At 46.0% G+C, this 243,793-nt stretch overlaps 1 protein-coding gene across 3 annotated transcripts; it reads left to right on the top strand.

Moving 5' to 3' along the window:
* The first annotated feature begins 11,379 nt into the window (after positions 1–11,379).
* Positions 11,380–243,547, top strand: ABCC3 (ATP binding cassette subfamily C member 3). 3 transcript variants are annotated; one of them, XM_063960771.1, is made up of 31 exons: positions 11,384–11,740; positions 116,301–116,477; positions 130,992–131,117; positions 139,215–139,352; positions 150,319–150,441; positions 150,533–150,594; positions 153,690–153,818; positions 155,643–155,861; positions 159,945–160,122; positions 162,179–162,340; positions 163,036–163,128; positions 164,774–164,977; positions 165,331–165,477; positions 168,241–168,328; positions 183,521–183,587; positions 185,267–185,393; positions 187,024–187,200; positions 195,572–195,739; positions 197,524–197,707; positions 205,750–205,855; positions 205,949–206,096; positions 206,376–206,583; positions 207,202–207,512; positions 215,874–216,073; positions 229,151–229,277; positions 229,387–229,488; positions 232,209–232,355; positions 234,292–234,450; positions 235,853–236,019; positions 236,927–237,121; positions 243,124–243,547. In XM_063960771.1, exons 1-31 carry the CDS (start codon positions 11,693–11,695, stop codon positions 243,230–243,232), a joined length of 4,596 nt encoding a protein of 1,531 aa, XP_063816841.1. In that variant the 5' UTR covers positions 11,384–11,692; the 3' UTR covers positions 243,233–243,547. The 3 variants fall into 3 exon arrangements, with proteins under 3 accessions (XP_063816843.1, XP_063816842.1, XP_063816841.1); XM_063960772.1 differs by lacking the exons at positions 229,387–229,488; positions 232,209–232,355; positions 234,292–234,450; ... (1 more) ...; positions 236,927–237,121; positions 243,124–243,547 and adding an exon at positions 228,722–228,848 and having other exon boundaries at positions 11,381–11,740; positions 229,151–229,265; XM_063960773.1 differs by lacking the exons at positions 205,750–205,855; positions 207,202–207,512; positions 215,874–216,073; ... (5 more) ...; positions 236,927–237,121; positions 243,124–243,547 and having other exon boundaries at positions 11,380–11,740; positions 206,376–206,462.
* The last annotated feature ends 246 nt before the right edge of the window (positions 243,548–243,793 follow it).

Genomic DNA, 243,793 nt, shown 5'->3' on the forward strand with positions numbered 1-243,793 from the left:
AGCTCCACTGGAGCAGGGACTGATGTAAATGGGCAAATATTCTCTGTAAAGCACTGTGGAATATGTGTGCGCTATATAAATAACTGGTAATAAATACATTCTTGAAAGCAAAACTTCCCGGAGCTTGTTCCTGATATGCAACGGCATGTATATATGTTTCCGCATATACTGTAGGACATCTTCAGAATCAGAATCAGCTTTATTGGCCAGGTATACTTGCGTATACTAGGAATTTGTCTTCGGTTTGCTATACAACAGCCAAATAGGTAACAGATAAGCAGGTGTGTGTGTGTGTGTGTGTGTGTGTGTGTGTGTGGGGGGGGGAGTAAACTCACACATATAGGTATACGGTAGGGACACAAGTTAGTTACATGTACGTCTAGTCAGTCAATGTTCAGGAGTTCAGCAGGCGGACCGCTTGGGGAAAGAAACTTTTGAGGCTTCCGGTGGACCTGGCGGGGACGGCCCTGTAACGCCTGCCTGAAGGAAGCAAGTTAAACATGCTGTGGCTGGGGTGTAGCTGGTCTTTTACTATCTTCATTGACCGCTTTTTAGCTCTGGAAAGGTACAGGTCCTGGACTGAGGGAAGGTTGGCCCCGATGATTTTCTCTGCGGTTCTGACCACCTTTTGGAGCCTGCATCTGTCCCTCGCGCTGGCGGAGCTGTACCATACGAATATCGAGGAGCACAGTACCGACTCCACAATTGCGGAGTAGAAGAGGAGCAGAAGCTTCTGTGGGATGTTGAACTTCCTTAGTTGCCTGAGGAAGAACAACCTCTGCTGCGCTTTCCCAACAGTGGCGTCAGCGTTGGACCCCCATTTAAGGTCCCGGGAGATTGTGGTCCCTAGAAACTTGAAGGAGTCCACTAGCGATACCACACTGTCAGAAATCATTAGCGGAGGTGCACTAGATGACTTCTTCCTGAAGTCCACTATCATCTCGACAGTTTTGAGGGGGTTGAGCTCAAGGTTGTTGTGGATGCACCACTGGGCCAACTGGTCTACTTCCCGTCTATAGGCCGATTCGTCCCAGTCCTTGATGAGGCCGATGACGGTGGTGTCATCGGCGAATTTGATGATCTTTACTGATTGCGCCTCTGTGGTACAGTCATTTGTGTACAGGGAGAAGAGCAGGGGTGAGAGGACACAGCCCTGAGGGGCCCCTGTACTAATGGATCGCGCTTGAGAGGTGAATTCCCCCGCTTACACCACCTGTGTCCTATCTGTCAGGAAGTCTACTATCCAGGAACAGGTAGATTCTGGGACCCCTAGGCGAAGTAATTTGGGGTGGAGGATGCTGGGGACGATTGTATTGAAGGCCAAGCTGAAATTGACAAACAGGACCCTCGCATAGGTACCGGGAATGTCTAGGTGCTGTAGAATGTAGTGCAGGCCCAGGTTGACTGCATCCTCGACACACCGATTTGATCGATAGGCAAACTGCAGGGGGTCCAGTTGGGGACCAGTCACAGTTTTCAGGTGATTCAAAACCAGACGCTCAAACGTTTTCATGACCACAGACGTCAGTGCTATCGGCCTGTAGTCGTTCAGGTTCGTGATAGAGGGTTTCTTGGGGACAGGGACGATAGTAGACCTTTTGAGGCAGGAAGGGACTTTCTGTAGCTCCAGCGATTTGTTGAAGATCTTGGTGAATATGGGGGCGAGCTGACCCGCACATGCTCTTAGGGCAGATGGTGACACTCCGTCAGGACCCGGAGCTTTCCTGGGTTTGGCCCTTTTGAACAATGCCTCCACCTCTTCTTGGGTGACTTGCAGTGCCTGGGGTTGGCCTTCAGTGTTCGGGGCATCGTAGAGGTGATTGTTTGGGTTGCAGGGGACTTCTTTTGCGAACCTGCAATAAAAGGGGTTCAGTTCGTCTGCTAGGTCTTGGTGCATGGTGGTGGACTTCGATGTTTTCCTATAGTTGGTTATGGATTGCATTCCTTTCCTTTCCATACAGATACAGGGTCATTGGTGGAGAGATCGTTTGTTAGCTTGTCCGTGAACCGCTTTTTTGCTAGCCTGATTCCTTTAGTCAGAGAGTTCCTAGTACGGTTGTATAGTGCTCTGTCACCGCTGCTATAGGCCTCCTCTTTGTCCCGACGAAGTTGCCTGAGCTGGGCGTTGAACCCGGGCTTATTATTGTTGTAAATGCGGTAAGTCTTGGTAGGTACACACATGTCCTCGCAGTAGCTGATGTAGGATGTGACAGTGTCTGTTAGGTCGTTCAGGTCGGTTGCCGAGACTTCGAAGACCTCCCATTCCGTGCAGTCAAAGCAGGCCTGGAGCTTCATCTTGGCCTCATTGGTCCATTTCTTAACAGTCTTGATGACAAGCTTAACCGCTCTCAGCTTCTGTGTATAGGTAGGGAGTAGGTGGACGAGGCAGTGGTCAGATAGGTCGAGTGCAGTACGCGGGATAGACCGGAAGGCAGACTTGAGGGTAGTCAAGGGTGCGCCCTTCTCTAGTGGGACACGTGACTTGTTGTTTGTACTTAGGTAGCTCCTTGCTCAGGTTAGTTCTGTTGAAGTCACCCAGTACTATAAGCAGAGAGTCTGGATGTTTTGTTCTATGTCGGATATGCATACGACCAGGTGGTGCAGGGCTTCGTTCGCGCAGGCGAGGGGGAGGATGCACACTCCTACAAGGACAATTGAGGCAAATTCCCGGGGGGAATAGAAGGGGTTGCAGTTGATACTCAGCATCTCCAGGTGAGGGCTACATGATTTGCCTATGATCGTGACACTGGTGCACCATCCGTCATTGAGTTGATGTAGAAGCAGATGCCACCACCCTTCGTTTTTCCTGAGAGAACCTTGGAGCGATCGGCCCTGAAGAGACTGAAGCCCGGCAGAGACATCGGGCTGTCCGCAATATGGTCGTCAAGCCACGTCTCCGTAAAGCAGAGGACGGACGACCCGGTAATGCCTGACCCTGCGCTGCCCAGAAGGAGGGACAATTCGTCGAACTTGTTTGCCAGTGAGCGCACATTCAAAAGCAGGATCGCGGGAAGTGCAGACCGGTGCCCTCGCTGCCGCCACCTCACTAGGGCACCTGCGCGACAGCCTCTCCTCTGAGCCCAGGTCCTTCTACTAGGGCCGACATGAGGGCCTCCGTCATTCTCTTTCCGGAGCCGGCGATCCACCCGCCAGTCGCCACCCGGGCTGCGGGGGGGCGCGGCTGCTCAGTCATCCACTTCGGTGTCCACGACGTCTGCATCCTTGCCACACAGGGCAGCAAGGGCAGCGAGGGCTGCTGATCCGCCCGCCGACGAGCCCGAACGTGTGGTAAGCACCTCAGGAGCGCTCCAACTTAGGAGGGCTTCCCTGCTGTATTTGGTCACCGGTGGGGTAGACAAGGGCAGGGGAAAACAAGGGGAAACAGGTATTTTGGCTGAGCTGCGTAGCTCCGAGGCAGCCATCTGCGGCGCCATCTTAGATTGTAACTGCATAACTCCCTGGAAAAAAGGGATCTGAAGCATCCCCCTACCCTACGGCTTGCGAAGGTCTATTTTTACTGTCTTTTCTACAAGTATTCTTTGTACTTGACCTGTTTGGCTGCAAATAAAAGGCTGCTCTATTTTGAAACTGTTCACAGATTTTTGAACCTCACTGCTGTTCTTCAGCATGGAAATTCTTTTTATGTCACAGGAGAGAGTGATCCTCTTCTTGACAGCAAGGACAATTACTTCTATCAGGTCTAGAGAGAGAGAGATTTTTCTTAAAATATTCAGCAGGTTTCCCACCTGACAATTCCTGCATTTTGGCATATTTGTTGTTGGTATCCAGAAGCCAAGTGGCTGGGTGCTGTTCAGGGCCGGTTCTACACCTTGTGGTGCCCAGTGCAAAAGTTTCCACTGGCGCCATCCCCAGTGGCAAAACAGTTAGTGTGCATCGAAGGCGCGTGGCAAAAATAGGGGTGTGGCTTCATAGGGAGGGGCGTGGCCACAGTTATGCCCCCAGTAGCTGTGCCCCCAGTAGCTGTGCCCCCAGTAGATTTGCCCCAAGTAGTTGTGCCCCAGTTGATGTGCCCCCAGTTGATTTGCTCCCTGTAACTATGCCCCCAGTAGCTGTGCCCCCAGTAGATTTGCCCCCCTGTAGCTATGTCCCCAGTAGATTTGCCCCAGTAGTTGTGCCACCCATAGCTACGCCCCCAGTAGATTTACCCCAGTAGTTGTGCCCCCTGTCACTGTGCCCCTTAGTAGCCGCTTACAACACACACATAAAAAAAAAACAATACTTACCACTGCCCCGCTCCTGCTGCTGCTATGTCTGGCCTCCCGCGGCTCCTCTCTATGGGAGAGACATCATAACGTCTCTCCCACAGCAACGCCGCACAGACACTAGAGGTCAATAATGACCTCTAGCGTCTGACAGGTGCACCGGCTGCAGCGTACGCCCACACAGCCCACCGCGGGGTGCGGGTAGGCAGCGGGAGCCTGCTGGGTGACTGCAGTCGCGCCCCCAGGCCGCAGCGCCCCGGGCGCAGGCACTGCTTGCCCGCACCAAGAACCGCTCCTGGTGCTGTTACAGAGCACTAGGATAGTGATTCATAAATCCAAATTCTAGTGGAGATGGTTATTGCATTTTACATTGGAGCTTGTGCTCTTCCATTGCTATGGTGGCTGGTGGAATTGCCAGATAGTTTTGGATGTGTCAGTACTAATTCGAAATGAATGCTTTCATAGTGACAGGTAATATACAACTATATGTAAAGGTGTAGGCAAGTGGTGGTATTTGTGACTGATTTTATATATATAACCAGAAGTTAGCATCAGATCCTTTAAGTCCTGTAGGTTGCGTGGTACGGGCTCCATGGCATGCTCTTGTTTTCCCAGCACATTCCACAGATGCTCTGTCGGATTGAGGAATCTGGAGGCCAAGTCAACACCTTGAACTCCTTGTCATGTTCCTTAAACCATTCCTGAACAAGTTTGCAGTGTGGCAGTGGGCATTATCCTGCTGAAAGAGGATACTGCCATCAGGGAATACCGTTGCCATGAAAAGGTGTACTTAATCTATATTAATGTTTCAGTGGGTGGTACGTATCAAAGTAACATCTACATGCATGCCATGACCCAAGGTTTCCCAAAGGAACATTGTCAGAGCATTACACTACCTCCGCTGGATTGCCTTCTTCCCATAGTGCAATTTGGTGTCATCTCTTCCCTAGGTAAATGATGCACACCCACCCGGCCGGCCGCATGATGTATAAGAAAATGTGATTCATCAGACCAGGCACCCGCTTCCATTGCTCCGTGGTCCAGTTCTGACGCTCACATACTCGTTGTAGTCCCTTTTGGCTGTGGATAGAAGTCAGCATGGGCACTCTGACCATCCTGGAGCTACGCAGCAAGCTGTGATGCACTGTGTGTTCTGACAACTTTCTATCATAGCCAACATTAACATTTTCAGCAAATAGAGCTGCAGTTGCTCTTCTGCGGGTTCAGACTTGATGTGCTAGCCTTCACTACCCACATGCATCAGTGAGTCTTGGGTGCCTATGACCCTGTCACCAATTCACCAGTTGTCCTTCCATGGATCGCCTTTGGTAGGTACTTACCACTGCATACTGGTAACAACCCACAAGACTTGTGTTTGGAGATGCTCTGATCCACCCATCTAGTCATCACAATTTGGCTCTTAATAAAGTCGCTGAGATTCTTACGCTTGCCCATTTTTCCTTCTTACAACACATCAACTTCAAGAACTGAGTGTTCACTTGCTGCCTAATATATCCCAACCCTTTACAGGTGCCATTGCAAGGAAATAATCAATGTTATTCATGTCACTTGTCAGTAGTTGTAATGCTGAGGCTGATTCTATCATCTATGTTGAAATAAAAAAAAAAAGGTTACAGCAGCCTCAGGGTACTCATGGGTTCTTTTCCGATAAAGGGTTTCTATAATGCTGAGCTGTATTTGGAGCTTGAGGGGTCCTAAACAGACCCATTACAAACAATGGGGGTAATTCTGAGTTGATCGCAGCAGCAAGAAAGTTAGCAATTGGGCAAAACCATGTGCACTGCAGGGGAGGCAGATATAACATTTGCAGAGAGAGTTAGATTTGGGTGGGTTATTTTATTTCTGTGCAGGGTCAATACTGGCTGCTTTATTTTTACACTGCAAATTAGATTACAGATTGAACACACCACACCCAAATCTAACTCTCTCTTTAAATGTTATATCTGCCCCCCCTGCAGTGCACATGGTTTTGCCCAATTGCTAAAAAATTTCCTGCTGCGATCAACTTGGAATTACCCCCAATGTCAGTACAGCTGATTCAGTCACCTAGAGCGAAATACCCAGAAGCAGCGAGGCCACTTATCTGATGGTATTATGATTGTGGCCAACCCTGATGAAATTCGGTCGCAGTGCTTTTCTCTGGAAGCAGGAGTTGCCCACCAGAGGAAAGATGAAGAAAGAAGAAAAGATATAAGCTAGAAGTGAAAAAAAAGGTAAGAAATAAGTGATAGGGGGGCATTGTGGCATATTGTGTACTAGGGCACTGTGGCATAATATGAACTGGGGGCACATTATTTTAATATGTATTAGATATTATTAGGTCTTTTTCTGTAACTTTTAATTATTTGTTTTTTACCTAATATTTAGCTGAACACACTTGTGTACAAAAATAGCAATGGTGGTGGCTAGGTGTGGTAGATTTGACACACGAAAATAGATCACACTCTTGTCATGTAACTGTCAGCTATGACTGTGAGTCTATGTTAAACTGTAGATGCCTTGGTCATGGAGTTGACAGGCCCTGCTTGTGTACATCAGAGTTAGGCAACCTGTAGAACTCCAGCTTCTATGGAGCTACATTTCCCAGCATGCCCTGCCACAGTTTCATGCTGGGATGTGTAGTTTCTCAGCAGCTGGAGTGTCAAAGGATGCCTGTACATCTTCTGCAGGTACAAATGTCATACATGCTCAGAGCTCTCTCTTCCAACTATAAATAGGCAACTCTAGTGCTGCAGTGGAAAATAGTAAATTGTGGCTGGGAGTTATGTTGGGAATTGTAGTTCTACAAAGTTAGAGAGCCACAAGACGATTGCCTTTGGATTTGCAATGCGACAGCTATTCATTTGGGGTCTGGATGGGGAAAGGGAGGCTTGTTTATTAAAAAAAATGCTATCCAGTTAACGTAAATCTGGTTTGGGGACGATGTAGCGATTTCATGCTATGATGGCAGTAGCAGGGCGGAAACTAGGATTTTTGTCACCCGGGGCAAGGCAGTAATTTGGCACACACCTCCCCCACACACACACCTCCCTCCCAAAAAAATAAAATATAAAATAAAAATCACACAAATAAACAAAACAAACCCTATCAGACTAAAATAATCAGATTATAAAAAAAAATTAAAAAAGGGATACTACTGGACAGTATTACACTATGTGTCTCAAATGCCCTATGCGTCACATGACCCGCCAGCGTGTTCAATTACATGCTCCTCTGTGTGTCCCCATACATTGCACGATTCATAACACTTCATCACTGCACTACATTCCCCTATCCACTGCACTACATCACTATACTACATCCCCTACACGCTGAACTACATTACTACACTACACTACATGTCCCTATGCACTGCACTACATACCCTATATGCTACACTACATCACTACACTACATCCCATTATATGCTACACCATATCAGTGCACTACATGCCCCTATATACTGCAATACATGACCACACTACCAGGGCCGGTTCCGGGGCTTCTGGCGCCCGGGCGGCATTAGGGGCGTGGCTTCATACAGGGGGCGTGGTCAGTTACGCCCCCTGTACTGTTGTAGGATGTGCGGTGCGCGATGACGTCATCGCGCACCGCACAGCAAAGGTCCTCTCCACGAAGGTAAACTAAACGCTAAGCGTCTAGTTCCCTTCGTGGAGAGGACCTTTGTAGCCAACATGGGAGAGATCCCAGGTACTGGAGCTTACCCGCACAGCGTCGGAGCCAGTTGCGGGCAGACAGGTGGGTCAGATACATTGCCCTGGGAGCTGTCTGCGGTCTCACTGTAGCAGCACAGCACTGCTGGTAAAAAAACAAAAAACAAAACAAAACTGCTCCTCTGTAGCTCCTTGACGTCCCCTCAAATCCTGCACCCAGGGTGCATGCCCCCTTAGCCCCCCCCCCCTTTCCTAGTTACGGCCCTGGCAGTAGGAGGGAGTCCTCATTATTCTGTTTTCCAGGAGGTGAACCAAACATATATTTTTGCAAACAGAGCATCAATGTTCCTGGATCCTCAGATCGTTCTAGGATAAAGCCAAATGTAGCTAAACCCCAGCGTTGGCAGTTTTAGACCATGTTTGCACTGCACCACAAAATGAAGTGCTCTGGTGTGCCTCCTCTGATCTCTGCAAGGTATACTTACACAGAGGCGTATCTACCTATTGGCCAGGATGGCACTCGCCAGGGGCGCCAGCCGAGGAGGGGCGCCACCCGACGGTGCAACCCGCGGCCAATGGGTAGATACACTTTGTAAAAGCAGCATATTTGTCCCCCTTCCCCTGGCAGGCAGCAGCGACAGCCACGGTAATTAGCGCCGGGTTCCGGCGCCGCACACCACATTACAATAAAGGAAACTACGCATAAACTACAGCTCCCAGCAGCCCTTGCTGCCGGAGCTCACATCCAAGGGCTGCTGGGAGCTGTAGTTTATGCAGAGTTTTCTTTATTGTAATGCGGTGACGAACACAGTGGCTTCCTCCTCTCTCCTCTTCCAGCGCGTGACAACGGCAGGACAGCAGCCTGATAGTTGAAACCAGCAATTCCCCTCAGCTGCCTCCGTTCTGCCCGGCTTACCGATGCGACTCTGCTGTAGGACCAGGCTTCTGCTGGGGTTGGTAAGAAGATCTGCCTCCGGATTTCTCTCTCTCTAACACCTCTCTTGCTCCTCTCTCTCTCTCTCTCTCTCTCTAACACCTCTCTTGCTCCTCTCTCTCTCTCTGACACCCTCTATCTTTCACTACTCTCTTACTTCCTGATACCCTCTCTCTCTCTCCTTTCTTCCCCCCCCCATCTCTCTCTCTCTCTCTCTCTCTCTCTCTCCTTTCTCCCTCCCCCATCTCTCTCTCTCTCTCTCCCCCTACTGCCAAATATCTGTCACGGCCCAGCAACGCGTCTTCCTCTACTGGCACCACCACTGGTATTGATAGGGAAGAAGGGCATGTCTCCGCACAGTTCAGCAGACACAGGCCATTTACATGCATGTGCATTGGGGGCACTGTGTGGCATATAATGTGCAGTGGGGGCACTGTGTGGCATATAATGTGCAGTGGGGGCACCGTGTGGCATATAATGTGCAGTGGGGGCACCGTGTGGCATATAATGTGCAGTGGGGGCACTGTGTGGCATATCATGTGCAGTGGGGGCACCGTGTGGCATATAACGTGCAGTGGGGGCACGGTGCGGCATATAACTCGAATTGGGGGCATTGTGCGGCATACAATGTACATTTTTTCAGGGGCCTAACATTTGAGTTTCAGCTGGTGACAGTAGTAATAAAAAAAAGCATCTTTAACGCTTATTTACACTATGAGAGCCCCAACAACTCTAACTCCCCCTCAGCGTCCCTGCCCTCACCCTTCCTCTAACTCCCCCTCAGCGTCACTGCCCTCACCCTCCCTCTAACTCCCCCTCAGCGTCCCTGCCCTCACCCTCTCCTGTAACTCCCCCTCAGTGTCACTGCCCTCACCCTGCCTCTAACTCCCCATCAGTGTCACTGCCCTCACCCTCCCTCTAACTCCTCCTCAGTGTCACTACCCTCACCCTCCATCTAACTCCCCCTCAGCGTCCCTGCCCTCACCCTCTCCTGTAACTCCCCCTCAGCATCACTGCCTCACCCTCCCTCTAAATCCCCCTCATCGTCCCTGCCCTCACCCTCCCTCTAACTCCTCCTCAGTGTCACTACCCTCACCCTCCCTCTAACTCCCCCTCAGTGTCACTGCCCTCACCCTCCCCATAACTACGCCTCAGTGTCCCTGCCCTCACCCTCTCCTGTAACTCCCCCTCAGTGTCACTGCCCTCACCCTGCCTCTAATTCCCCCTCAGTATCCCTGCCATCACCCTCCCTATAACTACTCCTCAGTGTCCCTGCCCTCACCCTCTCCTGTAACTCCCCCTCTGTGTCCCGGGGAGGGGGGGGGGGGGTGCCAGTCCCTTATTTTGTCATGGGCGCTCAGGCTCCTAGATACACCCCTGTACTTACACTCCTCTCATTGGCCAGTGTTAGCTTCTGGCCCTCCCCATGCACTTCAAAATTGCTCTGCAAACTCATGTGTTTTAGGGGTCTATTCATGGAGCAGTGAAAAATGTGGAGAAGTGATCCGGTGGAGAAGTTGCCCATGGCAACCAACCAGCATTAAAGTAACATTTATAATTTGCATACTATAAAATTATACAGAGCAGCTGATTGGTTGCCATGGGCAATTTCTCCACTTTTTTCACTGCTTCATGAATTTTAGTATTTACAGGCGCACCTACTCAAAGTGAGGCACAATACAGCAAAGAGACCTTGCACTGCGCATTGCTTGCACTTTGCAAATAGTGTTCACATTACCCCTTTTCTTTGTGGAAACGGGATATGGTCATTAGGTCGACAACACTTAGTAATTAGGTCGACCACTATTGGCCGACGTGCATTAGGTCGACATGGTCACTAGGTCGATATGGTCATTAGGTCAACATGTACTAGGTTGACGTGGAAAAAGGTTGACGAGTTTTTCAAAAAAAATTTATTTTATTTTTTGTACTTTCATACTTTACGATCCACGTAGACTACGATTGGGAATAGTAACCTGTGCCAAGTGCAGCGGTAGCGGAACGAGGCACCGCACTAATTGGGGTTCCCCGTCACTTTACGAAGAAAACGACACCAAGAAAAGTTTTAAAAAACTTGTGTCGACCTTTTCCCATTTCGATCTAATGACCAATAGTGGTCGACCTACTGACTGTCGACCTAAGTGTGGTCGACCTAATGAGCCATACCCGTGGAAGCAGGCAGCAGGACTGAGACAAGAGCACAGCTGTGTTATACTATTTTCCTTCTCTCTAAACACTGATTAAAAACGTTTATCAGTTGAACCATCTGCTGTAAACTCTACATGTTCGTTACAAAAACCATCTGCTCTTACCAAAGCTCAGTTGTTTAAGTTCTTTCAACATTTTTTTTTATAAGTTATCCTTAAATGCCTAATATTTTGGAAGCGGAAAAGGGAAGAATTTTTGTCGGCTTCCGCCTCTGGTATTTCATGTGTTTCCAGCTTGTGCTTGAATGTGTGTGTAACAGGGTGTGGAAAGTGTCATACGGAGGGAGGAGCATACAACACTACAAAATTCTGACTATTAATTTAAGGGTAGAGAAGGGGGAGGGTGGTCACTCAAACCAGGAAATGCTTACAGAAATTGCACCCTCTGCTCTCCTATAACAAGCTTTACAAAGGGGAAAAAAAAACAGAAGTAAGGAAGACCTTCCTCTCTGCCTGGAGGTTTCAGCAGTCATCACGCATCACCAACTACAAAAAAAAAAAAAAATACACCCACCCACTCACTACCATCCACTGAAGTGAATGTCATTCTGTCTCAGCACAGTCTGTGCAGTTTCTGCTGGTAGTAGAACTGCCTATGTGTACATATAGGGGACCAATTCTTCGCTACACATTATCCACGGAGTCTGAGGCAGCATGGACACATTTTGTGGAACCGGTGGGAATCTGGGCTCAAAGTTCTGGGTAAGGATTTAGCAATTTTATAAAAATATTCATTGTAGTTTTAAAGATTTTGAAGAAAGGTTAAAAGCATTTGCTTGGCTTATACTTCAGATCTTCTCAAATAATTTGATGCATCTCTATTGTTTTATTGTGGCGTACTTTCTTTAATAAAAGCATTTTAACATCAACTTTTCCTTAAAAAAGGAAGAGATGATGCGTGACACAGTTCATGATATATAAATATAGTACCAAATGTATAATTTTTCTGATACTTTTGGCAGTAGTCTAGCCTGTCAGGGGTGTCGGGGAGATAAATATTGCTAATAAAAATGAAGTTATAGTTAAATGTTAAAATGTGTATTAAAATATTTCATAACGCACATAGGGGTATATTTACTAAAAGTTTATTTTTTGGTCGATGTTTGGTTGATTTTTAATCGATTTTGTGTTTCGGGGTCTAAATCACATTTACTAACAGATAATTTTTGACATTCTTTAAAAAAAATATGTCAATAATTATGTTAGTAAATATGTGATTTAGGGGTATATTTACTAAAAGTTGATCTGGATAGATTTTTGGTTGATGTTTGGTCGATTTTGCATTTGAGGGTCTAAATTCTATATTTACTAACTGAAGATTTTTTTTGACAAATTTTTTTTGTTAGCAAATTTATGATTTAGACCCTGAACACACAAAATTGATCAAAAATCTATCAAAATGGACCCAAATTGACTTTTAGTAAATATACCCCATAATGAGAACAGTTGTTTTTAAATGGATAAATATTGTGATGTACTTTTTGTTTAAAGGGTTGTGCTTTTATTTTAAATAAGGAGAAATTGTGAGAACTGAATTTTGCTTTCCGCTCACATATTCCCAATGTTTTTTTCACTTCTTTCTTGGGCATATTACGTTCTTGGAAAATAACTTTGTATTGTCATGTTGCTGTGGTAGAGGCAGAAATCTTAAGGGGGTACAACACGGAGAGATCCGTGCTTAAGTTCTAAGCAATCTGGCTAGATTGCTTAGATATTAAGCACAGAACTCTCTGTGTGTAGGGTGCCGGTGACAGCGATGCACGGTCCCGTGTATCGCTATCGCCAGCTCTAGATCTGGCATGCATTTCGCTGCTTAGTGAAATGAGCACCCCACCCCCGTTTAAATGCAGGATTTTCTCTAACGTCCTAAGTGGATGCTGGGAACTCCGTAAGGACCATGGGGAATAGCGGCTCCGCAGGAGACTGGGCACAACTAAAGAAAGCTTTAGGACTACCTGGTGTGCACTGGCTCCTCCCTCTATGACCCTCCTCCAGACCTCAGTTAGAATCTTGTGCCCGGTCGAGCTGGATGCACACTAGGGGCTCTCCTGAGCTCTTAGAAAGAAAGTAATATTTAGGTTTTTTATTTTCAGTGAGATCTGCTGGCAACAGACTCACTGCTACGAGGGACCTAGGGGAGAGAAGCGAACCTACCTGCTTGCAGCTAGCTTGGGCTTCTAGGCTACTGGACACCATTAGCTCCAGAGGGATCGAACACAGGCCCAGCCTCGGTCGTCCGGTCCCGGAGCCGCGCCGCCGTCCCCCTAGCAGAGCCAGAAGCAAGAAGACGTTCCTGGAAATCGGCGGCAGAAGACTTCGGTCTTCATTAAGGTAGCGCACAGCACTGCAGCTGTGCGCCATTGCTCCCCAGGCACACCACATACTCCGGTCACTGATGGATGCAGGGCGCCGGGGGGGGGCGCCCTGGGCTGCAATATAAGTACCTTACTTGGCAAATTAAAACATAATATAGCCTTTAAGACTATATATGTGTAAAATTCCCTGCCATAACTGTATAAAAAAAGCGGGAGAAGCCCGCCGGAAAAGGGGCGGGGCTATCTGCCTCAGCACACTGGCGCCATTTTCCCTCACAGCTCCGCTGGAAGGATCGTTCCCCAGGCTCTTCCCTGCAGTTCCAGACTACATAGGGTAAAAAAAAAAGGGGGGGCACTAAATTTAGGCGCAATCTGTGATATATAAGCAGCTATAAGGGGTAAAATCACTGTGTAGTGTGTATCCCTGTTTTATATAGCGCTCTGGTGTGTGCAGGCATACTCTCTCTCTGTCTCCCCAAAGGGCTTTGTGGGGTCCTGTCCTCAGTCAGAGCATTCCCTGTGTGTGTGCGGTGTGTCGGTACGGCTGTGTCGACATGTTTGATGAGGAGGCTTATGTGGAGGCGGAGCAGGTGCCGATAAATGTGATGTCACCCCCTGCGGGGTCGACACCTGAGTGGATGGATATGTGGAAGGAATTACGCGACAGTGTCAACTCCTTACATAAAAGGTTTGACGACATATCAGATGTGGGACAGCCGGCTTCTCAGCCCGTGCCTGCCCAGACGTCTCAAAGGCCATCAGGGGCTCTAAAACGCCCGCTACCTCAGATGGCAGACACAGATGTCGACACAGATACTGACTCGAGTGTCGACGATGATGAGACTAGTGTACATTCCAATAGAGCCACACGTTACATGATTACGGCAATGAAAAATGTGTTGCACATTTCTGATATTACCCCAGGTACCACAAAAAAGGGTATTATGTTTGGGGAGAAAAAACTACCGGTGGTTTTTCCCCCTTCTGATGAATTAAATGAAGTGTGTGAAGAAGCGTGGGCTTCCCCTGATAAGAAACTAGTAATTTCTAAAAAGTTACTAATGGCGTACCCTTTCCCGCCAGAGGATAGGTCACGTTGGGAGACATCCCCTAGGGTAGATAAAGCGCTCACACGCCTGTCAAAGAAGGTGGCACTACCGTCTCCGTACACAGCCGCCCTAAAGGAGCCTGCTGATAGGAAGCAGGAAGCTATCCTGAAGTCTGTTTATACACACTCAGGTATTATACTGAGACCAGCTATTGCTTCAGCATGGATGTGCAGTGCTGCAGCTGTGTGGTCAGATTCCCTGTCAGAAAATATTGATACCTTAGACAGGGACACTATATTGCTAACCATAGAGCATATTAAAGACGCAGTCTTATACATGAGAGATGCACAGAGGGATATTTGCCGGCTGGCATCTAAAATAAGTGCAATGTCAATTTCTGCCAGGAGGGGTTTATGGACTCGGCAGTGGACAGGGGATGCAGATTCTAAAAGGCACATGGAAGTTTTGCCTTACAAGGGTGAGGAGTTGTTTGGGGATGGTCTCTCGGACCTCGTTTCCACAGCGACAGCTGGGAAGTCAGCATTTTTACCCCATGTTCCCTCACAGCAAAAGAAAGCACCGTATTATCAGGTACAGTCCTTTCGGCCCCAGAAAGGCAAGCGGGTTAGAGGCGCGTCCTTTCTGCCCAGAGGCAGAGGTAGAGGGAAAAAGCTGCAACATACAGCCAGTTCCCAGGAACAAAAGTCCTCCCCCGCTTCCTCTAAGTCCACCACATGACGCTGGGGCTCCACAGGCGGAGCCAGGTACGGTGGGGGCCCGTCTCAAGAACTTCAGCAACCAGTGGGCTCGCTCACGGGTGGATCCCTGGATTCTACAGGTAGTATCTCAGGGGTACAAGCTGGAATTCGAGACGTCTCCCCCTCGCAGTTTCCTCAAATCTGCCTTGCCAACAGCTCCCCCGGACAGGGAGGCAGTGCTGGAGGCAATTCACAAGCTGTATTCGCAGCAGGTGATAGTCAAGGTACCCCTCCTTCAACAAGGAAGGGGTTACTATTCCACAATGTTTGTGGTACCGAAACCGGACGGTTCGGTGAGACCCATTTTAAATTTGAAATCCTTGAACACCTATATAAAAAGGTTCAAGTTCAAGATGGAATCGCTCAGGGCGGTTATTTCAAGCCTGGAGGAAGGGGATTACATGGTATCACTGGACATCAAGGATGCTTACCTACATGTCCCCATTTACCTTCCTCACCAGGAGTACCTCAGATTTGTGGTACAGGACTGTCATTACCAATTCCAGACGTTGCCGTTTGGTCTGTCCACGGCACCGAGGGTATTGACCAAGGTAATGGCCGAAATGATAATACTCCTTCGAAAAAAGGGAGTTTTAATTATCCCACACTTGGACGATCTCCTTATAAAGGCGAGGTCCAGGGAGCAGTTGTTGGTCGGGGTAGTACTATCTCGGGAGGTGCTACAACAGCACGGTTGGATTCTGAATATTCCAAAGTCACAGCTGGTTCCTACGACACGTCTACTGTTTCTGGGGATGGTTCTGGACACAGACCAGAAAAGGGTGTCTCTCCCGGAGGAGAAAGCCAAGGAGTTGTCGTCTCTAGTCAGATCTCCTGAAACCAAAACAGGTCTCGGTGCATCACTGCACGCGAGTCCTGGGAAAAATGGTAGCTTCCTACGAAGCAACTCCATTCGTCAGGTTACATGCAAGAATTTTTCAGTGGGATCTGTTGGACAAGTGGTCCGGATCCCATCTTCAGATGCATCGGCTGATAACCCTGTCTCCAAGGACCAGGGTGTCTCTGCTGTGGTGGCTGCAGAGTGCTCATCTTCTAGAGGGCTGCAGATTCGGCATACAGGACTGGGTCCTGGTGACCACGGATGCCAGCCTTCGAGGCTGGGGGGCAGTCACACAGGGAAGAAACTTCCAAGGGCTATGGTCAAGCCAGGAGATTTCCCTACACATAAATATTCTGGAACTAAGGGCCATCTACAATGCCCTAAGTCAGGCAAGACCCCTGCTTCAATACCAGCCGGTACTGATCCAGTCAGACAACATCACGGCGGTCGCCCATGTAAACCGACAGGGCGGCACGAGAAGCAGGACGGCGATGGCAGAAGCCACAAGGATTCTCCGATGGGCGGAAAATCACGTGTTAGCACTGTCAGCAGTGTTCATTCCGGGAGTGGACAACTGGGAAGCAGACTTCCTCAGCAGGCACGACCTCCACCCGGGAGAGTGGGGACTTCATCCAGAAGTCTTTCAGCTGATTGTAAATCGCTGGGAACGGCCACAGGTGGACATGATGGCGTCCCGCCTCAACAAAAAGCTAGAAAGATATTGCGCCAGGTCAAGAGACCCTCAGGCAATAGCTGTGGACGCTCTAGTGACACCATGGGTGTACCAGTCGGTTTATGTGTTCCCTCCTCTTCCTCTCATACCCAAGGTACTGAGGATAATAAGACGAGGAGGAGTAAGAACTATACTCATTGTTCCGGATTGGCCAAGAAGAGCTTGGTACCCAGAACTTCAAGAAATGATCTCAGAGGACCCATGGCCTCTGCCGCTCAGACAGGACCTGCTGCAGCAGGGGCCCTGTCTATTCCAAGACTTACCGCGGCTGCGTTTGACAGCATGGCGGTTGAACGCCGGATCCTGAAGGAAAAGGGAATTCCGGAGGAAGTAATCCCTACGCTGATTAAAGCTAGGAAAGAAGTGACCGCAAACCATTATCACCGCATATGGTGAAAATATGTTGCGTGGTGTGAGGCCAGGAAGGCCCCAACGGAGGAATTTCAGCTGGGCCGTTTTCTGCACTTCCTACAGTCAGGGGTGACTATGGGCCTAAAATTGGGTTCCATTAAGGTCCAGATTTCGGCTCTATCGATTTTCTTCCATAAAGAACTGGCTTCACTACCTGAAGTTCAGACATTTGTTAAGGGAGTGCTGCATATAGGCCCTCATTCCGAGTTGATCGCTCGTTATTTTTAATCGCATCGCAGTGAAATTTCGCTTAGTGCGCATGCGCAAAAGTCGCACTGCGACTGCGCCAAGTAACTTTGCTATGAAGATAGGATTTTTACTCATGGCTTTTTCTTCGCTCCGGCGATCGTAGTGTGATTGACAGGAAATGGGTGTTACTGGGCGGAAACACGGCGTTTTAGGGGCGTGTGGATGAAAACGCTACCGTTTCCGGAAAAAACGCAGGAGTGGCCGGAGAAACGGGGGAGTGTCTGAGCGAACGCTGGGTGTGTTTCTGACGTCAATCCAGGAACGACAAGCACTGAACTGAACGCACAGGCAGAGTAAGTGTGGAGCTACTCTAAAACTGCTAAGTAGTTTGTGATCGCAATAATGCGAATACATCGGTCGCAATTTTAGGATGCTAAGATACACTCCCAGTAGGCGTAGGCTTAGCGTGTGTAACTCTGCTAAATTCGCCTTGCGACCGATCAACTCGGAATGAGGGCCATTGAGCCCCCTTTTGTGCCCCCAGTGGCACCTTGTGATCTCAACGTGGTGTTGAATTTCCTAAAGTCACATTGGTTTGAACCACTTAAAACCGTGGATTTAAAATATCTCACGTGGAAAGTGGTCATGCTGTTGGCCTTGGCTTCGGCCAGGCGTGTGTCAGAATTGGCGGCTTTATCATGTAAAAGCCCTTATCTGATTTTCCATATGGATAGGGCGGAATTGAGGACTCGTCCCCAATTTCTCCCAAAGGTGGTTTCAGCTTTTCATTTGAACCAGCCTATTGTGGTGCCTGCGGCTACTCGTGACTTGGAGGATTCCAAGTTGCTGGACGTAGTCCGGGCCCTAAAAATCTTTGTTTCCAGGACAGCTGGAGTCAGAAAGTCTGACTCGCTATTTATCCTGCATGCACCCAACAAGTTGGGTGCGCCTGCTTCAAAGCAGACTATTGCTCGCTGGATCTGTAGCACGATTCAACTTGCACATTCTGCGGCTGGACTGCCGCATCCTAAATCTGTAAAAGCCCATTCCACGAGGAAGGTGGGCTCTTCTTGGGCGGCTGCCCGAGGGGTCTCGGCTTTACAACTTTGCCGAGCAGCTACTTGGTCGGGGTCAAACACATTTGCTAAATTCTACAAGTTTGATAGCCTGGCTGAGGTGGACCTAGAGTTCGCTCATTCGGTGCTGCAGAGTCATCCGCACTCTCCCGCCCGTTTGGGAGCTTTGGTATAATCCCCATGGTCCTTACGGAGTTCCCAGCATCCACTTAGGACGTTAGAGAAAATAAGATTTTACTCACCGGTAAATCTATTTCTCGTAGTCCGTAGTGGATGCTGGGCGCCCGTCCCAAGTGCGTATTGTCTGCAATACTTGTATATAGTTATTGGTTAACTAAAGGGTTATTGTTGAGCCATCTGTTGAGAGGCTCAGTAATATTTCATACTGTTAACTGGGTATAGTATCACGAGTTATACGGTGTGATTGGTGTGGCTGGTATGAGTCTTACCCGGGATTCCAAATCCTTCCTTATTGTGTCAGCTCTTCCGGGCACAGTATCCCAACTGAGGTCTGGAGGAGGGTCATAGAGGGAGGAGCCAGTGCACACCAGGTAGTCCTAAAGCTTTCTTTAGTTGTGCCCAGTCTCCTGCGGAGGCGCTATTCCCCATGGTCCTTACGGAGTTCCCAGCATCCACTACGGACTACGAGAAATAGATTTACTGGTGAGTAAAATCTTATTTTTTGTGATGTAAACTTTTTTCGAATACACTTTTTTTTTTCTCAAACGACTACGAGTGCCGCAGTATCTCTCCTATATACTGTCATCCGCACTGAGGGCGCTGGGGCCAATGAACATCTGAAGCGGAGTGCCGGGCTGATTGTAATGTTCCTATCCTCAAGCCGCCAGGAGTGCTGGATCTCTCAATGTATATTTTACCTTCTATGTGGAGGCACCCAGCGCAGAAACGTTTTCTTAATGGGAGAGCCGGACACTACGAATATTTATATATATATATATATATATAGTATGTAGCAACCCTAATCTGTGAGTGCCGATCCCCACACCGCTATCTATATATATATATATATATATATATATATATATATATATATATATACATATACACACACACACACACACACACACACACATTAAATCACCCTGTACCCCTGCAACCTCTCTATGACAGAGTCCCCACTCCCCCCCGGCAGCATCTCATACCAGTGTCTCCGTTCCGTCAGCATTATCTCCATATTACCCCCGCTCTCAGTGCGCGCTCCTCTCCCCGGCATCTCCCTAGACTCCTAGAGTTTCCGCTCCAGCAGCATCTCCCTGGCATCCCCGCACCCTTCGCAGCAGCTCATGTGCCCGCTTCCCCCTGCAGCCGTTCTCAGTGCTGCTCTCTTCCGCAGCATCTCCCTGGCGTACTTTGCTTCCTCCGCAGCCGCTGTCAGTGGTCGCTCCCACCGACCAGCATCTTCCTAGCGTCCCTGCTCCAGCAACATCTCCCTAGCATCCCTGCACCCTCTGCAGTCTCTCCCCCTCCTTCCCCCTCAGCATCTCTACAGCAGTCTCCAAAAATTGGTCCGTCAGGGGGGGTTTCTGGGTACTCGGAACCCCCCCCCCTGCGTGCACCACTGCCGTTCCCCCTCCCTTGCTTAGCACACATCGCTCTATGCTGAGCAGGGGGAGAGATGTGTGCTGAGTAGTCTGTGCTAGATCGCTCAGCACACATCTCCCCTCTATACTCTATACAATAAATGCCATGTTTGAGTCTCACAGCTTGATAGATGTACACAGTATAATGGAATGTCTCCAGACATGACTGGAGTCAAGCTAGCATCAGTTACTATATAAAGAAGGTATAGAAAAGGGGCATTGCTATATTACATATAAATGACAGATGTGGTACCAAGTTCTTAATTACATTAATACAAATACGGTCAATAATCAAAAATACAAGTAAACATTTCAAAAAAAGTAACAATATATATGGAAACATTTTAGCAACTTCATAAAACTGACAATATTTGAGATAATGTTGCACTGTATGACCGTGGGGGATAGTTTTTCCTATGCACAGCAGACTTCCTGTTTGCAGTTTTATTAAGATGCACAGCCAAACATTGTAGCTGAAAATAGCGGATAGAGAACTCAGTTACACGTGAAATCAATATCGACGTGTTCTAACAAGGCATGGAAACATTTACATACTGTATATAATTACAATTTTAATTTGTGCACTCTAATATGTATTTTGTAATGAAGCCGATATGGCATCAGTTCTTGTGGCATTATTTTTTTATGAGATAATACATAAAGCAGAGGTTCCCAAACTGTGTGCCGTGGCTCCCTGGGGTGCCTCTGGACACTTGCAGGGGTGCCCTGGGTTGGTGGTCCAGGACCAATTCAAATTATTCATGGTCAATATAATAGGTAAAACCAGTGCTGCTGGCTGCCAGTCATATATGTGGCCAAACAGAAGCAAATCTTGTCCCTCACCACACAACTGACCCTAAGGATGACATATAAACGCGATCTACTTAATGTAACATTTCTTTCTAAAGCCCAGTACTCACGGGCCGATCAAGGAGAGATGCGTGCTGAGCGAACCGCTCAGCACACATCTCTCCTGCCGCTCAGCACAGCGCGATCTGTGCTGAGCGTGCGGGGGGAGACGGGGGGGCCGCTCACTTCACCCAGCGGGTGAAGTGAGCGACCCGCTAGATTGGCCTGCATGCAGGCCAATCTAGCAGCGGCGATAGCGATGTGCGGGGCCGCGCATCGCTATCGCCGAGGGGGCTACACACGGAGCGATCCTGCCGATATTCTAAGCAATCTAGTCAGATTGCTTAGAATATCGCTCCGTGAGTACCCCCCTTAAATTTCTCAATAAGAAATTTTTGGCCTAGGGGTGCCGTGAAAAAAATTCTGATATTCTAGGGCGCCGTGATTCAAAAAAGTTTGGAAACCACTGACATAAAGCCTTGCGCACTATGGTAGCATCGTATCCATTCTATGATGTCCATGTACAGTTGGATACATTTCCACCATTGCATACATAGGAAAAGATGAATGTGCATTTATGTGCAAATGTTCCATTGGACGAATCTCAAGATCACTAGCATCTGTACCAGGCGTACTTTGGAAGTAAGAAGTGTATATACTTATACCCCACAACAGCATACAGAAAGTATAGAACTGTGGTTTAAGTATTAAATGCGACTTTTGCATTATCCTATTTGAAGACAATATAATAATGTAAAGAATAGCATCTTGACCTTTATTAGTAAATTTAAAAGGTACCTTTTCATTATAATATGTCATTAAATACAAATAATGCCACTTAATGAGTGTTATTTTTTCTGCAATGCCCTACACTGAGTACGAGCTACTGCCAGACATACAGCAGCGGGCAGCTTCTTGCTGTTCCGCAGTGTTAGTGATGGGCTGGGAGTCTGGCGCACTGTGATGTCACAGCTCAACGCCACATTTGTGTGACAGGAGCTGCCCAAGCCCTCTTGCTAAATACATGGTAAGCAGGGAAGGCAGGGCAATGTATAAAGGAGACTGCAAAAAGGCGCCAGCGTGCTTGTGCCAGCCCTGGTGCTAAATCACCAGATGTAATCTATTTTTACCAGGGTTATGGTATAATAGATTGACAGTCAAAAGGTCGACGGTGTCTAGGTTGCCACAATATGATCGACGTAGTCAAAAGGCCGAACACGGAAATGGTCAACACATAAAAAGGTTGACATGAGTTTTTCATGTGTTTTTTTGTCAAATTTTCCCTTTCAGCACATGGTACCCCAAATAGTATACCGCTTAGCTCACCATGCTTTGGGCAAAGGCCTCGCTCTGTTCCCACTGCGCTTGGCATAGATTGCTATTCCCAATTGCTAATTGTAGTCCACGTGGATGAAAAATAATAATCAAAAACTCATGTCGACCACATGCTGTGTCCACCATTGTCATGTCGACCTTTTGACCATGTAGACCATATGGATGTCAACCATTTGGCGACGACCCATTGACTGCCAACCTTTTAACTGTAAACCTATCACCCGGATTCCCTTTTCCAGAACTACCTAAAGCCTTTATACTGCTCAGTGAGTGTGGCTAGAACTGGTTCATACTTGCAACACTCTGCTTGCGTGTTAGTCTTATAATTTATACAAACTAGTAATTAATGTTAACATTTATTAAGGTCAGAAAAATATGACCCATGAAAGACAGACCGATACAATTTGTCTGAATACGGAATTAAAAAACATACTGTGTGTTTGTATGTTGCTAATGTACACATATTCACAGGAGACTAGACCTAAAGTTTTCCTTCCTTCCAACTTAATATACTTAGATATACATACATTTAGCTATATGGTCTGTATTGAAGACTGGCTTAGCCCACTTGACACAAAGTACACCTTTAAGTCTTGCGAGCTTGTCGGATTACCCACTGTGGGTGCATTCATTATCAGTGATTCTGCATGTCGGACCACTCACATTTAACATTCAGAGGGGGATTCAATTGTTTATCGCGCTGGCTATGCACTTAGGGGGTCATTCTGACCCGACTGCACACTGCAGTTTATCGCAGTGGTGCCATCGGGCCAGAACTGCGCACGCGCCCCAGTGCGCCGGCGCATGGCAGACGGCCGAAGGCCGTCGTGCCGCTACGATTGCCTCTGCCTGTCAATCAGGCAGAGGCGGTCGCTGGGCGGGCTGGAACGGCGGCGTTTGGCCGCCATTTCGTGGGCGCGGTCTGGCCAACGCAGGCGTGGCCGGACCGAACGGGGGGCGGGCCGCAGCCGCTGCGTGATGTTACACGCAGCTGCTACAGGCCGGAGAGCGATGAGTAGCTCCCGGCCAGCACGCTAAAGCTGCGCTGGTCGGGAGCTACTCTTGAAGTGCAAAGGCATCGCCGCTGCGCGATGCCTTTGCACTTCTGCGGGGGGGGGGGGGGGGGCAGCACTGACATGCGGGATGGGATAGCCCTCTGCTGGGCGTCCCCCCGCATGTCAGTGTGAATGATCGTAGCTGTGCTAAATTTAGCACAGCTACGATCATCTCGGAATGACCCCTTTAGTCTCTCGTCTAAAGTGACGGGAGATTGCGGGGTGCAATTCAGCTGCTTTTTTTTTGCATTTGTCATGCCCAAACAGACCAGGTTTGGCCACGTAAAATTGCTAAACCCAACCAAAGTGCTCTGTGTGTGACGCGAAAAATAAAGTGGGCACCCAAACGGGTCACTTTTCACTCAAATCAGCTCACCACCTACGGGGGCTGTGTGTTGAAATGCGGATACCGGCAGCTGTTCATGCTCGAATGCGATAAACAATTGAATTGCCGCCTCAGTGTTTAACCAGTTCTTGAACCTATTGATCCTAATTTAACTTGCAGTGAAATCAGTGTTGGAACAATGGTGCCACAATGTAAAAGCTCCCATCTGCATGTGCTAATGCAAGTGGTTATGAGGTAATTGGAAAGAATATGATCCATTCCCATACACCTTTATATGTTTTTACTAGCAATTAAAAATTTTCTCACACCAATGAGTCAGGGGCTTTGAAGTACTGTCTTTTGTGGTGTTTTTTGCTGTGCATAGTACAGTAAGTTGTGTTTTAGGAGAACTTGTGCTGGGAAATCTACCTGTGTATACTATAAATACAAGCAAAACAGTTTTTAATCTTGTGTGACTATATGAATTGTTGGAATGTAAATATAATTGGGAATTAGAAATATTTGGGTTTATGCATTGCAATAAATTTTACGCAGGTTTTCTTATACTGCAAGTCTACAGTAGTTATATCACAAGAGGAATAACAAGCTGCTATTTTAGGGCATTCTGGTGATCTCATTTACTTTCCCAGTGAGCTAAATAACTGGTTATTCTCACACAACCATGCTATATGTCCTGCCCCTAGGAAATGCGAGTAGAAGCATGTACTGTAAACAAGCACACCATGTCTATCTGTCCCATGTGCTCCTGTATAGTAAGTGAAGGGTTCCCCCCCTCCCATATGACCAAGCAAAATGTTAAGTCTGGGGTGTGTCCATTCCATTTGGAATAATTTTTTCTACTTCACCGATACTATCATTATCCTCAGGGTTTTGTTAGCATTAGCATATTGACAAAAATGTCTTTTGAAGTGTGTTTGACAAGGGTGTGTTTAGGGTCAGCTTACTGTATTCAGATTTCACCTCCTTCAAATATGTGTGTGTCCTGCAGTGTAATTGTAGTGTGTATACTTCCAGAGTAATGTGTATCTTCCACATGAGCACATGTAATCGCATCAGCCACATTGTATAGCTCCCAACATGCAGACCAGAAACATTGGGACAAAGTAAAGCCAGTCTCCGATTGGGTATGCGTTATTAGGTCGACCACACTTAGGTCGACACCTAAAATAGGTTGACAGTCATTAGGTCGACATGAACAAGGTCGACATGAGTTTTTAAAACTTTTTTTGGTGTAGTTTTCTTCGTAAAGTGACGGAGAACCACAATTAGTGCACCGTGTCCCCTCGCATGGCTCGCATCGCTAGCCATGCTTCGGTCAGGTTACTATTCCCAATCGAAGTCCATGTGGAACATAAAGTATTAAAAAGTTAAAAAAACACATGTTGACCTTTTTCCATGTCAACCTAGTACATGTCGACCTATAGTGGTTGACTTAAGTGTTGTCATCCTAATGACCGTATCCCCTCCAATTTACCCAATTTATTCTATCCTAATCCACCTAGAAACAGAGTTTTCTGCAAAACTCCACCCCAATCGAGGTCTGCGAACTGGGATTGTTCCAACACAATTAGGACAGTCGGGCAGTATGCAGAGGTTTATTCATTTTCATCAGGGGTACAGGGGAGCCTCATAGCAAAATGTTCTCACCTTGACCTCCTCAGGCGGCTTCTCCTTTAGCAGTGAGTGCAGTGCAGTGGGGTGTTGCATTTTTCCATCCATATGGTATGGATACCCCACCTTATATGGTTTTATAATAAAAGCTAGTGTTTGCAACTTATTATTGCATTATAGCTTTTATTTTTATTGTTTTATATTTCCATTGGAGTAATTACGCTATCACATGTTCAATTCCGGAGTGGATCACAGATGATGTAAAGAAACCATTATGAGCTTTTCACCACTCTGTTTAATGTTAGCATACATGTAAGAGTGTTCCATGTCCACTGTCCAGGGATGTATCTTCCTATTGGCCAGGATGGCACTTGCCAGGGGCGCCGGCCAAGAGAGGGGCGCTGCCCCGCAGTGCCACCCGTGCCAGGGGGTAGAATGACATAGTAGTTCTCACTGAGTACATCCCTATGCAGTGCTCATCCACTGCCGGACTCTCAGAAGCGTATTGCACTCTGACACTCTCTATGACTACAGTCACAATGATGGTTAATATAGCCGGGGAGCTGGGCACTTCCAGGTATGGGGAGGGGAGAGGCACCTCCTCTTCCTCATCCGCTCCCCATCTCATTGGTCCCATGCGGTCTGTCACCAAACACCAGCCACTACAATCAGCACTAGTCAGCAGTGCAGCGTGAGCATACCTGTACATTTTCTGTGGTACCGTAGCTGCACTACATGGTCTATCCTGGCAGTCTGGATCACAGGTTACAAAGAGCTCTGTATGGAGAAGTATCTAGACCAGTGACTGCCTATCCAGCTGTGTTGAGACTACAAGTCCCAGCACACCTTGTCAATTGGATTTGCTGCGACATGTAGCGCAATCACACCTAGAGAGGGGTTTTTAACTGTATGTATGTGTGCATATATCCCCTCGGTGTCCCTGTCCGCACCCTCCTTGTAATTCCCCCTTAGTGTCACTGCCTGCACCATCCCTGTAACTGCCCCCTCAGTGACCCTGCCCATACACTCCTGTAATTCCCTCTCTGTGTCCCTGGTCGCACCCTTCCCGTAATTCCCTCTCAGTGTCCCTACCAGCACCCTAACCATAATTCCCCCTCAGTGTTCCTGCCTGCACCCTCCCTGTAATTCTCCCTCAGTGTTACTGACCTCAGCTTCTCTGTGACTCCCCCTCAGTGTCCCTGCCCACACACTCCTGTAATTGCCTCTCAGTGTCGCTTCCTGCACCCTCCATGTAATTGCTCCTCAAGTGTCCCTGACCTCAGCTTCCCTGTAGCCCCTCCCTCTCATTTTCCCTACCCAAATCCTCACTGTAATTTTCCCTTAGTGTCCCTGACCTTCGTCTCCCTGTGACTCCCCGCTCAGTGTCCCTGCCCACACCCTCCTGTAATTCCCCCTCATTGTCCCTGCCCACACCCTCCCTGTAATTGCCCCAGTGTCCCTGACCTCAGCCTCCCTGTAAGCCCTCCACCTCATTGTCCCTACCCGCACCCTCCTTGTAATTTTCCCTCATTGTTCCTGACCTCAGCCTATCTGTAACTCCCCCCTCTGTGTCCCTGGGTGGGGGAGGTGGGGAGCGCCAGTTCCTTACTTCACCAGGGGCGCTCAGACCCATAAATACACCCCTGTCCATGTCCATCATATTCGGTGACATTGCACTTGGACACCATTCCACTATTGTCTGTTTGAACACTTATGGGGTGTTAACCCTGTCAACAGTATTACAGTATTACGTGGTAAATTACTACGGCTAATTGATCCCCAGGGAGTAATTCAATTATTCCTGATAGCCAGTACTGTTGGGGAGTTTGTTTTACCTGTCCCGAGGCAGGAGAAACAAAATCAACAGTAAAGAGGGGTACTCACGGAACGATATTCTAAGCAATCTTACTAGATTGCTTAGAATTTAAGCATTATCGCTCTGTGTGTACCCCCTACAGCGATAGCGATGCGCAGCCCCGCGCATCACTATTGCTGGTGCTAGATTGGCCTAGCGCTGTGCTGAGCGGCTGGAGAGATGTGTCATCTCTCCCACACTGGCACCATCTATATGGGCCTTTAGTGTAGTTTTTCACGACCACTATGGCGAAAACACGGGGATCCGGGATAATTTCCTGGATTCCTTTGTTTTCACATGACAGCGGGTAAATGTTACAGACAAATTAAGGGATTTACTTAAATTGCCCCCCCAAAAAACCTGCAAAAAATAACAAAAAATATCTTTTTTGTGCGGTAAAATTTACTGCAATCAATTGAATTCCCACCTAAGTGCTAATTTATTTTGTAGGGATAAGAAATACACCTTAATGTGCACTTGATGGTTGATTATACTTCTCAGGTGGCCTAGTACAAACCATATCACTATTTTTTGCACATTAGAAATGAGACCAGGAGGTAAATTTACTAAGATGGAAGTTCTATTTAAGATGGGATGTTGCTCATAGCAACCAATCAGATTCCAGGTATTATCTTCTAGAAGGTGCTAAATAAATGAGAAGTAGAATCTGATTGGTTGCTATGGGCAACATCCCATCTTAAATAGAACTTCCATCATAGTAAATTTACCCCCAGTTGTATTTCTGTTTCCTGTGCTCAATATGTAAGTAAAAGCCATTGCTCTCTGTTAGAAGAGAGCGATACAGTAGGAAGCCGTCTTCCTCAGTTGTATTACTTACAGGAAGTCTGTTATGTAGAAATATAGCTTCCCCCATGATCAATTATGTTCACTTCTTTACTTATACTGTAGTTCCTGAGACGCCGACAAGTATATATAGGAATAGTATTACTATGGCCATCAAACATCACATTTTGCATGCAATGCATTTAGTAACACTGTATGCTGGTACAAATGCAGCTATAATCACAAGGAATAGCCTCCCTATAAGAACTGTCCTTTGTAATTAGAAGAGAGGGGACATTGGGAGGCATGCAATTGAATTGGATCCCTCTCAGGGAATTTTGTGGAGAGAAGCCCACAAGCCTAGTGAAGACATATAAAGTGGAAGATGATAATAAAGCACCAGCCAGTCAGCTTCTGTCACTTTTCAAACCTAGCCTGTAACCAGTAGCGGATCTTGATACAGGCACACGGGACTTTTGCCCGGGGCGCCGCATTCCGGAGGGCGCCGATGCCATCCGGAGGGCGCTGCACCATGGCAAGATCCGCTACTGTTTGGCAGTGCCCCCCGCTGTGAAGGGAACTAGACGCTACCCGTCTAGTTTCCCTTCGTGGAGAGGACCTTTGCTGTGCTGTGCGAGACGTCATCGCGCACCGCACAGCATTGTGGGACTGGCACAGACGCTAGGGGTCATAATTGACCTCTAGAGTCTATCTACCGATGCCACGCCCCCTTTTCAATAGGCCACGCCCCCTAAAAATCGGGAGCGCGTCCTCCGCTCTTATCAATGTTGGGAGGTATGCTTAATGTATGATTTACAGGCACCTGTGTTGAACAGGTTAGTGAGTAAGAAAAGTGTTACAGCACAGCACAGGTGATGGCAATTAAGAGGAAAGTCCAGGAGCAGAGCATTCGGTCCCTCCTGGAGAGGCTCATGTTGGAAGGTATGTCATGCTCCTGTGAGTGGGTACTTCTAGTGTGCTAGACATGCCCTCAAAGTGGTGCAGCCATGCAACTAACAGGTTGTGGCCACACCCCCTGCAGGGGTCCCCGGGAAGTTACTGTACCGGGGCCCAGGATTTCTCTTAGCAGCCCTGTACATATGTGGTAGTAGTAATATATAGAGGAAAAGGGACTGTACAGTAATATATAATGGGGAATAACACAGCTCCCAGCACACACTGATATGCTCATGTCACACAGCGCTGAAGTGAGTGACCTGCTGGATTGAGCCTGCATGCAGGCTCAATCTAGCACCGGCGATAGCGATGCACTGGGGGGCATACACACGAGAGATCCATGCTCAATTTCTGAGCAATCTAGTCAGATTGCTTAGATTTTAAGCACGGATCTCTCCGTGTGTGCCCCCTAAAAACTTTTACATTTTCTTGCGGACCATACAAGACATAAGGGGGGTACACATAGAGAGATCCGTGCTTAATTTCTAATCAATCTGACTAGATTGCTTAGAAATTAAGCACGGATCTCTCCGTGTGTATGCCTCATAGCGATATCGATGCGTGGACCCGCAGTGGTGAAATTAGCGTTTCCACCCCTCACTCAGCACACATAGCACTGTGTGCTGAGTGGGGGAGAGATGTGTGCTGAGCGTTCTGTACTAGATCGCCCAGCACACATCTCTGGGAGAAGTCTCCCATTGTGTACGGCCCTATAGACATTGATTATTCGGCCCAGTTGGGATTTTGAGTTTGACATGGCTGATCTAGTGTGTACTCAGCTTAACAATTAGCACTGATTAAATATATACTGTTTTACTATTAGTGATAGAGTGGGTCACTCCGACCCGTTCGCACACAGCGGTTCTTTGTTGCTGTGCGCGGCGCCCGCAATGCGCATGCGCGTCGTTGCCCAGCGACAGCCGTCGCCGGGCAACGACCAGAAGAGAGAAGAAAGTGATCGCTAGCGCAATCGCAAGAAGATTGACAGCGGGGAGGCGTTCCGGGGCGGATACTCACCGTTTTCTGGGCGTGGAGATCCGAACGCAGGCATGTCCAGGCGTTTGGAGGGTGGATGTCCAACGTCAATCCCGAGACCTTCGTAACTGGATCCGTCGCACAGGGTAAGTAAGTCTGACCCTGGTCTTGTTTTGCAGTAAACTTTTTTTAGCATAGCAGGGCTGCACTAACAATCATAGCCCTGCTATGCTAAAATACACTCCCCCATAGGCGGCGGCTAGTTGATAGCACAAGCAGCAAAAAGTTGCTACGTGCGATCAACTCGGAATGAGGGCCCGAGTGAGTGCTGGCCTTTGAATGAATGCCCATTAGATTGAGATTTTCTAGATCGAGAAAAGTGAGTCACAAAGAGTTATCTAAATGTCCACATGTCTCTTCTGTCCCAGGAACTTTAACAATGAACTACTGTACTTGCAATATAATAGTAAAACAAACATATGCCACAGGATGTGAATAGTGATATAATAGGCCTTTCCTTCGTTTTAGTATAGTTTATATTATTGTACAATTTATTAATAGTTACAGGAGGTTCATAGGCATAAATTATCTAGCTTTCTCCAAATGTGAGTACACACGTAATGTATAGGTACACAATGTTTTATTGAATGTAATAGTAGGTTAAAATAAATATATGTTTAAGGATATCTGCTGTACAGTACATTTTGAATAATGTAGCAATATCCCTAATTGAATGTTCTGTCACAATAGAAGACAGATTCCTCATTCCTTGGATCAACATCGGAGTTTGTCGGGGAGATTTACTAATGTGCTGTTTCAACAAACTGCGTTCTTTTTTTCCTTGTTATATCTCTTCATTTTATAGTTCATTTCAAACAGTATATGATAACAAAGGAAGTAAAAGCCAGAACAAACAAATAAATAGAGCGACTGTGTCGTAATACATAAATATTGAAGGTATGCTAATAATACAATTAAGGTAAATATTAAACAAATATTCAACAAATAGATACAGTAATAGACAATGACGACTTTACTTTGCTGTAATTGTGTTCTACGAAGATCAATTAAGTGTATTATATTAAAAAGGAGGAGAGGGATAAGGGGTAGAGGGGAGTCGGAGGGGATAGGGACTCCGGAGGGACATGAAAGTCAGAGGATGAGACTACCAGGCAGGGACGGACTGCCTATCTGGCACCTCTGACACAGTTGGTGTGGTGAGCCGGTCCGGACACACGGAGAGCAGGGAAAGACGAGCAAAACGCAGCTTCCAACTCTCGGTTTTGCCCTTTTCCCGCCCGGAGTGCCTGTTCCAAAAGAAAGGCCCCCCAAAGCAGTAGCCGCGCCCCCTTTCACATAGGATCCCCTTATGATGGGTCATAGTGACAAGGGAGAAGAGAGGGAAAATGTAAACAAAAGGGAAATAAAAGGGATTGAAGAAGCAAAAGATAAATAATGAATGGAGATGGGAATCTGTGATGTGAGGTCACCGCCTCTAAATTAATATATAAACTTGGCTAGTATTTATTTGTATTTGGCAAAATGACACAAGGCATTATGACGCAAATGCAGGTATAGCAGCAGAGCATCACAGCGGAAACTGGGCATTTTTCCCTTTCCTGTGTGTCTGTGTCCTCACAACAGGTACATACCTCCCAACTGTCCCAAATTTTGTGGGACAGTCCCATTTTTTTGGGACTGTCCCGCTGTTCCACCCGCGGTGTCCTACGGTGGTGGGGGGGGGGCACAGTTGGGAGCTCCTGTCACTCACTGGCTGCTCTGCTTACTGCAGAGCAGCAGTAAATACACGCTGTGCACATGCGCACAGTGTCTATTCACAGATGACAGGGACTGGGGCATGACAGTAGCTCACAGAGTGCTGACCATGCCCCCACAGTTATGAAAATGAGTGGTGTGGCTTGTGATCGCGGCATGCCAGTGAAGCCACTCCCCTTTCTATAGGCCACACCCCCTTTTTGAACCAGCGCATCTACGCCGAGCAAGGGGAGTCGCTATTTTCTTGCTACCAATGTTGGGAGGTAAGCAGATCCTACATATGTGGAGAAGGAAGGTTGCCTCTGCCTGGTCCACCAGAGGAGGAAGAGAGTCCCTGCTGCAGCCGCCGCTGCCCGAGTTCTGGCACCTGCATACTGAAGCTGACAGGAGCTGGGACCGGTGCAAGCGCACAAGCAGTAGCTTGCGCAAAACTATCGCTTCTATGGACTGCATCGGCTGCAGCCCAAAGAAGCTGGCTAGGGCGGATGAGGCACGGAACTCCCAATGGGACTGCCTGTAGTATCTGTGACTGATAGTTATTAGGACATAGTTGCCTACCCTCCCTCATTCTGCAGGAGATTCACTGAAATAGTAGCAATCTCCCTCACTCCCTGAATAGACCAGCAATCTCCCTGATTTCACCTTATCCCCATTATGCAGCTGTTACATGCTGGGGGGGGGGGAGAATCGGAGATACTGTACATACATTCAAATGGGATCATCAGTGCCATTTCCCTGCATTGGTTATAAGGCACAATGATCCCTATGGCTTCATGCATTTTAAATAAGGTTTCTCCTGGCCACTTACAGTATATGGTACCTCTTGTAAAACCATACTTGCCAATACTCCCGCATCCTGCGGGAGGCTCCCGTTCTTCATACCAATGTCCAGCTGCCCAATCTGACAACTGGACCATGCATGCGGTGTCCGTACGCGATGGGGGCGGAGTTTAGCGCGACCATGCTAAATAGGCTGGTGGACCTGTGAGCAGCGGTGACACCACAGCAGAGCCTGCGAACAGTTAGGCACCAATGCAGGCATGGAGACCACACATCACAGGGCCCTTTTCCTGCGGCAGCTGCAGTGCATTGGGAGCTGCGGGCATCAAGACATCTGTGAAGGAGAGTGATGGAGGAGCTTGCCCAGCGCGGACAGTCGCTCAGGTGGGGAGACTGACAGCACAGCAGGGAGGTGGCTCCGTGGCTGACAGGTGGGAAAAAGAGGCTGGAGGAGGAGCAGGGCCCAGTCTCACGGTGAGAGTCTCAGTGACTGTATGTGTGTGTCTATGTGTAGGCTGGCAGTGACTACAGTTATTCTCAGACTATCATGAAATTATTTTCTACCCTCCCCAGCAGTGAAAGTTGTAAAAGGTAGCATGTAAAAATAAGAATTTACTTACCGATAATTCTATTTCTCGTAGTCCGTAGTGGATGCTGGGAACTCCGTAAGGACCATGGGGAATAGCGGCTCCGCAGGAGTCTGGGCACAAAAGTAAAGCTTTAGGACTACCTGGTGTGCACTGGCTCCTCCCCCTATGACCCTCCTCCAAGCCTCAGTTAGGATACTGTGCCCGGACGAGCGTACACAATAAGGAAGGATTTTGAATCCCTGGTAAGACTCATACCAGCCACACCAATCACACCGTACAACTTGTGATCTGAACCCAGTTAACAGCATGATAACAGAGGAGCCTCTGGAAAGATGGCTCACAACAATAATAACCCGATTTAGTTAACAATAACTATGTACAAGTATTGCAGACAATCCGCACTTGGGATGGGCGCCCAGCATCCACTACGGACTACGAGAAATAGAATTATCGGTAAGTAAATTCTTATTTTCTCTGACGTCCTAGTGGATGCTGGGAACTCCGTAAGGACCATGGGGATTATACCAAAGCTCCCAAACGGGCGGGAGAGTGCGGATGACTCTGCAGCACCGAATGAGAGAACTCCAGGTCCTCCTCAGCCAGGGTATCAAATTTGTAGAATTTAGCAAACGTGTTTGCCCCTGACCAAGTAGCTGCTCGGCAAAGTTGTAAAGCCGAGACCCCTCGGGCAGCCGCCCAAGATGAGCCCACCTTCCTTGTGGAATGGGCTTTTACAGATTTTGGCTGTGGCAGGCCTGCCACAGAATGTGTGAGCTGAATTGTACTACAAATCCAACGAGCAATAGTCTGCTTAGAAGCAGGAGCACCCAGCTTGTTGGGTGCATACAGGATAAACAGCGAGTCAGATTTTCTGACTCCAGCCGTCCTGGAAATATATATTTTCAGGGCCCTGACAACGTCCAGCAACTTGGAGTCCTCCAAGTCCCTAGTAGCCGCAGGCACCACAATAGGCTGGTTCAGGTGAAACGCTGACACCACCTTAGGGAGAAACTGAGGACGAGTCCTCAATTCCGCCCTGTCCGAATGGAAAATCAGATAAGGGCTTTTACAGGATAAAGCCGCCAATTTTGACACGCGCCTGGCCGAAGCCAGGGCCAACAGCATGACCACTTTCCATGTGAGATATTTTAAATCCACAGATTTAAGTGGTTCAAACCAATGTGATTTGAGGAACCCCAAAACTACATTGAGATCCCAAGGTGCCACTGGAGGCACAAAAGGAGGCTGTATATGCAGCACCCCCTTGACAAACGTCTGAACTTCAGGAACTGAAGCCAGTTCTTTCTGGAAGAAAATCGACAGGGCCGAAATTTGAACCTTAATGGACCCCAATTTTAGGCCCATAGACACTCCTGTTTGCAGGAAATGCAGGAATCGTCCCAGTTGAAATTCCTTCGTTGGGGCCTTCCTGGCCTCGCACCACGTAACATATTTTCGCCAAATGTGGTGATAATGCTTTGCGGTCACATCCTTCCTGGCCTTGATCAGGGTAGGGATGACTTCCTCCGGAATGCCTTTTTCCATCAGGATCCGGCGTTCAACCACCATGCCGTCAAACGCAGCCGCGGTAAGTCTTGGAACAGACAGGGTCCTTGCTGGAGCAGGTCCCTTCTTAGAGGCAGAGGCCACGGGTCCTCTGTGAGCATCTCTTGAAGTTCCGGGTACCAAGTCCTTCTTGGCCAATCCGGAGCCACGAGTATAGTTCTTACTCCTCTCCGTCTTATAATTCTCAGTACCTTGGGTATGAGAGGCAGAGGAGGGAACACATACACTGACTGGTACACCCACGGTGTTACCAGAGCGTCCACAGCTATTGCCTGAGGGTCCCTTGACCTGGTGCAATACCTGTCCAATTTTTTGTTGAGGCGGGACGCCATCATGTCCACCTTTGGTTTTTCCCAACGGATTACAATCATGTGGAAAACTTCTGGGTGAAGTCCCCACTCTCCCGGGTGGAGGTCGTGTCTGCTGAGGAAGTCTGCTTCCCAGTTGTCCACCCCCGGAATGAACACTGCTGACAGTGCTATCACATGATTTTCCGCCCAGCGAAGAATCCTTGCAGCTTCTGCCATTGCCCTCCTGCTTCTTGTGCCGCCCTGTCTGTTTACGTGGGCGACTGCCGTGATGTTGTCTGACTGGATCAGCACCGGCTGACCTTGAAGCAGAGGTCTTGCTAGGCTTAGAGCATTGTAAATGGCCCTTAGCTCCAGGATATTTATGTGAAGTGATGTCTCCAGGCTTGACCACAAGCCCTGGAAATTTCTTCCCTGTGTGACTGCTCCCCAGCCTCGCAGGCTGGCATCCGTGGTCACCAGGACTCCGGACCATTTGTCCAGCAGGTCCCACTGGAAAGTTCTTGCGTGGAATCTGCCGAATGGGATTGCTTCGTAGGAAGCCACCATTTTTCCCAGGACCCTTGTGCATTGATGCACTGACACTTGGCCTGGTTTTAGGAGGTTTCTGACTAGCTTGGATAACTCCCTGGCTTTCTCCTCCGGGAGAAACACCTTTTTCTGGACTGTGTCCAGGATCATCCCTAGGAATAGAAGACCTGTCGTCGGGATCAGCTGCGATTTTGGAATATTGAGAATCCAACCGTGCTGCCGCAACACTACTTGAGATAGTGCTACCCCGACTACCAACTGTTCCCTGGATCTTGCCCTTATCAGGAGATCGTCCAAGTAAGGGATAATTTAAACTCCCTTCCTACGAAGGAGTATCATCATTTCGGCCATTACTTTGGTAAAGACCCGGGGTGCCGTGGACAATCCAAACGGCAGCGTCTGAAACTGATAGTGACAGTTCTGTACCACAAACCTGAGGTACCCTTGGTGAGAAGGGTAAATTGGGACATGGAGGTAAGCATCCTTGAGGTTCGCAATCACCGCTCTGAGTTACTCCATCTTGAATCTGAACCTCTGTATGTAAGTGTTCAAGGATTTCAGATTTAAAATAGGTCTCACCGAGCCGTCCGGCTTCGGTACCACAAACAGCGTGGAATAATACCCCTTTCCCTGTTGCAGGAGGGGTACCTTGATTATCACCTGCTGGGAATACAGCTTGTGAATGGCTTCCAATACCGCCTCCCTGTCGGAGGGAGACGTCGGTAAAGCCGACTTTAGGAAACGGCGAGGGGGAAACGTCTTGAATTCCAATTTGTACCCCTGAGATACCACCTGAAGGATCCAGGGGTCCACTTGTGAGTGAGCCCACTGCGCGCTGAAATTCTTGAGACGGGCCCCCACCGTGCCTGAGTCCGCTTGTAAAGCCCCAGCGTCATGCTGAGGACTTGGCAGAAGTGGGAGAGGGCTTCTGTTCCTGGGAACTGGCTGTTTGCTGCAGCCTTTTCCCTCTCCCTCTGCCACGGGGCAGAAATGAGGAGCCTTTTGCCCGCTTGCCCTTCTGGGGCCGAAAGGACTGAGCCTGATAATACAGCGTCTTCTTATGTTGAGAGGCTACCTGGGGTAAAAATGTGGATTTCCCAGCAGTTGCCGTGGCCACCAGGTCTGATAGACCTACCCCAAATAACTCCTCCCCTTTATAAGGCAATACTTCCATATGTCTTTTGGAATCCGCATCACCTGACCACTGCCGCGTCCATAACCCTCTTCTGGCAGAGATGGACAGCGCACTTACTCTTGATGCCAGTCGGCAAATATCCCTCTGTGCATCACGCATATATAAAAATGCATCTTTTAAATGCTCTATAGTCAGTAATATACTGTCCCTATCTAGGGTATCAATATTCTCAGTCAGGTAATCCGACCAAGCCACCCCAGCACTGCACATCCAGGCTGAGGCGATTGCTGGTCGCAGTATAACACCCGTGTGAGTGTATATACATTTTAGGATATTCTCCTGCTTTCTGTCAGCAGGTTCCTTAAGGGCGGCCGTATCAGGAGACAGTAGTGCCACTTGTTTTGACAAGCGTGTGAGCGCTTTATCCACCTTAGGGGGTGTTTCCCAACGTGCCCTATCCTCTGGCGGGAAGGGGTATGATGCCAATAACTTTTTAGGAATTATCAGTTTTTTATCGGGGGAAACCCACGCTTCATCACACACTTCATTTAATTCCTCAGATGCAGGAAAAACTACAGGTAGTTTTTTCTCACCAAACATAATACCCTTTTTAGTGGTACTTGTACTATCAGAAATGTGTAAAACATTTTTCATTGCCTCAATCATGTAACGTGTGGCCCTACTGGAAGTCACATTCGTCTCTTCATCGTCGACACTGGAGTCAGTATCCGTGTCGGCGTCTGTATCTGCCATCTGAGGTAACGGGCGTTTTAGAGCCCCTGATGGCCTTTGAGACGCCTGGACAGGCACAAGCTGAGTAGCCGGCTGTCTCATGTCATCAACCGTCTTTTGTAAAGAGCTGACACTGTCACGTAATTCCTTCCATAAGCCCATCCACTCAGGTGTCGACTCCCTAGGGGGTGACATCTCTATTACAGGCAATTGCTCCGCCTCCACATCATTTTCCTCCTCATACATGTCGACACAATCGTACCGACACACTGCACACACACAGGGAATGCTCTGATAGAGGACAGGACCCCACTAGCCCTTTGGGGAGACAGAGGGAGAGTATGCCAGCACACACCAGAGCGCTATATATATACTGGGATAACCCTATAAAGAGTGTTTTTCCCTTATAGCTGCTGTTTTTATGATTACTGCGCCAAATTAGTGCCCCCCCCCCCTCTTGTTTTACCCTTTTCTGTAGTGCAGGACTGCAGGGGAGAGTCAGGGAGACGTCCTTCCAGCTGAGCTGTGAGGGAAAATGGCGCCCGTGTGCTGAGGAGATAGGCTCCGCCCCCTTCTCGGCTGACTTTTCTCCCGCGTTTTGCTGTATTCTGGCAGGGGTTAAAATACATCCATATAGCCCTGGAGGTTATATGTGGTGTATTTTCGCCAGCCAAGGTGTTTTTATTGCTGCTCAGGGCGCCCCCCCCTAGCGCCCTGCACCCTCAGTGACCGGAGTGTGAAGTGTGCCTGAGGAGCAATGGCGCACAGCTGCAGTGCTGTGCGCTACCTTGTTGAAGACTGATGTCTTCTGCCGCCGATTTTCCGGACCTCTTCTTGCTTCTGGCTCTGTAAGGGGCCCGGCGGCGCGGCTCTGGGACCGGACTCCGAGGCTGGGCCTGTGTTCGGTCCCTCTGGAGCTAATGGCGTCCAGTAGCCTAAGAAGCCCAAGCTGGCTGCAAGCAGGCAGGTTCGCTTCTTCTCCCCTTAGTCCCTCGATGCAGTGAGCCTGTTGCCAGCAGGTCTCACTGAAAATAAGAAACCTAAAACTAACTTTTTCTAAGAAGCTCAGGAGAGCCCCCTAGATTGCAACCTGCTCGGTCGGGCACAAAAATCTAACTGAGGCTTGGAGGAGGGTCATAGGGGGAGGAGCCAGTGCACACCAGGTAGTCCTAAAGCTTTACTTTTGTGCCCAGACTCCTGCGGAGCCGCTATTCCCCATGGTCCTTACGGAGTTCCCAGCATCCACTAGGACGTCAGAGAAAAGGCCACAAACAACCAGTTGTGGCATATAATAGGGCTAGGGTCCAGGGCAATGGTTGGCCCACTTGTCTCCTGCTCCATCTGCACTTGACCTCAGTATGAAAATGGGACAGTGCATAAATGAAGGTGAGAGGTCTCAGGTTTTTCCTCTCTAGAGATGTCACTAGGTAGTGTACAGTACATGGGTGTGGGCTCCTGATGCCATTTTGGTGGTGCATTTATTAGCAGTGTACCAGTGGAAGCAAGGGATGTTGTAAGACGTGTGTGTGCGTCTCGGCTGGCACTTACCCCTGTGTGTGCGTTTGGCCGTGACCCCTGTGTGTGTTTGTGTGTGTACAATGGAAAGTAATAAAAATATTTTGTCAGAGGACAAACAGTTTCAGTGATTTTGCAACTTTCCACCTGACACTGCAGGACAGCCCCTGGGCGGTAATAGATACGCCCCTAGGTGGAGGTAAACACGCCCCCTCAGTGCCGTGCTGCACAAACTTCCTAGAATCTCCCTGAAACAAGTTTCTAAAAGTAGGCAAGTATGTGTAAAACACAATACACAAACAAATCGTGCAAAATATCAGTGTCTTTTCTTCAGCAAGTAGATCTTACTAACTTTGGGGCTCATGTACATTTGGATGTAAGTCATTTTTATGACGCACCTTACAGTTGTAGAAGTACATGTCCGCGCTGATAGGTGTTACTTTCACAATCTCCCTGAAATGCTTTTTCAAAAGAAGGCAAGTATGAGTTAGGATTTCCAGTAGAAAGTCACTGTTAGTCACAGTAAAGCCAGTGCAGTCTCATGAGATGCATCTGGCTTCACTGACAGTGAGCTGAGGTGGCGGATTTTACCTGGGGGGCTCAGTGGCAAACACAGGATTTCTAGAAGGGGGATTCCAAATACAGTCCACAATCTCATGTTCTGCGTAACATTGGAGCAAGTGCGGGAGTTTTGGCAAGCAATACAGTATTAATATTTAACACTATAGATGGATTATAGGCTGTATCAAACATATTTAACTTGTATAAATAAAATAAGTGGTCAGGTAAAGGTTAAATATTCCATAATGAATAAATACACAAACATTAGAGAACTAGTAGGAGATAGAACTGCACTTTCTAAGCACACATTCTTCCACCTCATTGTAAGGCGCCTGTCTCTTCTTCCTGCCAGCTACTCTCTAGTCCAGTGCACTGATTGAGAGTTCAAATCCACACACAGAGCAAACTTGATAGAAGAAGCTGCTACCACTGGGCATGTCCCTTAAACTGCATGTTGTGCCGGCAGCTCTAGTAATCGTATTATATTCTATTGCTACTGTTGTCAGAATCTGAGTCGCTGGACAAGAGGAGAGGGGTTTCCAGGCAACCGGAAACCCCCCCTGCATTTGCCTATGGGGCTACAGTCCTGCAGGTGCAGATGGCAGTGGTGACATGATTGACATATTTACTTGGACATTCAGATGCTAATTTATCAGATGGGTAAGCATTTTACAAATGACATGCACTACTTTATCACCAGGTGAATAGCATCTGTTTTATACTGCCTAAAACAGAACAAATGCTAAACATGTAAAGCAGATTTAGGCTGAATCTACAGCATATACACGGTCAAGTCACAGTATTATGACCACCAGCTAGCTGCAGTGACCATCTGTTTACTTTGGAGTCCCATACGCAGCAGGGTTCGCTGAACTGACATTTTAGACACACGTCTGGTAGCCCCCAGGTTCATTTTGACGGTGAGCTGCTCCACTGTAGTGTGTAGGTCGGCCCTCACGCACCTTCGTAGCTGGCATTCAACTCTCACATCAATGGCACGTGGTGCTCCAGTTTCCATGTGAGTTATTTGTAATTATGCCATTTGTCCAGTCACAATACCCTTTTACCACAGCAGCACACGATCAGTTCACAATCTGCGCTGTTTCAGAAATACTGCCACCCTTGGCCTGAAAGCTGATAATCATCCCTTTTTTCAACTCTGATAAATCGCCCCTTTTACCCATGACACCAACGAGTTATGTCTGCACACAACCCATCGCACACCTTATATACCCACCAAGACAGCGCACGATACGCGACGTACTTCATGGGCTATGCGCTACTGACGTCATATGTACCCATAGATTGTAAGCTTGCAAGCAGGGCCCTCCTACCTCTATGACTGTTTGGGCTTTTTTTTACCCAGTTTTGTCTTCTAATTGTGTCCAGTTGTAAAGCGCAACAAAATTTGCTGCAATATATAAGAAACGGTTACTAAATAAATAAATAAATATGTAGGAGGTGGTCATAATGTGACTCGACTGTGTAATTATGAACTAGTGATATGACTGAGGCTTGAGTCACAAAGTACCTCATGCCTCAGTGATATCACTACTTTCTGGTAAATTCATAGCCTCTATTACAATAAATGTTGGTTCAGCCAACAATGGGCCTGCTTCTGAGTTGAAAGCAATCCCTATGCAATGGCAATGTTCACATAGTTGAGCCATTATTTGCAAATACACATGTGCTAACATTTCCGGAAATCCCTATGGGGCATGTGTTACGCAGTGCATGCACAAAGGTGCAGTGGCGTTTGGGAAATACAGAGGCGGAAATTTAATGGGCATTACTGGGAAGTAATGCACGCAAAAATGTCTTGTTTATTGGGCCTGTGTTGGAATGCCATGGGTGTATCAGTGAAAGCGACAACCACAGACATTGGAAGCTGAGATAAGACCGAGACATTGCCCTGCCATAGGCAGAGCCGGCCTTAGGCATAGGCAAACTAGGCAAATGCCTAGGGCATCTGGTATGCTTAGGGGCACCAGCAGCTTCTGCTGATTAAAATGATATGCGGCATGTCTATATTCTGTGTGTATTCCTGGAAATCACTATAATGTAGGATTTCGAATGCAGATGCAGTCGCACACAGAATATAGGCATGCTGCATATCATTTTAATCAGCAGAAGCTGCTTGTGCATCCTAGCCACATAGTAATGCAAATAAGATGCATTTTCATAAACAAAAGGCGCCCGACGTTAGCAGAGCTGCCAGCTGACTCATGCCAGGCATCTCTTGCAGAACTAGCGGCGGTGCTAGGGGGCACCAGCCAAAATCTTGCCTAGGGCATCATATTGGTTAGGGCTGGCTCTGGCCATAGGGCTGGTGCAATTTATGATGGTGGCATATAAGGACGCACCAATCAGTATTACAGTGTGCATGGGCGCTAAAAGTGAGCATCTCCAGCCTTGCACATTCAGCAGCATGGAAGAGCATCAGGGAAGGAGACCTCTTCTCTTATTGCACCCTTTACATGATTATTTAATTACGAGCTGCATTTATGTAAATAAGTATATTTGTAATTTTGTGTAATTGTAATGTTGTAAAGTATTGTTTTCTTGTATGTTCTATTGCAGCATTGTACAGCACTATTTCCCCATTGTTTTTGTCCAGAGGGATCATTATGGGGGTCTGGACCACACCTGGGTGTCACTCTTGGAGGGTGTGACATCAAAATACCAGCTCCTCTGCAGTGACCGGGAGCCTGGTGCTGTACTGTGACATTATCAAGCACTGCCCAGCTCCACTGAGGAGCTGGCACTGCAGTCAGAGTCTCCAGCATCTCCGGGAATGCTGGACACCCCCCAGAAGTGATGTAATTCTCGACTTCCAGTGAGGCCACACTATATTATGTGCCCCGAGATTCACCAGACCCAGTGATGCCTCTGTTTTTGTCTAATGTAAATATCATGAAATGACTGCATGCAAATATTGATATCAGATAATTCCTAGGGGGCACATTTATTAACATTGGGGGTAATTCCAAGTTGATCGCAGCAGGATTTTTGATAGCACTTGGGCAAAACCATGTGCACGGCAGGGGAGGCAGATATAACATGTGCAGAAAGAGTTAGATTTGGGTGGGTTAATTTATTTCTGTGCAGGGTAAATACTGGCTGCTTTATTTTTACACTGCAAATTAGATTGCAGATTGAACACACCACATCCAAATCTAACTCTCTCTGCACATGTTATATCTGCCTCCCCTGCAGTGCACATGGTTTTGCCCAATTGCTAACAGAATTCCTGCTGCTATCAACTTGGAATTACCCCCATTATTTTTACTAAAATAAAGTGAAAAAAGGTGTTTTCACACTCTTTTCACATTATTTTAGTATCACTCAATGTATTAAAGGGCTTTTGGAGCAGTTTTCATTAAAAACTGCTCCAAGGCCCTCATTCCGAGTTGATCGCTCGCTGCCGTTTTTCGCAGCATAGCGATCAGGCTAAAAACCGGCTGTTCTGTGCATGCGTATGGGCCGCAGGGCGCACTCGCCAAGTAATTTCACACAAAACTAAGCAATTTTACACAGGGGCGAACGACGCTTTTCAGTCGCTCTGCTGATCGGTGTGATTGACAGGAAGGGGGTGTTTCTGGGTGGAAACTGACCGTTTTCCAGGAGTGTGCTAAAAAACGCAGGCGTATCAGGCTAAAACGCAGGAGTGGCTGGGGAAATGGGGGAGTGGCTGGCCGAACACATGGCATGTTTGTGACGTCAAAGCAGGAACTAAACGGACTGAGGTGATCGCAATCTAGGAGTAGGTCTGGAGCTACTCAATCTGCAGGAAAAGATTTTTGAGCAGTTCTGCTAATCTTTCGTTCGCACTTCTGCTAAGCTAAGATACACTCCCAGAGGGCGGCGGCCTAGCGTGTGCACTGCTGCTAAAAGCAGCTAGCGAGCGTTCAACTCGGAATGAGGGCCCACACCCTTTAATTGTAATTTTTTTTTAGTAACCACATCGCATTCCCCATACTTATAATGCAAAATGTGATGTGGCCGGATTTACTAAATAAAATAGTAAAAATAAGATTTTACTTACCGGTAAATCTATTTCTCGTAGTCCGTAGAGGATGCTGGGACTCCGTGAGGACCATGGGGAATAGACGGGCTCCGCAGGAGATAGGGCACTTTAAGAAAGCTTTGGACTCTGGGTGTGCACTGGCTCCTCCCTCTATGCCCCTCCTCCAGACCTCAGTTAGGGAAACTGTGCCCAGAGGAGATGGACAGTACGAGGAAGGATTTTTGTAAATCTAAGGGCGAGATCCATACCAGCCACACCGTATAACTTGTGATAAACTACCCAGTTAACAGTATGAACAACAACATAGCCACGGTTCAACTGATATACTATAACATAACCCTTATGTAAGCAATAACTATATACAAGTCTTGCAGAAGAAGTCCGCACTTGGGACGGGCGCCCAGCATCCTCTACGGACTACGAGAAATAGATTTAGTGGTAAGTAAAATCTTATTTTCTCTAACGTCCTTGAGGATGCTGGGACTTCGTAAGGACCATGGGGATTATACCAAAGCTCCAAAACGGGCGGGAGAGTGCGGATGACTCTGCAGCACCGATTGAGCAAACAGGAGGTCCTCCTCAGCCAGGGTATCAAACTTATAGAACTTTGCAAAGGTGTTAGACCCCGACCAAGTAGCTGCTCGGCACAACTGTAATGCCGAAACCCCTCGGGCAGCTGCCCAAGAAGAGCCCACTTTCCTAGTGGAATGGGCCTTAACCGATTTCGGTAACGGCAATCCTGCCGTAGAATGCGCCTGCTGAATCGTGTTACAGATCCAGCGAGCAATAGTCTGCTTTGAAGCAGGAGCTCCAACCTTGTTGGCCGCATACAGAACAAACAGAGATTCAGTCTTCCTGATTCTAGCCGTTCTGGTCACATAAATCTTCAAAGCCCTGACCACATCCAGGGACTCGGAATCCTCCAAGTCCCGTGTAGCCACAGGCACGACAATAGATTGGTTCATATGAAAAGATGAGACCACCTTTGGCAGAAATTGAGGACGAGTCCTCAACTCTGCCCTATCCACGTGAAAAACCAAGTATGGGCTTTTATGTGATAAAGCCGCCAATTCTGAAACACGTCTAGCCGAAGCTAATGCCAACAACATGACCACGTGAGGTATTTCAACTCCACAGTTTTGAGTGGTTCAAACCAAGGTGACTTGAGGAAACGTAACACCACGTTAAGATCCCAAGGCGCCACAAAGGGAGGCTGAATATGCAGCACCCCCTTCACAAAAGTCTGTACTTCAGGAAGAGAGGCTAATTCTCTTTGAAAGAAAATGGATAAGGTTGAAATTTGGACCTTTATGGACCCTAATTTTAGGCCCAAAGTCACTCCTGTTTGAAGGAAGTGAAGCAGACGGCCCAAATGGAACTCCTCCGTAGCAGTAGTTCTGGCCTCACACCAAGAAACATATTTCCGCCATATACGGTGATAATGTTTTAACGTAATGTCTTTCCTAGCCTTGATCAGGGTAGGAATGACTTCCTCCGGAATTCCTTTTTCCGCTAGGATCCGGCGTTCAACCGCCATGCCATCAAACGCAGCCGCGGTAAGTCTTGGAACAGACAGGGCCCCTGCCGCAGCAGGTCCTGCCTTAGAGGAAGAGGCCACGGATCTTCTGTGAGCAACTCTTGCAGCTCCGGATACCAAGTCCTCCGTGGCCAATCTGGAACAATGAGGATTGTTCTGACCCTGCTCATTCTTATTATTCTCAACACTTTGGGTATGAGAGGAAGAGGAGGAAACACATAGACCGATCTGAACACCCAAGGTGTCACCAGAGCGTCTACCGCTACCGCCCGAGGGTCCCTTGACCTGGCGCAATACCGCTTTAACTTTTTGTTGAGACGGGATGCCATCATGTCGATTTGAGGCAGTCCCCATCGATCCGTGATCTGTGCGAAGACTTCTTGATGAAGTCCCCACTCTCCCGGATGCAGGTCGTGCCTGCTGAGGAAGTCCGCCTCCCAGTTGTCCACCCCCGGGATGAACACTGCTGATAGTGCGCTTACATGGCCTTCCGCCCAGCGTGTCACGATCCGGGTATCTGGACGCCATTACTTACCCTTCAGATGCCTCCTAAGGCTGGCTAAGCGTTCCAGGACCGGATTCCGCTGTTCCTGAGTTTCCACATGCAGAATGTCAGAGTGGTGATTTCATCAGCCGCGGCCTCCGCTGTGCCCGCGTGGTTAAATGTGCGCTTGTCAGTCTGGCGTCTCCTGTCTCCTGTGGCCGGCGTCGCCATTACTGTTTCAATTCTCACATGGATTACAAACCAAACTTCCCTCCAAGTGTCTGCATGGGCGCAGCCATCTTGGATTTTGTCATCTGATTATTTCCACCAATCTGCTGTCTGTATTGTTGATTTGCATAATTGCCTAGCCAACCCCTTCCTTGCTGCAGGTATAAGTATGCTGTGCCTGAGCAAGGAAGGCGTCAGTGCTTTGGTTGTCTAACCTAGTTCCAGTTTGTCTCTCTCCTGTGGTTGTCTTCCAGGTTCCAGCTCCTGTCTCCAGACTTCTGCTATAGAGACCCGCACCAGCATTCCATCTGCGGTGTAGCCTGACTTCCCGATCCATTCTGGACTCACCTGTTTCCAGCTACAACAATCACCTGCTTCCAGCCCAGCTTCCAGCAGTGTACAGCTTCTCTTAAAGGGCCGGTGTCCTTTCTGCAGTTTACCACTCTCCACCGGTATTATTATTTCACCGCTCTCAAACAATCACCTGCTTCCAGCCCAGCTTCCAGCAGTGTATAGCTTCTCTTAAAGGGCCGGTATCCTTTTCTGCAGTTTACCACTCTCCACCGGTATTATTATTTCACCGCTCTCAAACTCCAAACTTCATTATTATTTCATCGCTCTCAAGTTCGTTTATTATTTAACTGGTTCCAGCCAGTATCCACTCCGTACCAACAACAGTCTGGTTCCAGCCAGTATCCACAGCAGCCGTTTTACCTTCAGCAGCCCAGCCTTTCCTGGAACATCAGCTGGTACGATCCTGGGTTCTCTCCATTGCTACAGTCAGGCCTGGTAAGGACTTTCCAACTAGAAGATTATAAGAACTGTCTCACACTACCAGTGCCTGTGGCCCTTGCCACCCTGTAGTACCCAGGAATAGTATTTATCCTCTGTTGACTTTTATGTTTCCTTTTACTGCTGCTGTGTTACGGAGTTTGTCATAATAAACATCATTGACTTTTATCCTGGTTGTCGTGGTCACGCCTTCGGGCAGTTATTCTACATGTTACTTACATGTCTAGGGGTCTGATACAACCTCCCAGGTTCCGTTACATCTCAGCCCCTACAACTGAGGCTGCCTCCCGTCAGCTCAGGCCCTCAGTTGTGACAGTAAGCACTGACCTAATGAATCCAGCCGGAGACCAGGATCAAGCGGCCAGGCCGATGCAAGAACTGGCAGCCCGACTTGAACATCAGGAGGCGGCACAGGGCCACATCATCCGCTGTCTCCAGGATCTCTCTACACGGCTGGATGGGATTCAAACGACCCTCCGTGGACCTGGCACGTCCGGTGCGTCCACTACAGTGACACCAGCTGTAACCCCACCCACCTTACCCATTTCCAGTCCACATCTTCATCTTCCAACGCCAGCAAAATTTGATGGATCTCCAAGGTTCTGCAGGGGATTTCTCAATCAATGTGAAATCCACTTTGAGCTTCTACCTGGCAATTTCTTCAGTGACCGTACCAAAATTGCCTATATCATCTCCCTTCTCAGTGGCTCAGCCCTTGACTGGGCATCACCTTTATGGGAGAAGTCTGATCCCCTGCTATCCTCCTATACTGACTTTGTAGCTACATTCAGGCGCATCTTCGACGAGCCAGGCCGGATAACATCTGCTTCATCTGAGATTCTCCGTTTACGCCAGGGAACACGTACTGTGGGACAGTATCTTATACAGTTTACAATCCTGGCATCCGAACTGGCATGGAACGACGAGGCCCTGTATGCTGCATTCTGGCATGGCTTATCAGAACGCATCACGGATGAGTTAGCTACCAGAGACTTGCCCTCTAAGTTGGATGAGCTAATTTCTCTTTGCACGAAGGTTGATCTACGTTTCAGAGAGAGCGCAACCGAGCGAGGAAGATCATCTACTCCTAAATCTTCTGCTCCTCCTCCTCGTCAACCATCTCCATCCAAGGATGAGCCTATGCAAATTAGTCGTTCCCGTCTATCTCCCGCTGAGCGCCGAAGACGTCTCTCTGAGTCTCTCTGTCTCTACTGTGCAGCTCCGTCGCACACTATCAATGCCTGTCCCAAACGTCCGGGAAACTCCAGATCCTAGCTCGCCAAGGAGAGGGCCGGCTAGGAGTAATGATCTCCTCTCCATCTCCTCATGACTGTAACCTCCCAGTGTCGCTCCAAATTGCTCAACGTTACAGGAACGTCATTGCCCTCCTTGATTCCGGAGCAGCTGGGAATTTCATAACCGAAGCTTATGTTAAACGGTGGTCCCTACCCACCGAGAGACTGTCCTCGTCCATCTCTTTGACTGCCGTGGATGGCAGCAAGATTTTTGACGCAGTCATTTCCTTAAGGACTCTTCCAGTTCGTCTGAGAGTGGGAGTTCTTCATTCTGAGTATATTTCTTTTTTAGTGATTCCAAGAGCCACACATCCAGTGGTTTTAGGCCTTCCATGGCTCCGTCTCCACAACCCATCAATTGACTGGACGACTATGCAAATACTGGCATGGGGTCCCTCCTGTGCTGAGACTTGTTTAGCCAAAGTTCTTCCTGTTTGTTCTTCCTTCCCCAGGTCATCTGATGTTCCGCCTCCTCCATATCAAGACTTCACGGACGTGTTCAGTAAAGCCTCTGCTGATATCCTTCCTCCTCATAGAGAATGGGACTGCCCAATCGACCTCATTCCAGGGAAGGTTCCACCGCGAGGCCGAACTTATCCGTTGTCTCTGCCTGAGACACACTCCATGGAAGAGTACATCAAAGAGAACCTGGCGAAGGGTTTCATCCGAACATCTTCTTCTCCAGCCGGCGCAGGCTTCTTCTTCGTTAAGAAGAAAGACGGTGGTCTGCGTCCGTGCATTGATTACAGAGGTCTGAACGACATTACCGTCAAGAACCGATACCCTTTACCCCTGATTACCGAGCTCTTTGATAGAGTTAGTGGTGCAACTATTTTCACAAAGCTGGACTTGAGGGGTGCCTACAATCTCATCCGAATCCGTGAGGGTGACGAGTGGAAGACCGCCTTTAACACCCGTGACGGACATTATGAGTACCTCGTCATGCCCTTCGGATTGAGCAACGCTCCAGCAGTCTTCCAGCACTTCGTGAATGAGATTTTCAGGGACATCTTGTACCGCCATGTCGTGGTTTATCTAGACGACATCCTCATCTTTGCTAATAATCTCGAAGATCATCGTTTCTGGGTAAAAGAGGTTCTTTCCCGTCTCCGTGTCAATCACCTCTATTGTAAATTGGAGAAGTGTGTGTTTGAAGTTAAAACCATTCCGTTTCTAGGTTACATTGTGTCCGGTTCCGGACTAGAGATGGATCCTGAGAAACTCCAAGCAATCCAGAATTGGCCTATACCCTTAAGCCTCAAAGGGGTCCAGAGGTTCTTAGGGTTCGCCAATTATTATAGAAAATTTATACGAGACTTTTCCACCATCGTGGCGCCTATCACTGCATTAACCAAGAAAGGTGCTAATCCGTCCAAGTGGTCCGAGGAAGCTACACAGGCCTTTCACCTTCTGAAGCAACGGTTCATCTCTGCACCAGTTCTGAAACAGCCCGACACCGACTCTCCTTTTATCTTAGAGGTAGATGCCTCCTCCGTTGGAGTAGGAGCGGTGTTATCCCAGAGGGCCAAAGATGGACATCTACATCCTTGCAGTTTCTTCTCCCGGAAGTTCTCCCCAGCTGAGCGCAACTATGCCATTGGCGATCAGGAGTTGCTAGCCATCAAGCTCGCTCTGGAGGAGTGGAGATACCTGTTGGAGGGAGCTTCCCACTCAATCACCATACTTACCGACCACAAAAATCTTTTATATCTCAAAGGCGCACAATGTCTGAATCCTCGTCAGGCCAGATGGGCACTTTTCTTTTCTAGGTTTGACTTTAAACTCCAGTTCTGTCCGGGTTCTCAGAATCGTAAGGCCGATGCCCTTTCCCGCTCATGGGAGCAAGAAAATGAGTCCGAGTCTGCAGACAAGCATCCTATTATTAATCCGTTGGCATTCTCCACGGTAGGGATGGACTCTACGCCTCCACCAGGGAAAAGTTTTGTTAAGCCAGTCCTAAGGAAGAAGCTCATGCATTGGGCCCATGCTTCCCGTTTTGCTGGACATACAGGCATTCAGAAAACCCTTGAATTTATTTCTAGGTCCTACTGGTGGCCAACTCTGAAGAAGGACGTTATGGAATTTATTGCCTCCTGCCCAAAGTGTGCCCAACACAAAGTCTCCCGCCAGTCGCCTGCGGGGCAACTGGTTCCATTATCTGTTCCCCGTCGACCTTGGACCCATTTGTCGATGGACTTTGTTTCCGATCTACCTATCTGCAACAAGTTTAATACCATCTGGGTGGTAGTTGACCGGTTCACCAAGATGGCACATTTCATCCCTCTCACCGGTCTTCCGTCAGCTTCCAAGTTGGCTCAAGTGTTTATACAAGAGATCTTCCGACTTCACGGTCTTCCTGAAGAGATCATCTCGGATCGTGGAGTACAATTTGTAGCCAAATTTTGGCGAAGTTTGTGTCAAGCCCTCCAAGTCAAGTTAAAGTTTTCCACGGCTTACCATCCTCAGACCAATGGTCAAACCGAGAGGGTGAATCAGGACTTGGAGGCCTTCCTCCGTATATATGCGTCTTCCTCTCAAGATGACTGGGTTCAACTCCTTCCTTGGGCCGAGTTCAGCCACAACAATCAATACCATTCCTCATCTTCTTCTACACCATTCTTCATTAATTATGGATTCCACCCTAAAGTCCAAGAATTCCAACCGCTTCCCGCAACTTCTGTTCCAGCAGTGGATGTCACCTTGCGTCAGTTTTCAAATAACTGGAGGAACGTCCGCGCAGCCCTGCTTAAAGCCTCATTCAGGTATAAGAAGTTTGCCGATAGGAAGCGTAGAGCGGTTCCTGCTCTCAAGGTGGGTGATCGTGTGTGGCTGTCCACAAAGAATTTGAGGTTGAGAGTTCCCAGCATGAAATTTGCACCTCGCTACATCGGACCCTTCAAGATTGAACAAGTCATCAATCCTGTTGCCTACAGGTTACAGTTACCGTCCTTCTTGAAAATACCCAGGACATTTCATGTTTCTTTGTTGAAACCGCTGATCCTGAATCGGTTTCATTCCGCACTTCCTCCAGCTCCCAAAGTTCAGACTCAACGGGGAGTCGAGTACGAGGTGGCCAAGATTTTGGACTCACGTTTCCGTTACGGTCAGTTACAATACCTCATTGACTGGAAGGGCTATGGTCCTGAAGAACGCTCTTGGACCAATGCCTCAGATGTCCATGCTCCTGCCTTGGTCCGAAATTTCCACGCAAAATTTCCTTTAAAGCCTAAGAAGTGTCCTGGGGCCACTCCTAAAGGGGGGGGGGGTGCTGTCACGATCCGGGTATCTGGACGCCATTACTTACCCTTCAGATGCCTCCTAAGGCTGGCTCAGCGTTCCAGGACCGGATTCCACTGTTCCTGAGTTTCCACATGCAGAATGTCAGAGTGGTGATTTCATCAGCCGCGGCCTGCGCTGTGCCCGCGTGGTTAAATGTGCGCTTGTCAGTCTGGCGTCTCCTGTCTCCTGTGGCCGGCGTCGCCATTACTGTTTCAATTCTCACATGGATTACAAACCAAACTTCCCTCCAAGTGTCTGCATGGGCGCAGCCATCTTGGATTTTGTCATCTGATTATTTCCACCAATCTGCTGTCTGTATTGTTGATTTGCATAATTGCCTAGCCAACCCCTTCCTTGCTGCAGGTATAAGTATGCTGTGCCTGAGCAAGGAAGGCGTCAGTGCTTTGGTTGTCTAACCTAGTTCCAGTTTGTCTCTCTCCTGTGGTTGTCTTCCAGGTTCCAGCTCCTGTCTCCAGACTTCTGCTATAGAGACCCGCACCAGCATTCCATCTGCGGTGTAGCCTGACTTCCCGATCCATTCGGAACTCACCTGTTTCCAGCTACAACAATCACCTGCTTCCAGCCCAGCTTCCAGCAGTGTACAGCTTCTCTTAAAGGGCCGGTGTCCTTTTCTGCAGTTTACCACTCTCCACCGGTATTATTATTTCACCGCTCTCAAACTGCAAACTTCATTATTATTTCATCGCTCTCAAGTTCGTTTATTATTTAACTGGTTCCAGCCAGTATCCACTCCGTACCAACAACAGTCTGGTTCCAGCCAGTATCCACAGCAGCCGTTTTACCTTCAGCAGCCCAGCCTTTCCTGGAACATCAGCTGGTACGATCCTGGGTTCTCTCCATTGCTACAGTCAGGCCTGGTAAGGACTTTTCAACTAGAAGATTATAAGAACTGTCTCACTCTACCAGTGCCTGTGGCCCTTGCCACCCTGTAGTACCCAGGAATAGTATTTATCCTCTGTTGACTTTTATGTTTCCTTTTACTGCTGCTGTGTTACGGAGTTTGTCATAATAAACATCATTGACTTTTATCCTAGTTGTCGTGGTCACGCCTTCGGGCAGTTATTCTACATGTTACTTACATGTCTAGGGGTCTGATACAACCTCCCAGGTTCCGTTACATCTCAGCCCCTACAACTGAGGCTGCCTCCCGTCAGCTCAGGCCCTCAGTTGTGACAGCGTAGAATCCTGGTCGCTTCTGCCATGGCCACTCTGCTCCTTGTTCCGCCTTGCCGGTTTATATGAGCCACTGCCGTGACGTTGTCCGACTGAATCAGAACCGGTTTTCTCCGAAGCAATTCCTCCGCTTAACGCAGGGCGTTGTATATGGCCCTCAACTCCAGGACGTTGATGTGGAGACAAGTCTCTAGGTTTGACCAGAGACCTTGGAAATTTCTTCCCAGTGTTACTGCTCCCCAGCCTCGGAGGCTTGCGTCCGTGGTCACCAGGACCCAGTCCTGAATGCCGAACCTGCGACCCTCTAGCAGGTGAGCACTGTTCAGCCACCACAGGAGAGATACCCTGGTCCTGGGAGACAGGGTGATCCGTTGATGCATTCGTAAATGGAACCCGGACCACTTGTCCAAGAGGTCCCATTGAAAGGTCCTCGCATGGAACCTGCCGAAAGGGATGGCATCGTATGAAGCCACCATCTTCCCCAGGACCCGCGTGCAATGATGCACTGAAACCTTTTTTGGTTTTAAGAGGTTCCTGACCATGGCTATGAGCTCCTGAACCTTTTCGATCGGAAGAAAAACATTTTTCTGGTCTGTGTCTAGAATCAGGCCCAAAAAGGTCAGACGCGTTGTAGGGACTAGCTGGGACTTCGGTATATTGAGAATCCAGCCGTGTATCTGCAACGTCTTCATGGACAGACACACACTGTCCAGCAACTTCTCCCGAGATCTCGCCTTTATGAGGAGATCGTCCAAGTATGGGATAATTGTGACCCCCTGCCTGCGCAGGAGCGCCATCATTTCCGCCATTACCTTGGTGAAAATCCTCGGGGCCGTGGAAAGCCCAAACGGCAACGTCTGAAATTGGTAGTGACAGTCCTGCACTGCAAATCTCAGGAACGCCTGATGAGGGGGGAATATCGGAACATAAAGGTATGCATCCTTTATGTCCAGGGACACCATCCAATCCCCCCCCTCCAGGCTGGCGATGACTGCCCTGAGTGATTCCATCTTGAACTTGAACCTCTTCAAGTACAGGTTCAGAGATTTTAGGTTTAAAATGGGTCTGACCGAACCGTCCGGTTTCTGAACCACAAACAGGGTCGAGTAATATCCCTCTCCTTGCTGGAGATGAGGAACTGTGACAATCACCTATTAAAATATACAATTTTTGTATTGCCGCCAACACTAGCTCCCTCTCTGACGGGGAAGCCGGCAGAGCCGATTTGAAAAACCGGTGAGGAGGCAAGTCTTCGAATTCCAGCCTGTATCCCTGAGAAACAATCTCTAATGCCCAGGGATCCTCCTGCGAGTGAACCCAGACGTGGCTGAAAAACCGAAGACGAGCCCCCACTAGATCTGCCTCCCCCCGGGAAGCCCCAGCGTCATGCGGTGGACTTTGCAGAGGCAGGGGAGGACTTTTGCTCTTGGGAACTAGCTGTGTGCAGCTTCTTTCCCCTACCTTTCCCTCTGGCAACAAAGGACGATCCCCGTACCTTTTTGTTTTTATTGGAACGAAAGGATTGCATTTGATAATGAGGTGCCTTTTTTGTATGCTGCGGGGGGACATAAGGTAAGAAATTCGACTTACCAGCCGTAGCGACAAGGTCCGAGAGGCCGTCTCCAAACAACTCCTCCCCTTTGTAAGGCAAGGACTCCATATGCCGCTTTGAATCGGCATCTCCCGTCCACTGTCGGGTCCACAAGAGCCGCCTAGCAGAAATAGACATAGCATTTATTCTGGAGCTTAATAAACAAATGTCTCTCTGAGCATCTCTCATATACAAGGCAGCATCTCCGATATGCTCTATGGTCATTTGAATAGCATCCCTATCTAAGGTGTCAATCTCCGTAGATAAGGAAACTGCCCATGCCACAACCGCACTACAAACCCAGGCCGACGCCATAGCTGGTCCAGCAATAGTACCTGAATGAGTGTAAATGTGCTTCAAGGTAATTTCCTGCCTGCGGTCAGCAGGTTCCTTGAGGGAAGCCGTATCCTGAGAAAGCAGTGCCACCTTTTTGGATAAGCGTGTCAGCGCCTTGTCTACTTTAGGCGAAGATTCCCAGCGTATCCTATCAGTTTGTGGAAAAGGATACGCCATAAGAATCCTTTTGGGAACTTGTGGTCTCCTATCCGGAGATTCCCAAGCGTTTTCGCACAATTCACTTAGTTCAAATGAGGATGGAAAGGTGACTTCAGGCTTTTTCCCTTTATACATGTGTACCCTCGTGTCAGGGACCGGGGGTTCTTCAGTAATATGCAAAACCTCTTTAATGGCAATAATCATGTACCGAATACCTTTTGCCACCTTCGGCTGTAATTTTGCATCTTCATAGTCGACACTAGAGTCAGTATCTGTGTCGGTATCTGTGTCATCGATCTGGGATATGGTGCGCTTCTGAGACCCCCGAAGGGCCTGGCGCCACAGGGACAGGCATGGACTGGCTACCTGACTGATCCCTACCTTCTGCCTTGTGTAACCTTTTATGCAATAGATTAACATTTGCATTCAAAACATTCAGCATATCCACCCATTCCGGTGTCGGCGTTGCCGACGGCGACATGACATTCAAGCACTCCCCCTTCACATTAAGTGAGCCTTCCTCGTCAAACATGTCGACACACGCGTACCGACACACTTCACACACAAACCCCTTTCCTGAAGACAGTATCCCTGTCAAGGCCCTTTGGGGGGGGATGGGGGGGGGAGAGAGAGAGAGAGAATATGCCAGCACACACCCCAGCGCAATGATCCTGGAGACCAACACAAAATGTTTTTCCCCAGCAGCGCTGTATAATATGTTATCCGCCAATTATGTGCCCCCCTCTCTTTTAAACACCCCTTCACCGTGTGTAAGCAGGGGAGAGTCCGGGGAGCTTCCTCTCAGCGGTACTGTGGAGAGAAAATGGCGCTGGTGAGTGCTGAGGGAGAAGCCCCGCCCCCTCGGCGGCGGGCTTCTGTCCCGCTCAAACTTTCAAAAATATGGCGGGGGCTCTTTTATATACATGTACAGTGCCCACCTGTACATGTATATTGTCTTTTGCCATAAGAGGTGTTTATATTGCTGCCCAGGCGGAGTCCCAGCATCCTCAAGGACGTTAGAGAAAAAAAAACACCACAGTGTGCCCTGTAATATTATCGCCAGCTCCAGCTGACGTAATCACAGGGTAGCACTGCAATATGCAGCCATTTGCCCAGCTTTCTCTGCTCCTCGGCAGAGAAAGCTGTGCGGGACATGACCAGTGTGATCAGCTCTGTGTGCCAAGTTTGGCCGATATTATCACCTGTCATCTGATCTGTTAACATCTGATAAATGGGCACCTAAATCTGCTTGTCTCTTTCAGTACAGTTCCATGGTTTGTCTTCTCCTCCATATAATCTTTATCTCCTTACAGATCTCTCTTACCAATCTAATGGCGTTGTGATAAAGCTCTCACAATAATATAGCTTGATGGTATGGCTCTGCTTGGATATGTATGATATCACTGGTCCACAAAAGAGCAGACACAGAAGTGCAGATTACTCTTCCTGGGTTGTTTAAAGCTAGCAGAGGAAAAGTCAAAACTGTCTCATATGCATTCCTCTGTCCTAAGAACTGTCAAGCAAAGTTTAATTTTGATGTTAACAGTTATGTCTTGTTTTAAGTGCAGAAGGTTAAACAAATTAAACAATAAAGCTATCTTCAGTATATATTTGTCCTAATTAGGCATGAACTATTGTCATGCGAGATGGAAGTGTGCGCTGAGCAATTTATGTACAGTATGTATGTTATTCTGAGTAAACAGAGCATTTTCAAAAAAGTTGCAGGACTCACTCATCCAGACAAACTGAATGGGAGGCAACATGAGAAAATTGCAGGTTAAATTGCATTGTCTGTTGCTAGGGAGCCACCTCAATACCATCTATGGTGTAAGCACAGGGTCACTCCCTCAGAAAGCACTAGTGTTGTATTACAAATCTGTGCAACATGAGTACAACACAGAAAGGTTCCATTAGCTTTTTTGCATTGCTCTATGGCTGCTGGTACATGGAACACATAGCACAGTGGTGACCCCAGAGTCTGTGCGGACATAAACAGAGCACTGTCTGGTTATACTATATGTTTTGAGATGCAATGAATTCAATTATTTCCTGAAAGGGGACTAATCTGGATGGACACACATTGCTCACAAGATTACTTCAGTCATGACCTGTACAGTTCCCCTTTAACATGTGTAGAATGTGCTGGGTGTGGCTTCTGGGGAGTTAGATTTCACTTTGTAAGGAGAGACTTGTGAATTCATGTAGTCTGGAGGGTGGATTCAGAGCATATTGTATCTGTCATTAACATTACATTGTACAAAGAAATATTTGCATTGAAATCCATATAGTAGTTATATGCTCATCAAATATATTCAGAATATATTTTAGCAACCACAGATTATCTTCGGTTTAGGGCAAATTACATTAAACTAATGTTATCCATTTGCTAAGCAGCTGTAAAAATGCTATTGCACATTGCCTCTGATCAGAATTCATAGTGCAACATAAGAGAAAATCACAAATGCTAGATTACAATAAAAAACTATGTAGATATAAGATAGATAGGAATAAACTGACTTGCAATGTAAATTAAATGTTATTTCTGCATTAATGAGTTTAGAGTTCTTAGAAAATCAAAAGAGTTAGTAAGTGGGCAAAACTATGTGCACTGCAGGTGGGGCAGATGTACATGTGCAGAGAGAGTCAGATTTGGGTGGGGTGTATTCAAACTGAAATCTAAATTGCAGTGTAAAAATAAAGCAGCCAGTCTTTACCCTGCCTAGAAACAATATATAACCCACCTAAATACCCCAAAACTCTGCACATGTTACATCTGCCCCACCTGCAGTGTAACATGGGTTTTGCCCAATTGCTAATTTTTTTTTCGTTTGCTAACAACTCTGAATAACCCCCAAAGTGCATATAGTTACACTTCCAGGAAATTTCTGAATTAGGGTTAGACCTCAAAGACTCCTATGAGAGCAGGCAAATCTCCTGCAAGATGATGGGTATAGGCTGTGAAGACAGAAATCGTGCTTTCAAGCCCTGCCCACTTCAGAGGGAATGTGTCACAAGGGAAGTGATGGGAAAACTAGTGCAATCATACAGTCACCTAGTTCTGACCTCTTGATAATGCAAATGTCATCATCAAGCACTGCCCACAAAAAGTGACTCAGGGGGAGATGTATCAAGCTTTGGAGAGATAAAGTGGGAGATGTACTAAGCCATTGAGAGTGATGGAGATAAAGTACCAGCCAATCAGATCCTAAATGTCATGTTGCAGGCGGTGTTTGAAAATTGACAGTTTGGAGATGATTGGTTGCTATGGGCAACGTCTCTACTTCTCCACTTTATCTCTCTTGAAGGTTTGGTATACATCTCCCTTTCAAGTATGACAAAACTCCATGCAGATACAGTAGCGCATACTTGCCTACTTTCAATTTCTCCTCTCCGGAAGAAACCCGGAGAAGAGACCCTGCAGGAGACTTCGGGGGGCGGAGCCGGGCTGTGACATTGCGTCATTTTAACTTCTTCCCCACCCCACAGACCCGCGAATATGGGGGATTATCTCTCCATAATGCCCGCTTCACTAGGGTGCAAGCATTATGCGGGAGACCTGCCTGCTCTTCCGAAGGTGCGGGGGGCTACCCCAAAAATCGGGAGCCTCCCGCAGCTTCTGGGAAAGTAAGCAAGTATGATACTGCGTCAGAATCAAGTACTAGTCCTAAGTACAGCAAATGATGTGCCACCAGCCCACTACTCCTCCCTCTTTACACAGCATCATTTTTAGGACACCCTCCATGATGGAGATCCTCTCAGGATGGGAGCTAACAATGAACATAGGTACAGTCCACAGTGGGAGCAAGTATGGGAAAAGCAGGGGTCCTGATCAGTCGTTACTTTAATGTGTTGTGGGGATACTAGTGAACTAGTTAAGAGGTGAAGAATATATATATATATATATATATATATATATATATTAATAATAATAAATTGTGTAAAACAATGGAAATGCCATTGTTGTACTTTATTAAGTGGGCTTCAATATCCAGTATATCCAACATGCTTTTAAGGAGCACTTACATAAAACTGCTCCAGGCGGCAAAATTGTTTTACGTGAACCTTTGTCATCTGCAGATTTATTTCCCCTAATATTTGCTTAAAGAGGAGCCTCAGTAAAAATTATTTTTTAGGTTCATGGACTACATAAGATACATTGGGATGTTTAAAGATGTACAAAAAAAGACTCAGAGAAGTTGCCCATAGCAACCTTACAGCCCATATCAACTTATAGCTATCATTATCTCCCTAATGAGAGGTTTACGGTTATAGGAAAAATAAATGACTGAACTTGCCAGATTGTTTTTGGCCATCTTCAGCCTTAAAGTGTTGGGCAGTACTGAGCATTTTTGTCCCTGCTTCCCTTTTGAATGGAGCATAATTGGTCTCTCCAGAGCAGTGCACACAGATGCTGTATGAAAAGCAGATGACAGACCAGGGATGGAGCAGAGCTGCTAGCATGCACTATCGTCTGTTATCAGCTCAGGTAAAACATTTGCGAACGCTGTTACAGTGCCACACCCCAGAGATCAATTATATTTATGTGAGTCACCTGTAAAAAAAACAACGAGGAAGAGAACTGTGACGGTAGTGTGCACATACTGAGGCTTTATTATTTATTTATTAACAGTTTCTTATATGGCACAACATATTCCGCTGCACTTTATATTGAAGCTACCTCCTTATGTCAAAGTAATATAACTGAAAAACATTGTACTGCCAGAATAGTCATAATATATGCCAAGATTACAATAGCTCAACTGCATCACAATCCTCCTACACCTGTAATAACAAAAATGTCGTATTATTGTCAGAGTATTTATCTTCAGCCCAACCAAGGCCCCCATATAAACTTGCAGACAAACATCTGCTACTATTGCACTTAACTATAAACATGTTTCTTGTAAACAGTCTGAAAGCATAGAAGTGGAAAACTGGCAGTAATTTCTGACATTAGTATTTTTTTAGTCATCAAAGCATGGAAATACTATAAACATATGTAGATTAGTTTTAGAGGCTTTTCAAATGCTATCCCCATCTCCAATGGTGGGGGGAGGGCAATCGGGGACCCAGGCCTGCTTGAGCGGCCTGGCTGGGGACCCGGCATCCACCCTCCACCCATAACAGGCACCAGCACCTGCACTTTGGGCAGGGAGGAAAAGAGATTGCTGCAGCATCTAACCTCAGCCCAACACATGCTGCTATCTTCTCTTTCCATGTCCTGCTTCCAGTCGTGTCCGATTCCGTCCAGTGCATAGTGTATTTTTTAATAAAGGGACCTGGCCACACCTCCCCAAGTTAGCCATCATATCTCCCAACATGACCCTCTCCAGGAGGGACACAATGCTTTACTTCTGGACTTCCCTCTTAATTTATGATTGCCGGCACCTGTTTTGACCAGGTTAATGGATAAGAAAGGTGTTTCATTCAGTACAGGTGATGGCAATCATTAATTAAGAGGGAAAACCAGGAGCGGAGCATTGTGTCCCTCATGGAGAGGGTCATGTTGGGAGGTATGAGCCATGTCACCTCACAGTACAGTGGCCTGGCAGAGCTGTCAGCAGCCCTGTCCATCTCCTTTTACAACACTCACTGTTGTGAGCACTGAGAAGTCATGTGTTCTGAACTGACTGAGGCAATGTGCAGTGTGTGGAAGAAAGAGATATGATGGATAACTGTGTTATTGTGTTACAAGGCTATGGATGGATAATACTTGCATATAGATTCTTAAAGTTTCCCAACCATTTTGAAATGTTATAGAATTTTTCTGATATGAGAACCGTAAAACTGATCGCTGTGACATTATGATGAATAGTTTGCAGTTTGGAGCTCAAGGTTAAATAGAACAATGTCAAATAAAAATAAGGCCTATCTGAGCTTAAATTGTACAAGAAAATAAAACAATTGTAACAGCTGTACTTAGAGGATGCTGTGTGTACAAGACAAAAAAGCAATATGGAAATAATGACAACATAATCAAAAAACCATAAGAACTGTTACTGTGAATCAATAACAATATTAACAGATTTATTAATCTAAATATAAAATATGCAGAGGGAGCGTTTATAATATGTAACATTCTAATACTGTTATAGTAACTGAATTAACACTAGTGAGACTGCTGGTTTGGAACATTCATCCTAGTTTGCATATGAACAGTGGCCCTCACTCCGAGTCGTTCGCTCGGTAATTTTCTTCGCATCGCAGCGTTTTTCTGCTTAGTACGCATGCGCAATGTTCGCACTGCGACTGCGCCAAGTAATTTTGCTATGAAGATAGTTTTTTTACTCACGGCTTTTTCTTCGCTCCGGCGAACGTAATGTGATTGACAGGAAATGGGTGTTACTGGGCGGAAACACGGCGTTTTATGGGCGTGTGGATGAAAACGCTACCGTTTCCGGAAAAAACGCAGGAGTGGCTGGAGAAACGGAGGAGTGTCTGGGCGAACGCTGGGTGTGTTTGTGACGTCAAACCAGGAACGACAAGCACTGAACTGATCGCAGATGCCGAGTAAGTCTGAAGCTACTCTGAAACTGCTAAGTAGTTTGTAATCGCAATATTGCGAATACATCGTTCGCAATTTTAAGAAGCTAAGATTCACTCCCAGTAGGCGGCGGCTTAGCGTGTGTAACTCTGCTAAAATCGCCTTGCGAGCGAACAACTCGGAATGAGGGCCAGTGGGCCTAATTCTGAGTTGATCGCAGCAGCAAATGTGTTAGCAGTTGGGCAAAACCATGTGCACTGAAGGGGCGGGGGGCAGATATAACATGTGCAGAGAGAATTACATTTGGGTGGGGTGTGTTCAATCTGAAATCTAAATTGCAGTGTAAAAATCAAGCAGCGAGTATTTACCCTGCACAGAAACAATATAACCCACCCAAATCTAACTCTCTCTGCACATGTTATATCTGCCACCCCTGCAGTGCACATGGTTTTGCCCAACTGCTAACAAATTTGCTGCTGTGATCAACTCTGAATTATTATTATTATTATTATTATCCTTTATTTATATGGCGCCACAATGGTTCTGCAGCGCCCAATTACAGAGTACATAAACAAATAATCAAACAGGAAAACAGCAACTTACAGTTGATGACAGTATAGGACAAGTACAGGGTAAATAAACATAGTTACATCAGCAGATGACACTGGAATAAGTATCAGGTGGCAGAAGACTGATGGATTTGGTGCAGTTGAAGATTATTAAAGTAAGAAAAAGGATAAGCACATGAGGGAAGAGGGCCCTGCTCGTGAGAGCTTACATTCTAAAGGGGAGGGGTAGACAGACAGGGGTGACACAGATGGGGTACATAGAGAGCGTAGAACAGAGGGTTAGGATGTGATTTGGCTGGGTTTGGTGAAGAAGTGGGTCTTGAGAGCCCGTTTGAAGTTTTGTAGAGAGGTGGAGAGTCTGAGGGGGAGAGGTAGGGAATTCCAAAGAAGTGGTGCAGCACGTGAAAAATCTTGGAGGTAGGAGTGGGAGGAAGTAATCCGTAGGCAGGAGAGTCGGCGTGCATTAGCAGAGCGAAGAGGACGGGTGGGAGTGTAAAGAGAGATAAGGTCAGAGATGTAGATGGGAGAGGAGTGGGTGAGGGCTTTGTAAGCGAGTGTGAGAAGCTTGAAATGGATTCTGAAAGAGAAGGGGAGCCAGTGAAGGTCTAGTAAGAGAGGAGAGATGGACGTAAGTGGGTTTGGTGAGGAAGATGAGCCAGGCAGCAGCATTGAGGATAGATTGGAGTGGAGAGAGGTATTTGTCAGGAATGCCAGTCAGGAGCAGATTACAGTAGTCCAGTCTGGAGATGACCAGTGAGTGGATAAGAGTCTTAGTAGCATCCTGGGTCAGAAAGGGTCTGATCCTGGAAATATTTTTTAGCTGAAAACGGCAGGTTTGTGAGAGGTGCTGAATGTGTGGTTTGAAGGAGAGGGAGGAGTCAAGGATTACTCCAAGACAGCGCACTTGGGGGCTAGAGGAGATAGTAGTGCCATCAATAGATAATGAGATTGTAGGAGGTGAGGTTATGCGGGAGGGAGGGAAGATGATCAGCTCGGTCTTAGACATGTTAAGTTTAAGAAAGCGCTGGGACATCCAGGAAGAGGTAGCAGAGAAACAGTTGGAGATACGAGTGAGGAGAGCAGGGGAGAGGTCTGGAGAGGAAAGATAGATTTGGGTGTCATCAGCATAGAGATGATATTGGAAACCAAAAGAACTAATGAGCTTACCTAGTGAGGACGTATAGAGAGAGAAGAGAAGAGGACCAAGGACAGAACCTTGGGGTACCCCTACAGTTAGTGGAAGTGAGGGGGAGGTGGAGTCATGAGAGGAGACAGAGAAAGAACGGTCAGAAAGGTAGGAGGACAGCCAAGAGAGGGCAGTGTCACGCAGACCAATGGAGTGAAGAATTTGCAGTAGGAGAGGATGGTCCACAGTGTCAAAAGCAGCAGAGAGATCAAGTAGAATAAGTATAGAGTAGTGTCCCTTAGATTTAGCAGCATGGAGGTCATTGCATACTTTTGTAAGGGCAGTTTCAGTGGAGTGGAGAGGACGGAAACCAGACTGGAATGGGTCAAGCAGTGAGTGTGAGGAAAGAAAGGAAGTAAGGCGGTTGTAGACAATACGCTCAAGGAGTTTGGAGGCAAAAGGGAGGAGAGAGATGGGTCGGTAGTTGGAGAGAGTGTTTGGATCAAGTGTAGGTTTTTTAAGAATAGAAGAGATGAGTGCATGCTTGAAGGCAGAGGGGACAGTGCCTGATGAGAGGGAGAGATTGAGAAGGTGGGAAAGATGGGAACAAGCAGAAGGAGAGAGGTAACGGAGGAGGCGGGAGGGGATAGGGTCAAGTGGGGAGGTGGTGAGGGGACAGGAACGAATGAGGGCCATGACTTCCTCTCCAGATGCATGGGAGAAAGATGTCAGAGTAGGTGCGAGGGATGGGGAGGGGGTGGTAAGGGATGGGAGGAGGCTGGTTGCTGATGGTCTGGTGTGATGTGATGTCCTGACGTATGGAGTCAATTTTGGATGTGAAGTAAGTGGCAAAGTCAAGAGCAGAGAGTGAGGAAGGGAGACGAGGATGAGGTGGGCAGAGGAGTGAGTTGAGAGTGGCAAAGAGGCGCCGGGGTTTGGAAGACTGGGAGGAGATGAGGTTCTTGAAGTATGACTGTTTAGCAAGAGAAAGGGCAGCACTGAAGGATGAGAGCATAAGTTTGAAACGGAGGAAGTCTGCCTTAGAGCGTGATTTCCTCCAGTGTCGCTCAGCAGTACGTGAGCATTTTTGACCCCCAGTGTCTCCTTTAGTTATCTGGTATTTATATCACAATTAATTCTAATGCCACTGTCCATCTGAATAAATTCAGATGTTCCATAGGAGAGAATCTTTAGTAAGAATACTTGTGGTATGAACTTGTCTCCATTGACTCAGTGTAAAGGTCTTTCTTAGCTGCAATGGATCTATGTGTACATGCTAGACAATATATGAGGCCCAATTCAGACCAGATCGCTGTTGTGGGAATTTGCACAGTGACCAAGTATCAAATACTGCGCATGCATATGCACCGCAATGTGCAGGGGCGTAACCAACCAGCGACAGGATTATGCAAAAATTTCAATCACAAGGCGTTCGCAAGGTGATTGACAGGAAGAGGACATTTGTGGGTGGTAACTGCCCGTCTTCAGGGAGTGTCAGGAAAAACGCTGGTGTTCCCAAGTGTTTTCAGGGCAGGTGTGTGACGTCAGCTCCGGCCCCCATCAGCCTGTTTGTACCGCACTGTAGGAGTAAGTCTTGGGCTACGCACAGACTGGAAAAAACATTAGCTGGTGAGTGATTTGTGAACGGATTTGCAGGTGTCTGCTGTCTGGCGGAATTTTTGCACGGCGTACACATGCATTCGCAAACTTGCACGGCGCAGGTTTTCACTCTCCCTGGGCGGCGACTATCTGATCGCATACCTCTGCAAATTTGCAGCACAGCGATCAGGTCTTAATATCACCACTATTGCAATTATGTATATAACTGGCAGATGTTACATACCTGAGTTTTTATATTTGTATTTCTCTGCCAATATAACTAAGAATAAAGTAAATGCCTCACCTGTTTGTGAATGACTGATAATTATACACCAGGTATGTTTGTACATCTCAAGTACAATGCACCCTACTTTCTCATCCAGAGTTTATATATAATTATGTAATAAACAGATGTTAGTACACAACCTTTGCTCAGCACAGTTCAAATTAGCAATGGTAGTGATGACATTGTATTTCCAGGCTTCATGTGCCAATAAGACTACCAAATCTCCTGTACAAACATTTGGCTTCTGATTGCAAATGTTGGGGACCGATCATCCAAAGTATTTCCACTCAGAATAGGATATAGGGAGGAATTATAGATATATATAATTTTTTCATACTATTGCAAAATTATTCAAGAAAATGTGGCCATTTCCAGAGATACTCAATATTGTTTTAAAGTCTAAAAAGGATCTGAAGTTCAAAAATTGATGGTTAATTCTATGTTTGGGCAGACTATAATCTAAGTTCTAGTAAGGTAAGCAGTTTCCAACATATTAAAAGTTAAATAGCCATATAGTATTACTAAATTATGTATATATATATATATATATATATATGTATGTATATATATATATATATATATATATATATATATGGGTCCAGGTGCGGCACTCACAGACCAATCAACGACACTCAAGCGGGCTTGTACGGTAACGTTTCAGTGCCTATTTATTCGTCTCATGTCACTTTCATCAGACTTCAGTCTAATTGTTTCCTCCCACACACTGCCGGATTATCTTTCCAACCAGCCAACTAGTTGGCTGGTTGGAAAGATATCGTCCTGATGTATGGCTAGCATAATTGTGTATGGGAGGACATTCCAGAGATTGAATGCAGCCTTAAGAAAGTCATGCAATCGTGAATGGGAGCGAATAATGAGTGTGGATGAGAGACAGGGGCGGAACTCTGGGAGGCAGTGGAGTCGGCTGCCGCCGGGCTCCTGGCCTCAAGGGGGCGCATCTCCTCCACTGTCCCCAGTGCCGCTCACCGCGCTGCTGCTGCTGTCTGTGAGGGGAGGGGATCGCAGCGTGCGCCTCCCCTGCCCCTCACTCTCCGGCGGCGGCGCGCTTCAATTCAGCGCCGGTTCATGAGCCAATCAGAGCTCGCGGACCGGCAGCTAAGGCTGCCGGTCCACGAGCTTTGATTGGCTCATGGACCGGTGCATAATTGAAGAGGGACACAGCCGCCGGAGAGTGAGGGGCAGGAGAGGCGCACGCTGCACTCTCCTCCCCTCACAGACAGCAGCAGCAGCGCGGTGAGCAGCACAAGGGATGGGGGGGAGGGTCATCTATATGTGGCACTGGGGGCATTGCTGGCACTGTGGGGACCTGTATACCTGGCACTGGGGGTCATATCTGGCACTGTGGGGACACTGGCATTGGGGGCATAGCTGGCACTGTGGGGACCTGTATACCTGGCACTGGGGGTCATATCTGGCACTGTGGGGACACTGGCATTGGGGGCATAGCTGACACTGTGGGGACCTGTATACCTGGCACTGGGGGTCATATCTGGCACTGTGGGGACACTGGCATTGGGGGCATAGCTGGCACTGTGGGGACCTGTATACCTGGCACTGGGGGTCATATCTGGCACTGTGGGGACACTGGCATTGGGGGCATAGCTGGCACTGTGGGGACCTGTATACCTGGCACTGGGGGTCATATCTGGCACTGTGGGGACACTGGCATTGGGGGCATAGCTGGCACTGTGGGGACCTGTATACCTGGCACTGGGGGTCATATCTGGCACTGTGGGGACACTGGCATTGGGGGCATAGCTGGCACTGTGGGGACCTGTATACCTGGCACTGGGGGTCATATCTGGCACTGTGGGGACACTGGCATTGGGGGCATAGCTGGCACTGTGGGGACCTGTATACCTGGCACTGGGGGTCATATCTGGCACTGTGGGGACACTGGCATTGGGGGCATAGCTGACACTGTGGGGACCTGTATACCTTGCACTGGGGGTCATATCTGGCACTGTGGGGACACTGGCATTGGGGGCATAGCTGGCACTGTGGGGACCTGTATACTTGGCACTGGGGATCATATCTGGCACTGTGGGGACACTGGCATTGGGGGCATAGCTGGCACTGTGGGGACATATATATCTGGCACTGGGGTCATATCTGGCACGGTGGGGACACTGGCAATAGGGGCATAGCTTGCACTGTGGGGACATATATATCTGGCACAGGGGGGCATATCTGACACTGGGAACACTGACATTGGGGGCAGAGCTGGCACTGGGGGGACACGTATATCTGGCACTGGGGGCAAAGCTGGCACTGTGTGGGGACATGTATATCTGGCACTGGGGCATATCTGGCACTGTGGGGACACTGGCATTAGGGGCATAGCTTGCACTGTGGGGACATATATATCTGGCACTGGGGCAGAGCTGGCACTGTGTGGGGACATGTATATCTGGCACTGGGGGGCATATATGGCACTGTGGGGACACTGCATTGGGGGCATAGCTGGCACTTTGGGGACATATATATCTGGTACTAGGGGCATAGCTGGCACCGGAGGCATATCTGGCACAGGAGCATAGCTGGCACTGGGGGGACACGTATATCTGACACTGGGTGCAGAGCTGGCACTATGTGGAGACGTATATCTGGCACTGTGGGGACACTGCATTGGGGGCATAGCTGGCACTTTGGGGACATATATATCTGGCACTAGGGGCATAGCTGGCACTTTTGGGACACTGGCATTGGGGGCATATCTGGCACTGGGGGGACAAGTATATCTGGCACTGGGGGTCATGTGTATCTGGCACTGTGAGGCATATATGTATCTGGCACTGTGGGGACATATGTTTCTGGCAGTGTGGAGGCACCCATTTTTTGACATTTTTATATGTATGTGGCACTGTACAGGGGCATTATAGGTGGTCTTCAGTTGCCAACTGTCGGGATCCCGGCGCACAGTATACCGTCGCCGGAATCCCGACAGCCGGCATACCGACAGTTTTTCTCCCTCGTGGGGGTCCACGACCCCCCCTGGAGGGAGAATAAATAGCGTGGCGCGCGTAGCGAGCCCGCAAGGGGCTCATTTGCGCTCACCACGCTGTCGTTATGCCGGCGATATGTAGGGGGGGCACCAACATTTATCATGCCTCCGGGCGACTGGGGCGAACTTACGCCACTGATGAGAGATGAGAGATATAGATCTTGTGAAGAGCAAAGAGGTCGGGTTGGGAGATAATTTGAGATAAGTAAAAAGATGTATGTTGGTGTAGTTTGGTTAATAGTCTTGTGTTTAAGTATAAGTATTTTATATTGAATATGGTCGAATACCGGTAACATATATATACTGTATAGTGTATACTATAAAATATTGTAGCTAAAAAAGCACAGAAAAGGCAAAACTTTTAGTTTATTTTCAAACTATTAACAGCAATGTGCAAACAAAAGGTAATTCTAAAATATACGTCATGGTGGTTGAACTTGACATAAAAAAAATTGCTAAGACTCTCAAGATTAGTTCATCCAAAAGTTTGTTAAATTGGGACAAATTTTGACTCAAATAGTTTGAGTATCTCACTTAGTGTGAGAGAAAACAGCTTCCTGCCTTTCAGTGTTTCTTCAGCATGACACAGGTAAACATTCCCAGTTCTAAAGAATATGGAATATACACACCTCAGTATACTGTACATCACTCAGCTTGTGTCATTGAGGTTTCAAGCATATGTCATGATTAGCTTAAGCGAGTACTCTGGCTTAGTTTACTTTGTGCATTTTCATATCATTTATTTGTACCAGCTGTTCTCCACCTAATATTTGTTTGTGGAACATCTGTTACAGGGAGAGGCATTTATTTCAGAACAGTTTCTGAAAGGAATATTCACATTGAACATTAATGTATCACAGCATATGTATATGATTTCTGAAATCTGTTCTCATATAATACTATTACTTAAAGAATTGGAAGGATGTATCCAGCAGTGAAGAGTGGAGAAGTTGGCCATACAACTAATCAGCTTCTATCCTTTATTTGAGTTGAAGGCGTTTGGAATGACGGCTGTCATAATATCGACCGTGGCATCTCAATGGTCAGAATCCCAATAGGCCCCTCCGGCCTCCTAACCATTACCCACCCTCCCCACAGCCTAAACCTAACCAGTGGTAGTTATTACATATGGGCTGCAGCCCCCCTTCCCCCCCCCCTCCCCCCTTCCCCGGTAAAATCTGCCACTCAGCTCACTGTTAGTGAAGCTAGATGCCGTCCGTGAGATTGGCTTTACTGTGACTGGCAGTGAGTCCTACCTGCCAGTCACAGACACTACAGGCAGTCCCATTGGGAGGTGTTTCCTCCCTCTGGGACTGCCAGACCGGGCTGCGATTAGTAGAGAGTGCTTCCTGCCTCCTCAGTCCTAGCCGGCTTCTATGGGCTGCATTCCCTGACACTTTCCCAGGGACAGCTCTATTGCACATGTGCAAGTCATCGGAAGATAGCTGCAGCGACCATTTTCCGAGTGATTTTTGCTGCCATGCAGCTAGCGCCAGGCCGACTGAGAGATGAGTATAAGAAAGTGGGTGTAGGGTGTACAGTGTGTTGGACCCCCTGGACCCAGGTGCCCATGTGCACCGCACACATTGCTCCAATTATAGATACACCAGTGGGATAAACAGTCCTTTCCAGTTTTTATTCCCCTTTTCATTTTTTTATTTTTTATTTCTCAGCAGCGGGGGAGGGTGTGTACCTGGCACTGGGGGGACATATTTGGCACTGGGGGCATATGTGTTTCTGGCACTATGAGTGCATATTTTTATCTGGCACTGTGGTGGAATATCTGCCACTGGGGCCATATGTGGCACTGGGAGCACAGTCCTAGCAACAAGCATTACCCCCTGGTAACAAGCACAACACCCAGCTCATGAAATCCCTGGAAACAAGCTATATCCTCTAGCAACGAGCATGACACCCAGTGCATGAAACCCCTGGCAATGAATATTACCCCCTGGCAACGAGCTTGACACCCAGCACATGATACCTCTGGCAACAAGCATAACACCTAGTGCATGAAACCCCTGGCAATGAGCATGACACCCTGAGCATGAAAACCTCTGGCACCGTGCATGGAACCAAGAGCATGAAACCCCTGGCAACGAGCAGGTAATTTAAAAGTAATTAGAAGCCTTACTGTAGGGCTTAATGTGTAATGGGCATTGCGGTGTGTGGCATAATGTATCACAGACACATTGGTGTGTGTCATAATGTGTCACAGGCATTACGGTGTGTGGTATACTATATCACGGGCATTGTGGTATGTGGTATAATGTCTCGGGCATTGCAGTGTGTGGCATAATGTATAACGGGCATTGTGGTATGTGGCATAAGGTATAACGGGCATTGCGGTATGTGTCACAGGCATTACGGTGTGTGGTATACTATATCACAGGCATTGTGGTATGTGGTATAATGTCTCAGGGGTATTGCAGTGTGTGGCATAATGTATAACGGGCATTGCGGTGTGTGGCATAATGTGTCACAGGCATGACTATGTGTGGTGTACTGTATCACAGGGATTGTATGTGCTATAATGTCTTGGGGGCATTGCAGTGTGTAGCATAATGTATAACGGGCATTGCGATGCGTAGCATAATGTGTAACAGGCATTACAATGTGTGGCATAATGTGTCGGGGGCATTACGGTGTGTGGCATATTGTGTCATGGGCATTATTGTGTGTGGCATAATGTCTAAGAGCCAGTGCAGTATGTGGCATAATGTATACTGGGCATTACTATAAGGAGGAAAAATTACAAATAGTGTAAGGGGCATGAATCAGGATTATTTTTTTTCCTGTGGTGGCCAACGTCTGGGCGTGCAGGTTGCAAAACTGGGGTATATGGTAGTCTTTTCCTGCAATGGCATGCCCCTTTATGCAAAGCCACACCCAATTCAGCAAGGCCATGCTCCCTTTTTTGCGCCCGCAGATTCATCACTTTGCTAGTGGCAATTATGGGGGGGGGGCGCATAGAATGTTTTGGCTTGGGGAGAAAAAACTCGCCACTGTTAAGTGCTGTGTGGGGGTGTTAATGGGTGCTTTGAGAGGATAGTTAATGCGTGCTGACTTTTGAGAGTGAATGGATTAATAGGTAATGGCTAGAGGAAGGTTAAGGGATGCTGATTGTGTACAAATATGTTAATTGGTGTTGTGAGGGAGAATTGATTCATGGTTTTTAAAGAACAGGTTAACGAGTGCTGAGTGTGTGCAGTAGGTGCTGGGTGGCGTGTTAATGTGTGCTGATATGTTAGACATATGTTAATGGGAGATGTAAGGGTGAATTGATAAATGGATTATTAGAGAGGAATGGGTTAATGAGTGCTAAGTGGGTTAATTGATTAATGGTGGTGAATGGATAAATGGATTCCTGGTGATGCTCTCTAATCTTTGATAAACACACACCTACATATCTTTAATAGAAATAACTGTTTAAATGAAAGTGAGATGTTCCAAGAACATTTGTATGTAATAGTAATCCGGTCAGCGATAAAACTGGGCAATAATGCAATATTGGGAGAGAATGAATGAATGCAATTGGCAAGCTACAGTATTACCAGAAATCCCAGCACACAGTACTCACAGGCGGCGGTGAATGATGTGAGTCACTTGCAGCTTTCCTCACTTGACCCTTGAAGTGGAACACAGGGGGTAATTCTGAGTTGATCGTAGCAGGAACTTTGTTAGCAGTTGGGCAAAACCATGGGGGTCATTCCGAGTTGTTCGCTCATTATTTCTCTAACGTCCTAGTGGATGCTGGGGACTCCGAAAGGACCATGGGGAATAGCGGCTCCGCAGGAGACTGGGCACATCTAAAGAAAGCTTTAGGACTAACTGGTGTGCACTGGCTCCTCCCCCTATGACCCTCCTCCAAGCCTCAGTTAGATTTCTGTGCCCGACGAGAAGGGTGCACACTAGGGGCTCTCCTGAGCTTCTTAGTGAAAGTTTTAGTTTAGGTTTGTTATTTTCAGTGAGACCTGCTGGCAACAGGCTCACTGCATCGAGGGACTAAGGGGAGAAGAAGCGAACTCACCTGCGTGCAGAGTGGATTGGGCTTCTTGGCTACTGGACATTAGCTCCAGAGGGACGATCACGGGCCCAGCCATGGATGGGTCCCGGAGCCGCGCCGCCGGCCCCCTTACAGATGCTGAAGCAAGAAGAGGTCCATAAATCGGCGGCAGAAGACTTTCCTGTCTTCATAAGGTAGCGCACAGCACTGCAGCTGTGCGCCATTGCTCTCAGCACACTTCACACTCCGGTCACTGAGGGTGCAGGGCGCTGGGGGGGGCGCCCTGAGACGCAATAAAACATACCTTACATGGCAAAAAATACATCACATATAGCTCCTGGGCTATATGGATGCATTTAACCCCTGCCAGAATATACAAAAAACCGGGAGATAAGGCCGCCGTAAAGGGGGCGGAGCCTATCTCCTCAGCACACTGGCGCCATTTTCCCTCACAGCTCAGTTGGAGGGAAGCTCCCTGCTCTTCCCTGCAGTCACTACACTACAGAAAAAAGAGAGGGGGGCACTAATTAGGCGCAGTATTAAAACATACAGCAGCTATAAGGGGAAAAACACTTATATAAGGTTATCCCTGTATATATATAGCGCTCTGGTGTGTGCTGGCATACTCTCCCTCTGTCTCCCCAAAGGGCTAGTGGGGTCCTGTCCTCTATCAGAGCATTCCCTGTGTGTGTGCTGTGTGTCGGTACGTTTGTGTCGACATGTATGAGGAGAAAAATGATGTGGAGACGGAGCAGAGTGTCTGTAACAGTGATGTCACCCCCTAGGGGGTCGACACCTGAGTGGATGTACTGTTGAAAATTACGTGACAGTGTCAGCTCTATATAAAAAAACAGTGGTTGACATGAGACAGCCGGCTACTCAGCTTGTGCCTGTCCAGACGTCTCATAGGCCGTCAGGGGCTCTAAAGCGGCCGTTACCTCAGATGGCAGATACAGACGCCGACACGGATACTGACTCCTGTGTCGACGGTGAAGAGACAACCGTGATTTCCAGTAGGGCCACACGTTACATGATTGAGACAATGGAAAATGTTTTTATACATTTCCGATAATACGAGTACCACCAAAAAGGGGTATTATGTTCGGTGAGGGAAAAACTACCTGTAGTTTTCCTGAATCTGAGAAATAAAATGAGGTGTGTGATGATGCGTGGGTTTCCCCCCGATAACAAATTTCTTAAAAAGTATTGGCTGCATACCCTTTCCCGCCAGAGGTTAGGGTGCGTTGGGAAACACCCCCTAGGGGGGATAAGGCGCTCACACGCTTGTAAGAACAAGGGCTCTACCCTCTCATGAGATGGCCGCCCTTAAGGATCCTGCTGATAGAAAGCAGGAGGGTATCCAAAAAGGTATTTACACACATACTGGTGTTATACTGCGACCAGCTATCGCCTCAGCCTGGAGGTGCAGTGCTGGGTTGGCATGGTCGGATTCCCTGACTGGAAATATTGATATCCTAGATAAGGATAGTATATTATTGCCTATAGAGCATTTAAAAGATGCATTTCTATATATGCATGATGCACAGCGGAATAATTGCCGACTGGCATCAAGTATAACTGCGTTGTCCAAGTCTACCAGTAAAATGGTCAGGTGATGCGGATTCCAAACGGCATTTGGAAGTATTGCCTTTGAAAAGGACATTTGGGGTCGGTCTTTTAGACCTGGTGGCCACGGCAACAGCTGGGAAATCCACGTTGGTACCCCAGGTCGCCTCTCAAAATAAGACGCCGTATTATCAGGCGCAGTCCTTTTTTGGCAAGCGGACAAAAGGTTCCTCTTTTCTGCTCGTGACAGAGGGAGAGGAAAAAGGCTGTAGAGATCAGCCAGTTCCCAGGCACGGTGGGGGCCCGTTCTCAATGAATTTCAGTGCGCAGTGGGCTCACTCGCAAGTAGACCCCTGGATCCTTCAGGTAATATCTCAGGGGTACATATTGGAATTCGAGACGTCTCCCCCTCGCCGTTTCCAAAAGTCGGCTTTACCGACGTCTCCCTCTGACAGGGAGGCAGTTTTGGAAGCCATTCACAAGCTGTATTCCCAGCAGGTGATAATCGAGGTACCCCTCCTGCAACAGGGAACGGGGTATTATTCCACACTATTGTGGTACCGAAGCCAGACGGCTCGGTGAGACCGATTCTAAATCTAAAATCTAAAATCTTTGAACACTTACATACAGAGGTTCAAATTCAAGATTGAGTCACTCAGAGCAGTGATTGCGAACCTGGAAGAAGGGGACTACATGATGTCTCGGGACATCAAGGATGCTTACCTTCATGTCAAAATTTACCCTTCTCACCAAGGGTACCTCAGGTTATGGTACAGAACTGTCACTATCAGTTCAGACGCTGCCGTAGGGATGGTCCACGGCACCCCGGGTCTTTACCAAGGTAATGGACGAAATGATATCCCTTAGAAGGAAGGGAATTTTAGTTATCCCTTACTTGGACGATTCCCTGATACGGGTAAGATCCAGGGAACAGTTGGAGGTCGGTGTAGCACTATCTCAGGTAGTGTTGCGGCAGCACGATTGGATTCTCAATATTCCAAAATCGCAGCTGGTTCCGACGACTTGTCTTCTGTTTCCTAGGGATGATCCTGGACACAGTCCAGAAAAAAGGTGTTTCTCCCGGAAGAGAAAGCCAGGGAGTTATCCGAACTAATCAGGAACCTCCTAAAACCGAACCAAGTCTCAGTGCATCAATGCACAAGGGTTCTGGGTAAAAATGGTGGCTTCCTACGAAGCAATCCCATTCGTTAGATTCCACGCAAGAACTTTCCAGTGGAACCTACTGGACAAATGGTCCGGGTCGCATTTTCAGATGCATCAGCGGATAACCCTGTCGCCAAGGACAAGGGTATCCATCCTGTAGTGGTTGCAGAGTGCTCATCTTCTAGAGGGCCGCAGATTCGGCATTCAGGACTGGGTCCTGGTGACCACGGATGCCAGCCTGCGAGGCTGGGGAGCAGTCACACAGGGAAGGAATATCCAGGGCTTAGGGTCAAGCCTGGATACATCACTTCACATAAATATCCTGAAGCTAAGGGCCATTTACAATGCTCTAAGCTTAGCGAGACCTCTGCTTCAAGGTCAGCCGGTGTTGATCCAGTCGGACAACATCATGGCAGTCACCCACGTAAACAGACAGGGTGGCACAAGAAGCAGGAGGGCAATGGCAGAAGCTGCAAGGATTCTTCGCTGGGCGGAAAATCATGTGATAGCACTGTCAACAGTATTCATTCCGGGAGTGGACAACTGGGAAGCAGACTTCCTCAGCACGACCTCCACCCGGGAGAGTGGGGACTTCACCCAGAAGTCGTCCACATGATTAAAAAACTCGACAGGTATTGCGCCAGGTCAAGAGACCCTCAGGCAATAGTTGTAGACGCTCTGGTAACACAGTGGGTGTACCAGTCAGTGTATGTGTTCCCTCCTCTGCCTCTCATACCCAAGGTACTGAGATTGATAAGATGGAGAGGAGAAAGCACTATATTTGTGGCTCCGGATTGGCCAAGAAGGACTTGGTAACCGGAACTTCAAGAGAGGCTCACGGAGGATCCGTGGCCTCTACCTCTAAGAAGGGACCTGCTCCAGCAAGGACCCTGTCTGTTCCAAGACTTACCGCGGCTGCGTTTGACGGCATGCCGGTTGAACACCGGATCCTGAAGGAAAAAAGGAATTCCTGATGAAGTCATCCATATCCTGATCTAAAGCCAGGAAGGATGTAACCGCAAAAACATTATCACCGCAATTGGCGAAAATATGTTGCGTAGTGCGAGGCCAGTAAGGCCCGACGGAGGAAATTCAACTGGGTCGATTCCTACATTTCCTGCAAACAGGAGTGTCTATGGGCCTGAAATTGGGGTCCATTAAGGTTCAGATTTCGGCCCTGTCAATTTTCTTCCAAAAAAGAACTAGCTTCAGTCCCTGAAGTTTAGACGTTTGTAAAAGGGGTACTGCATATACAGCCTCCTTTTGTGCCTCCAGTGGCAATTTGGGATCTCAATGTAGTTTGGTTTCCAAAAGTCACATTGGTTTGAACCACTTAAATCTGTGGAGTTAAACTATCTCACATGGAAAGTGGTCATGCTGTTGGCCCTGGCCTGGGCCAGGCGCGTGTCAGAATTGGCGGCTTTATCCTGTAAAAGCCCTTATCTGATTTTCCATTCGGACAGGGCGGAATTGAGGACTCGTCCTCAGTTTCTCCCTAAGGTGGTTCCAGCGTTTTCACCTGAACCAACCTATTGTGGTGCCTGCGGCTACTAGGGACTTGGAGGAATCCAAGTTGCTGGATGTTGTCAGGGCCCTGAAAATATTTCCAGGACGGCTGGAGTCAGGAAATCTGACTCGCTGTTTATCCTGTATGCACCCAACAAGCTGGGTGCTCCTGCTTCTAAGCAGACTATTGCTCGTTGGATTTGTAGTACAATTCAGCTTGCACATTCTGTGGCAGGCCTGCCACAGCTAAAATCTGTAAAAGCCCGTTCCACAAGGAAAGTGGGCTCATCTTGGGCGGCTGCCCGAGGGGTCTCGGCTTTACAATTTTGCCGAGCAGCTACTTGGTCAGGGGCAAACACGTTTGCTAAATTCTACAAATTTGATACCCTGGCTGAGGAGGACCTGGAGTTCTCTCATTCGGTGCTGCAGAGTCATCCGCACTCTCCCGCCCGTTTGGGAGCTTTGGTATAATCCCCATGGTCCTTTCGGAGTCCCCAGCATCCACTAGGACGTTAGAGAAAATAAGAATTTACTTACCGATAATTCTATTTCTCATAGTCCGTAGTGGATGCTGGGCGCCCATCCCAAGTGCGGATTGTCTGCATTACTTGTACATAGTTATTGTTACAAAAATCGGGTTATTGTTGTTGTGAGCCATCTTTTCAGAGGCTCCTTCTGTTATCATGCTGTTAACTGGGTTCAGATCACAAGTTGTACGGTGTGATTGGTGTGGCTGGTATGAGTCTTACCCGGGATTCAAAATCCTTCCTTATTGTGTACGCTCGTCCGGGCACAGTATCCTAACTGAGGCTTGGAGGAGGGTCATAGGGGGAGGAGCCAGTGCACACCAGTTAGTCCTAAAGCTTTCTTTAGATGTGCCCAGTCTCCTGCGGAGCCGCTATTCCCCATGGTCCTTTCGGAGTCCCCAGCATCCACTACGGACTATGAGAAATAGAATTATCGGTAAGTAAATTCTTATTTTTTTTGTCGCAACGGAGCGATTAGTCGCTAATGCGCATGCGCAATGTCCGCAGTGCGACTGCGCAAAGTAAATTTGCTATTGCAGTTAGGAATTTTACTCACGGCATTACGAGGTTTTTTCTTCATTCTGGTGATCGTAATGTGATTGACAGGAAGTGGGTGTTTCTGGGCGGAAACTGGCCGTTTTATGGGAGTGTGTGAAAAAACGCTACCGTTTCTGGGAAAAACGTGGGAGTGGCTGGAGAAACGGAGGAGTGTCTGGGCGAACGCTGGGTGTGTTTGTGACGTCAAACCAGGAACAACAAGCACTGAACTGATCGCAGATGCCGAGTAAGTGTGGAGCTACTCAGAAACTGCTAAGAAGTGTCTATTCGCAATTCTGCTAATCTTTCGTTCGCAATTTTGATAAGCTAAGATTCACTCCCAGTAGGCGGCAGCTTAGCGTGTGCAAAGCTGCTAAAAGCAGCTTGCGAGCGAACAACTCGGAATGACCCCCCATGTGCACTGCAGGGTAGGCAGATATAACATGTGCAGAGAGAGATAGATTTGGGTGTGGTGAGTTCAATCTGCAATCTAAATTGCAGTGTAAAAATAAAGCAGCCAGTATTTACCCTTCACAGAAACAAAATAACCCACCCAACTCTAACTCTCTCTGCAAATGTTATATCTGCCCCCCCTGCAGTGCACATGGTTTTGCCCAACTGCTAAAAAAATTTCCTGCTGCGATTAACTTGGAATTACCCCCACAGTTCTAAGTAAATGCAGTACTGTTAAACAGCCGTGTGCATCGCTAGTATCTTCTGCAGTGAAAATTAAGATCTCCGTTAAGATGTGCGTTAGTTCCTCCCACCATTACGGTATAAGATGCAGTTTGTACTTTTTTTTTTCAAATCGTTTTTATAGGGAAGCACATAGTTACTGACTTGTCAAAGGGCTTGCTAAAAAGGCTCCAAGTAACTAAGTAATTCTTGTCAATGGTAGTGTATTTTTTCTCAGAATATAATGGCAACACTTACTTATATACAGTAAGCAGAAATATTTATGTACAGTATATGCTTCAAATTCCTTCCTAACCAGTTGCTAAACATTAAGATGCACTGCAACTGTTTTTTACAGTTTGTTTGTAATTGTAAATACAGTATTTACAATGCGCTCCAGTTACATAAAAAATTAATTCATGAAAAAGAGTCTCCTGCCAGTCTCATTTCACTGCCATGTGTAACATGATTATACAGTAGTGTATGTGAATAATATACCTAATTACGAAAAATGAGCAAACCCCCTAAATATGATAAAGAACCGAAAAATATAAATACATCTGTGATCTTTTGAATTACTGTTAGAATTGATTTACTATATTTATAAAGCGTGCGTGGTACATGCGTGGTGTGATGGACAGTGTAGAGGCACCAGCCCATGAAAATCAGCAGTGAATGAGCATGGTAGCAGTTTATACCATGACTAGTTGTTTTATATCATAAATTCATTTATGTACATATTTTATTAAAATAGGAGGGAAAATTAGGATTTTCCTGAGTAATGTCACTGAATTTTAACAAAAACACATTAAACACACCAGACAGTTACTATAGCAACAATATCCCAAAGAAAAATGAATTGCGTACACTCACTAGTCCTAACAACCACCCAGCACGGAATGTGCAGCACGTTTTTATACTTTGTGCCTCATGAAATATTTTCATAGTGACTGAAATATTGACCTTTATTGAGCTATTGAATTTATCCATTGTAGATTTTTTTTTACACATTTTAAAACAGACTTTTGAAATGTAATGCATTTATTAAAATTTAAATACAAAATGAATATATTTTTACAAGGATCTCTCCGGTCTGTTATATAGTACCTCCAAAATCTCAGGTTTGCAATTTCAAATGGCTGTATTACGCCACATACGCACTGGGCGACATTCCCCTAATGAGTGACTAATGCTATATCGCTGAACGCTGTGTCATTTAGCGGTGTAGCGCATACACACTGAATGATATCATTGAACAATATCGTTCTGTGACGTCATCCCCCACATTCCCGTAGACCATAGATTAACATGAACGACCCACGGGTGCGCGCATCACTCATCGTTCAAGCATATAAACTGGATGATATGAACATTAGATCGTTCAAAATCCATTGTTATTGTTTATATCGTCCAGTGTGTATGGGGCTTGAGGGGTAGGAGAGCTTGAAGACCAATCCGTTGCAACAACATACCTTCCAACTGTCGGACACTGTCCCGCTGCAGGAAGGGGGGGGGGATCAGCAGTATCCCACAGGCGGGGAGGGTGGATGGGTGATCCTTTGGTCACCCGCTGCTCTGCTATGCAAAGCAGTGACTGATCGCTAAATAGATGGGAGGTAAGCAACAATCACAGAGACATTGGGGGTAATTCCAAGTTGATCGCAGCAGGACATTTTTTAGCAGTTGGGCAAAACCATGTGCACTGGAGGGGGGGCAGATATAACATGTGCAGAGAGAGTTAGATTTGGGTGGGTTATTTTGTTTCTGTGCATGGTAAATACTGGCTGCTTTATTTTTACACTGCAATTTAGATTGCAGATTGAACTCACCACACCCAAATCTATCTCTCTCTGCACATGTTATATCTGCCTCCCCTGCAGTGCACATGGTTTTGCCCAACTGCTAACAAAGTGCCTGCTGCGATCAACTCAGAATTATACCCCATTGGCCTCAGATTGGCTCTTCTGAACACACACATTTTTTGTATCATTATACAGCCCATGCTGTGATTCAAACCATGGCTCTCTGGCAAATATGACAGCTAGGAATAGCCCTGAGATCATCAGCATGGGAAAGGCGCATATGAGGGATATTTAGCAATTAGGTGATCATTTGTTTTTATTATTTATTACCAGTTATTTATTTAGCACACACATATTCTGCAGCTTTTTACAGAGAATATTTGCCCATTCACCTCAGTCCCTGCACCAGCAGAACTTACAATCTATGTCCCCTAGCACATAGTATATACACAAAAGTGAGAATTTTTTGTCACTAACCAATTAACCAGTACCAGTCAGTACCACTATATGTTTGGAACGTAGGAGAAACCCACGCAGGTACTTTTATAATATAGAGACTCTACACAGTGGCAGCAATTGGACCCAAAACCTCAGTGCTGTGAGGAAGTAATGCTAACCATTACACCATCCATGCTGACCAGTAGTGCTGCTTTGCGACTTTTGTTTTAAAGGGTTGGGTTCGTGTGACCGCTTTTGGGATCCCACCAGTCACCATACAGACGCCGGGATCCCGCGCACTAGATTGGAGGAGGGGATGGGCGCAACAAAGCCCCTTGCGGGCTCGGTGGCTCACTGCGCTCGCCACAGGTTCTATTCCCACTCTATGGGTGTCGTGGGAGTGGGAATAGTCCCTGTCAGTCGGCATGACGACTGTTGGGCTTTTAAGCGAGCGGGATCCCAGGGGTGTTATAGTGACCGTCAGTTTTCCAACCGCTGGTCACATAACTACATCCCGTTTTAAATATACTGATTATTTCATATATTACATATGACAGAATATAATGACCTCACTATTGGCTGTGCGTGCAATGTACTGTACTTATGTTGTTTAACCCAGTCCATCACACTTGAGTATGTTATTGATTTATATACAGTATTTAGATGACAAATGTCTTTTGCACATACAGTTTTTATGTTACAAAGATGTCTGTTTGTTATATGGGAAAAAAGATTAATTGCCCATTATTGCTATCTCAAAGCAAAATTAACTAAAAACACAATAGTACACAAATAACACTAACGGGTAATATTACTATATTCCAGAAAAAGAAAAAGAAATCTAGTGAAAAGTCCTTTAAACATGTTTAATATATATATATATATATATATATAGGCATCTAAACTGTGTCTTCGTTTTTTTTAAGTAAGAGTGCCAGCTCATTTTGTTGCCGTATATATATATATATATATATACTGTATGTGTATATATATATATATATATATATATATATGTAGAAAAAGTATAAGACCTTTCTCGCGCTAACAGTATATAGAGCTACACCTTAGGGAAAATACCCCCTGTTAGACGGGGTATAATGGTTATGAACAACAAAGAAAAAAGGTTTTCATTTTGTTGCCGTATATATATATATATATATATATATACTATATGTGTGTGTGTGTATATATATATATATATATATATATATATATAAAATCATAAAGTATATATCCTCGTAAACCCACTGAGCATTTGATCCATTATCATTACCAATATGATGATCACAAAGGCTGCTGTTCATCTAACACTCTGTAATATCCACAATGACGTCACTTTGTTTACACAGCTGCCCTAATCAAATTTGATAGATAAGACTATGCACTCTTATTCCCACCCTTCCTATTTTCCAGGATATTTTTTTTATAACTTGACTGACACTAGATACATTCATGCTGATTATGTCTGAACATTTTTTATGCTATTTAAAGGACTTGTTCTATTATGAATGTCATTTTTGTTCTCCTTGACCCTGGAAATGTAAATGGTTACATATAGGGCTGATATCACTCCCTGGTGTTTTAAATCAGTGTTCAGTATGCAGTTCGAACCATCTATAGCCACAAATGTATCAAAACAAAATGTAATAGTTAATTTGAATCAAAAGTTTCTTTTATTTCTAGTAATATATAGGATCATTGATAAAGATGCCGTTTGCGTCGAAATGCGTCAGTTACGAATGACTGGGGTACTCTTTTCCTCCACGCTCTCACTTAGTCCAGAGAAGGGAAAGCCCCAGGATTCCATATTATGTGAACTGACATTTGTACATGCCACCTAATGTTGTTTCTTTCATAAAGAAATTGTCTGCGTTTTTATATATTGCACCATTTGCTGTTTATTATCCACCATCTAACTGAAAAAGGGACGCCGGGGCATGTAGTCAAAAAGATAACCTCGATGTGCAGTGATACCACAGGCGTATACTGTATGTAAACATTGTATCGGGATCTTGTTCTGTTTTACATGTGCCAAAATGAGGACAGTTGAGAAGTACTGCATGTGGTAGACAAATTGTGATGGCAAGTTGTAAGCAGTGCTGTAACTAGGCATTTTAGTGCTGAGTGCAAGAAACTGCGTTGGCACAATCCCCCCGTGCAAGATAGGAAAAATATATAGGGGCGTGGCCACAAAATAATACCAATTCATACTACGGTGCACAGTAGTCTCCATTATTCAAATTACGCTGCACAGTAGCACCACTACACCAGGTAGAGCCCCTTTTACACATTACGGCAGACAGTCCCCCTTTTTACACATTACGACAGACAGCGTCCCCCTTTTTACACATTACGGCAGACAGCATCCCCCTTTTTACCCATTACGGCAGACAGCGTCCCCCTTTTTTTACACATTACGGCAGACAGCGTCCCTCTTTTTACACATTACAGCAGACAGCGTCCCCCTTTTTACATATTACGGCAGGCAGCATCCCCCTTTTTGCACATTACGGCAGCCAGTCCCCCTTTTTACACATTGCGGCAGACAGAATAGATAGAGAGTGAGAGAGAGAGAGAGCGATAGACAGACAGATTGATAGATACTTACCATCTCTTCCCGCTGGAAGTCAGGCTCCTCGTGCTGGCAGATCCCGGGCAGCCGCAGGGGAGAAGGAGGAGGAGGGAGGGGGACTGAGGCCGCAGCAGCGCTATGTAATTGGTAGCGGTACCGCTGCAGCAGTCCCCTCTCCTTCCGCATTGGCTGGCCGCCACTGTGAATGCTGGGATGAGGGAAGCGCATCTCAGCATTCACAGCAGCGCCGGGCAGCCAATGCGGAAGGAGAGGGGACTGCTGCAGAGGCGCCACTATCAATTACATAGGGCTGCTGCGGCTCCAGTCCCCCCCCCCCTCCCCCTCCGGCGCTGCTGCTCTCCTCCCCTGCCTCCGGCTTCAGCACGGCGCACACAGCAGAGGCGGCTTGTAATGAGTCAATTTGACTCATTACAAGCCGCTGGCCGTTGCGCCCCCAGGGCAACTGTGCTGTGTGCCAGGCACACCAGGCACACACGTAGTTACGGCGCTGGTTGTAAGTTTGCTTTTACTGTCAGTTATGTGTTCAATTATGCAAATTCCTCTTGCCAATCATTTCTAAAGGCTGGAGTCTAAAATGGGAGGAGCTTGGTCATTGGGGTGTGAGGTCACTAGATATAGGCTTGGGGGCCTTATTCAGGTGATGTGACCACAATTTTCGAGAAATCTACGATACGTCCTGTGCATGCACAAACAGTTAATGTGATTAAAAAGCAGAATCCGCAATCCTTACTGAATAAGGTCCTTCATTTGGACATATTGTATTGCAAGGGAATGGGTGAGGTATTGCAGTAGGCTGGGCCTGTTTCTTGAATGCAAAAAAACAAACAAATATACAATATTCAAGCAAAATACAAGTGAAAAATACAGAAATGATTGACTGATATAACCAGACAATCTTCTATCAGGCCTGGGGTGCCCATGTTTTATTCAACAGATAAAGCCCAGTGATAAATTGCACGGTGTAAAAAAGTACCAACTAATCAGCTCCTAATTGCCATTTTTACACCCAGCCTGTAACATGGCAGTTAGGAGCTTATTGGCTGATACTTTATCACTGTGCAATCACCAGGAACTGTGGAATACACTCAGGGAGTAAGGCTGTGACTTGCTAGGAGTCAGAATCACTTATGCGCTGGCACAGAACAAAAGGTAGACAAGGTCAGAGCCGGCCCTAACCAATATGATGCCCTAAGCAAAATTTTGATTGGTGCCCCCTAGCACCATCGTTAGTTCCGCCTCTGACCATGCACCCCTTTCCCAGCACCATCACTCCTCACCCACAGCAGTCCTTATTTTGGTGTTCCTACCCCCTATATTTTAAATAGGAACAGTGTGCACTTTTGGCGCACAGCCCAAAAAGTGGCATGTTTTTGCTGGCAAGGGGCATAGCCACACAATAGTACCCCCAATTCAAATTAGGCCACACATTAGTGCAACTTTATTCATATTTTAGCAAGTGTCCCTTATTCACGTTACATCACACAGTAGTACCACTTTACCTTATAAATGTTACTCCTCACAGTAGTGCCCCTTATTCACATTAGACCACACCATATTACTCTTTATTCACATTACGCCACACAATAGTGCCCTTTCTATATGTAACACCACACAGTAGAGCACCTTATACACATAATGCCACACATTAGTAATGCCTTTACACACATAATACCACACAGTAATGCCTCTAACACATATGAAACACATTATTAATGTCCTTATAAACATAATGCGCCTTTCACATTATGCCAACCTTTATTAATGCCCTTACACATATGCCGCACATTATTAATGACATTATACACATTATAACACACATAGGGGGTGATTCCGAGTTGTTCGCTCGTTAGCTGCTTTTAGCAGCATTGCACACGCTAGGCCGCCGCCCTCTGGGAGTGTATCTTAGCATAGCAGAATTGCGAATGAAAGATTCGCTAATTTTCTCGTAACGATTACCCCGCAGTTTCTGAGTAGCTCCAGACTTACTCTGCCATTGCGACCAGCTCAGTCCTTTTCGTTCCTGGTTTGACGTCACAAACACACCCAGTGTTCGCCCAGCCACTCCCCCGTTTCTCCAGCCACTCCCGCGTTATTCCGCACACTCCCAGAAAATGGCCAGTTTCCGCCCAGAAACACCTACTTCCTGTCAATCACACTACGATCAGCAGAACGATAAAAAAACTTGGTTACGCCGTGAGTAAAATACCAAACTTTTATGCTAATTTACTTGGCGCAGGCGCGCTGCGTACATTGCGCATGCGCAGTTTGCGACTAATCGCTCCGTAGCGAAAAAAAAATAACGAGCGAACAACTCTGAATGACCCCCATAGTGCCTCTTACACATATGCCGCACATTATTAGTGCACTTATATACATAATGCCACACATAGTGCCCCTTTCACACATGCCGCACATTATTAATGCATTTATACACAACGCGCATAATGCCCCTTACACATATGCCGAACACTATTGCACAACCAACCCACCCGCACACAGCACTAACACTGTGATTCCTGCCTCTGCTTGGTTACAGATGTGTCCTCATACATCTTGCCTCAATGCGCCATGCAGAAGGAGATGCCGGGCTAGAGTCAGCTGGCAGCTCTGTTAACTTCGGGCGCCTTTTTTGATGAAAATGCATCTTATTTGCATTGCTATGTGGCTAGGATGCACAAGCAGCTTCTGCTGATTAAAATTATATGCAGCATGCGCATATACTGTGTTGCGACTGTGGCTGTATATGCATACGAAATTCTACTCACAGAATATAGGCATGCCACATTGCCACATATCATTTTAATCAGCAGAAGCTGCTGGTGCCCCTAGGAATACCAAATGCCCTAGGCATTTGCCTAGTTTGCCTATGCCTATGGCCGGCTCTGGACAAGGTAAACATAGGGGTTGTAAGTCTCTGGTTGCTAATGTCAACTGAGGCAAGGAGCATTCTGACTGGAGGGAATGCAATCAGCTGACAAACTCCAACAGCAACAGTTCACAAGACAAACAGGAAACCTGACATGCAGGCCAGGTGATAAGGTAAATCCGATAACAAATACAAGAACTAGATTGTTGCTGATAGAATCATAGTGTTTCCTACTTTCAGATACAGTATATTCATTTGTAGTTTGGGCATTCTGCCATTGGCTTAGTTTTACTTATTAGCTCATTGAAGCACTCAAGGAAAATGTATTTCTTAAAATAGAGCTCTGCCAATAATTGTTGGATTGTGAGTAACAGCACATTTCTTCAACAGCAAAGCACTGGAAACAGAACAGAGGTAGAGTAGATGGACTGAGAGATAATGTAGAACTGAGAAGGAGATGAATATGTCACTTGGGCAACCTCATTTCTTTAAATACCTGTTAGAGCAGATATATTATTTGCTATGCAAAGTCAAAAATGTAGTTGATGGTTCCAGAAGCAATGATATCCTTCACAGTGGCACATCTATAATGGTTGCAGTGTGTGCAGTGCACATGGGCCCCTGGGTCCAGAGGGGGCCCACACCGCACCCATTTCTTCTATACATACCTGTCTGGTGTCCGAGCGTGGGCCCCCTCCACTCCGGTCACCGTAGCCAACAGCAGCGCTGTTAGCGCTCTGTCTGAGCACTAGAGACTCTGGCACAGTGCCAGAGTCTACAGCGCATGCGCAGGTCTCTGACAAAATGGCCGCCATGTCACTGTGCCAGAGTCTCTACTGCTCAGACAGAGCGCTATCAGTGCTGCTACGGGACGGGAGAGGAGGGGGCCCACACCAGGAGAATGCACATGGGTCCCCTCCTCTCTAGATACGTTCCTGATCCTTCACGTACAGTGTATTGAATGTAGAAAGCTTGTTATACACAATTCTGTTACAGGTTGAGTATCCCATATCCAAATATTCCGAAATACGGAATATTCCGAAATACGAACTTTTTTGAGTGAGAGTGAGAAAGTGAAACCTTTGTTTTTTGATGGCTCAATGTACACAAACTTTGTTTAATACACAAAGTTATTAAAAATATTGTATTAAATGACATCTAGGCTGTGTGTATAAGGTGTGTATGAAACATAAATGAATTGTGTGAATGTAGACACACTTTGTTTAATGTACAAAGTTATAAAAAATATTGTCTAAAATGACCTTCAGGCTATGTGTATAAGGTGTATATGAAACATAAATGCATTCTGTGCTTAGATTTAGGTCCCAACACCATGATATCTCATTATGGTATGCAATTATTCCAAAATACGGAAAAATCCCATATCCAAAATACCTCTGGTCCCAAGCATTTTGGATAAGGGATACTCAACCTGTACCTGAGGTATTGATCTAGGAGTTGTTCATCAAGGAAATAAAGAGATGAGCTCAGAGATGTTGCAAATACATAGTAATATGGTCAGTGAAACAAGGTGAAGAGGTAGATGTTATGGATAAGATGCTACTAATGGTGATGTACTGTTGGAACAGTGAAACAAGTTTAAGAGGCCATAGATTCAAGTTTTTTTGTGTTTGTGTAAGCATCGTCATATGTATCTCATATATCTCCTGCGTTAGAAGCCTATGGTAACGGCAATGTTTTCCAAATGTATCAGGTTTTGAAAAGCATTCTTATTTCAGAACTTATTTGCTGTAACTAATGGCATAAAGCTAGGAAAACACCTACACAATCGTCAGGCCTTTCTTTCAATTCCCTACCCGTTAATGCAGGCATGTATCTAGAGAGGAGGGGACCCATGTGCAGTCTCCGGGTGTGCCCCCCCCCCCCCCCCCCGTCCCGTCCCGTAGCCGGCAGCAACACTGTTAGCGCTCTGTCTGAGCGCTAGAGAATCTGGCACAGCTCTAGGCGGGACCCGCCATTAAATCGCGTTCCGGTCATAGTCTAAGGAAACGGACTGCAACGCTGGCGTGGACACTGTAACAGAGCAGGGACCCCACTATATCCACCAGGACATAGGAGTACAGGTCGGATATATAAATATCCACTTTATTAAGACTCCATAGTACCAGGTGGTGAGGACCAGCATAGGGGATAAGGCGCTTGACCTGTAGCCCCTCCCCCAGCTCCGGGCGCCATCTACTGCTGGTGTTCCCGCCCTGGAGCTGCCTCACACTCTCCCTCACTGCCTGACTGAGACGCTGGGCGCCATCTTCTATGATTAGCTGCGACTGGTCTCCGGGACTGCAGGGCAAAATCCACCTATACATCAGTGCCGTGATTTTACAGACACTTAGGGGGTCATTCCGAGTTGATCGCTAGCTGCCGTTGTTCGCAGCGCAGCGATCAGGATAAAAGTTGCCATTTCTGCGCATGCGTACGGGCCGCAGTGCGCACGCGCAACGTACTTTCACACAAAACTATGCAGTTTCACACAATGCCGAGCAACGCTTTTCAGTCGCTCTGCTGATCGTAGAGTGATTGACAGGAAGTGAGTGTTTCTGGGTGGTAACTGGCCGTTTTCCGGGAGTGTGCTAAAAAACACAGGCGTGTCAGGTAAAAACGCAGGCGTGCCTGGGGGAACGGGGGAGTGGCTGGCTGAACTCAGGGCGTGTTTGTGACGTCAAACCAGGAACCAAACAGTTTGAAGTGATCACAAGGAAGGAGTACAGTAGGTCTGCAGCCACTCTGGAACTACTAGAAAAAAAATCAGCACTATTCTGCTAAACTTTCGGTCGCACTTCTGCTAAGCTAAGATACACTCCCTGTGTCACGATCCGGGTATCTGGACGCCATTTCTTACCCATCAGATGCCTCCTAAGGCTGGCTCAGCGCTCCAGGACCGGATCCCATCTGTTATCCTAATGTTCACATTCCTGCATCCTCTCCTGTCTCTCTGAGACGCTGTCACAGTAACGCCTTATTACATCTGGCATGGCGTCTCCCGCGGCCTCCGCCGCCGTCCCTGAGCTTCTGCATGCAGAGTGTCAGAGTGGCGATTACGTCAGCCGCGGCCTCCGCTGTGTCCGCGTGGTTGGATGTGCACTTGTCAGCCTGGCGTCTCCTGTCTCCAGTGGCCGGCGCCGCCATTACTGTTTTCATTACCACATGGATTACAAACCAAACTTCCCTCCAAGTGTCTGCATGGGCGCAGCCATCTTGGATTCTGTCAGCTGATCATTTCCTCCAATCTGTTGTCAGTATTGTTAATCTGCATAATTGCCTAGCCAATCCCTTCCTTGCTGCAGGTATAAATACACTGTGCCTGAGCAAGGAAGGCGTCAGTGCTTTGGTTGTCAAACCTAGTTCCTGTTTGTCTCTCTCCTGTGATTGTCTTCCAGGTTCCAGCTCCTGTCTCAAGACTTCCACCATAGAGACCCGCACCAGCATTCCACCTGCGGTGTAGCCTGACTCTCCAATCCATTGTGGATTCATCTGTTTCCAGCTACAACATTACCTGCTTCCAGCTCAGCTTCCAGCAGAGTACAGCTTCCCTTAAAGGGCCGGTGTCCTTTCTACACTTTACCACTCTCCACCGGTATTATTATTTCTCCGCTCTCAAGTTCTACATTTCAGTTCATATTTCATCGCTCCCAAGTTCATTTATTATTTAACTGGTTCCAGCCAGTATCCACTCCGTGCTAACAACAGTCTGGTTCCAGCCAGTATCCACAGCAGCTGTTTTACCTTCAGCAACCCAGCTTTTCCTGGAACACCAGCTGGCACAATCCTGGGTTATCTCCATTGCTACAGTCGGGCCTGGTAAGGACTTTCCATCTAGAAGATCATAAGAACTATCTCACACTACCAGTGCCCTGTGGCTCCTGCCATCCTGTAGTACCCAGGAACTGTATTTATTATTTGCTGACTTTTACGTTTTCTTTTACTGCTGCTGTGTTGCGGAGTTGTCATAATAAACATCATTGACTTTTATCCAAGTTGTCGTGGTCACGCCTTCGGGCAGTTATTATTCATGTTACTTACATGTCCAGGGGTCTGATACAACCTCCCAGGTTCCGGTACATCTCAGCCCCTACAACTGAGGCTGCCTCCCGTCAGCTCAGGCCCTCAGTTGTGACACCCTGAGGGCGGCGGCTTAGCGTTTGCACTGCTGCTAAAAGCAGCTAGCGAGCGATCAACTCGGAATGAGGGCCTTAAGTATTCTAAATGTCAGTAATAAGACCGCGTTAGTTAAGAACAAGTGTACCAGTGCCAGAATATATTGTACGACTATTCTGATTCTGATATATACATCCGGTCTCGGTCCGCGCATTGTTATATAAATATATATATATATATATATATATATATATATATATATAGAGAGAGAGAGAGATAAACAATATATATATATATATATATATAAACAAAGAATATGCTAGCGCCACACGTGAGGCCAATACACCCAATTATTAAAAAACACTCCCAATTATTCTGGATGTCAGCTGTCCCTTAAGTATGCAGTAATGGTGAGTTACTGATATAGATTTTTTTATGAGAAACAGGTATAAGGGTTCTAGCGACCAAAGGTGTCACAAATGTATAAATTAGATATTTTTCAGGCCATATATATATATATATATATATATATATATCAATATAACAAATTTATTTTGACAAGTAAAATGAAATTGTGAACTAAAAAATTAGAGAAATCACAATAAAAATTACATGAAAATTACATAAAAAATGGGGGTATCAGAAAAATCCTCTACTAAATGGGCATATAAAATATAAAAAATAGTGTCAAAGGAGAGTCTTAGTATGTAGAAGGTCACAGAGGGAGAGCCCAGTATATATATACTAGTCCAGTGGTTTTATTGTCTCACTAAAATAATTATCTGCATTGTCACTGTGACTGTGTATGCCTGTATCTGCTGTGTGGATTCCACTTTCAGTGTATCCCAGCTATATCTATCACTGTATTCTGTACCCTAGGACTAGGTGCGTCAGGGTCTCATTATAGTGCTGCACAGTATTTACCGTTAAGTGTATTCTACTGTGTACTCAGTCGCTTCATACTGGATTTATTCGCAGGTGTTGTGTACTGTGGGGGTCATTCCAAGTTGTTCGCTAGCTGAAAATGTTCGCTGCGCAGCGATGAAGCAAAAAAATGGCAATTCTGCGCATGCGTATGCGGCGCAATGCGCACGCGCGATGTACTTTCACAACGGCCGATGTAGTTTCACACAAGGTCTAGCGAAGCTTTTCAGTCGCACTGCTGGCCGCAGAGTGATTGACATGAAGTGGGCGTTTCTGGGTGTCAACTGACCGTTTTCAGGGAGTGTTCGAAAAAACGCAGGCGTGCCAGGAAAAACGCAGGCGTGGCTGGGAGAACGCAGGGCGTGTTTGTGACGTCAAAACAGGAACTGAACAGTCTGAAGTGATCGCAAGCGCTGAGCAGGTCTGGAGCTACTCTGAAACTGCACAATTTTTTTTGTAGCCACTCTGCGATCCTACAAATAGATGATGATGTGGATACCGCTACCGTGTCTAAGAAACCTGATAAGTTTAAACATCAGAAGGTAACTAAAACATTATTACCGCATTCTGACGATGTGGTAGACATACGTCAAGAACCTTCGTCTTCGCCAGGAAAGAAATTCTCCATATCTAAAAAAAAATGGTAGCTTGTTATCCTTTCCCTTCTGAGTTGTGTAACAAATGGGAAAATTCACCGCTGGTGGATTCACATGTCACCCGTCTCGTGGTGTCATCTACCCTACCTGTCACCACTGTCACCTCACTGAAGGAACCGACAGATAAACGTGTGGAGGGTTGCCTGAAGTCTATTTACTCCCTTACAGGTGCTGTACATAGACCCACTATAGCAGCCTCCTGCGCTGCAAAAGGAATTGAAGCATGGGTTCAGGCATTAGATGAAGAGCTGCCTCAGGACATATCTGACACTGCCAGACAATACCGGTCTTATATTACCACCGCCGCCTATTACATTCAGGAGGCATCCTCTGAGGCAGGTGTGTTGGTGGCCAAGGCATTGACTACGTCCATCCTGGCTCGCCGTATTCTGTGGTTGAGGTCATGGAAGGTGGACCTGGACTCCAAAAAGACCTTGGAGGTACTCCCTTTTAAGGGATACATCCTATTTGGGGAAGATCTCAATAAGATTGTAACTGACTTAGCGGCTGCATTTCTCCCGAATACTAATCCTTCTGCACAGAAGGCAAAAGGTACCTCTTTTTGCTCCTTTCAGCCTCAAGAGAAAGCAAAAGGTCAGGCATACCCGAGACAATCTCGTGCTCCCAAAACAACTAAGCCCAAGGCATAACAATCCTGGGCTGCCCGTCAGCCTGCTTCTAAACATGACAAGCCTGCTGCATGACGGGGCCGTCCTCCCCCTGGGGGACCCCGGGGTGGGAAGCCAACTTCTGCGATTCACCCAGGTCTGGTTAAAGACATAGTAACATAGTTGCTGAGGTTGAAAAGAGGCGAAATGCCCATCGGGTTGAACCTGTATTCTGTGTTTAGCTGTGCACATTATAATGCACCAGCTGAAGTAATGGTTTCGTACCAATTGACAACTATATTTCATACAACTCCCAGATACTTAATGTCAATATATTAAATGCTGTAGCCTTGGGTACTTTTTTCAGCTAGAAAGCTGTCGAATCTGATTTTGAATGCATTTACAGAGTCCGCCATTATTACCTTCTCCGGCAGGGAGTTCCAAATCCTTATTGCTCTTACCGTGAAGAACCCTTTCCTACGTTTTGTATGGAATTTTCTCTCCTCTCACATCAGTGAGTGTCCACGTGTCCTGTACAGAGTTCTATTAATAAACAAATCCTCTGCTAACTCCTTGTAATGACCCTTTACATATTTGAAGATATTAATAACATATCCTCTTAGACGCCTCTTTTCTAGAGTATACATATTTAACCTAGTTAGCCTTTCCTCATACTCCAGTGTCTCTAACCCTTTAATTAGTTTAGTAGCGCACTTTTGAACTCTGTCGAGTTCCCCAATATCCTTTTTATAATATGGCGCCCAGAATTGAACACACTATTCCAGGTGCGGACGTACCAATGATTTGTACAGTGGCAGGATTACATCCTCGTCCCTGGTCTCAATACCCCGTTGTATGCAAGCAAGGACTTTACTTGCCTTCTTCAGACGCATGGGTGCGAGAAGTTGTCTCTCACGGGTATGCAGTCTCTTTTAAGAGACATCCCCCTCACCAGTTCTGTACAACGGTTATTCCTTCAGATCCATTGAAGGCGCAAGCTCTACAATTGGTTGCGTGTTCCCTCCTGGATACAGGAGGGATAGTGCCGGTAACTCTGTCCCAGAGAGGCAGAGGATACTACTCAACCCTGTTTCTAGTCCCGAAACCCAATGGGTCTTTCCGGCCTACACTCAACCTCAAATCACTGAACAAGTTTGTGAGAGTGTCCAAGTTTCGTATGGAAACACTGCGCTCAATCGTACTGGCCATGGAACCCAGAGACTATATGGTATCCCTGGATATACAAGATGCTTACCTGCATATACCTATTGCCATGTCGCATCAGCAATATCTGCGGTTTGCTATTGGCAACCTTCACTATCAATTCCAGGCTCTGCCGTTTGGACTGGCCACGACCCTTCGGATCTTCACCAAGGTTATGGCCGTGATGACGGCCCATCTCCGTCACCAGGGAGTCAGGATCCTGCCGTATCTGCATTAATTGCTGATTCTGGCAAACTCCCACGATGTCCTCCTCAGTCATCTACAACTGACAGTAAACCTCCTACAAGCCCACGGGTGGCTTATCAAGTGGAAGAAGTCCTCACTGGTCCCTGCGCGGAGCATGGTGCTTCTGGGTGCACTGCTGGACACACACAGTCAATGGCTGTTTCTGTCTCTAGAGAAGGGCCTGAAACTTCTGGACAGTATCAGATACTTCCTCTCTCACCCAAGAGTTTCGATACACTCGGTGATGCAAGTACTAGGCCTCATGGTGTCGGCTTTCAACATGGTAGAGTACACTCCCTCTGCAGAGGTTAATTCTTTCCAAGTGGGATGGCCTGCCTCATCGGATCAAGTCTCACATGATCTCCATGACTCCGGAGGTTCATCTCTCGCTGACCTGGTGGCTACAGGACCAGCAGTTGAGCAGGGGCCATCCCTTCTGGATCCCCAACTGGGTCCTACTAACTATGGATGCCAGTCTGAGGGGTTGGAGCACAGTGTTGGAGCAACACTCTTTCCAGGGTCGTTGGACCAAGGAGGAATCACTCCTCCCGATAAACATTCTGGAATTGCGGGCAGTGTTCAATGCTTTGTCTCTCGTCCTGCCTCTGATACGGAACAGGCCTGTTCAAGTACGGTCAGACAATGCCACCACGGTGGCATACATAAACCATCAAGGCGGCACTCAAAGCCACATGGCAATGGTGGAAGTGTCAAAAATCCTTCGTTGAGTGGAACGCCATCTGCCAGCAATATCGGCAGTGTTCATTCCGGGAGTCCTCAACTGGGAAGCGGATTTCCTCAGTCGTCAGCCAGAGAGTGGAGTCTTCATCAAGAAGTCTTTCAACTCCTAGTGGACAAGTGGGGTCTCACAGATGTAGCCAAAGAAATAGATTAACAGCGCTAATAACTGATATGTGCAGAGACAGGTGTAAATGAGCATACAAAAATTTATTAAAATTCACATAACCTTACTGGTATAGCCATTACTTAGCGTCAATTTAATAAAATTCATAAAATGGAGGGGGAAAAAAATAATTCATAAAATGAAGTAAAAAAAGGAGAAGAACTTCTTCTCTGGTAATGAACACAAAGGGACTGTACGATATTGATCCAGTGGAGGGTGGACACTAGTGCACAATTAGCCAAGTTCTGACGGGACTGTCTGATTGACAGGTAATTACCAGTCCTGGAGAGTGCGTCACCTTAGCAATGGGGCCAGTGCCGCACAGCGCGCACAGAGTAGTTTAGCTTTGTCCCACCCACAGCACTCCCCCTCGTCTGCACACACAGCCACTGCTGCAGGACCTGGCTCCAGGCAGGCTCCAATATGGCAGCGCTAGCGCGCGGCACCCTTTAAGGGTGGCGCCTTGCGCGGTCGCTCTATTGGAACATGCCTGGAGCCTGCCCTGCAGTGAGCCGGAGGCTGCGCTGCACACCTACTTCCCGGCTCTCTGTGTGACAGGACTGTCCCACCAGCTCATCAGACCTTCTGGGTAGTCCGGCCCTGTCTGGCGCGCAAAGATGTCCCTCCATGGCAGACCAACAAGTTGGGCGGTATGCTACCCTATTTCATTGCTTACAATATCTATGTATTTGCTCCCCTTGCATGGCAACATGGTTTGTTCCAGACACAAAGTTATTTTTGCTTTCTCTGACGTCCTAGTGGATGCTGGGGACTCCGTAAGGACCATGGGGAATAGCGGCTCCGCAGGAGACTGGGCACAGCTAAGAAAGAGTTAGGACTACCTGGTGTGCACTGGCTCCTCCCACTATGACCCTCCTCCTCCAGTTGGAATCCTGTGCCCGGCTGAGCTGGATGCACACTAGGGGCTCTCCTGAGCTCCTAGAGAGAAAGTATATTTTAGGTTTTTTATTTTACAGTGAGATCTGCTGGCAACAGACTCACTGCAGCGAGGGACTAAGGGGAGAAGAAGCGAACCTACCTAACTGGTGGTAGCTTGGGCTTCTGAGGCTACTGGACACCATTAGCTCCAGAGGGATCGACCGCATGGAACCGGCCATTGATGTTCGGTCCCAGAGCCGCGCCGCCGGCCCCCTTACAGAGCCAGAAGCAAGAAGAGTCCGGAAAATCGGCGGCAGAAGACATCAGTCTTCACCAAGGTAGCGCACAGCACTGCAGCTGTGCGCCATTACTCCTCATACACACTTCACACTCCGGTCACTGAGGGTGCAGGGCGCTGGGGGGGGGGCGCCCTGAGCAGCAATAAAAACACCTTGGCTGGCAAATATATCACAATATATAGCCCCAGAGGCTATATATGTGATAAATACCCCTGCCAGAATCCATTAAAAAGCGGGAGAAAAGTCCGCCGAAAAAGGGGCGGAGCTATCTCCCTCAGCACACTGGCGCCATTTCTCCCTCACAGCTCCGCTGGAAGGAAGCTCCCTGGCTCTCCCCTGCAGTCTACACTACAGAAAGGGTAAAAAAGAGAGGGGGGGCACTAAATTTAGGCGCAATATACATATAGCAGCTATAAGGGGATATAATTTAGTTAATCCCTGTATTATATAGCGCTCTAGTGTGTGCTGGCATACTCTCTCTCTGTCTCCCCAAAGGGCTTTGTGGGGTCCTGTCTTCTGTCAGAGCATTCCCTGTGTGTGTGCGGCGTGTCGGTACGGCTGTGTCGACATGTTTGATGAGGAGGCTTATGTGGAGGAGGAGCAGGTGCCTATAAATGTGTTGTCACCCCCTGCGGGGCAGACACCTGAGTGGATGGACTTGTGGAAGGAATTACGCGAAAGTGTCGACTCCTTACATAAAAAATTTGACGACATGCCAAATGCGAGGCAGCCGGCTTCTCAGCCCGTGCCTGCCCAGACGTCTCAAAGGCCATCAGGGGCTCTAAAACGCCCGCTACCTCAGATGGCAGACACAGATGTCGACACGGATACTGATACCAGTGTCGACGACGAAGAGACTAATGTAATGTCCAATAGGGCCACTCGTTATATGATTGAGGAAATGAAAAATGTTTTACACATTTCTGATGTGACCCCAGGTACCACTAAAAAGGGTATTATGTTTGGGGAGAAAAAACTACCAGTAGTTTTTCCCCCTTCTGAAGAATTAAATGAAGTGTGTGAAGTAGCGTGGGCTTCCCCCGATAAAAAATTGGTAATTTCTAAAAAGTTACTAATGGCGTACCCTTTCCCGCCAGAGGATAGGTCACGCTGGGAAACACCCCCTAGGGTGGATAAAGCACTTACACGCTTATCAAAAAAGGTGGCACTACCGTCTCCGGATACGGCCGCCCTAAAGGAACCTGCTGATAGAAAGCAGGAGCATCTCCTGAAGGCTATTTATACGCACACTGGTATTATACTGAGACCAGCTATTGCTTCAGCATAGATGTGCAGTGCTGCAGCTGCGTGGTCGGATTCCCTGTCGGAAAACATTGACACCCTAGACAGGGACACTATATTGCTAAACATAGAGCATATTAAAGACGCTGTCTTATACATGAGAGATGCACAGAGGGATATTTGCCGGCTGGCATCAAAAATAAGTGCACTGTCCATTTCTGCCAGGAGAGGTTTATGGACTCGGCAGTGGACAGGTGATGCAGATTCTAAAAGGCACATGGAAGTTTTGCCTTATAAGGGTGAGGAGTTGTTCGGGGATGGTCTTTCGGACCTAGTTTCCACAGCAACAGCTGGGAAGTCAGCATTTTTACCACATGTCCCCTCACAACCAAAGAAAGCACTGTATTATCAGGTACAGTCCTTTCGTCCCCAAAAGAACAAGCGGGGTAGAGGCGCGTCCTTTCTGCCCAGAGGCAGAGGTAGGGGAAAAAAAGCTGCAGCATACAGCCAGTTCCCAGGAACAAAAGTCCTCCCCCGCTTCTTCTGCTAAGTCCGCCGCATGACGCTGGGGCTCCACAGGCGGAGCCAGGTACGGTGGGGGCACGTCTCAAAAACTTCAGCAATCAGTGGGCTCGCTCACAAGTAAATCCCTGGATCCTTCAAGTGGTATCTCAGGGGTACAGGCTGGAATTCGAGACATTTCCCCCCCGCCGTTTCCTCAAATCTGCCTTGCCAACGACTCCCTCAGACAGGGAGGCTGTGATAGAGGCAATTCACAAGCTGTATTCCCAGCAGGTGATAATCAAAGTGCCCCTACTTCAACAAGGACGGGGTTACTATTCCACAATGTTTGTGGTACCGAAACCGGACGGTTCGGTGAGACCCATTTTAAATTTAAAATCCTTGAACACATATATAAAAAAATTCAAGTTCAAGATGGAATCGCTCAGGGCGGTTATTGCAAGCCTGGAAGAGGGGGATTACATGGTATCTCTGGACATCAAGGATGCTTACCTGCATGTCCCCATTTACCATCCTCACCAGGAGTACCTCAGATTTGTGGTACAGGATTGTCATTACCAATTCCAGACGTTGCCGTTCGGCCTGTCCACGGCACCGAGGGTATTTACCAAGGTAATGGCCGAAATGATGATACTCCTTCGAAAAAAGGGAGTTTTAATTATCCCATACTTGGACGATCTCCTGATAAAGGCGAGGTCCAGAGAGCAGTTGTTGGTCGGCGTAGCGCTATCTCAGGAGGTGCTACACCAGCACGGTTGGATTCTGAATATACCAAAGTCACAGCTGGTTCCTGCGACACGTCTACTGTTCCTGGGGATGATTCTGGACACAGTCCAGAAAAAAGTGTTTCTCCCAGAGGAGAAAGCCAAGGAGCTGTCATCTCTAGTCAGAGGCCTCCTGAAACCGAAACAGGTGTCGGTGCATCACTGCACGCGAGTCCTGGGAAAAATGGTAGCTTCCTACGAAGCAATTCCATTCGGCAGGTTCCATGCCAGAACTTTTCAGTGGGACCTGTTGGACCAGTGGTCCGGATCGCATCTTCAAATGCATCGGTTGATAACCCTGTCTCCAAGGACCAGGGTGTCTCTGCTGTGGTGGCTGCAGAGTGCTCATCTCAAAGAGGGCCGCAGATTCGGCATACAGGACTGGGTCCTGGTGACCACGGATGCCAGCCTTCGAGGCTGGGGGGCAGTCACACGGGGAAGAAACTTCCAAGGACTTTGGTCAAGTCAGGAGACTTCCCTACACATAAATGTTCTGGAACTAAGGGCCATTTACAATGCCCTAAGTCAGGCAAAGCCCCTGCTTCAAAATCAGCCGGTTCTGATCCAGTCAGACAACATCACGGCAGTCGCCCATGTAAACCGACAGGGCGGCACAAGAAGCAGGACGGCGATGGCAGAAGCCACAAGGATTCTCCGATGGGCGGAAAATCACGTGTTAGCACTGTCAGCAGTGTTCATTCCGGGAGTGGACAACTGGGAAGCAGACTTCCTCAGCAGGCACGACCTCCACCCGGGAGAGTGGGGACTTCATCCAGAAGTCTTCTAAATGATTGTAAACCGTTGGGAAAGGCCACAGGTGGACATGATGGCGTCCCGCCAAAACAAAAAGCTACAAAAGTATTGCGCCAGGTCAAGAGACCCGCAGGCGATAGCTGTGGACGCTCTAATGACACCGTGGGTGTGCCGGTCGGTTTATGTGTTCCCTCCTCTTCCTCTCATACTCAAGGTACTGAGGATAATACGGAGAAGAGGAGTAAGAACTATACTCATTGTTCCGGATTGGCCAAGAAGAGCTTGGTACCCGGAACTTCAAGAAATGATCTCAGAGGACCCATGGCCTCTACCGCTCAGACAAGACCTGCTGCTGCTTGGGCCCTGTCTGTTCCAAGACTTACCGCGGCTGCATTTGACGGCATGGCGGTTGAACACCGGATCCTGAAGGAAAAGGGCATTCCGGAGGAAGTCATTCCTACGCTGATTAAAGCTAGGAAAGAAGTAACCGCAAACCATTATCACCGCATATGGCGAAAATATGTTGCGTGGTGTGAGGCCAAGAAGGCCCCAACGGAGGAATTTCAGCTGGGTCGATTTCTGCACTTCCTACAGTCAGGGGTGACTATGGGCCTAAAACTGGGTTCCATTAAGGTCCAGATTTCGGCTCTGTCGATTTTCTTCCAAAAAGAACTGGCTTCACTACCTGAAGTTCAGACATTTGTCAAGGGAGTGCTCCATATTCAGCCTCCTTTTGTGCCTCCAGTGGCACCGTGGGACCTCAACGTGGTGTTGGGTTTCCTAAAGTCTCATTGGTTTGAGCCACTTAAAACCGTGGATTTAAAATATCTCACGTGGAAAGTGGTCATGCTTTTGGCCTTGGCTTCGGCTAGGCGTGTGTCGGAATTGGCGGCTTTATCATGTAAAAGCCCCTATTTGATTTTCCATATGGATAGGGCAGAATTGAGGACTCGTCCCCAGTTTCTTCCTAAGGTGGTATCAGCTTTTCACTTGAACCAACCTATCGTGGTGCCTGCGGCTACTAGGGACTTGGAGGACTCCAAGTTACTGGACGTAGTCAGGGCCTTGAAAATTTATGTTTCCAGGACGGCTGGAGTCAGAAAGACTGACTCGCTATTTATCCTGTATGCACCCAACAAGCTGGGTGCTCCTGCTTCGAAGCAGACTATTGCTCGTTGGATTTGTAGCACAATTCAGCTTGCGCATTCTGCGGCTGGCCTGTCGCAGCCTAAATCGGTAAAAGCCCATTCCACAAGGAAGGTGGGCTCTTCTTGGGCGGCTGCCCGAGGGGTCTCTGCTTTACAACTTTGCCGAGCTGCTACTTGGTCAGGGGCAAACACGTTTGCAAAATTCTACAAATTTGATACCCTGGCTGAGGAGGACCTTGAGTTCTCTCATTCGGTGCTGCAGAGTCATCCGCACTCTCCCGCCCGTTTGGGAGCTTTGGTATAATCCCCATGGTCCTTACGGAGTCCCCAGCATCCACTAGGACGTCAGAGAAAATAAGATTTTACTCACCTGTAAATCTATTTCTCGTAGTCCATAGTGGATGATGGGCGCCCGTCCCAAGTGCGGACTGTCTGCAATATTTGTATATAGTTATTGTTACCTAAAAGGGGTAATTGTTGAGCCATCTGTTGAGAGGCTCTTTTATGTTCATACTGTTAACTGGGTATAATATCACGAGTTATACGGTGTGATTGGTGTGGCTGGTATGAGTCTTACCCGGGATTCAAAATCCTTCCTTATTGTGTCAGCTCTTCCGGGCACAGTATCCTAACTGAGGTCTGGAGGAGGGTCATAGTGGGAGGAGCCAGTGCACACCAGGTAGTCCTAAATCTTTCTTAGCTGTGCCCAGTCTCCTGCGGAGCCGCTATTCCCCATGGTCCTTACGGAGTCCCCAGCATCCACTACGGACTACGAGAAATAGATTTACCGGTGAGTAAAATCTTATTTTACTTGCATACATGAATCAGGCCCTATGTAAACAAATGTGTTTAGGAAACATTGGGGCAGATGTATTAACCTGGAGAAGGCATAAGGAAGTGATAAACCAGTGATATCTGCAAGGTGATAAAGGCACCAGCCAATCAGATCCTAACTGTTCATTTACATATTGGAGCTGATTGGCTGGTGCCTTTATCACCTTACACATATCACTGGTTTATCACTTCCTTATGCCTTCTCCAGGTTAATACATCTGCCCCAATGTTCCTGAACTGATTACATTCATGTCATAGGATAGCTAAGTTCTTGCAGCTATTGCTGAGTCATACTACAATGATAACCTTGACTAGGACATAGTTTTGCCGGGTGAGTAGCAAAGGGAGGAGTCGTTTTATTTTATTTACAGAATGAGATAAAATATACATTACTATACGGTGCTGCAGATATCATTGTGAGTGTTTGGTAAACTTTAGAAACTGGTGAGAAGGAGTTTTTCAATTAGGTGCAGTACACATACAGTAGTTGGTCCAAGGGCACTGAACTGGGGCACAGTAGCAAAACCTTTAGTGTTGGTCATAGTGCAGCTTTAATAGAGTGAAATCACTGGGAGGTCAATGGATGAGGTAATAATTATTAGCAATTGCAATATGTCCAATTGCTAAATCACCCAGGAGTAGTGGCATAGGGTATATATCAATCAATCAATGAATGAACCATAATTCAAGGTAACAATCCTAGATTTATTTCTCAGAAATGTGGAGATACTACCCCAATGTGTCTATAGGGGAGACACGCACCATCAGTCAGTGGATCTTAACATACAGACAGAAGAACTTCAACAAGGGAACGTTTTTAAGTTTAGAATGGCTGACTTTAGTCAATGATAATTGTTAATTTCTGACAGGACAGCCATTGATAGCTGGAGATTAAGGGGTCTATTTACTAAGGCTTGGATGGAGATAAAGTGGATGGAGTAAAAGTATCAGCCAATCAACTACTAATTGCCATGTTACAGACTGTTTGAAAAATGACAGGAGCTGATTGGCTGGTATGTTATCTCCATCCACTTTATCTCCGTTCAAGGCTTAGTAAATAGACCCCTAAAAACAGTTGAATAAACTAGATAACAAAAAAAACAACAACACACATTGTGAAATGCAACAGAACTTTATGCCGGAAAACTGCGTATAAGATCTAGACAGACATAAGCAGCTGGAAAAATAAGAAGCTGATAGAGACTTAACACATAATAAAATGTGCTGAAGTGCATATAGAAGAGATTGATAAAACAGTCTTTAGATACTTTAGAAAATGTATGATAAAAATGGGAAGTATAGTGCGGCTACAACAAACGGGTGCATAGACTGCAAGGGAAATTGCAGATTACTGCATAAATATTTTTGTGTTTATTTTGAATATTCAAAGAGGTTGTCAACACGTGATACCCTACTGTACGGAAGACATCTAGAAGAGGAGGTTAAGGACATGTTAATCAAGTTTTAAAAATAAAATGTAGATTAGTCAGTGCGCCCAGGTGGTATACAGCCAAGAGGATTAAAAATCTAATGCTGGGTACACACTTGTAGCTATTTACATGCACCCACTGGGTTGTGCTGTCAATCACTGTCGGCAATAGATAAATTGCTGCAGGGCCAACGCGGTATGTCTGTGAAATATCGCTCGTAGACACTGGCCGAAGAACCTGCGATATATCGGCCATTCAATAGAACGGCCAATATATCGAACGGTGTGTACACACCTTGAGACTAGATCCCTGTGTATTTCCAGGTAATTAGAGAATGGCAAATGCACCTACATTATACAAATATCCAGAAACTAACAAATAAGTCATTTTTTGGACTATAACTAAAGTGATGGATCAGTGAAAGTCCTTGGAATTGTCTTAATGATAGTAGAATGGACGAAGAACGTCAGGGATCAGGTCCTCGGTCCTAAACAATATTTTTGGTAAAAATAAAAAGATACATCCTGCAGTGGTTTCTAGAATTTGGAGGGAGAAAGAATGAAAGCTACCTAAGAAATTATATTTTTTTGCATACTGTAAAACTGTATCATGATGCCGTCTCACAATACATATTTTTTCAGAAATACAATATAAATATAAAGAGGGAAGGTGAGTGGTTGAAACAGTAGAAAAGATTAAGGAAATCTGTAGCATAGGAATGCCAGGGTTCTAAAGATTGTTAATCAATAGGGGTATAAATAGGACAAGAAGTTAGACAGATGCCAGTTACAATACAGATGAATAGCAGTGGCTGTGTTTAGGTCCCTGTAAACAATGTGGTTTTCCTTTGTCTCTTTGAATTCTAACCATATGGATCAACCATCACAATATTCCTTGAACTTATTTGCTGAGGATAATATCAGGTCATCTCTATACATATAGAAGTCCTATCTGGAAATCTATTCTCTCAAGCATACCTCCCAACTGTCCCGATTTCAGCGGGGCAGTCCCGCTATTCAGACACTGTCCCGCTGTCCCTCCCGTGGGTCGCAGTGTCCCGCGGGACACTGAATAGATGCTGTGTGCATGCGCATAGCATCTGAACAGTGAGGGGAGGAGAGGAAGGGGCTGCCCAGCTGCTCGCCCCAAAACAGTAAAAAAACAGGGATCATAGCATGATGCCCCGCCCGAATCACCCAGGGCCCCCTGCCCCCTAACCTGAGGGGCTGCCCCCTTTACAGCTGCAGCCGCGCCTTTGGTGCGGCATGTCCCACTTCAAGGATTCCGAAAGTTGGGCGGTATGCTCTCAAGATGTTAGGAAAAGGAGATAACTGGGATCGGTATACCGGCGGCGGTATGGTAACCCAGTCGGGATCCCGGTGTCGGTATTGTGCAAGCCGGCATCCCGACGAGTGGTATGCTGACCGCATACCATAACTAGTGGACCACCATCTTCTCATTGCCAGGAGGTGTAGACGTTTCAGCAGTGATAGCGCAAGACAGCAAGGCAACACATGTGCACAAAACATCTAGATGATTTTGGTCTGCGCATGTGCAAGCTGGTAAGGGCACGGATGTGACAGGAGGAGGTGAAGATGTTATCAACATCGCAAGCTCTGCAGGAAAGCATACCGCTACTGCCATCTCGGGATGGCGTTGTGTTTTTAACAACAATAACTTGATGAAGTACACTACCCCATTTCACACTATAGGAACAGCACAAAGGTTAAATAATAAACGAGACCGTGGATAAATCATTGATTTCTCCTTAGTATGCTACAGTACTTTATTTGATGAATGTTGTAAAGAGAAAAATCTTAATTTCTCCAGCCAAAAAGCCTATATATTTTCATAAATAGTTGCCGAAAAACACAATTCTTTTGTACTGCTTTTGATCACTTGATCAGTATTCTCATTCTCAGTAATATTTGCTTATCTCTATCTTGGAAACACTTCTCCTTTGTCCTTTGTCATGTGTTTTTTCTAGTGACAATGGGGTTGTGTTTATCATCCAGCTTATTTGCATATTATTTAAATATTTTTTTTAGGAAACATAAATGAATAGAGTTAACATATGATAAATACAATAAACTTTCTAATTATATTTCCCATTATATCCATTAGATTGGACACTTGATACTTAATTATCAAGAGACATGTCTGAGGTTATTCTAGATTGCAGTTGCAGTTCCTTACAGTTATGCCAGTGCAATGAAATACAGTCACCGAGTACTACGTATACCCATAACTATCACTGCTTTTAAGTGTATCTGTCTCCAACTCACAGTGGAAAAATATTTTGTGAGTAAAGCCAATATTCAGCTATCAGTGTTATAGGGGTACATTTACTAAGTAGTGATAAGAGCGGAGAAGTGAGCCAGCGGAGAAGTTGCCCATGGCAACCAATCAGCACTGAAGTAACAGTTATAATTTGCATACTATAAAATGATACAGAGCTGCTGATTGGTTGATGGGGAAATTTCTCCACTGGCTCTCTTCTCCGCTCTTATCACTGCTTAGTAAATGTACCCCATAGTAGGCTACATTGTCATCTTCAGAACATCAATTGCTACAGTTGCTGCTTGTAGGAGCAGCTATCTCCTAACACAGCGGAGGCAGCCATCTTGTGGGCTATACTAATATTCCTGAGAATGCAGCATGTCGGTTCACTAGGAACCATTAAGAACACTAAAATTCAATCTTAATGTATTGATAGCATGCAAATAATACCCCTATCAGATTACAAAGGCGGTTCGCACCCGGGATTTTGTACATGGGTCCAACCCAGATGCGATCTGTCTTGAGACGCCTTTCAGACTGGCAATTGGACCTGGTAATAGTAATGTCACCGCGCACAGGTGTAGTACCGGCGCTTGCTCTGGCTCTTACTATGCTGTGAACCATTGGCGTTTCTATAATGGGCGCACACATTGCACCCATTTAAATACTTACCTAACCGGAGTCCAGCGGAGGGCGCAGCGTCCGCGGCGGAAATCGCCGCCAAAATTGCCGCTGCGCATGCTTGGTAGCCAAAATGGTCTCCGGATCATGGCGTGCACCATGTTTCCGGAGACCTGCGCATGCATAGTAGACTCCAGCACATTGCGCCGTTCAGAGGAGGGGGCTCACCCGGAGGTGCACACTGGCCCCCTCCTCTGTAGAAACGCCCCTGCTGTGAACGGGTCCCAGGTCGCATCAACCTAGATTACCCATTCACACTGCACCGCAACCCAGGTAGGTCCCAGGTTCAATAAGGTAAGGAGAAGAGATGGCTGCGCAATGTGTTAGAGCAAATTAATACTAATTAAGAGCTGACGTGTAAATATTTAAAATAATTTATTGTACTGATAACATTAAATTTAACACATAAATAAACAATAGAGATAATATAATAAAACCAAGATTAAGAAGCAAGACGCCTTGAAATTGTAAATGTATATACTGGGAATAGTACCCTCCGATTTTAATGAGGAAACAAATCCGATTAAATATCCATATGGAAATCCACAATCAGGTGGGCAGCTGATCCACAAGTATCTAATATTGGTTGCCGTAATAGGGATCTCAGTGCGGCAATACAAAGAACTGCTGTGTGAATGAATATGTACCTCTCCGTGGGCTGGTCCCGACCGAGCGTCCTCGGTCGTATGTTCCTGCAATGCCCAGTGCTTGATAATGTGGCAGAGGAGAGGACGTACTTATCCCTGAGTTGGTGGATACAGTTTATCAGCGGCGTGCTGGCAGGGGTCACCGGCGGCAGTTGGAGAAGCCGGGACGGGAGCCGAGGTATCTCTGGCTCAGCGTGCTGGTAGAAGTCACCGACGGCAGATGGAGAAGCCGGGACGGGAGCCAAAGTGTGACAGGCTCAGCGTGCTGGTAGAAGTCACCGGCGGTGGATGGAGAAGCCGGGACGGGAGCCGAAGTGCCACAGGCTCGGACAGCAGCTTACTACCTGTGTGATGGATGAAATCTAGGTGTGCAAACAGGCGGGGTCCTAACGCGTTTCGTCACAGACCATGTGACTTTCTCAAAGGATTCCCCATTTTTACACATTGCGGAAGGCAGATTCCCCGTTTTTACACATTGCGGCAGGCAGATTCCCCGTTTTTACACATTACGGCACACAGTCCCCCTTTTTTGTAGGAAAGAAAGAAAAAGAGAAAGAAAGACAGAAAGAAGAATTATACTTACCCTCCCCGCTGGCTCCGGCTCCTCGGTGCAGCGTCAGACGATTCCCGGGCAGTAGAGAATGAGGAGGAGGGGGGGTGGAGGAGGGAGCCGCAGCAGCGCTGTGTTATTGGTGGAGGCGCTGCTGCTGCTGCCCCTCTGCTTCACTATAGGCTGTTCTCTGAAGACAGCCTATAGTGAAGCAGAGGGGCAGCAGCAGCAGCGCCTCCACCAGTAACAAAGCGCTGCTGCGGCTCCCTCCTTCACCTCCCTCCTCCTCCTTCCCCCGTCCGTGCCGCTGCTCCTCTCTGCGGGCGGCTGTGCGCTGCGGGCAGCGGTTGCCCGCAGCGCACAGCGGCATGTAATGAGTCAATTTGACTCATTACATGCTTGGGCCCCTGGACAGAGGCGGGCCCCAGTGCAACGCACTGCTTGCACTGGCAGTAGTTCCGCCTCTGAATCAGACCCTATGTAAACAAATGTGTCACATAGGAAAGTCACATGGTCTGTGACGAAACGCGTTAGGACCCCGCCTGTTTGCACACCTTGATTTCATCCATCACACAGGTAGTAAGCTGCTGTCCGAGCCTGTGACACTTCGGCTCCCGTCCCGGCTTCTCCATCCACCGCCGGTGACTTCTACCAGCACGCTGAGCCTGTCACACTTTGGCTCCCGTCCCGGCTTCTCCATCTGCCACCGGTGACTTCTACCAGCACGCTGAGCCAGAGATACCTCGGCTCCCGTCCCGGCTTCTCCAACTGCCGCCGGTGACCCCTGCCAGCACGCCGCTGATAAACTGTATCCACCAACTCAGGGATAAGTACGTCCTCTCCTCTGCCACATTATCAAGCACTGGGCATTGCAGGAACATACGACCGAGGACGCTCGGTCGGGACCAGCCCACGGAGAGGTACATATTCATTCACACAGCAGTTCTTTGTATTGCCGCACTGAGATCCCTATTACGGCAACCAATATTAGATACTTGTGGATCAGCTGCCCACCTGATTGTGGATTTCCATATGGATATTTAATCGGATTTGTTTCCTCATTAAAATCAGAGGGTACTATTCCCAGTATATACATTTACAATTTCAAGGCGTCTTGCTTCTTAATCTTGGTTTTATTATATTATCTCTATTGTTTATTTATGTGTTAAATTTAATGTTATCAGTACAATAAATTATTTTAAATATTTACACGTCAGCTCTTAATTAGCATTAATTTGCTCTAACACATTGCGCAGCCATCTCTTCTCCTTGCCTTATTCATCCTTAATTGAACACGCACACAGTGTTCTGTGGCAGCACACGTAGCAGAGCAATTTTAATTATAACACCCATATTTTTGGGCATTATTATCTAAGGCGCTTTTTGGCAATTTTTTTGTTTTTGCTTCAGGTCCCAGGTTCAACCCTGTTAACCCGGGATATTTATTTTAGGACTCTTTCAGACTAAGCAAAATCCCGGGTTCTGCGCGTTCATATGCAATAACCCGGGATATTGCTGTTAGTCTGAAAGAGGTATAATACAGGCTCAGCAGAGAAATAGCTGCATTCACCGTATGTCGCAGACAGGCATATTTACAGCAATAATAGCATTATTATGTATGAAGATCATTAATAACAAATCAACAGAAATTTACATTTTTGAAAAGTGTACTAAAATCAGAACATATAATTTGTATTCTTTAGGGTTAATTAGGTTGAATAAAACATTAGAGAGCATTGATTCCTAATATAGTGTTTTCGTTCAGGATAAGTTAAGCATTGTGAATAGATAAATTAGCCATTCCTACAGGGGATGGGGAAGGGGGGTATCCTGGGGTAGCGCAGTCATTGCCGCCTCTACCACTTTGCCTTATCATTCTACCTCATACTTGCCTACTCTCCCGGAATAGCCGGGAGGCTCCCGAAAATCGGGTGACACTCCCACCCCCCGGAAGAGCAGGTAAGTCTCCCGATTTAAGGGCCCCCCCTCCTGCCCGGCCCCCCACTTAGCGAGTAAAGTGGGCGGTCCAGGCAGGCGATGACGCGATTCTTGTTGAATCGCGTCATCATAGCCATGCCCCCTGCTGTATAATGCCGGTAATAGCGGCATTACACAGTGAGGGCATGGCTTACATGACGCAATCCCGCAGCCACGCCCCCGTTCTGCCTCCATCACGCCCCCGTTCTGCCTCTGGCCCGCCCCCTCTTCATGTCACGTCACTGCCTTCCCCCCTGCTGAGCCGACCTGGCTGAGAGCAGCCATAAAGTCGGCAAGTATGTTTTACCTTTGTTTTTGTAAAGCCAAAAAACCTTGGAATTTTTTGTCATCATGATTTTATTCCACTAGGGGGCATGATAACAATTACATTGGAGCTTACTAAAGGTAGTTGATGTAACTATTATAAATGCTGCGCATACTTATGTCAAGACAATACAAACAGTTTATTTATAATGCCTAGGTGGGTGGGACAAATTGTAATTATATTAATACTTTTAATTGTATTTACATTTTCATTTCTAGAAAAAATACTTTCTGTCACTATTCCAATACAAATAAACAAAGTCTAAACATAGACCATAACCATATTGCCCACATGGAGACATGATTATGGGCCTAATTCAGGTTGGATCGCAGTAAGCCATAAAACCGGAATTTTTGAGAAAAAGATGAGGGCGCATGCGCAGCACCCGTCCTGCGCATGCACCTGCATTTTCTGCAGGGGTGCCGCAGAAAATGTGATCGCCTCTGCCTGTCAATCAGGCAGAGGTGGTCGCGGGGTGGGGCGGAGGGTGCTCAACGCTTTGTTTCTAGGGAGGAGACGGAGCGTTGCTGGGGCGTTGCGGCGCGAACGGGGGCGGCCGAATGGGGGCATGTCGGGAGCGTGGTAATGACGCCTGCGTGACATCACATGCAGCTGCCGTGATCGCGAACATAGCTAAGCTGCGCCAGCAGGAGGCTACCACAGTTTCTGCTGACAAACAGAAGTTCCGATGCGTTCGCAATTTCTGCTTGTTGAAGGGGGGGAGGCGGCGGTCAGCATGCTGTGCGGCCTTGCCCTGCGATGGGCGGTCCCCAGCATGCTAGTAAAGGATAGCAAATTCTCCTAATTAGCAGAATTTGCAATCCTTACTGAATTAGGCACTATTAGCGCAAAATTTACAATTGCTCACTTATGCCTTATTGTATAATATGTATGACACAGCATTACTTAATGGGGTGCTGTATAATTTCATTAAAAAAATGCTTTTAACTTGAGATTAACAGCAATTTCCATTATGTACCCACCAACTCATTCATCAGCTTCAGCTAAATAAGTTTCATTCACTTTAATAAAGGTGGAAATATAGGCATGCTGCATATCATTGTAATCAATAAGATCTGCTTGTGCGTCATGTTGCGTTACTTTGCGACTAAGATGAATTTTCACAGAAAAAACACACAAAAAAGACGCCTGGCGCTACGAGTCCCATCACAGCAAGTGCGACTTAAGGTCTGTTTAGTGTGACTGCAGCAAGGATGTAACAGGACATATCTGTATATGTAGCTTTTATAACTGGTGCAGAGCACCCCTAGATTGGCAGAAGACCCCTTTATGTACAACAGAGCACAGACCACCTACAGTGTCACTCACAATACGTGTATGATTATACAGCAGCCCCTTTATGGAAGGAGATGGTACCCCTGGAGGACACAGCAGCCTCAGCCCCTTGATGGATCACAGCACCCCTAGAGGACACAAGAACCCCTTTAGTAGCCCCAGCCCCTTGATGGAGAAAACTGGACAACAGAGTACCCTGGATAGGCACCACACGGACACACCCGTTCAATACAAGCTCCACAGTTGGCGTAAAATGGTGCGATCACTGGAGGCCTTATATAGAATCCAAAACCCGTGGGAATCCAACACCGGGAGGATGAAGTTTTGCCTTAATTTGGGATCCGAGTAGGCGGCAAATCCCGAGCCGTACTCGGATCCCGGCTCGGATTGCAATGTTCGGGTGGGTCCCGTTCTCTGAGAATTTAATTGCAATCACATCGCTAAATAACGGAAGCCCCCCCACTTCTGCAGTCTGGCTGCAAAGGCAGTACAGGTGCCGCCATGTTTCCCGTTGCAGCAGCCATGTGTGACATCACGCAGCCGCCCCAATCCTGCCCCCATTTCTCTATCGTCCTAGTGGATGCTGGGGTTCCTGAAAGGACCATGGGGAATAGCGGCTCCGCAGGAGACAGGGCACAAAAAGTAAAGCTTTAGGATCAGGTGGTGTGCACTGGCTCCTCCCCCTATGACCCTCCTCCAAGCCAGTTAGATTTTTGTGCCCGGCCGAGAAGGGTGCAATCTAGGTGGCTCTCCTAAAGAGCTGCTTAGGAAAGTTTAGCTTAGGTTTTTTATTTTACAGTGAGTCCTGCTGGCAACAGGATCACTGCAACGAGGGACTTAGGGGAGAAGAAGTGAACTCACCTGCGTGCAGGATGGATTGGCTTCTTGGCTACTGGACATCAGCTCCAGAGGGACGATCACAGGTACAGCCTGGATGGTCACCGGAGCCTTGCCGCCGGCCCCCTTGCAGATGCTGAAGTAAGAAGAGGTCCAGAATCGGCGGCAGAAGACTCCTCAGTCTTCTAAAGGTAGCGCACAGCACTGCAGCTGTGCGCCATTTTCCTCTCAGCACACTTCACACGGCAGTCACTGAGGGTGCAGGGCGCTGGGAGGGGGGCGCCCTGGGAGGCAAATGAATACCTATTTTGGCTAAAAATACCTCACATATAGCCTCCGGAGGCTATATGGAGATATTTAACCCCTGCCAGAATCCGTTAAGAGCGGGAGACGAGGCCGCCGAAAAAGGGGCGGGGCCTATCTCCTCAGCACACAGCGCCATTTTCCCTCACAGAAAGGCTGGAGGGAAGGCTCCCAGGCTCTCCCCTGCACTGCACTACAGAAACAGGGTTAAAACAGAGAGGGGGGGCACTAATTTGGCGATATGCTTATATATATATTAAGATGCTATAAGGGAAAACACTTATATAAGGTTGTCCCTATATAATTATAGCGTTTTTGGTGTGTGCTGGCAAACTCTCCCTCTGTCTCTCCAAAGGGCTAGTGGGTCCTGTCCTCTATCAGAGCATTCCCTGTGTGTGTGCTGTGTGTCGGTACGTGTGTGTCGACAGGTAGGAGGACGATGTTGGTGAGGAGGCGGAGCAATTGCCTGTAATGGTGATGTCACTCTCTAGGGAGTCGACACCGGAATGGATGGCTTATTTAGGAAATTACGTGATAATGTCAACACGCTGCAAGGTCGGTTGACGACATGAGACGGCCGACAAACAATTAGTACGGTCCAGACGTCTCAAAAACACCGTCAAGGGTTTTAAAACGCCCGTTTACTTTAGTCGGTCGACACAGACACAGACAGGGACACTGAATCCAGTGTCGACGGTGAATAAACAAACGTATTCCTTATTAGGGCCACACGTTAAAGGCAATGAAGGAGGTGTTACGTATTTCTGATACTACAAGTACCACAAAAGAGGGTATTATGTGGGATGTGAAAAAACTACCATAGTTTTTCCTGAATCAGATAAATTAAATAAAGTGTGTGATGATGCGTGGGTTCCCCCCGATAGAAAATTATGGGCGGTATACCCTTTCCCGCCAGAAGTTAGGGCGCGTTGGGAAACACCCTTTAAGGTGGATAAGGCGCTCACACGCTTATCAAAACAAGTGGCGGTACCGTCTATAGATAGGGCCGTCCTCAAGGACCAGCTGACAAGGCTGGAAAATATAATAAAAAGTATATACACACATACTGGTGTTATACTGCGGCCAGCGATCGCCTCAGCCTGGATGTGCAGAGCTAGGGTGGCTTGGTCGGATTCCCTGACTAAAAATATTGATACCCTTGACAGGGACAGTATTTTATTGACCATAGAGCATGTCTATATATGCGAGATGCACAGAGGGATATTTGCACTCTGGCATCATGAATAAACGCGATGTCCATAACTGCCAGAAGATGTTATGGACACGACAGTGGTCAGGTGATGCAGATTCCAAACGGCACAGTATGGCCGTATACAGGAAGAGGACTTGTTTGGGGTCGGTCCATCGGACCTGGTGGTCACGGCAACTGCTGGAAAATCCACCGTTTTTTACCCTAAGTCACATCTCTGCAGAAAAAGACACCGTCTTTTCAGCCTCAGTCCTCTCGTCCCTATAAGATCATATCTGCCCAGGGATAGAGGAAAGGGAAGAAGACTGCAGCAGGCAGCCCATTCCCAGGAACAGAAGCGTTCCACCGCGTCTGACAAGTTCTCAGCATGGCGCTGAGACCGTACAGGACCCCTGGATCCTACAAGTAGTATCCCGGGGGTACAGATGAGAATGTCGAGACGTTTCCCCTTCGCAGGCTCCTGAAGTCTGCTTTACCAAGTCTCCCTCCGACAAGGAGGTAGTATGGGAAAAAATTCACAAGCTGTATTCCCAGCAGGTGATAATTAAATTACCCCTCCTACTACAGAAAAGGGGTATTATTCCACATTATATTGTGGTACTGAAGCCAGAAGGCTAGGTGAGACTTATTCTAAAAATTTTTTTTTTGAACACTTACAAAGGTTCAAATTAAGATGAAGTCACTCAGAGCAGTGATAACGAACCAGGAATAAGGGGACTATATAGTGTCCCGGGACATCAGGGATGCTTACCTCTATGTCCCAAATTTGCCCTTCTCACTAAGGGTACCTCAGGTTCGTGGTGCAGAACTGTCACTATCAGTTTCAGACGCTGCCGTTTGGATTGTCCACGGCACCCTGGGGTCTTTACCAAGGTAATGGCCGAATTGATGATTCTTCTTCGAAGAAAAGGCGTCTTAATTATCCCTTACTTGGACGATCTCCTGATAGGGGCATAGTCCAGGGAACAGTTGGAGGTCGGAGTAGCACTATCTCGGATACTGCTACAATCAGCACGGGTGGATTCTAAATATTCCAAAATCGCAGCTGATCCCGACGACACGTCTGCTGTGCCTAGGGATGATTCTGGACACAGTCCAGAAAAAGGTGTTTCTCCCGGAAGAGAAAGCCAGGGAGTTATCCGAGCAAGTCAGGAACCTCCTAAAAACAGTGCATCATTGCACAAGGGTCCTGGTAAAAATGGTGGCTTCCTACGAAGCAATTCCATTCGGCAGATTTCACGTAAGAACTTTTCAGTGGGATCTGCTGGACAAATGGTCCGGATCGCATCTTCAGATGCATCAGCGGATAACCCAATATCCAAGGACAAGGGTGTCTCTCCTGTGGTGGTTATAGAGTGCTCATCTTCTAGAGGGCAGCAGATTCGGCATTCAGGATTGGATGCTGGTAACCACGGAGCCCAGCCTGAGAGGCTGGGGAGCAGTCACACAAGGAAAAAATTTCCAGGGAGTGTGATCAAGTATGGAGACTTTTCTCCACATAAATATACTGGAGCTAAGGGTAAATTTATAATGCTCTAAGCTTAGCAAGACCTCTGCTTCAAGGTCAGCCGGTATTGATCCAGTGGGAAAAACATCACGGCAGTCGCCCACGTAAACAGACAGGGCGACACAAGAAGCAGGAGGGCAATGGCAGAAACTGCAAGGACTTTTCGCTGGGCGGAAAATCATGTGATAACACTGTCAGCAGTTTTTCATCCCGGGAATGGAAACTGGGAAGCAGACTTCCTCAGCACGACCTCCACCCGGGAGAGTGGAAACTTCATTGAGAAGTTTTTTCCACATGATTGTAAACCGTTGGGAAATACCAAAGGTGGACATGATGGCGTCCCGTCTGAACAAAAAACGGGACAGGTATTGCGCCAGGTCAAGAGACCCTCAGGCAATAGATGTGGACGTTCTGGTAACACCGTGGGTGTACCAGTCGGTGTATGTGTTCCCTCCTCTGCTTCTCATACCTAAGGTGCTGAGAATTATAAGACGTAGAGGAGTAAGAACTATACTCATGGCTCCGGATTGGCCAAGAAGGACTTGGTACCCGGAACTTCAAGAGATGCTTACAGAGGTCTTATGGCCTCTGCCGCTAAGAAGGGACTTGCTTCAGCAAGTACCATGTCTGTTCCAAGACTTACCGCAGCTGCGTTTGTCGGCATGGCGATGGAAAGCCGGATCCTAAGGGAAAAAAGGCATTCCGGAAGAGGTCATTCCTACCCTGGTCAAAGCCAGAAAGGAGGTGACCGCACAACATTATCACCACGTGTGGCGAAAATATGTTGCGTGGTGTGAGGCCAGGAAGGCCCCACAAAGAAATTTCAACTCGGTCGTTTCCTGCATTTCCTGCAAACAGGAGTGTCTATGGGCCTCAAATTGGGGTCCATTAAGGTTCAAATTCGGCCCTGTAAATTTTCTTCCAGAAAAAATTGGCTTCAGTTCCTGAAGTCCAGAAGTTTGTCAAGGGAGTATTGCATATACAAACCCCTTTTTTGTGCCTCCAGTGGCACTGTGGGATCTCAACGTAGTTCTGGGATTCCTCAAATCACATTGGTTTAAAACCAGTCAAATATGTGGATTTGAAGCATCTCACATAAAAAGTGACCATGCTCTTGGCCCTGGCCTGGACCAGGCGAGTGTCAAATTGGTGGTTTTTTCTCAAAAAAGCCCATATCTGTTTGTCCATTCGGACAGGGCAGAGCTGCGGACTCGTCCCCAGTTCTCTCCCTAAGGTGGTGTCAGTGTTTCACCTGAACCAGCTTATTGTGGTGCCTTGCACCTACTAGGGACTTGGAGGACTCCAAGTTGCTAGGAGTTGTCAGGGCCCTGAAAATATGTTCCAGGACAGCTGGAGTCAGAAAATCTGACTCGCTGTTTATACTGTATGCACCCAACAAGTTGGGTGCGCCTGCTTCTAAGCAGGCGATTGCTCGTTGGATTTGTAACACAATTCAACTTGCACATTCTGAGGCAGGCCTGCCACAGTCTAAATCGGTTAAGGCCCATTCCACAAGGAAGGTGGGCTCATCTTGGGCGGCTGCCCGAGAGGTCTCGGCATTACAACTCTGCCGAGCAGCTACGTGGTCAGGGGAGAACACGTTTGTAAAATTCTACAAATTTGATATCCTGGCAAAAGAGGACCTGGAGTTCTCTCATTCGGTGCTGCAGAGTCATCCGCACTCTCCCGCCCGTTTGGGAGCTTTGGTATAATCCCCATGGTCCTTTCAGGAACCCCAGCATCCACTAGGACGATAGAGAAAATAAGAATTTACTTACCGATAATTCTATTTCTCGGAGTCCGTAGTGGATGCTGGGCGCCCATCCCAAGTGCGGATTATCTGCAATACTTGTACATAGTTACAAAAATCGGGTTATTATTGTTGTGAGCCATCTTTTCAGAGGCTCCGCTGTTATCATACTGTTAACTGGGTTTAGATCACAAGTTGTACGGTGTGATTGGTGTGGCTGGTATGAGTCTTACCCGGGATTCAAAATTCCTCCCTTATTGTGTACGCTCGTCCGGGCACAGTACCTAACTGGCTTGGAGGAGGGTCATAGGGGGAGGAGCCAGTGCACACCACCTGATCCTAAAGCTTTACTTTTTGTGCCCTGTCTCCTGCGGAGCCGCTATTCCCCATGGTCCTTTCAGGAACCCCAGCATCCACTACGGACTCCGAGAAATAGAATTATCGGTAAGTAAATTCTTATTTTCCGCAACCCCAAGTTGCTACCCCTGCAATGTGGCTATGCCGCACCGCGAACGCCTCTGCCTGTCAACCAGGCATTCGCATCAATGCAATGCGATCACATTGGCAGTACGGGCCCTATGCAAATCTCGAAAGACATTAAAATATTGATGCCTGGAATCTCAACCACCTCCTCATAGTCCCACTCGGCTGGTGGGTCCATGCCACCAACCAAGTGGGAATATAACCAGTGGCGAGCGCAGCGACTTACGGGGCCTGCAGCTTGGCGAGCACAGCAAGACCGCAAAGGGTCTCGATGCCTTGCTGTCGGGATCCAGCAGACTTGATGCCACTGTCGGTATACTCACAGCTGGCATCCCATCTGCTATCATGTGTATTCCCCTTTGCCTCATAAATGTAGAACATAATATGGCTCAGTTATGGGACTGGACCCTTATGAATTACGTACCTCCAATATTGCAGGTGGAAATATTCTGGAAACATTTTGGCCAGTCCCAGATTCACCTGCAAAGATCATAATACTGTATCTAGAACAAAAAAAAACAACTTGTCCAAAACATTGCAATGTCTGTCCCATCTGGATGGCGTGAATAGGGACTGAGTCCCAAAAAGTCGGGATGTTGAGTGGTATGTAAATGATGGGCTTGAATGTTAACGTTAAGCTCAGACTGCAATATTGCTGAGGCTAACGACTACTGATGAATGGAGTATTTTTAATGTAAACTGTTCGGTTTTGCTAAAGAAATAAATTGCAAAGCTGATTTAAATGGAAATTAAAATTAGAATTTAATATTTGGAATATACCCAGGTTACAGCATGCATTTACACAAATCATACGTTTACAGGCAGGCACATTTTTTATTAACATTCAAATATATGTTTCTGGTTCAATTTCTGCTTGTGATTAATGTACAGCTCATGACTGTCCTAGAAAGTTACCTATTTAAAATATTGACCTAACATTCCTTTGTATTCTGATTTATTGCAGGATTCCAACCTCACATTATACACAGACAACCCGGATTTAACCCCATGCTTTCAAAATACAGTTGTTGCCTGGATTCCCTGTATCTATCTTTGGGTCATGCTGCCATTTTATATTATTTATTTAAAATATAATAAGAAAGGATACATTGTGCTGTCTAAGTTAAGCAAGGCCAAATCGGTAAGGTGGAATGTTTTTTGTTAATTGTGTGTATATATATTTCATTGTTGTTTTATACTTTTCCACAGTATTCTATATTAATATACAGTATTTTCCTGCATGTTTTAGCTAATGCTGAAGGCCAATGTAAGCAGTCAAGTCTGGGTACTGCAGTTTGCAGGGGTGCTGAGATGGTGAGCAATTCACCTCCAGAATACAATGGCTTACAGTCTTGAGTTCCAGGTCTCTTTATTCAGGGCCATGCACTGCATGTTGCATTAGACATTTACACTGTGCATCCCTGCTTCCTCCTGCGCTTCAACTACAGAAGGAGGTGTGGGGGAAGGGAGGTGGCAGGGCAGGGTAGGTTTTGGTTCTAATTCATCATCTGGTTTTGGTTTTGAATTCAGTTTTGAATTTCATCCGTTACTGGTTTTGGTTTTGTATTTTTATAAAAATTGACAAACAAAAACCCCTAAAATTAAATAATGCAATTTGGGCCTTTTTTTGTTCCTAAAGTATTAGTAACCTCAATAACATTAATTTAGACTCATTTCCAGTAAATTTTGACCACCTCACAGCTCACAATATTGTTTTCATTCGCTTTAGGCCAAAGGCTGCAGCGAGAGTGGCTGGTTGCTAAGTGACAGAGCAGCGGCACAAACACACGGCAGTTTATAGCACATCTAATGAACATTGCCACACAGCAGTTGCAGAAATAAAAAGGGGTGCAAGATGGAATTGTTCTTGAGCCCTCCCACCGTTATGGGGATATTAAAAAGGACATGCACAGTTTAACAAGGCAAGCACTTCAGCAACAGGTACTGACACTTTTGTGGCTGAAGTGCTTGGTTTGTTTGGGCCTCCACAAAGAAAGCTGTCCCGGCTCCAGGGGAGGCTGCTAAGGTCAGACCAATTTCCTACCCGTCGGGCCACTTGTGAGGGCGTGCACTGCTAGTCTGGCAGCATGGATGACACCATCTTGCTTAGTGTCAGTTGACCAGTCTCTAACCAATTCCACGCAGCCTCAGCGTCAGCAGACGCTTCCAGCCAATCCTGTGACACCAAGAGGTTTAAAGCATCCCCTGCTTTTCAGTGCTCAGGTTGACAGTGTCACAGAGCTCTGTGCGTGAGCTTTAAAGCTGCGCTCCTCCAGGTATCCAGTTACTGCACAGTACCTGCATTCCCTGAGCTTCTATATTTTCTACCTGTAATACCATCTGCTTTTCCAAGGGATCATTCAGTGTCATCATTCCAAGTCCAGCCTGGTCAGCACTCCAGTATCATCATTCCGGATTCAGCCTAGTCAGCACTCCAGTTTCATCATTCCGGATTCAGCCCGGTCACCACTACGGTCCCATCACAGTCACCATCGGTTCCAGACCGATATTACAGATACCATCAATTACAGATACCATCGGTTCCATTCTGATAATACACATACCATCGATTATAGATACCATCGGTTATAGATACCATTGTTTCCAGTCTGATAATACAGATGCCATTAGTTACAGACACCTTCAGTTCCAGTTCAATAATACAGATATCATTGGTTACAGATACCACTGGTTCCGATCTAATATTACAGATACCATCGGATCCAGTTCGATACTATGATTACATGCAGTCCCAGTCTCTAGTGCTAGCCCAGATGACCCAGGCAGGGGTCCGCAACTGTCCCACCAAGTACAGCGAAATCCAATCTCCTTTGCAGGGTCCCTGGAGAAGATCACCAGTGGGTTAAGACTCTGCGTTCCTGATCTGGGTCTAGTCAACTACCTGGTGTCAGTTTTTGTACCCTTTTGACCTTCCTCAGGATTCAGACTACTCATAACTCATATGAGACAAAACTACTTTAAACCTTCCAGATTTCAGCACAACGTTACTTCAGCTACAGGCAGCTCTGACACAGGCCCGGAGACAGCCACACCACAAATTCAGACATAAGCTACCAATGGGCTTAAGGCAGCTATGATAAAAGCTCTGCAGCAGCAAGATGTTATCGCCGCTACCATCCTCATCATCATCAGTGTGTATCTCATTCTACACACTGGAGGGTTGACAGCTTAAGTGATGCAAATCAGTTTGCACAAGGACTTCCAAATTCCCTTTTTTCTTCTTTCCAGTAGTCAAAGGGACTCTGTTACATGCCTATTTGTACGCTGTCAAGAAAATAATCCTCCACCATTCTTTGGATGGTGGCCGTATCAGATGGAGTTACGGTAGAGGTGTCACTAATTTTGGGCAATTCTTTTAAACCAGACCAGATGTCAAAATGTTTTGTTGACTCCTCTGCACTGGGTCTTTTTGGAAAGCTGAGTTTTTCCTGGCAGCTGTCGGAGAAAGAGGAGATGTTGTCATGTTGTGTACCACTTGAGCTACAGTACTAACTTGCTCTCCAGGAGCTCTTTGCATCTCTTAAGAATTGGAAAGAAAGACGCTGTGTGACTGAAACCTAGAATAAAGCATGGTTGCCAAAATGTAGTGGTCTCATTTCAAGATATTGGCAACCCTTGTTTCATGGTGAAGCAAATAAAGGACTTGATCTACAACTCTGACATACTTAGCGGAATAGCTTCATTTCATCTCCTCCTGACATCTCTCAAGCTGATTTTCCAACAGCCTAATCAGGGGAATCACCTGATTCAAGCTAGCAGTGTCTGAACTCGCTTATCATGTGACTACTTTGAAGGGTTTGAGCACCTTACACAAGACAATAAAAGTATTCTCAACTGCGCTGTGCTAAGGTACACTCCCCCTCCTCTTCCCATTGTCATTGCTTGTTGTATAGCTGTGGATGGCTTTTTGCACTTCCTTCAACCACTGAAGCATATATATGGGGGAACTCCACCTGGTTATCACCTCTTGCTTCAGTTGGTGGCAGGGCAAATTGAATGTTGAATGATTTGCATGTACCTGAATGCCGAAAATGTACCAACATTTTTTCGAGACACAGACAGCATCTCCTGCACGCTACTGTCATTTAAAAAAAAAACCTGGACCACCAAGTTCATTGTGTGAGTAAAACATGGGACGTGTTGGAATTCACCCAGCTGTAATGCATTTACAATATTTGTTGTGTTATCAGAAATCACAAAACCTGTGGAGGGTCTGAGTGGAGTAAGCCATTTTGCTACGACATCCCTTCGTTTTTCTAAGAGTTTGTCAGTGGTATTCCTCTTAGTGAAGACGTTAATACACGAGTAATCTGCCTCTGAATGAGCTGGTGCTGTTTGTTAGATACTGCTGCTGCTGCTGCTGAAGGCGATTCACCCACCCAGTGGGCTGTCACAGTCATGTAATCTTTAGTTTTCCCACTGTCACTTGTCCTCAAATCTGTGGTTAGGTGGACAGTGGGTACAATGGCATTTTGTAGGCCAATAATTATTATTTATTTTTTTTTTTTAAATGTCTTGGTACAGCCGAGGAATGACTTTTTGGGTAAAATACTGTAGAGGCGAGATGGTATTTGGTCCCGGGGTCACAGGACCTCAATTAACTGTGTAAAACTAACTGCATTAATGGCAGATATTAAACGCAGATCTAATACTAGCATAGCTGTGATGGCAACAGTCAGAGCTGTCATACTTGCTTCCCCTTGCAAACAATTGTTTCACAGTCTTTTGTTTTGTTTTTACTATACTACTATTAATCTTCTTAGTCTCCTTCTGAGATGAGAATCCATCCCCAGCAGCAACAGTAGGCGTAGCACTGAAGGATTCTTCTGAGGATCCTGCATAGGGAAGGAGTCACCTAGCCTTAACAAATTGGATGCAGGACAACTTTCCAATCATTATTGAGGATATTGAGGATGAAAGTGTTGGCGGTGGAGATTGCAGGTGGTGGGATCTAGTTGAGAGAAGGGAGCTAGCTGATGCTGGACTGCTTGTTGTTATTTTTTTGAACCAGTTACTTATGTTATATAAAGAGGAATGTGAGTAAACCCCTACGCACTCTGGAGCTGCTATAAAGGAAACCACCTCTGAAGTGTCACCATACACAACATATAATACCGTACAGATATATAATGTGATTTTGAGATGAACCCCAAAATCGCTCACACAAAAATTATAGTCTCTCAAATGTACTAAGGATGCAAAGTCCAACAGGAATCTTGATTGGTTCCACTCTCGATGATGTTTATAAAAAACAAAAATACAATGGAAACAAGGTATAAGTCTCTCTACTGTTTTCACATCACAGTCTCCGGAGAGGATTCTTTCAACCTCAAATACGGGAAAGTGAATTTTAATCCGTAGAGGGTCACCCTGGTGGTAATGCAATATTTTTGCTTACATTTACGCTTACATTCACGCATATAGGGAGTCATTCCGAGTTGATCGTAGCTATGCTAAATTTAGCACAGCTACGATCATCTTCCCTGACATGCAGGGGGTTGCCCAGCACAGGGCTAGTCCGCCCCGCATGTTAGTCCGCCCCCCCCCCCCCCACACACACACAAATACAAAAGCATCGCACAGCGGTGATGCTTTTGTATTTGTGGAGTAACTCCCGGCCAGCGCAGATCCTGCGGCTGGCCGGGAGTTGATAGTCGCTGCCACTGGCCGCAGCGGCTGCGTGAGACGTCACGCAGCAGCCCGCCCCCCAATGGTCCAGCCACGCCTGCGTTGGCCGGACCGCGCTCCCTAAACGGCGGCTTAACACCGCCGTCCAGACCCCTCCCGCCCTGCGACCGCCCTGCGATCGTTACTGAACGACGGCCTACGGCCGTCCGGCATGCGCCGGCGCACTGTGGCACCGGCGCAATTCCGACCCGATTGCTGTGCTGCGATAAACTGCAGCGAGCGATCGGGACGGAATGACCCCCATAGTGTAACACCTATCAAGGTCTCTTTAACAGGATTCACTTTCCAGCTGACGGCACACAAATGATCATCCACTCGTGACTTTCTCTGATACAAATTAGTTCTCACATGAATGCTCACATGAAAGGGTAATATTCGTTCACATAGCAGTTTCTTTATCTCTGTTCTCCCCACAGTCCTTTTTTTGGGACTTGGATAACTCCATATTAAGCAAAAAAATCAGGGAATTGGTAAAAGTATTTCATAAAAGGGTATTTTATTCCATGAAATTGTTAAAAGTGGATAACTCAAAAAAAAAAAAAAAAAGGAGGAAATTCTTCCTTAAAAAAACTTCTATCGGTGCACAGATGCAATGAAACATATAGGAGAGTACAAGAAATTCAAAAGTCTCACCATAGGTAGAAGGTCACAGATAGGAAGTGCTGCTTTGGCTATAAACAACACCAGCGCGTTTCAACTGCTTTGTTCAGTCTTTTTCAAGGTGCATGATATAAAACCTCTATTCCCTGACTTTATATCTAAACTGTAATTCCATGTTTATATCATCTGGGAATGTTTATTTATTTTAAGGATTTCTAATGAGATCCTCTCGGTACCGCCCAGGAAGAGGCGGGGTCTAGACAGTCCCCTATATGCGTGAATGTAAACGTAAGTGTAAGCAAGAATATTGTATTACCACCATGGTGACCCTATATGTATTAAAATTCACTTTCCCATATTTGAGGTTGAAAGAATCCTCTTGTTTGTGAGACTGTGATGTGAAAACAGTACGGGTCCCTTATATAGAATCAAAAATCCGCAAGAATCCGTTGCCAGGAGTATGAGGTTTTGCCTCAAACTGGAATCCAAGTCTAGCGGGAACTCCTGAGCCCTGATTCGGGTAGACTCAGATCCCGAATGTTCGGATTCCCTCAAATCTAGACTGCTCATCTCTTATACTGTAATTACAGCATGTTGTATTCCTCTTGAAATTGCTATTTATCGGCCTGTAAGTGCAGTCATAATGGAGCCTAGATGCACAATATGGGGATGTTTGTTCCAGCAGATAACTTGTGACATGCTTCTATAGTAATAGCAGTACAAATCCCTGCCTCCCTAGTTCTTAACATTTTAAAAGTTTACATTTTTCCAGAAAACTTTTCACTTCTTGCCAGACATCACACAAAGCATACCTCCCAACCTCTGTTCCGTGGAACTACTGTAGCTGCTGAAATCGGAACAGTTGGGAAGTATGCACAAAGCACCTAACACTGTTGTTCATGGATTTTAAGTTGTCTCCGATGCTTATGAGTTTATATATCATGGAAGGCTGTCTTCCTCTGGGAAGGTGCTTTAAGAAGGAGGTGTTCAGAGTTACCGGTTCTGTCCTTTTCTGCATTTTGTTGTAGGAAGCAGTGCCACTATTATTTATACCTTTCTGCACTCAGCCTAAATCTCCAAGTTTAATGCAACAGTAACAGAAAATGTGCTGGATCTGTGTCAATCTATTTTGTAATGGTCCATGCGACCATTATACAGTACATGGCTATGCACTATACCATTGAGCGGCAGGATATTCTTAGTCATGGTGGCAAATGGGTTTAAACTGGACAGGCAGGGTAGCCAACGGTTCATCCACACATACATTCTTAAGATTCCCTGGTGAATGTTGTTGCTTCAGGAAATGCAGTCTCAAGGATTAAAGTACTCCAGGAATGGGTCCTCTTTCTCTACAGGTATGAGAGTTTTGCATTACCCACAGGGAAATGTATGTTTTCCAAAGATTCCTGAAAGTGAAAAGAAGATTTATTAACTTACAGATTTGTCCTCATACATCTAGTCTATACACTATACGGCATAAACTGCCTGACATGACTGAGATGCTCCGAGAGTATTAGCATATTGTATTTTTATTTTCATTTTGTTTCTTATTCAGGCACTGTGAAACACCACTCACATTGAACCAGAGATACTGGGCTGCATTTGTAACCGCACAGGAATTAGTTTTAAACATGTACAAATTAGCTCAGTATAATTTGACATGAGAAAAAGCCACGAACGCTTGCATCAGAGCCTTTCTTACACAGATCCAACCTCATTCGCACATATTCAAATGTTGCACATCAAATTGATCAGTGCAATCTAGTTATGTAGTTTCTCGCTCCCATTTGTTTTTTTATGCAAATAAGGTACACATTTTCGGCGCGCAAGAGAGAGCTTGGCTCAGTCGGATTTTCCGAAACCTGACGCTTAGAGAGGGGCTATTTACTAGAGATGAGCGCCGGAAATTTTTCGGGTTTTGTGTTTTGGTTTTGGGTTCGGTTCCGCGGCCGTGTTTTGGGTTCGACCGCGTTTTGGCAAAACCTCACCGAATTTTTTTTGTCGGATTCGGGTGTGTTTTGGATTCGGGTGTTTTTTTCAAAAAACCCTAAAAAACAGCTTAAATCATAGAATTTGGGGGTAATTTTGATCCCAAAGTATTATTAACCTCAAAAAACATAATTTACACTCATTTTCAGCCTATTCTGAACACATCACACCTCACAATATTATTTTTAGTCCTAAAATTTGCACCGAGGTCGCTGTGTGAGTAAGATAAGCGACCCTAGTGGCCGACACAAACACCGGGCCCATCTAGGAGTGGCACTGCAGTGTCACGCAGGATGTCCCTTCCAAAAAACCCTCCCCAAACAGCACATGACGCAAAGAAAAAAGGAGGCGCAATGAGGTAGCTGTGTGAGTAAGATTAGCGACCCTAGTGGCCGACACAAACACCGGGCCCATCTAGGAGTGGCACTGCAGTGTCACGCAGGATGTCCCTTCCAAAAAACCCTCCCCAAACAGCACATGACGCAAAGAAAAAAAGAGGCGCAATGAGGTAGCTGACTGTGTGAGAAAGATAAGCGACCCTAGTGGCCGACACAAACACCGGGCCCATCTAGGAGTGGCACTGCAGTGTCACGCAGGATGTCCCTTCCAAAAAACCCTCCCCAAACAGCACATGACGCAAAGAAAAAAAGAGGCGCAATGAGGTAGCTGTGTGAGTAAGATTAGCGACCCTAGTGGCCGACACAAACACCGGGCCCATCTAGGAGTGGCACTGCAGTGTCACGCAGGATGGCCCTTCCAAAAAACCCTCCCCAAACAGCACATGACGCAAAGAAAAAAAGAGGCGCAATGAGGTAGCTGTGTGAGTAAGATTAGCGACCCTAGTGGCCGACACAAACACCGGGCCCATCTAGGAGTGGCACTGCAGTGTCACGCAGGATGGCCCTTCCAAAAAACCCTCCCCAAACAGCACATGACGCAAAGAAAAAAAGAGGCGCAATGAGGTAGCTGACTGTGTGAGTAAGATTAGCGACCCTAGTGGCCGACACAAACACCGGGCACATCTAGGAGTGGCACTGCAGTGTCACGCAGGATGTCCCTTCCAAAAAACCCTCCCCAAACAGCACATGACGCAAAGAAAAAAAGAGGCGCAATGAGGTAGCTGTGTGAGTAAGATTAGCGACCCTAGTGGCCGACACAAACACCGGGCCCATCTAGGAGTGGCACTGCAGTGTCACGCAGGATGTCCCTTCCAAAAAACCCTCCCCAATCAGCACATGATGCAAAGAAAAAGAAAAGAAAAAAGAGGTGCAAGATGGAATTATCCTTGGGCCCTCCCACCCACCCTTATGTTGTATAAACAAAACAGGACATGCACACTTTAACCAACCCATCATTTCAGTGACAGGGTCTGCCACACAACTGTGACTGATATGACGGGTTGGTTTGGACCCCCCCCAAAAAAGAAGCAATTAATCTCTCCTTGCACAAACTGGCTCTACAGAGGCAAGATGTCCACCTCATCTTCACCCTCCGATATATCACCGTGTACATCCCCCTCCTCACAGATTATCAATTCGTCCCCACTGGAATCCACCATCTCAGCTCCCTGTGTACTTTGTGGAGGCAATTGCTGCTGGTCAATGTCTCCGCGGAGGAATTGATTATAATTCATTTTAATGAACATCATCTTCTCCACATTTTCTGGATGTAACCTCGTACGCCGATTGCTGACAAGGTGAGCGGCGGCACTAAACACTCTTTCGGAGTACACACTTGTGGGAGGGCAACTTAGGTAGAATAAAGCCAGTTTGTGCAAGGGCCTCCAAATTGCCTCTTTTTCCTGCCAGTATAAGTACGGACTGTGTGACGTGCCTACTTGGATGCGGTCACTCATATAATCCTCCACCATTCTATCAATGTTGAGAGAATCATATGCAGTGACAGTAGACGACATGTCCGTAATCGTTGTCAGGTCCTTCAGTCCGGACCAGATGTCAGCATCAGCAGTCGCTCCAGACTGCCCTGCATCACCGCCAGCGGGTGGGCTCGGAATTCTGAGCCTTTTCCTCGCACCCCCAGTTGCGGGAGAATGTGAAGGAGGAGATGTTGACAGGTCGCGTTCCGCTTGACTTGACAATTTTGTCACCAGCAGGTCTTTCAACCCCAGCAGACCTGTGTCTGCCGGAAAGAGAGATCCAAGGTAGGCTTTAAATCTAGGATCGAGCACGGTGGCCAAAATGTAGTGCTCTGATTTCAACAGATTGACCACCCGTGAATCCTTGTTAAGCGAATTAAGGGCTGCATCCACAAGTCCCACATGCCTAGCGGAATCGCTCCGTGTTAGCTCCTTCTTCAATGCCTCCAGCTTCTTCTGCAAAAGCCTGATGAGGGGAATGACCTGACTCAGGCTGGCAGTGTCTGAACTGACTTCACGTGTGGCAAGTTCAAAGGGCATCAGAACCTTGCACAACGTTGAAATCATTCTCCACTGCACTTGAGACAGGTGCATTCCACCTACTATATCGTGCTCAATTGTATAGGCTTGAATGGCCTTTTGCTGCTTCTCCAACCTCTGAAGCATATAGAGGGTTGAATTCCACCTCGTTACCACTTCTTGCTTCAGATGATGGCAGGGCAGGTTCAGTAGTTTTTGGTGGTGCTCCAGTTTTCTGTACGTGGTGCCTGTACGCCGAAAGTGTCCCGCAATTCTTCTGGCCACCGACAGCATCTCTTGCACGCCCCTGTCGTTTTTTTAAAAATTCTGCACCACCAAATTCAAGGTATGTGCAAAACATGGGACGTGCTGGAATTGGCCCAGATTTAATGCACACACAATATTGCTGGCGTTGTCCGATGCCACAAATCCACAGGAGAGTCCAATTGGGGTAAGCCATTCCGCGATGATCTTCCTCAGTTGCCGTAAGAGGTTTTCAGCTGTGTGCGTATTCTGGAAAGCGGTGATACAAAGCGTAGCCTGCCTAGGAAAGAGTTGGCGTTTGCGAGATGCTGCTACTGGTGCCGCCGCTGCTGTTCTTGCGGCGGGAGTCCATACATCTACCCAGTGGGCTGTCACAGTCATATAGTCCTGACCCTGCCCTGCTCCACTTGTCCACATGTCCGTGGTTAAGTGGACATTGGGTACAGCTGCATTTTTTAGGACACTGGTGACTCTTTTTCTGAGGTCTGTGTACATTTTCGGTATCGCCTGCCTAGAGAAATGGAACCTAGATGGTATTTGGTACCGGGGACACAGTACCTCCAACAAGTCTCTAGTTGGCTCTGCAGTAATGATGGATACCGGAACCACGTTTCTCACCACCCAGGATGCCAAGGCCTCAGTTATCTGCTTTGCAGTAGGATGACTGCTGTGATATTTCATCTTCCTCGCAAAGGACTGTTGAACAGTCAATTGCTTACTGGAAGTAGTACAAGTGGGCTTACGACTTCCCCTCTGGGATGACCATCGACTCCCAGCGGCAACAACAGCAGCGCCAGCAGCAGTAGGCGTTACACGCAAGGATGCATCGGAGGAATCCCAGGCAGGAGAGGACTCGTCAGACTTGCCAGTGACATGGCCTGCAGGACTATTGGCATTCCTGGGGAAGGAGGAAATTGACACTGAGGGAGTTGGTGGGGTGGTTTGCGTGAGCTTGGTTACAAGAGGAAGGGATTTACTGGTCAGTGGACTGCTTCCGCTGTCACCCAAAGTTTTTGAACTTGTCACTGACTTATTATGAATGCGCTGCAGGTGACGTATAAGGGAGGATGTTCCGAGGTGGTTAACGTCCTTACCCCTACTTATTACAGCTTGACAAAGGGAACACACGGCTTGACACCTGTTGTCCGCATTTCTGGTGAAATACCTCCACACCGAAGAGCTGATTTTTTTGGTATTTTCACCTGGCATGTCAACGGCCATATTCCTCCCACGGACAACAGGTGTCTCCCCGGGTGCCTGACTTAAACAAACCACCTCACCATCAGAATCCTCCTGGTCAATTTCCTCCCCAGCGCCAGCAACACCCATATCCTCCTCATCCTGGTGTACTTCAACACTGACATCTTCAATCTGACTATCAGGAACTGGACTGCGGGTGCTCCTTCCAGCACTTGCAGGGGGCATGCAAATAGTGGAAGGCGCATGCTCTTCACGTCCAGTGTTGGGAAGGTCAGGCATCGCAAACGACACAATTGGACTCTCCTTGTGGATTTGGGATTTCAAAGAACGCACAGTTCTTTGCGGTGCTTTTGCCAGCTTGAGTCTTTTCAGTTTTCTAGCGAGAGGCTGAGTGCTTCCATCCTCATGTGAAGCTGAACCACTAGCCATGAACATAGGCCAGGGCCTCAGCCGTTCCTTGCCACTCCGTGTGGTAAATGGCATATTGGCAAGTTTACGCTTCTCCTCCGACAATTTTATTTTAGGTTTTGGAGTCCTTTTTTTTCTGATATTTGGTGTTTTGGATTTGACATGCTCTGTACTATGACATTGGGCATCGGCCTTGGCAGACGACGTTGCTGGCATTTCATCGTCTCGGCCATGACTAGTGGCAGCAGCTTCAGCACGAGGTGGAAGTGGATCTTGATCTTTCCCTAATTTTGGAACCTCAACTTTTTTGTTCTCCATATTTTATAGGCAGAACTAAAAGGCACCTCAGGTAAACAATGGAGATGGATGGATTGGATACTAGTATACAATTATGGACGGACTGCCACGGTTAGGTGGTATAAAAAAACCACGGTTAGGTGGTATATATTATAATAATAATACAATTATGGATGGACGGACTGCCTGCCGACTGCCGACACAGAGGTAGCCACAGCCGTGAACTACCGCACTGTACACTGGTTGATAAAGAGATAGTAGTATACTCGTAACAACTAGTATGACACTATGACGACGGTATAAAGAAAGAAAAAAAAATACCACAGTTAGGTGGTATATATTATAATAATAATACAATTATGGATGGACGGACTGCCTGCCGAGTGCCGACACAGAGGTAGCCACAGCCGTGAACTACCGCACTGTACACTGGTTGATAAAGAGATAGTAGTATACTCGTAACAACTAGTATGACACTATGACGACGGTATAAAGAATGAAAAAAAAACCACGGTTAGGTGGTATATATTATAATAATAATACAATTATGGATGGACGGACTGCCTGCCGACTGCCGACACAGAGGTAGCCACAGCCGTGAACTACCGCACTGTACACTGGTTGATAAAGAGATAGTAGTATACTCGTAACAACTAGTATGACACTATGACGACGGTATAAAGAATGAAAAAAAAACCACGGTTAGGTGGTATATATTATAATAATAATACAATTATGGATGGACGGACTGCCTGCCGACTGCCGACACAGAGGTAGCCACAGCCGTGAACTACCGCACTGTACACTGGTTGATAAAGAGATAGTAGTATACTCGTAACAACTAGTATGACACTATGACGACGGTATAAAGAATGAAAAAAAAACCACGGTTAGGTGGTATATATTATAATAATAATACAATTATGGATGGACGGACTGCCTGCCGACTGCCGACACAGAGGTAGCCACAGCCGTGAACTACCGCACTGTACACTGGTTGATAAAGAGATAGTAGTATACTCGTAACAACTAGTATGACACTATGACGACGGTATAAAGAATGAAAAAAAAACCACGGTTAGGTGGTATATATTATAATAATAATACAATTATGGATGGACGGACTGCCTGCCGACTGCCGACACAGAGGTAGCCACAGCCGTGAACTACCGCACTGTACACTGGTTGATAAAGAGATAGTAGTATACTCGTAACAACTAGTATGACACTATGACGGTATAAAGAATGAAAAAAAAACCACGGTTAGGTGGTATATATTATAATAATAATACAATTATGGATGGACGGACTGCCTGCCGACTGCCGACACAGAGGTAGCCACAGCCGTGAACTACCGCACTGTACACTGGTTGATAAAGAGATAGTAGTATACTCGTAACAACTAGTATGACACTATGACGACGGTATAAAGAAAGAAAAAAAAATACCACGGTTAGGTGGTATATATTGTAATACAATTATGGATGGACGGACTGCCTGCCGAGTTCCGACTGCCGACACAGAGGTAGCCACAGCCGTGAACTACCGCACTGTACTGTGTCTGCTGCTAATATAGACTGGTTGATAAAGAGATAGTATACAATACATACAACAATATACTACTATACTGGTGGTCAGGCACTGGTCACCACTAGTCACACTGGCAGTGGCACTCCTGCAGCAAAAGTGTGCACTGTTTAATTTTAAATTAATATAATATTATGTACTCCTGGGGGCTCCTGCTATAACAACCTGCAGTGCTCCCCAGTCTCCCCCACAATTATTATAAGCTTTGCCTTTTATACATTGATGTGCAGCACACTGGGCTGAGCTGAGTGCACACAGACTGAGTCACACTGTGTGACTGGCTGCTGCTGTGTATCGTTTTTTTTCAGGCAGAGAACGGATATAGCAGAGAACGGATATATTATATTAAAATAAATAAAAGTTAACTAACAACAACTGCACTGGTCACTGTGGTAAACTCTGTCTGACTCTGCACAATCTCTCTCTCTCTTCTAATCTAATTTCTAATGGAGAGGACGCCAGCCACGTCCTCTCCCTATCAATCTCAATGCACGTGTGAAAATGGCGGCGACGCGCGGCTCCTTATATAGAATCCGAGTCTCGCGAGAATCCGACAGCGTCATGATGACGTTCGGGCGCGCTCGGGTTAACCGAGCAAGGCGGGAGGATCCGAGTCTGCTCGGACCCGTGAAAAAAACATGAAGTTCGTGCGGGTTCGGTTTCAGAGAAACCGAACCCGCTCATCTCTACTATTTACTGTGTTTGAGCAACAGCGTATGAGGACACACTATGATGATCTTTTCTAAGAACACAGTGGCCAACAGACCCACCCATGCAGAATGTCACATTTAAGACCTCTTCTGTTCTGTAGTGGCTTTATCGCCACAGAATTATTTTCCTAGGTCTATTACTAGTCCTTTTTTTTTAATTCTATGCAGTGGCTGGAATGGAAATAGGAGAGATTAAGATAGCATAGGTGGAATTCTATTCTTACACTGCACTGTCTCTTCTTGATGGTGTTTAACATAAGACATAAGTCTGCGGCTTCAGAAAAGCATTTGCAATTATGGTAAGTAATTCGGTCCAATTTTCCATGGGAAACAGAATGGCTTCCAGGAAAGCAGCCCCCAATGTATTGACTTTGAATCAGCTGTCACTGTACATATGATGTGGGTGTTGTACAGGCCTGTGCATGCATCCTGTATTGTCATTTACTTATTATCTTACTAGACCTAATTTATAACACCATTGCTTTGTGTTTTTCAGCTGTTTGGTGTATTGCTCTGGTGCGTGTGTTGGGCAGACCTATTTTACTCTTTCCATAAACTCGTTCAGAATGATCCACCTCCTCCAGTGTACTTCGTCACACCTCTTATAGTTGGAATAACAATGGTTTGTATAATAAAGGTCTCTATGTTTTCAAGTGTCACAACATGAAATCATTTTAGTAAGCCTTAATTATAAAAATATAATGAAATATCTAAAAAACATATTTTTTAAATAAGTAGTTGTGAAATGTTATTCTTTATATTAATTCAATAGCATTATTATATTACAGAACTATACTTCAAAACTTAAACTTAATTTTTGGTGGAGGTCACAAAGTTTTTTTCCACCCCTGTAAATTCTCATTTGCATTAAGGTGGTCATTCCGAGTTGATCGCTAGCTGCATTCACAGCGCAGCGATCGGGCTAAAAAACGTCTGTTCTGCGCATGCGGCGCAATGCGCACACGCGTCGCACGAGCACAACGAACGATGTAGTTTTGCACAGGGTCTAGCGAAGCATTTCAGTCGCACTGGTGGCCGCAGAGCAATTGACATGAAGGGGGCGTTTCTGGGTGTCAACTGACCGTTTTCAGGGAGTGTTCGGAAAAATGCAGGAGTGCCATGAAAAACGCAGGCGTGGCTGGGTGGGTTTGTGACGTCAAAACAGGAACTGAACAGTATGAAGTGAGCGCAAGCGCTGAGTAGGTTTTGAGCTACTCTGAAACTGCACAAAAATACTTTGTAGCCGTTCTGCGATCCTTTCATTTGCACTTCTGCTAAGCTAAAATACACTCCCAGTGGGCGGCGGCATAGCGTTTGCACGGTTGCTAAAAACTGCTAGCGAGCGATCAACTCGGTATGACCACCTAAGTCAGAGCAGTTCCTAACGGAGGGGAACCAACAAAACGGGAGAGTAATGTTAAAGAGAGGAGGATTTCTGATCCATCCAGTAAGTAGCCACTGGGGTGATTCAAGGAATGCTGCACCCGAGAACTTTTGTGTACTTAGTGAACTCAACCCAAATCTAAATTGAAATATTGGTTGGCGTCATCCTTTAACGTTTGCTGTATCGGAGCAGGGAGTTTCCTAAGAGCAAAGTTAGGCCCAGATTTATCAAGCCTTGAAGAGTAATAAATAGCGCGGTGGTAAAGTACCAACCAATGAGCTCCTAACTGTCATTTTTCAAACACAGCCTGTGACATAGAAGTTAGGTGCTGATTGGTTGGTACTTTTATCACCGTGCTATTTATCACTCTCTAATGGGCCATACAGACTCGGCGACCCACCGCCGAGCTGCCCGACGGCCGATACGGCAGATGGGCGACGCGGTGGCGGGGGGTGGTGACGGGGAGAGTGAAGTTTCTTCACTCCCCCCGTAACCCGGCTCCATATGCGTGCTTGCTAATATGGACGAGATTGTCCATATTGGCCTGCATGCATAAGCGACCTGGCACCAACGATGAACGAGCACGGGGCCGCGCATCGCTCATCGTTGGTGCCTACACACTGAATGATATGAACGAGTTCTCGTTCATTAAAGAACGAGAACGTTCATATCGTTCACTGAAATCTTTCAGTATGTAGGGCCCATAAGGCTTGATAAATGTGGGCCTTAGTTTTTTCATCAAAGTGCACAGTGTTTATTTTCATATAATTTGCGCTTCTCACAAATCCAGATCAACAGGATTTGTGTGACTGGTCACCTATAAATCTTGTGTTATACCTGGCTGCCACACAAAATAAAACCAGAAGAGCATTGGTAATTGCTGGGCCTTACCCTATTTTTACTGTTTATTTATTTGATGTTTTATTGTACTGGTACTATGATTACCCATTTCATTGTTTACATGAGTTTTGAAAATAAAAATTATCATTTTAAAAAACTAGAAGTGGCAATTACAGAGATTGTAAACAGTGTGTCACGAGGTCCTTGATTTACTGTGACTACCCCTAATCAAGCAAATTTCAAATTAAATGAACTTTTGTTGTGAATCCAAATTACATTTTTGTTTGCATGGCCTCTGGTCAAATTTCTAAAATGTTTAAAGGTACATTTTGATGGTCGTTTCATTCTGTTGTTAATATACTGTACAAAATTAAATGAAAACTTGTAACAAGAGGGCAGCAGCAGTTTAGTACATTTTCTCTATCGTCCTAGTGGATGCTGGGGTTCCTGAAAGGACCATGGGGAATAGCGGCTCCGCAGGAGACAGGGCACAAAAAGTAAAGCTTTAGGATCAGGTGGTGTGCACTGGCTCCTCCCCCTATGACCCTCCTCCAAGCCTCAGTTAGATTTTTGTGCCCGGCCGAGAAGGGTGCAATCTAGGTGGCTCTCCTAAGGAGCTGCTTAGAAAAGTTTAGCTTAGGTTTTTTATTTTACAGTGAGTCCTGCTGGCAACAGGATCACTGCAACGAGGGACTTAGGGGAGAAGAAGTGAACTCACCTGCGTGCAGGATGGATTGGCTTCTTTGGCTACTGGACATTAGCTCCAGAGGGACGATCACAGGTACAGCCTGGATGGTCACCGGAGCCTCGCCGCCGGCCCCCTTGCAGATGCTGAAACGAGAAGAGGTCCAGAATCGGCGGCAGAAGACTCCTCAGTCTTCTTAAGGTAGCGCACAGCACTGCAGCTGTGCGCCATTTCCTCTCAGCACACTTCACACGGCAGTCACTGAGGGTGCAGGGCGCTGGGAGGGGGGCGCCCTGGGAGGCAAATGAAAACCTTTTTTGGCTAAAAATACCTCACATATAGCGGCCTCCGGGGGCTATATGGAGATATTTAACCCCTGCCAGAATCCATTAAAGAGCGGGAGACGAGCCCGCCGAAAAAGGGGCGGGGCCTATCTCCTCAGCACACAGCGCCATTTTCCCTCACAGAAAGGCTGGAGGGAAGGCTCCCAGGCTCTCCCCTGCACTGCACTACAGAAACAGGGTTAAAACAGAGAGGGGGGGCACTAATTTGGCGTTAGAAATATATAAAAGATGCTATAAGGGAAAACACTTATATAAGGTTGTCCCTATATAATTATAGCGTTTTTGGTGTGTGCTGGCAAACTCTCCCTCTGTCTCTCCAAAGGGCTAGTGGGTCCTGTCCTCTATCAGAGCATTCCCTGTGTGTGTGCTGTGTGTCGGTACGTGTGTGTCGACATGTATGAGGACGATGTTGGTGAGGAGGCGGAGCAATTGTCTGTAATGGTGATGTCACTCTCTAGGGAGTCGACACCGGAATGGATGGCTTATTTAGGGAATTACGTGATAATGTCAACACGCTGCAAGGTCGGTTGACGACATGAGACGGCCGACAAACAATTAGTACCGGTCCAGACGTCTCAGAAACACCGTCAGGGGTTTTAAAACGCCCGTTTACTTTAGTCGGTCGACACAGACACGGACACTGAATCCAGTGTCGACGGTGAATAAACAAACGTATTCCTTATTAGGGCCACACGTTAAGGGCAATGAAGGAGGTGTTACATATTTCTGATACTACAAGTACCACAAAAGAGGGTATTATGTGGGATGTGAAAAGACTACCGTAGTTTTTCCTGAATCAGATAAATTAAATGAAGTGTGTGATGATGCGTGGGTTCCCCCCGATAGAAAATTATGGGCGGTATACCCTTTCCCGCCAGAAGTTAGGGCGCGTTGGGAAACACCCCTTAGGGTGGAATAGGCGCTCACACGCTTATCAAAACAAGTGGCGGTACCGTCTATAGATAGGGCCGTCCTCAAGGAGCCAGCTGACTGGAGGCTGGAAAATATCATAAAAAGTATATACACACATACTGGTGTTATACTGCGACCAGCGATCGCCTCAGCCTGGATGTGCAGAGCTGGGGTGGCTTGGTCGGATTCACTGACTAAAAATATTGATACCCTTGACAGGGACAGTATTTTATTGACTATAGAGCATTTAAAGGATGCATTTTCTATATATGCGAGATGCACAGAGGGATATTTGCACTCTGGCATCAAGAGTAAGTGCGATGTCCATATCTGCCAGAAGATGTTTATGGACACGACAGTGGTCAGGTGATGCAGATTCCAAACGGCACAAAGGTGTATTGCCGTATAAAGGAAGAGGAGTTATTTGGGGTCGGCCCATCGGACCTGGTGGCCACGGCAACTGCTGGAAAATCCACCGTTTTTACCCTAAGTCACATCTCTGCAGAAAAAGACACCGTCTTTTCAGCCTCAGTCCTTTCGTCCCTATAAGAGTCATATCTGCCCAGGGATAGAGGAAAGGGAAGAAGACTGCAGCAGGCAGCCCATTCCCAGGAACAGAAGCGTTCCACCGCTTCTGCCAAGCTCTCAGCATGACGCTGGGACCGTACAGGACCCCTGGATCCTACATGTAGTATCCCAGGGGTACAGATTGGAATGTCGAGACGTTTCCCCTTCGCAGGCTCCTGAAGTCTGGTTTACCAAGGTCTCCCTCCGACAAGGAGGCAGTATGGGAAACAATTCACAAGCTGTATTCCCAGCAGGTGATAATCAAATTACCCCTCCTACAACAAGAAAAGGGGTATTATTCCACATTATATTGTGGTACTGAAGCCAGAAGGCTAGGTGAGACCTATTCTAAATCTAAAAAAATTTGAACACTTACAAAGGTTCAAATCAAGATGGAGTCACTCAGAGCAGTGATAACGAACCAGGAAGAAGGGGACTATATAGTGTCCCGAGACATCAGGGATGCTTACCTCCATGTCCAAAATTTGCCCTTCTCACTAAGGGTACCTCAGGTTCGTGGTACAGAACTGTCACTATCAGTTTCAGACGCTGCCGTTTGGATTGTCCACGGCACCCCGGGTCTTTACCAAGGTAATGGCCGAAATGATGATTCTTCTTCGAAGAAAAGGCATCTTAATTATCCCTTACTTGGACGATCTCCTGATAAGGGCAAAGTCCAGGGAACAGTTGGAGGTCGGAGTAGCACTATCTCGGATACTGCTACAACAGCACGGGTGGATTCTAAATATTCCAAAATCGCAGCTGATCCCGACGACAAGTCTGCTGTGCCTAGGGATGATTCTGGACACAGTCCAGAAAAAGGTGTTTCTCCCGGAAGAGAAAGCCAGGGAGTTATCCGAGCTAGTCAGGAACCTCCTAAAATCAGTGCATCATTGCACAAGGGTCCTGGTAAAGATGGTGACTTCCTACGAAGCAATTCCATTCGGCAGATTTCACGCAAGAATTTTTCAGTGGGATCTGCTGGACAAATGGTCCGGATCGCATCTTCAGATGCATCAGCGGATAACCCTATATCCAAGGACAAGGGTGTCTCTCCTGTGGTGGTTACAGAGTGCTCATCTTCTAGAGGGCCGCAGATTCGGCATTCAGGATTGGATGCTGGTGACCACGGAGGCCAGCCCGAGAGGCTGGGGAGCAGTCACACAAGGAAAAAATTTTCAGGGAGTGTGATCAAGTCTGGAGACTTTTCTCCACATAAATATACTGGAGCTAAGGGTAAATTTATAATACTCTAAGCTTAGCAAGACCTCTGCTTCAAGGTCAGCCGGTATTGATCCAGTGGGAAAAACATCACGGCAGTCGCCCACGTAAATAGACAGGGCGGCACAAGAAGCAGGAGGGCAATGGCAAAAACTGCAAGGACTTTTCGCTGGGCGGAAAATCATGTGATAGCACTGTCAGCAGTGTTTCATTCCGGGAATGGAAACTGGGAAGCAGACTTCCTCAGCAGGCACGACCTCCACCCGGCAGAATGGAAACTTCATCGGGAAGTTTTCCACATGATTGTAAACCGTTGGGAAATACCAAAGGTGGACATGATGGCGTCCCGTCTGAACAAAAAACGGGACAGGTATTGCGCCAGGTTAAGAGACCCTCAGGCAATAGCTGTGGACGTTCTGGTAACACCATGGATGTACCAGTCGGTGTATGTGTTCCATCCTCTGCTTCTCATACCTAAGGTACTGAGACTTATAAGACGTAGAGGAGTAAGAACTATACTCATGGCTCCGGATTGGCCAAGAAGGACTTGGTACCCGGAACTTCAAGAGATGCTCACAGAGGACTTATGGCCTCTGCCGCTAAGAAGGGACTTGTTTCAGCAAGTACCATGTCTGTTCCAAGACTTACCGCAGCTGCGTTTGACGGCATGGCGGTGGAACGCCGGATCCTAAGGGAAAAAGGCATTCCGGAAGAGGTCATTCCTACCCTGGTCAAAGCCAGAAAGGAGGTGACCGCACAACATTATCACCACATGTGGCAAAAATATGTTGCGTGGTGTGAGGCCAGAAAGGCCCCACGAAGAAATTTCAACTCTGTCGATTCCTGCATTTCCTGCAAACAGGAGTGTCTATGGGCCTCAAATTGGGGTCCATTAAGGTTCAAATTTCGGCCCTGTCGATTTTCTTCCAGAAAGAAGTGGCTTCAGTTCCTGAAGTCCAGAAGTTTGTCAAGGGAGTATTGCATATACAACCCCCTTTTGTGCCTCCAGTGGCACTGTGGGATCTCAACGTAGTTCTGGGATTCCTCAAATCACATTGGTTTAAAACCAGTCAAATCTGTGGATTTGAAGCATCTCACATGAAAAGTGACCATGCTCTTGGCCCTGGCCTGGACCAGGCGAGTGTCAAATTGGTGGTTTTTTTCTCAAAAAAGCCCATATCTGGTTGTCCATTTGGACAGGGCAGAGCTGCGGACTCGTCCCCAGTTCTCTCCCTAAGGTGGTGTCAGTGTTTCACCTGAACCAGCTTATTTTGGTGCCTTGCGCCTACTAGGGACTTGGAGGACTCCAGGTTGCTAGATGTTGTCAGGGCCCTGTAAATATAGGTTCCAGGACGGCTGGAGTCAGGAAAACTGACTTGCTGTTATCCTGTATGCACCCAACAAACTGGGTGCTCTTGCTTCTAAGCAGACTATTGCTAGTTGGATGTGTAATACAATTCAGCTTGCACATTCTGTGGCAGGCCTGCCACAGCCAAAATATGTAAATGCCCATTCCACAAGGAAGGGGGGCTTATCTTGGGCGGCTGCCCGAGGGGTCTCGGCTTTACAACTTTGCCGAGCGGCTATTTAGTCAGGGGCAAACACGTTGGTAAAATCCTACAAATTTGATACCCTGGCTAAGGAGGACCTGGAGTTCTCTCATTCGGTGCTGCAGAGTCATCCGCACTCTCCCGCCCGTTTGGGAGCTTAGGTATTATCCCCATGGTCCTTTCAGGAACCCCAGCATCCACTAGGACGATAGAGAAAATAAGAATTTACTTACCGATAATTCTATTTCTCGGAGTCCGTAGTGGATGCTGGGCGCCCATCCCAAGTGCGGATTATCTGCAATACTTGTACATAGTTACAAAAATCGGGTTATTATTGTTGTGAGCCATCTTTTCAGAGGCTCCGCTGTTATCATACTGTTAACTGGGTTCAGATCACAGGTTGTACAGTGTGATTGGTGTGGCTGGTATGAGTCTTACCCGGGATTCAAAATCCTTCCTTATTGTGTACGCTCATCCGGGCACAGTATCCTAACTGAGGCTTGGAGGAGGGTCATAGGGGGAGGAGCCAGTGCACACCACCTGATCCTAAAGCTTTACTTTTTGTGCCCTGTCTCCTGCGGAGCCGCTATTCCCCATGGTCCTTTCAGGAACCCCAGCATCCACTACGGACTCCGAGAAATAGAATTATCGGTAAGTAAATTCTTATTATTTAGATCTTTGATGAAACACACATTGCACAGATCCAGTGCTAAAAGAAGTTCAAGCCATGGTGTTTTAACTAACAAGGAGGGCCCTTGTGCAAGTTTTGGTGTGGGCCCTTGCAGAGACGTCACAAGGTGGGTGCAGGAGGTGCGCATCGTATCCGGGTGTCATCCTTCCATTGGGTGAAATCAAAATGGTGGCTCCTCTACAGTGACTGTGAGCCGGGTGCTGCAGTGTGACCCTGATGCCACCACTGGGCCCCGGTAAAAATAGCACTGCTCAGAAGGCGGCAAAGACGCTGGCAGAGAACCTTACTACCTTCTGCTCATGCGCCATATATCTGGGGATTTCTATAGAATTTCTTCATAGTATTGAAGAAATCATCCGAATAATGGCCCCAGCCTGTGCCCCAACGGTCCTTATTCTGGGGTACTGGTAGTGTGGAGTGGGGACCCTTGTACCATGTGTGTGTGAACCACAAACCTTGCACCCATTATGGTCACTCCCCTGCTATCCATGTACATTAACATTTTTCTTATAATTATTACTGCAGATTATGGCGACAATACTTATTCAGTATGAGAGACTGAAGGGTGTACAGTCTTCAGGTGTCCTAATCGTTTTCTGGTTCTTAGCAACACTTTGCGCAATAATTCCTTTCCGCTCCAAGGTCATGTCATCTGTAAATAAGGTAAGCTTATAAATCTGGGCTTTCATAATGTAATCACCTCATTGCCTATTGTATATTGTCATTATATTTACTTTGTCCAACCAAAAATTCCTGTGCTTCACCCATTAATAAATACTCATTTATGTTCAGTATCAGACAGATATTAGGGGTCATGTTAACATACTCATTACCTGTATATCTTTATTTTATGACTGTGATATTCTGTACACTGAGAGTTATTGTTGAATTTTGTTAAAACATGCAAATTTGCACTAAGACCTGAACAACTAATCAGACATTTGCATTAATGTCCAGTCTTTGACCAGACATATAAAATCTAAATGCTGATTGGCTCTGTGCCGATTTGCACTTTTGAACAATGTTAGATAATGACCCGTGTTTTATCAAAATGATTTACATGTTCCCTGTTCCCATCATCAGTCACTTAAAAAGTACTATTGATATTTCCTTGTGTGCAGATATGAAATCCAAACTCACACATATAGATCTAGAAAAAGGAGCTACAGTATAAATAAATTCAGTACTATTTATGTCACAAACACACTGGGGCTAATGCAGAGTTGAATGCAAGTCCATTTGCAGAGTTTCTTGCATGTTTTCATAAAGTGCATGCTCCAGAATATGTGTATGCCACAGGTGAGTCAGTGTCATACCCATCTCAGTCTCATATCCACTTGCGAGTGAAGGGTTTCATCAGCGGCGGCTCCGGGACCAGTGACATCCGCTGCTGTAAACTCCCCACCCCTCACGTGCTTCAGACATGTACATCCCAAGAGAAGGTGTGGCTTTATGGGAAGCCCCCATTTATTTCAATTCAGAAGCATGGCCTCATTGCAGAGGGGGCATGGCCTTTCGGGAAGCCCCCATTACATCACTCCAGGGATGTGTCCAGTGCAATGCTAAAGGGGTGGCAGCATTGCCTGCAGCCTGAGTGGCGCTCGGTGCATCCTCAAGAAGCACCAGCACCCAGGTACAGGCACTCCCAGACCCCTCTTTGTCATGACATGACTTGCTGCCTGGTGCAGTGGTGGAAAACTCCCCTGCTGCAGCAGGCTATTCAGAATAATGATGTTGGCTATAAAACCCAGCATATAGATTAGAGATGTGCACCGGACATTTTTCGGGTTTTGTGTTTTGGTTTTGGATTCGGTTCCGCAGTCGTGTTTTGGATTCGGACGCATTTTGGCAAAACCTCCCTTAAGATTTTTTGTCGGATTCGGGTGCGTTTTCGATTCGGGTGTTTTTTTAATAAAAAACCCTCAAAAACAGCGTAAATCATAGAATTTGGGGGTAATTTTGATCCTATAGTATTTTCTCTAACGTCCTAAGTGGATGCTGGGGACTCCGTCAGGACCATGGGGAATAGCGGCTCCGCAGGAGACAGGGCACAAAAATAAAGCTTTAGGATTAGGTGGTGTGTACTGGCTCCTCCCCCTATGACCCTCCTCCAAGCCTCAGTTAGGTTTTTGTGCCCGTCCGAGCAGGGTGCAATCTAGGTGGCTCTCCTAAAGAGCTGCTTAGAAAAAGTTTTTTAAGGTTTTTTATTTTCAGTGAGTCCTGCTGGCAACAGGCTCACTGCATCGAGGGACTTAGGGGAGAGAATTTCAACTCACCTGCGTGCAGGATGGATTGGATTCTTAGGCTACTGGACACCATTAGCTCCAGAGGGAGTCGGAACACAGGTCTCACCCTGGGGTTCGTCCCGGAGCCGCGCCGCCGACCCCCCTTACAGATGCTGAAGATTGAAGGTCCGGAAACAGGCGGCAGAAGGCTCTTCAGTCTTCATGAAGGTAGCGCACAGCACTGCAGCTGTGCGCCATTGTTGTCACACACTTCACACCAAGCGGTCACGGAGGGTGCAGGGCGCTGCTGGGGGCGCCCTGGGCAGCAATATTTAATACCTTTATGGCAAAAGAATACATCACATATAGCCATAGAGGCTATATGTATGTATTTAACCCATGCCAGATATCTAAAACTCCGGGAGAAAAGCCCGCCGAAAAGGGGGCGGGGCTTATTCTCCTCAGCACACAGCGCCATTTTCCTGCTCAGCTCCGCTGTGAGGAAGGCTCCCAGGACTCTCCCCTGCACTGCACTACAGAAACAGGGTAAAACAGAGAGGGGGGGCATTTTTTGGCGATATTTTGATATATTTAAGCTGCTATAAGGAACAACACTTATATAAGGTTGTTCCCATATATATTATAGCGCTTGGGTGTGTGCTGGCAAACTCTCCCTCTGTCTCCCCAAAGGGCTAGTGGGGTCCTGTCTTCGATAAGAGCATTCCCTGTGTGTCTGCTGTGTGTCGGTACGTGTGTGTCGACATGTATGAGGACGATGTTGGTGTGGAGGCAGAGCAATTGCCGATAATGGTGATGTCACCCCCCAGGGAGTCGACACCGGAATGGATGGCTTTGTTTATGGAATTACGTGATAATGTCAGCACATTACAAAAATCAGTTGACGACATGAGACGGCCGGCAAACCAGTTAGTACCTGCCCAGGCGTTTTAGACACCGTCAGGGGCTGTAAAGCGCCCTTTACCTCAGTCGGTCGACACAGACCCAGACACAGACACTGAATCTAGTGTCGACGGTGATGAAACAAACGTATTTTCAAGTAGGGCCACACGTTATATGATCACGGCAATGAAGGAGGCTTTGCATATCTCTGATACTGCAAGTACCACAAAAAGGGGTATTATGTGGGGGGTGAAAAAACTACCTGTAGTTTTTCCTGAATCAGAGGAATTAAATGATGTATGTGATGAAGCGTGGGTTAACCCAGATAGAAAAGTGCTAATTTCAAAAAAGTTATTAGCATTATACCCTTTCCCGCCAGAGGTTAGGGCGCGCTGGGAAACACCCCCTAGGGTGGATAAGGCGCTCACACGCTTATCAAAACAAGTGGCGTTACCGTCTCCTGATACGGCCGCCCTCAGGGATCCAGCTGATAGGAGACTGGAAACTACCCTAAAAAGTATATACACACATACTGGTGTTATACTGCGACCAGCCATCGCCTCAGCCTGGATGTGCAGTGCTGGGGTCGTCTGGTTGGATTCCCTGACTGAAAATATTGATACCCTGGATAGGGACAGTATTTTATTGACTATAGAGCAATTAAAGGATGCTTTCTTTTATATGCGAGATGCTCAGAGAGATATTTGCACTCTGGCATCGAGAGTAAATGCGATGTCCATATCTGCCAGAAGGAGTTTATGGACGCGACAGTGGTCAGGTGATGCGGATTCCAAACGACATATGGAAGTATTGCCGTATAAAGGGGAGGAATTATTTGGCATCGGTCTATCGGATCTGGTGGCCACGGCAACTGCCGGAAAATCCACCTTTTTACCTCAGACCCCCTCCCAACAGAAAAAGACACCGTCTTTTCAGCCGCAGTCCTTTCGGTCCTATAAGAACAAGCGGACAAAAGGACAGTCATATCTGCCTCGGGGCAGAGGAAGGGGTAAGAGAGGGCAGCAAGCAGCCCCTGCCCAGGAACAGAAGCCCTCCCAGGGTTCTGCAAAGCCCTCAGCATGACGCTGGGGCCTTACAAGCGGACTCAGGAGCGGTGGGGGGTCGACTCAAGAATTTCAGCGCACAGTGGGCTTGCTCACAGGTGGACCCCTGGATTCTGCAGGTAGTATCTCAGGGTTACAGGTTGGAATTCGAGAAGTCTCCCCCTCGCCGGTTCCTAAAGTCTGCTTTGCTAACGTCTCCCTCAGACAGGGCGACGGTATTGGAAGCCATTCACAAGCTGTTTTCTCAGCAGGTGATAGTCAAGGTACCCCTCCTACAACAGGGAAAGGGGTATTACTCCACGCTATTTGTGGTACCGAAGCCGGACGGCTCGGTAAGACCTATTCTAAATCTGAAATCTTTGAACCTGTACATACAAAAATTCAAGTTCAAGATGGAGTCACTCAGAGCAGTGATAGCGAATCTGGAAGAAGGGGACTTTATGGTGTCCCTGGACATAAAGGATGCTTATTTGCATGTCCCAATTTGCCCTTCACATCAAGGGTACCTCAGGTTCGTGGTGCAAAACTGTCATTATCAGTTTCAGACGCTGCCGTTTGGATTGTCCACGGCACCTCGGGTCTTTACCAAGGTAATGGCCGAAATGATGATTCTTCTGCGAAGAAGAGGCGTATTAATTATCCCTTACTTGGACGATCTCCTGATAAGGGCAAGGTCCAGAGAACAGCTGGAGGACGGAGTAGCACTAACCCAACTAGTGCTGCAACAACACGGGTGGATTCTGAATTTTCCAAAATCTCAGTTGACCCCGACGACACGTCTGCTGTTCCTGGGAATGATTCTGGACACGGTTCAGAAAAAGGTGTTTCTTCCGGAGGAGAAAGCCAGGGAGTTATCCGAACTTGTCAGGAACCTCCTAAAACCAGGGAAAGTGTCTGTGCATCAATGCACAAGAGTCCTGGGAAAGATGGTGGCTTCTTACGAAGCGATTCCATTCGGCAGATTCCACGCACGAACTTTTCAGTGGGATCTGCTGGACAAATGGTCCGGATCACATCTGCAGATGCATCAGCGGATAACCTTATCGCCACGGACAAGGGTGTCTCTTCTGTGGTGGTTGCAGAGTGCTCATCTGTTAGAGGGCCGCAGATTCGGCATACAGGACTGGGTCCTGGTGACCACGGATGCCAGTCTGAGAGGCTGGGGAGCGGTCACACAGGGAAGAAACTTCCAGGGAGTATGGTCAAGCCTGGAGATGTCTCTTCACATAAATATACTGGAGCTAAGAGCGATTTACAATGCTCTAAGTCTGGCAAAACCCCTGCTTCAGGGTCAGCCGGTGTTGATCCAGTCGGACAATATCACGGCAGTCGCCCACGTAAACAGACAGGGCGGCACAAGAAGCAGGACAGCAATGGCAGAAGCTGCAAGGATTCTTCGCTGGGCGGAAGATCATGTGATAGCACTGTCAGCAGTATTCATTCCGGGAGTGGACAACTGGGAAGCAGACTTCCTCAGCAGACACGATCTACACCCGGGAGAGTGGGGACTTCATCCAGAAGTCTTCCACATGATTGTGAACCGTTGGGAAAAACCAATGGTGGATATGATGGCGTCCCGCCTCAACAAAAAACTGGACAGGTATTGCGCCAGGTCAAGAGACCCTCAGGCAATAGCTGTGGACGCTCTGGTAACACCGTGGGTGTTCCAGTCAGTGTATGTGTTCCCTCCTCTGCCTCTCATACCAAAAGTACTGAGAATTATACGGCAAAAGGGAGTAAGAACGATACTAGTGGCTCTGGATTGGCCAAGAAGAACTTGGTACCCGGAACTTCAAGAGATGCTCACGGAGGATCCGTGGCCTCTACCTCTAAGACGGGACCTGCTTCAGCAGGGACCATGTCTATTCCAAGACTTACCGCGGCTGCGTTTGACGGCATGGCGGTTGAACGCCGAATTCTAAGGGAAAAAGGCATTCCGGAAGAGGTCATTCCTACACTGGTAAAAGCCAGGAAGGAGGTGACTGCACAACATTATCACCGCATTTGGAGAAAATATGTTGCGTGGTGTGTGGCCAGGAAGGCCCCCACGGAGGAATTTCAACTGGGTCGATTCCTACATTTCCTGCAAACAGGATTGTCTATGGGCCTCAAATTGGGGTCCATTAAGGTTCAAATTTCGGCCCTGTCGATTTTCTTCCAGAAAGAATTGGCTTCAGTTCCTGAAGTCCAGACTTTTGTAAAAGGAGTACTACATATACAGCCCCCAGTTGTGCCCCCAGTGGCACCGTGGGATCTTAATGTAGTCTTGGATTTTCTCAAATCCCATTTGGTTTGAGCCGCTCAAATCGGTGGAGTTGAAGTATCTTACATGGAAAGTAACCATGCTACTGGCCCTGGCTTCAGCCAGGAGAGTATCAGAATTGGCGGCTTTATCATATAAGAGCCCATATCTGATTTTCCATACGGACAGGGCAGAACTGCGGACGCGTCCTCATTTTCTGCCTAAGGTGGTGTCAGCGTTTCACCTGAACCAGCCTATTGTGGTGCCTGCGGCTACTAACGATGTGGAGGATTCCAAGTTGTTGGACGTGGTCCGGGCATTGAAAATATATATTTCAAGAACGGCGGGAGTCAGAAAGTCTGACTCACTGTTCATATTGTATGCACCCAACAAGATGGGTGCTCCTGCTTCTAAGCAGACGATTGCTCGTTGGATTTGTAGCACAATTCAACTTGCACATTCTGTGGCAGGCTTGCCACAACCTAAATCTGTCAAGGCCCATTCCACAAGGAAAGTGGGCTCATCCTGGGCGGCTGCCCGGGGGGTCTCGGCATTACAACTCTGCCGAGCTGCTACTTGGTCAGGGGCAAACACGTTTGCAAAATTCTACAAATTTGATACCCTGGCTGAGGAGGACCTTGAGTTCTCTCATTCGGTGCTGCAGGGTCATCCGCACTCTCCCGCCCGTTTGGGAGCTTTGGTATAATCCCCATGGTCCTGACGGAGTCCCCAGCATCCACTTAGGACGTTAGAGAAAATAAGAATTTACTTACCGATAATTCTATTTCTCGTAGTCCGTAGTGGATGCTGGGCGCCCATCCCAAGTGCGGATTGTCTGCAATACTTGTACATAGTTATTGTTACAAACAAATTCGGGTTGTTATTGTTGTGAGCCGTCTGTTCAGAGGCTCCTACGTTTGTCATACTGTTAACTGGGTTCAGATCACAAGTTATACGGTGTGATTGGTGTGGCTGGTATGAGTCTTACCCGGGATTCAATATCCTTCCTTATTGTGTACGCTCATCCGGGCACAGTATCCTAACTGAGGCTTGGAGGAGGGTCATAGGGGGAGGAGCCAGTACACACCACCTAATCCTAAAGCTTTATTTTTGTGCCCTGTCTCCTGCGGAGCCGCTATTCCCCATGGTCCTGACGGAGTCCCCAGCATCCACTACGGACTACGAGAAATAGAATTATCGGTAAGTAAATTCTTATTATTAACCTCAATAACCATAATTTCCACTCATTTCCAGTCTATTCTGAACACCTCACAATATTATTTTTAGTCCTAAAATTTGCACCAAGGTCGCTGGATGACTAAGCTAAGCGACCCAAGTGGGCGGCACAAACACCTGGCCCATCTAGGAGTGGCACTGCAGTGTCAGACAGGATGGCACTTCAAAAAATAGTCCCCAAACAGCACATGATGCAAAGAAAAAAAGAGGTGCACCAAGGTCGCTGGATGGCTAAGCTAAGTGACACAAACACCTCAATATCACAGGAATTATTCGTTCTAATCAATGGTATTATTTATTGGTCCAAATCACTGGAAGAAAATGACAAAATCACTGGAATTAAAAGCCAGTATCACGGGAATTATATCAAATGGCAGTACCACTGGACATATACGGAAGTGTCAGACATGATGGCACTTTAAAAAAACTTTTTTTTTATATGACAGGGACAAACCCACTGTCCTAACAATTGGCAGGGCTGATTAAACAAGCAGCCAGGGGGAAACTCCTGAATCCAGTTTGTAACCCTGGGTAATAATTTTTATTACCCAGGATATGATATAATAGTAATCACTAAGGCTCCCCTGTAGTGCTGTAGATGAGATTCCCCCCCCCCCCCCCAGTGGACCCCCACATGGGAGTCCTTCCGCGTCACGCTGAGGACGCTAAGGGAGTAGAATCCAACCTCTGAACCCATGCAACTGTAGTGGGTGCAGACTTTCTGCTCTTTCTATGGCCTAGCCTCGTGCAGAAGTAGGCCCTCACGAATTTTCTCGATCTGGCAGACCAAGGGGACTGCATCTGAGAAGCAGAGTTACGTATTCTCACAGGTGGTGCTGCGGAAGGATTTGTATTCAGAGTGTCCCCAAGCGGTGTATCACCTGCGAAGGGGAGGTACCTCTTGGATTCGGCGTCTGCGTTCCATTGGCGGATCCAGAGACCTCTGTGAGCCGCTACTGCCATGGAGGATGCTCTAGAATTCATCAGCCCAATGTCCCTCATGGCTTTCACCATGAATTTAGCCGAATCCTTTATGTGACCTAGAATCAAGACAACATCCTCCCTATGGATTGTATCAAGGTCTTCTATGAAATTGTCTGACCATTTTAACATAGCCCTAGCTAACCAAGTGCATGCAATAGTGGGCCTAAGGGCGGCTCCAGTAGCCATGTAAATGAATTTTAGAGTTGTCTCTATCTTGCGGTCAGTCGACTCGTTAACAAGGCCGAGCCTGGTACAGGTAATGTAATTACCTCTGATGGCCTGGACACCGAAATGTCCATTATGGGAGGAATCTCCCATCTTCTTCTATCCTCCTCAGGAAAGGGATATGTCTTAAGTACTTTATTGGGGATGTGAAAAACCTCTTCTGGATTTAACCAGGATCTTTCAAATAGGGTATTCAACTCAACTCTTCCGAAACCGGGAATGTCACTAATGATTTTGCATTTAGCATACAAGAATTTTCCTCTATTTGTATAGGTATTTCTAACACATCCCTAATGGCATTGATAAATTGCTGAATTTTATATTCCAATCTATCATAGTGCCCCCCTCTAACGTCTGTGTCGATCCCTGCGTCGGCATCGATGTCCGCGTTGGCCTGCAAGACCTGTGTATCAGGAGCTGAGGGGGTCCTAGATGAAATGGACTGATCCATATCTAGAGCATTCTTCGTAGCTTTTTTCCAGCAACTTAATAGAGTATGCCCTAATGAACTCTGAGGAATCTTATTTCCTAGGCTATCCAGCCATTCTGTCTCCATTCTAATGTGATGAAACCACTCAAGGCAATCCTGAGTACCTGGTATAGACTCGCACCTCCACAACCTCCAAAACATTTTGTTTTGACATGACACTGACCAGTGATACTGAGCACTGTTCAGGATACTAGAAGTGACACGGAGCAGCAAGATACAGCAATGGGCTACTGAACTGTTCTACTATATACTGGTCACCACAATGCAGCACTGACACTGAGCACAGATATTGAGCACTGTTCAGGATAATAGAACTGACACTGAGCAGCGAGAACAGCACTGGACTACTGTACTGTACTACTATATACTGGTCATTGGTCACCACAATGCAGCAATGATAATAATGAGCACAGATACTGAGCACTGTCCAGGATAATAGAACTGACACAGAGCAGCAAAATACAGCAATGGACTACTGTACTGTACTACTATATACTGGTCACCACAATGCAGCAATGATAATATGAGCACAGATATTGAGCACTGTTCAGGATAATAGAACTGACACTGGGCAGCGAGAACAGCACTGGATTACTGTACTGTACTACTATATACTGGTCACCACAATGCAGCAATGATAATAATGAGCACAGATATTGAGCACTGTTCAGGATAATAGAACTGACACTGGGCAGCGAGAACAGCACTGGACTACTGTACTGGACTACTATATACTGGTCACCACAATGCAGCAATGATAATAATGAGCACAGATATTGAGCACTGTTCAGAATAATAGAACGGACACGGAGCAGCAAAATACAGTAATGGACTACTGTACTACTATATACTGGTCACCACAATGCAGCAATGATAATAATGAGCACAGATATTGAGCACTGTTCAGGATAATAGAACTGACACTGGGCAGCGAGAACAGCACTGGACTACTGTACTGTACTACTATATACTGGTCAGTGGTTACCACAATGCAGCAATGATAATAGTGAGCACAGATATTGAGCACTGTTCAGGATAATAGAACTGACATGGAGCAGCAAAATACAGCAATGGACTACTGTACTGTACTACTATATACTGGTCACCACAATGCAGCAATGATAATAATGAGCACAGATATTGAGCACTGTTCAGGATAAAAGAAATGACACTGAGCAGTGAGAACAGCACTGGACTACTGTTCTGTACTACTATATACTGGTCACTGGTCACCACAATGCAGCAATGATAATATGAGCACAGATGTTGAGCACTGTTCAGGATAATAGAACTGACACTGGGCAGTGAGAACAGCACTGGAATACTGTACTGTACTACTATATACTGGTCACCACAATGCAGCAATGATAATAATGAGCACAGATATTGAGCACTGTTCAGGATAATAGAACTGACACTGGGCAGCGAGAATAGCACTGGACTACTGTTCTGTACTACTATATACTGGTCACTGGTCACCACAATGCAGCAATGATAATATGAGCACAGATATTGAGCACTGTTCAGGATAATAGAACTGACACTGGGCAGCGAGAACAGCACTGGACTACTGTACTGTACTACTATATACTGGTCACCACAATGCAGTAATGATAATAAAGAGCACAGATATTGAGCACTGTTCAGTATACAGATGGAGCCATGCTCTTCTGAGGCGGCTCCATCACAAACGTGCACTCCTAGTGTGACTAGGCGATCCGTCCGCCTAGTCACACCGGGAGTGCACAGAGACGCTTCCATTAAGAGCGTCTCTGACCGGGCGCGTCTCCATCATGAGTATGCATGCCCGGCCGGACAGGAAGTGCCTAGTCACAGAAGGAGCCACGACTAGCGTGGCTCCATCTGTGTGTGCTATTTTTAGCACATCTGCGATTAGCTCTGAATCATCCCCTTAGTTCTATGCACAAGCAATTATGGCCGACTTGCAGTGAACTCTCCATCCCCCTCACGGTATGTGAATGGGATGAGGCAGCGCACAACACAGCACATTGTCTCTACTCCACCACACATTACCATTTGCAGACTGTTTTGATTAAACTCACTCGATTAAACTCACTCCATGTATAGCCCCTTTCAGCACGGTACTTGTTCGGATTTAAAAATGTTTTTAGATTTTCATTGTATAAAAATATTTTTTCTTTTAAAGGTTGAATTGATCCGATGAGGTTAGTAGTGTTGTTAACAGCAAATTTTACTTTAAGGTTTAACATTATTTTTTTGCACTTCTCTGTTTTATGCTCAGGTTGTTACAGATAGATTCAGGTTCACTACATTTTTTATTTATTTCTCTCTACTCGTTGTGGAACTTATTTTATCCTGTTTCAAAGAGGCTCGTCCATTCTTCTCTCTCGTCAGCACCGACCATGTGAGTAGGGTCACTGTTTAGGTATCTCTCACTATAACATGTGGAACACTGTAGTTTCCCACCTCTAACCATGTGTTACTTTGCATCTCAGAATCCCTGCCCAGAATCAGATGCTGGTTTTCTTTCAAGAGTAACATTTTGGTGGTTTACCAAGTAAGTTTAAAATAGTATATATAAATGAATCATCATATGCTGGTTTTATCTCTGCATGTGGAATACAATTGTCACAATACAATTTGCATATATTGGATGGGCATTCTTTTGTACAGTATGCATAGCTCACATTGTTGTGGGTAAGGGACGCCAGCACAGTGTTGTAGACTCACATTTTATTAAATCTTGATAAAAAATCAAGGACCTACTCTATAGTATCCTTATCAGCGCTGAAGAACATCTGTTTAAACATATTATCCTCAGGGTTCCATTGGGAGACATATCCTATCCATAGGCTGCAGACTAGGATATTTTTTTTTTGTCTGCATCCGTTAATATGGGAATTAGCTGCCCTGATATTTCTGAAACTGAAGATTGTATTCTGATGGTCATTACTAACTGGTTGTATTAATTCAGCAACTCCACTCATTCCCAGTTCAGCTAGAGGACTGGGTTGGTAACTGATAGTACACCGGTGGAGAAAGATCAGGTGGTGGTGGGATAGGCTATAGTGAAGAGATGGGTTTGAAGACTGTGCTTGAAAAATTAAAGGCTGGAATAAAGTCTGGCCAAAGGGTACAGGAAGAGGAGCAGCACAAGAAGTCTTGGAGGCAGGAATGAGTGCTGGTAATTAGGGAGAAGGCAAGGTACAGGTCAGAGGCAGATCTTAGATGGCGTGAGAGAGGTTATCTTATTACCTCTTAGTGTGGTGAGTACTTTGAAGGTTAGGCTGAATAGCTTGAATTGCATTGTAAAGCTTATTGGTAGTTATTGTAGGTATTTGCAGAGTTATGTAGCAGTTGTGAAACATTAGGAGAGACACATTGTGTAGGACAGATTGCAGTGGAAATAGATAGAGACAAAGAATTTGATGGTATATGAGAACCACTTGACCCATCTAGTCTGCCCATGTACATACCACACACACACTAGGGTTAATTTTTGTTGGGAGCCAGTTAATCTACCAGTATATTTTTGGATTGTGGTAGAAAATCAGAGTACTCGGAGGAAACCATTACAAGCACAGGGAGAATATACAAACTCTACACAGTTAGGGCCATGGTAGGTGAGTGGAAGCTCAAACAGGAGATGGTTGCAGTAGTTAAGGCAGCAGATAGTGACACAATACAGCAAACTAAGGGGCAGATGTATTAACCTGGAGAAGGCATAAGGAAGTGATAAACCAGTGATATGTGCAAGGTGATAAAGGCACCAGCCAATCAGATCCTAACTGTTAATTTACATATTGGAGCTGATTGGCTGGTGCCTTTATCTCCTTGCACATATCACTAGTTTATCACTTCCTTATGCCATCTCCAAGTTAATACATCTGCCCCTCAGTCTTCAAGGAATACTAACAGTTAATTTTTTCCAAGTCACCCAGCAGGTATCACCAACTGTGTATCACCAACTGTTACATTTAAAAATCCACAGTTGACCTGGAAACCATGAAATGTTAGTGATCTGTGAGGAACGTTTGAAAACCACTGCAATAGAGAATACAAAATTGTGTATTCTGGCAAGTGGCTTGATGTGCAGATTGAAGCTAATGGCAAAGTCAAAGATGACCATAGATGACTGGGGATACTATGATGTTCTCAACAGTGAGGGAGACTAGAGGAATCTGCGATGTAGTTATGTGATTGGCGGTCAGGAGACTGACGGTCACATAACCTCCCCCTACATCCCGCCCCCTCACAATCCCAACGGTCGGCATACCGACCAACAGGGACTATTCCCACTCGTGGGTGTCCACGACACCCATAGAGTAGGAACAGAACCCGTGGCGACCATAGGTCGCCTCAAAGCCCACAGCATCGCGAGCGCAGAGAGCTCGCAAGGGGCTTGCTGCACTCGTCACCTCCCCGGCAGCGGAATCCTAGCGTCGGTATGCTGGAGCCGAGGAATCTCTGTAGCCATGTTCCGAAATCTAGTGGAAAGCATTCCCAAAAGAAGGAAGGCTGCTATATCAGCAAAAAGGGGACCTTTTCCAAATGAATGCCTTTCGATTTGGAATTTAATGATGAACAAGCACATAGGTGTGATTTTCAGATCTCCACACATTTATATGCCTGACTATGGTAATTCAGCGTTGATCGCAGCAGCAACTTTGTTAGCAGTTGTGCAAAACCATGTGCAGCGCAGGTGGGGCAGATATAACATGTGCAGAGAGAGTTAGATTTGGGTGGGGTGTGTTCAACCTGAAATCTAAATTGTAGTGTAAAAATAAAGCAGCCAGTATTTACCCTGCACAGAAACAAAATAACCCACCCAAATCTAACTCTCTCTGCACGTTATATCTGCCCCACCTGCAGTGCACATGGTTTTGGCCAACTGCTAACATATTTGCTGCTGCGATCAACTCTGAATTACCTCCTATATGTCTGTCTGTCTATCTATCTATCTATCTATCTATCTATCTATCTATCTATCTATCTATCTATCTATCTATCAATCTATCGATCTATCTATCTATTCATATTTGCTACATTTGTAAACTTCGATTGAAATATCCAAGAAACATAAATATGAAACCTCCCAATATTCTCGGTTCAAAAAGTGGGGCTCCGAAAAGGGGACATGACCAACGCTCTGTGAGCTGCTGGCATGCCCCCTCTCCCTGTCTTCACTGAATAGACGCTGTGCGCATGCGCACAGCGTCTGTTCACCGCTGCTCTGCTAAGCAGAGTAGCGATGACAGGAGCCTCCCAACTTCCCCTTCCACACTGCGGGACACTGCGGCCCGCGGGTGGGACAGCGGGACAGTCCCAAAAAAACGGAAAAGTTGGGAGGTATGCTACAATAGTTTATTCTATTAATATGATTATTTGTGAATTGAAAACACATATACTGTACATTCATTTATTATGCATATTATAAAATAAAAGGCTTTATTTGTATGCATTAGTATGCTTATTTTTGTATTGACAATGACCTTTAAAAGATTTGACTGTATAGTTTTTCATTGGATAGATAAAAATCCCTGTGACCTTATGAAAACACTGAAGTAAGAATATTTGAAGTATCTGTTCATTTGTTTCGTATATGTCTATTTTATTACTGGGCTTGAAATAACTTATTTTACATTCATACAGATTGGCTATATTAGGCTACAAAAGACCTCTTGAAGATAAAGACCTTTGGTCGCTGAATGAAGAGGATACATCTAAATTGGTTGTGTCTAAACTTATGAAAGAGTGGGAAAAAGAGAAAAGCAAGTTAAGGTGCTTATTATATAGTATCATTTCCTGCTTGTTTTCAAGTTCTGTGAACAATGGTTTAATGGACACTAAGGGGGTCATTCCGAGTTGATCGCTATGCCGCCGCCCACTGGGGAGTGTATTTTAGCTTAGCAGAAGTGCGAACGCATGTGCAGCCGAGCTCTACAAAAACAGTTTGTGCAGTTTCAGAGTAGCTCTGAACCTACTCAGCGCTTGCGATCACTTCAGCCTATTTGCGTCCGTGTTTGACGTCATACACCCGCCCAGCCACGCCTGCGTTTTTTTGGGCACGCCTGTATTTTTGAAACCGGTCAGTTGACACCCAGTAACGCCCCCTTCCTGTCAATCTTCTAGCAGCCGCCAGCGCAAAGAAAAACTTCGCTAGAACCTGAGCACAACCACAAAGGACTTTGTCCCCCTACGTCGCGCGTGCGCATTGCGGGGCATACGTATGCGCAGAAATGCAGTTTTTTCACCTGATTGCTGCGCTGTGAAAATCGTCAGCGAGCGATCAACTCGGAATGACCCCCTAAGTACTGTAAAATACCTTATAATAAATCTGGCTGACTCCATACTAAAGTGGCAATTAATAACTTAGATTTATATGTACAGATTCTTGTATATGTCAGAAAAATCCCATGTGAATAGACGGTAAATAGTAAATAAATATGGCTTCCCTTCCCTTCCAGAATCCAATTTCAAACTTCTCACACTCACTTACAAAGCCGTCACCCACTCCTCTCCCATTTACATCTCTGACCTTATCTCCCTTTACTCTCCCACCCGTCCTCTTCGCTCTGCTAATGCACGTCGACTCTCCTGTCTTCTGATTACTTCCTTCCACTCATTGGCATTTCTATAATGGGTGCGGTGCACACGGGCCCCTGGGTCCAGGAGGGCCCACACCGCACACACTGCACCCATACATTACCCCTCTGGAGTCCCGCGACAGTGGCACTGCTGTGCGGCCACAAATCACTCGGAAAATGGCCGCCGCTCCCATTTCTGAGTGATTTGCACATGCGCACTGAAGGTGTCCCCGGGAACAAGGCACGGCCGCCATGTTCCCGGAGACCTGCACATGCGCAGTAGACTCTGGCATTATGCCAGAGTCTACTGCTGCCAGAGAGGAGGGGGCCCACGACGGAGGCTGCACGTGGGTCCTCTCCTCTCTTAAAACGCCCCTGCTTCCACTCCTATCTCCAAGATTTTTCACGTGCTGCTCCCTTCCTCTGGAATTCTCTACCTCTCCCCCTCAGACTCACCACCTCTCTATAGAACTTCAAACGGGCTCTTAAGACCCATTTCTTTACCAAACCCATCCAAATCTCATCCTAACCCTCTGTCCCACGCTCGGTCTACCCCATCTGTGTCACTCCTGTCTGTCTGCCCCTCCCCTTTAGAATGTAAGCTCTCACGAGTAGGGCCCTCTTCCCTCATGTGCTTATCCTTTTCTTACTTTAATAATCCTCAACTGCCCAAATCGCGCAGTTTTCGGCCACCTTAATACTTATCTCAGTGTCGTCTACTGATATAGATATGCTTATTTACCCTGTACTTGTCCTATATTGTCTTCAACTATAAGTCACTATTTTCCTGTTTTAATTATGTGCATATGTACTCTGTAACTGGGCGCTGCGGAACCCTTGTGGCGCCATATATATAAAGGATAATAAAAATAATAATAATAATATAAAATTAAGAATTTTCTGCTTTGAAAGCTGTTTCCTTGACCTTTCAGATCTTGGTTCGGACCTTCCATTCTTGTTGTTGTCCTCATCTATTGTTTCATGTTATGACATATGCCCCTTTTCTGTTGAATTTCAGGAGCAGGGAAGTACAATATATTAAGACTCAAGAAGCAGAACTTAATCATGTTGATGAAAAGACAACCGAGACAGATGTCCTGATTGTGAATAACAAAAAGAAGACAGAGCCGTCCTTCCTAAAGATTTTGATCAAGAGTTTTGGACCATACTTCTTAATTGGGTCAATTTACAAGCTCTTTCAGGATCTTCTGTCTTTTGTGAATCCTCAGTTACTAAGGTAATGCTCTATCACATACTTACATGGTTAGCAAGGTTACAAAAAAAGACAAAAAGCCATTGATTTAAACATTTTTTTTTTAAATAAGCTTGTTCTGTTAAAATCGTCAGAATTTGGATTTCCAGTATACTTGAAAAGCAAAGAGGGGTAGATCTACCTTTAAGCAAATCTAGACACACAATGGCTAGGGGACACCTAAAACACTTAATATATGACGTAATATATCATATATGACATATATCACTCAACCAGTGCTTTTAATTATCCCACAGTACTCCCACAGGGAGCGCTGGCTGCTGACATGAAGGAGAAGCAGCCAGCTACTTCTTACATGTGATGCTTCTGGCTGCTGCTTCTCTATGTCAGTATTAGACTGCAAGTGTGGAGCTTAGCTGTGATATCACAGCCAAGCTCCTCATTTCCAGCCCCAGGAGCAAGGGATGCTTCCTTCTTCCCTGCCTGGTAAGGTAAGCAGCATTGGCAAGGACTGTGTTCAGGCATCAACAGGTATTTGCCTACTGCAGTGTTACTAAACTTGGTCCTCCAGGCACCTTAACAGGATATCAGGAGACTCAGTCATTTCTCTAGCATCCAAAAGAGATATTGGGGACAGATTAGTACGATGAGGTATAGACAGGTCCAAAGGAGCCAGTGCACATTAAATTTCTTTAACTGGGTGTGCTGGCTCCTCCCCTCTATGCCTCCTCTTACAGCTCAGTTTATAAAAAAGTACCCTCAGGAGAGGATGCACACTCTGCAAGCTCCAGAGTTTTTCTTCAATTTCTTTTAAAGTTTTATTCCTTTCGGTATGCTGTTTGGGCTACAGCATACCTGCACCGTGGGAGTTCGGTTGGGGGACGGTCACCGGCCTCTTGAGGTGCAGAGCCGCTTCCCCGCTGCAGGACCACCATCCTGAGGGGCTGTTTGTTCAGTGGGGCATGGCGCCTTGGCTGACGCAGCAGCAGCATGCTGCACACCCCTAACACTGCTTGAAGGTGATCATCGGTGGTGAATACTCGCTGGGGACCCCACTAGGGGTGTCCCCGGTTCACTGTGCGGCTAAAGCGCAGGTGAGGCATACGGGTCCCTCATGGGGGGGACCCGTTGTAGCCCCGGCGTGAGACTGGCTAAAACACATTGTACCAAGCATTTATGTGAGGATACAAACATAGGGAGACATGGCCAGTATAAATATAAAACAGTAGCTCCAGCGCCATGGGGCTACATAAAAGCGAGTTCAGCGGAATTTTGGCGCCTTCCTCTGCATAGCAGCAGCAGCCTCAACAGCTCCTCCATAACAGTCCCTGGATCACTGGTACCTGATGTAGAGGGGGAGAGCCGCTATAGTATGTACAAGTAAGCTTGTATTGTATTTCAGGCTGTGTTGTATGTGTATTGTACCTGTTTTTCTTTTTCAATATGGTAAAACAGATGTTATGCAGTGTTCTCCCCTATTTCATCTGGCTCAATATCATGTGAGCAGTGTAGTCAATCATCTCCGAATGCTGATAACAATGTGGGGGAGAGTCCAGAGCCCTCCTGGTTGGGGGCTATCAACACTATGATGTCTGATATGTCATCTCAGCTCACTGCAAATGCAAATAACACTCAAGAACTGCAACAAGCAGTGGCAAGTCTAACTGCTAAACATCCCCCCTGTCTGCAACAGGTGCACAAAAACGTGCTCTACCTGCACTCCTATCAGATACTGATGATGATATACAGGATGATGGGGTGATGTGGACCCCATAAGTGGGGATTCCACCCCTACCCAGGGTATTGAACCCCTCATATTGACTATTCAGGATGTGTTAAAGCTCCCCCTGGAGGATACTAATACTCAGCAGTAATTTCTCCTCCCACAAGACAAACTGACAGTCACATTTCCTGATATCAAGGAATTGGATGACTTATTTAAAATAGCCTAGAAAATTCCAGATAAAAAATATCAGGTGTCCAGACGGTTTCTGCATACATTCCCCTTTGCTCCTGAAGGCAGAAAATTCTGGGAAGAATCTCCAGCAGTGGATGTCTCAGTCTCTCGCCTTTCTAAAAAAGGCGTTACTTCCTGCTCCGGGCTCCTTTACGGTAAAGGACCCGGCAGATAGGAAAATTGAGGCCACTCTAAAATCTATCTACACTGCTGCAGGTGTAGCACAAAGACCGGTCATTGCTGGTTGCTGGATGACACATGCAATTCATTCCTGGGCTTCTCAAATTCAGGAAGGCCTTTCGGGTGATATGACCTTAGTTACTACTGTAACTTTTCTAAAACACATTCAGGACACGGCAAGAGTCCTCTGTGACTCGCTTAAAGAGATTGGCAATATTAATGCTAGGACCTCTGCTATGGCTGTGTCTGCGCGCAGAGCCACATGGTTGCGTCAGTGGATTGCTGACGCTGACTCCAAACGTAATGTGGAATCTCTTCCCTTTACAGTCTATGTCAAGAGGACGGCTAGGATCCGAAAGACGGATTCCTTGTTCGTGCTTTATGATGCGCGGAAAAAGGGTTGCCCTGCTTCAAAGCAGTCCATTGCTCGTTGGATTAGGCTTACTATCCAACAGGCCTATGTGTCGGCAACCTTACCTGTTCCACAGCCTCTGAAGGTCCACTCTACCAGGTCGGTGGGTTCTTTCTGGGCGGCTACCTGTAGAGTCTCGGCCCTACAACTATGCCGAGCTGCTACCTGGTCGGGCAAGAACACCTTTGTGTAGTTCTACACGTTTGATACCCTGTCCTATGAGGATACCTAGTTTGGGCAGGCGGTGCTGCAGATGTCTCCGCACGTTCCTGCCCTTTCTGGAAGCTGGGACATCCCCATCATACTAATTTGTCCCCAGTATCCCTTATGGATGCTAGAGAAAATAGGATTTTAAATACCTACCGGTAAATCCTTTTCTCGTAGTCCATAAGGGATATTGGGCGCCCGCCTCTGTGCGGTGACTTTCCGCAGGTTATTTGTTTTGGGTTTCCTGTTCAGCTGTTGCTGTTAATGTTGCCAGGCATTGCTGGCTAAGTTATATGTTGGTGTGCTGGTGTGTAAATCTCACCACACCTTTTGTTGTTATGTTCCTTCTCTAAAGTATGTAATTCTCCTTCGGGCACTGTTTTACCTATAACTGACCTGTAGGAGGAGGCATAGAGGGGAGGAGCCAGCACACCCAGTTGAAGAAATTGAAAGTGCACTGGCTCCTTTGGACGCCCCATCGTACAAATCTGTCCCCAATATCCCTTATGGACTACGAGAAAAGGATTTAGCGGTAGGTATTTAAAATCTTATTTTTGTTTTATCTATCTGTGCTAAAATATGGATATCTGTAACACCTGGACTGTTAGAGTGCCTTGAGTTTGATAAACACTGCCCTAATGAGAATATTGTAACAAATATATTGTGTTCCATCATGTAGACACTGGTAAATTTGGTGTGGAAGTACACAAACAGTACTTCCACACCTAATGTGCAAGCCAATGACACAGTTCATGTTCAGAGCATAATTCACCTTTTCTGTACTGGCCCACATAATCCATGTCACAACAAGTAGTAAACCTGGATTTATTTAATGTCTTTATATAAGCATTCACAGAAGGCAGAGGCGTCACTTACTATAAGGACACCCGGTGCTTGGCCTGGAAAAAGGGGGCAGGGCTTCTCAGGGAAGGGTTGGGGCTTTCTACGGAGAGGGCAGGCTTCACAGTCCGACCCCCATTTTTTTGTCACTCTGTGGGTTCGGAGGTGGGGCTGCCCCCTGGGGAGTTCCGTGGCTGCAGTGCCAGCTCCTTCACAGTGACAGGAGCCAAGTGCTGCACAAAATGTAACAGTGCAGTGCTCAGCTCCTGTAACTGAGCAGGAGCTGGCATTTTGGTGTCACCCCTCGGCAGGTGACAACTGGGTGCGGGCCACACACCCCTTGTGACGCCACTGCCAAGGGATATCATGTTGCAAGAAAGTTGTCAGTATATAGGATTTAGGCATTTGTTTATGGCATGTGTTAAATTATTACATTATTAACTGGTAATTTATAAGCTTTCTCTCACTTTAAGATATGATTTAACATCTATGTGATTTATTTTTCTTTCAGCGTTTTGATAATGTTCGTCAAAGACAGCAATGCACCATCTTGGTGGGGGTTCATCATTGCAGTATTGATGTTCATTTCATCTGTAGCACAAACATTTATCCTTCATCAGCACTTCCAGTACTGCTTTGTGACCGGGATGAGACTAAGGAGTGCTATCACTGGCATAATATACAGAAAGGTATACTCTGCTTCTAGCGAATGAGGGCCGTACGGGCACAACAATGGGCACTGCAAGGTGCTGATCCATGTCACCTAATTTATATTAATATATGGCAACCAAAATGAGTGTAGATTAAATAGACTTATGCATTATGTAGTTAATAGGATGGCAGTCATATCAATTTATTGAAGGCTTCGTGTTTATAATAATAGAGATAGAACACTCAGGCATAATATCTAACATCCAGAATTCCTGGAAAGTATATTTTTCTGAAAAGATTTATTTTTTATTTGTAAATGAGTGCACCTTGCCTAAAATGTAACTACAACGTCTCTCTTTCCCCATACTGCCCCTCTTGATTACACTGTTAAGCAAGACTCTTCCCAGTAACTGTAAGATGATATAGTCACGGATTATACCTACATATAACACAGTGTGTTTGTGTATCAGTGCTCCTCACAGTGCCCGTTGGAGGAGAGGTTGATGATCAGGTCTATGTGTCTGCTCCTTCTCCTTCTTACCATCTGTTGCAGGACTCCTTACAGTGACTGAGGCCCTAGGCCTGATTCAGAGGTTGATGTAGAAGTGCCCACAGCTGTGTCTCGTGGCAGTCGCCTGTCTGCAACTGAGACACCCACTTTCAGCATCTGTACATACAGTAATACCGATGGCTGTGTCCTTAGTTCTTGTCCATTGGTCACACGATGGAGACTTGCAACAGCCCTATGGCAGGGGCACATTCTTCATCCATGTATGGCCTCCTATATGAGTGGTTTGAGACTGTGTGTATGCAACCTCTTTCAACAACACGCCAGAGGTACTCCTATAACACGCCCATACAAAGGTCCATCTCAGTGTGTGCGCTAAGACAACTCCCATACTTCTCCAAGCGTGCACCTGAAATTACAGTTGCGACTGTCACAGACAAAATCGGGACACATGCATGATGCGACTTAGATGCATCGGCAGTGCCATTGAATCAGGCCCCCATACTCTGTATCACATCACTGTACGTTTTATCATATAGCACTAAACCCCTCCTGCACACACGTGTAATTGCATCTATTGCTGTACAGGTGCATTCAGCTCTTTGAGCCTTGTACTGATGCATCCAGTTAGGCGCATCTTGTGCTATGCATATTGTACGTACTATTAAATATATTCCAGGTCTGTGAGTCAATGCCTGAGCAATATGTTTCTTTGGAAATTTCTAGGTTTATGGGGTCTATTTACTGAGCTCTGGATGGAGATAAAGTAGACGGAGATATTGTACCAGCCAATCAGCTTCTCCTAACTGTCACGTTTCAAAGCCAGCCTGTGACATGACAGTTAGAGACTGATTGGCTGGTATCTCCGTCCACTTTATCTCCATCCAAGGCTTAGTAAATAGACCCCTATGTTCTAATTCTAATATTGTTTTATACATTCTGCATGGTCCACCATGACCTTTTGATATGGTTAGTTCCTAGTGACCTTGACCTTAGTTTGTACTCTGATCCTGATTCCTTTCTGCCTATCCTGACATTTGTCTTGTGATTTTGAGCTAATGTCCTTACCTTCCCATATCAGTCCTTGTCTGCCTTGTCAGCTGCTGTTTGTTGAGATAGAGATGTGAGCTATGATCCGTGGTAAAGGTCGTCACCTCCTATTAGGAATCCCTAGTGAAACCTGTGTGGCCATTAGATTCTACCCCAAGGTGTGCCAATGCTAATCACCAGTTGCAAACTGGGTTCACATTTTTGCCAGAATTTAATATTCGTATAGTAGAGTTGCTCACCGTGACTGTATAATGTTTCTGTTTATAACATTACCACCAATATAAAGCAATTGGTTACTTTTCTACATTGCATTCAGAAAATCCTAGATGATAGGTTTTTGGATAGAACAATCCTGATCTGTAGTTATTAGAAATTGGAACAATATTAGGCAATGTAACTGCAGTATTTAGCAAGTAATTTCCATTGAATAACATTTATGTTTCACATTTTGAACTTAACATATTAATGAATTATTGATTTTAGAAAAAATGTAAAGAGCTTGTAGCCTCACCAGACTATTCATGTGTTTTCTTTAGTCTTTGGTGATTACCAATGCAGCGAAGCGTTCATCCACAGTTGGGGAAGTGGTCAACCTGATGTCAGTAGACGCTCAACGGTTCCAAGACTTGACCACCTTTCTAAATATGTTATGGTCGGCTCCCCTGCAGATTTGTCTGGCACTTTATTTTCTCTGGCAGGTAAAAATCATTGCTCTTAAATACTTCAAGTTATAATATAATGGTCACGGTATACAATCCGTATCATCCTACCACCTGTCATATGTCACAACAATTGAAGTCCTCTTTTAAATGTAATGGTACTGTACAATTGATTTTGCTATTAGACAAGCAACATTTTAATTCTGTTTCTTCTCTTTAAATTTGAAATATTAGATCTGAGATTATGGGGCATTTTTATCAAATGGGTTTTGCATGAAATCCATTAAAATAGACGCTTTGGGGGATACACAAAAATAAATGAACAGGCTCCATAGGTTTCTTTGGAGTATGCGAAATTGCGACATTTACTAAGCTCTAGTACGCTAATCAGCCCTGATAGCTAACGCTATGTAGCCTAATGGGCTTTATTGTGCTACTTTTTGGGGGAGAGGAATCCAATGAACATCCATGTGCAGTATCTGTGCCCCCATCCGATTGCATTAGTGATACATTTGTTTTTGCACATGGTCGGATGTGCTCCTGCCAGAGTCTCTGTCTCTGCATAAGACTTTTGATACATTCTGAACAAACTTAATTTCTCATTGTGTGAGTAATCAGAAATTGTAATTTTTGGGATCAATTTATGAATATTGGTAAATATCCCTCTATATACAGTATTTCATCCATTTCTGTTTTATGCTGTAAAATTTGACATTTATTTTTATTTTACACAGACTCTGGGACCGTCTGTACTAGCTGGAGTTGCTGTGATGGTTCTGCTGATCCCAATTAATGCCTTTATTGCAATGAAGACCAGGGCTTTTCAAGTAAGAACTGAGTATACAGACTTGTCTAATGAGATTATTCATTATGCAGTAAAGGGCGATCATGATATAGCAATATTTAGGGTAGTGAACGGCAATGCCAGTCTGTGGTGACAAGGTCCCACTTCTCTTCTGAATGTGCATGGTAGCCACACATGTGCAGTGAAAATTCATAGCCATTTAAGCTCCAATAAGATCAAACATGGCCACACTTCTTCACCTTGCTTAAATATAGCTGAATATTTAACTATCTGATGTCTGAGAAGTTTGGACACATTTTCAAATTTTAGAGCTGATTCAGTAAACGAGTTTAAGACCCACTTTGAAATTTAAGCATCTCCAACTATGGCCTTCTACCCAGCAGCCTATGCTTAATGCATTCTTCTGTAGCAATGGGACAGAAGTCATCCATGACTAGAAAAATACAAGCCAATATGAGGCTGGCTGTTACATCTTTCACTAATTCTCAACTCCTACTCTGCGGGTGAAAGGATTAGATCTGCAAACTAAACTTTCAGTGTTTATCAATTTCCTTTAACTCCAACTGTAGGTATATTAAAACCTCTGAGTCAAGGAGTCGCTCTGAAATACACCCATCCAACCATAACATTAAAACCACTGACTGGTAAAGTGAATTACATTGATTTCTAGTTTCATAGTCACCTGTCAAGGGATGGGATATATTCAGTGATGGTATTGGGGTAGGTGACACCCAGAGCAGTCAAAATCTACCCCCCTGCGCATGCCACCCAAAAAGGGGGTATGCCCTTGTGGGAAAGGAAGTCCCCCGCTGACATCACTATGGCGCGCAACCTTTCGGGACGTCCCTAGTTTACATCACTCTGCCGACTCCTTCTCTGTGACAAGAGCCGGTGACTGAGGTGTAGCAGGCATTTTGGTGTCGTCCCCTGGAAGGGTGACACCTAGGTACAGTCCACCCCCCCCCCCACCCCACATCCCTTGTGATGCCTCTGAATATATTAGGCATCAAGTAAACAGTCAGTTCTTGTAGTTCTTGTGTTGGAAGCAAGAAAACTGGGCAAGTATAAGGATCTGAGCGACTTTGACAAAGACCAAATTGTGTTGGCTAGACAACTAGATCAGAGCATCTCCAAAACGACAGGTCTTGTGGGGTGTCCCCCAGCAATGGTTAGTATTAGTACCTACAAAAAGTGGTCCAAGAAAGGGCAAATGGTGAATCAGTGGCAACTGGTGAACCAGTGACAGGGTCATGGGTGCCAAGATCTCAATCCGATTGAACATCTGTGGGATGTGCTGGAAAACAAGTTTCAGTCATGGAGGCTCCATCTCGCAGCTTACAGGACTTAAAGGATCTACTGCTAAGGTCTTGGTGCCAGATAGCGCAGGACACCTTCAGAGATCTTGTGGAAATCATGGCTTGAGTGGTCAGAGCTGTCTTGATGGCACAAGGCAGACCTACAAAATATGAGGCAGGTAGATGTAATATTATGGCTGATATACTATAAATAACTCTGCTTGTTAATGAACATAGGACAAGTAGATAGCAACATTATAAGGGAAAAAACTTCAGCACTAAATGCTTAATAAAATGTGCATGACTGTCAATGTGTGCTGTTACATTTCTTGACCATTATATCTATATTGCTTTTTGTTATGATTTCATTAGGTTGAGCAAATGCAATACAAGGATTCTAGAATTAAACTGATGAATGAAATTTTAAATGGTATCAAGGTCCTAAAACTGTATGCTTGGGAGCCATCATTTGCCCAGAAAGTCTTGGAAATACGCAGTAAGGAACTGAATGTACTTAAAAAATCAGCGTATCTTAATGCATTATCTACCTTCGCATGGACAAGTGCACCATTCTTGGTAAGATTACTTATTTACTAACATCAGAAATAACATTAGACAAACATGATGCAAAAGAATTGTCTATACTGTTATCTTATTTAACCTTAGTAGAGCTTTTTGTGGAATTAGTAAAAGTAAAAGTAGACAAGAAATGTGATTCCAGGCTGAAAGTATTGAGTATCAGCTGGGGACGACTGAACCTTGTTCAGATTCTGTACAAAGGGGGAATGCAAGACTTTAGGATCCATGGGTTATGATTAAACGTTATTAAAACTGTAAAGCCATTTGGAATACAAAAAGGTTTGATACCTAATATTTGTTAAATTCGCTCATGATAAAGCAAATTAATGTATCATTTTCAAATTTTCTAGGTGGCGCTGACTACTTTTGCTGTGTATGTTACTGTTGATGACCAAAATGTGCTGGATGCAGAGAAAGCATTTGTGTCCCTCTCTCTATTCAATATTCTAAGATTCCCCCTTAATATGCTTCCTCAAGTTATAAGCAACTTAGCACAGGTAAGAGAAAACAGTGTGTATCTATTTTCCAGAACTAAAATGTTCTATAAACAAAAGCCTGAGTGGTATATTGTTTATTATTTAAAAAGGAATACATGACATAGATTAGATTTAAACAAAAACATTGTACTTTGAATCCAGCTACAAAACCCCTGTTAAACTACCCAATATCAGCAGTTTATAAAATCGCTGCTAATGTAATACTGTATACCCGTAATGGTGCCCATGAGATAATCGGTAATAACCTTCGATTTCGACCGCATCTGTGAGAGAAATCGAAGGATTGTATGCACATTTTAGGTACCTTTCGACGCGATGCGCGGGCACGCTGGTCGAATCTCACGTCTCAAGATAGTATGTGCTGCACTTAATATTTCTCGCATCGCAGTTCGATCGCAATGTGCGATGGGCACCCGCCGGGAGCGGATGGAGGCCGCTCCCACTCGGCAGTGACGTGCCCATCATGTAATTACCATGCGATCTATCGCATGATCGCATGGTCATCACTTTGGCAGTTCAGGTGCGATTTAATCGCACCTGAACTGCCGGTGCGATGCCCTGCGATGCCGCGTCGCGGGGTATCGCACAAGTGTATGGGAACCATAAGACTTTGTTTCATTTTCTTAACATCTTACAATGTGAGTTCTTGTTAATAGTTGTTATACAATTGACAAGTAAAAAACCTATGTCAAAGGGGCAGATTTCATTACCCGCAAGATAGACGAAAATTGCTGAACTTGGGTTAAAAATCCGCAGGCACAAATTTTTGCTATTCAATTAGAAATTTGTGTTCAGTTAACATGGGCCTCAATGGGAGTTAAAATAGGTAGTATGCAGCTGCTGAATAGGTGAAAAGTAGGGTAAAAATTACAGCACACAGTGCAGTACTCCTGGGGCACCCCTCCCAATACAAATGTATTTAGAGGTTTTTAAATAGGAAAATATGGCCAACAAAAACAGGTGTCAGGTTAAGTCAATAGCTATCATGCCGACATGCTAATATTGACATGATTGTAGTGTTGGCATGCAGCATATCAACATACTCAACATGTCAACAGTGACCATGATGACATATCAACATGATAGCATGCTGACATAACATTCTTGGCGGTCCAGCAGTCACTTACCTGGTCCTGACGGCTGCAGCAACTTCAGATCCTAGCGGTCATGTGACCATCGCTTCTGATGCAGAATTCTCCCATTCCCCTCTGCTGCCTAACCCTAACCTTCCCCTAGTGCCTAACCCCTGGTGGAGCCTAACCTATTCGTTGGCATTCTGAGAATGTTAATGTTTTACATGGTGACATTTCAAACATGTCAACATGGCGTCTGCTGACATGTTGAACCATGTCAACATTGTAGTGTCGACATAATGATTGTCGACATGGTAACTCCAGTGGCTGCGGCATCAAGACGCTCCTGGAATTCTGGGTATGCCCACATGGAAAACAGGGGCGTGTTGTGCGGACATGCTCTGTGATGTGTGGCCACACCCCCTTGTGATGTGTTGGCACCACTGAGCGTGAAGCAGGGGAAGCAGGCCCTGGAGGCAATCTGGGCCACGATGCAATGGTACCCCTACACACATTGTACTTACACCCCCTGTTGAGGTGTTGTATTTATTAGAAAGGGGTTTTGAATTTGCAGATGGGAGTTACAACTTTTTACCAACTTGTACTCTATATACACACATAAAAATCTCTGTAAAGACATTTTAACGCACAGTGGGCCTAATTCTGAGTTGATCGCAGCAGCAAATTTGTTAGCAGTTGGGCAAAACCATGTGCACTGCAGGAGGAGCAGAGAGAGTTAGATTTGGGTGGGGTGTATTCAAACTGAAATCTAAATTGCAGTGTAAAAATAAAGCAGCCAGTATTTACCCCGCACATAAACAAAATAACCCACCCACATTATTATTATTATTCTTTATTTATATGGCGCCACAAGGGTTCCGCAGCGCCCAATTACAGAGTACATAAACAAATAATCAAACAGGAAAACAGCAACTTACAGTTGATGACAGTATAGGACAAGTACAGGGTAAATAAACATAGTTACATCAGCAGATGACACTGGAATAAGTATCAGGTGGCAGAAGACTGATGGAATTGGTGCAGTTGAAGATTATTAAAGTAAGAAAGGATAAGCACATGAGGGAAGAGGGCCCTGCTCGTGAGAGCTTACATTCACATCTAACTCTCTCTGCACATGTTACATCTGACCCCCATGCAGTGCACATGGTTTTGCCCATTTGCTAACAAACTTGCTGCTGCGATCAACTCAGAATTACCCCCAGTATCCCAAAATAGTCTAAACAGTTTTATTTGCTGAAATACACTTGCTGGCTATCATCTTTCCACAATCTATGAAAGTTCCAAAAACCTTTGACACCATACTGCCTCCATTACTTTGCTAATGGCCACTAACAGCGTTCTATATCGTGCTGCTTTTTTTTATTGCCACTTTTTGGGGCGTTCGGGATGATTTCTCCACTCTTTCATGTACTTCACATAGGTCGCGGAATTAATGAGTAAAATCCACTAATTGCCATTTCTTATGGAATAGTGCAGGTGTTAGGAACGCACTTTGTGAAAGTATCCTGCAAACTGTGCCTAATGTTTTTTTGCGATCACAGGGCACGGAATCCACAACCCAATAATTGATTATTAGGTTTTTTTAATACATTTTGCTTGATTATAGATAGTAATGGTTATGTAAAAATTATGTAATATGTGACATATTATCACATTGCTTTTATATCAGGCCAGTGTTTCCATTAAAAGAATCCAGAATTTCTTGGCTAATGATGAGTTAGACCCGAGTGCAGTGAATAAGGATAAAACAATACCTGGTAAGTTCATAACAATTAATGGGGCAGATGTATTAAGCCTGGAGATGTGATAAAGCAGTAATAAGTGGAAGGTGATAACACACCAGCCAATCAGCTCCTAACTGTCAATTTACATATTGGAGCTGATTGGAGGGGGTGTTATCACCTTGCACTTATCACTGCTTTATCACTTCTCCAGGCTTAATACATCTGCCCCAATGTGCTTTTTTTCTTCTTCTTTTTTTTACTTATAGTTCACTTGCATTACATACTGTAAAAGGCAATTATATGGATATTATAAGTCGACAAGGCAAGAGAAAGCAAGCCAAGGGGATTGGCAGGCAGAGGCATTCGCAGGGTGGGCAGGGGGGTGGCGACAGAGCATTGCGGGGGCGGTGCGTGAAAACGGGGTCAGGTCAGTGGCACTTTCAGGGCGGCTGCATGACGTCACATGCAGCCGCTCCGATGGGAAAAATGACGGCTGTCCGCCTGCATATGCAGCCTAGCTGCGGCTGCAAGGGGTCGTCCACAATTACTGCGACCACAATGTACATTGTGGTTGCAGTTGGTGGCCGCCATTTAGCATACTAGATGGCTTTGCCCTCCCATGGGCCTCCCCCCAGCATGCGAATGAACGGATTGCAAATTCTGCTTTTTAGCAGAATTTGTAAACCGTACTGAATAACCCCCCAAGTGCTTTATACAAATCACAGATTGCCAATATCCATAATAAGTTATGGTGGAAAATAGTGCAATATTAATTGTAATATACAAGTTTTCTTGTTTAGTGAGCATATCAGAAATAAATTACTGTGTTGGTGATCTTATCAGAAAACAGTAAGAATACACATTAAACTTTTTTATTTAAAAACATTTTTTGAAAAACATATTCAGGCTCTATGGTAGGGTAGCATGAAGGCCAAAATATACTGGCAAAAAACAAAAATGTAAAGTTTGGGGCCATGAAGCTGTGAGCTGGCTCTGCTCTACCACGGTCCTGCAATTTACACTCCTCGTAGGCCAAACACTTACTTCTCTTCCATTCCACCAACCACCTCCTTATGGATGGTATTTCTTACCCCTGCTGCTGATAGTTGACTACAGCAACACCATTACACTATCCCTGCTGTGCCCGTGGTTCCTAGTGGCTCAGTTTTGTTAATGATTAAAAGATGTGCTACAGTCAACACTGCTCTTTACAAGCCCACCAGTTCTCCCCACATGCTTCTCAAACCTTCCCATTTATCCTCGAGACATAGTACCATGCCATGCCCCCTACATTTGTAGATATAGCACCTCCTGACAGCCCTTCATTTATATATCGGACCCTCTCCAATGTCTCTCATACCTCCTCCATATGCATTATGAAACCTTCATCAATCCTCCGCCACTAATGTATACAGCTGGAATAGGGGCAGATTTAGAGATCTGGCCGCCCCCTAAGCACAAAATTATTGCCTTCCTTCACAGCTTTATTATTTTCATTATTAGGTTATAAGTATCTTATCTGACTCTTGGAAATGTATCCAAAAGCAGGAGAATGAACACAGACCATCAGATCCAGCCCTAACCAATTTGATGCCCTAGGCAAGATTTTGGCTGGTGCCCCCTTGCCCCCCCCACTAGTTCCACCTCTGACCCTGCACCCCTTTTCCATCACCATCACCCCTCAGTCATAGCAGTCCTCATTTTGGTGTTTATACCCCTTATATTTTAAATAGGAACAGTGCGCACATTCGGTGCACAGCCAAAAAAGGGGTGTGTTTTTGCTGGGAAGGGGCATGGGCACACAATAGTACCCCCAATTGAAATTACGCCACACAGTAGTGCAACTTCATTCACATTTTATCATGTAATAGTTTCCCTAATTCACATTACATCACACAGTAGTGCAACTTAACCTTATATCACGACCACCGGCCGATTCTCCAGATACGCCAATCCGAGAATCGCTGTGCGTGACTACTGGATTACTTTAAACCCGAAACTGCCACCACCAAGAAGATTTTAGTGACTAAACGCAAGGCCATCTTCACTTCGGCCTACACACACACAATTATTAATACGTCACAAAATGACAGCATGGACGTGAGGCCTTTGGGCATAAGAACACATACCAGAACTAAAAATTAGATGTTTAATTTCAAGAATATCTTCAGAGCTTCAGTTACAAAAAAGAGTTACAAAGATTATGAGAAATATTTAAAAGTACACACCGATTAGGATACAATTTCAAATAACAAAAGAGGATAATAATTTCAGAAGCCTAACTTACTCAGCAGTAGGTGAGCCTTCTGTGTGGAGGGATTTCACAATGTAAGATATATGGTGCATCCCAGCTCTTGGCTGTTCCCTCAACCCTGGCACACCAAATGCACCAGATACATGCAAAAAGGCTCACGTACCGCTGAGCGTCAGTGGAGGAAATCACGCTCTAAGGCCGACTTCCTCCACTACATATTGATGCTCTCATCCTACTTTGTGCCCTTACCCTCTCTAAACAATCTTACTTCAAAAACCTCATCTCCTCCCAATCCTCAAACCCCGGCACCTCTTTGGCACTGTCAACTCATTCCTCTGCCCACCCCCGCCTCATTTCCCCTCTTCACTTTCTGCTCTTGACTTTGCCACCTACTTCACATCCAAAATTTACTCCGTTCATCAGGACATAACATCCCACTAGAACCTGAGCAATCCCCCTCCTCCATTTCCCGACCCACCCTCTCCTTCCCTCCTACCAACTCTGACATCTTTCTTCCCTGTATCTGGAGAGGAAGTCATGGTCCTTATCCGGTCCTCACCCCCCTCCACCTCCCCACTTGACTCTATTCCCTCCCGCCTTCTCAGCTTCCTCTCTTCTTCTGCCTGTTCCCATCTTGCCCATCTACTCATTCTCTCACTCTCATCAGGCACTGTCCCTTCTGCCTTCAAGCATGCACTTGTCTCCCCTATTCTTAAAAATCCTACCAATCTCTCCAACTACTGACCAATCTCTCTTCTCCCTTTTGCCTCCAAACTCCTTGAGCGTATTGTCTACAACCGCCTCACTGTCTTTCTTCCCACTCACTGCTTGACCCTTTCCAATCTGGTTTCCATCCTCAGCACTACACTGAAACTGCCCTCACAAAAGTCTGCAATGACCTCCTTGCTGATAAATCTATGGGCCACTACTCTCTGCTTATTCTCCTAGACCTCTCTGTTGCTTTTGACATTGTAGACCACCCTCTCCTCCTGCAAGTCCTTTACTCACTTGGTTTGCGTGATACTGCTCTCTCCTGGCTGACCTCCTTCCTTTCTGTCCATTCCTTCTCTGTCTCCTCTCATGACTCCACCTCCCCCCCACTTCCTCTACCAGTAGGTGTCCCCCAAGGTTCTGTTCTTGGGCCTTGTTACGATCCTGATGCTCAGGACAGGGGAGATCTTATGTAGTGAGTCCTGAGCACCAAGACGGAATGCTGGGATTGGGAAATGGGAAGGAAATAGCCCCTAGCACCCTACCTCCGTTGTCTTACCCGTGTTATCAATTCACGCCTGAACGACTATGGTTTCTTGGGCCCATGGAAGCCGCGTTTGAAGGGCGGATTAGGTCTGCCCAACTCCGATGCCCCCTCAGGTCTTAAAGAGAGACAAGGCGTGAACTGAGACAGGGTAATAACAAGGGGACCTCTAACTTAAACAACCACGCTAGGGGCTATAAACTACCTAAAAACTAAACGTATGTGCGGCACGCCGCCAAAGGAAAAAGAACTACAAAGAAACCACTGTCCACTCCCCTACACGGCACCGCCGAGTTCCGGGGAGGACAGTGAAAGCGGAAACCTCCGCAAATGCACCAATTCACAGTAAAGTAAACACTAAGCAGCATAGGCCGCAACACGCGGCAGAAGCCGCTACTCACGAAACGGGCGAGAACCCCAGATGACAAACAGGTTCGCAAGGACTAGAAGGATTCCCAGGACCGGCTTCGGACCTCCAAAGTACCAAAGGGCAGGGAGCAAGATCCACCAAACACGGCTGACAGGAACAGAGTTCTGCAAGGCAGGAACAGCATACAAGAAGCTATCACCGGCGGGGCTGCAGTGTGCTGGCTCACATTAAAAGGCCCTGCTGGCCCTCCTGACCAGCCCCCAGACCCTAATTACTAGTTGCCGTGCAGCTGCCCTGCTGCACGAGCAACCTTAATTAACTATTCTTAGCAACGGGGAACGCGGTCCACCTGTGGCGTCCCCGTTGCTATGCACCCGGCGGCCCTGCACGCACGGCGTTCTGCGTTGCCAGGGACCCGGCGGCTATCGTGCGCACGGCGTCCTGGCGTTGCTAGGCGCCGTGCGGGGGACAGGGAAGGAGAGAGGCGCGGCGGCCGTGACCGCTGCTCAGTCAGGGCACGGCCGAAGACCGACGCGCCTAACAGGCCTCTCCTTTTCTCTCTCTACACATCCTCATTAGGTGAGCTCATTAGCTCTTTTGACTTAAAATATCATCTCTATGCTGATGATACTCAATCTACCTTTCTTTTTCATCCACTAGGGGTCACTGGAGTACTCTTGGGATATGGACGGCTTCCGTAGGAAACAGGGCACTGAATATTTAAATTTAGAACACTCCACCCCTCCATATCCCCGAGTACCTCAGTGTTTTTTCTGTGCTCGAAGTAGCAACAGGTCTGTGGCTGGGTCCACAATTTCTTGGGAATATTTTTTAAGTTTTTCTTTGTTCATACACATCCCTATCCCCCTTCCAAAAGGCAGGGTCAGGGATAGTGCAAGCTGCTAATAGCAGCTGTGGTGTGTCGGTCCTCACTGAATGAGCACCCTCACAGCCACACAGATCTCCTGCACAGGCTGGCCGGCGCTTGCAGAGAAGCCCCGTCGGAGCCTCACCAGAAGCAGCAGGAGTCACGGTATGTTAAACGGGGCGGTCAGCTCCCGCCGCCGCCCCGCTGTGTGGGGACATTGGTTTCTGTCTGGCGCTGGGATCCCTCTACTGACGCCCGCCCGCCGCCGCTGCTCCGAGCCCCACCGCTGCTCCGGCCGCTGCTCATAGCGCTTCACGCCGCGCTCCCCGTCCCACTACCCGGCTCCCGCTGGCGGCCCCACAGCTCGCTACCCGCTGCCCGCCCCGCACTGCATCCGCAACGGAGCAGACAGGGGGGGGGGGCATTACAGTTTGCAACTGAGTTTTTTAATAAGATCAGCGGCACGAGGGGGAACTAGCAGCAGCATCAGCAGTATGCTAGGCTGCAGGGAGGTTTTACACAGGTTGTTTTATACAGAGTTATATATATCAGTTAAGAGTTTGTAACCTGTATTGTGATTATAAGTTTAAGCATGGGGGCCATTTTAACCATGCTTCCTGTGTCTTCCTGCTGTGATTCCAGAACGTTCCAGTACTACATCTCTACTCCACCGAAGGCGCAGGGGTGTTAGTGGGAATTTGGGATCACATTTCATACTGGCCACGTGTACTGCACTTGGCCAGATATATATATAGAGACACCTTCGTACTATTTTACTGAGTCGTGCAAGTGTCTGTTTTTTGTGTATTGTATTGTCTGTCGCCATAATGAGTAAGGCACCAGCAAAAACGAAAAAGCATAATTGCAAAGTCTGTGGCAGTGTGTTACCGGATGGATCTACCACATGTACAGTATGTTTTGTGGATTCGGTTCCGAATAAAAATTCTGCTCCGGTTTTAAAGCCAATTTCCTCCCCGGACCCTCCATGGGAAATGCTAGCCAATGTACTGGCTGGGTTGCAATCAGAATTGACCGCCGCTCGACAGGAGCGGGAAACGGCAAGATCTGAGTCTAGGGTGAGACCGCCAGAACTACCGGAGGGGTCTCAGCCTTGCGAAAGATCCAAATCCATTTTGGGTAGACGGGATAAATTTCATATGTCTTATGATTTACCAGTTTCTGCTATGTTGCATTCTGACGATTCCATGCCAGACCTCTCGGCACAAGATGAGGGTGAGGAGGGCGAAGTGGAGTCAGATAGTGAGGATTTTAACAGCTCAGGTATTGATAATCTCATCAGAGCGGTGCGTCAGTCTCTGAAGTTTACAGAAACTGAGGAGCCTCTCACAAATGATCAGGTCGTATTTACTAAACGACAGAGAACTCCAATAAGTTTTCCTGTGTCGGAGTCTCTTAATAAAATGTTAGTAGAAACACGACAGACTCCAGATAAACGGTTTTCTATACCTCGTAGATTTAAGTCTAGTTACCCGTTTCCAGACTCGGTGACATGTACATGGGAGAATCCACCAATAGTTGATTCGTCAGTGTCGAAGCTTACAAAGAAATTAACCATACCAGTGCCAGCGGCTACTACGCTTAAAGACCCTTCAGATCGCAAAATAGAAACTATGCTAAAGTCCATGTATGTAGCAGCAGGAGTGCTGCTGAGACCTGGCTTGGTTGGTATCTGGGTCACTAATGCGCTCATAGTATGGATAACAGAACTTAAGTCTGCCTTACATGACGAACACCTTATACTTCTTGCTGATCAAATGTGTGAGGCTGCGGAGTATCTCTGTACAGCTTCTACTGACGTCTGTCAGCTCACTTCTCGTATTTCATCGTCGCTAGTTACGGCACGACGAGCACTCTGGCTGCGTACTTGGCAAGCGGAGGCAGAGGTCAAACAAGGTATAGAGGCGTTACCTTACGATGGCAAGAAGTTGTTTGGTCCTGAATTGGACAGGCTACGGGAGGAAAGTCGGTTTTCTTACCATTGCCTCCACCGGTACCAAGAAGGAGGTACTCTGGACCTTCGTTCAAATCCTTTAGACCTCAGTCCTTTCGAGGACGTGGCAGAGGAACAGCCACGCCTGGTAGACGTGGTCGTGGACGTGGTTTCCAACAAACCAACACAAGTCGTCAGGACGCTAAGGTTACCGACAAGCCAGTGGCATGACGGGCTACCAGCCCATCTCGGTTCTCCGATTGTGGGAGCACGCCTTCAGACGTTCCATTTGGCGTGGTTCCAGACATCCGCGGATGGGTGGATCCGCAATTTAGTGTTAAAAGGTTACAAAATAGAGTTCGACTGTCGTCCGCCACTGCGGTTTTTCAAGACAGGATTGCCTCTGTCGGACGACAAGAGGGCGGTTCTGCAAATTGCCATTCAGTCCCTACTGGATTCAGCAGTTTTGATTCCGGTCCCTGTACACCAACAGGGTCAGGGTTATTATTCCAGTCTGTTTGTGGTACCGAAGCCGGATGGCTCAGTCAGGCCAATATTGAACTTAAAGGGTCTCAATCGGTACGTAACTTACTACAGATTCAAGATGGAATCTCTGCGCTCAGTGATTGCAAGTTTAGAGCCAAAAGGGTTCATGATTGCGCTAGATCTCAAGGATGCGTACTTACACATTCCGATTTGGCAGCCTCATCAGAGGTTCTTGCGGTTTGCAATACGCCAGAACCATTACCAGTTTCAGGCTCTACCGTTTGGCCTATCGTCAGCGCCTCGGGTATTCACCAAAGTGATGTCTGTGATGATAGCTCATCTCAGATCCCTGGGAGTGACAATAGTTCCGTATTTGGACGATCTGCTCATCAAAGCCCGTCTCAACAGATACTTCTCCAACATGCGCTGCTAACGTACAATGTACTGGTTCACCACGGTTGGATTGTCAACTTCAAGAAATCACATCTAATTCCGTCTCAACGCCTTCAATTCCTAGGTATGATTTTCGATACTGTCAATCAAAGAATTTACCTACCACAACAGAAAGTACAGATTATTCGTCATCTGGTACAATTAGTGCTCAAGCCACGCACAGTCTCGGTACATTTGTGCATTCGCCTCTTAGGAACAATGGTGGCGGCTTTCGAAGCGCTTCAGTTCGGAAGATTTCACTTGCGTCCATTTCAACTGGATGTGCTCGCACAGTGGTCGGGCTCGCATCTGCAGATTCACCACAGGGTGAGGTTGTCGCCAAGGGCAAGGGTGTCTCTGCTCTGGTGGCTCAAGGAACACAATTTAACCGCAGGGAAACTGTTCGGCGGCTGGCCTGGAATTGGATAATTCTAACGACGGACGCAAGTCTCAGAGGTTGGGGAGCTGTAGTTCAAAATTGTCAGCTCCAGGGTCTCTGGGCGGATCACGAAAGATTGCTGTCTATAAATGTCCTGGAACTCCGCGCAATTTACAATGCGCTACGACAAGCAGTGCACATGCTTCGGTCTCAGACTGTCCAGTTGCAGTCAGACAATGCAACGGCAGTCGCATACATCAACAAACAAGGAGGAACGAGAAGCCGCATGGCAATGCGGGAAGTAGCTCGAATCCTAAATTGGGCAGAATACCACCAGGTGATATTGTCGGCAGTGTTCATTCCGGGAGTGGACAACTGGGAGGCGGATTATCTCAGCCGTCGGGATTTTCATCCAGGAGAATGGGCATTAAATCCAGAAGTGTTTCACATGTTGGTTCAGCGGTGGGGTTACCCTCAGGTGGACCTGATGGCGTCTCGCCACAATCACCAAACGCTCCAGTATGTGTCCAGAACGAGAGATCCAAAGGCAGTGGCGGTGGATGCCCTCACCGTCGCGTGGTCGTACAGCCTCGTGTATCTGTTTCCACCGTTTCCGCTGCTCCCTCTGGTGCTAAAACGGATCAAAAGAGAGTCTGTCACAGTCATACTAGTGGCGCCTCATTGGCCTCGGAGAGCTTGGTTCTCGGATCTCCGTGGACTACTCGCAGACGATCCTTGGCCGCTCCCACTACGTCCAGACTTGTTACAACAGGGTCTGTTCCTTTACCCCGATTTAGCGCGGCTGCGTTTGACGGGGTGGCTGTTGAGACCGCCTTCTTAAGAAGAGAGGGCATTCCAGTATCGGTGATACCAACCATGTTGCGAGCTAGGAAGCCGGTTACGGCAGCTCATTATTACAGAATTTGGTGTGCCTATATAGGTTGGTGTGAAGCTCGGAAGTTTCCGACATCATCTTTCAAGTTATCCCGTCTTTTGTTATTTCTACAGACGGGGTTAGATGGAGGACTGCGTTTATCTACACTAAAGGTGCAGGTATCTGCGTTGTCAATTTATTTTCAAAGACGATTGGCTCTATTGCCGTCGGTACACACTTTTCTACAAGGTGTCCTCAGAGTACAGCCTCCATTCATTCCACCTACAGCGCCATGGGACTTGAATCTGGTTTTAGATTTCTTACAGTCTTCATTTTTTGAACCCTTACAGCAAGTGGATATAAAGTTTCTCACTTGAAAAACAATTTTTCTTCTAGCCTTAGCTTCTGCAAGGCGTGTTTCAGATTTGGGTGCCTTGTCATGCAAGCCACCGTATTTGGTGTTTCATGATGACAGAGCGGAACTTCGGACGAATCCCGCTTTCTTACCAAAGGTAGTGTCATCTTTTCACATCAATCAACCAATAGTAGTTCCTGTGTTAACAGCACATTCTGGAACTCTGGATGTGGTACGCGCATTACGCGTTTATGTATCCCGAACGTCTACAGTTCGTAAAACGGATACGTTGTTTGTTCTCTATGATGCTGCCAAGATGGGTTGGCCAGCTTCTAAGCAGACCTTATCCAGATGGATAAAACTGACTATACGTCAGGCTTACCTTAATGCTAGGTTACAGCCGCCTACATCAGTAACAGCTCATTCCACACGTTCTGTGGGAACTTCATGGGCAGCTGGTCGTGGAGCTTCTACAACGCAGCTTTGCCGTGCGGCTACATGGTCTTCAGTGCACACGTTTGTGTGCTTTTACAAGTTTGATACGTTTGCGGCATCAGCATCTAGCTTTGGCCGCCTAGTGTTACAGGTGCCAAACAGCTCTCCCGCCCACGGGGGAAGCTTTGGTACGTCCCAAGAGTACTCCATTGACCCCTAGTGGATGAAAAAGAAAATAGGATTTTGGTACTTACCAGGTAAATCCTTTTCTTTGAATCCATAGGGGGCACTGGACGCCCACCCAGAGCAGTTTTACCTGGTTTGTGGTAAGTTCAGGGGATCTTATGGTAACACATTCTCACAGACTGGTTCAAATTTTCAAGTGCTGGTTATGGTGTCAACTGTTTAGTTGTCAGTAACGTTATGTGTCAACTTCGTTGTTGTCCGTCATGTTATATGTAATACTCCATTGTCAACCTCTCTATGGTTCCTGTTCGGCTCAGTAAAAAACACTGAGGTACTCGGGGATATGGAGGGGTGGAGTGTTCTAAATTTAAATATTCAGTGCCCTGTTTCCTACGGAAGCCGTCCATATCCCAAGAGTACTCCAGTGCCCCCTATGGATTCAAAGAAAAGGATTTACCTGGTATGTACCAAAATCCTATTTTCCTCCCCTGACCTCTCCCCTGCTCTTCTCACTTGTATCTCCAACTGTCTCTCTGCTATCTACTCCTGGTTGTCCCAGCGCTTTCTTAAACTTAACATGTCTAAGACTGAGCTGATCATCTTCCCTCCCTCCCGCATAATCTCACCTCCCACAATTTCATTATCCATTGATGGCACAACTATCTCCTCTAGCCCCCATGTGCAATGTCTTGGAGTAATCCTTGACTCCTCCCTCTCCTTCAAACCACACATTCAGTACCTCTCACAAACCTGCCATTTCCATCTCAAAAATATCTCAAGGATCAGACCTTTTCTCACCCAGGACGTTACTAAGACCCTCATCCACTCACTGGTCATCTCCAGATTGGACTACTGCAATCTCCTCCTATCTGGCCTCCCTCAAAAATGCCTCTCTCTACTCCAATCTATCCTCAATGCTGCTGCCCATCTCATCTTCCTCATCGAATGTACGAAATCCACATCCCCTCTCTTGCAGGACCTTCACTGGCTACCCTTCCCATTCAGAATCCAATTCAAGCTTCTCACACTCACCTACAGTACAAAGCCCTCACCCACTCTTCTACCTCTTACATCTCTGACCTTATCTCTCTTTACATTCCCACCCGTCCTCTTCACTCTGCTAATGCACGCTGTCTCTCCTGCCAACTGATTTCCTCCTCCCACTCCTACCTACAAGAATTTCCACGTGCTGCTCCCTATCTCTGGAATGCTCTACCTCTCCCAATCCAACTCTCCACCTCTCTACAAAACTTCAAACGGGCTCTCAAGACCCACTTCTTCAACAAACCCAGCCAACTTTCCTCCTAACCCTCATGTCTATGCTCACTGTCTACCCCATCTGTGTCACCCCGGTGTGTTAGCACCTCACCTTTTAGTTTGTAAGCTCTCAAGAGCAGGGACTTCTTTCCTCATGTGCCTTTCCTTTTCTTTCTTACACAATCTTATGCTCCTTACTCCCCTTGATTGCACCTAAACCCTGGTTTTCTATACCTGTCCTATATTGTCTTGAACTGTAAGTGCTGTTTTCTTGTTTGCTCATTTGATTATGTACTGTGTAATGGGCGCTGCGGATCCCTTGTGGCGCCATATAAATAAAGGATAATAATAATAAACATTAGTAATCACAGTAGTGCTCCTTATTCACATTACATCACACAGTAGTACCACTTTACCTTATATACATTACTCCTCACAGTAGTGCCCCTTATTCACATTACATCACACTGAATTGCTCCTTATTCACACTACACCACACCATATTGTTCTTTATTCACCTTAGACCACACAGTAGTGCCGTCTATATGTTACTGTGGTGCACACGACCCGAGTGTAGATGGAATTACCTTATCGGTGCGGGGAATACCCCAGCTCTTGTTATCTGGCTGTTCAGAGACACCTGCTGGGGACTGAAGGAGCAAGTAACACTAGGGCTATGCAACCAGGGTCTTTTATTATTCCACAAACGTTACAATCTGCATGTGTACTACGTTACTGGGACGAGAACCCCTGAATTTCTCTATGTTGTCAGACACCTGGTTAATAAACAGGTCACTTCAATTATGCTTCTGCACTTGTAACAAACACAACACGTTTAGAACAGTGGTTTCATCAACAGTAAGTGAGTTACTTTATCTATAGTTTACATAACATATCACAACAGTGCAATTAATATTAGTATGCCCCACTCACTATTTTTGGCTAGCAATAGAATTCCTTTTATTACTAACACTTGCAAGTGTGTGGTAAACAAAACCCAACTTGTGCACAGGGATTTAATTCTCTATTCCTATAAATAGGGTTTACACCCACAGTCACTGTCCCATTCACCGTTGCTGGGTAACAGAATCTGCCTTTGGGCAGGTAACCCAGTGTTAATGTTAGATTTTGAAGGAGAGAAGGGGAGACATGTGTCTTTGTAATAGCCCTGGCTCAGTTCTGCGGTGGTTGTGAGGGTGCCCAGTACCTTCTTCCAGCTGGATGTCGTGGTCCCTGGCTCACACAGTATCCCTTGGTCACTGTAGTCTCGTCTAGACGTGCCCGCATTGCAGCCGCCTGTGAGTAGTAGGCCTCTGTCGAAGCGATAGCTGTCTGGCTGTCTCCAATCCCGGGTCATGCTAGTGTGGGCGCTATGTGCCGAACTCAGCTCTGACCCCACGCGTAGTTCTGGGAACACTGCTGTCGCTCCACTCCCAGTCTGCACCGCCCGTCGGCTGCTCCCAGCTGCTCACGCGGGCTCTCTCCTGACGCTGGCTGGCGGCCCCTCACGCAGCCGTCCACTGCTGTGTCCGCGCCAGCTCTTTTCAACACCTGCGGCACACACAGCCTTCTTACCCCTTTTTCCTGCACACATGTCCTGCTTGAGCAGCTCAGATCCCTCCTCACTCAGGTCAGGGGTTATCATCACAGCTGGCTTTTTCTTTTCCTGCTTTACAGAGCTGAGTCTGCCTTCCCTGGGTGCTAGTGCCCCTCTTGTTCCATTAACCCTGTGTTGTTAGGATCTTGAATAGTCTGAGGGAATCTCTGAGGTCTCTAGGGCAATCTTGCAGGGGTCCCTGTTGGGACTGGGGTACCACGTTATGCCACACAGTAAAGAAACTTATAGACATAATGACACACATTAGTAATGTCTTTATACACATAATACCACACAGTAATGCCCCTTACACAGGACACACATTATAAATGTCCTTATAAACATAATGTCCCTTACACATATGCCGCACATTATTTATGCATTTATACACATGACACACTTAATGCCCCTTACAAATATGCCGAACACTATTGCACAACCAACCCACTCACACACACACAGCCGCTAACACTGTGATCTCTGCCTCTGCTTGGATACAGATGTGTCCTCATACATCTTGCCTCAATACGCTATGAGCAGGAAATGCCTGGCTTGAGTCAGCTAGCAGCTCTGCTAGCGTTGGGCGCCTTTTTTTTTAAATGAAAATGCTCTTATTTGCATTGCTGTGTGACTAGGATGCAAAAGCAGCTTCTGCTGATTAAAATGATATGTGGCACCCCTATATTCTGTGTGCGAGTGTGGCTGCATCTGCATATGAAATGCTACACACATAATATAGGCATTCCACATATCATTTTAATCAGCAGAAGCTACTTGTGCCCCTAGGCATTTGCCTAGTTTTCCTATGCCTAGGGTCGGCTCTGCAGACCATGCATTACAGCTGTAGAGATCGCAGCAGCTGTAGGCCCAATGCTATATTAAGCCACAAGGACTGCTACATCAGTCACAATGGCAACATTTCTTGCAGGATGAAACAGTGAGTGACGGTGACACAGGTTGGGCATAGGCAGTCACCTGAGGAATAAAGTGTCATTAGGCAGACTTTGGGGTCTATTTACTAAGCCTTGGATGGAGATAACGTTGCTGGAGATAAAGTACCAGCCAATCAGCTCCTAACTGTCATTTTTCAAACACAGCCTGTCAGCGGCGTTTTAAGAGAGGATGAGGCCCGGGTGCAGCCTCCTCCGTTCGGGCCCCCTCCTCTCTGCCGGCAGCGGGGAGAGTCTGAGCACTAGAGCGCTCTGACTCTACTGCGCATGCGCAGATCCCCGTGAAAATGGCGCGGCTGCCATTTTCCCTGAGATTTCTCTACTGCTCATGCGCAGAACTCTGTGAAAATGGGCGCTGGGCTATTTTCACGGAGTTTTAACACAGCCGTGGACATCGCCGCGGGACTCCGGAGGGGTGTGTATACAGAAAATGGGTGCAGCGTGTGCGGTGGGGGCCCCCTCTGGACTCAGGGGCCCGTGTGCACCACACACACTGCACCCATTATAGAAACGCCAGTGCAGCCTGTGGCATAGCAGTTAGGAGCCGATTGTCTGGTGCTTTATCTCCATTGACTTTATCTCTATCCAAGGCTTAGTAATTAGACCTGTAATGTCATCTTAGTGGAGTGACATCACACAAGGAGGAGCATGAGAGGGTCATTCTTTCCCCACCAATCTCCAACCATATGCCGCCCTTGCCTCTCTGCCATGATTAGGAATTTACTCCCGCCCACTCACAGCCATCTATGGACCAGTCTGTCCCTGCCAGCAAGTTTACAAGTTTAGAGTCACATGCGGTTCAAGATCCACAAATAGTTATGTTTACAGTAGTTAAGTTAGTGCTCTAAAGAACATCATGTAAAAAAATAAAAGTATTCAATGTAGTTGATTTAGTGCCACCTAGAGCTACTTCAGTAAACTACAACAAGTGAAATATATTATGACAATCAATATTATGAAACATTGGCCCTCATTCCGAGTTGTTCGCTCGCTAGCAGATTTTAGCAGCATTGCACACGCTAGGCCGCCGCCCTCTGGGAGTGTATCTTAGCTTAGCAGAATTGCGAACGAAAGATTAGCAGAATTGCGAATAAATAATTCTTAGCAGTTTCTGAGTAACTCGAGACTTACTCCTACACTGCGATCAGCTCAGCCCGTTTCGTTCCTGGTTTGACGTCACAAACACACCCTGCGTTCGGCCAGCCACTCCCCCGTTTTTCCAGACACTCCCCCGTTTTTCCCTGACACGCCTGCGTTTTTTAGCCAACGCCGGGAAAACGTTGAGTTGCCGCCCAGAAACGCCCCTTTCCTCTCAATCATTTACCAAACACCAGTGCGACTGAAAAGCGCCGCAGCCGCTACAGCAAAACAGCAAAGTTTTTAGTAAAATAACTCAGCACATGCGCTCTGCGTACCATGCGCATGCGCAGTTAGCGACTAATCACAGTAAAACGAAAATCGGCAATGAGCCAACAACTCGGAATGACCCCCATAGTAAATTACACCTTGCTAAGACTATGCTAGTTTCTCTGGCAGAGACTGGCGTTCATAATGATTTTTCTTTTATCATTGACAGGCAATGCCATCATAATACAGAATGGGACATTCACTTGGGCACAAAATAGTGAACCAATTCTACAAAAGTAAGAGCATTGATAACATAACATAACACAACGTGGCATATTTCATGCATGAATGCTATACAATAACACATGACAGTCTATACATATTTGTCTTCATGAATTTCTTGGTATATTTTAAGCAGGTAAAATGAGCACTAGTAGAAAAGTTGGATATGTTCATAATATGTGTAACAAGAGATTTAAGAAAGAGAGAAAGTCGGTCATAATACTGTCCAGATCTGTGTTTATCTCTGCACATGCTGGGGGGCCGCCCAGCACAGGGCAAGGTCGCCGAGCATGTTTGAGGACACCCCCCAAGGGGCGGAAGAAGATCAGCCGATCAATTTGTCTCTCAAGGTTGACCAGTCTGCAGGGCGGCGAGGGGCCTGCAGGTTCTGGGTGGTACCACAATAGTTAGTCATCTAAGAGAAATATATACATATGGGAAAAATGAATAGTGGTTATGTTTTGTGAAGATTCTCTGTGAAAATATAAGGGATACAAATTAGAAATTAGAGTGCTATGAATCAAATGGATACCTACATGCAGATTAATGGACGGGTTTGTGTATAAAAATCCACAAATCGATGGTAAATCTGCCTTAAAATTATGTTGCTAATTTCAACTGCTATCTATCAAGATAAGCACTCTTTAGTTACAATGATGCATAATTATGTAATGGATTAACACTTAGATACACCACACAAACATACAGGTTACACTTGAGATCACCATTATCTTCACAAAGGTGTATGTCAGAGGTTCTCAAACTCGGTCCTCGGGGGCACACACAGTGCATGTTTTGCAGGTCTCCTCACAGAATCGCAAGTGAAATAATTAGCTCCACCTGTGGACCTTTTAAAATGTGTCAGTGAGTAATTCATACACCTGTGCACCTGCTGGGTTACCTGCAAAACATGCACTGTGTGTGCCCCCGAGGACCGAGTTTGAGAACCTCTGGTGTATGTCATAATGATTTATATGCTGAAAAAAGAGCATTATTCATACAACAAAAATCAAGTATTGTAAATTGATTTGTCAAGCGTGAGAGATAAAACGCATACTATTTATAAGTTGACAAGGTTAGAAATAGCCCCTAATTGGTATTGGCATATCAATAAGAGGCAGAAACATAATTGTGATTGTTTTTGGAGTCATTGATATCCAACCAACTAAACAAGAATAGTACAACACTGTACTATCAATATTTCATAACCTTCATTTTAATAAAGTAACAACAAGCATCCAAATTAACATTTTCAGATATTAACCATAATGTTAGAACACACAGGCCAGTATTAGCCTGATACTCCACTGTATCTGTTACAAACTAAAGGATTTCCTCCCTTTAACACATCTTTAAGGTCCTATCTGAAAATATAAATTTTGAGGCTTAGAACGTTTACTATACTACATTATATGATGTCATTGGCCTTGACTCCATTATTAAGTCACAGGGGTCTACTTTATTAAGTTCAGCAATTTTGCCCCATTAATTAACATTTATTATTGCCGGTATTTGCAGCGATAATACATTAATTAACAGAGCAGGCTGACAAGGTTGAAAAATAGGACCCAACATCTTCAAAGGCCTTTAGAAACAGATTGCCTCAGCTTGTCATTGGAATCTTACATAGCTTGAACATCTTTTGTAGAGTTTAAGAAGATAATAATATTCTAAACGTTTGTTCCATTTTCAGTATCAATTTGCTGGTTCCCTCTGGATCTCTGGTTGCCATCGTTGGACATGTTGGATGTGGAAAGTCATCTTTGGTGTCAGCTCTTCTTGGGGAAATGGAGAAACTGGAAGGGGAGGTCTCAGTGCGGGTTGGTAGGACTCTTATCTAACTACAATCTAATAATATAGCCAGTTTACATAAAAATATTGTCATTTTCTAACGCCATTTTATTAACTACTGTTCACAACAGTGGAATTTCTCACATTTGGGGTGGGTTGTAATGCCATCTGAGTTTGCCGGAGGTGTGGGTTGCTGGCCCAACTCAGATGTTTTTTTTAAAAGCGGCAATAATTTACAAGGCATGGTTTTGCACCCCGAACCTCCGGCCAACTCGGACGGCATTACATCCCGCCCTTGCGGATTTATTATTTGTGATGTATCTCAAAAATGAAACTTGTCAACATTAAACAAATGTTAGAAACTGGAAATAAAAATACTTATTCCTTATAATTTTCCAAATAGTCATTAATACAAATACAAAAGAAAGCAGAAAATTGTACTACAATGCTAAATTAAGCTAGCAAACTATTGACGCAGACTTTCATTAAGATCATGGTGTTGATGTTGGCTTTTGTACATGTTGTACATTTTCAGGGCATCTTGATTGACTCTTACCTAGACAGTATAGTGGTGAAGGCCCATTTCAGGAAACTGGCCCTTCAACATCTCAACCACCAGATCTTATACATGGCTGGATTAATCAGTAAACCAAAGTCATCCACTGTGATATTGACTTCCACAGTGTACTGAGGCTACTTCTTGACATGATAATCCCCTTGTTGTTTCTCAGGACTGTATCATTAGCCTCCAAAGTATCTTACCTTTTGACCATTCTATACTGCGTATGTATGATGATGACCACAGTCTTTACTCTGGAACCCATTCAAGGTGTACTCTTGAAGTTATTATGCAGCTTGTGATCACCATCTGACTAACTCCACGGTTCTTGTTTCTTTGAGATGGATTAGTCAGTCACATTTATCAGTGCCTTCTTAGCAGGTGGTCATCACATACCAAAGCTTTCATGTCTCTTGGCAGTCTACTATCACCATTGAGTAAAGAGGACATGTTCCCTGCAGGAGTCCATTTAGGTCATTTGTCTTTCTCTGAGCAACTGAATTTGTGTTATTAATTGTCAAGCAGTTCAGATGAACAGTATTATTGAAGAGGCTTTCCTAATTCCTCAAAGGGCACCAGCATGTCCCACGCCATAAAGTGTCTTGGATTCCACAGTTGGTGAGGCTATTCCTACCCTCCTGGCAAGCTACATCCCTAGGCTGAAAAACAATTGTCTGTGTTCTCTATTTTCTATCTGCTCTGATCACTAACATTTCTCTACAAGTAGAGGGCCATGTTCAGATATCCTTTCATTCTCCAAAAAGGGGATTTTTTTGTAATTACTGTTAAAGCCTGTTGAGACCGAACTCTGTTGTACGTTGCTTTTCTGGTGGGCCTTTTCTCCTTACTAGGCTATTGGTATATTGAAGAGAAGGAGCAGGAGGGTTGCAGAAGAGAAGCAATATTTTTTTGCCTTCTACAGTATTAGAGAAAAAGATTTAACTGTAAGCACAAAAAAATATATACTTTTTTTGTAAATATGTGGTGTCCAGGCAAGGAATAGTTTGCTTTACAACATTTTTGTAGGCTTCTGAAACCCAAGCATATTTGAAAAAGGAAAGCATTGTAAGAACTTTTGTGTATGTGTTTATTTCTTCAAGGGCTCCGTTGCATATGTGTCGCAACAGGCTTGGATACAGAATTCAACTCTCAAGGATAATATCTTGTTTGGTAAGACAGGAAATGAGAAAAACTACCAAAAAGTTTTGGAAGCCTGTGCTTTACTGACCGACCTAGAGGTGCTACCTGGGGGAGACCAAACAGAAATTGGGGAAAAGGTAGAGTATGCAAGTTTCTACTTGGGGGTGGTGTGCTGATGTTGAAATGCCCTTACCTTAAACTGTACCTTACCAATTACATACTGTACATAGTATATAGTAATTTACTTATTTGGCCAAATATTTGTTCTTGTCTCTCAGCTTACATATTGCCGGCCTACTTGGACATTCTTTTAAGGCTGCAATCATGTATAAGGCAAAACCATGCCTTGTACATGATTGCCGTTTAAAAAAAACGTCCGAGTTCGGTCAGGTACCTGCACCTCCAGCCAACTCGGACTTCATTGCATCTGGTCCCTAGCCTCTTTTTTATTTTAATATTATATATGTCATAATTCTCTGTCCTATCATCATACTAAAATAATACAGTGTGTAACTAATATTGTTCAAGTCTTCGTGCCCAATCTCCATTTATTTTGGAATGTTATACCCCTTTCACACCGCAGCTTATACCCGGTATTTTGCCATTTTAACTGGCTTCTTAAACGGGTCAAGCTGCGATGTGAAAGGGTCCCCTTCAATTTACCGTTTTCAAAATACCGGTATTTTGAAATGTTAAAAAAGAAGGGTCCTACCCGTTTCAGTCCCATTTCACTGTGCAGTGTGAAAGGGTCTGAAACGGTATTTGCAAGCCCCAGCAGGTCATAGGCTGTCTCCATGTGTGATGTCAGCAGCCACAACCAGGAAACAGCTTGGAAAACACAGGAGACACATGTGAGAGTGGCTTTATAAACGTTTAAACGGGAAAAACACGGAAAAAAATGGCGTGGGGTCCCCCCTCCAAAGCATAACCAGCCTCGGGCTCTTCGAGCTGGTCCTGGTTCTAAAAATGCGGGGAAAAAATTGACAGGGGATCCCCCGTATTTTTAAAACCAGCACCGGGCTCTGCGCCTGGTGCTGGTGCAAAAAATACGGGGGACAAAAAGCGTAGGGGTCCCCCGTATTTTTTACACCAGCATCGGGCTCCACTAGCTGGACAGATAATGCCACAGCCGGGGGTCACTTTTATACAGTGCCCTGCGGCCGTGTCATTAAATATCCAACTAGTCACCCCTGGCCGGGGTACCCTGGAGGAGTGGGGACCCCTTCAATCAAGGGGTCCCCCCCCCCCCAGCCACCCAAGGGCCAGGGGTGAAGCCAGAGGCTGTCCCCCCCATCCATTGGCTGCGGATGGGAGGCTGATAGCCTTGAGTAAAATGACAGAATATTGTTTTTTCCAATAGTACTACAAGTCCCAGCAAGCCTCCCCCGCAAGCTGGTACTTGGAGAACCACAAGTACCAGCATGCGGGAGAAAACCGGGCCCGCTGGTACCTGTAGTACTACTGAAAAAAAAATACCCAAATAAAAACAGGAGACACACACCGTGACAAGTACAACTTTATTACACACTGCCGACACACATACATACTTACCTATGTTGACACGCCGACTGCCACAGTCTCCGACGATCCGAGGGTACCGGTGAAAAAAATTATACTCACCTGCCAGTGTCCAGAGATAAATCCACGTCCAGAGATAATCCTCGTACTTGGCAAAAAAAAAACACGAACACCCGTACCAACGGACTGAAAGGGGTCCCATGTTGACATATGAGACCCCTTTCCCCGAATGCTGGGACATCACGTGACTCCTGTCACTGAGGTCCCTTCAGCCAATCAGGAAGCGCTACTCCGTGGCGCTCACCTGATTGGCTGTGCGCGTCTAAGCTCAGACAGCGCATCGCACAGCTGCCTCCATTACTTTCAGTGGTGGGAACTTTGCCGTCAGTGGTGGGGTTACCCGCGGTCAGCCGCTGACCGGCGGGTGACCCCACCGCTAACCGCAAGGTTCCCACCATTGAATATAATGGAGGGAGCTGTGCGATGCGCTGACAGCTCAGACGCGCACAGAGCCAATCAGCAGAGTGCAAGGACGTTGCGCTCGCTGATTGGCTTACGAGACCTTTCAGTGACAGCAGTCACGGGGGGGGTCCCATGTGTCAACATGGGACCCCTTTCAGTTCGCTGGTCGGGTGTTCGTTTTCTTTTTTTGACAAGTACGTGGATTTATCTCTGGACCATGGATCAGGTGAGTATAATTATCTTTTATTTTCAGGTACCCGTGGATTCTACTTGGAGAAGAGGACCGACTGCTTCGTGTCAACATAGGTAAGTATGTGTGTGTCGGCAGTGTGTAATAAAGTTGTACTTGTCACGGTGTGTCTCCTGTTTTTATTTGGGTATTTTTTTCCCAGTAGTACTACAGGTACCAGCGGGCCCGGTTTTCCTCCGCATGCTGGTACTTGTGGTTCTCCAAGTACCAGCTTGCGGGGGAGTCTTGCTGGGACTTGTAGTACTATTGGAAAAAACAATATTCTGTCATTTTACTCAAGGCTATCAGCCTCCCATCCGCAGCCAATGGATGGGGGGGACAGCCTCGGGCTTCACCCCTAGCCCTTGGGTGGCTGGGGGGGGGGGACCCCTTGATTGAAGGGGTCCCCACTCCCCCAGGGTACCCCGGCCAGGGGTGACTAGTTGGATATTTAATGCCACGGCCGCAGGGCACTGTATAAAAGTGACCCCCGACTGTGGCATTATCTGTCCAGCTAGTGGAGCCCGATGCTGGTGTAAAAAATACGGGGGACCCCTACTCTTTTTGTCCCCCGTATTTTTTGCACCAGCACCAGGCGCAGAGCCCGGTGCTGGTTTTAAAAATACGGGGGATCCCCTGTCAATTTCCCCCCCGCATTTTTAGAACCAGGACCAGCTCGAAGAGCCTGAGGCTGGTTATGCTTTGGAGGGGGGACCCCACGCCATTTTTTTTCTGAATTTTACCATTCCATCTAAAAAAAAAAAAAATTATTTTAAAAAATATATAAATAATACTTGTGCCTTCAAAAAAGACAAACCAAGTACCTAATCCCTTCTAATATAAATAGATATGCTTCAAGCTGCTGGGTTCCATCGTACGACTATCCAAATTATTAATAATGAATTAATTAATAATTATTAATAATGTGTGGGCCAGAAAAGTCCATTTATAATGACAACCACTGTTTTCTATGGGTGAAACAGGTTCAGTGTGAAAGGTACCAAAACGGTAATGAAATGGTAATTTACTGGTTACAACATGAGATGTGAAAGGGGTTTAACTGCTCAGACCCGTTTTAAGAACCGTTTCAAATACCATTTCAAAAGCAGGTTTTGCGATGTGAAAGCAGCATTAGTTGTTTTTAAACTGCATGAAACCTGAAGCAAAGGAATATGACATGGTACCCATAGCAGTGACATGCTAATTTACTCTGCATTAAAAGATTACTTACAATCTGTTTGCTATGGGCAACACCTACTTCTTCCTTTGCGCATATTTTAAAAAATATTCACAAAATTATATCTTGCATTACTTAATTAATAAAACAAAAATATTCCCATTCATGAAAGATGCTTTGCTAAAAATGATTGTTTTGTCATGTAATTTCTGTTTGGCTGTTTAAGTACAACCAGTAGGAGATGCATTGTTTCAGTACTTCTGCATGATACCACTTTACCCAGGACATGAGAGCTGGTAAAACAACTTATTTTCAGTGTATCTTATTCTTCAATTTATGGAAATATGCAAAGATGCACGGTTCTATAATGTCTCTAAAACTTGGAGAAACTTATATCTCAAAAAATTAGATTTGAGAAAAACATAAAAATATACCTATCTGTCCAGTTCTAAAATTGGTTATATAATGTATTTAATTTGCAGCAGTGTTATATGTTGAATAGTTAAACCCCTTTCAATTTAAAAAGCCTGGTCGCACCCAGGATCTTGCACAGTATACGGGTTAAACACCAATGCGACCCAGCTGAGACCCCTTTCAGACAGGGAGCTGGACTCCGCTTTGGACCAGGTCGGTGACGTCACTGCGCACAAGTATAATGCTGGCTATTTCTCTTACGTCCTAGAGGATGCTGGGGACTCCAAAAGGACCATGGCGTATAGACGGGATCCGCAGGAGCTTGGGCACACTAAAAAGACTGACTGGGTGTGAACTGGCTCCTCCCTCTATGCCCCTCCTCCAGACCTCAGTTAGACTTTATGCCCAGGAGTGACTGGACACACACTAGGGGAGCTCTACTGAGTTTCTCTGGAAAAAGACTTTTGTTAGGTTTTTTATTTTCAGGGAGACCTGCTGGCTACAGGCTCCCTGCATCGAGGGACTGAGGGGAGAGAAGTCAGACCTACTTCTGCTTAGTTAAGGGCTCTGCTTCTTAGGCTACTGGACACCATTAGCTCCAGAGGGTTCGATCACTTGGTTCGCCTAGCTGCTTGTTCCCGGAGCCGCGCCTTCACCCCCCTCACAGAAGCCAGAAGACAGAAGCCGGGTAAGTATTAGAAGAACCGAAGACTTCAGACGGCAGAAGACTTCAGTAACGGAGGTACAGCGCAGCGGTAGCGCTGTGCTCCATGCTCCCACACATACCACTAACAGCACTCAAAGGGTGCAGGGCGCTGGGGGGGGGGGGGGGGAGGGCGCTGACGTCCCCTAACTCGGCGGCTCTCAAGGATCCAGCGGATCGCAAGCTGGAAACGTCTTTGAAGGCCATTTTCGTTAATACGGGTGCATTACTCAGACCTGCTGTGGCGTCGGTATGGGTGAGTAGTGCTATTGCTAAATGGGCTGATAATTTAGCTTCTGATATGGATACCCTTGATAAAGATAATATTCTTTTGACTGTTGGTTATATCAAGAACGCTGCTGATTACCTAAAGGATGCGGCGAGGGATGTTGGCCTCTTGGGATCAAGAGCCAATGCCATGGCGATCTCGGCCAGGAGGGCGCTGTGGATCCATCAATGGAATGCTGATGCCGACTCCAAGAAAAATATGGAAGCTCTCCCCTTCAAAGGTAGTGTCTTGTTTGGTATCGGCCTGGCTGACCTGGTGTCTACCGCTACTGCTGGTAAGTCATCTTTTCTTCCTTATGTTCCCACACAACAGAAAATGGCACCCCATCAACAGATGCAGTCCTTTCGACCTAATAAATACAAAAGAGGAAAAGGCGCGTCCTTCCTCGCTTCAAAGGGTAGAGGAAGGGGAAAGAGGTCGCCTGCAGGATCAGGCACCCAAGACCAAAAGTCCTCCCCCGCCTCTACCAAGTCCACTGCATGACGCTGGGGCTCCCGTGCGGGAGTCCGGGCCGGTGGGGGGCCGGCTCCGGATCTCCAGTCAGGTCTGGCTTCAATCAGCCCTGGATCCTTGGGTCTTAGACATAGTGTCTCAGGGGTACAGGCTGGAGTTTCAGGAGATGCCCCCTCACCGCTTTTTCATTTCGGCCTTGCCAGTGTCTCTGAAAGAGAAGTGGTAAATGCTGCAATACAAAAGTTGTGTCAACAGAGGGTCATTGTTCCCGTTCCCCCGTCCCAACGGGGGGAAGGGTTCTATTCGAGCCTCTTTGTCGTACCGAAGCCGGACGGTTCGGTCAGACCGATTCTGAACCTAAAATCTCTCAATCCATGCTTGAAAACTTTCAAGTTCAAGATGGAATCTCTTCGAGCTGTGATCTCCAGCCTAGAAGGGGGGGATTTTATGGCGTCAGTCGACATAAAGGATGCCTACTTACACGTCCCGATATAGCCTCCGCATCAGGCCTTCCTGAGATTTGCGGTGCAGGATTGTCATTACCAATTTCAGACGTTGCCGTTTGGACTTTCCACGGCCCCGAGGGTTTTCACCAAGGTCATGGCAGAAATGATGGTTCTCCTTCGCAAGCAAGGGGTTACAATTATCCCGTACTTGGACGATCTCCTGATAAAGGCGAGGTCCAAGGAACAGTTGTTAAGAAATGTGGATCTTTCCCTGTCGGTTCTGCGACAACACGGTTGGGTTCTAAATTTGCCAAAGTCTCAGTTGATCCCGGCCACTCGGCTGCCCTTTCTGGGCATGATTCTAGACACGGAGCTACAGAGAGTGTTTCTTCCAGAAGACAAAGCTCTGGAAATCCAGACAATGGTCAGGGAGCTTCTGAGGCCGACAAGTGTGTCGATACATCAATGCACTCGGGTTCTTGGGAAGATGGTTGCGGCTTACGAAGCCATTCCGTTTGGCAGGTTTCATGCCCCGGTGTTTCAGTGGGATCTGCTGAACAAATGGTCCTGGTCTCACCTGCACATGCACCGGAAAATAAGTCTATCTTCCAGTGCCAGGATTTCTCTCCTGTGGTGGCTGCAAAGCTCTCACCTTCTAGAGGGACGCTGATTCGGAATCCAGGACTGGGTCCTGCTGACAACAGATGCAAGTCTCCGAGGCTGGGGCGCAGTCACGCAAGGAAGAAATTTCCAGGGAAAATGGTCAAACCAGGAATCTTGTCTCCACATAAAGGTTCTCGAGTTAAGAGTCATTTACAACGGCCTGCTGCAAGCGAAGAACCTTCTTCAGGGTCTTCCTGTCCTGATCCAGTCGGACAACATAACAGCGGTGGCGTACGTAAACCGCCAAGGCGGAACAAGGAGCAGGACGGCTATGGCGGAGGCCACAAGAATCCTTTGCTGGGCGGAACAGCACTGGAGCGCCCTGTCAGCAGTCTTCCTCCCGGGCGTGGAAAACTGGGAAGCAGACTTCCTCAGCAGAAACGATCTCCATCCGGGAGAGTGGGCCCTTCATCAAGAGGTATTTGCAGAAGTGACAAGGCGTTGGGGAATTCCTCTAATAGACATGATGGCGTCTCGCCTCAACAAGAAGCTTCCGAGGTATTGTTCCAGGTCACGGGACCCCCAAGCCAGTGCAGTGGACGCCCTGGTGACTCCGTGGGTGTTTCAGTCGGTGTATGTGTTCCCTCCGTTTCCTCTCATATGTTGAACAAGGGTTCAGGCGATTCTCGTTGTTCCAGATTGGCCACGCAGGGCCTGCTATCCGGATCTTCGGGAATCCATCCTCCATCTGTGCCGCCGGTGGCGCCGTGGGATCTTGAAGTGGTGTTGCAGTTCCTTATGTCTCACTGGTTTGAACCTTTGCGTAAGGTTGAGTTAAAGTTTCTCACTTGGAAAGTGGTCACGCTTTTGGCTCTGACGTCTGCCAGGTGAGTGTCAGAGTTGGCGGCCTTGTCTCACAAGAGCCCTTATTTGATCTTCCATTCGGATAGAGCGGAATTGAGGACTCGTCAACAATTTCTGCCGAAGGTGGTTTCTTCGTTTCACATTAACCAACCTATTGTGGTGCCTGTGGCTACGGATGCTGTGGCGGTTCCAAAGTCTCTTGATGTTGTAAGAGCTTTGAAAATTGACGTCGCCAGAACGGCTCTTACCAGGAAAACAGAGGCTTTGTTTGTCCTGTATGCTTCCAACAAGATTGGAAATCCTGCTTCTAAGCAAACTATTGCACGCTGGATTTGTAATACGATTCAGCAAGCTCATTCTTCGGCTGGGCTACCGTTGCCGAAGTCAGTAAAGGCCCATTCTACCAGAAAAGTGGGCTCATCTTGGGCGGCTGCCCGAGGGGTCTCGGCACTTCAGCTTTGCCGAGCAGCTACGTGGTCGGGTTCAAACACCTTTGCTAAGTTTTACAAGTTTGATACCCTGGCTGATGAGGACCTCATGTTTGCTCAATCGGTGCTGCAGAGTCGTCCGCACTCTCCCGCCCGTTCTGGAGCTTTGGTATAGACCCTATGGTCCTTTTGGAGTCCCCAGCATCCTCTCGGACGTAAGAGAAAATAGGATTTTAATACCTACCGGTAAATCCTTTTCTCTTAGTCCATAGAGGATGCTGGGCGCCCATCCCAGTGCGGTCTGTTACTTGCAGTTGTATTATTACTGGTTATATTTGATTACACATGGGTTGTGTATTAGTTATATTCAGCTTGTTGCTGTTGTTAATTCATACTATTATCTGGTTTGGTGCTACTCCGGTTGTACGGTATGTTTGTGGTGTGGGCTGGTATGTTTCTCGCCCTTAGTTTAAACAAAAATCCTTTCCTCGAAATGTCCGTCTCTCCTGGGCACAGTTCCTATAACTGAGGTCTGGAGTAGGGGCATAGAGGGAGGAGCCAGTTCACAGCCAGTCAAAGTCTTTTTAGTGTGCCCAAGCTCCTGCGGATCCCGTCTATACCCCATGGTCTTTTTGGAGTCCCCAGCATCCTCTACGGACTAGGAGAAAGGAATTTACCGGTAGGTATTAAAATCCTATTTTTTACTATGCTGTAATCGAGTCCTGGGTCACTAGCGGGGTTGAGCAGTTTCCACTGACAAAAATCCTGGGTTCACTTGCAATAACCCAGGATGTTCATGTCAGTGGAAAAGAGGTAATAGCAATATGATCAGTGTAGTACTGTAGGTTGTCACCTGTTTTAGACATGTACAGCATATAGTGAATCATGTGATATTTATTCAAACATCCTTTCCACACTGCAGGGCATCAATCTCTCGGGGGGTCAGAAGCAAAGAGTAAGCCTTGCCCGTGCAGTGTATAGTAACTCCGATGTCTACCTACTGGACGATCCTCTCTCCGCTGTGGACGCTCATGTTGCCAAACACATTTTTGACAATGTAATTGGCCCTGATGGCTTGCTTAGAGGGAAAGTAAGTATTGTTGATTGTATGTCCATTTAAAATACTTCTTGAGGTAACAGCCACAAAAATATGCATGTCTCAAATAAAGCGGCAGCTCCTACTTAACTTTTAATAGGGGGACTGCTGCTACCCCTGTGCCCGGATAGGAGTCAGCCAGCCCCAGGTCCTGGCACCTGTGCAATGGATCTGGCAGGTGCTGGGAGAAACTCATGCGCAGACACCGCAATGCGACTGTGCACGAGCAAACCCCCAGCTTCTATGACCCACATCGCTACATCCCATAGAAGCTGGATTGGGCTGCGCAAAAGACAGGGACTAGCTTCCTACAGAAAGCCAGCTCTCTGCTTATCACAGCCCGGTCTGGCAGTCCTGGGAGGAGGAAACACCTCCCAATGGGACAGCCTGTAGTGTCTGTGTGTGACTGACTGGTAGCACTTCCAATAGGAAGTCACTGCCAGTCACAGTTAAGCCAGTGCAGTCATACAGGGAATTTACTAAACCCCCGATTTTATCCGAGATTGCATTTTTGTCCAAAAATGCATTTTGGTAATTTACTAAACACAAATCAATGCAGAGTTTAAGCAATTCGTATTGAGATATATGGCCTGCCACACATGTACAAACAAATAGACCATCTGCCAAACAAGGTTGGTTTTCACATACACCTCATACAACATGGGAATGTACTAAGGATTCATATTCTCAATCACTGCCGGCAATAGCCAAACACTGCCAGAAAAGGATGGAATTCGTACAGAAATAGAACTTTCAAATAGACCTGCTTTTGGCTGGCGTGTTTGGAGAATCATGCATGGATCGGTGATTTGAATGATCCGGCCAGGCTTCATTGTGTCATAATCGGCAGAGTTTTACAAAATTCCCCCATAAAACACTGCTCTGGATTACAAATTACATTGGCATCGGAAAATTTGAATTGAACAAACACGGTAGTTTAGTAAAGGACCAAATTTGTTTTCAAAAGGTTGCAATTTTAAACGGCTGATGTCATCGATCAATGGGGCTAATTCAGACCTGATCGCTAGGCTGCGTTTTCGTACAGCGGACGGTCAGGGCCAAACTGCGCATGCATTTGCACCGCAATGCGCTGGCGCATTGCACGGTTACAAAGCGGATCGCCGATCAGCAATAGGTTTGTGTGAAGGATCCGATTGCACGGGCGTTCGCAAGGGGATAGTCAGGAAGAAGGCGTTTGTGTGTGTCAACTGACCGTTTTCTGGGAGTGTTTGGAAAAACGCAGGTGTGTCCAAGCGTTTGCAGGGAGGGTTCCTGACGTAAATTCCGGTCCCGGACAGGCTGAAGTGATCGCAGCGGCTGAGTAAGTCCTGGGCTACTCAGAGACTGCACAAAATCTGTTTGTGCAGCTCTGTTACACAGGCGTTTGCACACTTGCAAAGCGAAAATACACTCCCCTATGGGCGGCAACTATGCGAACGCAGGACTGTAAAAAACCCATAGGGAATGAACAGGTCTGAATTAGCCCCAATCTCGGCTAAAATCATCTCAAACACGAATGTTAGTAAATTTACCCAATAGACTGCAACTGGCTCACTGACACCAGCAGGGTGGTGAATTTTACCTCGTGGGACTGCAGTCCCATAGGTAAAATCCACCACTGCTCAAATACATGCAGTCAACCAGATATATGCACAAACACAATGTTTACAAGATGTATACACCGCTCTCGTGGTCGCCATGTTATCCCGCTGTATGTTCTCATGCCCAAAAATGAGAAAGAAGCCTAGATACTGAACTCATCTCTATGTTCCTTCCAGACACGGCTCTTGGTCACACATGGTATCAGTTTCTTGCCCCAAGTCGATCATATTGTTGTTTTTGTGGACGGCAAGGTGTCAGAAATGGGCTCTTACCAGGAACTTTTAAAGCAAAATGGAGCTTTTGCTGAATTTCTACGGAACTATGCGTTTGATGATAATGTGGAAGAGGAAGAATTGACAAGTTAGTATTTACTCTTTTAGGCGCCTGATCTAGAGTCGGTTTCTTTACAAATAATAGCAACAGTCTCAATATAAAAAATTGTGTTGCTTCAGTGGCATTTCTGCATCTCAGGAAGCTTTTAGAGCTCATGATGGTCTGTAAAACATGTTTATCAAATACAGGGAGACAAACACTTTGGCCAACCATAAAATATGTTTCTCTATCGTCCTAGTGGATGCTGGGGTTCCTGAAAGGACCATGGGGAATAGCGGCTCCGCAGGAGACAGGGCACAAAAAGTAAAGCTTTTCCAGATCAGGTGGTGTGCACTGGCTCCTCCCCCTATGACCCTCCTCCAGACTCCTGTTAGATTTTTGTGCCCGGCCGAGAAGGGTGCAATCTAGGTGGCTCTCCTAAAGAGCTGCTTAGAAAAAGTTTAGCTTAGGTTTTTTATTTTACAGTGAGTCCTGCTGGCAACAGGATCACTGCAACGAGGGACTGAGGGGAGAAGAAGTGAACTCACCTGCGTGCAGGATGGATTGGCTTCTTGGCTACTGGACATCAGCTCCAGAGGGACGATCACAGGTACAGCCTGGATGGTCACCGGAGCCGCGCCGCCGGCCCCCTTGCAGATGCTGAAGTCAGAAGAGGTCCAGAATCGGCGGCTGAAGACTCCTGCAGTCTTCTAAAGGTAGCGCACAGCACTGCAGCTGTGCGCCATTTTCCTCTCAGCACACTTCACACGCAGTCACTGAGGGTGCAGGGCGCTGGGGGGGGGCGCCCTGGGAGGCAAATGTAACCTATATAAAGGCTAAAAATACCTCACATATAGCCCCCAGAGGCTATATGGAGATATTTAACCCCTGCCTGGATTCACTAAATAGCGGGAGACGAGCCCGCCGGAAAAGGGGCGGGGCCTATCTCCTCAGCACACGGCGCCATTTCCTCTCACAGCTCCGCTGGTCAGGACGGCTCCCAGGTCTCTCCCCTGCACTGCACTACAGAAACAGGGTAAAACAGAGAGGGGGGGCAAATTTATGGCGATATTTTGATATATATAAAGCAGCTATAAGGGAGCACTTATTATAAGGCTATCCCTGTTTTATATATAGCGCTTTTGGTGTGTGCTGGCAAACTCTCCCTCTGTCTCCCCAAAGGGCTAGTGGGTCCTGTCTTCGTTAGGAGCATTCCCTGTGTGTCTGCTGTGTGTCGGTACGTGTGTGTCGACATGTATGAGGACGATATTGGTGTGGAGGCGGAGCAATTGCCAAATATGAGGATGTCACCCCCTAGGGAGTCGACACCAGAATGGATGCCTTTATTTATGGAACTACGGGATAGTGTCAACACGCTAAAGCAGTCGTTTGACGACATGAGACGGCCGGACAATCAATTAGTGCCTGTCCAGGCGACTCAAACACCGTCAGGGGCTGTGAAACGCCCTTTGCCTCAGTCGGTCGACACAGACCCAGACACAGGCACTGACTCCAGTGGTGACGGTGACGAATCAACCGTATTTTCCAGTAGGGCCACACGTTATATGATTTTGGCAATGAAGGAGGCGTTACATTTAGCTGATACTACAGGTACCACTAAACAGGGTATTATGTGGGGTGTGAAAAAACTACCTATAGTTTTTCCTGAATCAGAAGAATTAAATGACGTGTGTAATGAAGCGTGGGTTGCCCCTGATAAAAAGCTGATAATTTCAAAGAAATTATTGGCATTATACCCTTTCCCGCCAGAGGTTAGGGAGCGCTGGGAAACACCTCCTAGGGTGGACAAGGCGCTAACACGCTTATCTAAACAAGTGGCGTTACCCTCTCCTGAGACGGCCGCACTTAAAGATCCATCAGATAGGAGGATGGAAAATATCCCAAAAAGTATATACACACATGCAGGTGTTATACTACGACCAGCTATAGCGACTGCCTGGATGGGCAGTGCTGGGGTAGTTTGGTCAGAGTCCCTGATTGAAAATATTGATACCCTGGACAGGGACAATATTTTACTGTCGTTAGAACAAATAAAGGATGCATTTCTTTATATGCGTGATGCACAGAGGGATATCTGCACACTGGCATCACGGGTAAGTGCTATGTCCATTTCGGCCAGAAGAGCCTTATGGACGCGACAGTGGACAGGCGATGCGGATTCAAAACGACATATGGAAGTTTTGCCGTATAAAGGGGAGGAGTTATTTGGAGTCGGTCTATCAGATTTGGTGGCCACGGCTACAGCCGGGAAATCCACCTTTCTACCTCAAGTCACTCCCCAACAGAAAAAGGCACCGACTTTTCAACCGCAGCCCTTTCGTTCCTTTAAAAATAAGAGAGCAAAGGGCTATTCATATCTGCCACGAGGCAGAGGTCGAGGGAAGAGACAGCAACAGGCAGCTCCTTCCCAGGAACAGAAGCCTTCCCCGGCTTCTACAAAAGCCTCAGCATGACGCTGGGGCTTCTCAAGCGGACTCGGGGACGGTGGGTGGTCGTCTCAAAAATTACAGCGCGCAGTGGGCTCACTCGCAGGTAGATCCCTGGATCCTGCAGATAATATCTCAGGGGTACAGGTTGGAATTAGAGACAGATCCACCTCGCCGTTTCCTGAAGTCTGCTTTACCAACGTCCCCCTCCGAAAGGGAGACGGTTTTGGAAGCCATTCACAAGCTGTACTCTCAGCAGGTGATAGTCAAGGTACCTCTTCTACAACAAGGGAAGGGGTATTATTCCACTCTTTTTGTGGTACCGAAGCCGGATGGCTCGGTAAGGCCTATTCTAAATCTGAAGTCCTTGAACCTGTACATAAAGAAGTTCAAGTTCAAGATGGAGTCACTCAGAGCAGTGATAGCGAACCTGGAAGAGGGGGACTTTATGGTATCCTTGGACATCAAGGATGCGTATCTCCACGTTCCAATTTACCCCTCACACCAGGGGTACCTCAGGTTCGTTGTACAAAACTGTCACTATCAGTTTCAGACGCTGCCGTTCGGATTGTCCACGGCACCTCGGGTCTTTACAAAGGTAATGGCCGAGATGATGATTCTTCTTCGAAGAAAAGGCATATTAATTATCCCATACTTGGACGATCTCCTAATAAGGGCAAGGTCCAGAGAACAGCTAGAGATGGGATTAGCACTGTCGCAAGAAGTGCTAAAACAGCACGGGTGGATTCTGAATATTCCAAAATCCCAGTTAATGCCGACAACTCGTCTGCTGTTCCTAGGGATGATTCTGGACACGGTTCAGAAAAAGGTTTTTCTCCCGGAGGAAAAAGCCAAGGAGTTATCCGAGCTTGTCAGGAACCTCCTAAAACCAGGAAAGGTGTCTGTACATCAATGCACAAGAGTCCTGGGAAAAATGGTGGCTTCTTACGAAGCAATTCCATTCGGCAGATTCCACGCAAGAATTTTCCAAAGGGATCTGTTGGACAAATGGTCAGGGTCGCATCTTCAGATGCACCTGCGGATAACCCTGTCTCCAAGGACAAGGGTGTCTCTTCTGTGGTGGTTGCAGAGTGCTCATCTATTGGAGGGCCGCAGATTCGGCATACAGGATTGGATCCTGGTGACCACGGACGCCAGCCTGAGAGGCTGGGGAGCAGTCACACAAGGAAGAAACTTCCAGGGAGTATGGACGAGCCTGGAAACGTCTCTTCACATAAACATTCTGGAACTAAGAGCAATATACAATGCTCTAAGCCAGGCAGAACCTCTGCTTCAGGGAAAACCGGTGTTGATCCAGTCGGACAACATCACGGCAGTCGCCCATGTGAACAGACAGGGCGGCACAAGAAGCAGGAGTGCAATGGCAGAAGCTGCAAGGATTCTTCGCTGGGCAGAGAATCATGTGATAGCACTGTCAGCAGTGTTCATCCCGGGAGTGGACAACTGGGAAGCAGACTTCCTCAGCAGATACGATCTTCACCCGGGAGAGTGGGGACTTCATCCAGAAGTCTTCCACTTGCTGGTAACCCGTTGGGAAAGACCAATGGTGGACATGATGACGTCTCGCCTCAACAAAAAACTGGACAGGTATTGCGCCAGGTCAAGAGATCCGCAGGCAATAGCTGTGGACGCGCTGGTAACGCCTTGGGTGTACCAGTCGGTGTATGTGTTTCCTCCTCTGCCTCTCATACCAAAAGTATTGAGAATTATACGGCAAAGAGGCGTAAGGACGATACTAGTGGTTCCGGATTGGCCAAGAAGGACTTGGTACCCGGAACTTCAAGAGATGATCACGGAAGATCCGTGGCCTCTACCTCTAAGGAGGGACTTGCTTCAGCAGGGTCCCTGTCTGTTTCAAGACTTACCGCGGCTGCGTTTGACGGCATGGCGGTTGAACGCCGGATCCTAAAGGAAAAAGGCATGCCGGAAGAAGTCATTCCTACTTTGATTAAAGCAAGGAAGGAAGTAACCGTGCAACATTATCACCGAATTTGGCGAAAATATGTTGCGTGGTGCGAAGATCGGAGTGCTCCGACGGAGGAATTTCAACTGGGTCGATTCCTACATTTCCTGCAATCAGGATTGTCTATGGGTCTCAAATTGGGATCTATTAAGGTTCAAATTTCGGCCCTGTCGATTTTCTTTCAAAAAGAATTGGCTTCAGTCCCTGAAGTCCAGACCTTTGTTAAGGGAGTGCTACATATACAGCCTCCTGTGGTGCCTCCAGTGGCACCGTGGGATCTCAATGTGGTTTTGGACTTTCTAAAATCTCATTGGTTTGAACCACTAAAGAAGGTGGATTTGAAATATCTCACATGGAAAGTGACCATGCTTCTAGCCCTGGCTTCGGCCAGGAGAGTGTCAGAACTGGCAGCTTTATCTTACAAAAGCCCATATCTGATTTTCCATTCGGACAGGGCAGAACTGCGGACTCGTCCGCATTTTCTCCCTAAGGTGGTGTCAGCATTTCATCTGAACCAGCCTATTGTAGTGCCTGCGGCTACAAGTGACTTGGAGGACTCCAAGTTACTGGACGTTGTCAGAGCATTAAAAATATATATTGCAAGGACAGCTGGAGTCAGAAAATCTGACTCGTTGTTTATATTGTATGCACCCAACAAGATGGGTGCTCCTGCGTCTAAGCAGACGATTGCTCGTTGGATCTGTAGCACAATCCAACTTGCACATTCTGTGGCAGGCCTGCCACAGCCTAAATCTGTAAAGGCCCACTCCACAAGGAAGGTGGGCTCATCTTGGGCGGCTGCCCGAGGGGTCTCGGCATTACAACTTTGCCGAGCAGCTACGTGGTCAGGGGAGAACACGTTTGTAAAATTTTACAAATTTGATACTCTGGCTAAGGAGGACCTGGAGTTCTCTCATTCGGTGCTGCAGAGTCATCCGCACTCTCCCGCCCGTTTGGGAGCTTTGGTATAATCCCCATGGTCCTTTCAGGAACCCCAGCATCCACTAGGACGATAGAGAAAATAAGATTTTACTTACCGATAAATCTATTTCTCGGAGTCCGTAGTGGATGCTGGGCGCCCATCCCAAGTGCGGATTATCTGCAATAATTGTACATAGTTATTGTTAACTAATTCGGGTTATTGTTGAAGGAAGCCATCTTTCAGAGGCTCCGCTGTTATCATACTGTTAACTGGGTTTAGATCACAAGTTGTACGGTGTGATTGGTGTGGCTGGTATGAGTCTTACCCGGGATTCAAAATCCTCCCTTATTGTGTACGCTCGTCCGGGCACAGTACCTAACTGGAGTCTGGAGGAGGGTCATAGGGGGAGGAGCCAGTGCACACCACCTGATCTGGAAAAGCTTTACTTTTTGTGCCCTGTCTCCTGCGGAGCCGCTATTCCCCATGGTCCTTTCAGGAACCCCAGCATCCACTACGGACTCCGAGAAATAGATTTATCGGTAAGTAAATTCTTATTTTTTGACTTTTGCAATTAGATCCAAATGGTTAGCACAGCATTCTTACTTTAAAGTGGCGCTTATTATATTTTTTCACACTGACTGATACAAGACCAGTACTAAATTAGTCTTTGAAAACTATGTGGTCTATATACTAAGCCTTGTATGGAGATAAAGTGGACGGAGTTAAAGTACCAACCAATCAGCTCCTAACTGCCATGTCACTGGCTGGGTTTGAAAAATGACAAGAGCTGTTTGGTTAGGACTTTCTCTACGTCCACTTTATCTCCATCCAAGGCTTAATAAATGGGTGTGGAATATCAGATCTACACTAAAAAGGTCTACAGTCAAGAGTTTTACCAGTCATGGTAGACATATATTAGGTTGACAGGGTCAAAAGATCAACACGGTCAAAAGGTCGACATAGAATAGGAAGACAGTAGAAAAAGCTGACAGGGTGAAACGGTCAACAGTGTTAAAAGGAGGACATAGAAATGGTCAACACAAAAAAGGTAAACACAATTTTTTGGGGGTGTTTTGTCACTGTTCTGCCACAAACAAACCCCGTTAGTGTACCATGTCCCAAGACATGTTGAGCACTTCAGCCAAGGTGCCTCGCTCTGCTAGTGCTGCGCTTGGCACAGGTTACTATTCCCAATCGCAGACCACGTGGATGGTAAAGTATGAAAAAGTTGAAAAATAAAATAAAAAAACTTGTGTCGACCATATGTGTGTTGACCATTGACCATTGCCATGTCAAACTTTATACCCTGTGACCTTTTGAACTTTTCACCCTGTCGACCTAATGCATGTCTATCATTAGTGGTTGACATATTGACTGTAGACCTTTTTAGTGTAGATCTATAGACTGGATACCGTAGTAAATAGCTGTATATATCAATTACAATGGACACAATGAATTAACAATGGTTGTACTGTGGATCCTTCTATACACAGTATTTATTTCCTTATTTAACAAGGCTTGGCCTATGTTTGGCACTGGTATCCTGGTGGATTGGTGTTTCCTGTAGATTCTTTGGTGAGTCGCATATAGAACAGACTTCTGACGAATGTCATTATTTACAACAGGCTGCATCTACATCACTTTGCATGGTGAGCAGCATCCCCTATCCTGTACTGACAAGCTCTAATAAAGGCCATAGGTGCCAGCTCTGTGGTGTTTGAGCACGCCTAAAGCTTGATTAGCCGCTCTGTTTTAGGCCTATATCAGATTTTAGCGGACATTTAAGGGTAGGGTGAGTAAGAAAAGGGTGTCTCTCCTTCCCATAAGAAAAGAGATCCTGGGAGAGAAAAAATATTGTCGGGAACAAGAGAGAGAGAGCATAGCTGGGGCAGAAAATAAAGAACAATCTGTACAGAGACACAGAAAGGAAGCAACTAACAGTCACATTTCACTGGTGCCATTAATGACTCCCTGTTTTCTGTCCCCATCTGAAGCTCTCTCTCTCTCCACTCCAAGTTCCTGTCGTAGCTGACGCTAGCAAATTGGTGCATGCGCGTAACCTCTTTCCTTCCAACAGGGCGGAGTGGGCAGTTTACTTCTTCGTAGGCTGCAGGCACAATGCAGTGACTGATTTCTTGTCATTTATATAGTTTATGTGCATATATCAACCGCTGACATATTCATGCAAGAAAACTGTACTTTTAAAAATAAAATATGTAATATATAATCTAAAACAATTTTGAGTAGATACTGATGTCACGAGATTGGGTTAAGTTCAGCACCTCAATCAACTTGAAACGTGGCTGCAATGAAAAGTATTAAACGATCTGTAGACGGGAACTTTATCTCAACATTGACCTGTGCCTCAATCTGCATACTGTAGTGGGAAAAATATTGTCATTTCAATAATATTTTCCATAAGTCTATTCTGAATATTAATAGGAATTTGAATATTCTGCCTATGGGGCCATTTTTATCCATACCACTATTCCTAATTTTAGTGAAGATGTATATATTTTTACGTGTTTTTGTTTTTATGCTCTGCCATACAGTTTTGCTGAATTTTTTAGGTAATACAGTATACGCTATAGTCACTATAGCATAAACTTTAGGTGATATTTAAATTTTAATGTAACCTACGAAAAAAAGGGCACAAAGATTTTCTATATCTTTTACTTAAAACATAGCACTATTTTTATCCCTTATGTTTTATATCTTTGTTATATCTTTTTTCCAGTACTAGATGAGGAAGAAATTTTATTGGCAGAGGAGACACTGAGTAACCACACAGATCTAGTTGACAATGAGCCCATAGCTAATGAGGCCCGCAAAAAGTTTATTAGGTAAAGGATATCTTGCAAAATATCCACATCAGCGTGTAATCGGATAATATGCTGATGAAACAACCAATTGACCTTGTTTTTTCCCCCCCTCAGGCAAATTAGTGTTCTCTCTTCAGATACTGAAACATCTCACGCAATGTCAACGCGCAGGAAATTCTGTGACAGGAAGATGTCAGATGTGCCTGCCAAGAAGCCTCCAGTGGACAAACTTATTCAAACTGAAACAACGGAGACAGGCAGGGTATGCTCATTTACTGACTTGTGTCAGTCACATCGTGTCAGGTTTGCCTGCCCCGGTCATAATGAATGGAGCTCATGGTTGCTCCTGTTTTGCTTATGTCGGAATTAAGTTGATACAGCTGGCCATATGAAAATGATTGTAGACTATTGTTTTTAGAACAGAAAGAAACACGTATCATTATTCTTACTCTTTGTTTTACATAGTTGAATATGGTATTTATTTGTGTATGGTAATGTATTGTATGTGTGAACACTTCTAACAATGCTTTTTACTTTTTAGGTAAAAATGACAGTGTTCTGGCAATATATGAAGGCAGTCGGCATTGCTGTGTCGTTGTTCATTTGTTTCCTGTACTGCTGTCAAAACGCTTCAGCCATTGGGGCCAATGTTTGGCTCAGCGATTGGACAAATGAGGCTATAATAAATGGAACCCAGCAGAACACAGACAAGCGGCTTGGAGTTTATGCAGCACTGGGATTATTGCAAGGTGAGAAGATGCTGGGAACTTCTAATGAATTACAAATGTTTCTATTATAATGTATTAATCCTATTAACCCAGTATGATGTTATGGGATGCAGTCAATTTGCCTACAATCAAAATCCAGACGGTCAAAACAGCGACAACCATTGACCGATGGTCAAAATACAGACATGGTCAAAATACAGACATTAAAAATGATGACACAGTCAAAACACCAACATTTAAAATGTAGACAGGTCAAAAAATTGACATGAGTTTTTAATTGAACCCGACTTGTTCATACTTTACCATCCCAGTGGACCTGGAATATAATAGTGTGCCCGAAGCATGGCGAGCGGACTCAGTTCACTTATACGGTGTCCATGTCGATCTATGTCGACATACACAACCAGTTTCCCCCTAAAGACTCATGTCGACTTTTGACCTGTCGACATGCTAAATGACGGCATTTTGACCGTGTCGACATTTTGCATGTCGGTATTTTGATCATGTCAGTATTTTGACCTTGTCGGTATTTTGACCGCCGGGATTTTGATTGTAGGTAAATCATACCGATCCCGATGTTATAATACAGTTATTAATTATAATTATATTCTAATACTATCTGTTTTTTCTGTTAAACAGGTGTCTTAGTAATGGCATCTTCATTTACGCTAGCGATGGCTGGAATTGGTGCTGCCCGCAAGTTGCACTTAGCGCTCCTTGACAATAAGATGCACACACCACAGTCGTTCTATGACACCACTCCTATTGGCCGTATAATCAATCGGTTTTCCAAAGACATTTACGTGATTGATGAAGTAATACCACCTACCATCCTTATGTTCCTGGCTACCTTTTTCACATCCATCTCAACCATGATTGTTATAGTATCTAGTACGCCGCTGTTTGCCGTGGTTATTATACCTCTAGCCTTTATCTACGTATTTGTACAGGTAAGTAGCAGACTCCTTTAATTTGTAGTAAAGCACATCACTTTGCTTGCTGCTATGGCACTTCTCAGGGTTTATTATTTTGTCAAACAGGTTGAATTTCGTCTCATTTGTAGGTACGCTTAATCCAACAACAATCTTTCGGTTCCATTTTGATTTTGGATGGTTACTTGCCTATATTACCCTCCCCACATCATTATATCGTCCCTGTCATATGCAATTCTGTCGTCACTAGCCATAACACAGATGGACATGCCAGCTCCTGAAATGCTTTGTGCTGCTGTGAGCATTCTTACCTTCCTGTTTTAAACTGTGTATCTAGGGAACCATGAGTCAATGATGAAATACAATAAAGTGCTCAGACGCTAGCTGTATTTTATATTCCCAATCCCATAACATGTATGCAGCACATTTAAGAAAACATACAACATAAAATGATGGAAACATGGTTTTCTATGCCTAACTGACTTATTGTCTTCCCCAGTGGACTAAACATTTTGTAATGCCTGTAAATAAAACAGCTGCCTAATGGAAATGGTGCCACAATTGTTGCTAATCTACATTATATATCAGGGACATGCGGTGAGCTAAATGACTCAGGAGGCACTGGCTAGCACCAGAGCCAGATTTACACACAATATATGAGACAAAGGGTACATGTGGGTATTATACACAGGTGCAGCAGTATAAACTCCAAGAAATTTGCTGAGTTTTGAGATGTGCGGGAAAGATAGGCACTGCCTCCCCTGCCATAGACTTTTTACTCCAGGGTTTTGGCTATAAAAATGATTAGAATAATACCAAGAAGATATTTCAAACATATTTTTTGTATCTTTCATTTACTTTCTACAGTCAAAACTCTGGCACAAACGTTAGTATGACAGGAAAGGCTCTGTCTCACCCGCCCCACCCCGCCTCACACACTCTCTCTCTCTCTCTCTCTCTCTCTCTCTCTCTCTCTCTCTCTCTCTCTATATATATATATATATATATATACTGTATATATATAAATAATCTTTTACACAAACTATATTTGATACATTGTTCATATCATGCTGCATCGTACTGTATGCAGATCGTTAAGACTGTATGAAAGTTGTTATCCGTCATTTTAATTCATGTCAATTTTAGCATTGTTGCTATTCCTATATACTGTCCATAAAGGTTATATCTCATTCACACTGTACACATCTTCTGAGGCCATCTGGTGGTTATTTGGAATGTTGCACCTGATTTTCAAAATCCTGAATAACTATGGTGCTAACTTTTAGGTATATTAAAATATTCTATTAAGTCCTGTCCACACCCCTCCTGCTGGAAGTGTCTCTCTCATATTGCTTGGGCTGCTGGACTTGACTGGAGGCTGGAGACTTAACCCTGCACTGCCTGGGAGAGCACTATTGTGTACCTGAGAGTCCCGGTTGGGGAAAAGCCACAGTATCACTGCACTGTCCCCTGGGAAAATAGTGGAGGTGCCTATGTCTGTCTGCTGGTTAACCAGATACTGGAGCACCAGCAATTAAATATATCCTCCATCACCTGACACCCCCTCCCCCCCTGATATTGTACATCCACATACCTTCAAACATCAAAAGGGAGGGGGAAGGGGGGAGGAAAGGAGAAAAGGAGAGGAGAAAAACGAGAACACACGGAGGAAACATAAGCCTGAAGCCCCCTGCAGTTTGCAGGCTAGAAGTGCGTGTTGGAGTAAGTCTGTTATTGATATGGACAAATTCATGTCTAAATCATTACGTAACCCACGGGGTGCTCAGTCGGGTAAAGGCAAAAATCGTGAAAATCCCGCTAGCAGTGCCCCTGTCTCCCCGACGTATAGTCAAGGCTCTAGTCCTCGGGGGCAATCCGCACCAATTATGGATCCATCCAAATCCTTCACCACGAATGAAATTACAAATATACTATCATCTCTGCTAGATCAAAAACTGGCACCCCTAAAAACCTCTCTGGATTCAGCGCTTGCACAACTCACAGCCCATGATCAACGTATGTCCGAGGCGGAGCAACGAATCTCGGATTTAGAGGATGATCTATCAGCAGCTAAAACAACCCAGGTGGAACACGACAAGCTGATGATATCTCTGCAAGACAAATTAGAAGATTTGGAAAATCGGAATAGAAGAAATAATGTACGTCTGGTGGGCTTACCAGAATCTGTGAAATTCTCCGAACTCATGGCCCTAGTCTCCCAGTGGTTACCCAGAGACCTGGGATGCGTCTCTGCCACGGGCTCCATCCTAGTGGAACGTGTCCATCGGATTGGTCCTGATCGTCAGTCCGGCAGAGATAGACCCAGGCCGGTCATCATGAGAATTCTCAACTATGCCGATAAAGTTCGGTTGCTGGAGGCCTATAGAAAATACACAGATCTCCGATACCAAGACTCCAGAATTCTATTATTCCAAGACTTCTCATATCTAGTTGCTGCAAGACGACGAGAATTCTCACCTATTTGCAAACGCCTCTTCGAGATGGGCCACAGGTTTGCGTTGCTGTATCCGGCCAAACTGAGAATCACCTATGGTGGAAAAATCCATTTTTTTGAAACCGCACAAGAGGCCAGAAATTTTGTGAACTCTTTAGATGCAGCTCTTCTATCGGGTACAGATGATGCTGACTGACTCGATATATCCTCCTTAAGTGGGTTGATCGCCACCATTGCTTGACCCATTCATGTTTAAGTCTAATAACACCTCTTTGTTTGATGGGCTGAATAGAAGATATCTCTACACTATGGAGATGGCTTACTGTAGCGGCTGGAGCTTGAAGAGGGCTACGGTGCGACAATGCCATATTGATTATGTTCTTCTAATTTTCTCTTTGTACAACTTTTCCCCCTTACAATTGTCTCTGACATTCTTTTGCTTGTTTTCTTCCTTTCCCCTCACCCTCTTTTCTCATCTTTTGTCATACTGTTTTGGAATATGGTGCCCCTGGTTACCAGGTTGGAGAATATCCTCCTCACATGTTTTACTGCTCTCCATTTGGAGATGGCTATTGTTTAATAGGGCGCCCATATGGGTTCGCAAAAAGTTAAAATTTGGTTCATAATATTGAAACTGTACACACACATAGTTTGCGTATAATGATAGGAATGTATCTGCTGTTTTACATTTATTATTTATTATCAACGATCCACATCAGTCCGCTCGCTGGGACGGACTGGGATCAACAGTTATGGTATATAATTCCCCGTGGATGGCCTAAGGTTGGTATCGGCTGAATGCCGTCGACCCATGATCCTCCCACAATAATGCAGTCACGATTTCGGTTAGTGTCCTGGAACGTAGATGGGCTTAATACTCCCATTAAAAGGAAAAAGGTCCTTACCTATTTGAAACGACTGAAACCTGATATAGTATTATTGCAGGAAACTCATTGGCGGATCTCAGATCCTAATGTACTGCGGGATACATGGGTTGGAGAGTATAGAACAGCCTCCTTCACATCCAAACGTAGAGGCGTCCTAACTATTCTCAATAGATCACTCCCTGCCACTATCTTAGATAGTCTGGTCGACCAAGAGGGTAGATTCCTGTTCTTGAAAATTAAAATACTAAATACGCTCTATACGGTAGCCAACATATATGCCCCTAATGGCCCTAACGCATCTTTCTTCTCTGATATCTACAAAAATTTGCAAGAATGGGCAGAGGGTGAAATTATCATGGGAGACTTTAATTGTGTACAGTCAGCTGGTCTTGATAAAACATCTATATCCGGCACACCTGCGATCACCACTCCACCCTCACTCACACTACTCACCTCTTCTCTACGACTGTCTGACCCCTGGAGAATTCGCAACCCAGACGCTCGCGAATATACCTTCTACTCCCACCCGCATCACTCCTCCTCCAGATTAGACTATTGGTTAATCACTGATTCTCTCTTGCATCATATAGTGGATACTAAAATTGAACCAATCTCACTATCGGACCATGCTCCGATTTGGTTGTCAATCACCCTCGATACCCCCTTACCTAGGTCCTATAATTGGCGTTTCCCCGCTTATCTGGAAACCTCCGAGGACTTTAATCAATTTCTCACCAGAGCCTTCCTTAACTATATTGAGGATAATAAGATTCATGAGAGCGACATTAATCTGTTTTGGTCGGCTTCCAAACCAGTTGTCCGAGGACAAATATTAGAATACGTTTCTAGAAAACGCAAACAACTGAATACCCAGTTGCGCGACCTGAGCATGGCTTTAACTGCAGCGTGTAATGCAATGATATTAAATGACTCCCCAGACAGCAGACAAAATTACACTGATGCGAAACACCTCTATGACGCGCTTTGCACCGAGAGAGCCAGTTTCTCCTATGATGTACAGCGGAATAAATTCTTCAGAGGAGGTAATAAGTCGGGTAAACTATTGGCCAACTTAGGGAGATCATCTACTGCCCCCTCCCGTATAACTAGCTTACATACCGACCCAACTACCTCAACTATGGACACACAAATTATGTCAAACACCTTCCTACAATATTATTCGAATTTGTACGCGGCACCTTTAGATAGCCCCACAGAGGGTATGAAGTTTCTGGAAGAAGCTAACCTACCTACATTAACAGAGGAAGAACGAGAATCACTAACGTGCCCTGTAACAGACACAGAGCTGCTGCTCTTGATTAAGTCACTTCATAATGGGAAATCACCAGGACCAGATGGGTTTGGAGCAGTATATTACAAAATGCTAGCTCCCCATATAACACCATATTTATTGACGTTGTTTAATTCACTGCTGAACGGGTCCCCTCCGCCCCCGAGATTCACAGAAGCTAGAATAGTAGTATTCCCTAAACCGGGAAAAGACCCATCATATGTCCAGTCCTACCGACCCATATCCCTTCTCAACCAAGATTTAAAACTATTCACCAAATTATTGGCCACTCGCCTCCAACCGATACTAATGCGTATTTTACATCCTGCCCAAACGGGGTTTGTTAAAACTAGAACATCAGTACATAATGTACGAACCCTGATAGCAGCAATACATAGTGTCAAAGACTCCACAACATCTAAGGCACTTGTGGTCAGTTGTGATGCCGACAAAGCGTTTGACCGTGTATCATGGGCACACCTGCTTAGAATTTTCCACACTCAACAATTCGGCGAGGGGTTCACTAAAATCTTCAGTATGCTTTACTCTAATCCACAAGCTCACCTAACCATTAATGGTTTGAACACACCGGCCTTTTCTTTACATAGAGGTACGCGCCAAGGATGCCCCCTATCTCCCTTACTTTTTAATCTAGCTCTAGACCCACTGATACGCACCTGCGTGCAAAATGTTGCCTGGGAAGGAATAAAAATTGGCACACAACCCGTGAAGGTTTCGGCCTTTGCGGATGATCTATTATTATATTTTAGTGATCCCATAAAGGCGTTCCCTTCATTACTGACCACGCTCCATGATTTCCACTTGATCTCGGGCTTCTTAATCAATTTCGATAAAACAGAAGCTTTGGCTCTTGGACCCAAGGCCACACGAAATTGGGGCTCCAGATTTCCCTTTAAATGGGCAACTGGTTTTATAACCTACCTGGGCTTACGCTTTTCACCTACCCTAGCCGAACTATACCCACTGAACTTTTCTCGCGTCATTAACAAAATGATTGAGGATTTTACACGCTGGCAAAACTTACCAATCTCATATATAGGTAGATGCCACTTATATAAAATTATCTCCTTCCCCCGTCTACTATACCCGATCCAAATGCTCCCATTTCTTCTGACCAAACGAGATGTACAAACAATTAATAAGGCCCTCAATACTTTCATATGGACAAACAAACGTCCACGTATAGCCCTCTTTAAACTAAAACAACAGACAACGCTGGGTGGCGTGAATATACCATGCCCGGAAGACTATTCTTTAGCCGCTAACTATAGATATGCCCTTGACTGGGTGAGAGGTTCCTCTAGCTACACGAATATATCTCTGGAACAGAGTATGCTATCCCATGGTACTTTGTCTACCATATTACATTTTCCAGACCCCTTCACACTGACGTCCATCCGCTCGAACCCGCTGCTACTTGCTCCATGCAAAGCGTGGCAACATCTTCGAAAACGCAAAGGACTGACAACTACCCGCTCTCTATTCCAACCACTCCTTCATAACCCAGACTTTCAAGACGGAGACACAGATGCAATTATCAAAACTTGGTACTCCCAAGGCTTACGTCTAGTGTATCAATTCCTGAATATCACCTGTACCGAAGTACCCACCTTATCACAATTAAAGTTTAAATTCCCGAACTTACATATACCACTATTCGCATATTTTCAAATACGCAGCTTTGCAACACAATTGATAACGCGCCTAAGGCCAGCAGATTATAACTTTCCCCTGGACACCCAACTGCGTTTAAACCCCCAATCTTCCTATCCAACATCCTTTATTTACGCACACACCAGACGCCAGATTGATTTAGATTGTCAAACCACAGGCCTAGCCAAATGGACGACCACTCTGCCAGACATCCCTCTACAGACCATAATACACTGGCACTTGTTACTTAATAAATCTTTAGTATCCTCTTCCTATGCTGAAATGCATTTAAAAATATTACACAGGGCGTATTATACTCCCCGTTTCAGATACCTCACGGGCATCTCTGATAACTCCAATTGCTTCAAGTGCTCCACACCTGATGCTGACATAATCCACTGCCTTTGGTTATGTCCTATAATACAGCTATTTTGGAAGGACGTCTGTAACTACATTACAACGACTCTAAATATCCCTCTTACGCCAACTTTACTCTGGGCTTTCTGGAATCAATATGATTCTGATCGTTGCTCATTATCAAAAGGCAATAAACTGCTATTAGCTCGGATAGCGGCAGCTTCGAAAAAGACCATACTATCCCAATGGATACACGGAACCCCTATACCCATAACCCTTTTATTTCCTAGACTGACACATCTATACCAAATGGACTGGATTGAATGCTCTCTTAGAGTGGAATACAATTCTTCCAAGTTCTTTGCAATATGGCTACCCTATGTGATAACCTTGCCACAACCTACTCGTGACAACATGCGAAAAGTAGTTAAATATACTACATGGTACAATATAGAGACACTTACGAGGGGATCACCACCCTTCTAACCCCAACTTTACTGTTTTCGGGAACACCCTCTTAGCCTAGCATGTACTCACTGTTCATGGCACCGAGAGATGACCGATCCTTGCAATATGTTTAGTAATATCCGTAACCTTCTGTTATTATCACTTCCTTTATTGATATATGTGATTGCTTTTGTGCAGAAATAATGTTATACATTCCTTTACATCCTAAGAAATGATATTGTCATAATTACTACTGTCGCTGTACAGTTGTTGTGTACAATGTGTGTTACACTTGTATTTTTTCTCTTTACCAATAAACAGATTTTAAAAAAATATATATATATTCTATTAACCTACATGCCTTAAAAAGCGTACATTAAGGGCCTGATTCAGAGTGCATAAAAAGTGGATGCATTTCACTGCCCAAAAATAAATGCAGACCGCCGCGTGTATTCATAGCAGGCTGCCCCATCCACCGGTTGCATACCCTCCAACATGACCCATTCCATTAGGTACAAAAGCTCTGTTCCTGGACTTCCCTCTTAATTTATGATTTCCATCACCTGTGTTGAACTAGTTAAATGATAAGATGGCAGGTGATGGCAATAATAAATTAAGAGAGAAGTCCAGGTACAGAGTATTTTGTACCTAATGGAATGGGTCATGTTGGAGGGTATGGGGTTGATGAAAACATTGGTCATCTGCCATCTTTTTACTAGCCCTATCTCTTGTGCAAGAGGTCTGTCTGAAGTCAGATAGATGTCTGCAGCCGCACACATCTTAATAATTCGTAATTTCGTGTACACAGCCAGGTCACACTTTTACTATATGCTAGACATTCCCAACCTCACTTCTCAAGGCACACTAACAGTGCAGGTTTTAGTGATATCCAGGCTTCAGCACAGATGGTTAAATCAAAATAACTGAGGTACTAATTAAGTCACCTGTGCTCAAGCATGGATATCACTAAAACCTGGTCTGTTAGGGGTATATTTACTAAAGGACGATTTTAACCGATTTCAGATCGATTAACATCAATCTTCAATGTTGGGCTTCCAGTGTTGAGCTTCCCTTAGTGTGCCTTGAGGACCGAGGTTGGGAATGCCTGCTATATGCGAACACCCAGTTACCGCCTAATGACATCTCAGGGCCGCAAATGTAGATACAGAAAAGATCCGTATGATTCTGAATTTCCAGTGATATACGTTATATATGCAGGTGTATGATTTCTACAGTTGTCTAAAAATCACTTATTCTTATTGTTGTAGAGGTTCTATGTGGCCACATCCCGGCAATTAAAGAGGCTGGAATCGGTCAGCAGGTCTCCTATATACTCTCATTTCTCAGAAACAATCACTGGTGCCAGCATCATCCGAGCATATGGAAGGCAAAGCAGCTTTGTTTTACTTAGCGACAGAAAAGTGGATGAAAATCAAAAAAGCTATTATCCAGGAATTGTATCGAACAGGTACAAAATTTGATGTTTATTGAGTGACTAGCAAAGTCAAATGAAACATTGGGGTCGATGATATTAGCTGCGAATCATCACGGCAGCGGCCGCACTTTACAGCGTCCCGAACTCACACAAAAGTGTTTGCTGCCCCATAGGGCTCCGACCACTTTGGTGTGATTTCAGCCTGAAACCAGCCAGCGAAGGGTGCGAGATCGGGTGCCATTGCCAGTGTTTAAACACAGCGGCAATGGCACATCACACCCTTCGCAGATAATAGTATCGACCCCATTGTCTTCTTTTTAACAGCAACTACATAATAACATAGTTTGTATATCCTCCTCGTACATGCGTTGATTTCCTCCGGGTAGGATGGTTTCCTCCCAAAATCCAAAAATATATTGGTAGGTTTATTGGCTCCCAACAAAGATTGACCCTAGTGTGTAAGTGTATGTGTGTACATGAGCAGACTAGATGGGCCAAGTGGTTGTTTTCAAATGCTGTTTCAAATTCTATATAACGTCCCTGGGTATAAAATTAATGTTTTCACACCTAGTTATTTTCCAGATAAACATGACTACACGTGCCTCGACCCCCCAGACTATGCATCTGTACATCCTGCAAAAAGAAACTGCAGTTTGTATCACAATGCCTAAGCAAGGCAGATAACAGAGAACAATTGTCACAGATATACTGTCATTCCAAACATCTTTCCAGGGGCATAGCCAGAACTTTATGGGTAACATTGCAACATTTTAAAAGGGCCCCATCCCCACTTCTCTATGGCAGAGGTTCCTAAACTCGGTCCTCAAGGCACCCCAAAGGTCCGGGTTTTAAAAGTATCCATGCTTGGCCACAGGTGACTTAAGGGTCTATTTACGAAGATTTGGATGGAGATAAAGTCGCTGGAGATAAAGTACCAGCCAATCGGCTCCTAACTGCCATGTCACAGGCTGTGTTTGAAAAATAACAGGTAGGAGCCGATTGGCTGGTACTTTATCTCCAGCGACTTTATCTCCATCCAAGGCTTAGTAAATAGACCCCATAATTAGCACCTTAGTCAATTTGATTTAACCATCTGTGCTGAGCCATGGATATACCTAAAACCTAGACTGTTGGGGTGCCTTGAGGACCGCGTTTGGGAACCTCTGCTCTAGGGCATGGGTCTTCAACCTGCGGCCAACTAGCTGCTGTTTTGCAATTAAGGCATGCTAAAACTGAGAAGGGCATGCTGGGATGTGTAGTTCCACAACAGCTGGAGGGCCACAGGTTGAAGACCCATGCTCTAGGGCAGGGCTGTCCAACCTGCGGCCCTCCAGCAGTTGTGAAACTACACATCCCAGCATGCCCTGCCACAGTTTTAGCATTCCCCGACAGCAAAACGGTGGCAGGGCATGCTGGGAAATGTAGTTTCACAACAGCTGGAGGGCCGCAGGTTGGAGAGGCCTGCTCTAGGGAGTGTTTCACATCTTTGGTCCTCAAGGCACATTAGCATTCCAGGTTTTAGTGCTATCCTTACTTGAGCACAGATGGTTAAATCAAAACAACTGAGGTACTAATTAAGGCACCTGTGCTTAAGTATGGCTATCCTCAACACCTGCACTGTTAGTGTGCCTTGAGGACCATGATTGGGAACCCTGTTCTGCACAGCAGATTCATTTTATGCACCATTGTAGTGCTCTAGTTCAGTTTATGATCCATAGTAAAGTCCTAGTTCATGTTATGTCTCATAGTAGTAGCCTCATTCATTTTATGCCCCATGGTAGTTAACTAGGTCACAATATACCACACAGTGTTCCAAGTTTATGTATTCCCCCCAGTTTGCAATATGGCACATTATTGTTGCCAGTACACATTATGCCACATAGTTTCCCCATACTTGCCTACCTGACCCTCTCCATGAGGGAGAAAATGCTTTGTTCCTGGACTTTCCTGGTAATGTATGAGTGCCATCACCTGTGGTGAAACACCTTTCTTATCAATTAACTAGCTCACCACAGGTGATGGCAATCATATTTCTCTGACGTCCTAGTGGATGCTGGGAACTCCGAAAGGACCATGGGGAATAGCGGGCTCCGAAGGAGGCTGGGCACTCTAGAAAGATTTAGGACTACCTGGTGTGCACTGGCTCCTCCCACTATGACCCTCCTCCAAGCCTCAGTTAGATTTTGTGCCCGGCCGAGGTTGGATGCATACTAGGGGCTCTCCTGAGCTCTTAGAAGAAAGATAGTCTTAGGTTTATTATTTTCAGTGAGACCTGCTGGCAACAGGCTCACTGCAGCGAGGGACTAAGGGGAGATGAAGCGAACTCGCCTGCTTGCAGCCGGATTGGGCTTCTTAGGCTACTGGACACCATTAGCTCCAGAGGGATCGACCGCAGGCCCAGCCTTGATGTTCGGTCCCGGAGCTGCGCCGCCGTCCCCCTTACAGAGCCAGAAGCAAGAAGATGGTCCGGAAAATCGGCGGCATGAAGACATCAGTCTTCACCAAGGTAGCGCACAGCACTGCAGCTGTGCGCCATTGCTCCTCTCACACTTCACACTCTGGTCACTGAGGGTGCAGGGCGCTGGGGGGGGGCGCCCTGAGGCAGCAATAAAAACACCTTGGCTGGCAAAAATACCTCAATATATAGCCCCAGGGGCTATATATGAGGTAAATACCCCTGCCGGATTCCTTAAAAAAGCGGGAGAATAGGCCGCGGAAAAGGGGCGGAGCTATCTCCCTCAGCACACTGGGCGCCATTTTCCCTCACAGTTCCGCTGGAAGGAAGCTCCCTGGCTCTCCCCTGCAGACTACTCTACAGAAAAGGGTAAAAAAGAGAGAGGGGGGCATTTAATTTGGCACAGTATATAGTTTATATTAAAAAGCAGCTATAAGGGACATAACTCAGTTAGTCCCTACCTTATATAGCGCTCTGGTGTGTGCTGGCATACTCTCACTCTGTCCCCCCAAAGGGCTTTTGTGGGTCCTGTCCTCTATATAGAGCATTCCCTGTGTGTGTGGAGTGTGTCGGTACGGCTGTGTCGACATGTTTGATGAGGATAATGAGGTGGAGGCGGAGCAGATGCCTTTAGAAGGGATGTCACCCCCTGGGGGGCAGACACCTGAGTGGATGTGCTTATGGAAAGAAATGAGTGCACGTATAGACTCATTACATAAGAAATTTGACGACATGCCGACTGCGGGACAGCCGAGTTCTCAGCTCGTGCCTGTCCAGGTGTCTCAAAAGTCATCAGGGACTCTGAAACGCCCGCTATCTCAGATGGCACAAGTAGATGTCGACACGGATACTGACACCAGTGTCGACGACAATGAGTCAAATTTAATGCCCATTAAGGCCATTCACTGCATGATTGAGGCAATGAAAGAGGTGTTAAATATTTCTGATTTACATCCAGGTACCACAAAAAAGGGTATTATGTTTGGGGAGAAAAAACTACCTGTAGTTTTTCCCCCGTCAGATGAATTAAATGAAGTGTGTGAAGAAGCGTGGGCTTCCCCTGATAAGAAATTGGTAATTCCTAAGAAGGTACTAATGGCGTTCCCTTTCCCGCCAGAGGATAGGTTACGTTGGGAAACACCTCCTAGGGTGGATAAAGCGCTCACACGTTTGTCTAAAAAGGTGGCACTACCGTCTCAGGATACGGCCGCCCTTAAGGAACCTGCTGATAGAAAGCAGGAGGCGATCCTGAAGTCTGTATATACACACTCAGGCATTATACTTAGACCAGCTATTGCGTCAGCATGGATGTGCAGTGCTGCCGCTGCGTGGTCGGATAAACTGTCAGAAAATATTGACACACTAGACAGAGACACGATTCTGCTAACAATTGACCATATCAAAGACTCAGTCTTATATATGAGAGATGCACAGAGGGAAGTCTGCCGGCTGGCATCTAAAATAAGTGCATTGTCCATCTCTGCTAGGAGATGCTTATGGACTCGCCAGTGGACTGGAGATGCAGATTCCAAAAGGCACATGGAAGTTTTGCCTTATAAGGGGGAGGAATTATTTGGGGATGGTCTCTCCGACCTAGTTTCCACAGCAACGTCTGGGAAGTCAGCATTTTTACCCCATGTCCCCTCACAGGTACCCCTACTTCAACAAGGCCGGGGTTACTATTCCACACTATTTGTGGTGCCAAAACCGGACGGTTCGGTGAGACCCATTTTAAATTTGAAATCCTTGAACACATACATAAAAAAATTCAAGTTCAAGATGGAATCGCTCAGGGCGGTTATTGCAAGCCTGGAGGAGGGGGATTACATGGTATCCCTGGACATCAAGGATGCTTACCTGCATGTCCCCATTTACCATCCTCACCAGGAGTACCTCAGATTTGTGGTACAGGGTTGCCATTACCAATTCCAGACGCTGCCGTTTGGACTCTCCACGGCACCGAGGGTATTTACCAAGGTTATGGCGGAAATGATGATACTCCTTCGAAAAAAGGGAGTTTTAATTATCCCATACTTGGACGATCTCCTAATAAAGGCACAATCCAAGGAACAGTTGTTAGTGGGAGTAGCACTATCTCAGGAAGTGCTGCGCCAGCACGGCTGGATTCTGAATATCCCAAAGTCACAGCTGGTCCCGACGACACGTCTAATGTTCCTGGGAATGATTCTGGACACAGTCCAGAAAAAAGTGTTTCTCCCGGAGGAGAAAGCCAGGGAGTTGTCTTCTCTAGTCAGAGACCTCCTAAAACCAAAACAGGTATCGGTGCATCACTGCACGCGGGTCCTGGGAAAGATGGTAGCTTCTTACGAAGCAATTCCATTCGGCAAGGTTCCATGCCAGGATTTTTCAGTGGGACCTGTTGGACAAGTGGTCCGGATCGCATCTTCAGATGCATGGCTTGATAACCCTGTCCCCAAGAACCAGGGTGTCTCTTCTGTGGTGGCTGCAGAGTGCTCATCTTTTGGAGGGCCGCAGATTCGGCATACAGGACTGGGTCCTGGTGACCACGGATGCCAGCCTACGAGGCTGGGGGGCAGTCACAAAGGGAAGAAACTTCCAAGGACTATGGTCAAGTCAGGAGACTTCCCTTCACATAAATATTCTGGAACTAAGGGCCATTTACAATGCCCTAAGTCAAGCAAAATCCCTGCTCCTACACTAGCCGGTGCTGATCCAGTCAGACAACATCACGGCAGTCGCCCATGTGAATCGACAGGGCGGCACAAGAAGCAGGATGGCAATGGCAGAAGCCACAAGGATTCTCCGATGGGCGGAGAATCATGTACTAGCACTGTCAGCAGTGTTCATCCCGGGAGTGGACAACTGGGAAGCAGACTTTCTCAGCAGGCACGACCTCCACCCGGGAGAGTGGGGACTTCATCCAGAAGTCTTCCAAATGATTGTAAATCAGTGGGGTCGTCCACAGGTGGACATGATGGCGTCCCGCCTAAACAAAAAACTAGAGAGGTATTGCGCCAGGTCAAGAGACCCTCAGGCGATAGCTGTGGACGCTCTAGTGACACCGTGGGTGTACCAGTCAGTTTATGTGTTCCCTCCTCTACCTCTCATACCAAAGGTATTGAGAATAATAAGAAAGCGAGGGGTAAACACAATTCTCGTGGTTCCGGATTGGCCAAGAAGAGCGTGGTACCCGGAACTTCAAGAGATGATCTCAGAGGACCCGTGGTCTCTGCCGCTCAGACAAGACCTGCTACAGCAGGGGCCCTGTCTGTTCCAAGACTTACCGCGGCTGCGTTTGACGGCATGGCGGTTGAACGCCGGATCCTGAAGGAAAAGGGCATTCCGGAGGAAGTCATTCCTACGCTTATTAAAGCTAGGAAAGAGGTTACAGCAAATCATTATCACCGCATATGGCGGAAGTATGTTGCATGGTGTGAGGCCGAAAAGGCCCCAACAGAGGAATTTCAACTAGGTCGATTTCTGCATTTCCTGCAAGCAGGAGTTAATATGGGCCTAAAACTAGGCTCCATTAAAGTACAGATCTCGGCTCTGATCGATTTTCTTTCAAAAAGAACTAGCTTCAGTACCTGAAGTTCAGACATTTGTGAAAGGAGTGCTGCATATTCAGCCCCCATTTGTGCCTCCTGTGGCACCTTGGGATCTCAACGTGATGTTGAGTTTCTTAAAATCACATTGGTTTGAGCCACTAAAAACCGTGGATCTGAAATATCTCACGTGGAAAGTGGTCATGTTATTGGCTTTGGCTTCAGCCAGGCGTGTGTCAGAATTGGCGGCTTTATCATGTAAAAGCCCTTATCTGATTTTCCATATGGATAGGGCAGAATTGAGGACTCGTCCCCAATTTCTCCCAAAGGTGGTGTCAGCGTTTCACCTGAACCAGCCTATTGTGGTGCCTGCGGCTACTAGGGACTTGGAGGACTCCAAGTTGCTAGACGTTGTCAGGGCCCTGAAAATATATGTTTCCAGGACGGCTGGAGTCAGAAAATCTGACTCGCTGTTTATCCTGTATGCACCCAACAAGCTGGGTGCTCCTGCTTCTAAGCAGACTATTGCTCGCTGGATTTGTAGTACAATTCAGCTTGCTCATTCTGTGGCAGGCCTGCCACAGCCAAAATCTGTAAATGCCCATTCCACTAGGAAGGTGGGCTCATCTTGGGCGGCTGCCCGAGGGGTCTCGGCTTTACAACTTTGCCGAGCAGCTACTTGGTCAGGGGCAAACACGTTTGCAAAATTCTACAAATTTGATACCCTGGCTGAGGAGGACCTGGAGTTCTCTCATTCGGTGCTGCAGAGTCATCCGCTCTCTCCCGCCCGTTTGGGAGCTTTGGTATAATCCCCATGGTCCTTTCGGAGTTCCCAGCATCCACTAGGACGTCAGAGAAAATAAGAATTTACTCACCGGTAATTCTATTTCTCGTAGTCCGTAGTGGATGCTGGGCGCCCATCCCAAGTGCGGTTTATCTGCAATACTTGTACATAGTTATTGTTAACTAAATCGGGTTATTGTTGAGCCATCTGTTGAGAGGCTCAGTTGTTTCATACTGTTAACTGGGATTCATATCACGAGTTGTACGGTGTGATTGGTGTGGCTGGTATGAGTCTTACCCGGGATTCAAAATCCTTCCTTATTGTGTACGCTCGTCCGGGCACAGTGTCCTAACTGAGGCTTGGAGGAGGGTCATAGTGGGAGGAGCCAGTGCACACCAGGTAGTCCTAAATCTTTCTAGAGTGCCCAGCCTCCTTCGGAGCCCGCTATTCCCCATGGTCCTTTCGGAGTTCCCAGCATCCACTACGGACTACGAGAAATAGAATTACCGGTGAGTAAATTCTTATTATTACCAGGAAAGTCCAGGAACAGAGCATTTTCTCCCTCATGGAGAGGGTCAGGTAGGCAAGTATGAGTTTCCCCAGTACATATCATGACACATTGCACCCTTAGTTCATGTTATTCTACATTGTAGTGCCCTCAGTTTATATTATGCCACATTGTAGTGCCCCAGTTCATATACAGCTAATCCACCAGTTAATTTTATGCAACATTACAGTGCTCCTAAGTTCACATTACAGTGCCCCCAGTTCATATTATACGACTCTATAGTGCCTCCCCAGTTGACATTGTGCCAGATTACGGTGCCCCAGTTCATATTACTTAACATTGCAGTTCCCTCCATTTCATATTATGAGATGTCCTAAACCTTGCAGAGTGATAAAGTGGAGAGACATAAAGTGCCAACCAATCAGCTCCTGACAGTTAGGAGCTGATTGGTTGGTAGTTTATCTCAGTCCAATTACTCTTCAAGGCTTAGTACATCTGCGCTATGTAACATTACCATACCGTAGTACATCATAACATCCACAACACATCCTTACCATTATAACATTCACTGAACACCCCTCTTACTGAAAATGAAATGTCACCACATTAGGCAGCCTTACCCTACATAGGGGTATATTCAAATGATGTCGGATCCTCTCCGATCTCAGTATTCAATGAGCGGCAAAATCTGACAGAATTTGGCCATTCCCGACAATGCCAATCCAACTTTTTATAAAGTCGGATTGACAATGTCGGAAACGGGGCTAAAACCATGTCGGATTGGGCCGCGGAATCTGACAAAACATGTGGATCCACGGCTAATCTGCCAATCCACGTGTTTTCTGACAAGTCGGAATTGAAAACTTGTCAGAAAAAATGTTGGGGGATTAAATAGGTTGGAACAGTTTCCGACCTAAAAAAGTCGGAAACTGCCGTCTTTCCGACAAGACGGCGGTTTCCGAATACAATTAAATACACCCCATAGAATCTAGTAAGATATTATTTACCATTGACTTCTTAACTTATTTCACCTTATTTGCCGATGGCTACACTGTAAAGGGGGGTACTGACGGGGGAGATGTGTGCTGAGCGATCTTAACATAGATCGCTCAGCACACATCTCTCCCCCCGCTCAGCACAGCACGATGTGCTGAGCGAGGGGGGGGGGGGCGCTCACTCCACATAGCAATCCAGCACCGGCGATAGCGATGCGCGGCTGGGGGGCATACACACGGCAGACCCGTGCTTAAAATCTAAGCAATCTGGTCAGATTGCTTAGATTTTAAACACGGATCTATCTGTGTGTACCCCCCTTAAGTGCTTCATCCCAAATGGTATATTTTGAATCTTAAATGGCAGACCCACATCAGCAGGGCCTTTAAGACTGATAAGATTGCAGTTTCCAATGAGTATAAAGACTGGGGAGGAGGGGACAGGGAACAAACAGCTCCTAACTGAGGGTGACACTTCCTAATGCAGGAAATTCTACTTCAAGAAGACATCTTAATGTCGACACACTGTAACAGTCACTTTCTAGGACAGTCCTAATCTCGGAGCTCAATCCCTGCCCCCCAGCTCACTTACAGTAACTAAGGCTGTAATCAAGGACACTCTCCAACAGTCCAAGTGCTGATTAGCTCAGATGTGTCTGTGAGGGTGAAATGGGAGTGCAGGAGATGGATCATATTAAGGTGGACAGACAGAGACAACCACCTATAAGAGCGCTGACGAGTTATCATCTTCTGGCTGGGCAACAGGCCAGAACTGATTGCTTAACATCAACCTTAGTATAGGAGCTGGGTCCGGGGCCCCATATCAGCAGTTCCCCTGCACCCACTACAGCTATGCCCATGCATCTCATGCTCTCTAATACCTCTTTTACACCTAAATCCCAGATCCAACCTGGGTTTTGAAACACAGTTCCATCCCGGGTCAGAGCCCGTTTGCACTGCACCATGGGCCTGGGTTGTTCCCAGTAAGCCCCTTTCACACTGCACCAATGTGCAGTATTTCTGTTCTGTCGGCACTTGGAGATAAGTATAAGTGATGTCTCATACTGTTGTGCTTACCGGAGTGATCTTTCATACTGTTGTGCTACTTACTGGAGTGACCTCTCATACTGTTGTACTTACTAGAGTGATCTCTCATACTGTTGTGCTACTTACTAGAGTGATCTCTCATACTGTTGTATTTACTGGAGTGATGTCTCATACTGTTGTACTTACTGGAGTGATGTCTCATACTGTTGTACTTACTGGAGTGATGTCTCATACTGTTGTACTTACCGGAGTAATGTCTCATACTGTTGTGCTTACCGGAGTGATCTCTCATACTGTTGTGCTACTTACTGGAGTGACCTCTCATACTGTTGTACTTACCGGAGTGATGTCTCATACTGTTGTACTTACTGGAGTGATGTCTCATACTGTTGTACTTACCGGAGTGATGTCTCATACTGTTGTGCTTACCGGAGTGATCTCTCATACTGTTGTGCTACTTACTGGAGTGACCTCTCATACTGTTGTACTTACTAGAGTGATCTCTCATACTGTTGTACTTACTGGAGTGATGTCTCATACTGTTGTACTTACCGGAGTGATGTCTCATACTGTTGTACTTACCGGAGTGATGTCTCATACTGTTGTACTTACCGGAGTGATGTCTCATACTGTTGTACTTACTGGAGTGATGTCTATACTGTTGTACTTACCGGAGTGATGTCTCATACTGTTGTGCTACTTACTGGAGTGACCTCTCATACTGTTGTACTTACTAGAGTAATGTCTCATACTGTTGTACTTACCGGAGTGATCTCTCATACTGTTGTGCTACTTACTGGAGTGACCTCTCATACTGTTGTACTTACTAACTAGAGTGATGTCTCATACTGTTGTACTTACCGGAGTGATGTCTCATACTGTTGTGCTTACCGGAGTGATGTCTCATACTGTTGTACTTACCGGAGTGATGTCTCATACTGTTGTGCTTACCGGAGTGATCTCTCATACTGCTGTGCTACTTACTGGAGTGATGTCTCATACTGTTGTACTTACCGGAGTGATGTCTCATACTGTTGTACTTACTGGAGTGATGTCTCATACTGTTGTACTTACCGGAGTGATGTCTCATACTGTTGTACTTACTGGAGTGATGTTTCATACTGTTGTACTTACCGGAGTGATGTCTCATACTGTTGTGCTACTTACTGGAGTGACCTCTCATACTGTTGTACTTACTGGAGTGATGTCCCATACTGTTGTACCTACTGGAGTGATCTCTCATACTGTTGTACTTACCGAAATGATGTCTCATACTGTTGTGCTTACCGGAGTGATGTCTCATACTGTTGTGCTACTTACTGGAGTGATGTCTCATACTGTTGTACTTACCAGAGTGATCTCTCATACTGTTGTACTTACCGGAGTGATGTCTCATACTGTTGTACTTACCGGAGTAATCTCTTATACTGTTGTACTTACCGGAGTGAAGTCTCATACTGTTGTACTTACCGGAGTGATCTCTCATACTCCTGTATTTACCGGAGTGATGTCTCATACTGTTGTACTTACCAGAGTAATCTCTCATACTGTTGTACTTACTAAAGTGATCTCTCATACTGTTGTACTTACCGGAGTGATCTCTCATACTGTTGTACTTGGCACTTGGAGATAAGTATAGGTGATGTATCATACTGTTGTACTTACTGGAGTCATCTCTCATACTGTTGTACTTACTGGAGTGATCTCTCATACTGTTGTACTTACTGGAGTGATGTATCATACTGTTGTACTTACCGGAGTGATGTATCATACTGTTGTGCTTACTGGAGTGATCTCTCATACGGTTGTACTTACCAGAGTGATGTCTCATACTGTTGTACTTACCAGAGTGATGTATCATACTGTTGTACTTACTGGCGTGATCTCTCATATTGTGATGCTAACTGGAGTGATGTCTCATACTTCCTGGAGTGATCACTCATACTGTTGTACTTATGGGAGTGATCTCTCCCATTGTGATACTAACTGGAGTGATCTGTCATACTGTTGTACTTACTGGAGTGATCTCTCATCCTGTTACACTTATTGGAGGGATCTCTCATACTGTTGTACTTACTGGAGTGATCTCTTCTATTGTGATACTAACTGGAGTGATCTCTGATACTGTTGTACTTACTGGAGTCATCTCTTATATTGTGATTCTAACTGGAGTGATCTCTCATACTGTTGTACTTAGGCCCTCATTCCGAGTTGTTCGCTCGCTAGCTGCTTTTAGCAGCATTGCACACGCTAAGACGCCGCCCTCTGGGAGTGTATCTTAGTTTAGCAGAATTGCGAACGAAAGATTAGCAGAATTGCGAATAGAAATTTCTTAGCAGTTTTTGAGTAGCTCCAGACTTACTCCTACATTGCGATCAGTTCAGTCAGTTTCGTTCCTGGTTTGACGTCACAAACACACCCAGCGTTCAGCCAGACACTCCCCCATTTCTCCAGACACTCCTGCGTTTTCCCCTGAAACGCCTGCGTTTTTCCGCACACTCCCAGAAAACGGTCAGTTTCCGCCAAGAAACACCCACTTCCTGTCAATCACTTACCGATCAGCAGAACGATGAAAAAGCTTTGTTATGCCGTGAGTAAAATACCTAACTTTTGTGTAAAATAACTAAGCGCATGCGCTCTGCGAACCTTGTGCATGCGCAGTAAGCGACTAATCGCAGTATAGCGAAAATCGGCAACGAGCGAACAACTCGGAATGACGCCCTTAGTGGAGTGATCTCTTATACTGTTGTACTTACTGGAGTGATCTCTCATACTGTTGTACTTACTGGAGTGATCTCTTATACTGTTGTACTTACTGGAGTGATCTCTCATACTGTTGTACTTCCTGGAGTGATCTCTTTTAAGAACTTAGTAACATGCAACTAATACATTTTGTCTAGTATCGGAAGTTGTTTTTTTTATCTAATGTCATTTCGGAAATTAAACACTGACAGGTTACATGGATCCAACAGCCAGGATGCTAAATGCCTCCCATTCCACATGCAGGCTCCCTTATATTTGTAGTATCTGCTTATATAACGAATGAGTGGTGTGAGTACTTACTGTATATAAACAGCTGTGACAGGTATCCTTATTGTTTTTACTTGGCCTTGTGCTTTTGCATGGGCACAGATTTCCTTAGTCACTCTCCAATATCATTATGTTTTATAGCAGGTTGCATTGTGCTCTATATATTACAAACTTGCTTGTGCAGCTGTTTTATTATTATTATTATTATTATTATTATTATCATTATTATTATTAATTTACTTTTACATTGTATAAAATATTATTTTCTGGCAAATTCCGTTTTTTTTTTCTTTTTCCTGACTTTTCTGTATTCCTTTCTCTTTTTTGCTGCTGTTTAGCCTTTTCTGTCTCTCGCTCTGTGTGAGGGAACTGTCCCACCTGCTTCTCTCTTTCTGCAACTCGCTCATTATCTCTTGGAAAAAATATCTCTGCCCCCTGAAATCTGGTTATTTGACATTACAGAAGGTAAATATAATGCAGTATCATACATTATCAGTCCGCTGTAATATAAAGAATGGTTTTAGAATCTACTATGAGACTGAAATCACCCCATGAGGCATGTAGTCCTAAATTGCCCCTCAATAATATACAGTAATGAACTATTGTGGCTGTCTCCTTATACCTGGCAAACATTTTGTTAAACTCTTCATGAGCGTGAATAAAAAATAAAACTTTATTAACACTCTTCAAAAGCACAATGCAACCATATGAAGAAATATTCCTTCCACAAAGGAACATACACAAACTGAAACTTTTGTTTGTTACAGGTGGCTTGGTATCAGGGTTGAGTTTGTTGGAAATTGTGTCGTCCTTTTTGCTGCTCTTTTTGCTGTGATTGGCCGAGAGAGTCTTAGTCCTGGACTTGTGGGTCTCTCTGTTTCTTATGCATTACAGGTACATCTATTTTCTGTATATACAGTGAAAATTAACTCTACGTCTAAAATTAATGTGTTTTTCAATGTACAACAGGTACATCCCATCTCATAACTGTTATTTTTTTAAGGTGACCATGTCATTGAATTGGATGGTGAGAATGACCTCTGACCTGGAGACAAACATCGTAGCTGTGGAGCGTGTGAAGGAATATTCAGAGACAGAAACTGAGGTGACTTCTGTACTTAAATACAAATTCCAAAGTTGATACTGTTTCTAAAATACAGAATCTTTGTTCCTGGGAATATGCCTCTATGGAAACAGTCACCATATTAGGAAATATGTTGCACAAACTGTAAAGACAAATCTTACTTATAGGTTATAATGTATGCATTTCCTAAATGTAATTATGGCATTATAAGTCACTAAGTAATATAGGGGTATATACAATTGAAGTCAAAACTGCCGTCTTGTTGGAAAGACGACAGTTTTCGACTGATTTAGGTCAGAAGGGGATCCAACCTATACAATAGGGGCTGTTTTTTCCCGACTTGTTGGAAAACACGTGGATTGGTGGAATAGCCACGGATCCATGTGCTTTTGTCGGAAAAGCGGCCAAATCCAACAGGTTTTGGCCCCGTTTCCGACAATCTCAATCCGGCTTTAAAAAAAAGTTGGATTGAGGAGATGAGACGGGGGAGCGGGGACATGTTTTGAGGGGTGTGGGGACGGGGGAGGATGGAAGAGATTGTGGGCTATAGGGGCAGCAGGGCACATGGCTGGTACCTCACATGAGCTTCCCCCCAGCCAGGCTTCTTTCTCCTGGCAGCGCTCCCCGGCTGGCACTGGGCTGTGTGGCTGAGTGCGGGGATCTGAAGCTCCCTCCAGCCCCACCCTGTGATCTCACACACGGGGATGGATGAGGACGAGCTGGAAGGAGCGGGTCAGTGACAGCAGCAGCATGGATGGAACACGGGCACGGCCATATCCGACAGTCAGATTTGTCTCAAATCCGACTGTCGGATTTGGCCGCTCATTGAATAGTGTTTTGTCGGATGCTTTCCGACGAAGCTTGTCGGAAAGGATCTGACTTGAATTGCAAGGAAGCCACAGCACAGGACACGAGTCCTGCAGATGACTTCAGCTATCTTGGTTATCTGCTTATGGTATAGTCATTTTTTTAAAACATTTGTACATAGAGTGGAACACAACATCACCAGTCTCAACATAAAAGTCTGGAGGAGAGTCTGCCTCCTTTCCTAGGACCCCTGTTTTGCTCTACTAAATATAAAGGTGCATTCTGTACTGGGAGGGCAGACCTCCATTCCCAAGCCACCTTATCCCATGGCCCCAAAGCAGTTGTGGTAGAGTTACCACTGGACAATACCTTGTTTATTGTTTTAGCTTTTAAAAGAGTGTTCTCTGAGTCTCCCTCCAGCACAGTGTACTACTGTATCTACCCAATAAGCACCTCCTTATATCTCCACTATTCCCGTAATAATTCCTGCAGCCAACATTGAAATTGACACACAGCCAGTGTCCGACTGGCCCACAGGGGTACAGGGGAAATCCCTAGTGGACCCCACTGCCTCAGGGCCTCACCTCCTCTTCTAATGTCAGGATTCAGACAGTACACTCAAATTATACATTATTACTCTTTCAGGGGTCTATTTACTAAGCCTTGAATGAAGATTAAGTGGACAGAGATAAAGTGCCAGCCAAGTTCCTAACTGTAGTTTTTCAAACACAGCCTGTGACATGATAGTTAGGAACTGATTGGCTGGTACTTTATCTCCGTGCACTTTATCTTCATCCAAGTAGTGTTCCTTCTAGGCTGTTTCAGCAGGGTGCTGCACCCTGCCCATTTTTGAAATGTGAAAAAGCACCCTGCCCTTTTTCAGTGCACCCTGCAGGACCATAAATCACCCCCTTGTATACAGAATGCAACAGTCAGAGTGCATGTTACAATGTTATTGTCTATTCCTTGCCCATCTCTGAAATTGGAGCACAATTTCTATCCTACTTTTTTTTTTTTTACCTATATATTTTAACCCTCTAGTTAACTTTTCTGTTTTATAACACATATGGATTATAACCACTTCAGCACTGGAGGAGACATTTATAATTATCTACTTATGTATATGCTACAGCCAATCTTTCAAGAAGACTGGACATATACAGTATGTTGCTCAGTACAGATGTTGGGTGTTAATTGGTGTCCTATCTGTATGTATGGGTATATGATATACTAAGGGGAAAATATATGTACAAAAACTATAAACATTTGCGCTATGCTTTGTGCGCAAAGCGTCACATCAAAAATGTGCCCTTCAAAATAAAAATGTGCCCTCCTCAATGATCAGCACCCTGCCCTAAAAAAAATCCTAGAGTGAACACTATCCAAGGCTTAGTAAATAGACCTCTTAGAGTCAGTTACCTGGTAGAGCAGGAACATGGATGAACAGACCATGTACTGTAGTATCCATGCTATCTGCATGCTAAGTCCTCTATAATTGTTGACCAAACCTCTGTGGCTGCCTGGCCACATCCCTCAAGCATGGTTCTTCCCTACCACTGCCTTTGCCCAGTAGGCCCTTCATGCCCCAGTCTGACACTGCATACAGCAACCGCTTATCAAAATTGTTGTCCATTACCTTATATTAGTTGTTATGAATCTCAGTATCAGAGAACATTTACTAGAATTTGTTGTGTCAGAACTTTGGTCAAACAATAGTTAAACAGATATCACATTTGTTTGTGTCCTTTATACTTTGCAAACAATAACTACAGTCATTAGATTTTACTTTCATTTTATCTTAGGAAAGGCATATTAATAGCAGTTTGTAATAATATCATAACACAAAGGCAGAATATAGAAGTTTTAACCACTTATGCTTCCATAAAATGTATGTAAGTATTCCTACCTGTGATTATAAAATGTGCTGTCTTCAGGCTCCATGGACCATAGAAGATAAAAAGCCTCCAGCAGATTGGCCAGAGGCAGGAGAAGTAGAGATGTCCAACTACTCTGTCCGGTACAGACCTGGTTTGGATCTGGTGCTGAAAAATTTAAGCCTTAAAGTAAAAGGAGGAGAAAAGGTAAATCTAACATTGTAGATGCCATGAATTGCTGCGCCGACATATGCGTGGGAAATAGAACAGCAGATGTCACTAATAAATGTTGCTTTTGATGCAGTTACTAATAAGTCCCCTTACAAGATATGAGAAAGCATTACCTTGACTAGAGAAGAACGAAAACAAAATCACAATTTTGGGCTAATAATTGGATGCGTGGCAACTGATTTATATACATTATTGATCATTAAAAATAACACTTTAAAAATAAAACTTAAGGCTTAGGAAGTACTTTATTTAAATTTCCATATTTTTTTTTTATTTACCTTTTTCATAGAAGTTGTTTTTTAATATACAGGGTCAGGCTAATAAAAACCTCCCAGAATTTAAAGGTTAGCAAAAAGGACATGGTAATGCTGTTCAAAATGTTAGTACATAATCTAAAAGTGCATGGAACACAGTTTATTTCCAACTGGTTTTGAATATGATATTGTCGAGATGGTGGCCTTCATTCGTGAATCGTGATACACATTTGTAGTTTATTTCTGAAGTTTTGCATGTCTCAGTAGGTAATTTCCAGCGTTATCGCTATAATTTCCTGACAGCTCACTTTCATTTGTCTGGTCACGTTAACAATTAGAATTTTTGTTACTGGGGCGGAAAACAATCCTCATCTGCTTCATGAAAGGCCTCTATACAGCCAACTGGGACATCTGAAAGTTGAGGTCTACAAACATCGACCAAGCAGCATTAATGAACTGAAGGCTGCTATACGCCAAGAAATTACTATATCTTATTCAAAACCAGGCAGCCAGGACGGCAAAGTGGAGGGTGCGGGTGCGGCATGAGAGGGCGTGGCATGGGGCAGTGACAATGAATGAGGGCGGACCCAGGGTGAGGAAGTGGAATCAGGTCATTGCGGCCCCACCCCCGCTACACAATGCCAAGATTACCGGCATTGTGAGTAAAGAGGCGGGGCCGCAATGACGCATCATCAGACCCCATGCCGGACAGCGTCAGCTGCGGGGAACTGCAGGGGACTTCTGGGCACTCGGATTGGGGGGGGCCAGCTGAGAAACTCGCCCACTCTTCTGGAAGAGTAGGCAAGTATGTTCAAAAAGAATTGCAAATAAACTATAAATTAACTGTGTTCCATGCACATTCAGATTATGTAATAACATTTTGAATAGCATTTACCATGCCTTTTTTGTTAACCTTTAAAATCTGGAAAGATTTTTTTGCCGTACCCTGTTTGACCTTTATAAAGATGGATTTGTTTGGCGTTCTGGAATACTTTTTCATAGTCATTTTGACAAACATTGAAATTTGCGAGAACTCAACTAAACTATATAAGACATGTTTACCATCTTTAACTATGGCAAACCATCAAATCATATGGAATTGTATGTTTATTTGGAAGTATACCGCCATATGCCTATTTTACACAATAGATGATCAATACATCAATAAATGTTAAAGCTCACATACTAGTTAGCTGAATCTTCTTACAGATAAATGGCTGGAGAGTTATGTTAAGTGCATAAGGTATTAAATATATTTGGCTAATTCTATATACTCGCATATTTTATCATATAATATACCTTAAATGGAAAATTAGCATATTCCGTAGAGTTAGATATGTGACTTTTATATACACATTAGTTCACTTATAAGATACATGTTCCTTTAACAGATTTTGTACAACACATCAGCAGGTTCAGCATGTGTAATAGATTGTAATTAGCCCCAAATAAGGCTAACCAGATTCTAGCTTGTTACCAAGGATAGTGAGTCCTAATATGAACATAAAAGTTTAGAGAAATTCTTCTAGAATGTATGAGATCAGTGGGTTTGTTAAGAGAATTGGGTGTAACCAAGTATTATAAAAATAAGTATACCACCATGCACAAGGCTGACACTGAAAAAGTCTCTATACTGATTTGCTAAATGCATTTTGCAGGTTGGAATCGTTGGAAGGACGGGAGCTGGAAAATCGTCAATGACACTTTGTCTCTTTAGGATTTTGGAGGCAGCAGAGGGAATAATCAAAGTTGATGGAATAAATATATCAGAGATTGGTCTGCATGACCTCAGGTCTATGCTCACTATAATCCCACAGGTGAATTTATCTATATACAAATTATCATAGAGATGGTATTTTCCACAGAAAGAGAAGAAAGAACTGACTGCCATATATGTTGTGGATTCTTTTATTTCTGTATTCTTGTTGTTTGCTATATTGGAGGAAGGGAGGGGAGATAACAAATTAATATACTGTATATACCACAGCAACCTGAATAGTTTAGGTGTACAGTGTACTACACAGTAATCTCTGTCCTCTTGAGAAACTTTCTGTAACATCATGAAACTCTAGGAAACCTGACAGTTTTCAGTACATTGGCTCAAAAACTGGTACTTTAACCCTTTCATGCATGAATTATGATAACCTTTAGCAAGATTTAAAAAAAATATATTTTTTATTAGTCTTCAGGGCTTATAAAAAGTTTTCATTTTTTTGTTAAACTATAAAACTAAAGCAGTTAAACACATGTCCACTTGAGTGGACAACATGCATCTGTGACATAAAACTGTTCCTGTTATCATGGAACAGTATTTTAACCGTGAACCTGTGTCTCCTAAGAAAAGGACACCATGCACTAGTGATGGGATACATATGATATCCCGGCTGTTGGGATGCTGGCTGTCAATATACCGACAGCGGCATCCTGCTATTTAAAATACCGATACAAAGGTAAAACTAAAGCTAATCCTGATCCCTAACATCCCTAACCCACCTTTCTTGTAATCTGACCATAACCCCCCTTGGCCCGCAGCCTAACCTTAACCCTCCCCAGTGGTTCCTAACCCTAACCTTCTCTTCCCGCAGCCTAACCCTAGCCCTCCACGGGGGTGCCGTACCCTAACCCCCCCTCCCCACAGCCTGACCCTCCCACCCCTGCAGCCTAACCCTAACCATCCCCTGCAGCCTAAACCTAAGGTTGCCCCCACGTCCCCTGCCCCAGCGGCTTACGAGCGAGGAGTACCCACGGGTGCTTGATGGCGATCCCAGCACTGCGATCCATGTTGGAATGTCGGTGTCGGCATTCCAAGTGTCAGGATTACATCATGGCATTTCGACTGCCGGGATGTCGAACGCCGGTATCATGACTGCATCCCCTAATGATGTCAAAAGAGAGTTTCTATGGGAGATAATGACTTAAAAACAGCTGTCCACTGTAGTGGCCTCTATGCATGAAAGGGTTAAAAAATAACAAATTGATTTGTAGCAGAGTCATTGAAAAGGTGGCAGATAAGGTATAGATGTTAATCTTCACCAGGCTGCACTATTATATGATTATTATATTCAAATATGGATAGCAAAATTGTCTGTTTATCTCATTGCTACATCACTTATGTCAGGTTAATTTATTTGTTTAACTTTAAGATCCACATTTGGCCCTTTTATTTATAAGAAAAAAAAAATACGATTTGTTTGTTTTTTCTATGCTTTCTCCTCACAGGACCCAGTACTATTTTCAGGTACACTAAGAATGAACCTTGATCCATTTGACAAATATTCAGAGGATGAGCTCTGGAAAGCACTTGAGTTATCAAACTTGAAGAAGTTTGTGTCCAGTCAGCCTACAAAGCTGGACTATGAATGTTCAGAGGGTGGAGAAAATTTAAGGTATGAATATGACAGGTGTAAGATATGGTCAGCATTTTCGGTGGCAGTTATACTTACTGTAAGTCGTTAGTCCCATACTTGGATTCCATATCTTAGATTCACTTGCAGAGATATACGGTTTTCAATTTATGACTCAAAGTATTTTATAATGAATAATGTACATGTAGAACAAGCAGACAAAATAAATGACAAAAAGATAACTCATCCTATGTTTAAAACAATCATAAAGGACACAGGGGGAGATGTACTAAACCATGGAGAGTAATAACATGGTGAAAGATAGAGTACCAGCCAATCAGCTTTTAACTTCCATGTTACAGTCTACAGGCTGTTTTTAAAAAATGACAGGACCTGATTGGTTGTTAGATTATCTCTCTCCACTTTATTACTATCCAAAGCTTAATGCATCTGCCCCACAAACTGTAATCTGAAAAGGGAAATGTAGACTCTCATTCTCTAGTCTGCTAGTGGTGTACATGGCATAGCTAACAGTTAGAATAATGGGGCAGATGTATTAACCTGGAGAAGGCATAAGGAAGTGATAAACCAGTGATCTGTGCAAGGTGATAAAGGCACCAGCCAATCAGCTCCAATATGCAAATTGACAGTTAGGGGCTGACTGGCAGGTGCATTTATTACCTTGCCCTTATTACTGGTTTATCACTTCTTTACGCCTTCTCCGGGTTAATACATCTGTCCCATCGTTTGATATAGACTATTGTTTGAATTATTGCTAAAAGGTCTCATCACATTCCCCAAAAATAGAAAATGATATGATATACTTATGCTGCTGCAGCTTTTGTAAAATACCAATACTACCGAGTAAATGCTTCTGGCCATTATATACTAAGCAAATCTATTATCACTTACTACCATCCTTAGAAAATATTTGCTTTTTATGTCTCAGCGTTGGTCAGCGACAACTTGTGTGCTTGTCCCGGGCTCTCCTGCGCAAAACTCGCATCCTCATTCTGGATGAAGCTACAGCTGCCATTGATTTAGAAACTGATGATCTCATACAAATGACCATCAGGACACAATTTGAGGACTGTACAGTGCTTACCATTGCACATCGACTCAACACCATCATGGATTATACCAGGTATGTATCACATCTATGTTTTAATGTGGTTCTTAGTGGTGCAAAATATGTTTGTTATAGTTATAAATCCTTTTGAACCTGTCAATCTTAAACACTGTTGACCTTTCACATGTAACTTGTTGATCTGTTGACCTTTCACGTCGACCTGTTGATCATATCAACCTTTTGTACCTGTTGACCTAATGCATATCGACCATATGGGGTCGACCTACTGACTGTCGACTTATCACCTGGATACCATTATGTTTGTTGTTATTTACTTATTTAGAACATATATTTATACAGAATACATTAACAGTTATCTCTCCCAGTACATCATAGCCCGGTTCCAGAAGTAGGCAAATCATGTAATACAATTACACACATGATTATAATATGAAATGACTGATGGTGTAAAAATTCTTTGGTTGGGGGAGATTTAACACACCCTTATACATTGTTCCAGTCATGCTTAATTACCAGTTTATTTAGGCACAAGTAGCAGGTTTCTGGTGCTGGATCTAAGGTGATAAGTGGTTTGTGCTCCAGGACTGAGCAATCTGGAAAGATAATTGAGCAATTTATCTAAAACAAATGTTTGATGGTTTGACACGCAAAAGTAACATTTTTACGGGACTTCAGGGACAACTATGGTCTGGTATGGCATTGCAATGGTGGCTTCTGTAGGTACCTTACAAAACAGAAAGGAAGATTTATAGTAAAGTGTATCTAATGTGCCAAGGAGAGCTACTGTGCCATAAAATACATCACCATAGTCTGTGATTGGCATTAGCTGTCATTACACATTATGCAACACATTACTCCCAAATTCACATTATGACATTAGTGCCCCAGTTCATATTATGCTACATTAGAGTGCCCCCTGTTCCAGTGGCGTAACTAGAAAATTTTCTCCCCTAAGCCAAAAATTTCCTTTCCCCCGCCCCCCCCGCCCCCCTCATAATTGGCACTATCAAAGTGAAGAATTTGCGCGCACGCCAAAGAAGGGGTGTGGCTTCATTAAAATGGGTGTGGCTTCGCTGAAAGTGATGTGGCGGTTGCAGGAAAAGACTACCTTGTACCCCAGTTTTGCAACCTGCACGCCGAGACATAGGTGACCACAGGAAAAAAATATAATCCTGATTCATGCCCCTTAAATTATTTGTCATTATTCCTCCATATAGTAATGCCCCTTACACATTACGCCACACACTGCAATGGCCCTTAGACATTATGCCACACACCGTAATGCCTGTGACACATTATGTCACACCGCAATGCCCCTTTATAAATTATGCCACACACTGCAGTGTCCCTGAGACATTATACCACACACCGTCATGCCTGTGACACATTATGCCACACACCGCAATGCTCGTTATACATTATACCACAAACTGCAATGCCCCTAAGACATTATGCCACACACTGCAATGGCACTTAGACATTATGCCACACACTGTAATGCCTGTGACACATTATGCCACACCGCAATGCCCGTTATAAATTATGCCACACACTGCAGTATTCCTGACACATTATACCACACACCATCATGCCTGTGACACATTATGCCACACACCGCAATGCCCGTTATAGATTATACCACAAACTGCAAAGCCCCTAAGATATTATGCCACACACTGCAACGGTCCTTAGATGTTATACCACACACCGTAATGCCTGTGACACATTATGCCACACCGCAATGCCCGTTATAAATTATGCCACACACTGCCATGTCCCTGAGACATTATACCACACACCGTCATGCATGTGACACATTATGCCACACACGGCAATGCCGTTTTACATTATGCCACACACTGCAATGCCCCTAAGACATTATGCCACATACAATGCCCGTGATACAGTATACCACACACCGTCATGCCTGTGACACATTATGACACACCGCAATGCCCAGTATACATTATACCACATAGCACAATGTCCGTGATACATTGTGCCACACACCGCAATGCCCGTTACATAGTATGCCACACACTGCAATGCCCATTACACATTAAGCCCTGCAGTAAGGCTTCTAATAACTTTTAAATTACCTGATTGTTGCCAAGGGTTTTATGATCTTGGTTCCATGCATGGTGCCAGGGGTTTTCATGCTCAGGGTGTCATGCTTGTTGCCAGGGGTTTCATGCGCTGGGTTTTATGCTCGTTGCCAGAGGTTTCATGCGCTGGGTGTCAAGCTCGTTGCCAGGGGTAATGCTTGTTGCCAGGGATTTCATGCACTGGGTGTCATGGGGAGTAATGCTGCCCAAACCGCTCCCCGAGGTATAGTGTGCCGCAGGCACCGCTGCCCGATCCCCCGTTGCTGCTGCCCCTGCTTCTCCACTCCAGTGGTAAACGCAGGATTTAGCGAGGGGGGTTTCCGTGGGTGTGTATGTATATGTGCATGTATGTGTAATATACGTGTGTACATATATATATATATATATATATATATATATATATACACACACAGTGGTCGAACTGGAATTTTGAAGTGGGGGTATGCAAAAGTCAAGGACGTAATTATGCATGCCCAAGGCGCGCGCACTCCAGAAAGGGGGCGTGGTCACCAAAAAGGGGTGTGGTCACCCAAAGGGGCGTGTCCAGTGTAGTAGAGCCCCTGATACTATCTAGTACTGGTGCCCCTTTCACCTTATAGCACACGGTACGAGCTGAAATTCACATTATAGCACACGGTACGAGCCGAAACTCATATTGTAGCACACTGAATGAGCCGAAACTCACATTGTAGCACACTGAATGAGCCAAAATTCACATTGTAGCACACTGAATGAGCCGAAATTCACATTGTAGGACACTGAATGAGCCGAAATTCACATTGTAGCACACTGAATGAGCTGAAATTGTGACAGCAGGGACAGCCAGAGTGACGACAGGGTGAGAGAGAGTGACGAGAGGGAGAGAGATAGTGATGACAAGGAGAGAGAGAGAGTGACGACAGGGAGAAAGAGCGACGACAGGGAGAGAGAGACGACAGTGACGACAGGGAGAGAGAGTGACAACAGTGAGAGAGTGACGACAGTGACGACGGAGAGAGAGTGACGACAGGGAGAGAGAGTGACAGGGAGAGAGAGTGACGACAGGGAGAGAGAGTGACGATAGTGACGACAGGGAGAGAGAGTGACGACAGGGAGAGAGAGTGACGACAGGGAGAGAGAGTGACGACAGTGACGACAGGGAGAGAGAGTGACAACAGGGAGAGAGAGTGACAACAGGGAGAGAGAGTGACGACAGTGACGACGGAGAGAGTGACGACAGGGAGAGAGAGTGACGACAGTGATGACAGGGAGAGAGAGTGACGACAGGGAGAGAGGTGACAGCAGGGGAACATTACCTCATTTGTTGCTGGTGGCTGGCAGCGGTGAGCTGCTGGCGGTGGCTGGCAGCGAGCAGCGTGCGGTGAGTAGCGGACGGCTGGTGGTGAGCGGCGTGCGGCGGCAGGTGGCTGTAAGCTAATACAGCACTCTACACAGCCGCCGGCCACCGCGCAGGGACGGGGAGCACAATGTGCAGCAGGATGGCCACTTATATATATATATATATATATATATATAAATAGCGTGTAGGACCGGCACTCACCTCTCTTAAAAAGACTTGTGGTTCACCTTGACAAAGGGGCGGGTGTGCCCCGAAACGTTGGCCTTAACATGTTTTAACATGGATTAAAAACTTTCAAATTTTTTCACTTATTGAAATCTCTGAGTGCCGCTGCTTGTTAGATGAGTTTGGAGTATATATATATATATATATATATATATATATATACACACATACATACATACATACATACATACATACATACATACATACTTATATACCACATTAAAATATACATACACAAACAAACGCGGGATCCGGACTGAAAGTCGACAGTAACTAGGTCGACAATGTCTAGGTCGACCACTATTGGTCGACAGTAACTAGGTCGACAGGGTGTCTAGGTCGACAGGGTCTTTAGGTCGACATGTTCTAGGTTAAAAGTCAAAAGGTCGACATGAGTTTCACAATTTTTTTCTTTTTTTGAACCTTTTCATACTTAACGATCCACGTGGACTACGATTGGAACGGTAATCTGTGCCGAGCGAAGCGGTAGCGGAGCGAAGGCACCATGCCCGAAGCATGGCGAGCGAAGCGAGCCATGCGAGGGGACGCGGTGCACTATTTGGGGTTCCCGGTCACTCTACGAAGAAAATGACACCAAAACAACATTAAAAACTCATGTCGACCTTTTGACCTGTCGACCTAGAACATGTCGACCTAAAGACCCTGTCGACCTAGACACCCTGTCGACCTAGTTACTGTCGACCAATAGTGGTCGACCTAGACATTGTCGACCTAGTTACTGTCGACTTTCAATACCACACCCAACAAACGCACACATATACACAAGTACATATCCATAAATACATACGTACTGTACATACACCAGTTCACAAACACACAGGCATACTGTACATACAAACATACAAATACACACATAAACACTGGCTGCAAACTTACATGATCCATCAGGGCCTGGGAGCAGAAGGATGGCAGAGTGAGGACGGAGCGGAGGGAGCTGCTGTTGCTGAGCATGCGCAGCCAGCAGTACCCCTGGCACATTCTGTAAGCAGAGAGCTCCACAGCTCTCTCTTGCTGCTTCAGCTCCTCGGTCGCAGCTTTTGCTGAGACGGAGACAAAGCTGTCTCCGTCTCAAAATAGAAATCTCGGCTTATCGGGGAGGGGGGGGTTCCAGGTACTCGGAAACCCCCCCTGCGTGCGCCACTGCCCACGGGTCTCGGCACCTCCTAGACGCTAGAGGTCAAGTATGACCTCTAGCATGTTTCCTCCATGGCGACGGCCATCTTGGAAGGAACATTTAGCAGATTGACTTGCGGACGACTAGTCCGCATGTCAATCTGCTCTGAATCAATGGCGGCACCCCTGCGCCTCCAAGTCTCCGCAGTGGCTGCGGGGGCAGTAGTTACGCCACTGCCCTGTTCATTTTATGCCACGCTATGTAGCCTCCAGTTTCTTATTATACTACATTGCAGTGCCCCTGTTTGTAATATGCCACACTCTAAAGCCTCCACTTAATATTGTGCCACATTACAGTGCCCCCTTACCATTATAACTGCAACTACACACACCTCTCAATGAAAATGGAATCTCACCCCATTCAGGCTGAGAACGGGTCAGACCCAATTGATTAGCAGGCAAATCTGAGAAATTGGTGTGCAACTATATAACCTGGGTCCGAGGCCCACTAAACCTCTTGGCCCCATAGCAATGGCACTCTTTGCACCCACTATATCTACGGCCATGTGTGTCCCTGATTAAGGGATATTATAGCATCTATAATGTTATTCGTCCTCCAGCTAATATACTGTACTGTAGCTGTATTTCTTCAAATAGCACATTAATTACTAACAATTTTAATTTCTTTGGGCATCTTTTATAAGAAACCCCAAACTAGGAATGCCGTAATCTCAATACTTGGTCAGATTTAGACTGTCACTATGAAAATTGAGTGCATATTGTTATGGGGGGTACTCATGGAGCGATAATCTAAGCAATCTGACTAGATTGCTTAGATTTTAAGCATGATCGCTCCATGTGTACCCCCTACAGCGATAGCGATGCGCAGCCCCACGCATCGCTATCGCTGGTGCTAGATTGGCCTGCATGCAGGCTCAATCTAGCAGGTCGCTCATTTCACCCGCTGGGTGAAATGAGCACCCCCCCCCCCACACACACACACACATACACGCTCAGCACACATCGCGCTGTGCTGAGCGGGGGGAGAGATGTGTGCTGAGCGGTTCGCTCAGCACACATCTTTCCCTAGATCTGCCCGTGAATACAGGCCTTTAGTCTGTGTTTTTTACTCTCCCTTTGCACTTTATATTTACTTTAAAGGATTCTCCAATTAAAATAGTAAAACAATGATTGATTTAATTATTTAATGTTTTGTTTTCTGTTACTCCATCTATTATTTTCCTCTGTTTCAGAGTTCTCGTTCTTGACAAAGGACAAATAGCTGAATTTGATACGCCAAGCAATCTCATAGCATCAAGAGGAATATTTTACGGAATGGCAAAGGATGCCGGTTTAGCTTAAAAAAATATATTATTAGATATTTTTTATTATATTACAGAGTGCCTTATGTACAACTCCACAATGTACAGAAAAACTGAAAGTACAGTACGATTTATTTTTTTTTGTAACACATTGTACATTCCAACTGTATTCCAAGCTCTAAATATTTTATATGGCGTATTTTTTTTATTTACAGAAAACACTTTTTTAAACTTTTTTTGGTATTTTGATCATTGCAAATTTGAAAAGCTATGTCTATTTAAATATGGTACACAATCCTGTACATCTACAGATCCACTTACAAAAGACCAAATAAATTATTTTCACTTTTTTTTACCTTTTGTTGTCTTCAATTGTTTTGACTGTGTAACTGCAAAATACAATAAGACAGAAACACTTTTTCATTTCTGTGACAAAGGGCGGGATGCACCAAGGCTAAATATTCAGCCAAACCTCCAAAAATGCTGCTTTCGGAGCTTTGTACGCTTACCGCATATGCATCAACCCCCGAATGCGATAGGTTCCAGGGTTTGGATGCGTTGGGCAATGCCATTTTGTAATGGATCCAATTTAGTAATAATA

This window comes from Pseudophryne corroboree, chromosome 3 (assembly GCF_028390025.1).
Source record: "Pseudophryne corroboree isolate aPseCor3 chromosome 3, aPseCor3.hap2, whole genome shotgun sequence".
NCBI lineage: Eukaryota > Metazoa > Chordata > Amphibia > Anura > Myobatrachidae > Pseudophryne > Pseudophryne corroboree.

Excerpts from the sequence above, each read along its gene's own strand:
- ABCC3 (XM_063960771.1), top strand. The coding sequence starts at position 11,693 with ATGGACACATTTTGTGGAACCGGTGGGAATCTGGGCTCAAAGTTCTGG. Across the intron at positions 165,478-168,240 it reads TTATAAGCAACTTAGCACAG|GCCAGTGTTTCCATTAAAAG; the intron begins GTAAGAGAAAAC and ends CTTTTATATCAG. Across the intron at positions 234,451-235,852 it reads TGCTCACTATAATCCCACAG|GACCCAGTACTATTTTCAGG; the intron begins GTGAATTTATCT and ends TTCTCCTCACAG.